Raw genomic sequence first — 288358 nt, forward strand, 5'->3', positions numbered from 1 at the left:
GCAGGCCCTTGACTATCTTTTTGACTATTGTCACTTATGCTTCCTCTCTCTTCCTTTCTACTCATCCACAGCATCTTACTTAGGGCTTTTAGTCAGTTTATCTTCATCACCAGATGACTATGCCTTAGGCAGTTGGCTCCAGGTCCTTGCTGGAAGGATTTCTGGTAACGTCTGTGATTTGCTGCCCAACCTTTGGCCTTCCAGTTTTGAAATCTCAGAGATTCAATGGCTTCTTCTAAGTTATTAACTGAGTTCTAGTTACAGTTCTAAATATTGGGCTTCCTTTATTTTTTTAATGTTTATTTTTGAGAGAGAGAGAGAGCATGAGCAGGGGAGGGGCAGAGAGGGAGGGAGACACAGAACCAAAAGCAGGCTCCAGGCTCTGAGCTGTCAGCACACGGCCCAATGTGGGGCTCAAACCCATGAACCGCGAGATCATGACCTGAGTTGAAGTCAGTTGCTCAACTGACAGGGCCACCCAGGTGCCTGCCCCCTACGTTGGGTTTCTAAACCTCAGCACTACTGATGTTTTGATCAGATAGTTCTTTGGGGAGTGGGCCTGTCCTGTACATTGTAGACAGCATCCCTCACCCCCACCTCCCAGCTGTGACAACGAAAAATGTTGCCAAACATTGCCAAATGTCCCCTAGGGAACAAAATCACTCTTGGAATCACTGAACTAGATGATGTGGTCCTATAGTCCTGTGGGCATGAGTTATAGTCCTATGTTAACTAGTAGCTCGACAATTTTAGTGGTTATCTGCTCCTCCATTTATCAGCTTTGTGACCTGCGTAATTATATGCTTCATGCTTCAGCTTCATATGTAAAATAGGATTTTACAGACCTCATCCTATACAATATACCATTGTGATAGGAATACACGCAAAAGCTTTTGGAGTTGTGTCTTGAACTTGGAAAGCCTGCAGTGCATACTGGCCAATACTAAATTGGTTTAGTAGGCCAACGGCTGCTTTCCCAATGAGGTAGATTTTGGGGTAGACCCTAGAGAGCATTAACACCACTGAAGAGACCTGGGCACGTGCTCCACGGCCTGTATGTGGATAATCTGAGGAGAGCTCCCATTCCCTGAGTACCTCCCATCTCATCAAATTGAATCCCCCACCCGCGCCCTGAGGTAGATAGTATGTCCCCTCTACAGATGAGAAATCATCCTGACAGAACTTAAGAAAGAAGCCTAGGGTTTCACAGGGGTAGAATCTGGGTGACGGGCCAAGTTGTCTTAGAATTTGGAAGAATTTGGAATAATTCTTGGTTCTTTTCTCCACGTCATACTGTCTCCTGAGGGAACTGGCTTGTACGTTGGAACAAGAGGGCCATACCATGATGAAATGTTCTACTCCACGTACATAGCATGGTCGCTGTTCTCACCTCCCCTGCCCGTGGAGTTGATTGCTCAGTGGAGATAAGGAAAATGCTGCTTCATCTATGTAATCCACTGACTCTCCACCCACATGATAAATGTCATCTAAAGCCTTGATGAGAACTGGAAGATGAATGAATATGTGTGGACAGTGTTGCCTAATGTGTGGCACGGACACTGGTACTTCAGATGATTCTAGATTGTGACAACCCTTAAAAATATGGTTTTAGTGGGCCTGTTCTTATTTAATTAAAAAAATTTTTTTAAGTTTATTTTGAGAGACAAGAGCAGGCGGGGAGGGGCAGAGAAAGGGGGAGAGAGAGAATCCCAAGCAGGCTCCGCACTGTCAGCGCGTAGCCAGATAACAAACTGTGAGATCACGACCTGAGCCGAAAGCAAGAGTCAGACGCTTCACCAACTAAGACCCCCAGGAGCCCCTATACTGTTCTTATTTTAACACACAGCGGAAAAAATGAACACTTTAAGCCTCGGGTTTCACAAATATCAATCCATATTAATCACTAACATGTATTGAGTACTCAGAAGCACCAAACCCTGTTCTCTCTTCTACCTTCTTTATCTGCTTTAATCTTCGCCCCAAACCTGCGAGGGAGCCTTACCTCCATGTTAGCGATGAGGAAACTGAGGCAGAGAGTGAAGTATTCCGGAGAGTTCCACAGTTAGCAATCCTTAGGCCAGGATTCGAACTGAAGCAATGAGATTCCAGAGCCCATCCTCCCATCTCGAACACGAAAGAGAGGTGGCGTAAAAGAGAAAGGGGTTCGGAACCTCTGGCATGCTCCAAGGTCTGATTTGTTAGCCTAAACTATGGAAGAGTAAGGTGCAGTTTGGAGGGCAAGGGGTTGGCCATAAGGGAGCCAAGGGAGAGAAAGCCATTCCTCAAAGTCACATGGACTCTGGGCTCCAGTCCAAGAGCTTCGGCCAAAACAGGAGCCAAGGTCTTCTGACCCCCTTCGCAGGCTCCGTTTTGCTGGGGTTATTTCAGTTCTTGTTACTGCAAGGTCAGGCGCTTTCCTGGTTGGCCGAAAGTCCCCAAGCGCCCTCAGCAGACCCATGGTCTCTTGTGCCAGTCCCCAGCTTTTGGATGCAGGCACTCTCAGAGCCCACGAGTTTCTGTTTTGGGGTGGGGGCTTTGTTGTAAGCCCTCTTTGCAAACGACACTTGCTAACGGCACGGTCCTGAGGGAAATCCCTCCCCTAGGTGACAGGAAACTTCATTTAAACCAGTGCGTCCGTCCTTTTTCACCAAACTCACCGCCGTTGGTGTCTCTCATTCTGTTCATTTTCTTCCTGAAATAGGCCTTCTAATCATTGCTAATCACATTTCCAATTCCTTTTTTTTTTTTTAAATTGAATAATTATAGCTCCAGATGATGGGTTTGGGGCCGTGGCTTTTCGGGCCTGTTTTGCAAACCATGCTGATAAAGACAAGATTGTGAACTTTCCCATAATACATGGCCTGCCAGTCAGCCTCGCACAGCGTAATTTCATTCTAGCACACCTCCAGATCTTTGCTGCATTTAAAAATACCTTAAGAGTCTTCCTATTCTAATTAAGCTGAAATTGTACACACTGAAATGCTTGCTCTCTTTCACTCTATGCACATGAGTGCACGTGCGCACGCACACACACACACAAAGTGGTCCTTAAAAATCTCTTCTGTATGCAGCCTGTGAAGTACACAGCTTCTGAAAATGTCCTCAGAGCCTTCTCTCCACCCATGCCCACAATAGCAAATGACAGAATGACTATAGCCCTGATGCCATTGGGTCATCAAAAAAGATAAAATGCCTTTGAATTTTCATGTTTTGTCTAAGTATTCATAACAAAATCATTAAAATTGGGCCCTCGAGAGCCAGACTCCCTTGGTTCAAATCCTAACTCTGCCACCAACCACCTACACAACTTGGTGCCAGCCTCTTAACCACTGTATTCCTTCGGCTTCTTTCCATGTAAAATGGGGTTGACGATAGGACCTTCCTGGGAGAGCAGTAAGGGTTGCCGTGAGAGTAGCGCTCCTGTTTTAAAAGTGGTTAGAACAGAGCCTGGTGTTGCAGGGCTGGTTCAATATTCACAAATCAATCAATGTGATACATTACATGAATGAAAGAAAAGAACCATATCCTTTCAATAGATGCAGAAAAAGCATTTGACAAAATACAGCATCCTTTCTTAATAAAAACCCTCGAGAAAGTCGGGATAGAAGGAACATACTTAAGCATCATAAAAGCCATTTATGAAAAGCCCACAGCTAATATCATCCTCAATGAGGAAAAACTGAGAGCTTTCCCCCCTGAGATCAGTAACACGACAGGGATGTCCTCTCTCACCACTGTTGTTTAACATAGTGTTGGAAGTCCTAGCATCAGCAATCAGACAACAAAAGGAAATCAAAGGCATCAAAATTAGCAAAGGTGAAGTCAAACTTTCACTTTTTGCAGCTGACATGATACTCTACATGGAAAACCCGACAGACTTCAACAAAAGTCTGCTAGAATGATACATGAATGCAGCAAAGTTGCAGGATACAAAATTAATGTACAGAAATCGGTTGCATTCTTATACACCAATAATGAAGCAACAGAAAGAGAAATAAAGAAACTGATCCCATTCACAATTGCACCAAGAATCATAAAATATGTAGGAATAAACCTAACCAAGATGTTAAATATCTGTATGCTGAAAACTATAGAAAGCTTATGAAGGAAATTGAAGAAGATACAAAGAAGTGGGAAAACATTCTGTGCTCATGGGTTGGAGAATAAATATTGTTAAAATGTCAATACTACCCAAAGCAATCTACACATTCAATGCAATCCCACTCAAAATTGCACCAGCATTCTTCTCAAAGCTAGAACAAGCAATCCTAAAACTTGTATGGAACCACAAAAGACCCCCAATAGCCAAAGTAATATTGAAGAAGGAAACCAAAGTGGGAGGCATCACAATCCCAGACTTTAGCCTCTACTACAAAGCTGTAATCATCAAGACAGTATGGTATTGGCACAAAAACAGACACATAGACCAATGGAATAGAAGAGAGACTCCAGAAGTGGATCCACAAATGTATGGCCAACTAATCCTTGACGAAGCAGGAAAGAATATCCAATGGAAAAAAGACAGTCTCTTTAACAAATGGTGCTGGGAGAACTGGACAGCAACATGCAGAAGGATGAAATTAGACCACTTTCTTACACGATTCACAAAGATAAACTCAAAATGGATGAAGGACCTGAATGTGAGACAGGAAACCATCAAAACCCTAGAGGAGAAAGCAGGAAAAGACCTCTCTGACCTCAGCCGCAGCAGTTTCTTACTTGACACATCTCCAAAGGCAAGGGAATTAAAAGCAAAAATAAACTATTGGGACCTCATCAAGATAGAAAGCTTCTGCACTGCAAAGGAAACAATCAACAAAACTAAAAGGTAACCAATGGAATGGGAAAAGATATTTGCAAATGACATATCAGATAAAGGCCTAGTATCCCAAATCTATAAAGAACTCACCAAACTCCACACCCGAAGAACAAATAATCCAGTGAAGAAATGGGCAGAAGACATGAATAGACACTTCTCTAAAGAAGACATCCGGATGGTCAACAGGCACATGAAAACATGCTCAACATCGCTCCTCATCAGGGAAATACAAATCAAAACCACACTGAGATACCACCTCACGCCAGTCAGAGTGGCTAAAATGAACAAATCAGGAGACTATAGATGCTGGCGAGGATGTGGAGAAACGGGAACCCTCTTGCACTGTTGGTGGGAATGCAAACTGGTGCAGCCTCTCTGGAAAACAGTGTGGAGGTTCCTCAAAAAAACTGAAAATAGATCTGCCCTATGACCCAGCAATAGCACCGCTAGGAATCTACCCAAGGGATACAGGAGTGCTGATGCATAGGGGCACTTGTACCTCAATGTTTACAGCAGCACTTTCAACAATAGCCAAATTATGGAAAGAGCCTAAATGTCCATCAACTGACAAATGGATAAAGAATATGTGGTTTATATACACAATGGAATACTACTTGGCAATGAGAAAGAATGAAATCTGGCCATTTGCAGCAACGTGGATAGAACTGGAGACTGTTATGCTAAGTGAAATAAGCCATACAGAGAAAGACAGATACCATGTTTTCACTCATATGTGGATCCTGAGAAACTTAACAGAAGACCAGGGGGTAGGGGAAGGGGGAAAAAAAGAGTTACAGAGAGGGAGGGAGGCAAACCACAAGAGACTCTTAAATACTGAGAACAAGCCGACGGTTGATGGGGGGTGGGGGAGAGGTGAAAGTGGGTGATGGGCATTGAGGAGGGCACCTGTTGGGATGAGCACTGGGTGTTGTATGGAAACCAATTTGACAATAAATTATATTTAATCATAATAAAAAAAAGAACAGAGCCTGGTGCACATAAGAACTGGTTGTTAGGATGATGATCGTTTTTTTTTTTTTTTGCATTCTGCTTTAAAATGAAGCTCTGTCATAATATTTCCCAGACATGCTGTGCCCCAAATTTGGGGGCAAAATGGACTCTTGAGGAAGATGAGCCCTATTTACATCTGTAACTATGAGCAGACCACCCCATATGGTTGAAGAGATTTTCACTCAGCCTGGCATGGCTGTGGTGGTAAATACAGGGCTCTGGGAGGCAGGAAAGCCTGGGGTCTAGTCTGGCTTCACCAGCCACTGCCCTGTTTCTCCATGACTTTGGTCTCTTGCTCTTGAGACTCACCTGAGACTCTTCCCTGTCCTGCCCACATTAGAAAGCTGGAGACAAATCAAATGACATGATAAGTAAAAATGCATGGGAAAAGTCCTGGATAGTATTGATGCAAGAAGGAATTTATTGCCTTTTTTGGACATGGAGAGATACACTGAGATTTTGCTGGAACATTAGATTCTCTTTTGTTAATAACATTATATATGTATACGATCATCATGCCAGCAATCCTGGAAGGGGGGAATTATTTTTTTCCATTTTGCAGTTAAGGAAATGGAAATAAGTATCTTATGCAAGTTTACAGTTTACACCCAGTCTCTCCCAAGTGCAAACCATCCGCTCTGGCAAGCTGTTTTGTCCATATTTATTTCCTTCATTCAACATACGTTAGTTGAATGCAGAATAGTGTACCACCCGAGGTCTGCTTGCAGCTTGAAAGCAAAAACTATGTGTTGCTACTCAGCGTTTTATACCAGCATCTAGCACAGAGTGGAGCACATAACAGTTGTTCAATAATTTTCACTGAAGGAAGAAAATAAGCCTCTTGGCCTTTGGAAGTTCACAATCCGACAGAAGACACAGACATTCAAATAAACAGCACGCGCTCAGGAGGTCCTAATTGGTAATGGCTGTTGGAGTGAAATAGCCTGAGGCCAAAAATGCCTAGATTTTGCAGAGACCTGCTTAGCGAGAGCCTGAGTGCTGTCCCTTATCTGCCATGTATGAAATGCTCCAGCCACCATGGCTATCCCTGACAGGGTGGACTTGCTCCTTCAGTTCCCTTAGAACTCTCTCTCAAGGAGCTTGTGTTAGTTCCCTAGGGCTGCTGTAACAAATGAGCACAATCTGAACGAACAGAAATGTATTCTTCCACAGTTCTGGAGTCTAGAAGTCCACAATCAAGGTGTCAGCAGGACCTCGTTCCCTCTGAAGTCTCTAGGGAATAGTTAGGACTACTGCTTGATGTGTCCAGATCCCATTGGCCCCAGGCATTTCATGGCAGTTCTTGGCTTTTGGCCACGACACTCAAGTGGGCCTCAGTCTTCACATTACCTTTTTATTTGCTTCTCTGTGTGTGTCTTGTAAGTATTGTTTTCATTTGAGTTACAGCCCACCTAGGTAATCCAGGATGATCTCATCTCGTGATTCTTAACTAAATTCCATCTGCAAAGACCCTTTTTCCAAATAAGGTCACATTCACAGGTTCTGGGGATCAGGACATGGATACATTTGCAGGGGGCGGGGGGGGGGGGGGACCATCATTCAACCCAATACAGAGCATTAGCCAATTCCTCTGATATCAATTCTTGCCAAGATGAGAAGATCTCAAGTCCAACACTCTCCTTTTGGTCACTTGAAGCATTCCTAAAGATGACCCTGACAGATTCACAAATTTCATTTGTTTCATTTTCTATCTTAACACACACACACATATGCCGTGTGCGCGCGCACACACACACACACACACACACGGTATGTTTATACTGTACGGTAATTAAAATATCACTTGAGGATTACTATTTATCTCAGTGACTTCATATCCTTTTTATACACCTATCATTTTTCTAGCAGTTAGGAATTTTGTCCTCCAGAAGTATGAGAATGAGGTGAAGTTGGCAACTCTTTCCCCACCCACTATACCTCCCTTGGATGCCACCCTGTGTTTAACAGCCCCTGCTACCACGTAGGGAGCGATTCATGGTTCTCCAACAATATTATGGAATTTCACACCAGTGCCAAACTTAAAAATAAACTGTGACAATTGAAAATATTCAGTTGCCTTGTTCCAATGCCCCATCTCATTCCTTTGAAATCAGAAAGGATGAGAATGACAAGTCAGGTTCTAGCCTATTTCTTAGTCCCTTACCTCCATGACCTTGGGTATTCTAGTAATTATTCTAGCATAGCAAGTGACTGTAAGACCTAATGGCTTAAATCAACCATTTTACTTAAATTTTGTGGATCAGAAACTTGAGGAAAGCTGGGGCTGGACAGAGCTCCCTTGGGGTCTCTTCTGCCATTGAACTCCCATGTTGACTCATGGGATCATTAGATCATTAGATCCCATTAGACTCATGACTCATTAGAATCATCTGATGGCTCAGTTGAGCTGGACGGCTAAGATACCTCACTTGGCAGTTAAAGCTGGTTATTGGCTGGGAGCTCAGCTGGGACCATCATCTAGCACACCTCCACCAGGTGGCCTTTCCACCTGGGGGTATCAGGGCACTAGTGTTCTTACACGGCAGCCGGCTCCCTGTAGGGTGAATGGGCCAAGAGAACCAGGCAGAAACTGCATGGACATTTATGGCATCTTCTTGGAAATCTTATAACATCACTTCTCCCATACTCTTGAACCAAGCAGTTGCAAGTAACTCGAAATCAAAGCAAGGGGAGGGTCTCAAACCTCTCAATGTGAGAAGTGACAATTTTAGGCAAAGCCTAAAAACTACCACAGGTACTTTACTGTATGTGGGTCTCAGTCTCTCATGTGTAAAATGGAACTACATTATCTCTAAGATTCCTCTTAAAATTCTCAGTTTATGAAGTACTTTCCTTTATTTATCTTAATAGACTCACATTAATATTTGTATATTCAAAAATATTTCCTTTCCTTTATATCACAAAAGAACCATATTACATAAAATTAGGGGGAAAAGAGAGAAAAGTTTCCATTCCAATAGACTTCCTAGTCTTCTCCATATTTTTAGAGTTGTTTTCTTCATGTAGTGTTTATGTGCCTGTGTATGTGTTATGTGTGGGGAAACTTTTCCCCAGAATAAGCCAGAAGGACATTCTGGAATCTTATTTTTAAGAGGCATCAGTTCCCATTATAACTAAACATGCTATGTAGTAGTAAAAGTTAATCTCCTAATTCAACTGTAGTGGCTATAAATCTCAAGATTACAAACTTGGGTGTGCCAGACATGTCCTGTGTCTTATTTTTCTATAAATAAGAAACCTAACTTTGATTCTGAGCCCCTATCCTGCTGGACTGGCAGGAAATCCAGCCCTTATTGGGGGGGGGGGGGCTATTCTCCCCGCTAACTCCTCGAGTTTTACCATTGTTTCAGGCTTCCTGCAATAAGAACAAGGAGCAAGGGGTTGGATAGTCCTGGTTCCCAGTTATCAGTGAAGCCTGATTTACTTCTAAGATGCCCATTATCCCATTTGCTGGGTTTGTTCAGGTCTGTCTTTCCTCTGGTCCCTTGCCTTGCTGGGGACTTGGTATTTTTCTTGGGAGAGCTTGAGTGCCATGGGTCTAGATTTGCTTCCTGGCACACCTGGGCTACTCCCTTAAAACCTACCATATCCTCAGGTTCCGGTCCTCAGCTCCAGAGACTAACACAACTGTCATTCCTTCAGGAGCTAGGACTTCTCTATCCTCCATGTTTCCTGTATCCAAGCTCCGCTCCTGCCCATTTGTTACTAGATTTGGATGGCCTATCAACTTGGGAGTCTGAATCATTAGCAACCAAATAACTAGTTCATGTAATCTTCAAACTTTCCCTGGAGAAGAAAATATTTGCATTCCATTCTTCTGATGCTTCAGAGAAAGCAAAGAAGAAGAAAGAAAAAAAACACACAAAGTGAAGAACCAATTGATTATTTTTCCATAAGAAGAGTGGATGTTCACATCTTGACACAGAAGAATATATCAGCCTTATTTATATGCATTGTATATCCTCCAGTATAATAAAGGGACTCAAACTTCCATCTGATAGTTTTCTTGAGTCTGTGTTCAACCATTTCCTAAACCTCCTGGGTCTGAGGGAGAACAGCCTCTTTCATGGCTGATAGCATAGAAGAAATACCAAAAAGAAAACAAAATGTTGGATCTGGTATTTACTGTTGGGATGAGACCATACAGGTCCATAATCCCTTATTTGCCATTTCAAATCCGAAACCTCTGAAACATATGAATAAATTTCCTAACTCATTTGGTTTCTAAACCTGACTTACAGTCATTATTTATCCCATTTAGGGTAAATATTTATGTTGTGTGGCAGAAATATTAATGTTTGATTTTGGGACTGTCACCTGTACTATGCTTTAGGGTGTTACATAACATTCATCTTATTATCTTTCTAAAATTGCCCAAAAGTCTAGATTTCTAAATCAATCTGACTCCAGAGGTTTTGGATAAAGTTTGGGAGAAGAAAAAAAAAAAAAAAAAATATATATATATATATATATATATGGAGATCTATCTATATTTACATATGTTGGGAGGTATCTCCCAAACCTTATCCATATATACATATATACACACATACATACACATACCATTAAGTTTCTTATTCATGATATTTCTTTGTATGCCCATCCCATTCACGCTAGATCATGGGGCATGATATAGTGAAGCATGATTTCAGGGTATGATTATTAAAGCTGAAGAGAAGAAAAGGCAATTTCAAATTTCAAAAGCTTATGGTGGACTCAAAGCAAAGAGGAAGACAGGTATCAGCAGAACAAAACTTCTTGTCATTATACCACCAAGTGTAGTCAAAATTCCCCAGTCTAGGGGAGACAAAAGAACAATGAGGAGAATAGATGTCCGGGCCTGGGACCAGTGTGCTAGAGATCTTGGAGGAACCACACAGACTGAAGTTGAGAGACTGAATGATTTAAAGACACCCAGTCCCCATTAGTGTGACATTTTGTCCGCCTATGGAACAGCATGGATACAGAGTCAGAAATTCTAGAACCTCTAGGGTCTACTCTAGTGAGTACTTCATGCCTTCTGTGCCAAGGAATTATATCAATAGTCTTTCACATTAAGAATCTGGTGAGAAGCTCCTATTCATAGCAGTCTATTGGCCTCTGAATGTCAACAAGGAGTGGCCCCAGGGCCCCCAAGAGCCTTTTCCTAGGCCTCATTTGTTGCGACTTAACCTGAGTAATTTTGCCAGCCATAATTACCAGACTCTGTTGGCTATCAGTAGCTTCTGATGGTTAACAGCTTATTGAGGCTACAGGTTTCCCCAACAATCTTACCAGCAGATTTTAATGAAAGCAAGTCTCAGATGGCACAAAAGGAGTCACAAACTGCTCCATGGCCTCAAAAAAAAAGTCCCAGATCTCTCTTCTTAGTGCTGTCGCCATACTTGGCAACATTCCAGAGGTGTGTGTTGGGGGCGGGGGGGGGGAGTGTAGCACCTTTATAATGATACCCAACAACCAGAATTTTCAAAATCAATACCTGAACACTGTTTTAGAAGCCTACTTCAAATAACAGTCTGAAGGAGCTAGACTTCTGAGCCAGTTGGATTTCTGTTCACAGGAAGACAGGGAAAAGCCTCAGAATATTTTTAGTCTATTCACACATCTTGAACACCACCATTTCACCAACGAACACTCATTTGTACATCCATTATGATAACTAACAAAACCTCTGCTCTCGTGAAATAACGGTAGGGGAAATGCTTGTAGTCAGTCTGTGAAGTGTGACATTTAATTACATATGAATTAATCATCCTTGTAATACTTATTGAGATTGGAGCAGCCATCCATCCTAGGAATATATGTTCAAGTTATTTTACGTAATATATGTATCTCGAATGTACGTACTAAAGTATTTTAAAGTCAAGTGCAGACTACAACTCCCAGGGCACTCAGGAGCCCTTCAGGTTGGAGTGGAAGGCACTGGATGCCTAGAAAGATAATGGTGGTGGTAGTTAGCTGAAATCCCAGCTGCTCAGCCTCCACACCTGAACTTGTTTGGGATTGAATGGAATCCGCTGAGAATCTTCCAAACTCGGGAAGCAATATACTTTCTTCCGCTTTTCCTGGTTGGGATATTAGATAAGACCCTACTTCTGGAACACAACTGGTTTGGTTAGAATGCCTCCTCACTCTAGCTTCCCGGTGGACTATGCTGAGTCATGATTACTGGAAGGAATATCATTGCTGTTGGCACACACAGGACAGGAAAAAGCTGTTAATGCAGGCAATACCTTGCGGTTTTGTTTTAGGAGACGAGTATTGTATTAACAATAAAGATACTGTGTTAGGAAACTAAATCATTCATACTCTAGCACTGTGTAAAGACATTAAATCATTCACAAGTTATAAATCTTCAGTAATTGATACTAAATGTGATTTCTTAAAAGGCTAATCCTCAGTTTAAATTCAAACATTGGACATTCAAAATTTAACAGTCAATATTATAGAAGTGATTGAGTACATTACAGTCAGAGGAGAATCATGTTATGTAGACCGCTATGCATGACCTAATGTGAAGTGGAAAAGAATCATGGAAAACATACTTTTACCCTGTTTCAAATTTTTTTGTGTGTCTTTCACATCTACCTGTACTCATGAATTTCCCATTCTTGCATTGCCATTTTTCAGCATTATGAATATTGGTACAATGAATATCTTTATATAAGTTAGCATTCGTATATTTTCCATTTCTTTAAAATAGTTTATAAGAACTGGGGCACCTGGGTAGCTCAGTCGGTTGAGCGTCTGACTTCTGCTCGGTTCATGGTCTTGTGGTTCGTGAATTCAAGCCCCGCATCAGGCTCTGTGCTAACAAATAGTTCAGAGCCTGGAGCCTGCTTCAGATTCTGTATTTCTCTCTCTTTCTCCCCCTCCCCTGCTCATGCTCTGTCTCTGTCTCTCAAAAATAAATAAATGTTAAAAAAAATTTTAAGAAAAATAAAATAGATTACAAGAAGTTATGAATATTTTCATGGGTCTTGTCATCTCTGTCGAAAATATTTCCCAGAGTAATTGTGTCTGTCTATATTCCCACCAACAGTACTCAAGAACATGTGTTTAACAGCACATTCACCAGCTTTACATATTATCATTTTTTGTTAATTTAATATTCTGTGATTATACATCATCATTGATATTTGCATTTCTTTTATTGATAAAAGGTTGAATTTTTTTCATATGTCTGTTTAGAGATTACTTTTATCATTGACAATTATCTGTCATGGGGAGGGAAACAAAACATGAGAGACTCTTAAATGTGGAGAACAAACAGAGGGTTACTGGAGGTATTATGGGAGGGGGGATGGGCCAAATGGGTAAGGGGCATTAAGGAATCTACTCCTGAAATCTCTGTTGCACTATATGCTAACTAACTTGGATGTAAATTAAAAACAAAACAAAACAAACAAAAAAACTAAGGGACAAATCCAAAAAAAAAAAAAAAAAGAGAGAGAAAATTATCTGTCATGCCCTTTACATGTTTATCTATTACACCTAAATGATTTTAAAAATTATAGTATTTGCCATACTTTTCCAGCTTTTATTTCCCTCTTGATTTTGCTAATGTGTATTTAATATATACAAATTTTAAAATTTGTATAGAGTTAAATCATTCACTCTATTTCCTTATGAATTCTCCTGCCTTCATATTTAGGAAGCAACCATCTTTCCAAAAAGCCAATAAAGAACCAACGCTATTTTCTTAAAGATTTTCTGTGACATTATCTTTTAGTAATTATTTACTTTCTTTAGAATGTATTTAGGTGTATGGTGTGGGCTTGAGGGAAGATTATTTATATTTTCCCTTAGAATTTTTTTTAATGTTTATTTATTTGAGAGAGAGAGAGAGAGAGCACAAGTGGGGGAAGGGACAGAAAGACAGGGAGACAGAGAATCCCAAACAGGCTGTCAGCAAAGAGCCTGATGTGGGGCTCAAACTCACAAACTATGAGATCATGACCTGAGCCGAAACCAAGAGTCAGACGCTTAACTGCTAGCCACGCAGGTGCTCCGGAAAGATTATATTTTTTCTAATTGCTCAAGAGATACCCCAAGATCATTTAATGTGGAGGTGAGGGCAAGAAACTCATTTATGATTGATTTGTGTTATTTCCATCAGGATCCAGTATATTTGTCCTTGTAATAGAAACTACTTCTGTACTATTTTGCTCCATTATCCAAGTTTCAGTGCAAGGCTGCTGTAGATAATGTTACTTCTAATTAGTGTTAATACTTCTCAACTCCCAGAATTTTCGTTAACATTATGGCTTGTTATTTGTTGTTGGTGGTGTTTTCTTCATGCTGTTTTTGTTCTCATTCATTTTTTTATTAGGAAAATATTAATAATTCAGCATATACCCAGGCCTGTACCATATATCCAGACTTCATAAATGCACTTGTTCTGAATTTCATTCAGAATTTAGCCTTTCATTTGAAAAAGAAACAAAATACTATAAATGTCACCACAATCTTGGTAGCTGTCCTTAGTTCCTAATCCCTGTTCCTACCGATCTTCCCAGGTCCCCCTCTATTACGGCTTAAATGTGGATCTTTCCCATCTATGCATGTACCTGTAATCGAGTGTTATCTTCTGTGTATAATTTTTAATTTCCAGAAGTGGAACTGTATACGTGTTGTTCTACTTCCTTATTTTCTTTACTTAAGATTATGTTTTTGAAATCCATCTATGTGGATACATATCAATCATGTAGTGTTTATCACATGTTAAAGTAATCAAACAAAGATGCCATCAGATTGAGGTGGCTGAAATGCCTTGGTAGTCTAGTAGGCAAACCAAAACTTAACCCAGAGTTAATTCCTATAAATGCCTCAAGGTTAAAAAGAACAACCAATCATAAACAGCAAACCAGTGTTTCCTAAATAATGCAATCACTTAAGCTGTAGCCAATCAAATAATTCCCTTTTCTGCTTCTGTGTCTTCTCTATAAAAATCTTACCTCTAGCCCTCGTTGGTAGAGCACTCCTAACTACTTTTTATTTGGGGCTGCCCAGTTCAAAATGATACTTGTTCAAATAAACTTCAAAATTTTAATATGCTTCAGTTTATTGTTTAATACACATAAATATACCGCAATCTTTTCATTTACCTTGCTCAAATACCCTGGGTTTTGGGGTTTTTTTTCCAATTTTTTTCCAATTACAAAAGGCTGAGTAGACAGTATTGATCTATTTTTATTAGAAAAGAAATGATATCAAAATTAATTAAAAGAAGTAAAATAATTTAAAGTATGAAATTCATCAGAAAATATACAGACTGAGCATAACTAGTGAGAAATAGATTAAGGAGAAATTAGCGTAATTATGACCCCGTCCCCCAAGGTGAGAAAAGGTCTACCAGTTTAAATGCTAACAAGATACGTGCAGGATCTGTATGCTAAAAACTATAATAAATTGATAAAAGGAATACAAAAGACTGGTGAGGAGGAAAACATTTTACTCTGTCCTTCAACATTCCTCTAGCTGGTCTAAGAATCAAACGGACACAAAACAGACTAACGGGAAAATCAAACAGAAGTTTAACAACATTGATATCTCCTGTATTCACAGGAAAGACCCAGGAAAACTGAATAAACCCTCAAAATGACTGAGACAATCACCTTAAATACCATCTCCAGCTAAAGACAAAAGATGACGATGTTGGGGGTGGGAAGTCAGTTATGAGAGGTCACCAAGAGAAGCACAGTAAACACAGGTAAGGATACTGTGCAGATTAAGTCCTTGCCTTTCCCACAGATCAGGGTTTCTAGATTTAGAGTCATCCCCCTCTTCCTGGTACAGAGGGAGACACCCTTACAAGTGAAGATTTCCCTTATCCATGTAAATGTCTCTTATAAAAAAATGTAACTTCTATTTGGTTCCCAGAGCTTCGCTTGTGTCTACAGTTGCTTAAAAATAACCAGCTAAAAATAATCAATATGCCAAAGAGGTATATCTTGAAATACCAACATTTGCTCCCTACAAGACAAAAATAATTGGAGCACTATACTGGGATCATGAATCGGCAGACTCAGTATCATTAAGACATCAGTACTCCCCAATTTGATCTGTAGATTCCACACAACCCAATCAAAATCCTAGTGCCCCCCCTCCCCTTTTCAGTAAACATCAGCAAGAAGATTCTAAAATTTATATAGAAATGCAAAGGAACCAGGACGACCCAAACAATTGTGAAAACAAACTAGGTTGAAGGGTAGACTGTCTATTTTGAAGACATACTATAAAGCTATCGTCATCAGAATAAACAGCCCAGAAATAGACTACACAAATATAGGCAACTGATTCTTGATAATTGGTGGGGAAATCTAATAATATAAATAAAATCTCTTGCCAGCCCGTACAAACCTATCCACAAAGGTAGAAGAGGGAAAAAAAAAAAAAAACAGTTTTATTATTAATAAGCATTAACTCAGAGTGTAAGACACATCTAAAGAGATTATAAAGACAGAAAGAAATCACATCTCTTTATATAGCAAAGCAGATACAATTCGTTACATACATGTTAATTGTCTTTATCAAAAAGGAAAAATAAAACTTCTCATATCTCTGTAACAAACAGAAATGTACAACTTGAAGTCAAGCACTGAAGCTGAAACTCCCACAGAGGCAGGGAGACAAGGTCATCCTTCTTGATCTTTGCATTTCAAAGAGATAGCCCATGCTTCTCAAGAAAGAAATCTCTGGAACATAAAACTGGCAAGAGGCTCATTTAGCTTTTAAAAGGACTAAAATGCATTTCAAAGAAAACAGAGCATTTATAATTTCATATTTTCTAAAGGAAAGGCTAAAGGGAAAGGAGAGCAACAAGTTCTCTTCCCCTTTTGGTATGAGGGAGAATTTATTTATTTATATTCGTGTTTGCCCTAACAAATGTACCAAGGCAATTCAATGGAGAAAAGATAGTCCTTTCAACAAATGGTATTAGAAAGACTGGATGTCGTTATGCAACATAAATAAACTTCAATATATACCACACAGGTTATAGAAAAATTAACTCAAAATGGATCATAAATGTAAAAGTAAAATTATAAAAGTTCTAGGAGAAAAAATCTGTGTGACTTTAAGTTTGACACTGAATTTCTTTAGACGTGATACCAAAGGCATGACCCAAAGAGGAAAAATGGACAAATTGCAGTTGGTCAGAATTTAAACTTTTGTTTCTGAAAGTTATTGGTAAGAAAATGAAAAGATAAACTGAGAGTATGGAGAAAATAATTTTAAATCATATTTATGAGAGACAACTTGTATTCAGAACATGTAAAGAATACTTAACACTCAACAATAAGAAAACAAACAAAACAACAACAACTACAAAACACTCTAAAAACTGGGCAAAAAACTGAATCGGAAATTCACCAAATAGAATAGATGGATGATATATAAGCATATAAAAAAGCTCAACATTATCAGTCATTAGGGACATGTAAATTAAAACCTCAAAGAGACATCACTATATAAGCATTGAAATAGCTAACTGAAGGGATCAAAATATGCCACCCCAAAATATGCCACTTTGGCATAAGGGTAATTTTGAGCTGAAGGTAATTAAGAAATAAACATAGGGGGAATTCTCCGACCTTTTACTTTCTGCCAGAAGAAGGGCATAATTTTCCCTTTTGTAAAGGAAATATATCAACTGAAAAGATTTGAGTCTGTGTAACAAAATTCACTGAATAATCCTTATTTACTGTACATTTTGTAGTCGCCTTCCAGCCATTTACCCTTCCCTCCCCAGGAAGTCCAAACTTCCTTTTCCTTTGTCTAATCTCTTCTCCACACTTTATCACCCTTTGTTAAAATTGTCTATAGACCTCTGGGTCAAACTACTTCTTTTCTATGAAGCCTCCACATGCATGCAAAATAAACCTTTCTCCTGCTAATCTCTTTTCAATTTAATTCACAGGTTCCAGTACTGAACATAAGAGGGTAGGGGAAATATTTTTCTCCTCATTTACACAAATACAAAACTGATATCACTAAGTGCTAGTAAGACTATTGAGAACAGAAAGTTGTACACATTGCTAGTGGAATGTGAAATGGTATAGTCACTTTGGAAAATAATTTAAGAGTTTCTTGTAAAGTTAAACATATACTTAGCATATTACCCAGCAATCCCCTCGTAAGCATTTACTCAAGTAAATGGAAAATTTATGTTCACACAAAAACCTGTACACAATATTTATAGAGGTTTTATTCATAATTTCCCCAAAGTGGAAATAACCCAGAGATCTTTCAACAGATAAATGGGTTAACAAACCATGGTATATGCATACCAAGGACTACTACTCAGCAATAAAAATGCATGAACTATTGGTTAACATAGCAACATGAGTGAATCTTCAGTGCATTTTGCCAGATAAAAGTTGCTAGACTCTAAATGCAACATTCATATAATTCCATTTATACAACATTATGGAAAAGGGAATAATATGAGATTACTGGTTGCTGAAATTTGCAGGTAGAGGAACTGATAAGAAGGGGACTACACAAATAAATTTTTAGGGTGGTGGAATTCTACTATAGTTTCAGATATTTGACTATATTTATTTTTTCAAAACCCATAGAAAAGTAAACTACAAAGGGAGAAATTTACAATATGCAAATTTTAAACTCAAGTAGGATGTCAGGATAACAATAAAGAAGAAATTATTCTGATCCTTGTTAAAATGGTAAGGAAGACTTTATTCAAGACTATGGCAATAAGAATATTTCAAAAAGGGAAATATTAGGTTCAACTTTGAATTGAAAGGTAGCTATGGATTTATAGCCAATGAGCAGAGTGAGGGGGTCAGTGGACAGAAAATTACTAAGTGCAGACATCAAGGGTAGCATGATTCTTGCCTCCTGACCTAACAAAATTCTTGCTAACAGCAGATCAAGACTTAGATATCAAAGGTCGGGGATGAAGAACTTGGTCAGCTATCAAGTTGGGGAATTCTCTGTAAATCTAAGTCCAAAGTCAAAGCCTACTTGAGGGGCTCAGAGTGTCTATCGAAAGTTTGGGCAAAGAGAGATTTTTTTTTTTTGCAGCAACGAGAAGGGAATGTCGACTATGACAAATAAATCTAACAGTCTTGCAACTATGCAACATAACCTCACGGAAGGAGATGGAGAAAAAAAGGAGCTAACTTAAGTGACTTTGAAGAATAATTTTTTGGCTGGATACTGTAAAGCTAAAGAAAAAAAGAAAACAGTCCACAAATACCATACTCCAGTTGGTACGTTTGTTTCTCTCAGGGGCACAATAATGCAGGTTAGCAATCTTGAGATTAATTTATGTGTAGAGTACAGTTGAACAAATAAGTAAATATATTATAAATAAAGAGAGCCAGATGTCTTACTGTTAGAGAAATAGGTTATAAATAAGCACGTCAGGGAATGCTAGAAAGAACTCTGCAGTGTTGGATTAGAATTGGTGATAACAGTGTGAATTCATGTTCACACACACACACACACACACGTACGCATATGCATTATGCATGTGTGTATAGGTAATATATATAAATTGTGTGTGTGTGTGTGTGTGTGCGTGCGTGTGTGTGTACTTGGGTTAGGGTGGGTACATGCATATATTTCTAGCTCTGTCTTCTGAGATGGCCTAGATGCAATGACAGCCCAATTACAACCAGCACCCTTACCGTCTACACATTGGCTTCTACCATTTTCCAAAGAAAGGAGCCAGGACTTCATGGAGAAACGGCTATCTCTAGATATGAGCAATGAAAGATAAGCCTAGAGCATCTGGTTGTGCTGAAGGGAATAAAGTGCTTAAGAAAAAGAGATGGGAACATGTCAAAAGGACATACGAACCAACTGTAAAAGCTCCCAATGGTCTAAACTGGAACAATCCGAGCACCAAAACAAATAGCAATGGTGCTAGATTATGACTGAGAGAAAATGAGTATCTGTGAGTCCATGCTGACATAAGTAAGTGACTAAATAAATATGTAAGGAGGAAAAGAGACAAGACTTTCTTACAAAATAATCCCACTTAGTAAATATAGAAGGCGTGAGGGAAATAGAAGATCACTGTTAGAACACCAAAGTAATAATTCCCATAAGGCAATATGCTCTAATGAATGATCAAACCTGTGGGTAAAACTTTAAGGAGAAAGATATTTAAGATATTTACATAGCCTTAACATATCTTCCCCCCCGCAAATATTTAGTAATTACCGCGGGTGTCTTTAACATGTATCTACAAATTCTTTGACACGCCTTTTTCCAGAAATCAGAGTTAATTCTCATCCATTTGAGAGTGCCTTGGATTAAGTAACTCCCTTTTAAAGAATAGTATATGAAAAGGAAGAAAAGAGTAACTTCGTAGTGGAGAAGCCTGGTAGGTTAAAGGTTAAAAATGTTAAAAAGACAACAAAGAAAGCAGGAAACAATCCAGATGTCTGAATGTAGGACTAATTTTGTTTCATCATTGAGGCAAGGCCCTTCTGAGTATTTTACTCAGTGTCCTGTGAGTCGTAAGGTTTTCCAGTGTGGCTGATGGGAGGAGGCATTACTGTTCCAGGCCCTGTCAAAGCACGGGTTACTGTTTCCTCCAGTCCCTTAAGAGGGTTCTGCTTCCAGCCACAGGTCATTTCTTCACAGACACATGCTGATCGGTACTCTGTTAAAATATTCAAGGGAGACAAAACCTTTGTGGATCTCCAGAATTTTGAATCTCTGCAGCTCTTGCCTATTCAATATGCTTGACCCTTGAACAACACAGGGATTAGACCTGCCAAACCCCGCAGTCAAAAGTCCCCCTATAACGTCTGAATCCCCTAAAACCTAGCTAATAAGAGCCTACTACGGATCAGAAGCCTTACCCATAACAATTAATACACTCTTTGTATATGCATTATAGACTGTATTCTTACAAAAAAGTGAGGTGGAGAAAAGAAAATGTTAAGAAAGTCATAAGGAAGGGGCACCTGGGTGGCTCAGTCGGGTAAGCATCCAACTTCGGCTCAGGTCATGATCTCACAGTTTTTGAGTTTGAGCCCCACATTGGGTTCTGTGCTGACAGCTCAGAGCTTGGAGTCTGCTTCGGATTCTGTGTTTCCCTCTCTTTCTACCCTTCCCCCATTCACACTCTATCTCTGTCTCTATCTCAAAAATACACATTAAAAATAAGTTAAAAAAAAAAGAAAATCATAAGGAAGAGAAAATACATTTACAGTACCATACTGTAAAAAAAAAAAAAATCTCTGTATGGGCAGTGTGCCCAGTGGTCCCATGGATCTGCCTCTTGTTTCCATGGTGTTTGGACAGAACAGACCCAGGGACACCCCTTCTAGCAATGTCCTACCATTCTCTAGCCTCTTTTCTAGTCACAATCTCCGGGGACCATCTTCTGAGCCATCCTCTACCCTCCAGACCAGCCAACACCAGTTTTTGAGCTTAGCTCCTTATTGCCAATCAACCGTGAATTCCCAGATTGCTCAGAATTAATCCACTGAGGTGGAGACCATCCCTATCAACTGCTTGGTCAGCCTCCATCTGAAAGCTTTCTACACCTACCTCTCTCTGGCCTTCTATTTCATCTGCCATGATGTGGATCAGGAGGGTATTAGCCTCTTCCTTGAGTTTGGAGAAAAGAAGCATGAGGGCCTGGGGTCTTAAAGATGCAAAACCAGCACGGCTGCTGTACCCTCTCTTTCAGGACATGCAGAAGCTGTCCCAGAATAAGTGGCATAACACTTTGGATGCCATGGAGGTCACCATGGTCCTGGAGAAGAATCTGGACTGGATCTTTTGCCTGCCTTTTGGATCTGCCTGCCCTGGGTTCTGCCCACAAAGACCTGCATCTCTGGGACTTCCTGGAGAACCACTTCTTAGATGAGGAGGTGAAACTCATCCAGAAGATGGCAACCATGTGATTAACCGCTGTAGGTTGGCTGGCCCCCAGGCTGGGCTGGACAAGTATCTCTTCAAAAGGCTCACTCTCCAGGCACCTAGGTGGCTCAGTCAGTTAAGCATCTGACTCTTGATCTCGGCTCAGGTCATGATCTTGTGGTTCATGAGCTCAAGCCCCACATCGGTCTCTGCACTAACAGTGCAGAGCCTGCTTGGATTCTGTCTCCCTCTCGCATGTTTTGTTCAGTTGTGTTTTGTTCAGTTGTTTGGTTGTTCCTTATGGACGAGTACATCTGGTTCCCTGAACCAGGTGAACCTGATGCTGCACTTCAGCACGGAAACTCACCGGGGTCAACTTTTCACCAAGAAGGAAATTGATATGGAATCTAACTAAGTCTAGAATACACTTGACTCCTATCATTGAGAGTAACCGTTGCTGAGTATTTGTTTTATCTTCGGGATTTAATGGTTATTTTAGACAGAAAAGACAGACAAGAGATTTCAGGGATAATTACTCTTCAAATTAGGGAAAGTCATTAGCACTCAATCAAACTCACAATGGAGTCCAAAGTCATCCAAACACACAGCTCCTGTTCTCAATTCAGCAAAATCTTCGATGAATATTCATTGGATCTTTTCTTCTTTTGAAAATAAGAACCAAAGGCAATCCATTTAGATAGGATGAGGCCCAAGACGTGAAGCCATTCAATGATCACTACAGCAAGCAGCATTACACAACACTCAGCATGGAATTTGAGATCGGCCACAGCAGCACAAATGCCAGTCCTTGGTCTCTAATTACCAGGCACTTTTTAGAAGGTGGGTTGACACAGGGGCTGGTAACCCAGTTTTTCTTCAGTTTTCATAAATAATGGCAATTTATGATTGTTAGCTTGTTTCCATTTTCTGAATTGTAATACATCCCTGTTATTGCAAGCTACGTATCAAAAATCAGATTCACCCACTTGTCTGCCAAACTAGCCCCTCTTCAAATTTCCCTGGTAACGACAACCATTTAAGCATCTACTCAAAATCAAAGACTTGCGTTAATCTTCCACAAATGCCTTCATTCATAATAGTGCACCCTGACTTTGGCCCTTCAGGGTAGTGTGATCTGCACACACATCACATATGCGGAACCACTGACTTGGAAGGGTGCAATTCAAACATCAGCTAGTATTCAGTCAGGAACGTTGGTACCAATTTGATCTCATTTAGAAGTCAGGCTTTCACAGCTCTGTCAGGCTCTGTTAAGTCTACCTTACTCCCCGTCGTTGGTATCTGGATTTTGTTATTTAGGCTTGACCTCTCCGGGATTCAATCCATGCTTTCCCCAAGGTGTAGAGCATGGGATTCTGCTAAATCACTGCATTCCAGTTAAAAATATCCTATTCCCTTTGTGGATTTAGACAACCCAGACCTGCTGACAGCAGCTGACCAGCATCCTGGTCAAGCCAGTCCGAGCCCTATAACTAACCACATGCCTTCAACCTAAAACTGAGCCCTGGTCTATAACCACACACACACACACACACACACACACACACGGTCTTATGGGTAGTCTCCAGGATCATCTAGCTCTTCGTCCTTGATTGCTCCCATTAGGAGATGTGTTGCAGAAATTCCCACCTAGACTTTATTTTTATTTTTTTTTAAGTTTATCTATTTTTGAGGGAGAGAGAGACAAAGAGAGAGAGAAAGCAAGCAGGCACGAACAGGGGAGGGGCAGAGAGAGAGGGAGAGAAGGAATCCCAAGCAGGCTCTTGTGCAATCAGTGCAGAGCCTGATCTCACGGTTCTTGAGATCATGACCGGAGCCAAAATCAGGAGTCAGACACTTAACCCACTGAGCCCCCCAGGCGCCCCTACCTAGACTTTACTATGTGGCTACAACTATAATGGGCATCCAGACCTTACAGATACTGAAGAATTTTTACAATTTTCACACAAGAATAAGAGGAACCTGAGTGCTCTCGCCTGGTAGACCAGCAAGTGTCTATAACATGTGTGCACAACCTCCCTGGAAGCCCTGCAGGTTGGGATGTGTCTTTCTTCCCTAAGGATATGAGAAATCCCAGAATTGGTCCACAGGTTCCAGGGCAACAGGCAGTCAACACTCAGTTGTGGCTGTAGGTCTCAGGATAAGAAGATTCCTCTCTAGTGGACCCAAGTCCGAGAGACCTTAGGGAAACACGTGTTTGGGTTTTTGAACACTTGGCCTAATCATTCACCTAAAACCCCAACTCACATGTTGATTTAGGTATGATATGAAAGGTATATTTTTATACTTGCATGGGTTCCCCACTGTGATAATAGGGTCCTATTCTCAAAGCAGGGAGAGGAGGAGGTAATAAAGTGTCCCCCAAAGCTCAACCCCCATCGCTCATCTTCTTCCTCACCCAGCCTACCCGCAGCAAGAGACGCCCCCCCTTGCAGAGAGAACAGCTGTGTTTCCAGAATGGTGTAACATCCTTCTGGCCCTTTGGTCTCCAGCAGAATACGATGTAGCCCAAGAAACCTTAAAGCCTCCATCCAGATAACAGAATAAAAATTGTTCGGGACTCACCATTCACTTGAGGGACAGTTGGTAACTCTTTGTATCCTACATTGTTCTCGGCAATCGGGCAGAATTGCAGAATATTGCTAACATGAGCTGGTAACGCGTGGCAGCGTTAGGGAAATATTAACCAAACCATAACTTGTGATGCCTTAAGGTAGATGTGGCTTTAGTCTCTCACTCTTGTGAGAAAATATCTAGAAATCAAAACTATTCTTATTCCAATACGAAAGTTTTTCTGAGATAAGTCAAGCCTAAGTTTATTTTTAAGAGGAAACTTGGCTCCTTTTCTGGAGGAGCACATACGCTAACACATTTCGGTTACACGCTGTGTGTGTCAGTAACACACTGACATTTCAATTCATAGCACGTGGGTTTTTTTAATTTTTAAATCTTTTAAAATGTTTATTTTTGAGAGAGAGTGTGCACGCAAGCGGGGGAGGAGGAAAAGAGAGAGGAGGACAGAGGATGTAAAGCGGGCTCTGTGCTGACAGCAGGGAGCCCGATGTGGGGCTCAAACTCACAAACCTCGAGATCATGACCTGAGCCAAAGCAGGACGTTCAACTGAGCCACCCAGGTGTCCCTCAAAGCAATGTGTTTTAAGATTAACGGGTGACTTAAGAGTTTTCTCTAAGGCATAGGTTAATTGTTTTACACTTAGGTATCCAAACATCCCCTAAATAAAAAAGTTATCTCTGAAAGCATATTATTGCACTTACCTGCCAACCTTCCTTACTGCCACAATTATTTATTGAGCAATTACTATGTCCCAATCCCCTTCTGTATATCATAGTCTAATTTTTAAAGTATACAGAAATACATGATTACAAATAGTGATACATTCAGTTTAAGAAAATTATAGAGAAGGGGAGCCTAGGTGGCTCAGTTGTTTGGGTGTCTGACTTCAGCTCAGGTCATGATCTCTCAGTTCATGAGTTTGAGCCCTGCATCGGGCTCTGTGCTGACAGCTCAGAGCCTGGAGCCTGATTTGGATTCTGTTTCTCTGTCTCTCTCTGCTCCTCCCCAACTCATGATCTATCTTCCTCTTTCTCTCTCTCTCTCTCAAATAAACATTAAAAATTTAAAAAAAAGAAAATTATTTATATTGATGCAGATCCCCTTTCGGGCAGGGAGAGACGTTATTCTAAGAAACTGAGAATCAAGCTGAGATCTGAACTGTGTGCAGAAATTCAGTTAGGAGAAGGGAGGAACAGCAGCCTTGGCAGCCACTGCCAGAACTTGATCTTTATCCCGAGAACTGAAATCACTTGCTTCCGTGTAGCTTAACCACCAGGACCGAGAACCAAGATGACTATCGTCAGCATGATTTAAATGTTCGTTTCAGGAGATTCTCGCTCAGAAAGTTAAGGTTGTAAATCAGAGAATAACTTCCCTGTTTGCTTTAGGAAACCCTGCCAACTAATTTATCCAGACAAACATTTGAGCCATCTCTCCCATCAGGACAAAAGAATGCTCCCTGCAGAAACAGCTTGCTTATCACACAACAGTGTATTTATCAAGACTTACATCAAGTATCTCACCTTGCTGTGCCCACCAAGCCTAAATGATCCCATGATTAACTGTATCCCAATCAGTCTGCCTTGGAAGAGCCATCGGAGCACAGACCTGAAGCTTGTAAATACCATCCTCCAACTTCTCCCTTCTGAGATACCACTAAGACTCTTGCAAGGCAGTGTTCCCTGTACTCGACAGAGCCGATAAACTTAGCTTTGCTTGATCAACAGGTTTTCTAAAGGTCTCTGGCAGAGTTGGTAGTTGTCAACCCTAAGACCAAACAGAAAGTGAGAGAGAGGACCAGTTTCGTGTTCTAATCTAGTTGCAGTTTGGTTAAGTACATTAGACAGAGCCCGGAACCAATGCACGGATACACCAAGGAGGTTATTGCTATAGTCCGGAGGAGAGGTGAAAGATGCCTGGAATTTGGACATCTTGGATAAACGGACGGATCGGGGACATGTCTTGGAGGGAAACCCAAGAAGGCTTGCTAAGTCATTGGACAGCGGTGGGGAGAGAGACCCCCAAGGTATCAAGCCTGAATTGTACATTTTGGTTTGCTACACTAGATAGGAAGTTGTGTCATTCACTGAAATGGAAACACAGACGAAAAAACAGGTTTGAAGATGAATCCGTAGGGTTGGGGTAGGAAATCATGAGTCAGTTTTGGGCTTGCTGAGTTTGAGTGAGACACCCTAGTGGAGGTGTCGAGTAAGCATTAGCACAGTGGTCCAGGAACTCAAAAAGGTCCGAGAAACAAAGCAATGACCAAATACTCAGAAAATATTTATTTTTACCTCCACTCTGGTCCCTATAAACATTTCTTATTTTTGAATTTTTTTTTAACATTTATTCATTTTTGAGAGACAGAGCGTGAGTGGGAGAGGGACAGAGAGAGGGAGACACAGAATCTGAAGCAGGCTCCAGGCTCCGAGCTATCAGCACAGAGCCTGATGCGGGGCTCAAGCTCACGAACCATGAGATCACGACCTGAGCCAAAGTCGGACACTCGACCAACTGGGCCACTCAGAAGCCCTTAAACATTTCTTAATATTTCAAGTCAAAAGACCCTCTCTACTGCTGCCTTCCAACTTCAAAGGCAAAAAGGAGACAGGAAAATTCCTAATCTAAAAAAATAAAATAAAAATTCCTAATCTAATTTGAGAAAGGTACCATGACAGTATGAGATAATTATTGCCTTCTGAGACCAAGCTGGTTCTCGGTGCTTTTGTTCGCCAAGTAACTGTGGGATGCCAGGCATAGTCAGATTGCTAGGATTGGTCCACAATGACTCTTTCCTCTCCATATAGCTACAGAAAGTGAAGACGTTTTTTCTAATTTTTAGCTACGGCGCTCCACCTACACCTGTCCCCACATGGGCCTTCATTTTCAGGGTCAGGGTGCTTCACGTAACCAGTCTCATGCCAGGAAAGAAGGGAGTGGAAAATAGAATAGAGACGGAGAGGTCTCATTTTTCCCCATGTGTGATTCCAATTGAACCTGGGGTTGTCCTTTGTGCTGTGAGATTATTTTTCTCTGAAGAGCTGGTCAGGTGTCCCTTACTGTAATGCTGCTATTTGAATGGGTTCCCTAAAGCCAGGGGCTTCCTGAAAAGGGGGCTTTTTTAATGCATCCCGTTGGATTAAGCAAGTGTAATCCAATTTTTCTTGAACTAAACCATGTAAAATAAATCTCAAACAAATCAAAACAAAATCAAACCATTTCTAATTTGCTGGAATGAATTCCCACAAGATCAAGCTAGCTCAAATGGAATGTGATCAAGGTAGAGAGACATAAAATTGCTTCAAACTGGAATCAGGCCAGCTCTGATTATATTAGGTGAGTTCAGACTGGTTTAGATTAAGAGAAATAAAACTGGTCCTGAAGAGGTTAAATTGAATCTAAAAAAAAAATTTTTTTTTTTTCCCAGTTCAAAATTGGCTCTAATTGAGTTAAGGGGATTAGGACATTTCAAGTTGTATCAATCTATTTCCGGTTGGATTAGGTAAATGTGAGCGGGGCAAAGCTGACTCTGCTTAGCTTGGACCAACCAGACCAGATTCCAGTTAAAATGGAATAAAACCTTATCAACCTAGGTTTATTTCCGAGCTCTCTGGAAAAATAATGCTTTCAGAACTGGTGCCACTCAATGCATGTGTCACAGTGGCAAAAACCACAAGTTGCCTGTCAGTACCCGTCCTCGTATTTTTCTTCACTACTAACAGAACTACTTATATGGTTGTGGGCATCAACATAGGTAGAGCTTTAAAACACCCACAAAAACAAGCAGACGAAAAATACTGTATTTCCCATTCTTTCCCGAAGAGAAAGTGTGTCACATGAAGAGGGGCGGGGGGTGGGCAGCTCCTGGGAAAGTTTCTTTCTGCTTCTTGCTGCTCCAACTTGAAAGTTGGAGAAGATGGCTGGAACCACAGTGCACAAATTACACCCATGAGTAAAACTTGATGAATGAATCCATCTCTAAGGGTGGCAGAGTGAAAATATGGAAGGATCTGGGGTCCCTGACACTAGGGTGGAGGTACCATCCAGCCGTCAGCACCCCTCCCAAGTCTCCCCAACATTCACCAGTCCCGCTCAAGGCTTGGGTGGTAAGCACCTGTATTCTCTGCTTGAAAACCTCTTAGGGCCATGGAAGTATGATCAGGATGGTCAGGGAGCTAATACTCCTGGGATCAGCTCTCATTCAATTAATTCCCCAATGCATTAAATACCCCATCTTCTTTACCCCTCGGATGGAACACCTCTGAGGTACGTTCTACACTCTTTCCCAGAGGTCATGGACAGTCGTCACAGCATTAATTTGCTCACTAACATTCACTATACTGGTTTCCTTCTTCACTCCACTGGCTCCCAAACAGCGCTTCCTGGGCTCACCAAGCGATCAGGCTTCTTGCTCTCAAATCCTTATCTGTGTCTTCTTACTGGGTAACCCAAGGTAAGATAGAAACTCCAGGTTATCTATGTTGGAACCTCCTTTGAATAGAGAAAAATAAACCCCTCCAATGAAACCACAATTAATTGGGGTTTCATGTGCATGCTACTAAATCTCATCCTCTTTGATCCAGTGAGCAACGAGATACTTCTTGAAGTTCAAATCCCTTTATGTTACCAGATCTTTTTTTAATAAAGAACTATTGTTAAATGTCAAAAGCCCAAACAGGAATTTTAAAGTGTCTATGCCAACCAGTTGAACAGTTTTCAACCAACTGAATCAAGTCTACTAACTGCTAAAGGAAATACTGAAAATTATACTTTAAATGCTTATTTTTAGCAAATAAAATTTCAGTGAGACATTTTAACAATGGCCGGTAATAATGAATAGATTGCCAATTCTAAAGGAAATCTGTTTTCACTCGACCCATCCCCAGCATTTGATATGGTGGGGCATTCCCTCCTCCCCCCAAAATGTTTCTTTACTTGGCCTGGGGGTGACCACTCTCTTGGTTCTTCCTCTACCTCACTGGCTGCTCCTTTTCAGTCTTCATCGCTGGTCCTCTCCATCTTGTGCTCAAGTCCCAGGGCTCAGTCCTTGCCCTGCCTCTCCTTTTATATCTCTGATCTAGACCTTTAGATGATCTCACCCAGTCCCATAATTTGAATTAACATCCCTATGCTGGTGGTTCTCAAACTTGTAGCTTTAGCCCCAACTTCCCCCCTGAAATTGAGACTCAAAAGTAATTCCTTACATCAGATCTGCTTGTCTGGCATAGACACCTCACATTTTACATGACCCCAAACAGGTTAAACTACTCTCCTCAGAGTCCTTCTCTCAGCAGATGGCAATTCCTTTCTTATAGTTGCCCAGACTAAAAGTGTATGAAACTCTCCTGAATCCCCCATTTCTCCTGGAATACTCCACTCCATCAGCCAACCTTACCAATTCTACCTGCAAATGCCTCCAGGGTCAGACCCCTTTTCGTCACTTCCCTCATTGCGACTAGTATAAACGATCATCATTTCTTGTTTGAACTCTTGCGGTTGCCTCCTGTTTGGTCTCCCCGAATCCACGCCTGACCACAGACATCCTATTCTCCAAACGGTAATCAAAGTGATCCTTCTAGGGGCACCTAGGGTGGCTCAGTTGGTTGAATCTCTGACTCTTGATTTCAGCTCAGTTCATGATCTCAGGGTCATGGGCTCAAGCCCCGGATCAGGCTTCATGCTGACAGTGGAGCCTGCTTAAGATTCTGTCTCTCTCTCACTCTCCCTCTGCCCTTCCCTCCCCATCTCTCTCTCTCTCTCTCTCTCTCTCTCTCTCAAATTAAAAAAAAAGTGACCCTTCTAAAATAGAAGTTGAATCACATCAATACCGTGTTCAGATTGTCCAATGTTATTTCTGCCTGAATCTAAGTCCCCACCCACAGGGCCCAGTGTACTGACTCCCAGATACTTCTGTGATGTAATCATCTACCACTCACTCCATGATTCCCTCTGCTTCAGCCTCGCTTACCTCCACAGTGGTCCTTGAACATACTAAGAATATTGCTCCTCAGGCCTTTCTCTGACCATATCCTCAATCTAGAATACCCTTCCCCCAGACACCCAGATGGTCCCCTCCCTCACTTCCTTAGTCTCCCCTCAAATGTCACCTTATTAGAGAGGCCCTACCCCAACCAACTTTTCTCCAATAGCACACGCTTCTCTCCTCTCCATACTCTTCCCCTCTCTTCTCCTTAATTTTTCTTCAAAATTCTTATTACCACCTGACTTGTCACATATTTACTTGCTGTCTGCCTCAACTAGACTGAAAGCCTCAGAGGAGCGGGCACTTTGTCTCATTCACTGCATATCCCTGGCACCTAGATAGTTGCCCAGGATGTACTAGGCACACCATCTATATGTTCAAGGAGTGAATGAATTACAATTAACCTTTTGTTGGAAAATTATTCTTGACCATTCAGTCAAATACATGATTGGGGGTGGTGTATCTGAATATGTGAAGGATCAAAGAATGGACTTTTTAAAGTATCTGGTAACAGTTATTCTTTTCATTGATCAAGGAACTATCATCTCTCAAGAAAAGGTCCAACGGGAGCTGAGCCATGGCTATCGGGTTCCCGATAGAAGACAAAACAAGAGGCAAATCCCCACTTTGCCATAACTGCTTTTTCCATTTTACTCAAGGTGTTGGCTAAAAAACAGACAGCTTCCAACCGACTCATTCAATCATTTAGCTAAAATCCCAGCGGAACTCAATTCACTTCTAAAATGCATTGAGAAAACCCAGTAAAGAGGAGATGACAGGAATAGAAAAGTCGGTAACATTCAGTGGGCGCTAATGTTGCTTTTTATTTCATGAGACCTGAGTTATTGCAAATATCAATTTCAGGAACATTTTATGTAGACATTAAAACAAAGAAGCAACAAGATATGTAAAACACACATGCGCGCGCACACACACACACACACACACACACACACACACACAGTTATCACCAGAGAATAAAGTGATTCAGAGAAAGATTAAAATATTCTTTGACTGATGGAGATATTGAGAAAGCACACACCCTGAAGCAAAAACATGGAATAGAGCAATAGTACACATCTGCTTTTTACTCTTCAAAATGTAATCAACACAGTTGACGATATCGAATGGAAGCTTATTGAATATGCGAAGTCTAATACTCTTCAATCTTTTTTGCCTCCCAAATCAGAGTTCTAATCAGATTCACAACCTTACCTGTGGAACTCCGCACCCACACCTCTGAATTCTGTTTATTTCTTAGTCAAATAGAATTCTCCTAGAAACCCAGGACCAGGATCAGAGACAGAATTACAATCACTCTCTCCCAAGAGGAACAGAGGAGGTGTCTGCACTGAAAAGGCCTACAATTCCCAGATTCTCTGCCTAATATAAACCACTTAATAGTCTACACTGACGTTTCAAAGCTTGATAAAGGGAATGTTGTATAACCCTGGACTTCATTCTGGTTATTTCCTATATGCAGAGAATAAGATAAGAAATGGGCCCCTCACGCCGAGAGAGATACATAGCTGGAGACATCTGTATCTAATGTCTACTCCAAGCTAATGGCACAAGCGCTTTGGGAAGTGAATTAGTACCATTGCTTTCATTAAAAAGGCCATGCTACAAAGTGTCTGTCCTTATCCTTATCTCTAATTTAAGTAATTTAGAATAGATAACGGTTAATTTTAACTTTTGAGAATAAACATTCAGCTGCATAAAAGATACATCTTTGTAAAGTAAACATCTTAAACAGTTCCTCTGTTCAAAAATATATATACTTCTGATGCCCCTAAACACTTGTGCTACAGATGCCATGGCCTTATTTTCAAACTGACTCAGGGGTCGCTGAAATATTAGCTATCTCTTTGCTGGCAAAACATCGGAGTTATTATTCAGTCTTCACAAGGTTGCGCTAAGCCACTGGTTTCAGATTTTGCCTTGCCTCAGAATCACCTGGAAAGCTACTTCAAATATAGAATGTTGAGTCGCACTTGAAATATAAAGGGTCTGATTCGGTAGGTCTGGGCGGGGCTGAGAACCTGTATTTCTAACAAGTTCCATGGCAATGTTGATGCTGCCAGTGGAGGGACCACCAATTCGAGAACCACTGCTTTCAACTATTAATTTACATGTTCTTGAAAAGGGCAATCGAAGCTTAGAACCCAGGCCCTCCCTGTGTGGTACTTACTAAATAAACTCTCTTCGAGGCTGTGTCCTAAAGACAACTTTTGAGCAAATCCATTTTTTCACTTCCTCCTTTCTAGCAACACTAGTGCCCAGGCAGCTAAAGAGTCCTTAACACTATTTGCTTAGCATTTCTGCTTTGACAGGCCAGACCAGGCCACCTTTCCTATTTCTCACCAGAAGGGCCACAGTCTCCGTGTCCCCAGATGCCCTGGATCTGAAAGCCTCCCCAGGACAGGACCCGTGCCTCTGGGGAACCAAAAGCCACAGCTACATGTCTCTCCCCAGTAGGTCTATCTCGTCCAGGAGGAAGTCCATGTCCTCCCGGCTCACTTGAGGGCTGATCACCACCTGGCGGAAGAAGTTGACCTTCCCCCGGTGGGGCTGGTAGCCCAGCATCAGGCTTCCCTTCTTCATCATCCGCTCCTTAATGGTTGGGGCCACCTGCACGGGCGAGAGGAGGGAGGCGGTGAAAGACAGAGCGCATTCCTGCTGCATTCCAACCAGGCATCTGATACTCACTGGCATCCACTGTGAACCCCGTTCCCTTGCGCACAACAAGGTCAACGTTCATAATGATCTACTGAGAACTTACAGCATATGAAGGCTGATCCAATGGCTTTAGATCAGTTAATTCATTTAACCTTCACAGTGACTTCATGAGGGAGATACAGATATCCCCATTTTTGGATGAGGAAATTGAGGTACAAGGTGATCAGACAGTCTGAGGTCCCATGTTCAGAAAAAGTCAGTGAAAGAGAAGGTAGCCTCACCTAAGCCCACACTCTGAACCCTAAATCATTAGGCACTGCTGTCTCTTTCAAAACAACCCAGTGTCCCCAGAGAGCACAGACTCAAATGTCTGTATCAAATGTCACATTCCCAACTTTGTCTGAACTAAAAACTCTTCCAGTTCAGGCACGTTTTTATTTTTTTAAGTTTTATTTAAGTTTGAGAGAGAGAGAGAGAAAGAGAGTGAGGGGGGAGGAGGAGACAGAAAGAATCCCAAGCAGGCTACAGACAGTCAGTGTGGAGCCTGATGAGGGGTTCAAACTCACAAACCCTGAGATCATGACCTGAGCCGAAATCAAGTTTGGGATGCTTAACTGACTGAGCCACCCAAATGCCCCTCCAGTTCAGGCATCTTAAATAAAGAAAATTAGCCTTGGATGGGAAACACACACACACACACACACACACACACACACACACACACACAATAACAGTCTTGCATTGATAGTCTACAAAGGAAAACATGAATACAGATATTATGCACGGTTCTGCTTTGAAGACTAATATTAGTTTATTAATAGTATGCGTGAAACATAAACACTCTTTTATTAAGAGGTGTAAAGGCAGGAATAAAACAGGAAGCCCCTATTTTAAAGATTTCCAGGTAACACAGGGAAAATGGGACCTGATAATCCAACTGTACAAATTTTTCTAAAAGTTTAATGTTTGAAGAAATTAGTCCAATTTAAGAACCAAATGGAAAAATCAGCCCATTTTCATATTGGTAGTGTGACCACCCAAGAACTAGGTTATAAACTTTTAAAAGAGCAAAGCTGCTCTTTGAAATACCAAGTCAAACAATTTAAAAGAGCGCACTCTTCCTGGCTTGGAAAGGCAAGCAAAGGTTTTCCGTTTTCCTTTTAACTGTTTCAAAATTTGAGTGCGTCTACATGAACATATGATGAAAATATAATGAGTTTATGTTCTCATCTCCTCAGAAAGATGAGACTTACTTAATTCAGAAGGGAAGAAAGCATACATAAATAACACCAAGCATGATGTGCTTTGAAATTCCTTAGGTTAGGGGCAAAATTCTCTGTTCCCGCAAGCCTATTTCAGGGTATGACCATCCCACACCATTCTAGTCTTTTTAAACATACCTATGTTTTGTCAGATATCCCCCTGAAAACAAGCCAAACTACTTTATCTAACATTCAACGTCATCTTGAGCTATTGCAAAGCTTATGGAAAAATTGGGGGTTTTAGACCTCTATTGGCAGGATGTGTTAGACTCACCCACAGAGCCTTCCAGGGGTGTGTAAGGATAATTTTAACTAAGTACTTTTCCCCCGTATGTGCTAATTTTAGAACCTAAATCTTGCATAACGTGGACTACTCTAAGCCTACGACAGCAAAAACAAACATCCATTAAGCAAGCACAACCACATTGCCATTCTAGCAAAGTATTGGTGTTCTCTCACCGTATAATGAGACATGAAAAGAAAATCTATGAGCATGAAAGAAAAAAATATAGAAAAAGAAGATGAAGTCAGAGGTCAAGTTAGTGAAAAAATATGAACGATCAAGTTCTACAGATTGCTGGAAGTATGTCACAAATTTTATCTGAGCTCTTTAGAGATTAGGAAAGCAGGGTTAAATAAACATCATCTCCAATCTCTGCAAAATTTAGTGACAAATGTTCAGTGGATGCTAAAAGGACGCAAGTAGGGAACACTCTACATACCTATGCTCTACGTATATCTGTTTGAAACTCTTAAATATGAATGCTCCAAGCATCCACTGAGTTTTCTTGCCAAGCTCTGTATTTAAGTATCATTTGTTATTGGAATTATAAAAATCTTGTGAAATGATATATAAGCAGATGAAAGGTGAATGCAAAAAAAGAGAGTGCTTTCCATAAAAACTAATTTGAATCCTTTGGAAAGGCTGGATGAAGTCGGGGGGGGGGGGGCGGGGGGGGGGAGGGTTGCTAAACATCCCCGCAAGTCAGGTGCAGGAACAGAACTGGAAAAGCCTTCAAGCAGAATCTAGAGTCTAGACTGATTCTGCACACAGATGGCCACACAGCGGCCACACCCTCACTCTGCTTACAGAAACAGCGGCTGGACAGGACAGATGACTCCTGTAGTTAATGTAAGAACGGTAAAGGCCCTTTGATCATCGGATCCCGACTCAAGAAAAACCTCACTTACTTTTGGAAAGCTTTTAGAAAAAATCCTCATTTGACAGGGAAAAGAAAACAGCAGCCTCCCACCAAAAGATGGGGGAAATAAATACACATAGATATATTTTAAGTTAAAATGTTTAAGTCATGTATGCATCACATTTTCTTGTAGGAGTATTTGCTGTAACTGACCAATCCTCACCACCTTGGGTAGGAGGGTTTCTTGTGTGACTATGGATGTGAATGCGGGCATGTGCATGTAGGTATGTGTGTGTGTGCACACGTGTGTGCACAAGCACATGTACATTACACTTTTTAACCCACCGTTTGTCATTTAGTGCTCTCAAAAACCTTCCTGTTTTGTCACAAAGCAACGAGGAACCATGGTTTGACTCAGGTTCATGACAAAGGTACATTTAGTTTTATTTCAAACAAGTGGCCTCTTGATGTAAATGGAAGGTATGAGGGAAAAATACAATAGCACCATTGCTGATAACTATAGGAAGACGTGGGTCACATAACACAAATATCTGGCCAGGAGAGTCACAGACTATCAGTTTTAGAGCTTATGGATTGTGGTTCTGCCGACTTTTTTTAAAATAAAAATTCCTTTCATATTCATCTCTTTCTTCCTCTTGGTACCCAGGGGCATATAACAGGCTCTGGACTATAGCCAATTTTAAATTTAAAACAGGCATGTTCTTGGCTCAAGCCTAGTCTTCATTGTCTATTCCTGTTTACTTTTCAATAACCCTATTTCCCCCTTCCCAGGAATATTTTATGCCTTCCCTTTGGAGAGCATTAGAATTTGGATCCCAGCTCATAAAGTGTCAGAGGCTCACACGAGGCAATTATCAAAATGAATCTGTCAGTTTTGCCTTTCTTGTGAGCAAACCAGAAATATTCTCTAATGTGTGCAAGAAAGATAAAAGAGGACCCGTCGGCTCTTTTAATATAAAGATATTTTGGGTCTTTACAATTCTTGCCATTGTAGAATGGGCCTCCGTGGCTAAAGACACATATACACGGGAACCAAACTTCTAAGCCACCTTTTGCCACTGATGTTCAAAATTATAAATAAATGACTACATATCTATGTGACTCAGAGAACAAACTAAGCAAGGGTTTAGCAGTACAACACTTATTTTATTTATGTGCCCATGCATATATGATTAATTCCTAGAGGTGATTAATCACTCCTAGGCAAGAAGGGAAGATCTCCTTTATCTATGAACGCTTTGCGGGGAAAAGCAAGCCATAAGCCACACCAGGGCCGATACTCACTAAATCTCTGTCACAAATTATAATTGTAGCAGTGGGACTGGTTTACCCTTGTTGCCAACAAATATGTTACCAACTCTTCATAATCACCAGTGTGCTTTCACGTATCTGATTCCCACAAACTCACATTAAAGCTTATTTGAAAGGAACCTGTGTTTTGCAATTTAGAGACCAAGAATGGTCTCATTAACAGCCAGCTTATCATATTTGCACCTAAAAAAAAAAAATCACCTATTTTCTATTTATAAAACTCCACGCACAACCCAATGCTGGATAACCTGGATATTCTCTTTTGCTGATCGAAGCAGAGAAATAGTCCTAATCCGACAGGATGGGATATTCACAGGGGAAAGAAAATATGCACAAACTAAATATAAGTATCTGCATATCGCCCCTAAATGGAGCATGCATGGAGGAAAGCAATTTGGTAGGAGTGAGATTGCTTTCCAGCTCTCAATTATTTTACTGCTGGTTTTCCTTCAAATTGTAAATCAAATTCTTTTCGCATGCCTCAGTGCCCTGGTCCCTGCATCTTAAGTGGAAGAAGATCCTGACATTTCTATTTGGTTGCACAGAAACTTAATCGACACGTTTCTGTAGGATTGCTGTCCCCCCACCCCCGCCACCTTAAATTATGTTCCAGCAATGATTTAGTCATTTAAGCAGAATTCTGTTGTCACAGTCCTGCAGCATAAAATAGCATTTGATACTTAAAAGTTGCTTAAACCCAAGGGAAAAATAGAAAACGAAACTCTCTCATTCTGGCCAACTACAGTAATTTGATAACAAGTAACTGACCAGACACTAGCATAGCCTTTCAAGAAAATAAAATTTCATGTCCATTAAGTGGTATTTCTTCTTAAAAATTTGTAACATATTTAAGGTTGACAGTAACACATTTTCGATACACAAAGTGTCTCTCAAACTCTGCGAGGAGGAGGTTTATTTTTTCCAATGCATTGCAGAAATACTTTTGTGAAATGCAACAAATGCGAACTATTGATTGAAAATGAATTACTAAATAAAAATGTGGTAAAAGACAGAATAACTACAAGCCCCATTAATTTTTTTTTTTTTAATTCAACAGTAAAGTTAATCTGTTAACGTGTCGTCAAAGTTTCTAAGCAGGAGCTCTTGAGTTCCATATTTTTCTTATCGCAGACTGGGAATATTCAGTTCATGGATCTGCAAAGGGCTAGAGATGACCTTTTGAAGTCTCTGCTGCTCTGTTTTAACTCCCTTGGCTCCTTATGGGTATAGATTATGTTAGTTATGAATCTTGATGTTATTTTGCATGTTTATTTACACCTCTTGCCATGGTCTCCGTGCCATTTTGAATGCTGTCTTGTATTCCATCACAACACTATGCCTTAGTTTACCTAAATCATTTCCCAATTGTTAAATCTTGGGCCTGCTTCAGTCATAATGGCATTTCAGTGAAACCATGGACCCAATCATGAAACCTCTACATCAGTGTTTCAAAAGCTCGTGCAAAGGTTATAATAGTAAATGGCTCAAAACGGTCTAAACTTCAGGACCCACGTACGCCTATTCCCATTATCTGCTGTGCAGGTGAAATCAAGTCACATTTTTTTCACCTGTAGAATACGCAGCATCACAACACCTAGGGTGGCTGTGAAGACAAATCCATAATTAAAAGAGATGATGCTTTTGCACCTAATATGAGGGACAAATACTATATAAGCTTCTACTCTGACTCTAGACAACAATACGACCCAGAGCTTCTAATAAATCCAGACAGACTTGTAGTTTTGCTAAATTCTCCCACAAACCATGAACAAATCAATGCTCCTCAAACTCCAGATTTTTAGAGCTATTGTCTCAATTTCAATTTAATTAACCTACATTCCATTTTCTCCAAGGAAGCAAAGATTCTTTGGAGGTAGGAGGCTAAACTCACAATAATTTGCAGATATTGTGGGTAGAACATACAGTGGGCAGGCAAGCTAATAAACTGAAGAGTAAATTATGAGACTAGTATTGTAATTAACATCTTGTTCTAAGATTACCTTGCCTGAAAGAAACTTATATCAAATGCAGAAAATTATCTACAATATTTTTCTCTCTACAAAAAGTCACTTGAGGGGCACCTGGGTAGCTCAGTCGGTTGGGCGTCCGACTTTGGCTCAGGTCATGATCTCACGGTTTGTGGATTCGAGCTCCGCATCAGGCTCTGTGCTGACAGCTCAGAGCCTGGAGCCTGCTTTGGATTCGGTGTCTCCCTCCCTCCCAGCCCCTCCCTCGCTCATGCTGTGTTCCTCTCCCTCTCTCAGAAATAGACATTAAAAAAAGAAAGAAAGAAAGAAAAAGTCACTTGAAAGAGTTTTAAATTTCCCTCTATCTACACTAAACTCCATACCTCCTTGGCCTCTTCTGTATTCCCCACAACAGTTTATGGACATACCGAGACCACACGTCTCCATACATGGTTAAGCAAAGAAACACTAAGAAAGGAATAAAATGGAGGCTAATGTTCAGCTGCTATACTTGAATGTTAGTTATTTTAGATCTGAGAGATGAACGTTTTTCTTTAAAGGGTTAGCTAGTAACTATTTTAGGTTTTGTTAGCCGTGCAATCTCTGTTGCAAATACTCAACTCCCCCATCACTAGCATGGAAGCAGCTCTAGACAATATGTAAACAAATGAGCAACGCTGTGTTCTGTTAAAACTTTATTTAGGGACAGGGGCGCCTGGGTGGCTTGTCGGTTGAGCGTCCGACTTCAGCTCAGGTCATGATCTCACGGTCCGTGAGTTCGAGCCCCGCGTCGGGCTCTGTGCTGACAGCTCAGAGCCTGGAGCCTGTTTCAGATTCTGTGTCTCCCTCTCTCTCTGACCCTCCCCTGTTCATGCTCTGTCTCTCTCTGTCTCAAAAATAAATAAACGTTAAAAAAAAATTAAAAAAAAAAAAACACAAAACTTTATTTAGGGACAATGAAATTTAACATATGGTTTTCACATATCAGGAAATACTAAGCTGCTCGTGATGACCTTTCAACCAGTTCAAAATGTTAAAGCCATTCGTAGTTCCTGGGCTATAAATCAATAGGTGATGAACTAGATTTGGTTGTGGACATATGAACCGACTCCCTGGTCAAAATGGAAAGATACGTGATGATATGTAAAATCTACCCTTTCAAAGGAAAAAGCGCATAGAAAGTTATATTCATTGGCTTTTTTCTTTGTCTTTTGTTTTGTTTTGTTTTCAGAAATTCTACATTGAGTCAGGAAACGCCAACAGTCTTCTTGACTGTTCTTCTCCAGCAGAGCATGAAACCAGTACCACAGATGGGTGGACAGGCTTTGTCACTCTGACTTTCTTCCAGCAGTTATCCCTGACCAATCCCGAAAAGTAACTTGCTTTATACTTTCTTCTCAAATAATCTGGGTTCCAATACAAAGCCTTGCCAGTAACTAACGTTATACACTTGTCAAAACCCATAGAACTATATACTTTCAGAGGTGAGCTCTATCTGTATGTAAATTTTTAAATTAATAAATGAATTCCTTTAAAAATAAAAGAGGCTCGGGGCGCCTGGGTGGCTCAGTCGGTTGAGCGTCCGACTTCGGCCCAGGTCATGATCTCACGGTTCGTGAGTTCGAGCCCCGTGTCAGGCTCTGTGCTGACAGCTCAGAGCCTAGAGCCTGCTTCAGATTCTGTGTCTCCCTCTCTCTCTGCCCCTGCCCAGCTCGCACTCTGTCTCTGTCAAAAATAAGTTAAAAAAAAAAAAACTAAAAAAAATTAAAAAAAAAATAAGAGAGGCTCTAAGGAGACACGGAGCTATAAGAGGTTAGGCAAATAACTTTAATTCCCAAAGCCCAGTTTCCTCATCTCTAGGCAGGAGATGATAATAGGATAGTGTCCCTTCATTCAACTGATAAAATATGGAATATGATACTATAGTGCAGCATGTAATGCGAACAGACGGCACATGATGAAGATTAATACTCTTATTCAAACAAAGTCTAGAGCACAAACTCTAGAAAGGAAACGGAGGTCTAAATTGGGATGTTTCTTTCCAGTTCTGTCACTCACTGCATGTCCTTAAGCAAATCACGTAATTTCCCCGTAGCCCTGAAATGAGAAGGGTCATGGTAACCACTTTTGGGTGCCCAAGATAAAACTATTTTGGACACAGTGGCACTTGAAGTTTTTCTTCATGGTGAGCAGTGTGGCCTAATGGAAACCGACTGGCTCAAAGTTTTTATAGAGGCTCTACAGCACATTAGATCAAACATTTAAATGTACCCACCGTGCTTATTAAATGTGATTCACACATGATAATGGAAGATTTCAGGTGAGTTGTGGGTGACTGAGCTAACATAATCTTTTGTTTGATGTCTGATTTTCCACTTTCTCTTTTGCATTTTGAGGCGATTTTTAAAAAACAGCAAATATTTTTATATATCCCTATACAATTCCTCTGTCCCCGCCCTAATTTTTCCTGATGGCTAAATAAACTGGAGTTTACTGAGTGACCAATTTTCCTGTTTCCTCAGGACAGATCAATTTATACCTGTAATTATCAATACATGCCTTTCATTATTATAAGTGAGTCTAGATGCTGAGTTATAGGTTTAGAATAACCATACATAAACCAAGAGGCTAGTTTAGACTGACCTGGGACCTAATTCCTGAAATTCGATGTGGCTTTGGACCAACATTTAACTCCTCTGGGACTCACCTTCTTCTGTCAAGACCTGATAATCCCTTGTAGGATTGTCAGGTGGACTGAATGAAATAATACATATGAATGCACCAAGAATAGAATCTGGCACCTTCTAGACACTAGTATTATTAGTTTCTTAAAATGAATTTGTTTTTAATCAATTTACATTCATACCTGGTCTTTTATCACATTCTTTCATTATCATCTCTTGAGAGATGAGCATTTGAAAGTTATGTGAAAACACGATTTATCATTTATTCTTTCTCCCCAAAGCATCTAAACTGTATTTAAATAATTCTGAGATGTTGTGAGTTAGGAGTTTTAGAAATTAAATCTCGCACCTCATGTATGCCACTTCTGTATTAATCTTCCATTTAAGTTCCAAGTTTTTCCCAACATTTAGCAAAGTAAACTTCTTTTTCTTTTAAAAAGTAACACAGTAGTTGAGCATCTTGGCAGTTTGGTGGTGGGGGTGGGCAGTGGGCAGGGAAAAAAGCTTTCCACTGAAATGTATTGTGGGCAGGGATGAGTTTCTATTGTATGTTAGAAATTTCCACGTGTTGTCTAAGTATTTGGCAGGAAGCAGAAATACTTTCCAAGTAAAAATTTACTTCTTCCTTGGACACGTGGAAAAGTCGTAAACTGAAAAGGTCATCTGTCCCCATATCCATGAGCTTGTGCCCAAAATTGTACGGTCTCCTTGTGCTGTCCCACCACTTATATTTTTATCAAAGGAAGACCAAAGAGAAGTATTAGGTGTTCCCCAAATGTGTCTGGAGATACAAATCAACTGGATCAGGGGGTCCCAATCCAGAGCATCTGAATTTGAATCTCAGTGTGTTAGACCTGGTCGTCTTCATATTTACCAGACACTTCAAATGCTTGTTATCATGACGCAAGTTTGAGAACACGGCGAATGACAGTCCTTTACCTAGGACCCCGGGAGAGGTGATGATGGGATGAGAGGTGAGAGATGTTTGGGACCAGAAAAACAACTTTAAGAGAGGAGGGGAGAGGAGATTGGGAATCTCCCCTTCCTGAATTTCTTTTGTCAATTTTATAATAAAATAAGACTTAGCTGGCAGGAGATACTGTGATCCTGAAAAATAAAAAAATAAAGAAATAATAAGCCAGTCTCCTTCAAAGAAATTGCTGGCCAACTTTTCTATTAATCGTAAAACCTGATAAAGTGTTCAGAACACTTAACCGTGGCCCAGGAAACAATAAAGCTCTTTGTCTTGATTGCTAGGAGAATCAACTTGCCTCTTTCCATATATTTTCTGCCATTCCTTACCTGTCCAATTCTCTTCTTACTCCCGCACACAACACTCACTCATTCCCCTGGTATCTGCCCCCCTATAATTTAGATCTGAGTTACATCGGTATAAGTCTCCCGAGCTTAAATTATGTAAAATTGATGGCCGATAGCCCATGAAATCAGATGCATCTAAAGGATCATTTCAGCTTGGCAGAACATAGAGAAATAGGCCACACTTAGAGTGGACGTACCTTTTTTCAAATATGGATTTTTATCCCTATTTTCCTCCAGAGTATATCTCAAAATCAGACTTGCACAAAATGAAAAAGTGTTTCGACTTCAAAGCACTGTCCTGTTCATGCCCTTTCCGATACAGAGGAGCTAAGCCACGAAAACAGAGTTTAGAATCCTGGAAAGGCCGAAGGACACAGTTAGCTTCACATTTGGTGTTTACAACGTGGAAATGACAATGACGGCAATTCCAATAAACCTAATGTCAGTCATATATTCAAGGCAGCTGAAATGAACAGTCATAAAAATAAACCAAACTGAACTGAAAGCGTTAGCTGAAGAATGGACACAATAAACGTTTTACACACTCTATAAAGCAAAAACTTAATCCTCAATTGTGTCACAGGAGCCATGAGAGCTAATAGCTGCTCGGTAACTGTTGTGGGCCAACCCCCAACTTTTCGCCCATTTTGGGAGATCCCTGTCTTGTTCCTTAATTTGACAAGTTATTCGGTAATTCTTTCCTTAAAATGACAGCCGCCCTGGGGTCCTATCACCTCGCTAGGGGCTTTTGTGTCTAAGTGTTTTGGATTGCTTGCCAAGACTCTCTGCATCTCACGTCTGAAGGTCAAGGGTGCTCAACACCTCCCAGTGCTTCAACTAAACCTGCCCAAGGAAGAGTCACGTTGCCCAAAATGCCAACGATGCCCCTGTTGAGAAACATGGATCATGAGCCCCTTGTGCTCCAGGGATACCTCCCACACTCTATCTTGACACCTCCGGGTCCTTTTGGTTTCTCTCAAGAGTTCTGACCCTTGCTTTGGTCCAGAACACAGGACTCAACTGATGACTCGGCAAAGGGAATGGGATCTTCAGAGGCCAACAGTACTTTCTGTTGGCTCCCTTAGGCCCTTTTTATTTTAATTTTTTCCTGCTTTACTGAGGTATAATTGACAACGAAAAACTGTGTGTAATTACAGTGTACAATGTGACTTTCTGCTGTACATATACATTGTGAAGGGATGGCCCAAAGATTCTTAACATACTCCAAGAGTATCACCCCATGCGAGAGGATAAAATGAGTATCGTCCAGGTTTCTCCCTAGGTCCTCTGGGCGGCGGTCCATATTTCTAAATGCTGCATCTGGCAGGGCAGGGACACAGCTTGGAAGCCTCCAGCTAGTTCCAGCACGACTGCCTTCTAGAGCCAGGGGCTCAGACTCACCAGCTTTTTGCGACAGGGAGGTACATTCATATCCTTCCCACACACTCATGAGGTAAGGAGCGCCCAGTACGCCTTCTAAAGTGGATGAGAGTCTGATTCCTTTCCCAACAGGTTTTCCCAGGGTAACTTTCCCTGAGAAGTCTTTTCCCCTTGGACAACTGGCAAAGGGCAACTGGCAGCTGAAATTCTGTCTTCTGACTCAGCCATTACCAACAAGCCTCTAACTGCCAGTGAGGCTGTTTGAGGCATAAATGCCAAACCCCTACCCAGCGGCAGCGCAGGCACAGATGTGGGAGGCGGTCCTGTGTTGGCACAGCGATTATTTTAAGGTGCAGAACCTGCATTTAGGCTCAGGAGGCTAAGCTTCCTGAATTGCAGAATTATGGGCTTTTAGAGTAGATTCTGGGCCTGACAGGCAGGGAGTAAAACAGGAAGTGATCCCATGATGTTACGCTGCTCTGAACTGAGAGACATCCTACTCTGCCCAGCCTGCCGACACGTCCGAATTATGCCTCGGTGAGGTGCTCACTGGCCTGAACCCACCTACCTGCAGCCACTCCCCTGTATCCTCATCTCGCTTAGAGGTTGTTTTGTTTTGTTTGCACTGATATTTGCTTCTGGAGTAAACTGAAGTCCAAATTGTCTTTCTGACCTTTTCTGGTTTGGTAGAATACAGCTGTCCACTGACCACCCCCAAGTTAGCTACACACCCAAGATACACTCTCACCTCTTCCTATGGCTTGTCTCTGCATGTCTATTTATAAGTGCTTTGCATATCATTTCACCGCACTTAATTTACCGAGCTCTAGTGTATCCTAAAATGCCTGGTGTGTCGACCTCAGAGGCAAAACCCGAACTTTTAAAGACAGATGTTTTATGTACCTCACTTTTCTTTCTTTCTTTCTTTACTAAATCAAAGAGAGCTACCATGAGGGTATTTAAAAATAATTATTGTTCCTGTATTACTCATAAAAATATTGAGAAAATAAGTGTTATGTTCCTTGCTGAAATCTTTATAAATGCTCATAAAGGATTTTTTTTTTTTTTTACAATTAGTGCTGTAAATAGCAAGCAACAGCTTTTAACAGCAACCCAGACCGCTTACTTAAGTAACAAAATGCTTTAGGTTTGCACATTTTGTGCAAATTAACAAAAGTGATTATGCATTCTTCCTTATGGAGCTCACTCAACACTCTTTAAGTGCTTAAAATTGGACGTTGCCTCTTCCTCAAAGTCATGGTGGTCCGGTTGGTTCCAGGGGGCTACAGGCTAGAGAGGGCTGCAGAAGGGGAGCAGGGATGCCAGAGGGGCAGGAAGAAGGCCCAGAGCAGACAGGGCCCTTCTTGGCCTAAAGCAAGCCCCACCTTAGCTGTCTTTAATATATTAGAGTTCTATGTGAGAGTTTGTGGGACAACAAGGGCTCCGCCAGGTAAAAACAAAACAAAACAAAACAAAAAAACAAGTTTGAACTTGATTGGCAATGTATTTGTTATTATTATTCAAGACTGACCGTTTTGAGATATCCAAAAAATACCCCTCAAGATGTTAGCTAAAGGGATGACTCGTTACATGCTGAGTCTAAGGGGCGAGGGGGGCTCTTGGTTGACATTCTTGACCAAGTTGGGGAAACTGAGGAAAGTCACAGAGAAACAGGTTGCAGAGTTGAGGATATGTCACACACGGCCAAGCTGTGTCCAAATGTAGCAACAGTGAATAATTATTGGCCGTTTCACATAACTGAACCTCAAGTATATCCTAGTACAGCTGCACTACGGAGCTGTATCACCTCCCATCTAAGGGCCGGTTTGTTTCTCCCACGTGATCATCATTCCATTCCTGTGCTTTTACTCTCCCATAATCACCCCAGAGTTTCAACTTATCCATTTGCCATTTGAATGGCTTCCATTTGTAAACCACTTGTTCGTGTTCCTTGACCGTTTTGTGTGATCGTCTTTCACTGATTTAGAAGAACATTTTATTACTAAGAACATCAACTATCTGATTGCTTCACATGGTGCAAGTTGTTTATCTGCTTTTAATTTTGTTTTGGTTATTTCATGTACAGTTTTATTATGTATACAGTCAGACCTATCAACTACATCTGTATTTTTTTTTCAACACTCGTTTTACCCTAGGCCAGTTAAATAAATATGGCTTTCTGATTTGATTGTGATGCTTAAAACCTTTAATCCATTTGAACGTTCCATTTGCACCTTACATACGTTAGAAATGCACTCCTTGTATTTAACCAGGAGTCTCAACATCACTGAAGGAACAAGCCTGCCTTTCCCCAGCATGTATTGGGAATACGTATGAATACTTAGGTCTGAGCTTTCTATTCTGTAAGATTGATATGTCTATTCTTAGAATAATCAAGCTGTTTTACTTATTTCAGTCCATAAAATATCAAACGCCCCTTTCAGCATTCACCCTTCTCAAAATGTTCTTACCTAATACTACCCACCTGCTCTCTTAGATGATATTGAAAAACACTGTGACAAGTTAAAAACAAAAACAAAAACCTTTCCATGATTGTGATTAGAATTATATTCACGCTGCATATGAATTAGGGAAAAGTCAATCTTCTTATGTAGAGTTTTGGTGTTTTTCAGTTTCTAAATGAGGTAGTTTCGTTTTTGTTTTTTTAAATATGGCTGCATGGTTTTTGGCATTCCTCTCAAAGAGATTTCCCGACCTGGAGAGGATTAGTGGCAGGCTAGGCACCAGTAATGTGGTAGATGTTGCACACCTCCAAGGTGAGGTTAGGAGAGGTACAGCAGTGTCCAGCTGATTCTCAGGGACCCTGGCTTCTTGAAGTCTAACTATCCTGAGCCCACCCCCTATGATGAAGCCCAAGCCACCCGGAGAGGCGTCAGGTAGGGCTCTGACAGGCCCAAATGAGGTCCCAGCCAAGGGCCGGCATTAACCACCAAGTATGAGTGAATATGTTTCCAGAATATTCCAGCTCCAGCCACCGAATCACCCTCAGCTATTTTAGTCCTCCCAGATGAGGCTCCCGACATCCCATCCCCCTCTGTGCTCTGTCTGAATTCTTAACCTCCGAAAGCCATGAGCATAATAAAATGGCTGTTTAAAGCTGCTTCATGTGGCATAATTTGTAAAACAGAAATTGTTACTGGGAACATTAAAGTTTTGGGGGGGGGGGTGTCCTTAAAGTTTCGTACTTTTGCAGTTTTCTTCGATAGGTACTATAATTATTTAACTCTTAGAGACTTAATGTATTTTTTGCTATTGTGGTTGAGAAAAATTATTCTAAAAGGCTCCCTTCTGATATAAATTTCAATTCTCCAGCTCCTATGTTCTTACTCTTTGTGCAAGGAAAAGCTTTTTTAGATATTCAACTTCGTACGTCTATGGTAGCCAATTTCTCAAAGCTTTTTATTTGATGTCCTTGGGTGTTATAGATACAGAATCGCACAATCTAAAACGAACACATTAGACTCAAATATTTCCCCTCTGAAATATTTTAAAGCCCATGTCTTTTTCTGGTTATCACAGTGGTTAGCACTCCCAGAACAACATCGACGCGCAGCAGCGAGGGGCAGATGTTCCTAATTTGTTAGTGAGCCTAATGGGAAGGCTTTTCGTGTTCGGTAGATATTAATCGAAGACATCATACAAGCAAACAAAGGACACAACCGTGAGACTACCTGCAAGGCTTAACATTAATTTTGGTCATTCAGCCTATGTTTTTTGTGTTTTGGTTTTTTTTTTTTTTTCTCTTGCTTCATTTTAAGTGGGAGAAATAATTTTGGAATACTTTCGTAATTGACTTGGCCAGAGACAGGGAGAAGATGATGAAATTGCTTTTTTAAAGCCCGCATTTGCTTAGCTTTTGAAATGACGGGCGTTCTGCTGAATGGAGCAGTAAAAACGGAATGTGTGTGGCAACACCGTGTGCGAGGCTGGCTAATCAATCAGACAGGTTCGGGGGCTCCGTGTGAGTGGATTACTGTGCAGCAACCTGAAATAATCCTCCCGTCTTTGAACGCTGTCCTGACCCAGTTTGGGGAAGTATCTTTAATATCTGGTTCTACTCCGCTGACCTCCAGGCAGAAGAGCCAGACCCGATCTGCATTTAACAGGCAACTTTCACCTGCAGGCCCACAAAAGGGTCAGCTTTCTTTAAACAGGAAATTGAAACTCCTATCACACGGCCAGCTTTTTAGGTGACTTTACTTTCTATTTTATCACCCCAACAAATGGAAGGAAGGCAAGGCTGTGGAATAACTTAAGTGCCTCAGAACGGTGCGGACCTATTGATGCAAGTAAATCAAAATCCGTTGACTGGACCTGCTCTTACTCACCGCTGATTATTTGTCAAGTCGCGGGCCCTCGCCCCAGAAAGAAAAGCAGAAACACACGTGTAGGAGACGAGCTGAGTCCGGGTTGCTAGGACAAAACACGGAACAATAAGCCACCCGGACGAGGAGTGGGCCTGTGAAGTGCTCACAGGAAGCAGTAACTGGGAGATTTCACAGCACACTCTGGTTACCTAAGTGATGGGCAGGAGGACGGATGACTGGGAGACTGGGAGGGGGCGCTCACTCATTGCTATAGTACAACTAAGTGAAACCTAAGGAGTACAGCTCAAACTAAGGTGCATTAGGTTAGATCCAGGATGAATCCTGCTTTAGAGGAACCCAGGTAATCCTTGTTTGGCTCTAGTTTTCCCTGCATTAGACATGGCACTAAAGCCCTCACACCCTGAGGATACTACGCACTTAGATTTCCGTAGGCAAAGTCCAGGCAACTGCTGGATGATTCTAAGCTACTGTTCGATGAGTATCTACCATCATAAAAGTGGTTTGGTCAGATAGAAAGATGGCGTCAATCTCCAGCACAGGGGTTGGCAAATGTTTTCCGTAAAGGGCCAGACGGTAAATAGTTTAGGTTTTGGAGGCTATATAGTTTCTGTCATGACTACTCAGGTTGTAAGTGAAAGTAACCACGGATAACAGAAAACCCATGAGGGTGGCTGTGTTCCAATGAAACTTTGTTTATAGAAATAGGCAATGGGCTGAATTTGGTCTGCAGGCCAACCCCTGCTATAGCATAAGAAAACTTAAAAAAAAACAAAACACACATATAAAGAAATAAAAACATGTTAAAACAAACCTAATGTTTTACAATCAGGTTTATATTGTTTTAACACTAAAAGCTACCCAGTGGTCACTGAAGGACACTGATAATTTGTTGGCTTTTTTTTGGTCCATATTTAAAGGACAGATGGTATAACCACTTCACAAGGTTTTTGTAGGAATTAATTAAGATGACATATAAAGTACCAGTGACCAGGCACTCAATGAATTTCAGTTTCTTTCATCTTTCATCTCTCTTTTTTCATCTTTGTCCACTCCGAGTGGATTCCCACTGAAGGGCTATTTAATGCATGCCAAGTTAATGAGTGAGGTCCAACAGTAATGAGGTGAAACAGAGACATCTGCTGAGCTATTGGTTTGATAAGATACACTTACGATAACCAAGAATAACTATTAATACATGCCGTGATTTACATGTCCATTAATTAGACTTCCAATTATATTGACCTGACATAGAAATGCTTTCTTCCCAATTCAGGTGTATATTTTGAGTGACAGGTAATAATTCTGTGTTTTATACCAAAGTCATACAATTCCTAACGTCTTGCATTAGAGCTCTGTCCTACAAGGGTAGAAACCAAAATCTCAGTGCCATCTGCTCAAATAAAAATACGTCCATTTTATCATTTATTGAACTCAGACTAGGAGGTCAAGTTTTCTTTTAAAAAGCAATGAATCTTAATATGGTTCTCTATGTTCTTTAAATGTCTTTAATCATAAATAATCAGAGTCAAATGTTCTCAGGAGCTGATGGCCAATATTTACTATCTTTGGCGTGTGGGCTAGAGTGACAATTGTTGAGATAATTGAACCACTTTTTCTCCCTATAAATTTAAAGGCCACCAGAGAAAAGTATTACTTTTTTTTAAGGACATTTTCTGCCTGATTTAACATTTTAAATTTATCTTCCAATTCTCCTCTTGGAGTTCATCCTGTTTCCAAATACTAAAATCACCTCTCCTCCGTTCTTTCTACTTCTTCTACTGCCAAAATAATGACCAATATCATTAACAACCACACGGTGTCTGTTCTGTCCATGAGGTGGATAACCTGACACGTATCATATCTATCACAGTCACTCCTAAGACACCAAGGCAGGTATAAACACCTTCCTCCTGAAGCAGTATAAAAAAGAAAGGTAGAAATATTCTTCTGTAAAATTGGGGTATATACTTATGGAGACTTCTACCTTATTCACAGAGTAGGGGAGATTTTTTTTTAATGTTTATTTATTTTTGACGGGGGGGGGGGCAGAAAGAGAGGGGGGACAGAAGATCTGAAGCAGGCTCTGCACTGACAGCAGAGAGCCGAATGTGGGGCTTGAACTCACGGACCATGAGATTATGATCTGAGCCATGCTCAACCGACTGAGCCACCCAGACGCCCTAGTAGGCGAAATTTTTAAGGTAAATGAAACTGCTCTGAGCTGACAGCATAGTTGTATGCTTGAAAAAACATGGGGAAGGGAGATGACTTAAGGGAGATGACAGGAAAATGACTTAATATCCATTTACTCCTCATGTTAATATAATTCAAGTATAGCGGTGGGTGGAGACAGTAGCCTTTGCACCAGGGCCTAAATCACCCTGCCTCGTGTGACTAGAACATGCAAAAATTGCCTCAGAATCATCTGGAGGTGCTTGTTAAAAGTACAGATTTTAGGGTACCACTCTCTGTATACCTAGTAAACCTCCATTCTTTAAGAAATTAAGCCTGGAGGGGACCTGGGTGGTTCAGTCAGTTGAGCAGCAGATTCCTGATTTTGGCTCAGGTGATGATCCCAGGGTCATGGGATCAAGCCCCAAGTTGGGCTCCATGCTGAGCATGGAACTTGCATAAGATTCTCTCTCTTTCTCTCCCTCCCCCTCTGCCCTTCTACCCGCTCACTCTCTTTTGCACGCACGTTTTCTCTCTCTAAAACAAAACTAAATTCAATTTTTTAAAGTTTAGGGGCGCCTGAGTGGCTCAATCGTTTGAGCATTCGACTTCGCCTCAGGTTGTGATCTTGCAGTTTGTGAGTTTGAGCCCCGCATGGGGCTCTGTACTGACAGCTCAGAGCCTGGAGCCAGCTTCGGATTGTGTGTGTGTGTGTGTGTTTGTGTGTGTCTCTCTCTGCCCCTCCCCCGCTCATGCTCTCTCTCACTCTCAAAAATAAACATTAAAATTTTTTTTTTTAAATAAAAAAGTTTTTAAGTTTAAAAATAAGAAAAACTATTGAGCCTGGAAAACTGATTTTTACCAAAATTTCCCTATGATTTTCATGTAAAGCCAAGTAAAGGAAGAGACAGATCATGAGAAATGCAAATAGTCCCCACTCTCAGTATTTAAATCGAGGCACAGAAAATGACACCAGGGGCATATCTCATTGGGCAATGAGCTGAAGGGTGGGCTATCACTCCCTCGGAGAAGCTTCTTTCTCTTCCTACTTTGTACTTTTCTCTCAGACGACAACAGCATCTAATCCTGTGTCATTGGTCATCTCACACTGAGGAACATCAACAAATAAAACTCAAGTATAATTTGGGGATACGAAACAAAAAAAACCTGTCATCCATATAATCGTCCATAAAAATCACCATCGGCGTATTTGAAAAAATGAGCCAGATCTAGCACATGTACAAAAATCCTTTTCTACAAAATCAGTGTGGTATTTTAGTGTTTCTGAGGGAAATCAATGCAGGGGAGCAAAACTGAAACAGTGTGTTTGAGTGTTTAAAGGGCAGAAGTGGGGCACCTGGGTGGCTCAGTCGGTTAAGTGTCCGACTCTTGATTTCAGCTCAGGTCATGATCTCACGGTTCGTGGGTTTGGGCCCCATGTGGGGCTTTGTGCTGACAGTGTGGAGCCTGCTTGAGATTCTCACTCTTCCTCTCTCTCTGCCCCTCTCCTGCTCTCTCTCTCTCTCTCTCTTTCTCTCTCTCTAAAAGAATAAAATAAAATAAAATAAAATAAAATAAAATAAAATAAAATAAAATAAAAATTGAAAGGGCAGAAGTATACTGAAAAATCCCTCTGTGAAAGAAAGCAATTCAGGTCAGGAATTTTCCATCCTTCATCCTCACAGGCCTTTTTGCACCGTGTAACATTACAGCAACTATATACGGATGTCTCTAAAACATGGCGCCTTTCAGGTTCCGCCATTTTTCTCTTTGCCCCTCAGGTGATATTCATTACCGTAGGCCTGCGCCAAGCCTTCCACATAAAGCATATCATCAGACCAGTCAGACGCCGGCTCTGCTCTGTTTATGTTGACAACCAAATGATCACAAGTGGAACCCAGCCATTGTTCCCTCCCAAGGATTTCAGCATCCAACCTACTGGGCTGTCTAAAAGTTCTTTTTTTCTCACAGAGCTGGCTCAGACCTCAAAACGTATTATGAAAAAATTCAGTCTCCTTGACTACTGACAATAATGAATCAACTGCCTATATAGCTGTCAAAATGATGGCATGTTTTGCTATCTGAATAATCAAGCAAGGAGAAGAAGGGGAGGGAGAGAACTGTGGAACTAAGTACAGTCTGAAACTAAACACAGTAATAAGATAGAAACAGAAAGGGAGGCAAACCACAGGAGATTCTTAAATACAGAAAACAAACTGAGGGTTGCTAGAGGGGACATGGGTGGGAGATGAGCTAAATGGGCGATGGGCATTAAGAAGGCCACTTGTTGGGATGAGCGCTGGGTGTTCTATGTAAGTGATGAATCACTGGGTTCTACTCCTGAAACCAATATTATACTGTGTGTTAACTAAGTTGAATTTAAATAACTAAATTAAAAAAATAATAAACACAATAATTCTGGAGAAGGATGGATTCATATCTATATATACAGCTTATTGGACAGTTTTTACAGAATCCTCAAATCGTTTCTTTTTGAAACATAGACCCCAATATCTTTTGTGAATCAAATGAATGTCTTGTTATTTTTTTAAAAAAACAACAGTAATTTATCATTTCCTTTGAAGACTCTAGTCATAGCCACATCTGAGGGAACATGGACCAAAGATTTACATAGGAGGGCATGAGGATTATACGTTTCCACTGGTCTACCATAGTCTGTATTTTCTCTTCATTACTCAACTGTCCACCCACTCATCAAATCTGGATTTCAGTTCCTGTCAGGATTGGGGCCTGTGGTTTGAACTGTCTTCAGGGAGTTAAAATGAGTTTGTTCCTCATTCACAGCACCAGCTAGATCTCCGGGGCCACAGAAAATGCTTCTAGTCAGAGTCACCCCCAACACATTGACAGGTCCGTACCTGCAGAAGTGCAACAGTACGCAGACCTAACCACTTATCAGATAGTGGGGAAAGGTCCAATCATTCTTGAAGGCAGAGGAAGGGAGTTAGGTCAGTCGCAGAGAGCTTTGTGTTTTTCCCCTTCTTCCAGGACCAAAGCAATGGTGTCTAGACTATGGATTGATTTGGGACACCATCTAGTGAAGGATTTGAGGAAGTGCATGAACACAGAAAGAAAAATCCCAAGCCAAATTATGTTTCCATTGATTAAATACTTTCTGTCGGACTATTTTAAATGGTTCTGAAATGAACAATGGTGTGATTTTTTTTTAAGTTAGGGCAAAAGCAAAACAGAATGACCAGTGACTGTGGCAAAGACCAGATTCGACTGATTATCCCACCTGCCTCTTGAGATACAATGGATAGTTTCCTCTCTTTGCACTTTCCCATTGACCAAGGTAAGAGCCTAAGAAATGCCTCATGGAGTCAGGTCAATCAATAGCCTACTTCTGCCAGAAAGTTAGCATCTGGGAATGGCCCCAAAGGGTTTGGAAAGAACGATGCCAGGGCACCAGATTTTCAAACATGCATCTATCACCTGCAGTGTTTTTCAGTTAAACAGTATATATGTAGAGGCTTTAGCTATCAAAAATATTAAGTCTTTTTTCTAGAACTCAACAGCTTTTATCGCCAGAAAATCAGTACTAACAGTACCTATTTCACAGTGCACTGCACACAAAAAGCACTCAATAAATGTAACATTGTTCAATAACTAAAATTGGCAGCTAGAACTTTTAACCGGGGAAGAGAGTTGAATATAATTCAGCTATTATATTTTGAATTCTTCTATATAAAGCCATGCTCTTGGCATTGAATAAATGTTATGTCACTGCTTCTAAGCTTCCCATGGGGGTGGGGGAGGAGAAATAAAGCAAAACAACAACAAACCTCCCGAGCTCAATATTGTGATACTTTTATTATAACTATCAATAGTGACTAACGATTCTTCATTCATCTACTCTGTCTTAAAAAAAACCCTCATTCCCCATTCATGACGGGAAGCTTGCTCTCTCATTTCTAGCAGTTGCTCTGAAGTTACATGGTCAGATCGCAAGGGGGACATCAGTTTCTAGGAGTAACTGATTCTAGCTACTCTCAATGGAAACAAATGTTGTATTCATGTTGCTCATGTTGTTGGCTTCTCCTTTTCAGGCGAAGAAATAAAGCCTCCGACAGGTCTCCAAGCCTCCATGAGAGGCCATTGGGAAGATATGGACCTTCCCTCAGAATCTTGGACTTCTCTCTCTAATCAGAAGAAAAGAAGACTGTCCAGAATGCTGGATGGCTCTCTCACTTTCCCCTTCCAGGTCTTCCACTGTTTGACAGATGGCTAAATAGCTATTATCTTAATCCAGCCACGCACCAACTAACCCATGCTTATTTTGGGCAACAGGTGACTCTGGGAACATTTCTTCTAGAAGCCAACACTTTCAGCCAATTGGACTTACTTTGAACTTAGAGAACAGAGCAGTTTTTGAACATTTCAACTGTGCTTCCCTTATATTTATTTGTGGCCCCCGAAACTAATAGGAAGGGAAGGTTTTGAGCGGGCAACAAATTCTCGATCTGCATGACAATACCAGGAAAGCACCTGCGGGCAGGCAGAATGGGGAGTGAGGGATGCCCCTACTCAGTGGTTTAGGACAATGGCACAGCCCACCCTTTGTCACTGGGTCTAGGTCAGCTCCTCACGCAGACAAGCCACTGAGGGACTCTTACAGTGAATGGCTAGAAAAACATATTCCCTCTCGGGGAGGGGTCAGAAAACATGAAAATGACTATCACATGAAGCAAAGTGGGCTAAATACCATAACTGAAGGACAAACTGTGATGGAGAGTTAAGTCAGAGTGTTTTATCGCCAGCAATCAGGGATGATGGAGAAAAAGGCTTTGGGTAGGAGATTTCTTCAGCCTTTTGACAAGAGTCCAGATTGATTGCTGGCACTCAATCAGCTGTGTGGTATGTAGGCAACCTATTATTTTTCAGGGTAAAGGACAGGAATCCTCCTCTTCCTCCTTCGTAAATGCTGTGTGAGTGGATGCAGGAGCACCATGAGCACTGCCTGTCCCCCTCTGCTCGGGCCTCCAGAAGGCCAGGCCCACTGAGATACCCAAGCGACATTCCAAAGGTGATGCTGCATGAGAGGTCACAGTGGCCATTGAGAGGCTCCTAATTTGCTTCCAAATGATGCAAAAGCCTAAGGATCAAAATTCCCACCTCTCCATCCCTTTCCCCCTGATGCCAATCACCGGTCACAAGTGCTACAACTACTGCCAATAGTAACAACGCACACACACACACACACACACACACACACACACACACACTATGTACACATGCATATTTGCAATTTGTTGTGTGGTTTCTTATTGCTTGATTTAAGTTAGTGTCTTCTTCAAACTAATTTCTCTTCAGCAGACTCAAAATAAGTGCCAATTCATTTGCCTGACTTAGAAGCTCATTTTTTTCTTTTAATTTTCAGCACGCATCAGGACCTGCTAGGGTCTATAATAAACAGGACATTATATATTTTACATGTTTCTGGAAGACAGGACATCATCTCCAATACAAGATACAGATGTAAAAGGATGTGTGTTTGGTAGACAAAGAAGTAAAAAGCTCTTTCTTTGGCAAACCGAATAAACCAAGCAGAACAGAGAGGAAAAAAAAAAAAAAAAAGCCCTCCAGATTTTGAATGGCAGTATTATAGGCTAATAGGAAAACTTAAAGACAGATGATTTGAGGGATTATCTTCTGCCCCTCCCCAGTCTATTTTTACTCCCTTGGTGTCCCATAGACACAGACAGATGGACTAAGAAACTCAATTAGATTTCTGTTGCACTGGCGCCCCCCAATGGTCTTACCATTTCACAGCTCATACTTTTAGAGGAAAGCCCTATGTATGGAACCCTTTCACAGGCTTTTTTTTTTTTTTTTTTTTTTTTTTGTCAAAGGCTGGAGTAGGATTAAGTGGCAAGGCTAAATCCAGCTTTCCACTCTATCCTCAACCAATTTTGTTCCCCTGTCTTTCCAACAAGTGAATGGCAAAGGGTAATGAGGCCAAGGATGAAAAGAGAAAAAAAAGGGAGGCTTACGGATGGCCGTCAGAATAAGATAGGCCGAGATTCTGAAATTAAACACAGCAGGCAGAAGGCTTTCCAAAGGCCACCCAGCCCGGCTGCTGAAACCCATTTCATTAAAGCGCGGTTGTGGTTTGTCACTCGATACACAAAAAGGGACCTGACTGAGCACTTCACTGAGAAGCTTGAGCAAAGATGCCACCCCGATGTGGCGCTGCCCACCAGGCTTTCTCGGGTAATTTCGGGGTTATTACCAATGGCTTTTTTCCTGCTTTTAAAATTCAATGGAGGCAGATTCACAAACTGAGTACTAGCCCAGGCTGGCACGAGACAAAGCCTCAGTTTCTTTCATTTCAGACACGATAGGGCCTACCTCTGCCTGGCTGACAGTCACAAGCGGCAGTTTAAGCACAAAATCCATTTAAGTGGAGCACTCTACATGGAGGTGTAGAAATTTGTGGTAAAAGATGACGGGAACAACAGTGAAATCTGTGTCCCAGCCAACCTCAGCTTTTACATAATGCCCTGCACCCAATGGTTACAATAGCTAACATAAATTTACTGTAGCCCTGGAGATGAGGAGGACATGGGACACGATTTGCTTCTTAAATCACCAGAACCACTCAGAAACCCAGCCTGGAGGAGTCCTAAGTGACTCCTTCCCTGTCCTCTCTCTCTCAACCTCTTCCCCTTAAACATCTGACAGCGGCAGGAAAGTGATCTGTGGAGCAAACGCCACAGCAAGATGACCAAAGTGAAAGGGCAGCATGGATTGTTCTAGAAGAAACTTCCCCCATCTCTCAATTCACCTGGGGCTTCTAGAGAGTGTTGGAATCCAAAGATTGGTTTGTTAGTGCTTAAAAGATGTCAATTATGAAGGGGGGTAGAATTTGCCACCCCAAAATATGCCTCTTTTAGCATAGGAGTTGGTTCAGGCTGATTATTTTTTAAAAATCAAAACCAAAAAACAGCAGACATAGGAAAACCAGTAGGCTTTAGAAGTTACCTTTTGTTGGGGCGCCTGGGTGGCTCAGTTGGTTAAGTGTCCTACTTTGGCTCGGGTCATGATCTCACGGCTCGTGACTTTGAGCCCAGCGTCAGGGTCTCTGCTGACAGCTCAGAGCCTGGAGCCTGCTTTGGATTCTGTGTCTCTCTCTCTCTCTGCCCCTAAATGATGTTTTACAGCTTAAAGGGAAATCTCCATTTGTAAGGGTGTCTCCCTCTCTTTAGCAGGAAAAGAAAGGTGATTCTAAATCTCTAGAACTCTTATCAATAGTAAAGCAAGGACTTAAATCTGTATAACAACCTTACCCTTGTTTACTGTGCTTTTCCTGATAACCTCCCAAAACTGGTCTCCCTGCTTCCCAAACACCTTTGATCTTTAGCTGACATGGTATTTAAAGTGATGGCTTGGGCCATTGCAGGGAGTTACTCAGTTTCCCCGAGTCTCTCTCACATATACAGGAGGTATACATGTTACTAAACTTCTGCTTGTTTTAGTCCTGTTAATGCCTTTATTGTAAGGGTGTCTCAGCCAAGAACCTAGAAAGGTAGAAGGAAAATCATTTTTCCTCCTCTACAACGATATCTTAAAATGATCCAACTCTTTGGATACCAGTGTTTGTTCTATTCAACTTTTAATAGGATAATTATTTCCTAATGTATCAAAAAAGTAACCGCTAACAAAAGTCGATGGAAGTCAAACCAGTGTAACTGGGTGACGACAAACTGGGAACTACTACTCTGAACTGAACTTGAACTCAGTTGAAAACTAAGAATCTTCATTCTCAACAACCTCAATCAGTTGAGAACACTCCATTATCAGTACATATATATATTTTTTAACGTTTATCCATCTTTGAGACAGAGAGAGACAGAGCATGAACGGGGGAGGGGCAGAGAGAGAGGGAGACACAGAATCGCAAACAGGCTCCGGGCTCTGAGCCATCAGCCCAGAGCCCGACGTGGGGCTCGAACTCACGGACCGTGAGATCGTGACCTGAGCCGAAGTCGGACTCTCAACCGACTGAGCCACCCAGACGCCCCATCAGTACATATTAATGAAGCATTAAATTTTAGGTATATTTAGATTATAAAGTAAAGTATAATAGGCATCTTAAACCAATTGCCCTTTACAAACAACTGCCAACAACAAATTCACTAATTCATCCTACTGGTGAGACAGCGATTTGCTGCCTCTGTGGTATCAATCTGCTAAGTTACCTTGTGGAATATTAACCGCATTCGAAAGACCCCACCCATGACTGCATGCAAGCAGAAGAAAATTGCCTTCACACCGCGTGAGTGGAGACAGCCCAATTTACATTACGTGCTCTATACACAACAGCCTTTCTTTCCCTGGCATTTATTCCTTCAATTCAGAAGTCCTTCCTCAAAAGCAGCCTTCCTAGTTCCAATACATCTTTAAAAACACCAGTGACAGGTTTGCATACAGTATTTTGCATATTTATCTTGGTCATGGGGCGGGGGGGTTGCTTAGTGTTTATTTTTAAACTTTCTTGATTTTAATTTTAAGGGAAAAGAAAATGTAATCCTCTCTCAGGTCGTCATTTTTGCAAAGAAACCAAACTACTGCTTTCAAGAAAGGATGGTTTCTTATAGAAGGGTGACTAATGGGAGACCCTTTTGCCCACCCACCCCCACTGAGCTTGTCCAACAGAACAACCGAAGACCAACAGACCTTAAAGGACAACATGTTAGTCCTTTTCCTTGACAATACTTAAACGCACCCTCCTAACCCTGTATTTACCTGTGGGATGAGGCTTACAAAAGGCCCCGGCTGACATTTGGGTAATGTTATGAGGAAACCAACGTGAATCTAGTAGCCCAAATATAAACTCCCACTCATTTGCTTCTTAACAATTAAACCTGTAAAGGCTTTAGCTAATTCATCAAATGGAAGTTTCCTTATACATTTTAATCCACTTATGAGGTTCCTCACTCGGCACCTAATTTTAGTGGGCCCTGTGAAAAACGTAACTAGAACCTTGACTAATTAGAGAAGAGGAAGCAATTATTTGAAATGACATTATTATTCCGTTAAGAGCACACTAAAAGTCATGGCCACCCACAGGATTTCTCCAGGGGGACTGAGGGACAGCTCCATCACCAGTTTTATTCTATACCTTCTATCTTCAAGTCATAAACTCAATTATCGACACAGAGCTTCCTGTGACGAGCCATCAGGTTGATATGCGGACTTCAGAGAAGTAAAGATCCTCTCGATAAAAAGAGAAAAGAAGGTATACGGGTTTGCCTTTAAAGTAGGACTCTGTCTATGTTTGCTTCCTCCCTGGGTGACAATTTCAGTATAGTGCCATGGGCACAAAGTCCACCATTTGTTTTTATCAAGATATGTAAAGAGGGCCCTACATGCTGGCCTCTTGGGGAACAAACGATAAGTTTGTCCAACTAATGAAATACAAGTTATCAAATCAGATCATCTGACAGACCCCTTCAGGAAAGAAAATAGAGGGTGTTGTGACTGTACTTTGAGAGTAGATTCAGCCACAATGAGAAGCATAATAAAGCCTAAATCCTAGAGGGATATGGAAAAGGATAACTCCATAGGAATGCCAATGACAAACTTTTTGATTCTACAGGAGCCTGGGAATGTCAAGAACATGAAGTCCAGATTCTACAGCTAAGCTGACAGATGATAAAGAGTGTATTACCTCAATGGCTAAATATTTAAGCTTCATGGAGTGGAAGATATTTGACTGTAAATGAGCCAAGAATACAAAATTAGGGAGAAAAAAAAAAAACCTGCCTGTGAAATTATACTGCAGACATAAAATCTCAACTGCCTGAGAGCTCTAGTTTTTTGAAAAGGCGTGGTTGACAGAGCAAATTAAGCAGTGAGATGTTTACTGTGTTTAACAGAGATAAACTGGCAAATGTAGAAGATGTAATTACCAGCATGTTTTTCTAAAAATGAATCTTAGCTCTGCTATGAAGGAGAAACACTGGGGGGGCACTGGGTTCTTTTTCTTTTCTTTCTATATTTTTTCCTAAAAAAAAAAAGTCTCTCGCATGCTTGGAAAGAATTAAATTTTTTTTTCTGCAGCTAATAAGATGGTCAAATATCAAGAAACCAAGAGAAAGCAGACAAAATGGGAACCCCTTTAACATTACAGCATCTCTGAAAAGGATTCCCTGCAGGAAGAATACTGTTTGACCTAGCCGGATAACTTGAGGATTCATATTTATACCAAGGACTAGCCCTTACCTTACTGTAAATTATATCCCAACTAGGTTTGTCCTGTATATAATAGGAGATAATAATTATTTATTGACTTGAAAGCAGTACACAGAGATGTTCCATGCTGAAACCACCAGCCTGGTTTGTTAAAGAATCTGGGTGTTTCTTCTCGTTATTAAATAGCAACAGTAAAAGAAGACAGTTCCAATCCAGCCCTTGGAAGAAGATCACCGCTATAAACAATTTACAATTTTTCACAGAGTAAAACTTTTTGTTTGTTTGTTTATTTTTGAGAGACAGAGCATGAGAGGGAGAGGGGCAGAGAGACAGGGAGACACAGAATCCGAAGCAGGCTCCAGGCTCCCAGCTGTCAGCACAGAGCCCGACTTGGGGCCTCAACTCTTGAACCGTGAGATCATGACCTGAGCCAAAGCTGGACGCTTTTCACCTCATCCTTTGACATAATCATCTTTCTGTAGCCCACGAAAACCATATGGAGCTTGGTGATAATAAAAACTAAATTTAAGCAACCTCTAGCTAGTTAGCTACCTAATTAGCTGATCAGAGCCTCCATTTTCTTAAAATGGGGATGGTCATAAGAATAAACTTGACTTTATAGGAAGGATTCATAGGCAAATCGGGTGAGACTGTGGATGTGGAAACACTTGTCAAGCCTTAAAACACTCTGTGAAGTATGCTAGATAGAAAAGTGTCTTTGTAGAATGATTGCAAACATAACACTAATTCTCTGTACCTCTGCCAGTCTTTAATGGACTTTGAAGTCCCTCCTGTCCTGAGTCTATTCATCTACGATGCCTCCTCTCTGATCTGGCTGGTCTTGCGATTTGCTCTGGTTTATAAGGAACAGCAGAAGGGATGGTGCGCTAGTTCCAAGGCAAGGCCTCAGGTAGTCTTTCAAATTCCTGTTTGCTGTCTTGGAACCCCTACCACTGCCAGGAGAATGAGCCCAGAATAGCCTGGTGGAGGACTGAACACCATGCAGAACGTGGCTCAGTTATCCAACCCAGCCTATGGCAGCAAACACAACCATGAGCAGCAGAGCTGACTACCTGACCCAAAGCTCACTGTAGGCATAACACTGAGCTCAGCCAGGACCAGCAGAACCATCTAGATCATCTGTAGGTTCATGAAGAGTGATAAAAAAAAAATGAATATTTTCAACCACTGGGTTTGGGGGCTGGTTTGTAATGTAGCAATAGCTAACTGACACAGCGTTGTAGCCTCCAATTAAGAGTCCCTGGGGAAATGTCCAGAAAGAAAAGCTAACATAGGCAGGCTGTATGAGGTCTTGGAAATCAATGACAATTTTATCTTTCAGCTTTTCCCTTCAGCTTCCTTCAGCATCTCCAGGGTGGTGGGAGCCACAGTTCCTAGCTGACCTCAGAATGAAGGCTGAAAGCTTCTGCTCTCAGCAAAAAGACTGCCCTTAAATCACAGAACACAGTGTGAACGGCTGTGTTTCTGCTTCCAAGACGTGATCCAAAAAGAAAGACAGAAATGGCTTCCCGGATCCTATCCAATCCCTCTTTAAGTATGCTGCCCCAATAAAGAGCCGAATATGCAGGCAGGTCTCTTTTTAAATATAGCTTCTGAAATCAACCTACCCAACCTGACATTTAAAAATCAGCTGATACAGGAAAGCAGGAAGGGATTAGTTAGCAAAAGTGGAAAAGGGAATAGATCAGAGGCTAGATCACCAGAAGTCTATAAAAACCATAAATGCTCAGGAGAAATTGCACAGAGAGTAGAAAGATAATTGTAGAAGAAATGAAAGGGTAACCCATCAATGCCTTCTGTGCCCATGTAGTCTCTGTTCACAGAGCGCCTGCCATGTACAACCAGGACGAATGTTATACCATTACTGAATATTCTGAGGATAATTATAGGCTCATGCATTAATGTTTCCCTTTATTTCTGCTTTGTTGTTTGCATTTTGTTTCTCTGTCAGGGCTTAACCCCTCCACAGAGTGTGCATGAGCACAGGATGATGTCCTAGAAATCCAATCATCCAAATATTTCTCATGACTAATAGATCAGAGTCACAACAGGAGAACTTGAAGAAATGCTACAACTTGTGCAAATATATTGCCACCCTCGCTTCAAGGGTTCTCTGTTTACAGTATACCTTCTGGATGCCCAGACTTCCTTCTTTCCTCCTATTAATAGAATACACCAGCAGCAAATGTATCCAAACTATCAGCAGATCAGCAAAAACTAAGAAATAGCATCTGAGCTTAAGATGGGAAGGCCGAGTGCCCATCAACAATGCTGCAATATCATTTATTGAGCGTGTTTTTCCATACTGTGCATCCTAGTGTTTATTCACAGTCTCAGAGTTGTCTTCTCAACAATTCCATGAGTCAGGTGTTATTAAATCCATTCTACCCACGAGGCTGGGACACAGTAACTTGTCCCAACAGCCAGTTATAGCTACTTATTGGCAGAGCCGAGAGCAAGACGAGGTCTGGATGATACCCAAGAACCATCTGAACCCTAAAGTTTGGCTCCCTCCCACATTCTTTGCTTTTGAAGCTACTGTTTGTACACCATGTCACAATCTGCCAAGTGTTGTCACACATACAGTTACATGGACCAAATGTCTCACCTTTCTTAGTTCCTTTCCTTGGCAGGGCTTGGTCCACCTCCCTGCACAGCCCCTCCTAGGCTGATGATGTTTCTCCTGGCCACTCTTTGAAGCCTCTCCCAGCTCTGCCTTTTGTCAGCTCTCCGTTACCTATGCTTTTCCTTCCATCCCGCCCCCTTCCTTCCCTTTACGGAGAACCACAATGCCTGGGCTTAAGAACTAAAGGCTAAAGATTCTAAAGGATCAGACCGGTTCTGCCACTAACTAACTGACTAGCTAATTAACATGAGATGTTGGGCAACTAACTGACCCTCTCTGAGGGGAATAATAGAATCTGCTTCGTAGAACTAAATACAATTATGTACGTACTGGGCTTAGCACACTGTAAGGGAATACAGCAAATGCTCAAAACATGTTACGAAATAATAAATACAGCCCCTTCGAATAACACACCGATTTGGCAGAGGGAGAGAGTTGAAACTACTCATAGACTCTCATTACTGAGAAAAAAAGATCTCCACGATGACCCCATTCAGGAGGGCTGCATCGCATGTCAACAAAGCAAGCCTTCTTTAGATTTGCTGCTTTCCAATTGTTTTTTAAGTTTTTATTTATTTTGATGCTTTGATGCTGTACAAATTGTAAAGCACTTTCATAAGTAGAATCCTAGGCCATCCTTGCCCTAAGGCAGCACTTTCTAAGAACCAGGACACATGCTTGCCTCTCGATGGGAGTCTTCCCTAAGCTTCCTGTAGAAGACAGCAGGGACTCAGCATCAATACAACCCTTCCAAATAAAGTCCCTTCCTATACTGCAGAGGCTGATGCATTCCCAAGGCCCCCTTGCAGCTAAGGTGTCTGGTGTGACTGAGAGTTAGCCCATCAGGTGCACCTGTATGAGCCATGATTTCAGTGGGAGAAGGGGTCTAGTGACACGGATCTGTTTTTGCCGGGCAGATCACAGTACAGGCAGCTGGTTCCAGTGTGGGGCATCTCTCGTGGCAGATTCACAGTTCAGCAGGCTACTTCAGACAGGGGCAGGGGCAGCAGCACCCGAGGCAGCCTGGCTCTGGGGCATGGCTTTGAACATGTGTCTTTTTAGCCCTCCAGTGATTACGTCTTTGATTCTCTAGAAATTCTTTTCTTGTTAAATTAGCCAGAGTATATTCTATGACATGCACTTGACCCCTAAGCAATCACTTAGAAGAGGAATTCTTCCTGCCCTTCTTTCTGTACCCAAAGTACTTTGCTCTGCCCGTAATTCTTGTTACACTTGACTTTTCATTACAGCAATTTTTAGACAGGTTTCTCTCTTCTTCCAATTGAAAGCTGCCTGAAAGAAGATGTGATGTCATTTTCAGCTTTGATTTTTCCCGTAGTGCTTTGCAAAACATGTGCTGAACTGAACTGAGGCAGGTTCCCACAATAACACTGTGGCAGGGCAAAAGACTGATTTTGAATGATCACTGCATTTTATTCTTCCATATTCTATCTCTTGTTAAATTATGTCTAAATTGCTAAATTCAAAGTAACCATCCATGTTTGTGATAGATGAGGTAACTCTTCAGAAATATTTACCCATAATACCTTAAGACTTGACTCATCAGTGGAATTTAAGAGACACAACAGATGAACATAGGGGAAGGGAAGGAAAAATAAGATAAAAACAGAGAGGGAGGCAAACCATAAGAGACTCTTAAATACAGAGAACAAACTGAGGGTTGCTGGAGGGGCGTTGGATGGGGGATGGGCTAAATGGGTGATGGTCATTTAGGAGGGCACTAGTTGGGAGGAGCACTGGGTGCTATATGTAAGTGATGAATCACTAAAGTCTAGTCCTGAAACCATTATTACACTGAATGTTAACTAATTTGAATGTAAGTAAAATTGGAAAGAAAGAAATATTTATTCTTACCTCCTCACTTCCATAGGAGTAACATATTTCCCTGACCCATTGAGACTGATTTGGGCCATATGGTTTGATATGGATTTACACTGAGGTGGAGTGTAACCCATTTTTAATATTGGGTTCAGTTATGTGACTTTGTCAACCCTACGCTAGCAGACATGATGTGACAGAGACTCCTGAAATTGTTCTTGTGAAGTTGGGCTTGTGCTCTTGGGCCTCTGTCATTGCCATAAGGACATGCCCCAGATAATCCACTGATGCAAGGAAGAGAATAAGAGACTCCTGGAGCAGAGCCGGCCCCAGCTGAAGAGAGCCGAAATTAGCCACCTAACATCTCCCCCTGCCCCCACTGATCTGTAGATGCGTGAAATGCCTACTGTTTTATATCAGTAAGGTCTGTGATTATTTGTTACACAGTATTTTCGTAGCAATAAGTCATGTTCCTGGGAAGGCAAAAAGGAAATTCTCCCTTTCAAAGACGATTGGATACACTAGAAAAAGAAAGTGCATCTTGCATGAAGTTTAATTCCTCCCTGGAACACATCCCCTTCCTCTAACACCCTTCTCAAGCCTCTCCTCCTTCATTTCCGGAACAATATACATTACTAGGGCTCTAGCTACTTTCTCACTGTACCTTACCACCCTCACTCTCCTTGTGTGCTATCAATAGATACTACTCAAAATGTTGCTTCTCTTAACATTAAGTCCTCTTCTGTCTTTTAAGTATCATTTTCAGGGACCTGTATCACTCCCTGGGGAAAACTCTCACACTCTATCCCCAGTCGTGAAGGTTTCCTTGGGTCATAGCCACTGAGTTCTAGCTGCCCGCCGGCTGTGTCCAGTGGGCATTCCCCAAATACCTCTCACGTGCTATTCCCAAAACCACGGGCAGCAACTTCTTCTAACTTACTCTGCTCTTTCCCCTCTCTTTTCTTGACCATCTGTCTCCTGGCCATCCATCCACAAAAAACCTCAGGCTTAAATAGTTATCTGTCTCTCACCGAAGCACACTCCAAATACCTTGCCGGTAAGATATATGTGGCTTTGATACACACTCAAAGGGAGTTATTTAGATCCATGGAGCCTCTCAGGTAAAGGTATAAGATTGGGAATAATTTTGTAAAGCAAAGAGTGACTTTGGTGACGTGACTTTGCCCTGAATGTGTTCTCTAATTTCAGAATTTTTATCATATGCATTTTTCTTGAATTAGGAGCAGAGCGGTGACAGACAGGTAGTGGAGCCTCATCTGTACAAAGACCGAGGGACTCAGTGAGGGTTCTGGTGGGGGAGAAAGCACATAGGAAAACTGCAGCCATTCCCACTTTGATTATCAAAATTAAAGGCGGTCCCATCCTGTGCTGTCCCATTCAAAAACCAATGGCTAAGAAAAAAATGTTAAGTAGTATCAACTCAGATTGGCAAAACAAGGATTACAATTTACCAAGCAGAACAGAGCCCATAAAATTTTTGCAGCTAGATTTCTTTTTCATTTCAAGAGAGTAACACACTACCAGTTTTTATACAGGCATTTAACGAAGGACCTCTGAGGAGACCCTGGGTGTAAGTCTCGCAGCATCTGCCATATTTACTCATTTAATAAAATTTCAGGTTTCCTTCATGTCTGGCTGAATTTCCATCCCCTTGTACATTACTGAGAAATGCCGTATCATGGTTAGCAATGAGAATTCTGAGCACAGCCTCCAGGAAGAAGGTAGCTAGAAACTATCAGGGCCCCTTACCAAGTTGCTGGGTTAAAATGGACTCAGAGAATATTTATTTGGCAAATTCTAGGAATGAGTGACGACTTGTTTACGGAGCGTATGTGGAGTTTATTGACAAAGTAAGCGGCTACGGTTTCTTCCAGGCACTGAGTGTCATTCGCGCACACACATTTTCACATTCCATTAACTGCAGAGTCTGGGGTTTTATATGTTTATTTTTACTGCATGGTATATTTTAGCTCCTAAGCTATTCAAGTCTCTTGTGCAAATGGAAATTGGTTAAGCCCTCTTCCTGACTTTCTTCCTAACTAGTTGCCCCTAGTTCTTTACCCAAAAAAATCTTTGAGTCAAGACCAAACTCTATTTATTTCAAAATACCAATATTTAGCAGACCATAATAATAGGGATTGGAAGGAGATTTTCAGAAATATGTATGGGGTGAGGGAAAATGGGCAGAGGGAAAATGACTTTACTGCATGAGCATTAAGCTGAAAAACCATACAGGAACTGTTACTCTATACTATACCCATAAGATAGCACCCTCCCTCACACACCAATTGGGGTCAAAACTAAGGTTAATATTTTTAAGGCAGTATTTAAACTGGATAGCACACCAATTGTTGTATTTTATATTATATGTAATATAAAATTTGTGTATATGGACATACATACACCAAAGATGTATACATACGTAATACCGGGGAAGGTGGGGCCATGGGAAGAATGAAATTCTACGAAAAGAGAGCATCTGGAACTAAGGTACAAAAGAGGCAGATGAGACTGAGCACAGCACTCTTAGGGGTCTGGTGTGGGTGCACAAGGAGGCACAGCTGTGTCACCAAGTATCTTGACTGTCCTGCTTAGGAGCCCGCATTTTACAGAGAAGGTAATGGGAAGCTCTTTACACAGTGGAACAAAATGATCCGTGGGCTGTGTGTATGGCCCTCAAATGGTAATGGGCAGGGTGAGATGTACAGGCAATGCTAGAAGCAAGCAGATAGTTCTGAGATGTCTGGAGCAGTCATCTAGGTAAGAACAGAGAAGTGAGGACATACACTTAAAATAGCTTCCTTTTGTAAGAAATAATTTGTGCTGGCGAGGATGTGGTGAAAAAGAAGCCCTCACACAGTGTTGGGGGGAATGCAAAGTGGGGCAGCCACTGTGGAAGACAGGATGGAGGTTCCTCAAAACATTAAAAATAGAAATACATATGATCCAGGAATACCCAAAGAATACAAAAACACTAACTGGAAAGGATAAATGCACCCCTTTGTTAATTGCATTATTTACAATAGCCAAGTTACGGAAGCAACCTAAGCATCCATCAATAGATGCATGGATAAAGATGTGGTATGTGTGTAGGAGGGTATATTACTCAGCCGTGAAAAAAATGAGATCTCGCCATTTGCGACAACACGGATGGATGTGTGAGGGCTAAGCTTAGGAATCCCCCGGACTTACGCCAAGGAGTTGACAAGGCATAAAGAGATACAAAGTCATAAAATGCTCACACCTGAGTTTGGGTAAACCAGATTGGCACTGCAAGAATAGGGGGGTGCAGGGCCCCCAGAATAGAGAGGGAGAGGCAAAGGCCTGAAGTAGAAACAGCGCAAAGGTGCCCAATACATACGTATGTGAAATTAACAAGATTAGATGTTCAGGATGGGAGCACCCCAATTTAGTCCTATGGCAGAAAAGCTGCTTTCACAGGAGGATAGGGCCAGTTTAGGTAAATTGGTGAATTGGACTATGGACCACTGAGCTGCAGGCAAAGCAGCCCAGAGCGGAGATGATTAACAAAAGAAAAGGTGCCTTGTCAATCCTGAGGTTATTTCCCCAGATTTATCCCTGAGGCTGAGATAAACAGAGGTGCTGCCTCTGTAAACAACCTTCCTCCCAACTCCCCGTTGCCCGGGGATTTTGTTTTGTATTAACCCACACTGCTATCCACAAATATCCTCAAGACCCCCTTTCCCTCACGTCCACAAGTTAATGTTCACAGATTCATTGTCCCTTTGTGCATGTCCATCGCCATATTTGTAAGCCTTCTGATCCTAATAAAAACGGGGCAAGGACCCTTAACTCGGGGCTCTTGTCTTTTCCCGGACATTAGCCATCTCTTGCTTTAATCCTGCGTCCGCTCTTTTGCCAGACGAGAGAGAACTTTAGACTTAAGAGTCTATGACATGGATGTAGGGGGCATTACAGTAAGTGAAATAAGTCAGATTGAGAAAAGACAAATACCACATGATTTGACTTCTATGTGGAATCTAAAAAACAAAACAAAAAAACCAAAAGGCAGGAAGGGACCAAGGATTACAGGGAACGAACTAGTGGTTGCCAGAGAGGAGGGGGTGGAGGCTGGTCAAAATGGGTGAGGGGGATCGGGAGGTACAGGGATGAAAGTTACAGCATAGGGAACACAGTCAATAGTATTGTAAGAGTGTCGTGTGGTGACATATGGTAGTGATACTCGTAGTGTGCTATACAAAGATTGAGGGACTCGGTAAGGGTTTAAGGTGGGAGAGAAACAGAAATGGCAGAACACTCTAACACAGAGTGGTGCAATCACTGTCATACGCCTGAGACGAACGTAATGTGTGTCAACTATAGTTCAGTTAAAAAAAAAAAAAAAACTGACTGGCTGATTGTTTAAATAGAGGGAAAAAATACAACGTACCAGTTCCAGCTGTTTTTTTTTTTCCTGTGATTTAAATATATTTAAGATAAAAAAAAAAATTGCTCCTTTTTCTACCCAGTACTTCAATACAAGGCTCCTTTGGAAAGCAATATTCAAAGTTTTCATGTGATTTTTCTGAATTGCCATTACATAAAAAAAAAAAAATACATGAAGCATACCTGAGTCCTTTCCATCCCCTGACTTACATTAAAAAAACATACACATATAGGGGCGTCTGGGTGGCTCAGTCGGTTAAGTGTCTTGCTTCGGCTCAGGTCATGATCACACAGTTCGTGGGTTTGAGCTCAGTGTCGGGCTCTGGGCTGACGGCCCAGAGACTGGAACCTGCTTTGGATTCTGTGTCTCCATCTCTCTCTGCCCCTACCCCACTTGCTCTCTGTCTCTCTTTCAAAAATAAATAAACATTAAAAAAATTTTTTTAAGAACATACACAAATTAGATATGTGTGTGCATGTTTGTTTATATGTCTGTGTGTTTGTGTGGTATCTTATATATATGAACCATATATACATATATATATATATAAAATCTTTAATCAGCTTTTGACAAGAAATTTTTAAATTATGTGACAAAGTTAATAGACCTATAAAATGAAGAAAAGTGCAGGTATCAGAAAACACCTTTTTAGAAATGATGTAGAATGTGGCTATCTGTATTTGGAAAATATAGCTTCATAAAAAAGTTCAATAATACAAAAGAAAGTATCTTTCCATTAATTTTTTTTGTTATAAAAAGAACCAAAATTTAATAGGGTATTCCTATTAAATTAATTTTAAACCCCTGAAGGAAGATATCAGGCAATAAAATATTTTATTCAATATTACTTTCATGATAACAGCATAGACAATTTTAATATAATAAGTATTTTACAAAGATGTAAATTTCTATTTAACATATGCATGTATATTTATATTTAATGTTCATATTTATCTTTAATAAAGTAATTAGTAAAGCCATTTTAAAGTTAACCTTCATATCCAAAAATAAAAAATAAACTGCTTAAAGAAATTTTCAAAATTTAGTTCTCTTACATAATAACTAAGGATATGAAGGGGGAGGAAAAAATGTCTTAATAGAGTTATAGATGAGATTTTTAGATCCAAGGCATTTTCTCTGTTCAAACTGTAAGAAGATACACAGCAGAAGCTAGTTTCCAAGACATGGTCTGATAGATTCCGGTGTTTAGACTATAACAGAAATCATAAGTCACTTTTGCAACATTTCTGTTAGATTACACTCACAATGTATGAGTGTAAGAAAAATAAAACCACAGGACCACAGCATTAGGAACCAAAGTCCAAGCTGAGTTTTCTCTTGTACAAACTGAGGAGCATTTCTGTTTTAATCATTTTTTAATCTGTCCTGTTATCCTTCACGAAACCCTCAGTCTCTAATTATCATTTTCCTACACCCCTTGATCAGCATGTTAATTCCAGAAAGGACTGAATGAAAAAGAAGCGGGCAGTCTAAGCCCCCAGATGAGTGCTGGGCTCCGAGTAGGTGCTCAATACCCATTTTTGAATGAATGAGCAGATTCAAATGAGAATTCTGACTCCCTGATTGTCGTCTTACAGTCCCGCATGGCTAACGTCCTCAGCAGACATGGTTAGGACCCAATTCTCCAGCTACAATATTCTGGCCCACCTTAGTACCACCTGGCAATCGGCTCCCCCAGGAGGCAGACGGAAAGACCATCTCCATTCAGAGTTAGGCAGGTGATGGTACAACTGATGAAAGCAAGATCTGCTACTGTACCTCCGGCATTGGAACCATCCCCGCCCCCGAAAGAGTGGGGTGCTATCCTTTCTAAGACATCCTAGATAGGAAGACACTTCCATCAGAAGCAGAGCATGATGCCAAGATAGACAGTCAGAAAAGTCGGAACTGAAGTCGAGAGAGGCTTCTCCATCGGCAGTCAGACCTGTAAATGCGGACCTCAAAAATCTTTTTCTGCATTCTGAACGGATGACAACTTGGCCGGCAGGACACAACTAGACAGCAACTCTCAGCACCAACTCTGTCGACTTCCGCAGAGCCAGAGAAGCTGACTTCCACGACAAAATGAGAAGACCGACTAAAATGTTCATCTCCCCTAGAATGCTCCTCGCTCCCTGCACTGTCTTCCTTATCAAGACGCGACGCCTTTGTGCTGAGAAAACCCCACATGGATCATTCATAGATCTGAGGGCTCTCAGTCCCTCCTGCGCCATCAGAAGCCAAGTAAGAAAGATGCTCCCAGGACATGACTCCAGACAAAGCCCAATCACAGTCTCTGGAAACGCAGTTGATGTTGTAAAATCCTCTAGGGGCTCACCGATGGGCAAAGAAGGCGAGAATAACTATGTCTCTAGCAAACCGCTGTAGGCATAGAAATAAGTCACTCCAAAGGGTGACACGTTAGTCCATGCCTTTATTCACTGATCCGTTCATTCAGCAAACATTTATTGTGCATCTCCCCCTGCGATAGTAGCCATGTGAGAAAAATGCAAAGCAATAAGAATATAAACAATCACCCCCGTTATTAACACTCAGTACAGTACCAGAGCTGGCTTGATGGGTGTGCAACCTATACAGCTGTACGGGGCCCTGTGCTTAGAAGAGCCTCATGCTTGGTTTCATATTGTGCTGTCACCACATTAGAATTCTTGATAATTTTGGAATAAGAGGCTTATCGCTGTTATTTTGCACCGGGCTCTCTACTTGCCAGGCCTTAAGTAAACATTAAATTTGTTTTTAAAAATTAAAAACAAATGAGGAAATCTTAGTTGATAACAGAGGGTTTCTTTTTTTTTATGTTTTTTATTTTCATTTTTGAGAGAGAGACAGAGACACAGACCGACGGAGAGTGAGGGGGGGAGGGGCAGAGAGAGAGAGAGGGAGACACAGAACCTGAAGCAGGCTCCAGGCTCCAAGCTGGGTTTGAAGCCACAAACGGTGAGATCATGACCTGAGCGGACGTCAGACGTTTAACCGCCTGAGCCGCCCAGGCGGCGCCCCTGATGGAAGGTTTCGATGCGTCATCCCCAGGTTAAGGTTCATCAGCCATTCCCCCCTGCGGGTAACTTCTCATGGCCTGCTCTTCTCTTCCCAAGCTTACCACCACCACCTCCAACCACCGAAAAGGTTTCTATCGGAGAGTAACTGCCGAGATAGTATAGCCAAGCATCGTCTGCGTGTTTGGGAAGGGTACTTACACTCGAGTGCCAGGAAACGCTTCCAGTGCAAGCTGGGGGGCCGACAGCCTGATCTTAAGAGGGAGTCACGCACAAAATTTCCCCGTGTACCAGGCTGAAGGCTGTAAGTGGCCTAGACAAGACTAGATCATAGCCACAGTCTCTCAAAGGAGGAAACCCGTGCTGAGCCCATGTGCTTAGCGACAGTGATATAGGCTGGCTTCCCCAGTGAACATAGGAGCAGGTGGTCCAGTTGGCTGGAGAGCAGGGTACATGAGGAGGATGAGCCGGGGAACATGCAAGGAGGCTGAAACAGATTGGATCACTGAGGTCCCTGAATGATTATGGACCCTCGCCCTCTGGAACAAAGAAAGCACGAAGGAGCGACGTGATGATCAGAGTTGTATTTTAGAAAGTTTATTATGATAAGAGTGTAGACGCCAATTTGGAAAGGGGCAAACAGAAAGGCACGAAGAAGACATTCGAGGCTCATACTTCAAACATGGGGTAACAGGATTAATAATGAAAAGTAATGTTCAATAAGCACTTACTCTGTGCCAGACTGTACCTGAGTCATGCCATTCAATCCCTGTCAAAATCCTTTAAGGTGGATATTTTCATCATCCCCATGCCATCGATGGAAGATAAGAGGTAAAGGGACTTTAAATAACTTGTCCGTGGTTACACGGCCAGTGAGCAACAAAGGCGTTATTTATTTAGCTCCAGATCTAGTGATATAAGCTCCAATAAAAATCCTAACAAGCTGTCTTTTTTTACTAAAAAAGGGTTCTGAAATATGTATGAAAACATTGAACCTACTGAGACTGAGCCACCCAGGTGCCCCCCGCCTTTTTTATGTTTATTTATTTTGAGAGAGAGAGAGAGATGTGAAGGGCAGAAAGAAGAGGGGGAGGGAGGGAGGGAGGGAGAGAGAGAGAGAGAGAGAGAGAGAGAGAGAGCGCGCGCGAGAGCGAGAGCGAGGGGGGGGGGGGCTCCCAAGCAGATTCTGCACTGACAGTGCAGAGCCTGATATGGGGCTCAAACCCACAACCAGTGAGATGGTCACCTGAGCCAAAACCAAGAGTCAGATGCTTAACTCATACGAAAACATTTAAAACACAGCATTCAAGAATGCTGTGTTTTAAATGTTTATTTATTTTTAAGATAGAGACAGTAGGGGAGGGGCAGAGAGAAAGAAGGAGACAAAGAATGTCAAGCAGGTGCAGAGCCCAACAGGGGGCTCAAACTCACAAACGGTGAGATCCTGACTTGAACCTAAGCAAAGAGCCAGACGCTTCACCGACTGAGGCACCCAGGGGCCCCTGAAGAATGCTGTTTTAAACAAGAACCAGAAGGATGGAGTTTTAGCAGCTTTGGGTGCCCATTAGGAAGCAATGCCACCTAAAACCTTTGTCCCTGGCTCAAAAACAGAAACACAGATCAATACAACAGATTGGAAAATCCAGAAATAGAAGGAAGTGTTTTTAAAAATGTAACCCTTGGGGCGCCTGGGTGGTTCAGTCGGTTAAGCGTCCGACTTCGGCTCAGGTCATAATCTCACAGTTCGTGAGTTTGAGCCCCGCGTGGGGCTCTGTGCTGACGGCTCAGAGCCTGGAGCCTGTTTCAGATTCTGTGTCTCCCTTTCTCTCTGCCCCTTCCCTGCTCATGCGCTGTCTCTCTCTGTCTCAAAAATAAATAAACATTAAAAAAAAAATTAAAAAAAAAATGTAACCCTTGATAACACAAGCTTCCATAATGAAAAATGGTAAGAAGAATTAGTTAGTAAGTCAAACTGGAATAAGTAGATAACCATTTGGGGAACTTTCCAAGTTAGATTCATAGTTTACACAATATACAAAAATAACCTCCACCTGGATTAAGGAGTTAAATACAAAAAAATTGAATGACAGAAAAACCAGCAGGAGATGGGATAGAATATTTATCAGATTTGTGAAAGACAGTAACTTCAGCTTTGAAGCAGTGGAATAAATCATGAAGGAAAAGACTGACAGATTTGAATACATAAAAAATTTAAAACTTCTGTACAATGAAAAAACAGCAAGACTAAAATAAAAAGGACATTATACTGAGGACAATATTTGCATTCTATCTGACAAAGAGGGCCTTAAACTCACACTGTATATGTTCTTATTCAAATTCATAAGGAAAACATCAGACCTCAAAATATGGAAAATATGGGGGGGGAAAACAACAAACACACAGGGAAGCATAATCGGTGAAGAAAAAAAAAAAACAGAAAATGGTTCAGCCCACCAACAATACAATAAAAGGTACAGCAAATGTGAGATATTATTTCTCACCCTTCTCTGAGTAGAACTCCCCCCCCCCCCCCCCCCCGCCACCGCCCATCGGCAGCATCCAATGTTGCCATAGTTGGATTGTGCCTGGGAACGCATTCCTTGCTGGTGGCATTGTAAGTGGTTACAACCTTCTTAAAAGTCAGTATCACAACACACAGCCAGAGTCTGGCTCAAAACCACATTGGTTTTCATAATCAGCAATTACATATGGGGCACTTTATCTTCTGGACATAATGAAAGCAAAAGTGGGCAGTATGAGCACAGACGTGTTCATCCATTGTCATTTACAACAGCAACGCGCTGGAGGCAAGCTGAATGCCCAAAATCACGGGGATGGTTTCATAAGCTATGACACAGGGTGTTCCATGGGCTAAGACACTTTAAGTTTTTCTTCTCAGCAGTTTAGTCCAAAGGGATGGAGAAAGAGACAGGAAGTAATTTGAAGGGAAGCAATTTGCTAAAAGCAAATCATAGAATGATTTCCTCCAAGGCTGTCAGAGCCTGGATGTGTGTATTGATGGAGGGCAGCAATACAACACAGAAAAAGAAAGGATGCGAATATGAGAAGGAGAGAGAACGAGAAGGGAGAGAAGGGGTGGAACAGAAGGGACGCCACGGGGAAGAGAGACTGTCTGGGATCACGCCCCAGAAGCAGGACCCAAAGGTAAAAGGAGTCTGCTGTGCAAATAGGCAAGTCCTTCCTCTGGAGTCGAGGTGAAGAGAGACCAACAGAAACACGTTTGAAGTGAAGACAAGGATCAATTTGATCCTTCTAGACTTTCTCCTTCAGGTGAGCCTTTCTGGGTTTGGCAGACTCCGGGAGCCCTGACACCACGGAGGCTGAAATCCTGTACCATCTTGTTAAAAGCATTGCTTCAGTCAGGGGCTACTGTGGCACTTCCCAGCTAGTAAAGGAAAAAATGAGCAAAAATGCCACCAGGGGGCAGGTCTGGTCTGGCAAAGGGAGTTTAAGGATCTTCCGGAAAAAAAAAAAATTTTTTTTTTTTTCTTTCAGCTCTGGGTCCATTCTTTGTTTTGCAACCATAAATACTGCATTGGGTCCGGAGCAATTTCTTTAATGGTTGTGTTGTGGGTATGAATTTTGCTCCAGAAACTCAGGTGTGCATGAAATGTCACAGTACTTTACATCCTTTGAATAAAATTAAATCCAGCCTCAAGTGGAGATCCTACAAGCCTGATTAAAAGTCAGCCTCCGTCATGATTATGGCTCCCACAGCCCCCAGAGGTCCCCGGGAGGTTCAGTGTTAGTGCTTAGGTGACTGGTCCAGTACATGAAATGCTTACGACCCGAACCAACGTGATCCCCTGATACGCTGTGGCAGGGCCATTTCCTTCCCTGTTAGAAATGAGCAGACATTCCAACACCTGGAATGAACACACACACACACACACCACCTTACAGAGGGGAGCCGGGAGTCATCCCTATCTGGGGATGCCCCCACCACCCCTCCTTTTAGCCCCTTGCTCTCCTAGGCCTGCATCTCTGCCTCTAAACTTCTTGCCTTCCTCTAGGGGTTCACTGGCCAGCTGAGGCTTTCAGAAAACCTAGGAAGACAGATACCATCAGGGCTACGCAAGCCTCAAAGGAGGCATGGACCCCAGGGGTGCTACGCCTTTCTCAGGATCAGGAAAGGAGAAGAACACAAGAACAGAAGCCACCCATATACCCTAAGTGTGCTGCCACATTTGCCTCAAGGTTACCGTTTTTAAAACCCCCCGTGTTTACAAGTCTGACATCACGTGACCGTGCGCGTTCTTTTTCCAGTAGATGACACAGCCCTCGGGCAGCCCTCGTAGCTGACGGTGGGTTGAGGATTCACCATCATGGTAGGTGCCATGGAGGAACCAACACAAAGAAGGGATACGTCCCCCTCCAAGGAGCTCCCAGTGTCTCATGCACAGAAACAGGTCATTAAGACCTGGTGAACTTAGGGAAGAGTTGCAAACTAAAAGCCAGAAGGCCAGACCCCACTGACAAAGGTACGTTGGAAATTTGTAAGTCATTGGCCAACATTGAAAATATCAAGAGGAAAGGATAGTTCACGTCAGCACCTGTATATGTAGCATCTCTTGAAAAATAAGACCTGGCACTGAGTGTTGTATGGAAACCAGTTTGTCAATAAATTATATTTAAAAAAAAGAAATAAAGAAAAATAAGGCCTGGGACACAGCCCTGCGTGGCAGCCGCCATTATTTGCGGAGTAGGGGCTGCTCCCTTAGCTGAGGCCGCCCTTCTCTGCTTTATCACAGTCCCCACCATGCCCTAGAGTATTATGCCCAGTCTGCCTCCCTTATTTATGCTACCTGTCTAGCTTCTATAAGCATTTGAGCTTTAACCTCTGAGTAAACTAAATACAATCATACTCAGGATACAGGATTGTGCTCCAGACTGATTAAGACTAAGCGTCTGCCTTTCCTCACTGCTCACACTGATTTATCTGGAAATTCAGAATTATTTCAGATGGCCTTAAGATTTGAGCACAGACTAAAGACATATTTCAGCATATTTCAGGTACCGACTTGGTTCCTATGCAATTGTGACAGATGAGGCCAGGGGTAGCCCTGGCATACAGCACAGTATGCCCATGCTTGTGTGAGGAACAGCAAACCCAAGGTACAAAGAGATATTTGTGGAAATGCAGCTTTAGCTCCACTGTTGGGCCTCAGTTTCCATCACTGCTGTTGAGAGTGCCCAGTGGAGGGGCGCCTGGGTGGCTCAGTCGGTTGAGCATCCAACTTGGGCTCAGGTCATGATCTCGCGGTCCGTGAGTTCGAGCCCTGCGTCTGGTTCTGTGCTGACAGCTCAGAGCCTGGGGCCTGCTTCGGATTCTGTGTCTCCCTCTCTCTGCCTCTCTGCCCCTTCTCAAAAATAAACATTAAAAAAAAAAAAAAAAAAGAGCACCCAGTGGATCAGCCAGTCCCAGTGAGCAGGCATACACTGGTGTGAACAGGCTACAGGAGGCCACACACACACATGTTCCCCACTCAGAACCCATCTTTGTCCTGACCTCAGCCCATGAGCTCAGCCTCAGCGTGCAGAGACGCCCAGCTTAATTTTGCTCAATTTTAATTTTCAACAGACAGTCCAAGCTCAGAGCTTTTTCCACGGTAAATGAGAAGAGTCCAACAGAAACAAGAGGGGAACCTGCTAAACTCCGGACAGAAAAATAAAAGGAAAGAAAAAATAATTTTCTAATGAGGTCTTCTGCACTTGTCTGGCTTTCCCGGGGAGCTCAGGTTACTATCCATGAAAAATCCTCTGGATGGGTCTGAAGATAATGTTTTAAGTCCACAAGATCTAAATGCAATATAAGTTAATATAAATTAATAACACAACAATTTTAAAAATGTGTTCTGTGTGTTCCGAAGGAGAACTCACTGTGAACTCCCCTGTTGCACAAGAATATCCAACAGGAATGTTGTTCGAATCTTTTGCTGGAGGGCGCCTGGGTGGCTCAGTCGGTTAAGCGTCCGACTCTTGGTTTCGGCTCAGGTCATGATCTCACAGTTCGTGAGGTCAAGCCCCGCATCGGGTTCCACACTAATAGTGTAGAGCCTGCTTTGGATTCTTTCTCTCTCTCTCTCTCTCTTTCTCTCTCTCTCTCTCTCTCAATCTGCCTCTCCCCTGCTCATGCTTTCTCTCTCAAAATAAATAAATAAACTGAAAAAAATTAAAAAACAATCTTTTGCTGATTGCAATTTTATAAATACAGTGGAGTACAGCTATCTAGAAAGACTGTGATTTAAACTAGGGAAAAGCAATGAGCATAAACCCATAAAACATTCAGAGCATCCAATGTCCTTTAGCAGAAGGGACACCCCACCCTCACCAGCTGATTTCTGAAGAAGGCCATGCTTACGTGGGACATATCTAAGTGGCTCCTTGTGGTGCCCTAACCCGTAACCACCACCTTGTGGTGCCCTGACCCTTTACTCAGAATGACAAAGAACAATCTGACTTCAGCTAGTAGGGTATCTGACAAACTGTAGATAAAACAGCTCTACCTGAGAGAATACATAGGACAGGATTGTATCTCGGGTCTTAATAGTTTAGGGAAAGAGAACACATTACCTACAAGACATGGGAAATTCATGAGTTAAGCTTTTCCAAAATCCACATCCCAGCCACTATCAGAAAGAGTCTCTCAAGTCACATTGAGAAATACTTCACTTAAAGGGCACGTCTATATTAGATTCTCCTTAAATATAAATTGTAAACAACGCGCAGCTTTAAGATGAGTTCTATCCACTAGGAAACAGGAGTTTTGAAGAATATATTGTAAATTCTATATCCCATTGTTAAAATAGAAACTCATCCTGAACATTAAAAACAAAACACTGTTGCATCTTTAAAGAAACGGGTGTTTTTAGTTCATGATCTAAAAACGAGTGATTGGATATACCAATGTCACAGATGGTGATGGAAAGAAAATTAGGATCAGCATCCTCAAAAAATATACAGAAGCTCTCAAAATGTATACAAACTCTTACATGCATACATACATGAACACACACACACACACACACACACACACACACACACACACAGGAATTAAATGCAGCGCACCCAGGGGGGTGCCTGAAGCCCTGCCTGCCTACCTAGGAAGTGGCCTTTGCGGTGTCTCACTGTGAGGCTTCCATAGAAACACATCACCCCACCCAGACTATGCAGTTCCTTCAAGTGTTGTTCATCAGAAACCTGCCAGGGAGAATACTCGATTCCCTCTAAAGATATCTGGAATATCATATCAAGTGGTATCATCAAATAAGCAATAAAACAACACACCCATCAAATAGGTTCTAAAAGATTTATTTCTCTTCTACTGTTGAGGAGAAAGGAGCCGGGAATAAATGGCTAACATTAGTCACAAATCTGCAGGTCAGCAAACAAAAATAAAGGTTGAAATGACCATGCGTGAGTACAAAAAGACAACTTGTTAATTACTTTTAAGAATGTAAATTTGGCTGGCGCGATGCAGAATTATTTATGAAATGTTGACCAAAGAGGAAATCTGCATTAGAACATTGAGTAATGATGAGGCAAAGCAAACTGATGGGATTTTCAATTACATTCTCTGGGTCTCGGGCTTCTGCAGCCTTGCCCAACTCCCTTGCCCTCCACATCTGTTCACTAGGGTGAAGCTTCCGAAGAAACAAACAGACATAAACTTATTTTAGACAGTCGCTTTAGAGAGCAGAGTATAACTCTGCTACGATGCTGGAAGCTCCCGGGGAGCCCTGGAAAGCCTTTCGAAGAACTCAACTTAGACCACTGGCAATGCCCCTGAACTTAAAATCAGTGCAGATGGTGTGGGTGTTTTAGTAAGGACAGAGATAGAGATGGGAAGGGAAGACAAATGACATACTACATCTGGGAACAAGTCACGAGAGAAAATAGTTTGCAAACTAATTGACTGAATATTGTATAATCATGCTCTCCAAACAAGACAATCCCCTGTGATGTAAGGAGAAGAGATTAGAACATCTCTACATAATTGAAAATTTACAATTCATCCTTAAAAATGATGATGTGTATTTTTAAATGTGCATACTATATTTAAAAGTAATACATGTAGATGATTTTAAAAGAATAAAAACATATTGGGGTGAATGAATGTTCAGTTTATTTTCGATGTTTTTAACTGTTAGCAGATTGCGGTCAATTCCTAGATAGCCTTTGTGTAGGTAAGCAAGCAAGGAACCCGATGGCTTCACTAGGTCAATTACTCTATACTTAGGTTTATTATTATTGTCTCTTATTATGATTTTTTAAAAAATTTTTTTCATGTTTATTTATTTTTGAGAGAGAGCGCAGAGGAGGGGGCAGAGAGAGAGGGAGAGAGAGAATCCCAAGCAGGCTCTGCACTGCCAGTGCAGAGACTGACATGGGGCTCGATCTCACTAGCCTAACGGTGAGATCATGACCTGAGCCAAAATCAAGAATCGGATGCCTAACTGACTGAGCCACCCAGGGGCCCCACTCTTATTATGATTTTCACAAAAATTATATGTTAATGGAGAAAATTAAGACATTTCAGAGGAATACTAAAGAGAAAAAAACACCTATAAATATCTCTAAAATATTTTGGTGCCTGTTATCTTCCCCTTATCTAACCATATATACAACATTTTGTACGTATATAAGTATCTATGTGTGTGTGTGTATATATATATATATATATATATATATATATATAAACATATGGTTTTTCAAAATTGATATTATACTATAGTGGCTGTTTGTATAACTCATTTTTTTCAGTTAATAATAAATTATGAATATGTTATTTTGGAACAGAATTTTAAGTGTCTATATACTAGAAATTTGCATATAAATTAGGTACTAAAATTTAACCAATTCCCTATAGTTGAATACTTAGATTCTTTTACATTTCTTGTTTTAATACTTGAAGTTTGGACATGAAGGCCTTTGGATGGCAAGCAGAATGGTCTAGATTTTATCCTATGGACCAGTCACTCTCAAGGGAATGGCAGTATACTTGTAGGGAATGTTTTGGAAATCTGGGCAGATGTTTTGGTTTTCTTTTTTTTTTTTTTTAATTTTTTTTAATGTTTATTTATTTTTGAGCCAGAGAGAGACAGAGCATGAACGGGGGAGGGGCAGAGAGAGAGGGAGACACAGAATCGGAAGCAGGCCCCAGGCTCTGAGCCATCAGCCCAGAGCCCGACGCGGGGCTCGAACTCACGGACCGCGAGATCGTGACCTGAGCTGAAGTCGGACGCTTAACCGACTGAGCCACCCAGGCGCCCCAGATGTTTTGGTTTTCAAGATGGGTGGAGACTTCTACTGGTGTTTAGTGAGGACCAGAGAGGCTGCTAGCTCTACAATGTGTAGAGTGGTCCTGAGCAATAAGGAGCACTGTCCTGTGTCCTGCCCAACTTTCAAACGTCCTCCCGGAAATGTAGCAGGTGAGAAGCCCGGTTACAAGGCTCCAAGCCCATACCCTAACTCTGTTTTACATACAAATGCAAAAGATTCTGTGCCCATTTTTAAGAAATGCTAAGGTTTTTTTATTACTCGGGTAAATCAAGGGAAACAGGTTTTCTTCAAAGCTTTACTAAGAGTTGTGCACCGTTTTGGAAAATTATTTCACTAATACCACACCACACCTGCTTTTTGCATCAGCAACGTCACCTACGTACAAAAGTCTGCATTTGTATATGGCTTACAATCACTGTGATTCTAAGAGCATGTGTGAGAATCGTACCACTCACTTCCTCCTGTCTTCTAGTGCAGTCACGCCCACGCATGTTGTAGTGAAATATGTATCTGTATTATGAAGATTAGCTCTCCTTCATATTACACGCAAGGTCTCGTGTTACCTTTTATCAAGTCAGGTGTAGGTATTGGTCTCATTTTAGGAGAGCAAAGGGGACATTGACAATATTTATTATAAGCAGGGGTCATCGGGTCTCTAGGGGTGAATATTGCTACTGCAAAGCACAGGAAGCCATTAGAGGCTTCCGGCAGGAGAGCAACATGATGACACAGAGCTGGAGGTATGGATACGCAGAGAGCCAAGAAAACAAATGGGGAAAAGAGATGGCAAGAGACAAAGAGACCATAAAGGAGGCAAACGCAATCTGGGCAGGGAAATAACGCACACCTACAATATCACAATGCCTGCAAGCATCAGAAAGAAGAACATTTTACAGAAGGCATCTTAAAAAGGAAGTGACTAGAACTCAGTGATTGAATATGGTGTCAGAGTGACTGAGCCCTCAAAAGTAGCCTCACACACATGCACACACATTTGCAAGCACACACACAGACACACGCTTAGATGCTCCGAAACTCCCGATTCATCACCAAGTAACCCCTCTCCCGCTCCTGCTGCCAAAGGAAAGACTTATCACACCACTGATTCTGTGATCTGACAGCCCAACCTGACAATAGCCTGAACTGGAGGGGCAAAGCCTTATTCGGCTTATTTATTTGTTTGTGATTCTGCATCCAAGATAAACCCCCAAATAAATTTTAAGTGTGCTTCAAGTACACTCCAGGTTATAAATCATATACTTGCATTCTCATACTACAGTAAGCAGAAAACTACAAAGATCAAGTGCGTATATATATATATATATATATATATATATACACACATATGTATATATATATACATGTATATGTATATATATACATATGTACGTATATATATATATGTGTGTGTGTGTGTGTCCCTTCCTTGCCAAATCCATGCACACCCACACAAAGAGAGACAATAAAAGGAAACTAAGAACCTGTGAACCAATGATTATGTGTCAGCACCAGTCACATTTACTAATCAGAAGCAACCCTACCAATTAAAATAGTATGCTATTAGACTGGGCAAGAAAACCATGGTACTAAATAGAAAAAAAAAAACACTGCAAAATGAAGGAATAGAGAATCATAGATATTAACCAGAAGAGAATCAGCGCTACAAAATACTAGGTATAGAAAAGAATGTCCCAATTAATATTCAATTTCCAGTTAAGATTAAAAGTATATTACATGCTGATTATCTGACTTTAGCATGTATATCCATTCTTGATTTCAACTGTTTCTGAGAATAGGTAATATGATTGTTGCTTTAAATAAAGGAAGAGTGAGTCAACAATATCCCCAAGTATAATGGGGCTATTTAGTTTTCCTGATCCATGTCTTGAACTGTAATGAGTCAGCAAAACACAAATATCACATCCTTGGTTGCTTTTCTTAACAATGGAAAAGTGAGGAAAACGGTAACCACATCTTTCTCAACCCTGAGCAATTATTCCCCCACACCACCAAAAAGTGTCAGTTGTATTCCATCAAAGTAGAAAATGTCCCTAGAAACCTCACTGTTAAATTCTCACATTGTCCAGTTCTCTTTTCCTTTTATGGGTTACTTAGCATCTGAAATGCATTCTTTAGCACTCTTCTATTTGCCTTGTGTGACAAAAATGCAAGACAAAGCCCAAGGACTATGTGAACAGCCTGAAATGGGTAAGGGCGGGCTTTTCTAGGCAAAGGCACAGAGAACATCACCCCTCTCTCCCCATCTCTACTGCCTGATCTCAGGTTTGACAAGGGGTAGAATATGTATGTATTGGGTACATATTATGCTACAGTGTAGGAGGTTTAATGAGCCATGAAAAAAAACAGAGAATAACTTGCAGCTAAGAGGAGATGCTGTAGGTGAGGTTATCTGTGGTTATGGCTTAAAGGCTATGGCCCTCCCTCTTCTTCTTCATTAGCCACAAGTTCCAAGCTCCTTGTCATGAAAGACAAGTACCCCAAGATGGCCCCTTTGCACCTCTGTCATACTTGAATCACACCTTTTCTTCTTAAGTCTCTGGATCATCATGCTGCGATTCTTCCTGGACCCTGCTTCTTTACAACCGTCCCCTAACTGGCTTCTACTGATTGTTCAAGACTTAGCTCTAGCATCACCCAGTGAGGTAGATATCCTCTCTCTCTGCTCTCAGTGCAAACAGGGTTTATCTCCATCCGGGTCCTCACCAGTTACCTTGTGATCATCTCTTTACTCATTTGTCTCCCCACTTATGAACTTCTCAAAGGCAGGAACCAAGTCTTTTTGATATTTGTATCTCCAGTGCACGGCACAGCAAGTGCTCCATAAAGGTTTGTTGCTTGCCTGACTGGGAAGAATAAGCGCTATTGCCTATAAAAGCTATTAATAGTAACACCGATTTTCCCACTGAAGGTAGGGAGGGGTTTGCAAGTCGGCAGTTTTACTAACCAGGGTCATGGAGGTAGCTGAGCTTGAGGGAGAAGATCCCAGGGGTAGACCATCACCCAAATTACCCAACTTCGATGGTTGCAACCCGTTGTGAACTCTATTCTATCTGTCATGGCCTCGGGGCAACTCATTGGTTCACATCCCTATACATGATGTCTATGCAGCACAGGAGGGGGAGCATGTAGTGTTGACTCAGGACTTCCCTGTTCTTCAAAATCTAATTTGGAGGCAGGAATTTAACCGGCAGGACCATGCTAGGAGAGGGGCAGGTGAGACACAAGGAGTCTCTCTCTAGAGCCCGGGGGCTTCTTCTCACTCAGGACTGTCAGCCCTCACCAACTGTGTGGAGACACTTTCAAGCACATTTTGTTCTATGATCAGTTGAAACCCACTGCTGGCATCTCTTCATTTTTTATCACACAAGCCCCTTGGGCATAAGATGCTTTTGTTGGTGGAAAGAACAGAAGGTTTCACACTCACAAAGGGTACCGGATTTAGACTTTTAACATTATCTCCAAGAGAGGTGACGCCAACACAGACATGTGCTGGCAGAGTTGGAGGAAAGAAGCCACTCATCATACGATTTTCCCTTGTGTTCTGTTATCAGATCATACTTTCAGAAATACACTGTGAGTGAGAACTTTTCACAAATCTTAGAACGATCTTGCAAACGGCACTTTATTTTGAGTTTGTGTGTAGGTCAAGTATGTTAATTTGTTAAGCGTAAACAACGTTTATACTGTTTGGTATGTCATTAGCTTGTAATATACCAGGAGCTACTTCTCTACATCTTCAGGAGGTCTTACAAGCACAGAATTATTTATAGGATCAACAGACAAGGGGCATGGAATCATTTCATCAAAAGGAGAAATGCAATTTTACGTATTACTTACCACATTAAGTTTTTCCCAGAACTCAGGTCCTTCTTCCATCTCTCGAAGGCTCGGCGGAATGTACCAAAAGCAAATGTTGGCATATTCAGGCTGGGGGTTTAAAAAATTTGAAAGTTATTTTAACTTAAAATTAATCTTATACTGTAATTAAACTTAGTTACTTCTTCTAAGAGTTGTCATGTGTGTATTATGTTGATATCAAATCATTCTGCCTCACTTCTGATAACAGTCTGTTGGGAGATTTTCTTCTCAGTTGGGTGCACCCAACTGAGAAGAGAAACAGGGTGCTCTTTCCTCCAGGTAAGGGATGAGCACAAAACTGGGAAAAAACATAATAAAGTTTGAAGCTGCTCCAACCAAGCTCTGATCATCAGTTAGCACCTGACACTCATGTGCCCAGAGATGCCCTGGTCCCTCCCTCTTCAACTCTGATCCTCAGCTTATTCCTTATACCACCATATCCTTCTAATAATTCCTTCTCTATTTAAGGTAGAGCTATTTAAGGTAAAGCTGTCTTCCATTACCTGCTGAACCTGACAGATGCAAAATCCCCAGTTACCTATGAGTTGATGACATAGGACATACTTGGACCTCACTTAACCAGCCCGGCTGTGACCCTTGCCTATACCGCTTTGAGAAAAAGAGCATCATCTTGACTCGTGGCTCTGAAATATCAGTGCCAGTCCCAAGTACTGTAAGGATAGGAGTCGGCCTTTTTCAAAACAGAGATTCTCAGTCCCTGTGCTCAGAATGCCCAGCGTCTGATTTAGTCCAGCACAGAAAAGGCTGGAGAACTGGTATTTTACAAAGCATCTCAGGTGATTCTGAAGTAAGTCGCGCATGGTATATGTTTGAGAAACTCTGAACTAGAGAGGCCAGAGCCAAATCATCATCTCCAGTAATCGGTTTTGGTTAAACATGGGATAACCTGCCAGAACAGGCTTTAGTCTAGCTCTTGTCACATAGATGAGACCTTCTCCACTACATACTTCATCCTCACAGGACAAAAACGTAGTACATGTCAATGGCAATCACAAGACTTGTATTCAGTGACCAGGTGATGTGGGAAGTTATGTTGGGGGTTTACAAATTAGATACACAGGGAAGATTAGATATTCAGGAAAGATTATAAGACATGACTACCTGCCCAGCAGACTCTTAGCAGTGACAGTATTTGAAATGATTTCCATTTTTCCACACAAACACGGTTTGTAGGCAATAGCCAATGCTGTAACAGTTCTCAGTAACCATCAGAGTTATACTCTAGTATCAGGATGAAGTTTGCAAGTATTTCAGAAAGATGGAATAGCTATCATCTTATATCTTAAGATCACAAGACCAGTGTTAAAGAGAGTTCGGATTCTAGTGGATTTTAAATCAAAAGTGAATGCCCAGAAACATCCCCAGCTCAACAAGCTAAGCCCTTTCACCTTTGAAATTTGTAACATGCTTATTGGATTTGACCAAAAAAAAAAAAAAAAAGAAAAGAAAGAAAGAAAAAAAAAAAAGAGCCACAAATCTTCAAAATATAGAGTAGTTCAAAATGGAGTACTATTTAATTCAACTCAGTTTCTGCAAACATTTTTCATGAGATTACAACAGTCTTTACAAATCCATACAATTTATACTTGGGTTTCTGATATAACTGATTTGGTATCTCTAGGAAAGAAATGTCCTTCAAAATTCTTTACTCCCTTGAATGTGAATACATCTTTTCAAATAAAGTAACTATAGTTGATCAGAAAGTAAAAGAAAATATAGTTATCCTCTGTCATCGGGTTCTAGGAATTCACGTCTTTTACATTAATGACGATTTTTTTCCCCAGAAATAATTTCCTGCTTCTCAGCTCAAATCCACACTTTGTCTGTCCCCCTATAACAATGGAAGTGGACTCTATAAATATTTCTCCTTGCCATCTGGTCCAATCTGAGACTTTATCAGCAGAGGGTGCTGGAGGGACGCTGAGAAGGAAGAGGTATCTCTTCCGGTTCCGGTGTGCTAACCTCATGGATCCCCCGCAGGACGTGTGGGTTTTTGAGCAGCGCTGGTGTCCAGCCACAAGTGGACCCCCTGCCAACTCCCCCCCGGCACCACCTCGTCAGATGGTTTCACAGCAGACTGGTAGGGGCCCTAAATGGCTTTTTCTGGCACACTCCCCTCAGGTGGTCTCACAGGGCAGTGCTGCCAGCGAGGCACCCCTGTGAAGCCTGAGTGAGCTTCAAGGTGCTGCTCAGAGGCTTTCTCTAGAACTCTGTGCCTCCTCCAACTACCACTGGATCTCAGCCCAGGGAGGACGGCCTCTTGCTTGGGTGCTGTATCCCGGGTTCTAAGAGTGGTGCGTGTTTTCTACCTCTGCTATTTCTTTATTTTTTAGGGTTCTCTCTTTCCCTGATGAGGCAATCCCCTGTTAATAATAATAATAATAATAATAATAATAATAATAATAATAATTCTCCTCCTCCCCCTCTCCTTCTCCTTCTGATATGAAATGCCTCACAAATTCGTGTGTCATCCTCGCACAGGGGCCATGCTCATCATCTCTGTCTCGTCCCCATTTCAGTATATGGGCTGCTGAAGCAAGCACAATAATTCTTTAGACTGTACTTTCCCACTTCAAATTACTGTGCAGTTTTTGTCTTCTTATTGGACCCTGACTAATACATCATTAAGTTATTGCTTTTCATTTGCACGGAGACATTATAAGTCATTTTGTGGTAGTTTCTACTTGCTTCCGTATCTGCTCTATGTTGTATACGTTAGGACTTAGACCTTTTAAATCACCTTTTAAATTTGCTTCCTTTAGTAAGTTTCTGTTTCAATGTATTTTTAATTTTTTTTAATTTATGTATTTATTTTGAGAGAGAGAGAGAGAGAGAGAGAGAGAGCAAGCAAGCAGGGGAGGGACAGAAAGAGAGGGAGAATCCCAAGCAGGCTCTGCACGGTCAGCACAGAGCCTGATGAGGTGCGGGGCTCGAACTCATTAACGATGAGATCGTGACCCGAGCTGAAATCAAGAGTCGGACACTTAACCAACTGAGCTACCCAGGCACCCCTCTGTTTAAATATTTTAGAAGTGACATACCTGTGATTTTTGCCCAGTCTCTTTTATAATGGTGTGGTTTAATGCTGTGACATTTGAAAACTTGTGAAGCCTTTTTGACAGTTCATTTGATTGGAAGATATTTGATCTCCATTTGGTGGAATACCTTTACTGTCATCATTTCCAAAACTATTAAGATTTGGAAAAAATACCCTTTTGAATATTCACGAGGCACACATTTGAGTTTTTCCTGTCTCTTTGCCTTTCTAGCTTGTATTTGATATAGTGACTTTCTTCAAGAGGCTGCAAAGCAGTAATGAGTATTTTCAGAGTAGAACCATTCACATGGCACTTCGTTGCCTATATATAGGAAAGCCTGACCTCTCGAGTGTCTTAGGAACACTTTAGTCTATGTACTCTAACACCATAAAATTGAGAAGACATAAAAAGGGAATCCAAGTGTCTAGACCAGACAAATGAGAGCGAAGGGTACAAAAACACATGTAGCAGTGAAAAACATTGTCACAACCTTTAAAAATTCATGGAGAAGTACAGAAATGTCACTAAAGGAAAGATGGATACATCCTACCCTGATTTTCGAAGAGAAAAAAATAGATATATTCTAAGAAATGAAGCAGGGACTTTATTATTGAGCAAATGACATGAGACCCCTTGGGGAAATAAGTCGAGGGTCACCAATATGTAGTAGCTTGCATCCTCTAAAACTGAGTCATGTCAAAAGAAATTCATCTCCTTTGCTTACAGTGTCATTAGATCACAATAATAATAATAAAAAGCAAAGCTAGCACTAGGCATTTTAATAAGTAGAAATGCAGACTCTGGCAGACAGAATGAAATAATCGTGCAAGTATAGAATGGAGAAAGGGGCCATGGTGGATTTCAAGTGACTTCAAGCTTTTTTATTTTAAATATCTGATTAGACTACTGAAAAATTTCAAAGGCAGCACTGAGTAGCACAAACAGCCTTGGTTTTAGAGTCACAAGGATATGGTTTGGATCTCAGCTTCACCAGGTCTTTGTTTGGACAGGGGTTGAACTCTAATCTCAGCTTCCTAATCTATGAAATGGAGATCATATGGTCCACTTCACAGAATTGGTTAGATAGCACAGAGATTATTTCCAACATTTACTACTATATATGGCCATACACCAGGCACTCTATTAGAATAGTGGCTATTATCTGGGGCTATATAGGTAGAACAAGATGTCCTCATCAAGTGGATGAGTAGCCACATTAAAATCTGTACTAGGTGGGACACATCACTATTTTTGCATACAATATTTGAAGGGGAATGTTAAAGAATTATAGCCTGCCCCAAGAAGGGTAACTGAAATGTTTAATTCAATTAACAGAATTTTCTATGTTCTAGATACTGAACCAGACATTAAGATGAGAAAAATGACTACACTATATGCTTATCTCTAGGAACTCAGTGACGAGTAATGGAGCTAGATACAGGCAATTAAACTGCAATGGAATGAGCATTACAAAAGACGAAATTTCTCGTAATACAAGAAACATTTCTGGCAACAGGAATAGTGCACATGTAGAAGCCCGTGTATTCAGGGGGATGGCAAGAACTTGGAATGAACAGAGGACAGGGTGTACTGAAGAGAGGTGAAAATGGGCATGGAAATGAGAGTCATTTCATGAAGGGCTTCCTCATCTGCCATGTTGGAGGGCTTTGGCTTGATTCTAGAAGAGATGTGGAATCATGGGAGACTTTTGATTTCAGGAGCAGATTTCATTTTAGAAAGACCACAGTGTGGCTCCCATGTAGAGATGGACTGATCATAGTTCTAATGACTGAAAGAAGAATGTAGTATTTTGGTAACGAAAATGGCTACACTACAGGTTTAGAAATGTTGGATTTGAGGTGCCTGTGGGAGTCTAACCGAAAATTTCACAACATACCGAATGTACCAGTGACTAGAGTTTAGGAGGCAAGTCAAGGATGGATACATTATTGAAGCTGTTGACAACAAAGTTCTAGAAATGGATGAAACATTTCAGCGAGAGTAAGTGGACACCATGAAGACCTTAAGATGGAAGAACAGAAAAGAATATTTCACGGGGTACCCAGATGAAGAGACCTTTGCCACATAGAGACTGAGAAGAAAAAGTTACAGGTAATGGAGAAAAACTGGGAGAGAAATTCAAAGAAACCAAGAAGGAAGAGAATTTCAAGAGAGAGGGAGTAGATAATGGTGTCAAACGCTACCTAAGTCCAAGGAGATGAAGACTAAACAATGTGCATCAGATTTTTGCGATTAGAAGGGTGCTGTCTTCTAAATAAAAATATATAAGAAGATAACTATAAATTGCATGTACTTGATACATATTAATAGCAGGGGTCAATAAATAATAGAATATGAATAATTAGAGCTCTGGGGAAGAGAACTGAGCTGTGAATTATCTGACACAGGAAGTGTTCAGGAAGAGGTTGACATCCTGTTACGGTTACTGGTTACCATCAAGAGAGGTGTCCTGCCTCCAGCAGGAAGTTGACTGGATGTCCTTGAAGATCCTTTACACCCTGGAAAGTCTATGGAGCCAAAATAACTCTTCCTAATGTAGAACTCAGGAAGAGAAAAACAAAAAGTTGAATAATTAGGACTCTCCCAAGAGATCAAAATAAAATATGTGAATGATAGTATATGAATGACTATACCTCTAGGAAAACATTTATTAGATCTTAGATCCAACACAGAAAAACAGAAAGATTATTTTCAGGGGCCTATGAATAATGCAGAATTCATTTGAAATGATAACTTTAAATCATCTTCAAGAAGATACGCACTATTTTTGTTCTTTTCAGGAAAAGGTATTCAAATACTGGATATTCTGTTTTGTTGTGTTCATTGACTGTTTTCAATATTCCACTTAACATTCTCACTGCTATCTGCTAAAAAGTGAATATATATGTGTGTAAGTAAAATTATATATATATATATATATATAGATTATATATATATATTATCTCTATATATATTATATATTAATATATATATATAGATTATATATATATTATCTCTCTATATATTATATATTAATATATATATAATTAATATATAAAATTATATATATATAGATAGATTATCTATATATATATATATATAGATAGATAGATAGACTTGCATTTTTCCTAAAGTGATAGACTTTCAGTTTCACAGACTATACTCCAATCACATCTCTCTTAAGTCTATGGTAGGGTTATATCTAATCAATCCAAACTAAGCCTTTGTTAACAAAAAGGATAACTGCCTTGACACTTATATATATATGAGATTCAAGGTCTAATTTTACATTATTTCTCCAAATGGAACACAGAGAAAAGAGGCAAATGCGTATCACATACAAAACCCCTTGTAAGTGGGAAGGCTGGAGTGCTTTTAGAAAGCCACCTTCACTGCTCTGGGGCCATCTGGTTCCCATAGCTAAGATATTCAGGGCAGAAGGCTGCCTAATGATTAAAACCCACCTTCACTTGCCTTACAAGTTGAATGTTTGCAATTCCCTAAAATGATGGTGAGAGTTTCCTCCCTTAACTTTTAAGCCTTTAGGAGGAATATATACATAACGTTTAAGACAATCCGTCTTTTTTTCACTGTTTCTTTTAGCTCTATCAAAAGACTTCAGTTCCAAGGTGCACAGAACTTTCCATAAGCACCAGAGCTCCCACAACCAGAGAAATAGAGAAGGCAGTTCAAAATTGTAAAAATAAAGAGTAAAACTCAACCTCAAGGAAGTAAAGAAGGCAAGTTAAACTCAAGAATATTTTTTTAAAAAAAAAGTGACTCAGACTCAACCCGCAACCAATCCTACAGCTGTTGTTTTGCGCCTATGTGCTTATATATGCATCTCTTAAAAATATAGATGTTTTCTCATGTAATCATGCCATTATCACACCTAGCAAAATTATTGATAATTCTTTGGTACTATCCAATAGCCAGTTCACATTAGAAGCTTCCCAACTGTTTGAAACTTTACTTTTTACAAGTGTTCAAACTAGGCAACAGCTCCCCCTGCCGCGTGTGGTTATCAGGCCTCTTCTGTCTCTTTGAACCTGAGGTGATCATCACTACCTTCTCCTTTATTTTCCTTCACCCCACTAACCTGCTGAGGAAACCGGGACAGCTGCCCTGTGGAATATCCCACATTCCAAATTCGCCTTTTTGCTTCTCTCAAGTATCCCCAGAAAGCCATTTAAATATGGATTCTCTCGCTGTCTTTGCAAGTTCTTTCCTATCCCCATTTTTCAGGAACTTTGAACTCTTGAGGATAGTGGCAGAAGCCACAGTCAGGAGTCTCTGGAGCAGTGTTTCTGCAGCTTATTGGGAGGGCCATCATCATACCTCACCTCTGCTACTGCAGCAGCGTCCCAGCTTGTCTCGTTCATCCTTTCCTTGGCTTTCCTTCACCCCCTCCCACCCCATTCCTCTCTTCCCAAGACATCCAGGACCATCTTTTAAAATGGAATTCAGACTCCTGTCTGCTTAAAACTTCTCTGATGATTACACTTGTAATAAAAGCCAAAGGTCTTACCAGGCCCTACCTGACTCTACCTGATCTGGTCTCTGCCCACCTCTCCAACCGTATCACCTCCTACACCCCCCTTTCTTAATGTGTCTTCTTCTGGTTCCTTAAACACTTCGAACTCCTTGTAGCATTAAGCCTTTGTAGTTGTTTATGGATTCTACCTAGAATGCCTTTCGCTCAGACAGCTAGCTGCATGGCATGCTGTTTACCATCAATCAGGTCTCAGGTAGAAGATGAACTCAGAGGGCCCTACCTGCATGACCAAAACCAAACAAGCCACCCCCCACCGACATCCTCATTCCGGCATTCCACCCTCCTTTAAAAAAAAAACAAGTTACTTAACATACAGCATAGTCTCGGCTTCAGGAGTAGGACCCAGTGATTCATCTCTTACATATGACACCCATTGCTCATCCCAACAAGTGCCCTCCTTAATGCCCATCATTCACTTAACCCATCCTTCCACCCACCTCCCCTCCAGCAGCCCTCAGTTTGTTCTCTGTAGTTAGGAGTCTCTTATGGTTTGCCTCCCTCTCTGTTTTTCTCTTTTTTTTCCTTCCCTTCCCCTGTGTTCACCTGTTGAGTTTCTCAAATTCCACGCATGAGTGAAATCATACGATATCTATCTTTCTCTGACTTATTTTCCTTAACATAATACCCTCTGTACATTGTTGCAAATGGCAAGATTTCATTCTTTTTCATTACTGGGTAGTATTCCATTATACAAACACATACACACGCATATGTGTGTGTGTGTGTGTGTGTGTGTGTGTGTGTGTGTATACATATATACCAAATCTTCTTTATCCATTCATCAGTCAATGAACACTTGGGCTTCTTCCATAATTTGGCTATTGTTGGTAACACTGCTATAAACACTGGGGAGCATGTGCCCCTTTGAATCAGTATTCTTGTATCCTTTGGATAAATTCCTAGTAGTGCAATTGCTGGGTCATAGATAGTTCTATTTTTAATGTTTTGAGGAACCTCCATACTGTTTTTCAGAGTGGCTGAACCAGTTTGCATTCCCACCAACAGTGTAAAAGGGTTTCCCTTTCTCAGCAATCCTCACCAACATCTGTTTCTATTACAGAACTTGCTACATCTGTAACTATTTATTTGTATACTGGATTATCTTTCATGAACCTGCCTTATTGTTTTCTTAAGAGGTCTCACTACCTGATGCTTGTTAGGTATTAATTTGCTTGTTTATTGCCTGTCATTTACCATTTTGAGTATAAATACTCCCAGAGAGAGGGATTTCCCTGTTTTATCCTCCCATGCCTAGAACTATGCCTAGCACATAGTAATTGCTCAAGAAATCTTGCTGAATAAATGAATACGAATGGCAGCCAGATTGCTTACATATAATATAGGTTCCTAGGCTGTAATCTCTAGGGGATTTCTACATTAGGTTAAAATTGCTATATAATACGTGCTATTAGAAGATCTGAGAGAACTTTATACTTCATATTTCTTAAAAATCAGAATTAAATAACACTCTTCATATTTTCTAACCATATGTTTTAGGAAAAAAACAATATTCTCTACTTTTGCAACCACTTTACTTCTTATATATAGCAAGCAGTCCACAACACAAAATGACTTATTTCCCATTGCTCCAAAGCTAATATGCTTTCCTTATTTTATAAAAAGACAAAACTAAATGCATTATCGTACATTCACTTAATTGATTTTTCACATGCAGGCACCACTATAGCACAGTTGAATATTCACAGTACAATCATCATGCAATTTATATATTTATTCAGTATTATCCTTGGTAATTATTATTGAGCACTTTAATTTTCAATACTTAAAGGCAAGTGTGCTCTTTGTGAATCTAACAAAGGAAAAATACTCACTAATAGAGTAAATTAACATAATGGACTCCATGAATTAAGCTAATGACTTGTTTCTAAGTCTGCAACACAAAAACCAGTGAAATATAACAGATTAGAAAATTACCACCTTCATCACTGTTGACTGACAAAATCACGAGCACAATTCCGTAATCACTTACTTCCAGCAGTAGCTTGAATCCTTCTCTTTTCTTGATTTCTTCTACAAGGTATCTAAAAATGAAAGTCACAGTAATATTTATAATTTGGAATCTAAGAACTCCATGAACACAACTGACACACACACACAAACTGCTATTTCTGATGCAGAGACAAGGCTTAGAAATAAGGAAAGGCATAGGGATAGGAACAGACACGGATTTAAACACATATTCCTGAACCTACTGCAGGCCTCTGGGGCCCGAGCAAAAAAGTACATCTTTTTAATAAGGTGATGTCTATCTCACATGTCAGCATCAGACTTCTACCCCACTATGAAAACCACCTACAGTATATCGGAGATACATCTCTGACCACGTGAGTTACACATTTATATTCTAGATGGGGACTTAGTATAGGTACTTAAATTACCCAGCTGGCTTTTGGTGCGTAATCCCACCTATAAGCTCATTTAAAATTAAGGAAGCTCAACATTACCTTTTCCCAGGCCAGAACCGAGGAAAGGAGAAGTGATCATTAGTATCATGTTAAAAGTAAGTGGGCTGCAGCCACTGATAGAATGTCTATGAAGTCATCTCAAATGTTAGGGAAAAGAGAACTATCAGACCATAAGCAAAGGGCACAGATACGTGAGATATGGAGTATGACCGAGAAAAGACAAAAACGACTTTGAGTAAATCCACACAGACACCTCTCCCCCTGGGCTTGGCTACTGTCAATAAAAAGGGGAACATTTTGAAATAATTGGCCTTAAATATGAGTGATTTGATTATAAGTCTGGAAAAGTTTATAACCCTTGTCCCAGTATTTCAAATTTGGGGGTAAAGTGTAAGGAATGACAAAAATGTACCTGCCAGAATATTTATTGTGATTTTATATGTAATAGCGAAAGAAAGGAGGAAAGAAAGAAGCAAACAAACAAACAAGAACACGACACCCAGCAATGAGGACTGGCTTTGAAACTTACGGTCCACGCATCATAGGGAATTATACGGTACAATTGTATGGAATATGAGCATGTCGCTAAACTAAACTACACATACTCAACTAATACTTGAGGACAACAAAAATGTTTTTCTTGGGCCTAAATCTCAAAAAAACTGAAATAACACAATTTACGTTTCGAATCTCAAAGGCTGTTGTAAAAAAGTTAAAATCATACACGTTAATTTTGTCTAAATCTACATGTACGTGTGTGTGTGTGTGTGTGTGTGTGTGTTTAATACAAAATAACCAGAAACAAGAGTAATATCCAGAAATTGGGAAATGGTCAAATAAAATGTATTATAGCAATACAATAGAACATGATGCAGACATTAAAAAGAATAGGTTATATCTACTTTAATTAAACCACAGGGATGTTTATGATGTATTAGCAAGAGATAAAAGTAAGGTACTGAGAAATACGGATAACACAATTTTGCTTTTTAAGAAATTGTAAAAAGAATGCAAAAGTAATTCCTATCCACATGCGTGCATGCATGCGCACACGCGCGCGCGCGCACACACACACACACACACACACAGTTTTTAACAGAGTAAAGAAAGAAAGGGTACACCATATATCGTTAGTATTTACCCGAGGAAGGAACAAACAGGACGCAATGGGGAAGAGAGAGATTAGTAGCTCTCTTTTTATATTTCTTTGCAAAGTTTCTTGGATGTGGTTACTTGTAAAATTCTTAAAAGGGAACTTAATAAACAAAAATGTAAAGTACAAAACGTATAGACAGACACATGCAATCTCTATCTACATAAGGAAAGCTTCTGAACCATACTTTCCGCAGCTCCTCAGACAAATGTTTATAGGCAATATGTGAAATCTGAAGCAATGCCACACTTCACCCTGAGGAAGCCCACACTAATTCTGGACACCTCAAAGCTAGGGAAAAACTTTGCATCTCTAGAAATCCCGGGACAGACTCTACAAGATTCTAGTTGTGCAGACCATCAATTTTGTGACTTTTGGCAAATCCCTTAGCCTCCCCAAGCCTGCCTCAGTGTCCTCCTGTATATAATGGAGGTGTGGAACTAGGGGGACAAAATCCTTCCCTAACACATGATGACTATAAGAAACTTACACAAAAGTCTCCATTTAAGCTATGTCTGTCAAACAGGCTACAGCTGCTCTCAAGAGAAAGGCATCCTAAAACAGACCGGGATCATTTCAGTTACAACTCTGCTTTTTGCTAACCATGGGGACCCAGACTTTGTGTCAGGGTTAGCGTCCCCACTGCAGCTGCTCTCAGAGCCCGGAAAGCCCAGGGTAACACTCTGAGTTGAGAGTGCAGGTGATTCGAGTGAAGAGTTGCTATTATAAACATCAACAAAGGCTTACGCTCGAGTCCCCCAACTATGCTCCATGCCAAACCGTGTAAATATGTCTCCCACATAAAAGAGTTCGATTGCCAAATAAACGTGAGCAATGCTGGGCATGCCAGTTAGATTACTTTTGTCTTCAATAGAAAGGGACTTGGCTTAATTCATAAAGACATTTATCGGCTGGTTGGATGGTTCAATACTGGCATCAAAAACCAGGCGTTTTCTATCGTTTCTATCATTTCAGCCCGCCATGCTCAGAGTGCTGATTGTCTCGTGTCCACAAGATGTGGACACACTCCACACATCACATCCTTGTACAACGGTGTCCAAGAGGGAAGAGAGGGGGCTGGAGCAAAAGCATTTTCTCTTCACTTGTCTCTATTTAGCTAACACTATTTCCCCCAGAAGGCTTCAAAGAATTCTTCCTATATCTTCTTGACTGAGGCGGAGTCCTATATTTACCCCGAAACTAACTACAGGAAGTGGAGATTGGGTTAGACCGATGTTCCCAGCAAGACTATTGCTACCTAAATAAAATCAAGGTTCTGTTACCAAGAAAGAAAAAGGGAGACTGGCTGTTGGGTGAACAATGAACAGTGTCTGCATGTTAAAAATGTTAAAAGTCAAGCTAAAAAATGTTTCTATATTACAGGCCCCCTCAGAGTCTTTAATGCGCTAATGAACACTGAATCTCCAAGAGAGGAGTTAGCATTTCCCAAACATATTTGACCATGAAAACGTTTTTTGGAAGAACATTTATTGAAATCTTCTGGAAGTCTATTATTCCACCGAGTACAGTTTCAGAAATGCTAGTTTAGAAGTGCCTCATCTATAGGGCACTCTATCCTCTTCTTAAATAAATACTTAAATTAAATGGGTTTTGGGGAGGGAATCCAAATAAGGTTTGAGTCACTTCTGCCTACATTCATAGGGATGATTTGTTCCTCACAATTTCTCTTTTCAATACATGGAAACAGACTAAAGAGAAAATACATTTCAAAAAAAAAAAAAAAAACAACCTAGTCTTATCTGATGCAAACCAGAAAAAAGCTGTACATTGAGTTTGGGGACATAATGCAGGAACCATAAACCCCTTCCACCAAAAGGAATCCGGGTAAATGGATTCAAAAAACAACAATAGCTTATAAAAACTCATCACTGTGCTTCCCACTAATCTTAACAAAAAAAAAGAGAGAAGGGAGGGGAAAAACACACACACACACACCAGCAAGAATTTTCACCAATCCTACTGGGTAAAAAAAAACCTCATTGTATTAATATTCTGGCTTGATTTTGAAGCATCCATTAATGATGTTCTTGTTCCCAAACACTTCCCTTACAAATATGCTTACAAACATGCTTCTGACATTTGAAGGCCCTCAATTCTCTGATTTGTTCAATAAGTCTGTCTGATATTTTTGCATTGAACTTGTCCTTTCGCAGGACATTCTTTCCAGAAACAGCCTTTCCAGTCTCTTTCTCAGCTACTCAGTCTCCCTGGAACACTCTGGACCAACTTTCTCTCCCAGTCTCACCTCCTCATTTGAATTTTTTTTTTCCGATGCACCGAGTCTCCCAGAACTCCCGAGAGGTTCCCCATCTGCTCTCTATATGCTCTGCATATATTAGAACATATTGCATGGCTTGTGTGATTCATCACAGACACCTACATACATGCTACGTTCTACTGCAATTGTGATTTTTAAAAAAATTACCAATATAAAGAAAAAGATGAAAACACTGGCCCTTCTATAGCCTTGTAGACTGTCACCCTCTCATCACCTAGAGAAATATACCAGCACAGAGGTGCCATTGTGTAACTGCTCACCTTTTCCATACTGAAAACAATAAATCCCTCAGTATTCATGCAAGTCAGTGAAATGAATGCCATCTGAGAGATTACAGAGATTGTGTGTCAAGGGAATAGATAAATGATACACTGGAGATCTAACAAAGGAGCCAAATGGGAATTCTTGGCTGTTTGTTGTTGTTGAAAAGATTTACACACATGACTTTTCCAGACTCGCTTTAAAAATTACCTCTTACTGAATATCCATTTAAACTGAGGGCCTTAACAAAGGCCTGGAAGGTGCCCTCCGCAACGGGTAGCCCTGGGTATCGTGAAACATTTTCAGCTCTTCTAGGCAAATATCAGGGATGCACAGTCACCTGCCTTGTGCCTGAGGTGGTGATTTTAAACCTCAGTCCTCTGGGTCGCAGTGAGACCTAATAATCGCACATTACTGTAGGTTCCCAATGTCACTGCTTTTCAAACAAACCAAGGAGAAAGCAGGTTTTTAGTCATTACTATTTCTTGAGATAAGAGTTCTCTTGTCTACTGGAATGACAAGGGTCACATGGAAATTAGGAAAGGCCTTAGAAATCTTCCAGGCGCTAATTTTTCCCTTTTTCCCCACATTCTGACAACTCATTAAATAAGAATCATCGTCCTCTGGAAAATGTTTGCTCTTGCTTTCCCAAGGGAAGCGAAAGCAAGCTATCCCATCAGGGTAATGGCAATCCATTGTTCCATCAAACTCTGGTCCTTAAATCTTGAGGTCAATATACAAATTTCAAAACTAACCTCCGTTTAGATTCAGGAACGTGGCAATATGGCTTCTATGGAGTTGAAGTAGCCCTTCCTGCAACATGTCAGGGGGAAAGAGTTGCCTAGCCTTTCCAGTATGTGAGAGACCTGACCAAGGATCTAGGGAAATAGGTATCTTGGCTACAACGGGCTATTGATAATAGGTATGCACACCAAATAGTAACACAATCCTCATCTGCAGCTTTACTTTGCTAATTCTTTTTTTTTTTTTAATTTTTTTTAACGTTTATTTATTTTTGAGACACAGAGAGACAGAGCATGAACAGGAGAGGGTCAGAGAGAGGGGGACACAGAATCCGAAACAGGCTCCAGGCTCTGAGCTGTCAGCACAGAGCCCGACGCAGAGCTCGAACTCACAGACCACCGCGAGATCATGACCTGAGCCGAAGTCGGACGCTTAACCGACTGAGACACCCAGGCGCCCCTTTACTTTGCTAATTCTTATCTGCTAAAGGAAATTGTACTTCTTGGAAACAAAACAATGTTGTTCTGAAATTATAGACATTATGCCAGGCTATGGCCTTCTGGACACGGGTAAGAATGGTTTTTATTAGGTAAACTCTAAAGCAAGTGGCCTAGGGTCAGTGAGCTTGACCATAAATGATGTTTTAACTCTCAAGAGTCGGTGCTTTGAACTGATTATACTGGCTTACTTAATCGATGGTGTTGTAGGGCTAGGATGGACTGGCTGTTAAGAGCCAATTGTTAAATATTCACGAATTGTTGACAGCTCGCAATTTGACACCATGGGAATATTTACACCACGGGAACTGCCGACGTTTTAGACTTGGACTTTTGTTTGCTCCTGCTGAGAGCCAGGTTACCCGTATACCACTGAATGTGGGCTCAAACAGAACGGACCCCAGAACGGAGATAAAGTTCCTTCTTTCCTCAAGAGCAGAACCACAAACCAATTAGCCAATCTGAAAACAAATAAAATCACAGAAATAAAGACTTACATTGCCAACTTCATATAATTCTTCATCCTAAAGAAACTCTCCATAATTTCCTATTCACTACAAGTGACACGTCTAAAAGAACTCAGTGAAAAATTAAATAAAAATAGAAGGACTCAGTGTTTGCTGGCATTGGGGGTAGAACAGGATGACTTTTGCCCACCCCGGGAATAGAGGGTTGGATTTATGAAGAATGTGGAATGTTAAGGCAAAAAAAGAAAAAAAAAACTGTGATGAATAGCAGCATGATAGAGGAGGGATTATTTCTCAAATATTTAGATACAGGTCACAGCATCTGCAGTGATGCTCACTGAAATGTTAATTCAATTCAATTCAACTTGACAAACATTTACAAACAATAAGTGTTTGTTGAATTGAATTGAAGTGTTAACATTTATCCTCCTGTGATATTTCTCTGCAAAAATTAGAAAGTATCCTTAGACTATAAATTAAATTCCACCCTGAGCTGAATGTTAACTTTATAACAAATATGATTATCAAATATTTATATCTAGCCTTCTTTCAAGACACCTGTCAATGAATTCCTTAGCAGCTCAGATGGAATAATGCAGAGATTCTACCACAATTTAGTTGAGAAAATACAAAAGCAAAAAAGGAAATAGAGCTTTCTGAACTTTTAAGTGAACAGAAACTATGAATATTTATGGTAGACGTTTTCATTTTTTTTCACCATTGGGTAGTTATCTCACTAATTCTGATAGAGGTACATTAACCCTACTTCTTTCTTTTTTTAATGTTTATTTATTTTGAGAGAGAGACAGCATGAGCAGAGGAGGGCACAGAGAGAGGGAAAGAGAGAATCCCAAGCAGGCTCCACATTGCCAGTGCAGAGCCTGATGTAGGACTCAAACGCATGGCCATGAGATCATGACCTGAGCTGAAATCAAGAGTCAGACACTTAATTGACTGAGCCACCCAGGTGCCCCTAACCCTACTTCTAATAAAGGCATATCCTTCACCTAGTTTCATCACATATTTTATAGAAGGAATTGACGTCTCTCCAGTGCCAAAGGAGGGCATGACCAGTGAGAGTATCACATTTCACTGGCGACAGCAACGGATTAAGGATGGACATTTGCCTCATTCAGATATAGACAAAACTTCCTTTGGGATTGTTAAGAGAGGAGCACACTCTCCTTTTGACCTTGAACTTGAACCGGGAAGGACACAGATCTTACACTCCTGGCAGCCACCTTCCAACATAGGAATAAACCAACATAAAAGAGAGCAAATCTGAAAGATGGAGAATGATTAAGGTGATATTGTTTAAGCTCCTAGATAGTCATTCCAGAAGTCATCATTACACTAGCTCATAAGGTACATGAGATAATAAATTACCTTTCTTTGTTTATAATATCTTGAAGTATGGTTTCTGTTGCTTACCACCACCAGAGTCCTAAATGATATAATATTTATAGATTTTCAAACTACTTCTTAAACCGTAATCACTAGATTTGCTGACTTCTAACAATCTTCTGAAAGTGCCAAAGCCATCACTTTATCTGTCCTTATAACCAAGCCATTATGAAAGAGTATAAAAGAAATCTCATTTGAAATGGAGTCAGGAAGCCCTGCAGATGGGGCTCTCATGCCCTACAAACTAGACATCAATTGAAGACTTCAACAGGAAAAGGCTACCTTGCGTTTTCCAACAGGAAGAAGCCTATTTTACTACCAAAGCAAATAGGAGGAAGATTTTCTCCTTGTCTAGCAACAGCCCCAGCCAATGAGAAGCCATACTACTCAGCCAATGAGAAACCATCACTTCCTGTCTCCGCCAATGGACCCATGTCCAAAGCAACCCCTCTCAACTTCCCCCGTTCCTCTATATACGCAAACTTCTCCCGTTTGTTCTCCAAACTTGCCTATGTTTTGCCATGGTTTGCATGTCCTGAATTGCAATTCCTCTGTCATTCCCAAATAGGCTATTTTTCTGGTAAAAAACTGGCTGTTTTATTTTCAAGGTCAACACCATGTAACTTTGCCGTTCTTCCTGCTAAAAGGCAGATTGTATTCCCTGACTCTCAACATCGAGTTTGGCCATGTGATTTACTTTGGCCATTGGAATGCCAGTAGATAGGATATAAATGGAACTTTGAAGTCAGCTTGCATAATGGGGCCTTCTTGGCCTTGGGTCATCTCCATCAGATGACACTCTGAACATACTCTGGCTCACCTGTTAATCCAAGGAGGCTGCAAAGCATGTAGGGAGTAGACTGAGACCCTCCACCAACCCCCACAGCCACCATAGTATGAGATAAAGCCACTCCAGCCAACTGCAGATGTATGAGAATAAATAATTGCTGTTTGGGGGCATCTGGATCAGTCGGTTAAGCCTCCGAGTCTTGATTTTGGCTCAGGCCATGATTTCATGGTTTGTGTTCAAGCCCCGCATGGGGATCTGTGCTGATAGGGCGGAGCCTGCATGGGATTCTGTCTCCCTCTCTCTCTGTCCCTCCCCCTGTTGTTCTTTATTTCTCTCTCAAAATAAATAAAAATAAACTTGAAAAAATAGTTGTTTTAAGACACTGATTTTTCAGACAGTTATTGCACAGAGCACCCATACAATCCCAGTATAGAAAGAGGAAACTGATGCCTGGGGGCCTCAGTCAATTAAGCATCCGACTTTGGCTCAGGTCATGATCTCACCCTTCAGGGGTTCAAGCCTCGCATAGGGGTCTGTGCTGACAGCTCGGAGCCTGGAGCCTGTTTCGGATTCTGTGTCTCCCTCTCTTTCTGCCCCTCCCTGTCTCATGCTCTGTCTCTGTGTTTCTCAAAAATAAATAAATGCTAAAAATTAAAAAAAAAAAAAAAAAGAAAGAGGAAACTGTTTTAAATCTCTAAGTGAGACTTCTGGATTTTGCATGTGAAATGTGAGCAAGAAATATGAAGGAGAGATCATCCAAACCAGAGATCACAAACTCCAGTGCCTGTAGTGGTCAAGCAGGTATAAATAACCAAAACTCATATAGCCTGTAGCTTATGCCAGGCACATTCTAAGGGTTTAACATATGTCAATTCATTTAATCATCACAACAACTATTTGAACACATACGACTGTTATCTCCATTTTCGTGGGGCGAACCGAGGCACAGAGAGGTTAAGAAACCTGCCCAGGTCACCTAGTTTGTAAATGGTAGACCTAGGTTTTGAGTCCAGGTTGTCTGCAAAAACACAGAAGGAAGTAGGGGGAATGTGGGTCTCTAGACAGGCATCAACATGTTCAGTGGTTTGTCACCATGTGGGACTGAGAGCATTCAGATCTTTCGAGAGAAGCCAAAAATCCAGATTTTTGACAAATCTCCCTATTTTTAAATATTTTAAGTCTTTAAATGTTTGAGTTTTTTTTTTTTTTTTAACACCAAGAAGATTAAGTCTATGCAGTTGGGGCTCAACCAATCACATTTAAAACTAAATTTGGCTGTGGCCTGCCCATTTGCACCCACTGATCCAAGCTTAGCGAAGAGTCTTGAGTGGCAAATGTCCACCACCTGTCTCTCGAGAGCTTGTCTAATGCCTTTGGAAGTGTCTTCAAGAGCTTTGTCTCTGATGTTATGACGAGACAGGTAACCACAGCACTTCCAGATACCTTTACCTTCTTGCCTCTACTCCAGCCCCACGTTCTCACAGACCTACTGTTCAGGTCTCTCAAGTCACCATGATTTGGGCTTGGTCCTCCCTCTGCCCGCACCATTCTCCTTCCCTTTCTTCACCAGGTCTTAGTTAAATGTCACTTCCTCCAGGAAGCCTCTGCCAAAGCCCCTCAAGAACACTAGGGAAGCCACCTGAATGCTCTTGGAGCACCACATACCTCTCCTTACCGAAAAGTAGGTTCACCTTTATTTGGTCAGGTTTGTCACTTAAAGGTATCTGTTACTAGGCTGGGACCCCAGAGGGCAGGGGTAGGACGGTTTTGTTCACCATTCCTAACACACAGTAGATACTGAAAAAATGGCCATTATATGAAAGAAGAAATGCACAGAAGAAAGACCATGTGTAGATCTCACAAATGTCATTTTCATAGAGTCTTTTTTACAGACATGCATGGGCGCACGCGCACACACACACACACACACACACACACACACGGGCAAGTACCTAGATAAAGCAAGTGCACGATTAACTCTTTCCTCAAGGCCTAATGTTCCCAGGGCCTTCCAAGTCATCCAGAACTTGAATGCATCTGGTCTCCTGCTGCATTGGATAGACTTGTCTCCTGTGTCATAGCTGACATCATAGAATTTATCCTGCTGGAAGAGGTAAGATGCCTTGGCAGAGTAGCATTTCTTGAGAAGGTCCTTTTGAAAAAAGAAAAGAAGAAAAAGAAAGAAAAGAAGGAAGAAAGAAAGAAGAAAGAAAAGACTGTAAGACTGTCAATTTTTAGAATACACTTTATTTCAAAAACACACACCCACAAACAAAACCTGTGTGATATTCTACTACCTTGTGCCAAAAGCATTTGTTCTTGCTCTGTGACCGCCCTGCGTGGGAAGCAGTCTATGTGTGTATTAACTTTGAGACACAGGTTACCTATTTTGTTTGGGAAAAAAAAAACCCTCAGAGTTGAGAATTGCTCAGTCCATCTTCACAATCTCACTGATGATTATGGGAAAGCTTGGCAATGACCAAGTAATCCTACAATATCAAAGTGGGTCAAGTTCTCAAGATGAAAAATATCAGTTGGTAACTCACTCAAAGCTCCATACTGGGAAAAAAATACCTAACATATTGTATATACTTTGTATAATATCATAGGCAAAACAAATAGGCATTTATAGCCTCTTCCTTTAAAGTCATATTCATATTGACAAGGCCAAAAGTGACAACAACCCAGGGATAAAAAACCTGATGAAGGAGCTATGGGAGAGTTCAACGGCAGCCAGCAAGTTATAACTATCACCAATATCAGCTGCAATTGCAAAGGGTTTTGGGGGGTTGGTCCTGCATGGGTTTTATTTTGCAACCAAATTCGATCTGCATTTACTGACTGGTTACTTCTCTTTAAGCAGTGGGTGACAATTTACCCTATTTACTACCATTCTAAATTCTTCGCCCTGACCTCAAATTTGTAGAGTTTAATCCTGGTTACCTTCCAAGTCATCTGGTGTCCACAGAATCCCAGATTTCCTAACCCATCCCTTCACCATGCCCTATGCATCTCTGAGTATCTTCATTCCTACAGAATACTTAGTAAAACCCTCTGCTTCCCCAACATAGCCAAACTACTCAATGTCCTTTGACCACTAGATCATGCCTCATCTGTGTCTTTGCTCCCATCACTTGCTTGACCCTATCTCTATTTTAACATAGTATTTGACACATTCAAAAATACATTCAGCGAATTTACAAGTTCTGAAGTTTACTAACACCGAACATAGTCTTTCCTCTTTATCTAGGTCTGCCCTTCCTTTGGGTCCCATCTCAAGTTATGCTTTCCCTTCAGCTTCTTTTCTGCCCATCCCATTGGACTCACTTCTTCCTTTTATGTTTGCCTCCGGTTGCTGGCTTTGCTCCTGCGGTGCCCCTACTCAATATGCAGTCTGCATATATTCTCTCCTTGTGTGGCCAAGCACGTTCTAGAGGGCAGGAATCATTTCCTATTCATGCCCACATCCACAGAGTTCAACACTGTATTGGGCATAGAAGACCCTCCCTAAGCAATTAGGGTGATGATGCCCCTCCCCATATTCCATATTTCCCTCACATTCCCCTGACACGTAGTATAAACAGAATAAACCCAGATACATGAACTTCTCATTTGGCAGGCACATCTTCTAAATCTTAATAATACAAAAGGATCAATACCGTACAGGAAGCTACAGAGAAACACCCCACTGGTCCTAGAAATGATCTCTTCTGAACAGAGAGTGTATTCGTTTGACTAATCAACTTGGTACATTCCAAACGAAACCATGCATTTGCATGTTACAATGGTAACGTTGTATCGTGTGGCCACTGATCTGGATATAGGTGTTCCATTACCAGAAACCATGATTTTATGTTATGTAAAAAATTATAGACCAACTATAATCAAGAACTCCAAAATTCCCACTCAACCAAAATTGTTGTTATTATCCAAAATAAACAACATAAAATAATAACTAAAAGAATACTAGGAAGTCTTCAGTCTCGCTCTGGTGGATACTGTTGGTAGACACAGAAGAACAGATTGCTCTGATCTGAACATTAAGGTATAAAGGGCCCCTTGCTTTTTATTCTTTACTTTAATTCTCTCAGCAATCCTCAGCTTTGATCACAGCCCTTACCACTGTATCTCCCTACCCTCAAAGGTCAGAAAATTTGATTGTTGTTTCCATAGCAACTGCAGCCTGACCATATATTCCAACATTAAAAGGCCACTGCATACATTTTAAGGACAAAGCACGCACACACACTCTTGTACTTGCATCGTGACTATAAATTTGCTTTCATCAACCATGAAAGACTCCAAGAAATCCCCCAAGCAGATCAACTTTGGACATGTCTTGGGCAAGTTTCAGTGCCTAACACTGGCGACTGGAAGGGAGAGGAAGCCCATCCATTATCAGGAGACAAATTGCATCATCATAGGCAAATGGAGAAGAGAAGAGCCAAAAACATCATAGACCAGAATGAGTGATTGTCCTACAGTCATGACACCATTAATTTCATTGCACTGAAAAATCCTCCTGCCCTGGGAAGGTTTCATAAAGCACAACTGGAGGCTTGGGATTTCCTTTATCGAAAATAAATGAAAACTTTCACCATGAAGTTCCTGCTTTGCATTTTAGTTTATATCCTTGTGTTACAATGGATGCGATGCGTTTAGTTTTAAGATGCACATCTACTAAGGCAAGATGTTTCAGATCTCCAGAGAAAAGAACGTTTTGGAACAAGTAGGGTAAAAGTTAGTGTTTCTGAAAACACTTAATTAGTCATTATTGTGCTGTCAAAGAGAAGCACCCTGTTTATCTTGCTCATCTTTATAATCTTAACGCTAGCAGGACAATAAATACTAGTTCTAGGATTTCCAGAGACACAGAAGCAATGAGAATACCAATTGCTTTATATTGTGATATCATCTCAAACAGTTCTCAGGAATTAGTAGATATTGTACTGGCACTCACACAGTGGGAGGTACAAGAAATGCAACCAAAGTAGTTTAAGCAAAAAGGAAAATTTTTTATAGGCTCATATATTTAAAACTCCAGGCACATATAATCTTCAGGCACAGGTGGATCCAGGATCAAATCTGGAATCTGTCTTTCTCTTCTTATTCTCTTCTGTACTGGTCTCATTCCCTGGCAGAAAGCTGGGAAGAAGCCTGGGAATGGGGGCTTCCAGTAGGACCTGTGAGTGCCCAGGGAGGCTCTGTTGGGAGAGAATGGAGAAGAGACAGCCTCTGCTGGTGATGCCCCTAAAGCAGAGAGGGACTGCTGCCCTCCCCCTCAATCTCAATCTCTTGTCTGAACGTCCCGTTGCCCAAACTTAACAGGAAGCCAATTGGCGAGGGAGCCTGGGAAATGTGATTTGTAGGAGGCACGCCCCTTTCAGAGCAAAGCAGAAGAAGGCTGAAGAATGAATTATACAGTAAAGAGAAACAAGCAAATGACAAGCATGCTGCGTGAGTACAGAAACCACACCTTGCCTTTTCACTGTACAGAACCTAGTACATAATAGTACTGACCAGAGCCAGCATTAATGGAGTTCTTACTATGGGTCAGCCAATGGATATGCATGAACTCATTGATGTCTCAGAACAATCCAATGATGTAAGTTCTATTATTTTTGTCAATGCCACGTACCTGTGACAAAACTCTAATGTGGCGAGGTTCAGTTAATTACCTAAGATCATACAGCTACCAGGTAGTAAGGCTGGATGTCAAACCAAGGCTGCTGGGATTAAGGGCCTGAACGCTGCATCCATTACACTCTAGTCTTTCTACAGTGGGCCCTTAAATACATGTGCAAGAGAGTGCCCCATAAATGTTCATTGAAAGTCCTGAAAGAGGGCACCCGAGTGACCCAGTCAGTTAAGCATCCGACTCTTGGTATTGGCTCAGATCGTGATCTCATGGTGTGGGGTAGAGCCCCGCCCTGGGCTCCACACTGAGTGTGGAGGCTGCTAGGGATTCTCTGTCTCCCTCTGCCCCTCCCCGGTTTGTGCTCTCTCTCGCTCTCTCAAAATAAACAAATAAACTAAAAAAAAAAAAAAAAGTCCTGAAGAGGCTGGTGAAAAGGAAAACGGCCCATCGAGAACACACTGAAATGGAGATCAAAGCAACTATAATCCCATTGCAGACCCTTGCTTTTTTCCCCATAAATATGACTTCTGTCTTACTAATGGTAGTGTCTTGTCTATTCTGGTGTTCATCTAAATACTTGTGACGCTGGTGATGTTTAAGGGCATCACTACAAATACATAATGGATTGACACATTTTTCTTGTCGAGCTGAGTCAAACCATTTTTTATTTCCACAGGCTAGATCAAATGCTGTTGTCTCTTTCCCAGAAGTCAATGACCACAGGGGCCTACTTATGTCCTCACTCCTTGCAATCATGTTTTTCAGCTCAGCCAACGAAAACTATCCCAAATTCTTCCCGTATGGCTCTTTCCATATTCTGTCCCATATCATTATTTACATGTAAGACATCGACTAAATGCCTTAGGAAATCGGCATATTAATAATTTTGTACTAACTAATTCATTATGAAATTATGTACTGAGTACTTGTTGCCTAACAAGCACTATGAGAAGCCTGGGCATACAACCCCATGGAGGTACTAAGCATCTTGGCTAACATTTGTTGACTGGATGTGCAAAACTAAGTTTAGGTTATGAATAGCAGAAAGGTTTGGTTGTAAACTAAAACGTAATGGTGAATTTTAAAAATGATCTCTTCTCATCTTAGCTTTATGGCTTGAGTGAACAAACATTTGAGAGGCTTAGTATATGCCAAAAGCTATGCTAGGCACTGGGGATGTAATGGTAAATAAGAAAACCACTATCCCCAGTCTACGGCCATACCACCCTGAACACGCCCGATCTCGTCTGATCTCAGAAGCTAAGCAGGGTCCGGCCTGGTTAGTACTTGGATGGGAAAAAACCACTATCCCTAAGAAGTTGAAGATGGAGATAGGAATAGAAAAGCAGGCAGTTACAGAATGGGGCCGGAAGAGGGGTAAGAACAAAGTCTACAGAGCATGAAGGATGGTCAACTTTCACTAACTCAGAGATGTTAGATAGGGCTCTTCGCCAGAAGAAATAGGTCACTGAGAGCTGAAAGATGGGGAGGAGCTGGGTAGAAGAGAAGATGGAATTAATTCAGTCTGACCGGGGCTAATTAATGGGGTAGGGCAGAGTTAGTAAGGCTGGAAAGGTACAGAGTAGCCAAGTCACCACGGATTCTAAGTGCCACAGTAAGAATGACTGGTCACAGAATTTTCACGGGCTTATACAGATACTTCAACCTAAACTTCATTATTGATCTGGCAGAATAAAGTGAGAATCAGCAGATGTAGAGTCTGCTTTTGATTTAGTCACTTGGGTGTCAGCGCTCAAAGCAAGTCACTTAACATTTTGGGCTTCATTTTTCCCATCAATGTAATGGAGATAATGATACTTGCTCTGCCCACCTTACAGGAATATTATGAAAATCTAAGGAAATAATGTTAACTGGGGACACCTCTCAATCTTTTGGCCAAAATCCTGCTCATCACTCCCTTCTTCCTACATATTCCCATACCCCCAACCCTTCCCGACGGTCCTTTGATTTACTTCTCGCCCCAAGCAAGTTGAAGAACGACACGCCAGTTCTAGACAGTATTGCTGCTTATGAAATGAGCATATTATACCTCTCACCCACTCCCGTGTTTAATGGTAGGTCTCGGCCAGCAGATATAGAAAACCAAGTGACAGACTATGTTAAGGCTATTAAAAGAAATGTTAGAGTAATAGGAAGAATTACCTCCAAGTGGAGGTAAGCCTGACCTTGCTTAAGCTAGGACTCTTGATGGCTCTCATAGATGCTGTGGATCTTTACAAGTGAAAAAGAGACATAAGGGAGTGGAGAGGGGAGGAAGGAAGGGAGGTAGGAAGCAAGGAAGGAAGGGAGAAGAATAATATAAGGATATTATTTCGAAATGAGTTTTTGCGTCTTAAAGTATAGGTCAACCTGTACTTTATGTTTATGTTATGTTTATACAGGTGTGTTTAAAACCCATGGAAACGAGAAGACCATTAAGTTTCTCCTCTAATGCATGAAGGTTCTTGTACTGGCACAGCACTTTCAGGAATCTTTGACATTTTTGTTTAGTTTTTGATGTACCATGTAGGAAAGTGAGACCATAACCCTTTATGTTCACATCTTCCAATGCAATGTCCGTCCACTACTTTTGACTTTCTCTGTTCTTCAATCCCACAAATATTCCCTTTCTGACTTTCATGGGTATAGAGCATTTTGCCAGTCTTTATGGTAGGAATGAGACCTGGCCATCAAAATCACTGGCAACGTGAAAATCGTGCATTTACCGTCACTGGAGTCCTGACTCTGTCCCTCTGCGCACCGTCCATCAGATTCCCCTAGTCTCGGGCAGTTACTGACTGACAGGCAGTGTGTTTCACACGTTCAGCTCTGCTGTAAAGTCTGTGCATTATTGGAAATTGGCCTTGAACTTTAATCCGCTAGGCCTCCACTTTCTGGGCTTCTACATACAGTGTTTCTGCATTTTGCCCCATTCACGTTCATCTATAATCCAAAGCAGGTACCCTTCTCTTCGCAGATTCTTTGGATAGACATCTTTCATTTTTCTCATGGTATACCTTGGGTCCCTCTTTTTTGGGATTTATTTACTTCATTGTCTTTCTGTTACCTGTAGCTTTTTCGCTGGCTATCAGAGCAGAAAATTGTTAAAATCATCTGGTGCTGCATCTTGCTTGAGAGAAAACTTACTCTACTTAATGAGCAGCCATCACAAAATTCCATTTGGAATTTTTCTAAATTCCCCACCAGATCAGAGTTCTTATTTGCATTTTTCTTTTGCCATTTAGTGGTTAGTTTCAGACACATTGTGCTTCACTGGCCACCTCAGTCGTTGCAGAAGGTTCACACCCCAACTTAGGGGCCTCTCTTGGCAGCTCTGAATCATTTTTTGATCAATTGATTCAGCCCTCTTTCTTATCCATTCCCAAATGTTAGTATCACCCCCACATCAACCTCTGCTTAGGTCTTCAGTTAATTCTCCAATTCTTACTCCCCTCTGTCATGTGTGTTTTCTGGAAGATGTTAGGTATGGAAGTTCGCTCATATTTCAGATGCTTGTGCTTGAATTCCCGAAGATCTGGTGAACAACCTGCCCCCCTTCTACTGCCACGTGGTGACACATTTGAGCCTGCTGTCCTGCCAAACACAAGGGTGTCCATTCACGCATGAGCGGGGCCAGTGAGGCCAGAAACTCCCTACTTTCCTTGACAGGCTCCTACATTATTATCATGTGAACTCTGTAAGACCAGCGGGGCCAAATCACTTTGATATCATATGCGAAAACCACTGATTACCCTGGAATGTTTGGACACTGTTAATACCAAAGGCCACTTCTCCTTCCAGAAAGCCTCCTGGAAGATTCCAGAAAGTTTTGTTAAGTGCTAGGCCTGCAGGCCTGATGGGCATTTTTCAGAGAACTGATAAGAGTACTTCAGTGGCAGATTGAAGATTCTATATTTGCTAATGAGCTGCAACTCTTTTGTAAATATCCCTAACTAAGGGTCAGAATGAGCTGGTTTAAAAATGAGGAGAGACTGAGCTAAAACTTTTTTTTTTTTTTTTAAAGAAATGCAACTTAACAATTTTAAGCAGCGAGGGTGACTACAGGAGAGCAGAAAGTTGGGCTCAGTGTCTTAGAGAATGTGTAAGTGCTTCTATAAATAGGTAAGAAACATTTGATAGTCCAGAGATAACTTGGCAATGCCTCTGCATGCCCTACAAGCATTTAAAAATAGTGCAATCGGGCTTCTCTCTTAGGACAGATGAAGATTTTCTGATCTTCCCCAGGCAGCTATCAACATACTTTTCTGTTAAATATAATCTAAAGCAGTGGTTTTCAAACTCTGATTATAGCCCACAGTCAAGCAACTGTATTTAGGTGGTGACAGTCTCCACCCTGATATCCATGAAACTGAAACATGAATTTGATGGAATAGTACCCATCACTACCACCTGAACAACATACTCATATTTTCTACTCTATTCTATCCTGACTATTCATTAAAAAGGAAAATAAAAAGCTGAGGTGACTTACAATTGACTATATAACTCGAAACCAATTAGTACGGTGGTCCTTAACCGTAGCTAATATTAGAATTATCTAAAGAGATTTTTTTTTTTTAAGTACCAATGCAAGATCCTTACTCCAGACCAAAAAGTCAGAATTCCTGGTGTGGGGTAAGGGTGATGGCATTTTTTTTTTTTTTAAAGCTTCTCAGATGATCCTAATGTGCAGCCAGGATTGAAAACCATGGTTCTGATGGGTCTGGACCTTATGTTGAAAACTCTTGATCTGCAATATTCAGTCAGCATTACATTGATACAGAGTCCAGAGAACTCTGAGGTGTTGAGTTTTTATAAGGCTGTATAAACCCAGATGATTATCTGACTACTTTTCGTGCTAATCGTGTCCATTATCACAGTTGTATTTCTGTGTGAATACAAATGAGGAATGGCTTTATTCTAGGCACCTAAGTAAAGAAAACATAGGTGGATATGAATAATACTGGACTCTTAACCAAAGCGGGGGAGGGGGAAGAAGGCAGCTTATGAAAACACAATGTGGTAGGATGAGGAGAGAGGGAAGAAGAGGAGAAAAAGAGGGATGAGGGAGTGGGGAAGGGAAAGGAGGAAGAGAGAAGTCAAGGCCAGGGGAAACGCCGTGGGGAAGCACAGTGCAACTGCCGTGGTATCTGTACAGAGAAGTCATGCCGGACGGAGGGTGAAGGGCAGAGACTCCCCGCCGGTTTCTCAGCCCGCCCGGTCATGTGCACACCGCAAGAGTGCCCAGTGGCCAAATGCTGCATCTGAGCGCCGAGTATTTACTCTAACTGGCAGGTACTCCACTTTGATCCATCAGATCACATTTTCATTCACCTATAAATTGAGGATAATGATATTGCAAGGCAGCCCTCCTCCTGGGGATAAGTATTTGTGCCATAATGGGTAAGTGAAGGTCTGGAAAAACACTTATTAACACAAGACCTGTTTCTCCAGTCTGGATGGCTGGCTTGGCATCTCTCCCAGATAGGTGGTCGGGTATGTAGAGAAATGGTGTCTTTCATTTCGGCCAAAATGGATCTAAAGCAAGTGTGCTCCTGGGGGCCGAGGCTAGAAAAGTACTCCACACCAGGAGCGCGGTATTTAGCAAAAAATAAAAATAAATAAATAAAAATCGATCTGTGTCTCCAGCTGATTGTGATGCTGTTAACGAGGGCCCGGTTCCTTCTCAGGTGGAATTTTACACGTTCAGCGGTAAGGCCGCCGGCCTACATTTCTTGGAGTTGGAACATTCTCGAGAGGTCTGGCCTCTGAGGCCTGGAGTGTAGGTAAGAAATTGATGTTATACAGGGGAGAAGTGCGGTGCAGCAAGGCAATTTCTGAAACACAAGTTTCCTGCTCTTCATTGCATAAATCCCATCAAACTGTTGTTGGAAATCATTGGTAATTACCATGACCATGGGCAATCCTACTCAAAACTGGCCTTAAATCATAGTTTAAAATGAATCAGGAAGTGCTTGGCAAAACCTTCTAATAGGATGCAAGATCTAGCAGACAAAAGCATGTTTTTCCCCCAAAGACATGATAAAAGGGAGAAATGTGCTAAGATAACAAAGAATTGGGGCACCTGGGTGGCTCAGTGAGTTAAGCATCTGACTTCAGTTCAGGTCATGACCTCACAGATCGTGGGTTTAAGCCCCACATCGGGTTCCGTGCTGACATTTGGAGGCTGGAGCCTGCTTCGAATTCTGCGTCTCCCCCTGTCGTCCCTCTCTGCCCCTCCCCTGCTCATGCCGTTTCCCTCTCTCTCGAATATGGATAATAAAACATTTAAAAAATTAAAAGAAAATAAGAATGTTTTCACTACACGAATGGACATTTGTCCAGACAGAAGAATCAGTGTGTTCCATGCAGCTCACTCCTCAATTTGGATGTAACTAGGGAAAAAAACTGTATTCGCTGACTGTCCACTGTATGGCCGGCAACACACTGCACCCTGCCGGAACATTACCCCATTTAACGCTAGAGTTGTTCTTCATAAGAGAAAAAGTGTCTCCATTTTATAGATAACATAATTGAGGTTCAGAAAAGCTAAGCAACTTGTCAAAGGCATGCAGGGCAGTCTCAAACAAAGGCAGAATTTGAACACAGATCTTACTGAGTTTCAAGGTCTATAAATGGATTTTCCCACGGAGAAATCGTCTTCAATCCCAGAATTCCCTAGTTCAGACTGTGGTCTCAGACACTAAGGAAGGCAGAGCCCTCTCTTTTGGGTATTCTAAAACAGGGGTCAGCAAACAATTTCTGTAAAGGGCCAGAGAGTAAATATTCTCAGCTTTGTAAGACACACAATCTCTGCCACAACTACTCAACTTCAGCAAGTTGTAGCATAAAAAAAGCCACATAGGGTACTAAAATAAATGGGTATGGTTGTGTTCCAAGAAAACTTTATTTATAAAAACAGGCGTCAAGCTGGATTTAGCCCAAGGGCCATATTCGGCAGACCCTTGTTTTAAGACATAACCAATGAGGAGATACACTCAATAAGGCAACCATTTCCAATGTGTAAACGTAAAAAGAGCTAAACATTTATATGAAAGCTCCAATCCATTGTCTTTCATTTTCATTGAGGCAAGTTTTTAATCTGTTTTATAACAGAGAATACGTAACTTCTAAAAAAAGAATATTTAATTTAAAATAAATCAAAACTGTCATGGTTTATTTTCCCTTTTGCTTTGGAGACACGTTTCATGCAATTTCCATAAGGAATGGCATTTGATGATCCAGACTCATATTGGCTTACAATTTACAATTTCTTTTGTTTCCCCCACACCTCAAGAAGAAAAAATATATATATTCTGTGATAAAACTGGTTACATCTGGGTTCATTTTCTATTTTATTTTAAGGTTGTATTTTGTCATTTATAATAGGTCTTTCCTGAAATAATGCAGCAGGAAGATCTATAAATATCAAACTGGCACCTCATATGCAAACAGCAAGTAGAAACTACAATTGGTCAAAGAGCAGGAAAGGAGGGAGGGATGCAAGGCAGAGAGAAGGGCTCTCTGCTGGGTCAGAAGCAGGGAGATGAGAGGACTTCTAGGATTCTCTGGCTCAATGGGTCTCTAGGTAGGAGAATTATATTTTCCAAACCCAATCCTTGTTTGATAAACTGCAAGTGTCTCGAAGGGTATTGGAATGGGGTATTTAGAACAGCGGTGACTGCAAATCCTAGGGGAGAGTGACTCTATCTACAGAGCCCTACGCTGAAACAGAAAAAGTAAATGAGAAAAACCTACATGCCGGGTCTGGGCACCAAATAGAGTTAGGAAGTGATTTACAGGTCAGCTTAACCAGCCTGCCTGGTCATGTGAACGGAGTTAGAATAAGCAAAATCATTAGCGATAGTATTTCACTTTGTATTGGTTCTAAGAGGATTAAACAGGCAAATCTTATCTTCCCAAATCAATATTTTCTATTTCTGTACATCATTGCGGCTTTAAAAAAATCACAGTTTCAGGCAGGGTATGAGGTTGATCCATCACCTGTCACCTCGACTGAGGAACATCGAGGCCGTGTGATTAAAACCATGGATTGTGGAATGAGCCTGACTGGTTCTGAATCCTGGTGCCATCCCTTATCAGCTTGGTAGCTTTGGGCATGATATTTATGGTTTCCGTACTCAGTTTCCTAATCTGTGCAGTGGTCAGAATGACAGTCCCTACCTCGTGGGATTGCTATGGGGATTAAATTTATCTACTCATCTATCTCTCCATCACACTTGCCCAGGCCTATATGGGGCATGAGAACAGTTAAGGAGCCTCCAGTTCAGTGTGGGTGACAAGCTCATGGTTAGATCACAGAGGACCTTGCAATACACGCTGAACAAATGCTGGGATAGAGAAGAGACCTTGAAGCAGACAGTAAAGCAAGAAGCCCCCCTGGGAAAGTTGATGCTTGAGCAGAATGTTGTGAGAGAGAACACAGGACTCAGGGCAGCAGAGAAGAGAGTGGTTTCCACACAGTGGGAAAATGAATGTATGCTCAATGTGATGTCCAAAGCCACCCAAACTTGATATTGTTCCCGACCCCCATCTCTCAACACGTCCCTCCCCGGTCTCAGACACCTGTCACTGCCAGGACATTGCCTCGCTCAACCCCAGACCATACGTTTGCACTTTCTGATTATTTAGAACTTGTCAGAAATCAGAGAGTAACTGTGAACGAACAGCATCGTGAGGGAAGGCTTCACCCATCCTCCTGCCCCATATCCTAGCACACCCCTCAAACCTAACACTGCTCAGGGTACCCTCTAGAAGGGCCCTGTGGGCTGACAGGGACAGTGCCCAGGTGCACAATGACCTAAAATAAACCACAGCTATGTTCCTCCTCTCCTGCTTCTCAAAACCCATAAAACTGGCACAGCAATAAGAAACAATATGTCTTCCCTATGATCTCATCTAGCTGGCACTGATGAATATCGTTTTTTATTCTAAATAATTATGATAAATGCCTTGAATAGAAGTGATGGCCTTTCCCAAGAATGCTTGCAGCAATAGAGGCATTGTGGGGGGAATCCCGTGCAGGGAAAGATAAACCCCATGGGTTCACATTAATTCATTGTTAAACTGGAAACCCAATACCAGGCTCGAGAGTACACTTACGACTCATGGCTCCATGAAATTAACCTCACCACCAATCATGAGTGAGTCATTTCCCCAAACACAATCTTGTTAAATTAAGGAGACAGATAGATAACTGCATGCCCCTGGTGATTTTCCTCTTGGATTTCAACTGAAACCTTTAAGTGAAGGGGGCCCTATAATTTTCATAACTGGGAAATAAAACCTCTTAGAGAGACCAACCTTCTAACGCTTGCTGATGCTACCTCACAAGTAGAAAACAATCTTTTCCTTATTATATATAAATTCCTGGTTCTCACTAGCTCCAAAAAATGCTATGTATTTCATTGCATTTCACTACATCTCTGGCAAGGTGGATATTGAAATGGCAGAAAGATTCTGACAGTCCTCTAAATGAATGCATCGGTATTTCTGTAACTGGATGTCGAGGGTTTAATCTGCACTATGGTGCTGTCTAAAACTGGTAATAAAACAGAGGAATAATACGTCAAGATAAGATCCAAAGGACATATAATAGTGACATGTGCTACTCCGTGACAAGGGCATAATGAAATGTACTGAGAAGAGAGTAGCCTTATAAAAAAGAAGCCAGGAACTTTTTTCTGACAACAGCTGCAGAGCCAGAAATGGGGAAGATACAATCCATCTTCCTTGTTTCTTTTCAGTTTCAGGACCAGGTTTAGAGGTCAACAATCCATTAGTAGGTTGTCACAGTTAGAGATGGGAGACATTTATCATAGACACAATGTAGGTTCTTTGTTCAGTCCATAATGACCCCTTACTTCCTTTCTCACCCATAGAGATGGTCACACCACACCATTCCCGCCCTGGTCCTAGCTGATTGGACCAGAGATGGAGAAGACTAGGTATATGGAATTAATGCTGAGAAAGATCCTAATTTAGCTCATGCTGGTCTCTTGGACTGAGATAGAAGCATCCTACTGTGAAGTACCATATTTCACCTGTCATTGGAACTCAAAAACGACATTGTTATGAATTTCAAAATTGCATCACTTTGGATGTGCAAAAACGGTAATTTATTTTTCTTTAACTGAAAACGTTTTTGATTTGGACCTATATTTATTTCTAATGCAGAACATTTAATATGGTCACTTCCAGAAAACCTCAAAACTCCGAGTGATTTCTCAGACCATTCTGACATAAAATATGTGCAATCAAGACTTCTCCCTCTGAGAGTTTTCTTCCTCTTGCTGTTTATTCAACATTGTTGGGATATTCACAAATGCCGCTGAGGATGGTCGCCAGATAAAATACAAAACATCCTACTAAATTGGAATTAGGTAAAAACCTCACGTAAATTCATAACAACCAAAATTTTCAGTAAAAGTATATCCCGTGCAATATTTGGGATATACTTATACTAAAATATTATCTGTTGTTTGTCTGAGATTCCAACTTAACTGAGCATCCTGAACTTTCATTTGCTAAATCTGGCAACCCTATACTGAAGCTGGGTAGTGAACCTGATTCCCCAGCGTGCTGCCCTTGTGCGGACCACTTGCCCCATCTCTAACTTATCCCCAGATGATCTTTCCATCTTCCTGCTTCCATCCAAAGACCGGCCATGGCCTCCAGCTGTCAGATCGCAGTCATGTTCCTTGCTCTTGCCCTTATTTCCAGACTTCCTTGCACCTTCTTCATTTTTAGTCATTTTTGGATGAGCTCCTTGCCAGCTACTCCGAAACTTATAGGGGGCTATCTTAGGTACTCTTATACCTTAATATGTACCCCCATCATATCTACTTAATTTCTGCTTTCCAGACTGACATGAGGAACAGAGGAGAGAAAAGGCTTCCCAACTCTCTATCTCTCACCAAGAACTTGAGCCAAGAGAGGAAAGGCCCTTATATATCCTGTATTTATAGAGAAGTTCTATTCTTCCTTGGTCCTCTTGGGCTTGCATATTCATATTTAATACTTGGTTCCTCTTCAAACACTTTTCTCCCCACCCCAAGCCCTGAGGACTGTCTGTCTACTTGAGAAAGAAAGTGCAAACTAAAAATGGATTCTGGGTGATAAGACATCCTTGCAAGAGTAATTATTGGCGGGTGCTTGGGTGGCCCAGTTGGTTAGGTGTCCAACTCTTGGTTTCAGCTTAGGTCATGATGCTACGGTTGTGGGAGGGAGCCCCACATCAGGCTCCACACTAAGATTAAGATTCTCTCTCTCCCCCTTCTTCTCTCCCCTGCTCACGATCTCTTTCTCTCTCTCACTTGCGCTTGCTCTCAAATTCAAAGTCAAAAGAAAAAAAAGTAACTTTTGAAGTTGAAAAGGTAAAAATTTGTCACTCTTGATCTCTGCTTTCATTTTGGTCATTGTCTGACTGCAGTAAAACAAATCAGAATTTCATAACATATCTTAAGCACTTGGGAGGTTAAAGTCTCTTTCACAAACCATTCTGGGCTAGAAGAGTGAATCCACAGTTATTATGGATTAATTAGAAAATAATTTCAATGAGAACACTCCAAAACAAAACTTAAGGAACAGAAGCGAAATTGCCCTCAAATGTAAAATAACATTCTTATAAAACAAAAGTGTAAAGAAGCAGGAGAAAATGTGTAACAACTAAGTAAATAATTGAATAAATTTAATAAATATGTGAATCAAAAAATAAATGCAATTAGTCATTCCTTACGGAGAGAAGATAAACTAAATCAAGAAAAAAAATTTTTTTAAAGATTTCATACAAGAATATAAGGCAAAATTTAAATGAAAATGATAAATGTAAACGGATGACATATATTCTGCTAACATATTTGAAAAGCTCAATAAAATGTAGTAAATATTTTTTTTAATGTAAGTTCTTGAAATTGATCAGGAGAGCAGGAAATTCTTAGTAGTTCAATAAAAATGGGAAAAATTAACATTAGATCAAAGAATTATCTCCCTCAAAATTTCTGAAAAGTTTTATGATTGACTTTTCTGAACACTTCTTAAAAACTTGATGTCCATGTTATTGTAATTATTCTAAAATGAAGACAGTTTAAAATCCACTCAAAAAAACAATCTAACCAAGATCTCACACACACGCACACATAGAGTAGATCGATCATATGTAGACAGAACCAAAAATCTAAATATACAAATCCATCAATACATTAAAGCAAATTACCACAGTAGAATGAGTTAAATTAGTAATGTAGAAAATCTATTAAGGCACATTTAATTTTGTTTAAGGAGTAACATGATAGAACTACCTTATTAGATAATAAAAGAGAAAATGGTAAAATTCAATACTCATTTTTATATTATTTCTCAAGAGGATTTACAAAGAATGTATATTTTAAGACATCTTTAACAAAATCACAAAGAAGACAAAAATGCCTTCTATTTACTGATATTACTGAATATATTTTTGGAAATTCTATCAGTACATTATAATTGCTGATAACTGATATGAAGCTTACATATTAGAAAAAAAGCAAAATTACAGTTATATACTGATATAATAATATATTTAGAGAATACATGAGAATAGCTTTAACCCCTTCAGAAGTAATAAGAAATACGGTAAAGTAGTAATAAATATTTAAAAGTCTGCCTTCATAGCAGCATTTGCAGTTAGAAGATTTTTTTAAATTTTATATATATTAACAAATATAAAAATTTATAAATAACATTAATAGGAAAACATATTCAAGTCCTCTATGAGAAAGTCCATCAAAATTCTATGATATAATATCTGTAGTTGTTTTTTTCCCCCCAACTATATAGAAAAGAGTAGGAAGTGTTGAGTATGAAACTAAATTAGCCATGAATTGATCCTTATTAAAGTCATGCAATCAGTACATATGGGTTCATCTCTGCTCTTGTATATGTTTGAAATTTTCCACAGTAAAAATTTAAAAAAGAATCTGGGTGTGAAATAAAAGAAATCTGGTTAAATGGAAAGATGTACCATGTTCCTAGATGGAAAGGCTAAAATTTTGCAAAGATGTTAAATCTCAAATTAATCCATAGGTTTAATATAATCCTGAATAAAATCCCAGTGGAAGGTTTTTACATTAAAAAAGTGTTTCCAAAATCCATTTGGAAGAATAAACAGATGAGAATAGATCCTTTTCTTACAGAGTGAATGAAGACCTGCCCCACTAGACGAAACATATTTTTAAGTTATAATAATTATAGCAATACGGACTTGGCAAACAATCAATAACAGTTCGATCCAATAAATGGGTTCCTCCAGAAATGGGATCAAGTTAAATCCTTGCTTCATCCTATCTTTCAGACCCTTAATTAACATTTTCTGCCTTTCCTCTCCAGTGTATGCACTGGTATAATTCTGCAATTCCTTATGTTTTAAAGACTTTGTTTTCAGCTGGGACAACTTCCCAGTTCCCCTACTTGATAAGTAGGCTTTGTCCAGCATTGGGTTTCATCTGGTGCCTCCAATGGGGTGACCTGCTCTCATGAAAATCTGGTTTCTCTGACAACTTTCTTCTGTCAATGAACAGATGCTGAGTGTCACAAAAAGTTGTCAACAGAGTATCAAAAGAATAGGTGGCTGAAGGAGATTTCCAAATACCAACATCACCCGGTGGAAGAAGATGGTAACACCAGCAAGTTTAGCTTCCCTGTCTTCCCAACAAAGTCACTGATAACATAAGCAGTTGTGATTACAAGAGGTGTGTGGATGGGATGGGGGGAAGAGATACTATATATTCTGCAGTGGGAGAGAATCTTCTTAAAACGTATACAGAAGTCCATAAATGCACACTTCTGAGCTGGACTTAAGATGCCAAATTAGCCGCTTCCACAATCATGGTAACCATCCTTTAAGAAGCAAATTTTCTTAAGACTCGATAAGCCTAACCACCTCTGTTTCTTATATCAAAGAAAGGGGTAGGGATGGGCAAAGAAAGGAAGATGCTGGTTACAGAAGCAAAATAAATTCATCTCCATCAGCCTCGACATAGATATGAATACATAATATTCATCTACCAAAAAAATTTTTAATGATTTAACTTTGGCTAGTGGGTTCTAAGCAATTTTTATGTTCCTCATTATGCCTGACTGTGCTAGCATGATCTAGATTGCTTTAAAAATGGAAAGAAACTACCAATGACTGTTAAGTCACGTCTGCTGCAACTAACTTTTCCACACCAGCCTTTTCAGCAGGGATTGTTCTCTTACCTGATCTGCATTCCCTAAACATCTGCTTTTTACTCCATTACATCACTCTATTACATACATTATGTATTATATTTCAGTTATTTGCTTAAAATCTGTTTCCCGTACTAGCCTTTGAGTTCACATAGGGTAGGGATGATGCCTTACTCATCTAACACATAGGAGGCAGTACATTTTTGCGGGTTGAATGAAAGGGTGAATAAACTAACAAATGCTTATTCCCGCCGGTGGTGCTGAATAGCAGCTGATTATTAAAAAGCCAAATTCCAATAATAAAGGACTAGATCAATTGGAAATGTTCCTACTGTAAGAAACAAAATATGCTGAAACAAAGCATAAAAACTGCATCTAAAGAAAAGCATCACAGACCTACCAAGACAGAAATAAACTTCTGGAAGGTCCAAGGAGAGGAAGGGAGCTCAAGAAGTTCAGCCAGAAATGTCTCTACCCCAGGGACATTTTCAGACTGAGGGAGGATAGCTAATACAGGAATCAGAAGGGTAAAGTGAGGGAACAGAGATAGTGGCCACCATGTGTGGAAACAGGCACTCCAAATACTTCAGGAAACAGAGTTCAAAGGTGTTCAACGTCACTAAGGGCAGTAAAGCAATTCTTCCTCTTGTTTAGGATTCAAAGATCTCCACCCTGAAATGGCGGTAGGGTATATACTCTAGAGATCGAGAAAAACTTCAAGCTTTGGTCCTGGGCTGCTAATTCCCCCGGATGCCCAGAAGAATGAAAATAAAATCTTCTCTCCCAAGGTAGGTAACTCCACTCCATATTTTAAATTATTCCTAAAGGTAATCTTTCAAACAAAAATATTCCGTAAACCATCAAACATTACAAGGTGTCTCTCTAGATAGAGAGCCAGGAGTCACAGATACAAGAATCAATGGGAATAGCGTTCAAGGGAATTTAGATATCAGAGTTAACAGAGGTAGACTAGGTGTAAATCTAGGCGTGCAATGGTCATGGAGATAGAGGCTGATCTTACAAATGTCAGCAAGAACCTAGAGGCATTATATATGTGAAAAAGACTCAATTAAAAGAAAACTGGATTAGATATAGCTGAAGACAGAATTCATGAATTTCAACAAAGATTATCAAAATTATCCACAACAAAGTGTGGAAAGAAAAAATTATGAAACATACAAAATAGAGAAAGAAACAGTGAGAAGATATCAAATACATTTAATTGGACAGTCCATCAGAAAGAGAAAGAAAAGGAGGGAGTTAATAATTAAGTGAATAGTCTTCAAAATTCGGAAAAATATCATTCCACAGATTTAATAAGCCCAATAAAGCCAAAGCAAGATAAACCACACAGAATCCATATTTACAACACCATAGATAAATGGAAAATTAAAGAATACTTGAAAATCTTAAAGGAAGCCAAAATAAAAAGTAATTTTGTCATCAAAAAAATGAGTTAGTTAACTTTCTAACACACAAAAGGGGGAAAGAAAAGGAAAAAAATCATTAAAGTACCAAAAGCAAATTACTGTCAGAATTCTACTTCCAGAAAAAAATGAAATAAAGCCATTTTCAAAGAAGCAAAGCCTAACAGGATATGCTGCCTTTGGATCCACTAAGAAATTCCTAAATTAGGTCTTCAAGAAAAAGGAAAATTAGGCCAGATGGAATCTTGGAGATATAGCAAGCAATGAAGATATGTGCACAAAAATGTTCATAGCCAATTTCTGTAAAAGTCCAAAGTTGTAATAACCCAAGTGTCCATCACTGGAGCAAAGATAACAAATTGTGCTATAATCGTATGGAAAACTATACAGCAGTGAAAATGAATAATCATCAGATTGCGTCAAAACACAGATGAATCTTACAGACATAAGGTAAATCTGAGCAACAACAACAAAGCCAAGCCAAAAATATATACACGATTCCTTCAGAAAGGTAAAAATAAACTATATTATTTGAGGATCCATACTACGGAGAAGAACTAAAAACAAAGCAAAAGCCAATAACAAGAAAGAGTACATGGGGGACTTCTGTGCTTCTAGTTATATTCTTTGAATGTATCTTTAAAAAAAAAAAAACTAAAAAAGAAAAAACGACCAACATCTTCCAACCCCCCCCCCCAACAAAAGCCCTCAGAATGAGCTATCAGAGAGGTTATTGAGTTACTTTTGCAATTAACAAGACTCCCTAAATTATAATTGTTCATCAATATCATAATGACTTAAGGGCAGGTATATTTGCTGTGTGAATGTGTATGCATAAGTGTTTGCATACATAAGTTATATACACCTTGAATTTAAAGATATGGTGACTATTTTACAGAGTTTCCCTTTTTCTATTCAGGGAAATTAATTAATTCTACAATTAATTTATTATTGCTGTTAACAGTTTTCCTACAAAGTAGGGTTTACATACAATTCCTAAAAGCCTACGAAAAATAAATCTACATTTGCCACCCCTGAGTTTCTACGAGATCAGAATAATTCTGTTCACATGTACTCGTATTAACATTTGGAATTGCCATGGAAGAAGAACCCAGAAGAAAACTGACTCCCTGAAATTTTCTGTCCTTGAAACAACAAAGCTGGAAAGCCTAACTAGGAATGTCAGGTATGTTTTCAAATATCTTCCTTGGAAAACAACACATATGACAATTAGAATTGTGCAAAGGAAAACAAACGGAACAATTTTTTCTAAGAAGTCAAAAGGGCCTCCCGTGTCATACCAGGGAGTAGAAATAAAAGAGAAAGCCTGTTGCGGTGAGTTCATAAAAAATAAAAGGCAAAAAAATGGCAGATGCTTGGAATCCTTTAAAAATGTGAAAACCAAATTCTATCCACCTGAGGCAGATCTAGCATGCTAATTACGGCAAGAATTTTTCCATTAGCTTCATTCCACGTTTCCTTTTGTGCCCTTTTACTCTAGGTATCTCATTTTTCTTAGATTTTAGCTTACAGAACCCTCCGATATAATGAGACCTTCATCAGTTTTGTTGTAAGGTAGGATACAAAAAAAAGCAATCTGTAAATAGAATCCTCCTTCCGGGATATTTTCAACTGCTGGGACACAAGGGTAGAATTTCTCCCCCACTCCTGCCCCCACTTTTTATTCTTTTAGCAAATCTGTAAGTCTTCTATGATGGCTGGCAGGGAAGCAAAGGTTGGGGTCCCCTACTGAAATGGGATGGCTGTTATAAAGAATGAAGTCTTTACCTGGAAGGATATCAGAGAGATTCCCACACTCTGAGGCTTCTCCAGAAATAGACAGGCAGAAGGTATTAAGTCCAATAGTGGCCAACACCCCAACTCATCTAAGTCAAACGGACGAAATTAATGTAGCTTAATCAGTAGGACCAGGTGGCAGTCACCCAAAGGTCTGAAGGAACTCAAGGATGAAATTGGGAAGCTGTTGGCCAAGATACTGGATCCAACACTGCAAACAGGCAGATTGTGAATGTCATTCTGTTCATTAGAAGGGGTCAAGAGAGGACCCAGGGAGCCTTAGAAAAGCAAGTATCTCTTCCGCTTGTCCAGTCGCCAATAAAGAACAGCATCATTAGACACTAAAACGAAAATAACTTCCTAGGGGAAAGACAATATGGTTTCTGAAAAAGGAAAGCATGAGTCACTGATTTATTATTGGTCTCTGAGGCATGTAGATAAAAGGCCAAATGTTGGCACAGTTTAGAGTAAAGACTTTTTTTCAAGTGCCAACATGAAAGGGGATGCGAGGAGGTAATGGATATATCAAGCCATATGGATAAGGCAAACAGTTTCTACACCCCGTCAAAATTGCAACATATTGGCAGGAAGGGGCCCTTTTTAAGACTTGAAAGAGATCAGGTGGTGATGATAAAGGACACAGTACTTCACACTGCAGGTAACAGATTTAAAACACATCACCATTTGATGGTATTGGAAAAAGACACAAAGTAAGTTCACTTCAGGAAACATTTCGCTGAGCATTGAATGTCAAGCTTTGTACTAAGCAGTGGGACCATAGCAATGAATAAGATCCCTTCTGCCCTCCGGTAGTTCGGTCTGCTGTATACTGATTCCAAAAACCACGAAAAGGGTTCTGCGTTGGGACTAGGGCCCATTTACGACAAGTTGGTAACCACTGACGGAAATCGGGTAGGATAACCGCAATGATGCACTAACTTATCCCTTGGAGCCACAGTTCACAAAGGCATTAATATATTAGGCTAAAAGGAGCACAGATCCAAAACAAAGTGCAAATCCTTTGTTAAAACCAATGACAAATGCAGTGCCAACCATAAACCCTAAAACCCAATTACTGGTTTATTCAGTGGAAAAAGACATAGTGGATTTTGAGTATGTGCAACTTTAACATTAATCACTATCTCCCTTTACCTCAGGGAAAAGGAAAACAGACATGATAAAGGGGCTTGTCACGACTGACTGAAAGCATGTGAGCCTTTTTTTATTTTTGACGTGATGCACACATATATACGTGCACGTGCACAAATTTCCAAAAGCCTCATGAAAAGAAAATCAATTTTTGTTTATTACAATTAAAAAAAAAGCCAAGAATTTAAAAAGGAAAGGGCGATTTAGCAACCATGATTTTGATGAGTTCTGCCAGTTTTAGGCAATCTCAACCTTGCTAAAAACTAAAAATTTTCTCTGTTCGTGCAGGAACATCTAAGACATGGAGAGTAATTTTGGCAGCATGAAGCACAGGAGACTGATGTCTCTCCTACAAGCAAAATGCTTCTTTTTTGTCATCAGTTTGAAACACCTACCTTCCTCTTTTTCTGCCACATTACTCAGGAGGCTGTCATTCCAAGGAAACTTACAATGTGCCTGTGTAGGGGGAAGTGTGAGTGTTCCCTGGCGTGAAAATAAGAACTTCTTTGATCATCAGATTGTTTAGTATTTTCAAACCATCTAATGGCACTTCCATAGGAACTCCATGAAGAAAAACAAGGGCTAACAAAGAAATCCTCACAAATCTGACACCGTGTGTTCCAGTTTCTCTAATAAATCTACTTTCCCTTCCTTCTTTCTTTTCTTGCACAATTTTGTTTAAAAAATGGCATATAGTAATTGTCATTTGCAATATCAGTTACCACCCAGAATAAAAATCTAAATGGGGCTAAAAGGTAACACATTTCTGGGGCACCTCGGTGGCTCAGTCAGTTGAGCGTCCGACTTCAGCTCAGGTCATGATCTCGCGGTTTGTGAGTTTGAGCCCTGCATCGGGCTCTGTGCTGACAGCTCAGAGCCTGGAGCCTGCTTTGGATTCTGTGTCTCCCTCTCTCTCTGCCCCTCCCTCACTCGCACTCTGTCTCTCAAAAATGAATAAACATTTTTAAAAACTGTAAAAAAAAGAAAAGGTAACACATTTCTCAGGTATAGTATTCCAGTGAAAATCTCTGCCTTCTTCTGGGGGACCATATTGGGAGATGATATTGGGCTCCTTTTCCTTGTTTTCTCTTTGCATCGTAGGACTGGGCCCATAATGGACCTTTCATGAGTGTGTATTGAATGAATTTCCTATACTCTTCTTCTTGCTACTCCTTCTCCTCATGAATAACCAGGACTCCTAAAGAGTGTAAAGAGAATAACTATTCTCCTAAAGAATAGAGGAGGATTCTGATCTTCCTCTAGAATGAAGAACTGCAAACTTATCGGCCTCACATTTGAAACCTAGGTATAGCCCACAGTTGCATGTCAATACCTCTGTCTAAAAAAGATCCCTCAGAAAGAGCTATGTCAATAAATAACACTAGAAGGAAAACGTGTCTGTAAGTGTGGGTATACACATGGCTTACCTGCTAAATTGACAAAGCTAAAAACCCCTGTGATGTCAAAGGTTAACACATACACACACACACACACACACACACACACACACACACTCATACTCTACTAGTGAGAAGGTAAGCAATATTTTAGAAGGAAAATTCGGACATAAGTATAAAAAAACATCATGAAAGATCATCATGGCTCTTCTACTTCTAGGAATTTTTTATAAGGAAAGAATATAGGATTTACACAAAGATTTAGCCCTCAAAGATGGCAGCCAAATCTCTAACAGCCAAACATTGAAACAACCTAATTGAGTGCTTGCATCAGCAGCACGTATACGAAAACAACCTAACTGGTCAGCAATAACGAGATGGTCAAGTTAATTATAATATATCAAAATGATAGAATACTATGCAGCTGTTAAAAACGTATAGAATGAATATTGGTTAACTAAAAAGCAATTGGTTAAGCGAAAATAGCATGCTAAAAGAAAAATATGTTATAATTTATTTATTTTGATTTATTTTTATTTTTTTGAGAGAGAGTGAGAGAATGTGTGCACATGAGCAGAGGAGGAGTAGAGGGAGAGGGAGAGAGAATCTTATGCTGCCAGATGCAGGTCTTTATCTCACAACCATGAGATCATGGAGATCATGACCTGAGCCAAAATCAAGTCAGATGCTTAACCAACTCAGGCCACCTAGGCATCCCTGTTACAATCTTTTTAGATTAGGTATGTGCACCTGTGTGTGTGTATACACACACATTTATTTATTTATTTATTAATTTATTTATTTTAATTTTTCTTAACGTTTTATTTATTTTTGAGACAGAGAGAGACAGAGCATGAACAGGGGAGGGTCAGCGAGAGGGAGACACAGAATCCAAAACAGGCTCCAGGCTCTGAGCTGTCAGCACAGAGCCCGACGCGGGGCTCGAACTCACAGACCGCGAGATCATGACCTGAGCCGAAGTCGGTCGCCCAACCGACTGAGCCACCCAGGCGCCCCCACATTTATTTATTTAAATGCATATATGCAGAAGAACATACATAAGTGGGCATGCAGTTATCTGAATTGTCTCTTTTTCTTCATTTTTCTCCATATCTGAATTTTCTGATTTGTCTATGATGCATATTAATTGCTTCTGAAATAAACATATAAAAACAGACATAATAAAAAAATCCACAAGACCAACATAGTCTTTCTAAAGACAATTAAATTAAAAAAAGTGCCCCTTAAATTGTTTGATGAAACAGGAAATCCCTGTGAGTTAATATTGGTTGATAACGGTAGGTAGAAATGGAGAGAAAACATCCATGCTCAAAAATTCATCTGATTGGTATTTTCTCATCTCATGTATCTATTAGGGTTCCCCCCACCTTTAAACTAAACAGTCCTTCTAATAAGCACTAAAAATTAAAAAGCCAACATTGAGATTTTTCTCCATCTATGCAACTGATTCTTAGAATATATTGCCTTTTCTTTTAGATCAAAGCATCAAAATTGCCTTTGATCCAAAACAGCCATGTAGTGCCAGCATTTACATCTGAAGTCAACCTATTTATAATCACAGGGTTCTTTTTTTTTTTTTTTAACATCTGATTTTCTTTTTATCCCTATGATGCAAAGGCGACTAGTGATAGTACAATTCAGAGAACAGCAGCTCTGCTTTGTTTTGGAAGCCATCTTCTTTACTAATACAGGACATTAAAAATGCAAACACCACAGCTAGTCAATCAGGAAAACAGCGTTGTGAATGTCAGGGCTCGGAGGGTACAAATTAGGGAATTCGTTTTTCCCTTAACAGAAGTATATTCACTAAGTAATTTGCTTTAACTAGAGTTATCCCCTTCCATTAGCTGGAGGAGTGAGTCCAAATTAAAATCGCTATTCATCAATTACTGCTGGAGGCACACTCCAGCCTCGTGTTAGGACCTAGGCAATAAAACTCATCAACTGCCATTTTCATCATTGTTATCTCAGAGCGTTCGAAAGGAACGATTTGGGGTAGGGGAGAAATTGGAAACCCCTAGTTATTGCTGACATGATAGCAAGTATTTTTGAGGATTTTTAATATATTTAAGCAGTCAATTTTTCAGTGAATTCTAATTTCACCCTTGTTTAGTGTATACTTGCTAGGCACTGGGAATACAGTGGCAAATACAATGACCTAGTCTATATCCTCACACAGCTTATGTTCTAGAGGGAGGGAAAGTAAATACATGAGAAATCTTAATTACCCATCATGATGAGCACTTACGGGAAGGGGACGGGGTCTGAGAAAGAAGAATGGGAAGATGCCGGTCCACCTGGTGAGTCTGGGATCTCTTCTTTAAGGAAGTTACATTTGAGCTTCAACACAAAGGATGGCGGTCATGAACATTCCTCATAATACGCTTCTCTCAAAGAGAATTTTATTAGCATCCCGCTTTCCTGATGTTCCTCCTATCTCCCCAGCCATTCCAACTTCAGCTTTCACGGACTCTGAAGTTCCTCAGGGCTAAATTCTACATCTTCTTCTCTTCTCGATTCCAAGTTCTTCCCAAGACAATCCATTCCACTCCTGTGACCTTGGAGAACATCTACGTAGCAGCAATTCCCAATATACTTTTGAAGCCCAGACCCCCTCATCCTAGCTCTGCATCTACACGTCAACTGCCTACGTGACATCTTCACTCGAAAACTTCATAGGAATCCCAAATTTAATGTAGCCAATGCTAAAAATCAAGATACTTCACTCTCAAATCTTCTCATCCTCTAGCAATCTCCATCTGCCTACGCATGAACCTTCACTCAGTTGCTGCATCACTAGTCAAGAGAGTCAACCATGACACCTGTTCTTCATCTCCCTCATATAACTGGTGATTCAACCCTATCTGGTTGGTGGACAGATAAAGTATATCTTAAATTTCATCACATTTTTCCATCTCCCTGCCATCAACTCTTCCTTGGACACTGCAACCTTCATATTATTGCCTCCACTCTTGCCTACCTCCAATTCACGGTCTTAAATGAAAATTTATTCAGATTACTCTCTGGTTTTAAAATTCTTTCTGTTCTGGGGACACCTGGGTGGCTCAGTCGGTTGAGCATATGACTCTTGATTTTGGCTCAGGTCATGATCTCACAGTTTGTGAAATCGATCCCCGTGTCGGGCTCTGTGCTGACAGCATGGAGCCTGCTTGGGTTCCTTTCTTACAATTCCTTCCTTTCTTAAAAAAAAAAAAAAAAATGTGTATGTTCTGTTTCTTCCAGCCGAAACATCTCAGTTCTCCCTGATATACATTCTCTGAGTGCCATACTCTTTTCTGTATCAGATAGGAGTGCATTTGGCTACAAGGGACAGATCACCCAGTGGAAGTGATTTCAGCAATAAGGACAATAAATGACCTCATATCACAAAACGGTTGCAAAGTAATCACTTCCAGCATCAGCACAACACTTTTTGACTGAGGGTCATCGTCGTATGGCTGCAAGGAGGCTATCAGAACTCCACACATCATGCCCTGACCCAACTTCATTCAAGGTAGAAAAGGGCAAAGGATGCTTTCCTCTTGTGTGTATCACCCCCAGCTGCAGGTAAAACAGTTCTCAACAGTCCTCACACCTTCCTCTATCCTGTACCGACCACAGCTGTGTCATATTGTAGCTCTTACTGCAAGGGAGACTGCTTAGATAGTTCGGGAAGGAGAAAGGAAGGCAGTTGGAATGGCTATAGTATATATGATCAACAGTGTCTGACACATTCTTCGGAGCGCTTACTAAAATAATAATAAAAGAATTAAATATGAACATTTTGTTCATCGTCTTCTCGGTAAGATTATAAGCTCTTTGACTACAGGGAATGTGCCCGTTTTATAAGCCCCAAATTAGCACAGCACCTGGCCTACCCAGGAAGTCAGTTAGCATTGGCTGAATAATGAATGAATAAATACAAAAGAGAACAGAGGCAGAAAATAGGTGCAAAAGGGACAGAAAACTGCCAACGCAAAACTTGCTTACGCTGATTGTCCTCTCTCAGCTCTCATGGTTCCGCTCTCCATTCCAGTTAATTTAAAAACAATCCTTTATGTGAAGGGGCGCCAGTGTGGCTCAGTCAGTTGAATGTCTGACTCTTGATTTTGGCTCAGGTTGTGATCTCAGGGTTGTGGAATTGAGCCCCGTGTTGGGGTCTCCACTGAGCATGGACCCTGCTTAAAAGTCTCTCTCCCTCTCCCTTTGCCCCTCCCCAACTGGTGTTCTCTCTCTCTCTCTCTCTCAAAAAAAAAAAAGTAATAGTAATAATAATAATAAAATCATAAAAACAATGTTTTATTTTTAAAAGAAGCTTAAAACTTTTGGGGCACCTGGGTGGCTCAGTCGGTTAAGTGTCCGACTTTGGCCCAGGTCATGATCTCGAGGTTCTTGAGTTCAAGCCCTGCCATCAGGCTCTGTGCTGACAGCTCAGAACCTGGAGCCAACTTCAGATTCTGTGTCTCCCTCTCTCTGCCCCTCCCCCGCTTGTTCGTTCTCTTTCTCTCTCTCTCCCTCTCCCTCTCAAAAGTAAATAAACTTTAAAAAATCAGTAAAAAAGGCAACTTTTAATAACATTCAATTCTTTGCACAACAAATACAATTTCCACAACTTTTTAATTCCTGCCATGGAAGTCGACATGGGTATTGTTTTTTATTGAGATCCAGGAATGAATTCTTTACAAAAATAAAATAAAATTGTCACCCCTTTAATAGAGTTAGACGATGCAGAAAATTTTGAATTGCATCAAGTACATAAATGCAAATCAATTCTTGGCTAAAACATCATTCGACAAGAAAAATGTATAAAAGCCAGAAAGTTATTTAAAAGAGCAGTCATCAAATTTTTGGTCTAACTTTTCCACTCCTGAAAGTGTCACGCCAACAGATAAGGATGTCATTCAGATTGGCAGACTGGGGAGAAGGCAGATGTAGAATGCCAGGCACAGAAAGGATGCTTAATACATTTTTGTTCTTATGTCTAGAGCAAAGGAAAACCTGGGTTTATTCCTAACTCTGTCATGTCCTAAATACGTACCACAGGCAAGCCGAGGATGTTCCTTGGTTCATGAATGATAATCTTAAACTGCCTTTCAGTTATAAAACGAAATAATAACTTGAGAAGTTACATGCAAAACAAAAAATGGTGTGAAATACAACCGACAGTAGACAACCTAATAAAATAGGAGGCAATAAATTCATAGTTCTGAGAGTATCTCTATTTCCACATGCAGAATCGGTTTCTGTAGCTTCTGATGGATATTGAAAGGGAGGAAGAAATTGTACTTTGTCCTAGGTTCTTCTAACTGGACTCTAAATTAAATTTCCCATTTAGGGGCACCTGAGCGGCTCAGTGGGTTAAGGGTCCGACTTTGGCTCAGGTCATGATATCACAGTTCGTGAGGTTAAGCCCCACGTCAGGCTCTGTGCCGACAGCTCAGAGCCTGGAGCCTGCTACAGATTCTGTCTCCTTGTCTCTCTGCCCCTCCCCTGCTGTGCACTGTGTCTCTCTCACACTCTCAAAAATAAATAAACGTTAAAATTTTTTTTTGAAAAAAGAATTAAATTCCCATGAAGGCAGATTAACAAGAGAGAAAAACCAAAGTCTTATTATGGGCACACGGAGGCCGAAGAATGAGATCGAGACCCAAACAAATGACGAAGGCGGTTTTTACACATTTTAGACAATGAGACAATACGTTTGTGAAGCCTTGACACGATAAAGAAAACGTGTTTGGAAATTTTAACTGGTTAGGAATTCTAAGTGGAATTTGAGTTGGAGTAGTAGATTAGTAAAAAGAAAAGTAACAATTTGTTTGTACAGCTTTCTCAGCTTTACAATTCCTGTCTCTGGTGGTCAGGATGTCTTGTTACTTCTTTCTACAGGGAGGGCACCTTTCAGGTGGGAGATTTGTCTTCTGTTTTCAGGAGGCCAGAGGGGACCTGAGTGTCCTTGCCCTGACTGATTCCCAAGTGGCTTCAATTCAAAATAATCAATATGCCAATGGGGCACATTTTAGGTGGGCCTGCCCTTGGCCCCTACTACACTATTCTGTTCGGTCATCTCCAAACACAAAGAGTGCGGACATACAAATGTCACAACTCATCTTGAAAGAGAGTTGTAACTGTCTGCACAAGCAAGACTGGGTTTCAACTTTAAATATGGTTTTCCTTTGAAATAAAATTCCTTAAAAAGAGAAAATGACTTTAGCATTGGCAAAGGGAGTCCCCCTAAGGAAAAAAAAAATGTAAACAGATGGCTGAGAAAGATCACCCACATGCTGCACACATATCTTGAGGAGGCATTTCTAAGAATGAAGCGGCATTTCCCAGCCTGGGCCACTTCCCACAAGAATCCTTATTTTACCCGCGGAAAAACACAGGGTTTATACGTGTGGCCAGGGGGGACCTCTGCAGCGCCGTTGCAACCTGGCCCGCTGGGATCCAGACTAGCGTCTAACAACCCCCCCCCCCCCCCCCCCCCCGTCCCCCACCACACACACACACACACACACACACGCAAAATGTTCCGAAAGAACATAATAAATCAGTGTTCGGTGATCAGCACAGAACTAACATCTTCCCGTATGCATGCGCTGTTAAACCCTAGCTAAGCATATTAAGCATTCAATTTAATGTATGACACACATCTGTTCCGCTTTCTCAGCGAGCAGAAGTTTCAAGATAACTTCAATCCCAGACTTAATCAAGGAGAACAAAATCTTGGCCATGTTTAACACTGAGGTTTAAAATATAATCCCAATGAGGGCAAGAGAGACCATTTTGCTGTGACTAATGAGATTATATGACACCTAAAGCTAAGCCCCAAAATCACCTGAGCAGAAACACTAGACTTTTTTTTTTTTTAATCTGAGCCTCTGTAGTTTTTCCTTTTCACGCCACCACCATTTACCAAAGACCTTCCACTGTATCCGGTTCAAAGCACCAAAACGTAAGCAAGAGCGAGGCCTCCGAAAACACGGTGGTTTCACCTTCCCTAATGCCCCAAGACCCTAAGAGGGAAAAGGAAAACTCACGGATCTGTCTTTTACGAGGAGAGCGCAGCACTGAATTCCAGCCATCAGCATCTTGTGGGGGTTCCAGGCCACGGAGTCGGCTCTGTTGCGGAAAACCAAACGGACAGGGAAGGAGGGAATAAGTAGCTTCTGGCGGCAAGATTACGATCATTAGTAGCACGTGATACTCACACCCAGGTGTTCAACAGGCTGCCTTGTTGGAGCAGTTGGGGGAGTTTGGGGTTTGGGTTGGTTTCCTTTCCAGTAAAGCGGTGACTTTGTCTCTGTTTTCATAGTCCCTCGAGTGTGCAAGATCCAGGCAGATGCGCTTGCCTGAACGCAAGGTGCCCCGGGCCTGGAAAAACCACATTTACCTGTGGATGCCTCTCAGGAGCTTGCGGTGCTTCCTTGACATCAAAGCTGAACCGCCCCACGAAGCCTGTGGAGATATTTATAGAACCACAACACGTTATTTCAATGCCATTCGTCTGTCCGCTGTCACAGAAAACCCTGAGTGACAACCTGTATGGTTTCCATACAACATCCAGTGCTCATCCCAAGAGTGCCCTCCTCAATGCCCATCACCCATTTTCCCCTCTCCCCCACCACACATCTCCAAAGGCAAGGGAATTAAAAGCAAAAAATGAACTATTGGAACCTCTTCAAGATAAAACGTTTCTATGGGGCGCCTGGTGGCTCAGTCGGTTAAGCATCCGACTTTGGCTCAGGTCATGATCTTGCAGTTTTCGAGTTCGAGCCCCACAGCTGTGCTCACAGCTCAGAGCCTGGATCCTGCTTCAGATCCTATGTCTCCCTCTCTCTCTGCCCCTCCCCCTCTCTTGCTCTCTCTCTCTCTCTCTCTCTCTCTCAATAATAAATAAACATTTAAAAATTTAAAAAAAGATAAAAAGCTTCTACACAGCAAAAGAAACAATCAACAAAACTAAAAGGCAACCAACGAAATGGGAAAATACTTGCAAATAACATACACTTGCAAATGACATATCAGATAAAGGGTTAGTATCCAAAATCTATGAAGAACTTACCAAACTCAACACCCAAAAAACAAATAATCCAGTGAAGAAATGTTTTTATTCTTTAGTGTCATTATTGAAGCATAGTTGCCACACGACGTTACATTCGTTTCAGGGGTACAACGCAGTGATTTGACAATTCTATGTATTTCTCAGTGATCACCACGACAAGTATAGTTACGATCTGTCAGCATACGTCGTTATTACAGTATTATTGACTATATTCCTGATGCTGTACTTTTCATCTCTGTGATTTATTTATTTTATAACTGGAATTTTGTGCCTCTTAATTCCCTTCACCCATTTCACCCCCACCCGAGCCTCCCCACCTCCTGTCTGGCAACCACAGGTTTGTCCTCTGTATTTAAGAGGAAAATAGACAATATCCTTTGCAATGCTGGCATTCTCCCACACACAACATGCCAGGGTTGATAATGAGGTACGGGCTGAGGGCTGCCATTCTGAATAATAAAGAGCACAGTTGACAGGGTGGGTAGAGGGGTACACAGGAACTCAAAGCCAACTAGGAAGGGCTAGGTGGAACCCATTCATTAGATCTTTTCAGCCAAACAGTTTTCAGAAGTATTTGCAAATCAAAAATGTTTGAAGAGTGGGAGAAAGAAAGCCTGGGACTTAGGGAAGATGTCCACAGGAGACGTAAACACTATGAGCGAAGGAGAAGACAGCTGAGACTGGGAAATGGAAGGAAACCCCACAGACAGGAAGTCTGGAGCCAGGAGTAGGGGGGATGCTGAGGGGCGGCGGGAGGGTGGAGGGAGGAAGAATCCACATGAGAAATAAGGAAGTCAGTCTGGTCCTTGAAATTGAGCAGACTTCTAAGTTTTAATTTGCAGAGTATGGAAGGGTAATGGTTGTGAGGGAGTATGAGGGCACCAACTTGGGCCATGTTGAATGCCCTCCATGGTTATCTAGACCACACAACACTGCATTGAGAATGGAGCCATTATTACCTCAAAATTTTTAATGGAAAAACTAAGGTTCAGAGGTGGTAGGTGAGATCTGGGAGCCAAAGCCCATTCCTGCTTCAGGATAACATCCTGGCTTAGGGCCAAATGGTAGAAGACAGCGTGAGGAGCTGAGGGTGATGGAAGGAGGTGAGTTCAGGAGCCTCACACACCACATTCGAACACCTTCCCGTCTCCTGCACCACCCTCTGCCTCCCTTTCCTCCCCCAAAATTAAACAAATTCTCACAATCCTAGTGAGGGGCAAGGAAGTTTGAAAATCACATGAACTTCGAGCACCTGGGTGGCTCAGTCAGCTAAGCATCGGACTTCAGCTCAGGTCACGATCTCACAGTTCATGAGTTTGAGCCCCATGTTGGGCTCTGTGCTGACGGTGTGGAGACTGCTCTCTCTCTCTCTCTCTCTCCCTCCCTCTCTGTCCCTCCCCCACTTGTGCTCTCTCTCTGCTTTCCTCAAAATAAATAAAAAGAAAATCACATGAACTCTTTCAAGGTGTTAGCTCCATGGTTCAGAGTGGCTTGGCAGGGCCGGGAACAGCTCCTCCTCAGGCTTAGTCCTCAAAAGAGCTGACAGGAGAAGAACAACACCCCTCCGGGCACTGTCCTACTCCCCCCCCCCCCCCGCCCCAGTTTGTCCTCTGTATTTAAGAGTCTCTTATGGCTGGCCTCCTTCTCTGTTTGAAACTATTTTTACCCCTTCCCTTCCCCCATGGTCTTCTGTTAAGTTTCTCAAGTTCCACATATGAGTGAAAACATATGATATCTGCCTTTCTCTGACTTATTTCACTTAGCATAATACCCTCCAGTTCCATCCACGTGGCTGCAAATGGCATGATTTCATCCTTTCTCATCGCCAAGTAGTATTCCATTGCATATATAAACCCCATCTTCTTTATCCATTTATCAGTGGATGGACATTCAGGCTCTTTCCATAGTTTGGCTATTGTTGAAAGCACTGCTATAAACATTGTGGTATATGTGCCCCTATGCATCAGCATTCGTGTATGTTATTCTCTTTGATTAATTAGTTAAGAAATTAATAGCAAGACCAATCTGGACAGGGAGGTGGAGGCAAGGGCAGAATTGAGATCCGGCAGCTTCTAAAGCCCCTGATGTTAAATACGTACATATTTACTACCTCCCCTGGGATTGAGAATGAAGAGTGGGTAAGACACCCCAGCACGCTTGGCTGGGATGGGAAATCATGCAGTATCCAGGGCCTCTGCTTCAGAGAAGGGCCAGACCAGACGGTTCTTCTAGTCTGAGGCAGAGGGTACAGCAGCATTTGCCGTCCTGGAGGAAGCATAGTGCCAGAGATACAAACTGCCAAAACGCGGAAGTTTTCCTTAAGCAGTTGTGTAAAAATACACTATAATTAACCAAATGTAAGGCACTACCAAAGGTAAGAGTCACCATCTTTTGTGTGCCACCAGGAAAGAAAAAAAAAAATGACATCAACGTACCAACTTCAGACGCATTAAAATGGAAACAAAGTAAGTAGATCTTGGAATTAGCCACATATGTCATCTATGCAGGGCAAGGAGGTTGTATGGAAAACCCCGAAGGGCAATAATTACATTTGTAAAAAAGAAAGAGAGTGGATGACTGTTTTTAGTATTTTCTAGGGTTTAAAAAAATATTTTCCAGAAAATTTCAGACAGGCCAAATTACTGCAATTGTGCTAATTTTTATCTTTAAACTTAATAAACTATCCATGGTATATGAGGTTTCTTCGAGATCAGCTACATGCTCCTTTATTTAAAAAAAAAATTGTTTTAGGGGCACCTGGGTGGCTCAGTCGGTTGGGCATCTGACCTCTGCTCAGGTCATGATCTCACCATTTGTGAGTTCAAGCCCCGTGTCAGGCTCTGTGCTGACAGCTCAGAGCCTGGAGCCTGCTTCGGATTCTGTCCCCCTCTCTCTCTCTGCCCCTCCCCCCACTCTCAAAAATAAACATTTAAAAAATGCAAAAATTCTTTACAATTCTTTTTAAGTTTTTTTAAAACCTTATTTATTTTGAAAGAGAGAGAGAGAGAGAGGGAGAGGGGCAGAAAGAGAGAGAATCCCAAGCAGGCACCGTGCTGTCAGTGCAGAGCTCGATGCGGGGCTCAATCCTACAAACCATGAGATCACGACCTTAGTTGAAATCAAGAGTCAGATGCTTAACAGACTGAGCTAACCAGGCACCGCCCCCCCCTTATAAAATTTTATCAACAGATTCAATATGATTATTATAACGATATAATGTAGTATTCCATTACATCCAGCCTGCAATATTTTTAAAGTTTATTTATTTATTTTGAGAGAGAGAGAGAGAAAAACAGTGATAGTGGGGAAGGGGCAGAGAGAGAGGGAAAGAGAGAATCCCAAGCAGGCTCTGCACTGTCAGCACAGAGCCCGGTGCAGGACTCAAACTCATGACCCGCAAGATCACAGCCTGAGCTGAAACCAAGAGTGGGACGCTTAACCCACTGACCACCCAGGGTACTCCCAGCCTGGGATATTAAAGCATGAGTGACCACTGTCTCAGTGTGGGAGCTAATCTCGTTAACAGGTCAGATAAACCGTAGTCCAACTTGTCTAATACCGCTAGATGTCTAGTAGGTGCAAATCAAACAATTTGTGTGGCTTAAAGACTCTTATAAGAGTGTTTCCTTAAAAAATGTCAACCTTCGCGGTGCCTGGGTGGCTCAGTCGGTTAAGCGTCCGACTTCGGCTCAGGTCGTGATCTCACAGTCTGTGAGTTCGAGCCCCGCATCGGGCTCTGTGCTGACAACTCAGAGCCTGGAGCCTGTTTCAGATTCTGTGTCTCCCTCTCTCTCTGCCCCTCCCCTGTTCATGCTCTGTCTCTCTGTCTCAAAAATAAATAAACGCTAAAAAAAAATTAAAAAAAAAAAGTCAACCTTCTTTTTTTTCTTTTTTTGTTTTTTGAAAATCTAGGGAGGTTTTCATTCATACTTATAAATCACAATTCTCTCTGAGCCTCTCTTAAGTCTTTAATCTCACTCCCAATTTAGAAACTGCTGTACCTGCTCTGCTTTCCCTAAACTACATAATCCATATTTGATGTTTCTTTTATGAGAATGGAATTTTTAAGTATAACTGCTGATATACTTGATTTTTTTCCCCGTATTTCCACAGTCACAGAGTACTCACTTCATATTATCTTTTAGGACGGAATGTATTATTATGCTCCTAAGTCTATAAAAATCGATAAGATAAAAGCTGAAATGTGAACAAGTACAAATGCAACAATCCCATTTAAAGTCACAAATAATCTACCTGAAGCCTTGCCATCGGCATACTAATAGGGCCGGTGACTCTAGCGAGATTTACATCACTGCTGCTTTTACCAAATATTAGCATATGCTTAATGAAAGCCTTGAGCTGCTGAAAAATTCTCTCTGTAACCCAGGCACTGTACTTTGAAAGCATAAAATCATACAAACTATAAAATTGTGTGTAGGTATATCCCCCAAATGCTTAGTTACCTTCCGTTCAGAAAGTCAAAAATAGCGTGCTTTATTTTTCTGCTAAGGAGGATATGAATCACTCACTTGCCAGAAGAAAGTTCCCTATGGTGTCATCAGTATGTTCAACCATCCCTTCTATTAGGTTGAATCAAACTAATTAACTCCTCGTTTTATAAAAAGAAAAGGAAAACCAAAAGCTCGACAAGCATTCAGAACCGGCCGAATTCAAATTATTAACCCTGGATCAGTAGAATTTGAAGAGTTACCTTTAATTAAGGGAAAATGTATTAGGAAGAGCCCCAGGACTTACAAAATTAATTAGGAAAAAAAAAAAGTCCATTCTTTAAGTTAGAAAATTATGAAGAATGCAAGTTATCTCAGTCCCTCTCAAATAATTATCTACGAGGGATCCAGACAAAACCTGCTGTAATTATAGCAGGCAATTATGTAATGCAGCTTTTTGCATTTTCCGGCTGATTGGAATCATGTCATTTTAGAGCTAGAAGATACCTCACAGACCACATCAGCTATCTCCCTCTTTATAAATGAAACCAAAGCCCAAATGGGTGAGGTCACAATGAAGAAGAGACCAGTTAGAACCCAAAGTCAAAGTCTCTTGATTCTGTAGTTCACTGTGCCCCTCATACCACACCCGCATCATGACAGTACTAGATTGAAGGGACCAGAGGAAATGGTTCACGGGAGAAGAGGAAATAAAATAGAATCTGGAAAGCAAAACCAAAATTTACACCAAGTCTTGGTATCTTCTTCTTTATTACCTTATGGAAAATGACATATATATTTCCCCTAATTAGAAATATACACTTGGGGCTCCTGGGGAGCTCAGTCGGTTAAGCGTCCGACTTCGGCTCAGGTCAGGATCTCGCGGTTCATGAGTTCGAGCCCCTCGTCGAGCTCTGTGCTGACAGCTCAGAGCCTGGAGCCTGCTTCGGATTCTGTGTCTCCCTCTCTCTCTCTCTCTCTGCTCCCCCCGCTCCCCCGCTCACACTCTGTCTCTCTCTCTCTCTCTCTCAAAAATAAATAAACGTTAAAAAAATTTTTTTTAAAGAAAGAAATACACAAATGAAAGTAGCTGGGACCTCACGTCTAGTTTCTGAGAACATGAAAGACATCCCACCGCAGCGGCGAACAGACGAGGAAGTCGAACCAATGGGTACAGACAAATGCACTTACATCCACATGAAGCCAGAGGCCGTGCCTCTCACAGATGTCCGCTATTTCATCCAGAGGATCAAAGGCTCCCAGCACGGTGGTACCAGAGGTGGCACAGACGAGAAACGGAGCTGCTCCCTGTGAGGAGGACCCACAGACAAGAACTGTCACCATCACCACTATGTTCGTCCTGTAGCAGGTTGGTAAACAGAACGGTTATACATCCAGAGATCTACGGGCTTCCGTCGGAGGTGACCACTCCTGCAGAGTGCTTTTCAACTCCTCCGCAATCTCATCTCAGAGAGGTCAGGGAAACTGGGACAATGCTGTGACAGCAAGAGTCCTTGGTCCCAACTTGATACTCATCGTAACCCTTTTTATTCTCATTTTCTTTCCGTAGTATTCTACGCTCTCAGATTTCCCACACGGAAAGTGAGGATGCTCTGCCCAGTGGCAGGCTGGCGTTCTATGCGATCGCTAACTCCTTTTGGGGGCATGTCACTGGGGCCTGGGTGCCCGCGTGGTTGCGCCTCTACAAAATAACCAGGAGGACGACTGGAAAACAAGCAGCTCCAGGGGCAAACCGTGGAGGCCCGTCTGCCTGTCACTTTGCAAAGTAAGCAGAGCTACAAAACAAAGAGTGTGTGCTCAGGTACAAAGTGGTATCCGAGGGGATAAAGTAACCTCACTGGGCGACACTTGCCAAGATGGGTGCCCCACAGAGAAATCCATTAGAAAGTGCTAGAAAAGAGAACCTGCATCACTCCTACCGCGATTATGCCTCTTCATACAGCCCGTGGCTACATCTTGTAGAGCGAACAGGTGCCAGAGGGAAATGGGGTGGGGGAGGGAGACTGTGGGAACACACGCAGAGATGAATGGCAACTGTAGCCAAGCAAGCCAGATGCCCTGGCCCCATAAGGAACTTCAGAGCAGCCAGATAGAGGGAAGCACATGAGGTTGTTGACCTCATAGATCCATCCCCGTATGTCAGCAAAGAGGCTCTGCTCACTGTGGAAGTGACTTGGGAGGGAAAATTTGCACACAGAAGTAGGGGTGGAGGAAGCAGGGAGAATCCGAAGATTCTAGAGCTCCTGGGGAACAAGTGACAAGAACGTTTACTGCCTATAAAAGTCATTTTACCTCCCTTTAGGACGGAGTCCTAGTTTTCTCTGTTTTATCTTGAAGTTCAGTTGTTCTTACGTCCCATTTAATGTCAGGTGGTGTTCCGGTTGAACCTGACTCATTCCCATTTAGCTGACCTTCGACAGAAGGACGTTACTTCTCAGTGGAAAGAGAAGCAGAGCAAAGACACTTGGTCCACCTCTTTAAATTGAGATGCACGGGAAACAAAGTGATGGTACACAGTGACTCCATTGGCCATCTGGGGAGACACTGGTGACACACGGAATCCAGTCCATCCAAACCTGTTAGAGCAGGGCCAGTAGGGGATAGAGACCCTGGGGAACCATAGGCTTTAGGAATTCTTCCCTGCGATCAACTACCAACAGATTACGTCTTTATCATGTCGGTGACCTAAATAAAATGAGACCAGATTTACATCAATCATTAAGAGAAAAAGTAATTTCCTAAAAGCACTTAAGGTGCCTTTCATGTTTGGACTGTTCCTTATAAACCCTATGACACCCTGAACAGTTGTGAAAAAATACCTTTGCAGGCTATTATAGCCTATTAATGAGTTTTCCACACCTTTTTAACAACCTAGCTATAAATACCAGGCCCAGAAATTAAACTTTTGCAATCTGGATTTAACCTTCCATTTTTTTTCCCTTTCTCATATCTCATGCTATCAGTGAGAAAATTCAGTGGGAACAGGATTGATTGCGTGCTGCTGATGAGGTGTATTCCCTACAAAAGTTTGTCACTGAAAACACTCGTACACAAAAGCACCTTCGAATATCCAGTGGTTATACGAGTTTGATCTTTTCATAAGAACTTCTGATGCTTCTGTGGTTTTCGGCATCTTTGTAATGGCGTCAAATAAAGGTCACTGCTCAACAGATTTTTAATGGATTGTGGTGGGCTGGGGAACTGAATCCCAGCAGAAAAAAAACTGATGCACTGGCCCCACATCTGTAGCAACACGAGTTAAAAGCTTGAAACAGAAGAGCAAGGTCTGAAGCTACTGGAAAACGAAGCTAATCGCCAGGTATTATCTCAGAACAGACACAAGGTTTGTCCTCGGTGAATCTAGACTCAAGTTTTAACTAACTTGAAAGAAAACTGAGGAAACATACCCACTCTCACCCCATCGCCCTACTTTTAAATGTCCCTAAAGCGATTTTCACTTTTTCAAAACTCGTCTTTTCAAGTTCTCAACTTCAGGATATGTCAATTTTCACGTACTTTCATTGTCGAAACAAACAAAAATTTGAACAATGAAAGTACTAATGACTGAAGCAGAATAAAACCCATCAAATATGCTAGAGCATGCATCCTTCATGATATTAAAGAAGAAAAGTCGCTTTGGCTATCTTTAACGGATGCTAGGCAACTAACTCATTAATATGAAAACTGGTAAATAAGGAGAAAGAATAAAACATTTATCCTGCCCTCACTGTGCCAACGGTTCCTCTTGGGAAACCAAACAGGAGTGAGGGAAGGTTTTCTTTATGGTAGTAAGCCTGCCATTAAATGAAGGAGGAACAAGGGAATGAATTAGAACATCACCTAAGGAAATAACGGGTGTGGACAGAGATCATCCATGGCAGCAGAATTCATGGGGTGAGAAGCCGAAGCAGACGTCTGTAACTGATGGACCAATAATACCAGAGCCCACGGATCAATGGCAGCACAAAAAGAGACAGGGGATGTGTCCTGACTGAAGGACAAAACGCCACCTGTGAAGAAGCCTTCCTGGTAAAAATTCCAACCTAAGTCTCACTGACTCTCAAAATCTCACTGTCAAGTTACAGGGAATATAGAGAACAGATGGATTGTATAGGGAAGGGAACACTTAGATTCTCAAATTCTTGATGTGATCGACAAAAACCACAATGTGGAAAACTCTACAGGATAAAAAACTTGGTTTCTTCAACAGATCAATTGCAGGGAGAGAAAAAAGGAGGCGGGGTAAGCTACAGATTAGAAAAGATTTGTGTGGGGGCGCCTGGGTGGCTCAGTCGGTTGGGCGTCCGACTTCAGCTCAGGTCACGATCTCGCGGTCCGTGAGTTCGAGCCCCGCGTCGGGCTCTGGGCTGATGGCTTGGAGCCTGGAGCCTGCTTCCGATTCTGTGTCTCCCTCTCTCTCTGCCCCTCCCCCGTTCATGCTCTGTCTCTGTCTCAAAAATAAATAAACATTAAAAAAAAATTAAAAAAAAAAAAAGAAAAGATTTGTGTGATGAATCAACCAAATGCAACATATGGACCTTGAATCCTTATTCAAACATGCCAACTATTTAAAAAATGCAATAGGAGAAATTTTAATATAGAGTAAAAATTTGATGATATTAAGGAATTATTTCTTGTAATGGTATGTGTGTGTTCTTTTTTAATAAAGAGAGAGTATATACCTTTTACAGATATACTGAACTATTTATAGATCAAATGATACGATGTGTGAGACTGGCTTCAAACTAATCTAGTGGTAGTGGAAGGGGGTGGGGTGTAGACAGAACAGAGCAGAAGCTAACAATTTCAAAGTTGCATGATGGGTATAGAGAGGCTCATTATATTAGGTTTTATATATTTGAAATTTTCCATAATAAAAAGTTTAAAATTCAAGAAAGAAAGAAAGAGTGAAAAGAGAGTGGGGAAGGAGGAAGGAAGGAATTCTATGAACCATACGGAAAGCACAATCGATTTTCCGCGCCCCCCCCCCGCCCCCAGAAAAGCATTAACGACATAAACAAAGTTCTCTTTGATAGGAGTATGTAGAAAAAGATAAAACTAGGGGGAAAAAGGATAAAATTAGAACACAATATCTGTGGTTCACAGCAGAACAAGCAGGTTGTCATATAGAATTTTACCTGAGAGTGAATGAAATCTGATAATCTGTCTCACCAGACAGCTATCAAGCCCACTTGTCATCAAAATGTTAAAAAAAAAGATAAATATAGATCTAAGGACACACAACTAAAGCCAGTACACCTGTAGTAAAGGCAGAATTTTTAAGTACAGAATTTCAACCCAAATGCAATGAGCAAGCATGTTCTGGTGATAAGGTGGTTTTTAGGAAAAATTAAAAATGTGAAGAGTAAAATAACAGAAAAGTATTAAAATAAAAAGTACAAATAAAGATTTGTACAAAAAAAAAAAAGTAAAATAAAGAGCCTATCCTTCTTAGAGTGTGAACTCGTATAAGGAGATCCTTCTATCCCAGCTCAAGGCTGGCCTTTCTGGTTTTCAGCAGCTACAACAGTTGCAAACCTGATGCCATCACTATGTACTGGAAACACAGGGGAATAGTCTGAAGCTCCAAGAGCGGCGAGAGATGTGGTGGGATGGGAGGGAAGCAATGAAGCAGGTGCACCTAACCCAGCAGGCTTTGGGTCCAAGAAGCAAGATGGCGGCCACCAAGACAACCACGCCCCCAAAAAGCAGGTGTCAGGGCCAGCCTTAGCTGGAATATGGCAGGTGAGGGGGCCAGGCCTTGCCTTCCCAGCAATGGGTATGTCAGCTTTAATATATTCTGGCAGCTAAGGAAGGGAGGACATTCTGCCAGAGCTGAAATACTAGGCCCATACCCAAAATAAGGTGATGAGTATGCCATGGGCTTTGCGTGGAAGCAACCTGGGAGGGCAGATTGCTCAAGAAATCAGAATCATTCTGACTGCAACCCAGAGACACCTGGTCTGGCCTATAGAATTCTCAGGCAGTAGTTAGGTAGGAGAGTGGCTACAGGGGTCCTGCTGGAGAGGCTGGGCTCTTCTTTGAAGGCTAATTCGAGGCAAGAATCCAGAATATGGTGATGTCAGTGTTTTAGTAGGCTCCAGCCACCTGGGAATGAGAACATCTGAGAAACTGCACAGAACATGGACAGCCAAGCACCTGGAAATAGAACATCTGTAAATGAGTTTCCCTATTTTAGTGCTAACCAGAACCAGCTCTCTTCTCTCTCCCACACACAGAAACGGGTCTGGCTGCTGCAATTCTCTCCTTTGTATCCAGACACATGCCTACGTTCTCCTTCCCTCTTTTTCTCCCCTCTCACCTCTTTTCTGGCTTGCCAGATTTGCTTCTCCAGTTCCTCAGGTATCATTTTACCTCTAAGAGACACAGATTTGAGACGTTCAGTTATGTTTAGTAGTGAACAGACATCGGTACTGCTTTTTTAAAAAGTATGAATTCCCCCTCCGCCCACCAGGCTTCCGGATCCTGTCCCCATTACCTTCCATCTGTTTCCACAAAGCAAACATTCTCTGTACCAATCCCAAGAAAGGAGGCTGCTTTCTTCATAGAGTAATGACACTAAATTAAAAGGGACAAGGGAGAAAAAGGAAAACATGAACACACAGCATGAAAAAACTATTGCCTATTATCTCAAGTCATATGGCTGAGCCCAATCCTTGGAACATGATTCCATAAAAGAAAAAAGAAAGTAGTCACTTAAATGAGCTCCTTAATACAGTGGTTGAAAACATCGACTTTGGTTGGGATCAGAGAAACTAGGATTTAATTCCAATTACAGCTATGGAATCTTGAGAAAATAATGTACACTCTCCAAGCCTCAGTTTGCTAATTTAAAGTGGGTGTGTCAATGCGAATTCATTTGTTTTTCATAGAAATAAATACATGTAAAGGGCTTAACACAGAACCTGACATATGGGACAAACTTGGTCACTGGAGGCTGTTGTTTTTCCATAACATCGAGAGAAGTTTCTCTTGACGCTATAATAAGACTCAACATTAATGGAAACAGAATCTAGTCCACTGCTGACTCAAAACCCTCCAAGGAGGGAGCAAGACTCTGCTTCCATAACTACAGTCACAAACCACAGCAGAATTTAATTGTTCTCAAAAGCAAACAATGGCTTATAAACTGCAGATCAGACCCTTGACGAATCTGGCTCAGTATCAAACCTAAGATCAAAATAAGGCAATCAGGAACGCGGCTAAAACCACAATAACGAAAGTAATAGTAATTTATGGACACACTACTTTCTGCAGCCCTGGTGTGAATGAGGCTCAAATGTGGCTCTAAAATTAGGTCTGACCTATTTCCTACTGGAAATGGTAGTATTTGCTTTAGATTGTTGGGACTTTTTTTCCTACTACATAAAGCCTATAAAATAATTAGCATTCAAACATTGGAGATGTCACTCTTTATACATTAGTGTGGACAGGTGGTCAATTAATTCTGTTTCATGCCAGAAAAAATGAAGGTGCAAAAGGACATTATTGTACCAAAAACCCTTAGTAATTTAATTTGTAGGTATGAATACATTAAAAGAGTAGTCATGCCTTCACACTTAACTTGATATATTCCCTCAAATGTGGTAATTTTTTTCTTCCTTTGTCAAGAGAGTTTTATTGGAAGCTCTTTTTTTTTAACTCTGTAAAAATAAATGCAGAAGTAACACCATCAGGAAAAATGAAACCAGCCTAAATAATTAATTTCCAAGTATCAAATAGGACACAGCCAAGTGCCTGTAGGATGCATTCATTTCAAATTGTTACAAGAACATATGCATATTGAGGAGTAATAATGTATATGAAAATGTAATTAATTCTCTACTTGCTACATCAGCCCACCACAGCTAAGGTGACACACAGGCAAGGTGAATTATTTCTCACCAGAGACTTGGGCTCTGGCAACCAAACAATTATTGATCTCGTAATAATAAAGTGTAGCCTAGCCCACGGACATCTGCCAATAAGGAAAATCCCATTGCTTTGGCCTAAGAAATAGCAAAATGTCCCAAAGTAATGGATCTGCTGAGTAAAAAACCGGTAATCAGAGCGAGAATAGCTTCAGTGGAGCTATCTTTAGGTGCTTCAGGGCAAAGTATAGTCCAATGTCATTCTCAGATGGATAGGGACAGATTGAAAAAAAATGTCTGCGAAACTGAAGTCTAAACATCTGAAAGCATCAGAGGAAGCAAAGAGCCCTGGAAGGGGGGAAAAAAAAGGAAGGCAATGCTTTAGACGTGCTTAGTAGTTTCAAGGAAAGGAAAAACCTAGAAGGTTGGAGTTCGGAAGTAACAGCTGCATTTAGAAACAAATGGTGGCTGCTCCCGTCTCCGGCAAAAGAAGTCAGTCAGCCATTCTAAGACCCAATCTGCCCTCAGGTTTCATTCGTCCTACAGAAGACACAAAAATCTCAGTGGGCTTTTATTTCTATCAAGATAAAACAGCAAGTGTCTACATGAAAGACAGGATTGCACTGACGTTTTCCTTTCTGATTCCAGAAAGGATTTTTTCTGTGACCTTGGGCTTCTTGGTGAAGCACCGCTTTCCCCTCCCATAGATGGTGTTCTGGACAATTGGACTCCCTCCTGGTGCTGACGAATCCGATGCTCAAATGAGCTCCAGGCGGTGGGGTCTGTGCAGGTCATGTGTTGGGGAATGAGGGAGAGGGATGTTGTACAAGGACTTCTCCAAGAGCACACAGCTGGCTCAATTCCTAAAGCAGGGTCGGAACCCAGCCTGACATCGTAGGAAGCACCTGCTCGCCTGTGGAGAACACCTGAAATAACATTCAAACTCAGGTCACACTTGCCTAGAGAGAAGGGCCACGGAGAGGGCAGTGAATGAGGTGGTGAGGAGGCACGACCCTGAGAAGTGCACCTGGCCTCTCTCACCCCACCCCAGTCTCCATCCTGCCAGAGAGGAGCTAGGCCAACGGCTGGCTGGGCTGGGAGGGGAGAGTTTCTTTCCTCCCCTCACTTTTTAGTAGCAGACAACGATCGCTGCTTGATGCTGATTCCCACGATGACTTGAATTCCAAACCTATGATTTCTGTAACTTCAGGGGAATTCATATCTCACTGCTAATCAAGCCATAGATTATGACTTTTGTTACTTTTCTCCAAGTGTCCCCTCTCTTTGGTTCCTGTTCAGCCTGCAGAGGCGGCTGTGGATACACTGACAGTGCAGGTGTCTCTGTTATGATGTTCTAGGTCCACATCAACAATCGGATTGCGGTCAAAAGCTCCAGTATGCAAAAACACCTTCAGTGGAGCGTGCCTATAATCTACATCCGATGGTGCAAGACAGAGATGGAGTGGTCACCCCGAAGGCCTCGTAAAAACTGGAAAAAGAAGACCACCTAATATTGCTTATACTCACAAATAATCAAATAATCACCGGGCCAAGGGCCAACACCTAAAAGTAAGCAAGAGAGATATAGCAAAAAGACTATAACACAGGGTTTAAGACCATTGAGGAAACACAGCCTTCTTTAATTCTTGTTTTTTTTTTAACTAATGGATTGCTTTGAAGGTGATCACCAAAACATGAATTAAAATAATGCAATACTATGACTTCAGGCTCTCTGGCAGAAGCAGGGAAAGGAATGAGCCGCAAGGTAGGGTCTGGATGGATGGAATGAAAATATACATTTGGAGCTATGGTGTGTTCAAAGCTATGGAGTTTTCCTTTAGAATTCACGTTGTTGTGAGCTGAGTGTTTGTGTCCCCTCAAAATTCATGTGTTTAATCCCTAACCCCCCACTGTGATGGGATGAGGTTTGGATAAAATCACAAGCGTGAGACTCTCATAGGAAGAGAAGACAGAGACATCTCCCTCTGTCCACAAGCATAAGCTGAAGAAAGGCCACATGAGCGCACGGTGGTCCCCAAACCAGGAAGCAGGCTCTCACCAGATACTAAATCTACCACCACTTTGATCTTGGACTTCCCAGCCTCCAGAACTGTGAGCAATAAATGTCTGTTGTTTAAGCCACCTGGTCTATGATATTTTGTTACAGCAGCCGGAGTAAACTAAGACGTGGCTCTAGTTCTTGGGTTTCTGGTTCCATCTTCTGCTGGCATATATTTCAGCCAGGGCATATATTTTACCTCTTTTTGCATAGATAGCTCCACCAGAGATTTTTAAAAACATACTCGTTCTGGTTTCCCAGCTGCATGAGGTCTCACTACCTTTTCACTCCCAATCTGCTAGCTACACCTGTGTCACTGACCTCTTGCAGGTATGATCTCTATTCTAGGCTTCCACAGTAGAATTCCTTCCCCTTTTCCAGAACAATTATTCCAGAAAAGACCTCTAGTAAAACCAAAGAATCAAGAAGGCAAGAGTAAAAGCCCTGAGCTGATAGCAGGGGCTCTATGAATCTGCTTTCACAGGCGTGGAAGTGGCCATTCAAACGCAGAATGGACTTTGCATTTCCCATATGCTGGCTTCCTTCAACGGAAATACCGAAGTTTGGAACCCAGAGAGGGGAACTCTACTCCATAATAATCCCAAAGAACCAAGTATTTTCCCCAGATGACTATATTCGCAAACATTCTTCACTGGCTTCACCGCAAGAAGGTTTTGGGAAGGGCCTCAGGTGGCTGAGTTAAGAATCTCAGATTAGATGATTCCTTCCAGACACTTCCCACACTTGCTGCCCACTTTGCACTGAACCAATCAGAACAAAGGTTAGACAGACACGGAGGAAAACATGGGGGTTCTCCTACCCTAATAACTCATGCTCTCAAAAGAAAATAACAGATACGGGAAAGCCCAGCCGGAAATAACAGAGAACTCATAGATTTTGCCCGCCTCGTGTGGTTGACAAGAGACCTTGGATTATCACAGAAGGAACAGAAGCTAAACTCTTCCGGCCAGGGATGCGGGGAAGAGGCAGTGGTGGGACGGACAGAGGCACCCACTGGAATCGCACAAAAAGAGAAAAGGAAAATAAGAATCCCTCTCAGATAACATGGTACTTCAGCTTTGCCACATTACTGTAGCTAGGTATTCTACCCACATTACTGTAGCTAGGTGATTCTCCTCCTACTAATAAATCTAGCACCTCTGTGTATCTGTGATGTGCCGGATCCTACTTCACATGCATTAACTCATTCGATCCCTGGCACACCCCACTCATCTGTGACTGCTGAGCTCCTGTGCCTGCTGGCTTGCTACGATGGCCCCGAATTGTTCGCCTCTCCCTGTACTCATGCCCTTTGCCAGATGACCTTGCATCGAGGCCCCTTAAGAGACAGAGTCTGTTTTTCCACTTCTTGGATCTGGGTTCCTTCCCGTCACATAGTTAGACCAACGAAAATGTGCCAGTTCTGAGCCTAGACTCAAGAGGCCTGGTGGGTTTCCAGGCTGTTTTCACCTGCACCCCGGTCGTGACAACACACCTGGACTAGCCTGCTGGAGGATGAGACACGTGGAGCAGAGAGAACTCACTGGAGTTGCCCCTGTCAAGCCCACTCCTGGATCAGCCATTGGGCAGCCAGCCCGCAGACAGATAAGAGAGCTCAGCCAAGAGCTGCAGAACTGGCCTATCTCAAGGCTCATAAGCACTGAGAGATAGCTATAGTTCTACACCACTGGACTTTGGGATAATTCGGTGCATACAACAGCTAACTGATGCTTATTTTAACAAATTAGGAGACTGAGGCATGGAGGAGTTAATCGACTTACCAAGGTCACTCGGATAGTTAGTAGTGGAGACAGGAATTGAACCCAGGCAGCTTAGCTCAAAGCCAAAGCACTTACTTAAAATCGGACCTCCTACTTTGGTGGAGAGTAAAAGGAGATAGGGCATTGTGGCAACACGAAAGCGTGTGTGTGTGTGTGTGTGTGTGTGTGTGTGTGTGTGTATGATGGTCACTGTTTCTGAACACCTCCCTATCCTCTTGAAAAGCCTTTGTGTTAGCCATTCAAAGCCATCAGTTTTACAAGGAGACGCGAGTCTTCTGACATAGCTGATAAGTTCTAATAAATAAGACACTCGAAGGAGAGATTCACAGAAAGAGATAGCGCTTTCAAATTGAATGTTCTCTTTTCTCAAAGAAAAATGTGATAGACTATAAATTTTAAATCAAGGTGATGTACAAAACTGAGTGGCCAGGGGTTACGATATCCAACCTGTCAGAATTTCCTTTGGAAGAAAATATGATGTTAGACTTAGGCATATTAGTCACACATGGATAGGATAAAAGCATATCAGACGCCCCAAACACACCAAACCCTCTTAAATAATGCATTCTCAGAAAATCTGTAACTGATATCAAAAATAATTTTTTTACCTCTGCCGACGTGAAAAGGATTAATCTTGGCAACCCAGACAGCCCCTTTTCCTTAATATCGGGACAGTATTTGTATCTAGCTAAATTCATTGCATACATATTGGACACTGAACCACCTGCAAAAACAAAATTGAAATGGCATATTTATAGCATGAAAGTATAGCTCCCTAAGTGCCAACCACCGTGCAAGACATGAATGGCCGTAGCTGTTCTAGTCTAATGACAAATCTCCGGAAGAGTCTTCTGAGTGCCGCGTCCCACACATCACTCCTACACACTTCCTAACCTCCAGTTCCAGCAATTTCCAACCTCAGCAAAGACTGGCGTTTGGCTCTATTCTCTCATGCCAGAGTTTTTCCAAACTAAGAGTTTCAATCTAAGGACGAGGGCCAGTACCCAAGTCTTCATAGTTAATAATATTCTGTCACCTGATTAATAAAATGATAATACATGCTCATCTACGGTCCCAATAAAGGACCGTAGGATAAACAAAATGTGATTCAGAAATCTTCTCAAGTAAAATTGACTGAAAAACTTCTAGCCCTTCCAAATTCCCAGGAGCAGATAAATTCATTTGTTAGATATAAATCCTAAATGGTAGATAGCTTATTTGTTTAAAATTTACGTCAGTTATTTAGCATTTATGCAAAATGTTGTCACTCCGGGAAGAGGAACACGCTAGATTCTCAACAAATAGCATTATTAATATCCAACCTTTGGGAATATGTAAATCTTCAAGGAGTTGTTCCTCACGTAATACATAAATAAATGTTTACATGTTTGCAATGGAAAGGAGATGGCAATAACTAGCTGTACTTACCTGGGTTAAATATTCCATCCCCTTCTTTCCAGCCAATAAATTCAATCATTTTCTTCAGAACCGCTTCTTCCACTAACAGAAACACTGGGGACACCTCATACGTATAACTAGATAGATATAAAAAACACTTCACTTCTATGACTAGAGTCAAACCATCCCTTTGGTGTCCCGAGAAACGCACGCAGAGTTTTATTAAACCAAGTGGCTATGGACCTGTGGGTGGAGCCTCTGTAGAGTCTTGGGCCATTTATCCCATTGGAAATAGAGACATGTGCAGTCAGTGATAGCGCTGGTCATGATTTGATAAATGCCAATAGCTGGTGGCCTTAGGGATATGCAAGCTACTTCAGAAGTCTTAATTTACGGGAAGGGAGAGATAAAGGCAGTGCATCTAGAGTTTTTACATTAGCTATGAGCAGTGGCCACTTTATTCTCTGGATGCTGCTTTGGATGCCGGTTAAAGAAAAACCATTGTCATGGTAACCAGGTGTTACTAGATTACAACCACGAGTACCCTAACAGTCAGCTCTAGATATTCTACATGGAAACTACGAATCTTGAGCTAGGGTTTCCTCTCTTACATTCCTGTGTTTGTGCAGATGGGAAGTACTCTGCGGGGCATCTCTTATTAGGTGGTGATTTTATTGCAAAGCACTACCCAAATCCCCTGTCACTGGAGGGTTTGTTGCTCTGGGCTGAGCTGCTATTGCCAGAGAAACTAAGTTAGCCCCTTGGGAACTGCATCAGCTTCAGGGAGCCACCTTTCCCAAGGTCACAACCTTTCCTCTTATGACTGGGCTAGCTGGAGGTGTAACGGTCACGTGGACCCAACCCCAGACCACTCTAAAGGGCCATTGTAGCTCCAGAGATCTCTATGGAGTCGGCCAAGGTTGTCACTGAGCCTGCATGACAGCTGGACTCCTGTCTCCCTCCACTCCTGCTGCCTTCCCCTCCCCTCACCCATGTTGATCCCAAAGGCATTCCTTAATACACATCCTGCTCGCTCAATTCCATCTAGAGCAGTTTCCCCGAGAACCAACCTGGGAAGGTTACCATGTCTTGTTTTGTGATGTTTGAGTCATTTCTTTCTCCAGATAACCTGACAGAGACTGTCTATATTCTCCTTCTCTGACAATCGGGCCAGTACATTAAAGTGTATCTGAATAAGTGGGTACTCTAAATATGTACGTTAAACAGACACACTTAGACTTACAGTCACAGGGTTTAATGCAAATATTTTAACATCTGGAAGGGAAAACGTTGGAAACAGGGCAAAACAAAAATACGAAATGAAACGAAACAACAAAACAGAACACCACAATGTATCACCTCCCTATGTGCCAAGCACTCTCCAGACATCATGTCATCTTGCAAACAATCCAAGTTCTATTTTCAACTATGCTAGGCAACCAGTTTACACATAGCAAAAGTGTGGGGAAAAGTATATACGTTTATGTGTACCTGAAAAATGGTGAGATAATCATCCACTTTTTTAAAAAAATTAATTTTAAGGCTGCCTTTGAAAGCCAGCCAAACTTTGAACCTGAGAACAGGCATGGAAGAGGAGAAGAAGACATCATGGGATGCTCTCAGGACCTCACATTTCGAGGGGATTGTTCAGCTTAGCAGCGATTGAACGTTTTGTAAACCTCTCAGTGTTTCAACTGAAAGAACCCAGGAAGGAAGGTAGAAAACCCAAGATCCACAAGGAAAGGTTCACAGAGTTGGGTAATTTAACTCTCTCTCTGGCCTATCTACCACTTAACCGTTCTACTCCCTGTGAGCTGGTATCATCTCGCATTACGCCACAAAACCTTCTCTAACTGAAGTCACCAATGACATCCATGCTGCCAGTTCTGGGGACAATTTTGAACCTCTGTCTTCAGTCAGTATTCAACAGCATATGATTCTAGACACACTCTCCTCCATGGCTTCCATGCCTTCCTGTTTGATTTTCTCCTTCCCCCCTCTCTCTCTCTCTCTCTCCATGGTAGGCTAGCCTTCCTCCTCCTGATGGTAAAATATTAGATGTCCTCAAGGCTCAGTCCTGTGTTCTATTCTCACTCTATACTCTGTCCTGCAGACACTCCTTCTCCATCTCCTGATTTGTTTTTATTCAAAGTGTTTTCATCCTGCTCATCAAAATCATTTGTCTGGCTTTGAAAATATACCGGTGATTGGGACACAGCCACAGAAATTCAGATTTAATTGGTCTGGGTTGGGACCTGGGCCTCAATGCATTTTTTGGAAATGTCCCAGGTTGATTCTAATGAACAGAAAGAGTTGAGCTTTACTGACTTCAGGAATCCCATCCACGCCTACCATTTCAATTATCATCATTCACCACAACTTCTAAACTGATCCCTTTCATAGAGCTATCAGCTTGGTTGATACATACTCTTGGATATCTCAAAGTCACTGTAAACTCAGTTGCTCACAACTGAAAATTAAATTCTTGCTCTTGCCTTTTTTTTACCATATCTTTGAAAACCAGTCCCCTCTTCTAATGCTTCTTGTGTCAATGAATAAAATGACAGTCAACCCAGCTACAAAAGCCAGAAACCCAGGCAACATTTTATAAACCTCCTTCTTGTCCTCATTCCCAAGTTCTGATATATTACCCAGGCCTTTCTGTTTTATCTTCTAAACACATGTTTTTCTCTCTATTCTTATCACTTCTGTCTAAGTCCAAGCTACTGTCCTCTCTCGCCTAAGATAATTCCCTCCCGATTGGTCCCCTCAATCCACTTTCCATATTTCCAGTGATCTTTTCAATAAGCAAATGGTCCCTCATGATCTAGAAACCTTTACAGCCTTTCCTTTGTACTTAGGATAACTCATAAACATGGCCCACTGGGTCCTGCATATCTGGTTTCTATCCATTTCTCCAATCACATCCTCCATCACACTCCCCATAGCTTATTCAGCCACACCTGCAAAGATCTTTCAGTTTATAAGGTACATCACGCTGTCTCTTGCCACAGGGCCTTTGTACATGCTGCTCCTCTGTTTGAAATTCATCCTTCCTCTTTTCACCTAGTTAACTTATACTCATTCTTCAACTCTTCGTCGTCATTTCCTCAAAGACTTTCCTGAGCTCCCAACTAACAAAATTGTCCACTTATATTTATAGCATCATGCACGTCTTCTTCATATGTGAATTAAAGGTTTAGATCAATTTGTGTGGATAATTTTGATCAATTTGCATGGAGCATCTCTATCTCACTAGACTTTTTGCTTCGTGAAGGCAAAGTCAAGGTTTGTTTTTATTCAACGTATCCCTCCAGCACTTGGCAGAGACATGACTTTTCATGCAGGAATGAATGACAAGTTGCTTTATCAATTTTCTCATTTGGTAGGTGGAGATAACCATGCCTGCATTAACCATCTCACAGTCCCACTATCAAATCAAACGGCTCTTTAAAATACTGCTAAGTATCATTCCATTATTTATGATGACACTGTACAAATGAAACCATTAAATAGAAATTCACAAAATAAAACTTCACCTACTTAAAAAACATCTCTAATGCATGCTCTGTGTAAGAGTTCAGTAAAATGGCACTTACACACTTGGGTTTAAGGCTTCTGTCATAAATCGGGCCACCAAGGAGTAGTAATCAAGTCCAGCATACAACTGGTTGAAAAATCTGGGATGGTCTGTAAATTTAAACAGAGTGTTCATCTACACAGCGATAAAAAAGACCAATACTATCTATACAGCAGTAACATAAATGAATCTTTCAGACAGGAAAAGCAGCCAGATACAAAAGAATATATACTGCATGATTCCACTTAGATGTCATTCAATATCAGACAAAGCGGATCTACCGAGACTGAGGTTAGAATTCTGGGTACCTTTGCGAAGGCTATACTGTCTAGGAAGGGGCTTGAGGGAGCCCCCGGAGTGCCAGAAATGGTCTCTATCTTGCTCTGGGTGATGGTTACTCATGCACAGATAGGTACAAATACATGAAGCTAAGCACTTCAGATCTGTCTACTTTACTGAATGTAAATTATGCAACAGCTTTAAAAAGAATTCAAATTCTAATTGTGTACAAGGGAGACACATGTTGAAGACCCACCTCATAACCATTTCTACTGAACAATAATATGTTTCTAAGCAAAACTTGGGCACTACCTCGAGACCTCTGGTTTATCTGCTCCCTTTTGTCTAACAACCCAGATCCAAACCAGAACCCTGGAGAACTGGATTATTTGAACTCTTTGTCCAGGTATCAAAGCCTGCTGCCTTTGTCTTCTGAAAATGTTGATATTAACTTCCCTATCTTTAAACGCATTTCACTCGCCAACAGGGTTCACGCTGGGCTACCGGTGGGGAGTGACTTTTCATTTTTCAGATTAGACCGTTTTTCGTAGTGCAACTGGCTTATGTAGATGGACTAAGATGTGAGTCATCATGCGGCTTACATAAACTTTCTAATTCAACTTACTTCAAAGGCAGTAGCCTTTAAGACTCAACTCCAGTTCCAACTTTCTATTTTTTTCCCCCTCCTATAAAAGGTCTCATAAAGGTTCTTGGCTTTACACAGTGTGAATATTCACACCACACACCAGGCTAACTGACTTGACATTCTCAATCATAGGAAGCCCAGCATGACAAAGAACAAAGAGGCAGGAGGTCTATTTCTAAATTTGAGTATTTGGGAACCTTTTTAGTTAGTGGCTTCTCATTACAACGCTCGGCGTTTGGTTTTAGGTTTTCTTTTTTTTTTTTTCCCCTCTTTAAACTGGGGGTTCGATAAAAAACAAAAGTCCAAGAAAATGGTTTTTTAAAAATAATATGTGGAAAACTTCCTCTACTCTGGCAGAGGAAACCAGACATTGCTACAAGTAATTTTAATAAGATTTTTTTTTAGTTCCGCGTTAATTTATGATTGATTTCCATGGTAACATTATGGAAAATATCCAGTAAACTGAAAAATCTACTGCATTAAATGTCATTCTCCACTTCTGACATGCACTATAATAATAAGATATGTATCTCTTCTTTTGAAATGCTAACTGGGTTTTTGATACATACACTAGACTTTCCCAAGGGAATATAAAGCAATTATTTTTAGCCAGGATTTTATTATGTTCTTTCCACTAAATTTAGTTCAGTGTCAGAATTCACCAAGCATAATGCCTGTATGGTCTTAAGCACTAGATTACCTTTACAGCCCACGGAGAAATGCATATTTGGGAAAGTTACTTTCTTACCTTTGGAACTTGCTCACTGGGTGTATGGGATATTAACAGTTAGAATCGCACTTCTGCCCAAGGCGAATACCATGCTACTGCATTTACAAAAGATCATAGTTGTTAAGTCTTCTTGTGAAGCTATCACGGCAGAAACTTACCATGTGTTCGTTTTGTTTTTTTTTTTTTTTTACACCATCGTAAGGGTTTTCATGTTTTGATCCTGCTAGATTTGTGCTAGATTTGATGAAATAATTGGGCAAGTACCAACTGCCAAGAGTCCATCAGTATCTTCCACGTCTATTCCTGTTTATAGCAAGGACACCCTCCTTAGCATTTTTTTTTTCTTTTTGCATATTCTGGGCCTTTCGGATTTAAAACCCCTTCACAAATTCTAATATCAAACTGACCTTTGGCAGTTTGGACCAACATAAGCAATGATTATAAACAGGGGATGGGATGGCCAAGGAACAGATGATATTTCTATATGATCACTAACACCAACGGTTTTTCCATCGATTTATCTTTGGCCTTACAAAAAAAAAAAAAATCTGTCTTAGGGATTAAATGGCCCATCGCAAACATATCAGAACCACTCTTTTTTGATCTAGCTTTCTTATCTCATAAACACTGTCATCCTCAGCTTTACTGTGAGGTAAATATGTGCTTAAGAAAATATAAGAACTTATCAGGGGTACGGACGAAGGAAGCAAACGAAAGGTCTTACTAGTTTTGACGCTGTAGCGGATGACATCCCGGCAGAGCTCCAACAGCCTGTGGTGTGGCTCTCCTGTGTTTCTCATGTCCAAATCAAGAAGCTGCTTCAGCTGTTCAGGAGGCCGCCACTCGCAAACCTAGACATTCAGCAATGGCAGTTAACTGAGCACCCACCGGAGCCAGGTACGAACAGGACGTTACCATCATGGACCCTACCCTCCTGCAGCTCCCAGACAGGTGGGAGAGACCGAGATTTAAATGTGCCACCACAGTTCAGCGTGAAAAGGCTGTGAGAGTGGCCCAGATGTCATTGGAACAAATGAGGGGCCCCGTCTTGGATTTGGAAGGTCAAAGACTTCCTGGAGGAACCGATGTGTAACCAAGCAAAGATTAGGCAGCGGGGTGAGGCAAGGGGCACTCTAGGTGGAAGTAATGGAAGTCATAAAGGCTAAAAGATAAGGGGCACATCTCAAGAGTGAAGTTAGTTTGGTGTGGCTAGAGCATGGAGTTTGAGGAAGGAGAGGCCAAGAAGGGAAGCTGGCACGCCACGATAACTTCCTAGCTAGTCTCTCTGCTTGTACCCCTATCCTTGTCCCATACAGTCCATCAGCCTAGCAGCCAGAATCCAGAATGATCCTCTTGAATCGAAGCTATGGTCGTTCCTCTACTGACCTATCTCAGGGGTTCACTTCCTTCAAGGTAAAGCCAAAGTCCTCACAATGACTTAAAATGATCCTGTATGATCTGCTTCCCTCCTGGTTGGCTCTGCCCTTCTAACGTGCTCTTCCTTAAATAAGACCAAGAACACCCCCACCTTGGAGTCTTCCTACTGGCTGTGCCCTCTGCCTGGATGCTCATGTCCCAAATGTCCTCACGGTTAACCTCCTCTGTTCTTTCAGAGCTTTGCTCAAAGTCACTTTCTCAATGATAGCAATCCCAATTCCCTTATTTAACATCACGAGCTGCACCCTGTCCCATCTCTGTCAGCCCCCCCCCCCCAACTTTTTCTGCTCTTCCTTTTTCCATAGCACTTGCCACCTTTCAACCTACCATGTAATTCATTTATTATGTCCCACATAATGTCCACAAGAGCAGAGATGTCCATCTGTGCTCGCTGCTCCCAGGTAGCTAACACAGTGCCCACCACGTAAGAAGTGCTCCATAAAGATGTGATGAACAAAAGGATTAATGAATGACTGAATGGGATAAACAAGACTCTGATCATGACAGATTTCCTCTGGCATGTCACAGGGTTCGAACTTGGCTCGAAGGCAGACGCTGAAATGTTTGGGACAGGGGAACGCTATGAACATATTTGTGTTTTGGACAATAGCTTTAGTTGCTATGTGACGATTCCATGTGAAATTGGAAATGAGGGGTTACTGTATTAAACCAGGCAAGAGAAGGTGGTATTCTGGATGAGGTGGATGCCAGTGGAATGAAGTATTTCCACAGATATTTAAAATGCAGAAGCAATAGAACGCAGAAGTCAATTACACAGTAAGGATGAGGGAGAAGAATGGGCCAAGGACAACCCTCAGGCCTGTAGCTTGCGTGCATGGGTTGAAGGTGGTGATGGTGGGGTGGGGGAGGCGGGTGGAGAATCTGGTGGGATGTGGGGTGGGGATGATGAGGTTCGAGCGTATTTAGTCTGAGGCCTCTCAGGACCTCCAAAGGGAGTGCAGCAGTTGACCTGAAGCTCTTGTGAAAGACAAGAAATGCAGTTCTGGGCATATACTATGAAAATACAATATGGATAACATGGCTCAGAGAGAACCCACCGCTAAGAAGAAAGGCACGGGATCTCACCTGGGCACCAACAACACTTAAGATACAGGCAAAGGGAGAGAAGCTCACTTGTGAGGTGGAAGACAAACCAGAGAAGCAGGGACAATCTGAGAAGAGTTTAGTGCTGCTAAAACAAAGAAAAAAAGAACGTTGTGAGGAGAAGATGGTCATCACTATCGAATCCTACTGCGAGGCCGAATTTGATAAAGATTGAGAAGTGCTCATGGGATTTATCAACAAGGAGGTGTTCTTGGCAATACCAGTTTGGCTTAGAGAGGTGGGAGTGAAGGCCAGATTGCCATGGAGTGAGGGTGTGGGAGGTGAGGAAAGAGAGGGAGGGAGGGAGTGTAGACACTCTTTAAAAAGTTAGGCTGTGGAGAGGAGGAGAGAGACAAGGGAGTAGCCAGGAAGTCAGGAGACTGGGAGGTGGGAGGTTGGGGAAAGAAGGAGGAAATGCTAAGTTGTACAAGAGGTATGAAATTAAAGTCTGATGTGAGAACCATAATAGGCAGAGTTCAATCAAAAGTGAGACCATCAAAAGGAATGACTATTGATACAAGCGTATCTCAGAGACACTGCAGGTTTGGCTCCAGACCACCTCAATAAAGTGACTATCAGAATAAAGTGAGTCCAACACACTTTTGGTTTCCCAGTGCCTATAAAAGGGATGTTTACACTGTCCTCTATATATAGCCTATTAAGTGTGCGATAGCATCATGTCTCAAAAAAATGTCCACACTGTAATTAAAAAACACTTGTTGGGGGAGGTCATTGAGAAGAGATGACCACCCAGGTGACCCACAAGCTGGACCCGGGCACTTGGAGGCTACTCACCCCCTCCCCGTCCTTGGAATGTGGGTTCAAGTCGCATTTCCGGCTCTGAGGACACAGTCTTGAGATGACGTGGTGTCGACAACAGTCGCACAGTGTATTTGGCTGAACCCAGTTGAGGCCTCTATCTATCTCTATGTATATAAACTTTGTAGATGAGGCAGGCAGGCTCAGGGATCCACCCATCTTGCTGCCGCCAAGACAAGTCTATGTAAGTTCCCTTTGCTCATTAAAACTGCCACCACCAACCTGGAGCGGCCTGTTCGTTTCTTTGGTCTCTCCCTGCCCTCTGCCAGGAGCCAGTTTCAGATTTCACCCAGGAAGCCCCTGAGGAGATTATGGAGCAACACTACTTTATTGCTAAAAGACGCAAACCATCATGGGGCACAGGGCCTTGCCTCAGCGTTGATGGCTGCTGTCTGATCGAGACGGTCGCTGCTCAAGGCTGGGGCGGCTGTGTGGCAATTTCTTCAAATAAGACAACAATAAAGTTTGCTGCATCAACCGGCTCTTCCTTTCATGAACGGTTTCTCGGTAGCATGTGATGCTCTCAGCATCTTGCCCACGGTAGGACATTTTTCAGAATCAAGGTCAATCCTCACAGACCCTTGCCACGTCTTTGTCAACAAAGCTAATGTCTTATTCCAAATCCTTTGTTGCCGTTTTAACAGCCTTCACAGCATCTTCCCCAGCAGTAGATTCATCTCAAGAAACCACTTTCTCTGCCCATTCATAAGAAGCAACTCCTCATCCGTGCAAGTTGTATCATGAGATTGCAGCCATGCAGTCCCCTCTTCAGGCTCCGCTTCTAATTCTGGTGGTTCTCTTGCTGTTTCCACATCTGCAGTTACTAACCCCACCAAAGACTTAAACCGTCCAAGCCATCCATGACGGTTGGAATCACCTTCTTTCAAACTCCTCTTAAGGTTGATATTTTGACTTCTTCCCATGTTTCACAAATGTTATTTATGGCATCTGGAATGGCAAATCCTTTCCAGAATGCTTTTTTTTTTTTAAATTATTTTGCCCATATCTATCAGAAGAATCACTATCTGTGGTAGCTATAACCTTGCAAAATATATTTCTTAAATAATATGACCTGAAAGTTGAAATCACTCCTTGATCCATGGACTGCAGAATGGGTGTTATGTTAGCAGGCATGGGACCATTCATCTTGCACATCTCTATCAGAGCTCTTGGGTGACATTATGTGCATTATGAATGAGCAGTGATATTTTGAAAGGAATCTCTCTTCTGAGCAGTAGGTCTCAACTTTGGGCTGAAAATATCGAGTAAACTATGTTATAAACAGAGGTGCTGTCATCCAGGCTTCGTTGTTCCATTTACGGAGCACAGGCACGGGAGATTTAGCAACGTCCTTAAGGGCCCTGGGATTTCCAGAATGGTCAGTGAGCACTGGCTTCGAGTCACCAGCTGTATTAGCCCCTAACAAGACAGTCAGCCTGCCCTTTGAAGCTTTGAAGCCGGGCCTGGCCTCTCCTCTCCAGCTTAAAAGTCCTAGGTGGCATCTTCCAATAGAAGGCTGTTTCATCTGCATTGAAAATCTGTGTTTAGTGTAGGTCTTTTGGATAACCTGCTGTAGTTTCTGTGTCAGCACTGGCTGCTTCACCCTGAACTTTTTTGTTACAGAATCGGCTTCTTCCCTTACACCTCACGAACCATTCTCTGCTAGCTTCAAACTCTTCTTCTGCAGCTCCCTCACCTCTCTCAGCCTTCCTAGAACGGAGGAGAGTTAGGGCCTTGCTCTGGATCAGCCTTTGGCTTAAGAGATAACGTTGTGGCTGGTTTGGTCTTCTACCCAGACCACTAATGCTTTCTCCATATCAGCAGTAAGGTTGTTTTACTTTCCCATCATTCATGTGTTCACTGGAGTAGCACTTTTTAATTTTCTTCGAGAACTTTTCCTTTTGGAGCCACGATGTGGCTAACGGATGCAAAGTGCCTAGCTTTTGGCCTATCTTGGCTTTCAAAATGCCTTCCTCACTAAGCTGAATCATTCCTAGCTTTTGATTTAAAAATTTTTTTTTAACATTTTTATTTATTTTGGAGAGACACAGAGAGACAGAGCACAAGCGGGAGAGGGGCAGAGAGCAAGAGGGAGACACAGAATCTGAAGCAGGCTCCAGGCTCTGAGCTGTCAGCACAGAGCCTGACACGGGGCTCAAACCCACGAACCGTGAGATCATGACCGGAGCTGAAGTCGGACGCTTAACCGACTGAGCCACCCAGGCGCCCCTTAGCTTTTGATTTAAAGTGAGAGACATGCACCTGTTCCTTTCATGTGAACACCCAGAGGCCATTTCAGGGTTATTCAGTGGTCTTATTTCAATACTGTTGTGTCTCCAAATAGGGAGGCCCAAGGACAGGGTGGAGAAACCCGGGAACTAACTGCCAATGGGCAGAACAGTCAGAATACAAACAGTTAAATTCACTGTCATATGGGTGTGGTTTGTGGTGCCTCAACACAACTACAACAGCAACATCAGAGATCCCTGATCGTAAGAAATATAAAAAATATTCCAATATTTTAGAATTTGTTATAATATATAACAAATGTAATAATGAAAAAGTTTGAAATAATGTGAGAATTACCAAAATGCAACACAGAGACACGAAGTGAGCAAATGCTGTTGGAAAATGGCACCAATAGACCTAGTAGATGGAGGGTTGCCACAGACCCCCCAACTTGTAGAAAACACAATATTGGCAAAGGACACTAAAGTGAAATGAGGCATCCCTGTATACACAACAACATGAATAAATCTCAGATGCATTTTGCTGAGGGAAAATTGCAAGCCTCAAAAAGCCTCTTGTGATAGAATCCCACCTATCTGACATTCTGGAAAAGACAAAAAAAAAAAAAAAAATACGGGCACAGAAAACAGGTCAGCAGCTGTCAGGGGCTAAGGCGAGGGGCAGGGTTGACTATAGATGGTCCCAGGGTTGATTGTAGAGGGGGTGATGGAACTGTTCTATATCTTGATTGCGGTGTAGTTACATGACTTATCAAACTCATATAACCACACACCGAAAGGAGCAAATGTTACTAAAAGTAAATTGTAAGTTAATTTTTTAAGTTTTTTTTTTAACTTTTATTTATTTTGAGACAGAGATAGAGAGTAAGCAGGGGAGGGGCAGAGAGAGAGGGAGACAGAATCCCAAGCAGGCTCCACACTGTCAGCACAGAGCCCAGTGTAGGGCTCGAACCCATAAACTGTGAGATCATGATCCAAGCTGAAGTCAAGAGCCAGGTGCTTAGCTGACTGAGCCACCCAGGCGTCCCTATAACTCAATTTTTTTTTTAATGTCTGTAAGAGAAGACACTAGAAGTAATCAACTCACAAAGTGTGGGGATGTATCTGAAGGTCACCTTTCAAAGGTGCCTTGTTGGATCTCTGAGAAAGTAGACTAGATTCACGACATAAAAATTCCACCTCCTTCTCCCAAATTCAACATAGCTTTCAACCCAACTTCAACATAGTTTTCAACCCAACTTCACATGGAGAGACTGCACGGTGACTGTACTGCAATCAACTTGTGGTTCCTTAACTGATAACTTAGGATCTTAAGTCTCCCCTTCTTGTCTTATCTCCCATTAGTCCCCTACATGTGCCCTTCTTTCTGGGCAAAATTTCCCTTTTGCAATGCTCTTTCCATTCTTTGCCTTCCCGCTTTCTTCAGCACACATGGGTCGGCTTCTCTCTGCCCTTCAAAATCTTACTTGACCTTCACAACCCACATCAAAGCTCAGACTGCCCACTCCTCTGTGAAATCCCCGAAGTCAGCCCCAATCACACACATATATCACATTCTTACTGGGACCCCCTATTCTCTTGTCCAGTGAAAACTCACCCTTCCAATTAGACTATAAATTCTGTTCAAAGCTAAGCTTTTATCTTATTTGTCTTTATATCCCCCAGGGCCAAATATAATGGCTTACCCGTAGCTAATACTCAGTTAATATTTAATGACTGAATAGAGGCCAATTAAAAAGGAAAAAAGCTTACCAGCAAAGCAGTGCGCTCCAAAGTGAAGCCGGTCCAAAATATTTCACAAGTACAGATAAGACCAGAAAATATGCAATTATAAATATGTAAGCAAGAAATACCATCAGTGATTTTGCCTGGAATGTAGCTATTCTAAGTTCACGAGACACTTTCACCTTTATTCCTATTAGTTTTCCCAAATGCGTGTGATCAAAAATTCAGAATAAATCCCGTTCCACATTCAAAATCTTTTTTAAACGATATTTATTTTTGACTAATAGAATTGGAATAAGAATCCCAACCTATCAATGAATAAGAATACATCTATTCATTGATAATTCGACTCCAATAGGAAAGATAATCAATGTGATAAAGGATAATTGAGCAATTATAAGAGACACACAGAGGAGAAGTTCAAAGCACAGACGCCAGGCTGCGTGGATTTTCGTGCCACCTCTAATGCCTACTAACACGTGACCTTGGGCAGAGGACTTGACCTCCTGTGCCTCACTTTTTTCCTCATCCTTAAAAGAGAGTTAACATATAGCCCCTGCTTCTTAGTGTTTTTGTAAGGATTAAATGCACAAATTCATATGGAATAGTCCTGAGAACATCACCTGGCACACAGTAAACACTCCTAAGAGTAGATATTATTAGTAATAATTGAAGTATCAATTTGAATCTGAATTGGAGCCTGAATTTGAAACCTAGGCCCAGTAACTGGTGCCAGTCAGAAGTCAGACTTAACCAAGATTTCCAGTTGAGCTCAGACAAGCTCCTGAGAAGGACCTTTAGATAAATTTTAAAACTTTTCATACCCTTTTCCCCATTCCGCTTGTGTTTTACCAGTAACAAAAAGAATGTGCCCATGACAATGGAGAGCAGAGTATTTTTTAGGGCGTGTATAAATCAGATCATCAGGTTATTTATAATCAACACGGTTACAGCACAGAAGCTTCATTCCTGTGTTTCATGCCCTCATGGTCAAGGTCTGAGGTCTCAGCCAGTCTCCCAAGAAAAAGATGGCTGCCAAAGTTAGGTGCCAACCCTCCTAGGAAAGTAGATGCTGGGGGGAAGGGGGTGGGGCTCACACTTTGTTTCCCAGGATCCCCTTGAAACAAAGGTAGGAAGGAAATAATAGCATGAGCTTCCCATTTTCCCTTACATCGAACCACCAGATTGGGAAAGAACCTATCTTTCCCATGCCTCAGATTTCTGACAGGTGTCGTTTATCTTTACCTTCTCACTGACATCCGTAGCCTTCAAAACCACCTCTTCCATGATTAGCCTACAGGCCTCTTCCACAAATTTTTCTCCTGCTTTTGCGTCTGTTGTGGGGCCGTTCAGTACAACCCCATCCACGAGAACAGCACTCTTCTTACTTGGAACCATCTCTTGTTGATGGGGGTCTCCTGCAAGCACACAAACAGATCATGTCTGAGATGGAATCTAATCAGATCACAACAAAACACAAGGGGAAAAATGGATCACTACCCCAGCTTCGAATGGTGTATCTCTTTTTTTCAATGTTTTTATTTATTTTTGAGAAAGACAGAATGTGAGTGGGGGAGGGGTAGAGAGAGAGGGAGACACAGAATCGGAAGCAGGCTCCAGGCTCTGAGCTCTGAGCTGTCAGCACAGAGCCCGAAGCGGGGCTCGAACCCATGAACCGCGAGAACATGACCTGAGCCAAAGTTGGATGCTCAACCGACTGAGCCACCCAGGCACCCCATATCTCTTTTAATACATGTGGGGAGTTGAAGCTGACCGTTTTTTATAGTTCCCAATGGCATAATAGAGTTAAGGAAAGAAAGTTCTATTTTCCATTCCTGCAGCATCTTGTTTAGCATCAGGGAGTGCGGAGGAGCTCAAGAAATGTAAATTCAACCTACTTTACTCACTCTTGCAAACACCTTTCAAACACATGTACAAAAAGATGATTGTAGACACAAGCCCATGTCTCTTTTGTGCACATACACTCTTCTGTAATTTGTTAAGGACTGCCATATATTCCTTTTGTAGGAATAAGTCATTCCTGAAGAAAAAATGATGTCTAGGTCACCTCTCTTAACTTTACACTTGAAGCTCATGCTTGGATCCTGAGAAACTTAACAGAAACCCATGGGGGAGGGGAAGAAAAAAAAAAAAGAGGTTAGAGTGGGAGAGAGCCAAAGCATAAGAGACTCTTAAAAACTGAGAACAAACTGAGGGTTGATGGGGGGGTGGGAGGGAAGGGAGGGTGGGTGATGGGTATTGAGGAGGGCACCTTTTGGGATGAGCACTGGGTGTTGTATGGAAACCAATTTGACAATAAATTTCATATATTGGAAAAAAAATTCAAAAAAATAAAAAAAAAGAAAGTCTAAAAAAATAAATAAAAAAAAAAAATAAATGACCCTCTATATTAAAGACACTGCTTTTGTCCCTGAGGGCCCCTCCTTACATATACTCAGCCACTTTTTTATGGAAGAAGAAGAAAAGACAAGTGAGATGCATGATGGTTGGTGTAAACCCACATTTGATACCCTTAAATTTTTCAAACTTTCAGTTTGGGCACAGGCAGAAGGATGGAACAGAACATTTTCAGGAAGGTACAACTGCCAGTCAGTGACTAAAGGTTAAAAGTCAACATGGAAATCTATATCTGAGAATAAAGGTTACTGCCTACCCAAAATAGCCCTCCACAAAAATAATTCTGGCAACTTCATCCAAATATTCCACCAATATCTGCCACAAGCTTTGATTCAATTTTATTCTTTCTCTAATCAGTGTCTCTCTTTCCTCCTGTATTGTACATTGTGGAAATTTCCAGAAACAAGTTTTAAAACTATTTTTCAGCACCACACCCAGAACAGTGCCTTGCTTGTACTTTGTAAGTCTACCTTAAACATGCCAGTGGCCCATAAGCGTTTCAAATATTTTTATGCTTACTAAAGCATAAAAAGCATAACAGTATTAACATTTATTATGCCTTAAAGTCTGTCTTTTCCTCAAAGTAGTTCATTTTGGTAAAATTCTGTGGCTTTACTTCTGTTACTGGCAAACCCAATTGGTGTCCATGGAGGCAGATAAAAATGGCACAGGCAGATTCCCCAATTTGGGAAAGCCGGGTTCTGCAGCAGAGGATCAATCTTTTAACCTCATGCTGAAGGGTAAACCATCCAGAGCTCCAAGGATGGATTTCAGTTCCACCCTTCACTTTGACTTATCTTTCACTTGAAAGGGTGCATTCAACATGGCTCAGGGCCAAATGTGGAAGCCCGGGGTTTGAGCTTTCAGATGGGAAGCCTGTAACACCTAAAGGCACTTTCCTCCCTCCCAATTTTAGGTTCTAAAAATAAACTGGAAAAGAGGGCGATTATTCAGGGAACCCTGGTTATGTCAGTAGGCAGGGCTATTATTAGGCAGAGAGAAAAAGTTAGTTTTTTTTAACCTCATTAGTAGGATTTCAGGTTTTTATCGTTCAGGGAATAGCAGTCACTCTGTAGCCCTCTCAGAATCAATCTCTCTCTCTCTCTCTCTCTCTCTCCCCTCTCTCTCTGTTTCTCTCTCTCACACACACACACAAAATGTCAAACACCCACTTGCAACCAGAAAAGCAGTGAAATTGAAACTAAAGTCATCTCTGTCTCCACAGCAAAGAAATCCCCATATTTCATGCAATTATCTGTGAGAAAATCTACAAAAACTATAAAGAACTGGAGACAGATTATGCTTCTTCTCTTGATATATACATTCTAATTCTATTGCCAGATGTGACAATGTGCCTCTTCTTCCCCATGCTTTTTCCCAGGTTGTGTAAGTAGGTCAAACTGTGATCTTCTGGGATATGTACCCAGGATTTCCAATCTAACTGCTAGTGTGTATAGTGGTTAATAATGAAGTCTTTCAATGGGAAGAATCTTCCATGAAGAATAAATCCAAAATATGACTGTTTTTCATCACCCCTTCCCCTACCACCTTAGTCCAGACCACCATCAAAAGCTTGGATTAGTGCAGTAGCCTCCCAGCTAACCCTTGGCTCTCACCCTTGTCCTGCATGTCGTACAAACTATGCTCAACATAGTAGCTCTTATGTTCCCCTTGAATCGATATGTCAGATCAAGGCTGACTTAAACCATCCAATGGCTCTGTATCTCATCAACCAAAAAGTCAAAGTCCTTATAATGAGCTCTAAGGCCCTAAATGATCTCCTGTCCCCATCATCTCCTGGACTTCAAACCTCATCTATTACTACTGTCCTCCAAGCTCCCCAAGTTCCATCCACCTTGGCCTCTTCACTATTCTTCACTCTTTTCTTAAACATGAGTTTCTCAAAGAGGCCTTCTTGACGACCTGATTTCAAACTGTAGCCACTTCTCACCTCCACCTTCTTTCTCTGCTTTATTTGACTCAAAATTAGTGACCATGATGTGACATATAATATAAACTTATTTACTTATTTGTCTAAGTATCTGTCTCTCCAATAGAGGTTTGGCTGTATAAGCTTCTGTCTGTTGGTTTCACTTGTGTTTCTGTAGCACCTCGAAAGTACCTGGCAATTTATAGGAGTCTGATAAGCCTTTGTTGGCTATTACATAGAAGAAGCTCTCCTTGACCCTTCAACCAACCAATGATAATGTCCCCTTCTCTGAGATGCCATTGTAAGTTACCTGACTAACTGAGCGGGAGACAACTTTGGCTGGGGATGGGGTAGATATAGAATACAATTCATACAATCCATGGCCTACAGAAGACACGGAGGAACAGGAAGAAGAACAGGGAGGAGGTTCAACAGGAAAACTGAGCTGTAGCCTCTGGACTGTGAAAGGAAACTGCACACGGAGGTTCTCACTTTCCTCTCCTCTCCATACTTTTTGCTGCAGCCCCTCTCTTTCTATGCTCTCTCCTTCCTTTTCTTGTAGGAATTTGACTTCTGAAAGTCAGTCCATCCAGCCTCACCCTAGGAACCACACTTCCAAATGTGAAAGGCAGTCGACCCCTTAAACTCTGACTTGTGAATGTCCACTGGCTCTCCAATCCCATGCCTCCCAAAGCTCTGTATGAGATCAATGTTTGCTTTGTTCAAAGAGATGCGCAGATTTCCTTGGTGAGCAACCAATACATTCAACTTCAAATATTGTTTCAGTTATTGAGCAGTGGCCTCTTCCTTTGACGCAGGATTAAGTAAATTAACACAGACGAAGACTTAAAACAGTGGCTGCTAGGTAGTGGGCACGCAAAAAAAAAAAAGTCATTAATATTAGCTGGCTCAATAAATTTTAGCTAACAGTAACAGGCAACCAATAATACTTATTAAATACATAAGTGCACGGAGGAGAAGTGAAACTCCATGTGATAGTAAGCTACAATAGTAGAAAGGGAAAATCTCCTCAGCGTGGTCAAATGACAAGGTAATGAACTCTAGACCAAGGGGCCACAGTGGAAGAGTAGAAAGAGGGGCCACAGAGTGGGGGGTTGCCCCGTAAACACAGCAGTACTTCCTGCCAGAATGTTCAGGACACAAGATGGCGGTCATGCAGTTCAGCCCCCACTGAGCGGGCAGCTCTCCACACCTCCTGCCTTGTCACTCTCCAGCTTGCACTGTGGTTTCTGTGCAGCGGTTTGATTTCTTGCACCAGACTGTAAAATCCTACAGGAAAAGGATGCGTGTCTCATTTTCCTGGTCACGTCAGAAACCCGTTCGGCAGCTAGCACGGGTAAGCACTCAGTAACTCTGAGAACCGCCTGGCTGACGGCAGAGACGTCTGGGAAGTCATCTTACGCAATCCCTTCATACAATCCAAAGATCCCCTGCACAACCCAGTGGCCACGATGTCAGGTTAGCTGAGTTCTAGTCTCACTTGATCTCTCCCAAGCTCCCCGATCCTGGGAGAGTACAACCTCTTTGTGTCTCAGTTTCCTTATCCACAAAATAGGACACAAAGGAAAGTGCTGGGCTGGCTACCAGAAAAGCTGAGTAAGATTCAGATGCCTAAGTTGCTACTCAAACGATTTTGTTCTAGGCTGCGTTCAAAATCTGGAATTCAGCAAGCACTCTAACTTATACTAACGCTGCTGAAACACACTAATGTCCAGCTGGACTTACCATTCACTGTTCTGGTGACCGCTAAGGTCCTCCCAAAATCTAACAGCTTTAGTTGTCTAGGCTCTCTCTAATACTTAGGCATTCATTTCAACAAGCATGTAGCCATCACCTGCCACACAGGCCCCAGTTTAGGGGCCAAACACGCGAAGTGGATCATTTCTTCAAGGACCTCCAAGTCTCACGGGGAGATTAGGTCCTCAAAATTTACAGCCACACGAGACATGTCTACAGGCTACGTGTCCAGCTCTGTTCTCGAAGTTTTACAGATTTAACAAATTTAACGGTCGCAAAAACTCCAGTTATGTATTCCGTGTTACGGCTGAGGAAACTGAGACACAGACGGTTTAACTGGCTTGCCCAGCGTCACAGAGCTAGTAAATGGTGAAACCGGGGTAAATAACATACTGAAGCTCTGGGGAGGACCAACAAGATTCTGTTCCGCAGGCATCTACAGTTTGTAAAGCCATGTCAGGGAGGTAGTAATGACAGCAAGATAAAGTAGACTCAATTCCTGTCCCCAGTTAACTGAGAGCCTCAGAGTACTGAATAACCAACCAGAAGACAGTAGGTGTCCAATGGCACGAGAAGGACCCTCATAAGATGTTTTGAATATAAACTATGCCGACATTCGTGGTTAAGGCTCAGGGTTGTAAGAGAAGTCGAGGTATCGGGGGAAACTTCTGAATTAGAGGACGTGTCTTCTCCTTGAGTATCGGTATAATGAATAATCATAATTTTAAAACTGCATCACGTAGAGTGGCACCCCACTGACAGCTGGAATGGTCACAAAAATTCCTCTCAGCGTGACTTCACGTAGGCATTTGTGTCATTTCCACAGGCTTTGGCAGTAAGTGGGTACATGTCTAATTTCTCTTCCACAGGGCTCTGAGCCAAATATGGGGAGACTTCTTTCAACTATCATCTAAATCTCTCTCTCTCTCTCTCTCTCTTTTTTTTTTCTAGTTAGAACTACTCCAGTTTCTTCGATGGTTTCTGATAGCCCATGGTCACGAGTCTGGGTCAGTTTATTTCTATCTTATAAAAGGAGGCATAGCACAAAAATCCAGGTGTGGTATCCCCAACTCTAGAATACAGTGAATTCAGGGGCTCCTGGGTGGCTGAGTTGGTTAAGCATCTGACTTTGGTTCAGGTCATGATCTCACAGTTCATGAGATCGAGCCCCACGCTGGGCTCTGTGCGACAGCTCAGAGCCTGGAGCCTGCTTCAGATTCTGTATCTCCCTCTCTCTCTACCCCTCCCCCACTCATGCTCTGTCTCTCTCTATCTCTCTCTCAAAAATAAACATTAATTTTTTTAAAATTTAAATAGAGTGAATTCATATTTCCCGTGCTCTGGTCACCATGATCCCATTATTAAGGCTCCCATGAGCACCCTAGCTGATACCAAAGCTTAAGCTTTGAAACCAGGCAGATCCTGGTCCAAATTCTAATTGTGCTCCTGTGACTTCATCCATGTTATTTACATTCCATGTGATTCAGATTTTTTATCTGGTGAAGGGAGGAAATAGCCATGTCTATTTTAAGGAGTTACTGGAAGGGTTAAATGGGGCAAAGCGTGTAAGGTGCTGAGCAAAGTGCCAGGAACAGTCTAAAGAGAACAAGAAATAGTAACTATTAATGTGACTGAGTCTATATGAACTCTTTTTTGGCACCCACATTCCACTGTTGGCTCAGGTAAAAGTTAGAATTAATAGCCTTAGGTCTTTATCAGAAAGTCTGCCAGTTAGAGCCAAGAGTCCCATCCAAGACTCTTTAATCGTTAAGAGAAAATTAGCAATAGGAAAATAATGCTTGCTTCCAAAGGATAGGAAGGAGGAACAATAGATCAAAAGAGGAATCCAGGCATCTGGGTGGGAGCCAAGGAACGCTTCCAAAAACTTGTGCAAAAGACAATGGGGACCAAGGGAGGTCCGAGAGTCGGGACCTGGAAAGCCCAATAGGCCGGTCCAAGATGGGCATGAAAATCAACGCCTGCAAAAGAGGATAGTATTAATTAATAAATTAATAAGGGACAATTACCAAGCACCCAACTTGGTGCCTAGGGATACAGAGATAAGAAACACAGAGTTTCTGTCCTCAAGTTGCTAAACATCTGAAAAGAGAATATTTAGGGAGACAGAGTGAAGGAAAATACGGCTGAAAGAGCAAGCTGAAGAAACACCCTTCTGTTCTGGAGTTTTCTACTTCCGGTGTCTCTTCTAATCTTAAAAGAGCAGATGCCCAATTTAACTTGATGTACCTGGGTGGTACTGCTGGGCTCGTAAATTGTTTGCATCCCTTTCAAATTTCATGCCCGTTTTTAAGCCATTTTGTTGTCTTAAAACAACATATCAATGAGAGGGTAACTATGGGCAACCTACGATTAAAAGGACTATAGAAAATAAACAAAGTTGGGGCGCCTGGGTGGCTCAGTCGGTTGAGCGGCTGCCTTCGGCTCAGGTCACGATCTCGCAGTCTGTGAGTTCGAGCCCTGCGTCAGGCTCTGGGCTGATGGCTCAGAGCCTGGAGCCTGCTTCCGATTCTGTGTCTCCCTCTCTCTCTGCCCCTCCCCTGCTTGCTCTCTGTCTCTGTCTCTCTCTCAAAAATAATAAACATTAAAAAAAAAATTAAAAAAAAAAGAAAAGAAACAAAGATTAATAAATAACAACAATACAAGGCATTGGCCACAAAACCTCTGGAGATTTGGGTAATAGTAACGAATGTAGGGATTTAGCTTCTGAATCTACCTCTGCGATGCTGCAGAATCACAGAGCCTTTTTAGGAACTGAATGATTTCCACAGTGTGACCCACACACATGACGACATAGGAGTAAAAGGCAAAACTATGCTTACAATATTATTCAGCTAAAGAGGGGTGGCTACCCATAGGCAGAGAGAAAGAAAGAAATTAAGAAATTAGCTGAAATCGACAGTGAATCAATATTGCTTATATTTACACTTTGTGAAATATTTACTGAATATTGTGTGCAAGACATTGGGATAGGCACGGTGGGGGAACTCAGAGATGAATCAGACACACGGATGGTAACCTCAAAATCTCGTCAGGAAAATTAGACATGTTTACGAATACCTAGAATCCCATCCAGAGGGTATAAAGTGTGAAGCTCGAGGTCAGACAAAACACACTGAAATTCCAAAGAAGAGCTTCTGAATGTGCGAAGCAGAAAGGCCACCTGGCTTAGACGGTAGTTAGGATGACCGTTCATTCAACCATTCAGCAAATACTTACTTAGTGCCCGTCATGTTCAAGATGAACAAGAAGACACAAATTGACATTTACTTGGGTAGACAGGAGATGTAGTCAATAAAAAGGCAAACAGATAGCCAATTAAAATAATTGCAGGCTCTAATAAATGCTCTAAAGGAAATTACTTGAATGACTCAATAGAATAAGGAGAAGAAGCTATTTTAGATCTGGTCCTGGGAAACTATTTCTAAGGCAGAGACATTTGTACTGACGTGTTTTAGGGAACCAGATGTAAAAAAGATGTGGCAAGAGAACAGCGTAGCAGGAAGGAACAGAAAAGGCAAATAATCTGTAAATTGGCCCCTGAAAGAAACAGAAAAGGACTGTGCAGCCTAAGTGGGAGGAAAAGGGAAAAGAAGGAACCAAGTGAGCTTTGGAAAGACCGACAGGGAGCAGATCAGGTAAGGTGTTTTATTCTAAAAGCGACACGAAGCCGCTTAAGGGTTTTAAACAGAGGAGTAACATGATGGGATTTACATTTATAGAAGATTAGTCTGATTCCACGCAGAGGCGCATGTGGACGTAGATTACTGAGGAAATCCTGTGGAAGGTCCAGGCAACAGAGAACTGAAGCTTTGATGTGAAGGTAGCAGTGGAGATGCAGAGAAGTGCTGAGCTACGGGAGACATTTTGGTGGGAAAGCCAAGAGGACTTGCTGGTGAATTGAACGTAGGGGGTAAATAAAACAGTAGGATCTAAGGTGACTCTTGGGTTTGGCACCTGTGCCACCAGGCAAACGGTGGAGCCCTGCGCTGACACGGAGACCACTGGAAAAGGGCAAGTTAGTCAAGAATGTGGCGGGGCAGGCTTAGGGAATCAAGATTTATTTCTCATTAGTACGAATTGGTTGTGATGGGGGTAGAAACAAACGTCATGGCAAAAACATTCACGATAAAAAGGCAACGCGAACCAGGTAAAAAACAAAAAACAAAAAACAACGAATGCATATGTTGGTGTCCAGGAAATCCCAACAATTTGTTTGTCCAAGAGGCAAGATCTATAAATGGGAGAAGTGAGTGTTGGGAGGGTGGCATGGGGACTGATCTTGCAGTAACTTGAATAGAAAGAATTTAGGTGTTACTTGGTGGGCAGTAGGAAGCCTTATCTACGACGGGATAAGAAGAGGGCTTTAGAAAGATTTAACAGGTGTAGAGGTCAGATGGCAGGTCAAGAATTGGAGGTGGGGAGATAGGATGGTGATACTCCAGGCCAGGGAGAGGGAGAACATGAACTAGGCAGTGGACAGAATGGTAGGTTTGTATTTATTTCAACCTCTCCCCATAATAGTGCTGCTGTAAACTTGAAGCCAGGAATCCTGTGTCTTTCTAATGAGTCCTAAAGCTGTCCAAAGACAGGGTAGTTTCCTATTCTCCAGGAAATCTATGTTCTAATGACCTTTGGATGATAAGGTGACAGAATAAGGCGAGAAAAAAAATCATTTTGTGCATCCATGCATCAGTTCCTCTCTTGCAAAGCGCTGGCGAACATATAACATTTTTTGGAGGTGACATGTTCCCATCACCTAGGGTTTTGTTTTATGAGATCCTGTTGTGTTAGCATCTCGGATGCTAGTCAAATGATTCAGATTCTGTTGAAACACAAAGGCATCCCCTTCAACAGAAGAGGTGGGTGCTTAAACACCATCCATTTTCTGAGAGGACAAGTTCCTCACAAGGGAGTCTAAAGCACCCAAAAAAAAATAGCTGTCAGAGCCCCACCAATAGCCAATAAATGCATGGTGTCCCATAAACCCTATTTATTTATTTATTTATTTATTCACTTATAATTTTATTTTTCTTCTAGACGGTGGTATAAATGGTGCCCCATAGAATGTGCAGGGTACAACCTGCACAACTGTAAACAGCAGCCCAGGCTGTTCGGCTACTCAGACAGGCCTTAGTTGTTGTTATTTATTTGTTTCGGTTTGTTTTCTTCTTGCCTTTTGACCCCCTTCGTCCATTTCTCCTACCCTGACTCCCCATCTCTGGCAGCCACCCATCTGTTCTCTGCGTCTATGAGTCTGCGTCTTTATGGGTGGTTTTTTGTTTTGTTTCGTCTTAAGATTCTACATCTAAGAGAACTCATACAGTATTTGCCTTTCTCTGTCTGACTTATTTCACTTAGCATAATGCCCTTGAGGTCCATCCATGTCACGTCAAACGGCAAGCTTTCATTCTTTTTTAGGGCTGAAGGACGTTCCACTCTATATGTATGCACACATAACCACAATTTCTTTATTCAGTCATCCATCGACGAACATCTGGGTTGCTTCCATATCTTGACTACTATAAATAATGCTGCAATAAACATAGGGATGCAAATCTTTTTCATTTTCTTCAGATAAATACCCAAAAGTGGAACTGCTGGATCATATGATAATTCTATTTTTAATTTTTTGAGGTATCTTCATACTGTTTTCCCCGGTGGCTGCACCAATTTACATTCCCGCCAACAGTGCACAAACATTTCTTTTTCTCCACATCTTTGCCAACATTTGTTATTTCTAGTCTTTTTGATATTAGCCATTCTAACACGTATGAGGGGGTATCTCGCTGTGATTGTCATTTGCATTTCTCTGATGATTAATGATGTTGAGCTCCTTTTCATGTACTTGTACATGTACAAGTACTTTTCATGTACATCTATATGTCTTCTTTGGGAAAATGTCTACTCAGATCTTCTGCCCATTTTTTAATCAGATTGTTTGAGTTCTTCTGTATGAACTATGAGTTCTTTATGTATTTTGGATATTAGTTCCTTATCAGACATATGACCGGCAAATATTTTCTCCTATTCAGTGGGTTATTCTTTCATTTTGTTGATGGTTTCCTTTGCTATGCAGAAGCTTGTATGATGTAGTCCCAGTTATTTATATTTACTTTGGTTGCTCTTGCTTTTTGGTTTCAGATGACTAAAAAAAATCATCTCCAAGACTTATGTCAAGGAGCTTACTGCCTTTGTTTTCTTCTAGGAGCTTTCTGGTTTCAGGTCTTATGTTCAGGTTTTTAATCCATTTTGAGTTAATTTTTGTGTATGGTGTAAGATAGTCCAGTTTCATTCTTTTGCATGTGATTATTCAGTTTTCCCAACACCATTCATTAAATAGACTGTCCTTTCCCCAATGTATATTCTTCATGACTTCGTCATAAATTAATAGACCACATATGTGTTTATTTATGGGCTTTATTCTGTTACATTGATCTATGTGTCTGTTTTAATGCCAATGGTATACTATATTGATTACTATAGCTTTGAAATATAGTTTGAAATCATGGAGTGTGATGCCTCCAACTTCTTATTTCTCAAAGTTGCTTTGGCGTTATGGGGTGGGGGGGCTCCACATAGATTTTAGAATTATTTGTTCTATTTCTTTGGAAATATGCCACTGGATTTTGATAGTGATTGCATTGAATTTGTGCATTGTCTTGGGTAGCTTGGACATTTTAACAATATTAATTCTTCCAATCCAGGAACATGGAGTACCTTTCCATTTCTGTGTCTTCTTCAATTTCTTGCCTTCATGTCTTGTAGTTTCAATGTATATGTCGTTCATCTGCTTGATTGAATTTATCCCTGGTTTTTAATTCTTTTTGATGAAATTACAAACAGAATTGTTTTGGGGGCGCCTGGGTGGCTCAGTCGGTTAAATGTCCGACTTCGGCTCAGGTCATGATCTCATGGCTTGTGAGTTCGAGCCTGGCATCGGGCTCTGTGCTGACAGCTCAGAGCCTGGAGCCTCTTCAGATTCTGTGTCTTTCTCTCTCTCTATGCCCCTCCCCCACTCACACTCTGTCTCTGTCTCTCAAAAATAAACATTAAAAAATTTTTTTAAACAAAATAAAAACAAATAGAATTATTTTGTTTCTCTTTCTGAGAGGACATTTTTAGTGTATAGAAATGCAGCAGATTTTTATGTATTGATTTTGTATCCTACAACTTTACTAAATTTGTTGATTTGTTCTAACAACTCAATTTTTTGATGGAGCCCTTAGGGTTTTCTATTTATAATATCATGTCATTTGTAAATAGTGACAGTTTGACTTCTGTTTCCATTTGGATGCCTTAATTTCTTCTTCTTGCCTAATTGGTCTGGCTAGGATTTCCAATACTATGTTGACTAAGAGCAGTGAGAGTGGGCATCCGTGTCTTGTTCCTGATCTTAGGAGAAAGACTTTCAGCTTTTTACCATTGAGGATGATATTAGCTGTGGGCTTGTCATTTATGGCTTGTATGATGTTGAGGTATATGATCTCTATACCCATTTTTTTGATAATGGATATTGATAATTTACTTTAATTTCAAAAATGCCTTCCTTTCTCACTGGACATGAGGCCAGGAATTAGGTAACCTTCTGAGATTTCCAAGAGAGTGGGTTTCCCAGAGTCATTTATTTCTATCGCTTGAGTAAACATTACTTGACAAGCTGTATGTGCTGCTACTGTAGATCTTAGCTTGTCATATTGATAAGCAGCTCTTAAAACCACCCACACCCACCCACCATCCCACCTCTAAGCCTTATGAACTTTCCTGATGGGTACAATTTCAGCTTGCAAGGATCTGAAGGTAGTCAGGCTCTATGAGAAAATTGAATCTATTATATCCCCATAGTACATTTCAGCCCCATCCTCCAGCCCCAGACTGGAGAACTTGGCTATGGAAGAGACGCTTTCATCTGGCTCAGTGGGAACTCTGGGACCAAGGTGCAATATGTACAGTAGGAACACTACTCACTGTGTGTCCCTCTCCTTCATTAGCCACTGCCACCCTCGTAGGCATTTTTCACCCTGTGCCATTTTGGCTCTTTGTCCTCCTTGACTCTCCATGTTGCTTCTTGTCTACACATACTTGTGAAACCTGAGATTTAACTCACTGCTGTGTCTGTAAATTAGCCTTGTTGACATAAGGCTAAGTAGCGAGAATGCCCATTTTTAGTTTCCTTGTTTGCTTAGGGCATTTGGGGCTTAACCAGCATCCCAACTGGAACGACCCTCCCACCCACCCCCAGACACAGTCTTGGCATGATTGTCCATTAAGGTTATGCTCTTTGGTGGGTATCTCCAGGTACCAAGTATTTCCAATCTCCAGAGTTGTCTGGGCTCCTATCTTTTCAAAGGTCTAATTATTTACCTCTCTCTCCAAATCAGTGAATTCCAAGATCCTTCCACTGAATTCGCCCTAAAAGTGATCTAGACTCATGCTGTTTTCTGTGACACCAGAGAACCATAACTCATACTGTGAATAATTTGGTTTCTATAGCCATTTCCAAGTAAGGAAAGTTAAGTCCAATTAGACACACCTTAGTATACTCTACGGACCCTCAGAATTCCTCATCTCTTTTTATCTTTTTCTCCAAAATTTAGGGATCACCCAGATACTCTCAGAAAGCAAATATGGTGGGTTTTTTTTTCTCTTTTTAAAAATATTCCTCTCAAGAACAAGTCTGGATGATTGAGGTCAACAAGTAGAGTACTGTCTTTGCAAAGAGTTCAGAACGATACTGCCAAAAAGAAATATAATGCAAGCCACAGATGATGCCACCTGTGTGATTTATCTTTTCTAGTAGTAGATGCCATTCAGGAAATAAAAATATAATGGCCCTTATTTAAAAAAAAAACAAAACAGGAGTTAAGATTCACCGGATATTTACAACGGATCAGGTACTGAGCCAGGCACCTTGTACAGATCACTTCATGTAATCCTCCCAATAAGCCTATGATGAAAATATCTTTCTTAACTCCATTTCACAGATAGAGTAACTGAGGCCAGAGGGAATTAAGAGGACTGCCCAAATCAGACAGCTAATAAGTGGTAGAGGCAGAATTCAAAGCCAGATACCCTGAGTTCAGTCCGACATAACGTTGATAGTTACCACACTCTACCTTTCTTTTTTTTAAGAAAAGGCAAACGAGAAGATACTGCTTCTTGTGTCTCATCAGCCACACTAAACAATTTGGACATATATTTTGTACTCCTAAAGCAATAAGCAATTATCTTGGAACTATGCATTAAATTGCAATGTGCGGCAATTTAATATATAGTTTTAAAACCAATTTGCTCAAGTGTTGACTTCAGAATTTTAAATGTATTCCATTTAACCAGCAATTTAAATGAAAATTTAAATAAATGCTATAAATGGGTGCCTCATTTGCATGATCTGTTGATTAACTCCGATGTGAAGCTCATCTGTGCCCAGGGTTCTGCCTTCTAGCCTAGGCCTTTGGCAGATCATCTTCTAGATGAGCAGAGACAGTAACTCTCAGCTCCTTAGCACCTCAACACACATGCTGTGACATTCACATGAGGCCAACCTCAAATGGAGAAAACTGTACTTAGCAAAACTCCTTTATGGAGGCTATTACAAGTGATGGGAAGGAACATACCACGAAGCTGTTGGAATGGCAGTAAGACCTTTCCAAGAAGCATCTTTAAGGAAAATCAGATGATCTAAACTGCCTCCTAAGGAGAGAGGACTCTGGCCCTTGCAGGGCGAACACATTGCCGAGCAGAGTATGCAAACATAGGGACAGAGATGAACTGCTCAGTGAAGTAGAAAAGAAGGTGAGGCTGCCCCCAGAACCTTCCTTCTCATCCTTTATGCTACACAGAATCAGCCTTACCCCATATAAAATCAGAGAAAATATTCCAAAAAATTTAACCTTCTTGGGAGCCACCACAGTCACATAAACTACATTGTAGATGGTGCCCCTGAAGTGGCAAACATGGCTGCCCAGGGGGATGCCCACACATCTCATCGCTGCTCTGATGTTGACAAATGAAGCGCCCGTAGGACACTGCATAACAGATCAGAAAGACGTTGGCATGGGTGCGTCCACAGCTGAGACCCAGTGAGGCTTGAATTTGGGTCCATCCAGAATATGTGCCAAAGTGGGTTTGGGGCCAATCTTGCATAGGAACATGGGATCTTAGAGCCTGACCATCACTTATAGATCATTTAGCAAATATCCTCATTTTGACTTTGAGAAAATTGAGATTTAGGGCTACACGTATTGTTTCATGGTCATGTACCTCCTTCTATAGGTCTACCAGAGCCTGTAAGGGCTGTCCATACTTCACCTCTCATAAACATCTGGAACTTATTTCATAGAATAGTAGCTACCATTTATCTAGCACTTCTTACGTGCCAGGTTTGGGTTAAGCCCTTTACAAATAATAGCATGTTTATCCCACACAGCAACCCTGTGAAGATACAAACAACTAAAACTCACTCTGGTTAAGTGACACACAAAAATAATTTATTGGGAGGAAGTATCAGTTATCTACAGTTGTGTAACAAATACCCCAAGACTTAGAAGTTTAAAACAACAATGATGTATTGTTTCTCGCGATGCCGTGTGGCTTGTCTGGGTGATTCTGCTGGTCTTGCCTGGGCTTACTCACACAACTGGATCAGCTTGTGCATTGGCTGGGAGTTGAGCCCATCTGGAAAGCCTAGGATAGCTGGGCCTCTCTCTCGACATAGGCTTTCATTTTCAAAGAGATTAGACTGATATTCCTCACAAGGTGACAGTAGGTTTGAAGATGGTGAAAGCAAAAGCTACAAAGCCTCTTGAGGCCTTGGACTGTATGTCACACAACATCACCTCTGCCACACTGTGTTGATCAAAGCAAGTCACCAGAACAAGCGGATTCAAAGATACAGAAAAAAAGCTCACCTCTTGACGACAGAAGGCAATGTCACATTGCAAAGTGATACGAATGCTAGGAAGGAATAAAGGAATGTGAAGCCATTTTTTTTCAATCTACTAGAGTCTACCCTCTTACCAAAAATTATTCATACTCCTTCCACCCACAAAATACACTTGTTCCCATCCCCAAACCTGCCCAAATCTTGTCCTATTATAGAAACAGGCTTGTAGTCCAGGATCGCTTCTGATTTGTGTCAAGTCTACAAACATAAAAGGCTATTCAGTTGCAGCTGCTCTTGGTTCAGGGACCCATAAACTAAACACACAGAGTCTCAGACACCACACTCAACATAAAATAGCAAGAATACGATTACCACCATAGACACTCCCAGGAAAGAACGGAAGGCACAGAGCCGGCCACTGGTCCACAGCAGTTCTGAAATCTAGCCAAGGACATATTGCGCCTGTTGCACGGGGGTCCGATTCTGCCCGCTGGGGTGGTCTCCTAGTCCATTATTCTCTACGGCTCTTGGATCTGCGCTCAGACAGAAGAGAAGCAGTGGCCTGGCCTCTCGGACAGTCTTTGATGTCAGATACCGTGGTGAGTGGTTGCCGACATCCCAGCACATATTGGCTTGTCCTTGTCTCTTCTCTTCTCATCTGAATGCTTGCTTCTTGATTCTCAGGGATGGAAGCTACACAGAGAAACAGCTTTCTTTCTCCAGCTCCGCGCACGGTCACACGTTGGCAACTGCACCCGCCTGCGTTCCCAGGCTCCTCTATAAGCTCTAACTTGCCCTCTCTCGCCAGTGCTTCAGGGGGGCTGATTAGTGACTTGACTTTTACCTGATTTCCAGAGAAACCCTCTTGCCTCTTCACGGAATTTTTCTTCCTCAGCCTCTCCCATAATTGGGTAAGGTTTAATTTCGATAATAAGCACGTTATGCCAGAGTACTCCTTACGCACAATATGTTATTGTGCCTCATCTTCACCCTACCCATACAAGTTACACACATGCTGTTTTATAGGCAAGGATGCTGAGGATCACAGAAGTTGGGTAACTTGCCCATAGCTACACAGCCAAAAGGTTTCAGAGCTCAGACTTGAACTCAGGTCTGACTCCTGAGCCTCTGCACGTAACTCCTATTCTCCATCCACTGGGAGAAGAGGGACGGGGACAGTGGTGCGCCAGTAAACTGGTTTCTGAAGAAAAAGGCCCTGACTGACAGCACTTGTCTAGCTTTCTGGTGTAAAGACTCCCGTCAGGCTAATCTCAAGATACTAACAATCTGATAATTCGTTTACAACATTTCTGAATATTTAACACTCTCACGAGCTGGTAGGAAGTGGTTTCAGCATACCAACGATAGGGAACTGGGAAAACAAAATTCTTCACTAAGGAAATGTTGTGATAGTTAACAAAAATGGAGTAGAGTGGTTCTTCAGGGGCGGACCTGTGCCCAAGCAATCCCTTCCAAGTCAACTGTCTTTATCCCTTTGCCTGCAGCCTTTCTATCTTGGCAAAACCTTCTCTGCCCACTTATGTGGCAAGCCTGAAGTTCTGAAAAACGAATACCCATACCTCAGCATCTCCCACCAATCACCAACAGAAATTAATGTCTAAATATCCAGCTCGTTTGTCTTTCATAGGGGATGACTCTGAGGTGTGTATTCTTCACTAACACCCCGAGTTCCCCAGTAGAATTAAGCTTCAATTACTCACAGGGCTACTTTGCTTTATCGTGTATTCTCTGTTGGCTAGCTCTGAAACCACCTTCCAAAGTAACTACTTGATCTTTTACCCTTGACTTAGGTCTGCTTCTGAAAAACTCAAATCAAGACAAATGATTACCATGTTTTGAATGCCCGTGGACCAGACAGACACCGCACTGGACATTAACACGTGTTTACGCAACTCTTTATGACATCTTGTGTGGCAAGTATCATTACCAACTGTACAAATATGAAAATGAGGATCAGAGAAGTTCATTAACTTTGGGGAGGTCACATAGCTGGTATAGTAAATAGCAGAGCTGGTATTCAAACTATGATTGATTGCAATGTCTCCTCTCTTTTCACTAAACCACGCTGCCTCTCTCACCAGGGAGACTGGACGAATACACGTGAAACAATAAAAGAACAATTAACTGCTAAACTGACATATTGTATTGAACACTTCTGGACAAAACTGTCATCATACGTATGTTCCACAATTACTTTCTGAAATTCTCTTTTGTTGTGCCATCAACTTGAAAAATAAGGCCACCAACAAGTATCAGGAAATTCAATTTTTTATGGATTTTCTTTCTTCTCTATCATTGCTTCATACAAATTAGGTACTGAAACAAAACTGAGCTGATGGCATAACAGAATATACCATGATGAAAGTGCATATGAAGAAAATATGTTCCCTGGATATATTTTTTGGCCCACATAGCATTTGAAAGAACAGATAAGATATGTCATAAAATACCAACTAAGTCTCTATTGATTTTGAAAGTCAATGCAAAGCATTAGGAGATCAAACAACACAATATCCAGAGTGCTGAATTGGGAATAGTCTTATCAGCAAGAAACTCAAACAAAAGGACTTAGCAATATATTTAACAGGCAAAATTGGAGTGTAGAAATTTAAAATTTGCCAATGCTGCAGCTTAATCATCAAAACAGATTTGAATATTTAGATAGCTGCTCTATAATATTTCCCATTAAGAAGCTCCTGAATGCTGAAATTCTTAGCACTGTACTTCAGATGCTGGTGGAAACTAACATAAAATTTAACGGTGATTTAATCTGTATTTTACAGGGTTGATTTCTTACTTTTAATTATCTGCTCTGACAATAGGCACGGACAGAACATTATAGAACTTGGGATGGGAGAGCCCAGCCCCGACTCTAGCCCTACATAGTTCTTTGACTGCAAATAGTACTTTACTCTCTGGTTAAATGATGCCGTCAGTTAAATGACCCTCTACAAGATGCCTGGCCACTCTAACTGTCCGTGATTCTATGGCGAAAGCCCATTTTTCAGTTAAAATCCCATTCACATAATGAACACAAATCACATTCCAGAATTGCTAAGAGTCTTCATCAATGATCTGCACTACTGTGAATTCCTAAAACGTGTCAGGACCCCATGATGGCAGCTCACTGGAGGAAATGATGAAGAATGTGGTCTTTAGGGCCACGGGGACCACTTGAGGCTCAGCAAAGCTGTTTCCTGGCAAAAGTCCCTCTTTATTATTTTGCTTTTACGAGTTGTAGGCATGAATGAATGAATGAATAAAGTGATACTTCAGCTTTGAATTACAATGTGACTTGACTGACATCCGATACCCATTGTTTTTCCCTCTTAAAAAAAATGGAGGACTTTTCCGCTAAGCCTCACTTACCACGGGAGCTCCATCAGCAGACCTGAGGCCCAGCTTTGTGCATGTTCACCCTTGGCAACTGCACTCCGCAAAGACGGGGCTGGTGTCGATGGCAGGGGCTGAAGCAGCCAATTTCATTTGTTTCAAGGTTGTTTGTGGCCCCAAGGTTGTTTATGACACACAGGTATATGGAGAAAATATAAATATATTTTGGTCTCTAATTAATTTTGTCTTCCCCCTGAGTCCCCATTGCCAAAAAGAGGTAACAAAATGTACCTTATTTAGCCCAGTCTGGTTAAAATTTGGTCATATGTGATAAGTTAAACAGTCTCTTTAGACAATGCTCAGTTTTACTGTGTAAAAATGCTCCATCTCTTAGATCTCCATTTCCCCTTCTCCTAATACTCTTCATGATGGCTTGTAGGCACATAAGCAGAAAAGCAAGTTATCCAACCTCAAGATGGAGGAAGACCGGTAGGGGCCTTGGATCAGCATAGTGTCCACCAGCACCCTTGTCTCTGGGAAATCTTAGTTTCTACACCCTTTCTCACCTGGCAGTCACGGCTGAGGCATATTCATGGTCTCTCTCTCTCTCTCTCTCTCTCTCTCTCTCTCCATTGGTTAGATAGGGGAGGTGCTTCACGACTAAGGTCACCTCGCCTTGGCTGTCAATGATGGTATAGACCCTCTGGATTTATGCCACATCCTCCATAACCTCCCCAACAGAGATCGTCCTATGATTTCATCTTCATCAGAGAGGGACCCTTGGGAGGATCAAGGGTCCTTGATTCAACTACCTTCCTCTGAGGACAAGAGGGTCTTTCTGAGTTACCTCCACCCCTTCAAAGGCTAAATCAAGCCTCTCCCTCCTTGTCCAATTTCAGTGAGCCATCCCTTTTGCGTTGAAGAGATTGCAAGGCAGCCTTCCCCAAGAGAAGCTGGTAAAGATTTCTGTTGTTGGCCGTGTTTCCATAAACCTACCATATAAATGATCTACGCCCCTCCCTGCTCCTTGGCTTTGATCCCAAGTAATAAGGAAGAGATGCTATGTCTTTCAACATTTGCCTCCCTTGCTTCAATCTCTTTTTTCCTCCCCATTATCACCTCATATCAGGAGTGGAGATTCTACACGGACTTTTCTTACTTTAAATATTCCCTTTTTGATCTTAGCTTTAAAGGTACACAAAGGTATCTTCTCTGTACGATACCTCCACGATTTTGTCTTCTAGGCCTAGTAGGTCATGTTAAAGGGGAAATAAAGGAATTTAGGGAGCCCTATATCAAGGCAATAGCCTGAGTTGTAAAACTATTGTTTTCCTTTGAAACTCTGATTTTGGCCACTGGAATCTAAATAGTAATTATCTTTCTCTTTGCATTCTACCTGTAAGGATCATACTCCCTCTTAAGCAGACAGCCATTTGCAGAGAAGAGCAGGTACTCAGAAACAGCAGGAAAAAGAAGCATGGTAATGTTTTTTTGAAATATCATATGCATGGGGATGCTCTAAAATTGGACTGTGCTGAGCGTTGCACAACTCTGTAAATTTGCTAAAAATTGAACTGCACATTCAAACAGGTGAATTTTATGATATGTAAACCATACCTCGATAAAACTTTTAAAAAATCATGGGCAGCATAGAAGAGTGCACCCTTCTGTAGGCTCTGCTATGGACTTCTTAGTAGCACTGCCTATGTGAGCGATAGAAACAGAGCAAGCTAGGAGAGCATATGCAGGCATTGTCCCCTCCAGAAGGGTGAGGGATCTATCATACCCCCAGTACAGTTCAGTGAGTAGAAAGCTATAATTTTCCTTTAAGCCGGGACTTACTTGCCAAATCTGTTTACATGTGTATCTCTTGAGCAATAAAACGTTATTGGTTTCTCCAAATCGTGAGCATGAACTATAATTATGCATGCATATGTGTACATAAAAATACGTTTTCACCTACATACACTCTATTAGGAAGCGTCTTATCTGGCAACATCAAATATCCAGAACGCACACAAAAATACAAAGGAGTGCAAAATAAATAAGTAGAAAAATGTGAGTGTAGTACTTAGACCTCCTCTTATATAAACCTATTCACATTTCATCCGGAGGCAATCAACCTTACATCGGGTGCGATACCAACCTTTCGTGGGCTAGAAAACCAGGAATATGGGACAATAGCCAAAGTTGTCGAAAGCAATAAATTGGAGGAAATGTGGCAAGTGGCGGCTAACGATGCTACTAGGATTTATGAGAAGAAAGAAATTATTCTTTCTCTGACACTCATGGGAGATCATGATGAAGGAGACAAACTATAAAAGTTACAAGAATTCAAAAACAGCAATCTGCCCATCATTCAATGAAGGGACAAATATGACGGATACATCTCAACTCTTAGAAATGCTATATGATTCTGGCCTCCCAATGGCATTGCCAATATACACAAAAGACGGTTAAATCTGTTGAGGGAGGCAAGTAAGTTTTAAAATTATTTCACAAATTTTTCTATTCTTAAAAGCCTGCTTCCTTTGCTTTTAAATTAGGTGTTCTTTTTTTTTTATTGTGGTAAAAAGCACATAAGCTAAAATTTACCATTTTAACTATTTTTAAGTGTGCAACTCACTCTGTTGAAGTATACTGTATTCATATGGTTGTGAAACAGATCTCCAGAACTTTTTCATCTTGCAAAACTGAAACTGTATAACAAGTAAAGACTTTTCCTTCTCCCTGGATTCCCCCACACCTTGGTAACCACCATTCTACTTTATGTTTTACGAATTTGATTACTTTCATTACCTCATTTAAGTGAGATCATACAGCATTTGTCTGATCATAAAATTTTATGTCTGGCTTATTTCATTTAACACCATGTCCTCAAGGTGCATCCATGTGGTAGCCAGTGATGGTATTTCTATCCTTTTTAAGTCTGAATAATATTGTATTGTATGTATAAACTACATTTTGTCTGTCTACTCATCCATTGATGGACATTTGGGTTGCTTGCACCTCTTGGCTATTGTGAACAGTGCTGCTGTGAATGCAGGTGCACAAGTATCTTTTTAAGACCGTGTTTTCAGTTCTTTTGCATACTGATCCAGAAATAGGAATTCTGGATAACATAATAGTTCTATTTTTACTTTGTTGAGGAACCTCTCTTCTGTTTTTCATACCAGTGGCCCCATTCCACAATCCTGCCAATAGCCTACAAGAGTTCCAATTTCTCCACATCCTTCCAACACTTGTTATTTTCTATTTTATTTTTATTTTCTAATAGTAGTCATCCCAGTGAGTGTGGGTGATTGCTCATTGTGGTTTTGGTTTGCATTTCTATGATGATTCATGATGCCGAGCATCTTTTCATAGACTTTTTGGTCATTTGTGTGTCATCTCTGAAGAAATATTTGTTCAAGTCTTTGGCCTAAGTTTTACCTGACTTATTTGATTTTTTGTAATTGAGTTGTAGGAGTTCTTTATATAGTCTATATATTAACTCCTTATCAGATACAGGATCTGCAAATATTTTCTCCCATTTCACAGGTTGTTTTTCCATTCTGTTGTTTGTGTCCTCTGATGCACAAAGGTATTTTAGATTAATGGAGTCTCACTTGTCTAGTTTTGCTTTTGTTGCCTCTGCTTTTTGTGTCATATCCAGGAAACCATTGCCAAATCAAACATTGTAAGGATTTCTCCTATGTTTTCTCCTAGGAATTTTGTAGTTTTGGGTCTTCAGTTCAGGCTTTCAATCCATTTTTCAGTCAATTTTGTGTAGTGTATAAAGTAAGGATCCAACCTTATTCTTTTGCATGTGGATGTACAGTTTTCTCAACACCATTTGTTGAAGACATTGTCCTTTCCCCATTGAGTGGTCTTGTCACCCTTGTTGCAAATCATTTGACCACATACATAGGGGCTTATCTCGTGGCTCTGTATTCTAATCCATTGGTCTATCTATCCTTCTTTATGTAAGTACCACACTGTTTCAATTAGTATGACTTTGCAATATGTTTTGAAATCAGGAAGTGTGAGTCCTCTCGGGTTGCTACTTTTCAAAATTGTGTTGGCTATTTAGGGTCCCTTGAGATTCTATATGAATTTTAAGATTTTGTTTGTTTGTTTGTTTCTGCAGAAAATATTCTTGGAATTTTGATGAGCATTGTTTTGAATCTGTAGTTCACTTTGGATAGTATAGACATCTTAACCATATCAAGGAACCCGGTATGTCTTTTCATTTATCTGTGTCATCTTTAATTTCTTTCAGTAATGTTTGCAGTTTTCAGTGTAGAAGCTTTTTACCTCCCTGGTTAGGTTTATCTTTATGTATTCTTTCTGATGCTATTGTAAATCTTAAAAGTTTCTTTTAATACAAATTTCAAGTGTATGCCTTTTAAAGAGATTATCAGTGAGACAGCCACCTGTAAAATAGACAGCTGATATCCCATTGATCTAAATCCTTCAACTCTATCCTATTTGCTCACCCAAATCCACATGTTTTCAAGTCTTAGTCTACAAAATTTAACCATTCCACCGACAATAACAAAAAGAGAACAGCAAAGATGCATTCCATGGTGCCCTCTTGAGTTGGGACCAACACTTGTTGGGATTTATCCCCAGCTCAAAGGGCCCCAACCACAGAGGCCATAGACAAGACAACTTTAAGTATGTAAACCATATGCAGGACTTAAAATGAAGCTCAGCTAAGGCAGGGAAAAAACCTGCTCTGTATAACTCCATTGCATGAGAATTTTGTGATATATTGTTCATAAAAGCAGTATCAGGTGAAAACCCACATTGGAGGTCTCTGATTCATTTCATGTTCAAATATGCAACTTCTGTTGAAGGGATGGCCCTTACAGCAGTGATGGCAATGGAAGCAAACCGACTTTAGTTCCCTAAATCCACCAAAGGCTCTGTCCTTGCACAGACCCAGGAAAATGTTGAGCTCAATGATCATAATGTAATCAGTGGCAAAAAAACCACAAAAAACAAAAATCTGTCTCCCATATTTTTCTATTGTATTCTCTATCTCTGCTGTTTCAGTTCTGAGTAGGAAGACTATTTTTTTTAATTTATTTTTTATTTTTTTTAATTTCTTTTTTTAACGTTTTATTTATTTTTGAGACAGAGAGAGACAGAGCATGAACGGGGGAGGGGCAGAGAGAGAGGGAGACACAGAATCGGAAGCAGGCTCCAGGCTCTGAGCCATCAGCCCAGAGCCCGACGCGGGGCTCGAACTCACAGACCGCGAGATCGTGACCTGAGCCGAAGTCGGCCGCTTAACCGACTGAGCCACCCAGGCACCCCAGGAAGACTATTTAAAAAATCACTGTCCTGGGAGCTTGGATGGCTCAGTTGGCTGAGCTGACTTTGGCTCAGGTCATATCAGAGTTTGTGAGTTCGAGTCTCAAATCAGGCTCTACACTGTCACAGCAGAGCCTCCTCCTTTAGATCCCTCTCTCTCTCTGTCCCTCCCCCACTTGCATGCACACACACTCTCTCAAAAATAAACCTTTAAAAAATTATATATATATAATTATAATTATTATAATATAATAATAATTATATATATATATTTATATATATATATACCACTGTCCCTTTTTCAATTACTCTATTAGGAGTGATAAAGATCAAGGTCTTCTTTCTTTATACTACAGTGCATTTGTTATTTGCTTTGAAGGTTCTATCTAAGCTATATCTTATTTTAAAACATACTCCCCATAGAATTCCAGGCATATTTATCCATACATTTCAATATGGTAAACGTTTAATGAGGGAGGAAGACAGGACATACTAATCTTAAACATGCCAGGTACTTTACGTACATTCTCACAAAATCCCATGAGGTTATTAGTAATGTTATTTGTTAACATCTCCATTGTACTGGGGAATCTATAAATTAAGTTGCCCTGAAAGGGGCCTCACTGTTATTAGAGTCAGAAACTAAGTTTTGGTCTATAAAAAGCAAAGCTCAAACCCTGTCCTTCCCCATCACTGCCATAACCAAGTGCAAATTAGTCAGGATGACGATTTGTAAAAAAAAAAAAATAATAATAAGTATTTCTGACCATTGGATTTTCAAGAATTGCTAATCCTGATGCATTTCTATGCAAATTTTCAACTCTATATTATGCCTTAAAACATTGTTAATCCTTTGGTAGATTTGTAGAGTTCCCTTTCTTTTTTCTTTTGCTTCTATATTTTTACTTAATTTTCGGCCAATTATTTCTCTTCTATTATATTTGTGATAAAAAAAAAAGTTGAAACAACTTGAATATTCAGTAACTTGGGATTAATAAGAACACATTTAGATTCCAATATAAGGATTTGTTTGAACAATAGAAATGACAATCATGCTTGTGTAAGAAAATAAAAAGCAAACCAGACAAATACAACTGGAAAGCCTGGCCTAAAATGAATGAGAAAAACATGTAAGCAAAACAAAAACCCCATTCCCAGCCCACTTCCCTATCAAATTATTTTTTTTCTTTTTGTCTGTCAGAAGCAATGAAGATGCTCTTCAGAAAATACAGACAAGCAGAAGAACCTAAGGAAAAATTCATTACCTGCCCAATTGTATACAACTATTGTTTTTATTTTATTTTATTTTATTTTATTTTATTTTATTTTATTTTATATTTTAGAGAGAGGGAGAGAGAAAATAGGGTAGAGGGCTAGAGGGAGAGAAAGAGAGAATCTAAAGCAGGCTCCACACTCAGCATGGAGCCCCACATGGGGCTTGATCTCATGACTCTGGGATCATGACCTGAGCAGAAATCAAGAGTCAGTGACTCAACCGACTGAGCCACCCAGGTGCCCCTTGTATACAACTACTTTTAATCCCCAAGTGTAAGTTCTTTCAGCTCCGGTTTCATATGTATAAATGAATTATTATTTTTCAACAAAATGTGTTCTTGCTGTACAAACTATCCTGCAATCTACTACGATTTAAGCAACCCAACATAAACATTTTTTCAAACTAAACCCTATTGCCAAACGTGGAAAACACTCCAACATTGTACTCTTACTAATGGTAGGAAGAAGAAATAATTGCCTGAATATTACTTATGAAACCAAAAATAACATAGAAGAAATGTGAAAAATTCTGAAAACAGATCAAAAAAGGGCTTAAAATATAAAAGTTTGTGGTGTGTCTGGTGGCTCAATCAGTTAAGCGTTCGACTTCGGCTCAGGTCATGATCTCAAGGCTCATGAGTTCGAGCTTCGCATTGGGCTCTGTGCTGACAGCTCAGAAGCTGGAGTCTGCTTCAAATTCTGTGTCTTCCTCTCTCTCTGCCCCTTCTTCTCTCACACTCTGTCTCTCTCTCTCTCTCTCTCAAAAATAAATAAACATTAAAATATATATATAATATACACATACATATATATACATATATGTTTGTGAGACTGCCCATAATACTCCCAAATTACTAGTACTTGAAATAATTAGTTAATGAGAGCATCAATTTTCAATCAACTTACTGAAATTAATTATGAAATTAATGTAAGAAATGAGGGCTGCATAATAGAAGCTCAATAAAATCTTTTATTGCCTACTAATAAAAAGCCTAGTAGATAAAATGACATCATGGCTCTTTCTAGAAGTCAAAGATTAAACTAAGAAATGTAATTTAACCCAGAAGATGTAGAAGGAGGAAGGGCTGGGTGGTATAAAATAGTGCTCAAAATAAAGTGATCTTCAAGGAAAACACTGAACCACCAGCACAAAAGCAGCAAAATCCAGACTGTGGAAAAGTCTATAGGCCAATAACCCAGGCTTTTTAACAGATAAACTATAAGAATGGAAAAGGCCAGGAGGGTGAATCTATAAATTAAAAGACGTATCACAGGTTTTCTTAATGGGTAAGACTAAATTGTTATGTCGAGGAATGCATAATTAGATGGTTAAACTATAAAAAGTGCAAGAAAGTAATTACTACCCAAGTCAGGGTAGTAGTTACTTATAGGGGAGGGGAGGGGCTGTGGTTAAAAGGGAGCACATAGGACACGTGCTCCCCAGAGGATGGCAAAATTTTATGTCTTCACCTGTGTGGTGATTGCAAGGGGACAAAATAATAGATGTTTTACATACTCAGTCCCTCATAATCCAAAAAGAAGTTTAATGGGCACAGAACCAAACACCATGGAGATCCCGTCTCTCCGTGATCATGAGAAGCTCAAGGTGAAAGGAAAGTGGGGAGAGGAGAAAAAGGGACTATGCCAGAATCCATGCGTGTTGTGCATAAATTTAATGTGGGTTTCACTTTTGAGATATTATTTTCTTTGAGGCATTTTCCCATTTCCATTTCCATCCTACCACCCTCTGCACTATGGAACAGGTGTACCAAAAGATACTGATTTAGACTGGAATTAAGAGATTTAGACTTCTAGAGGAGAAGTATGTCAGGGCTGGAAAGCAGGGAGGGGATGGGGTCACAGGGATACTCAGCAAGGTTACCAGAACGCCTGCAAGGGAAAATCTCAAAAGTAAGGTCAAGAGGCCCGGGATCCCACTTCTCAGAAAACTGAAGCAGCAGTGAGACATGAAAAACAAAATAATAGCATCCTGTTCCCCGGGATAGTGTGGAAGCAACATTATAGTTTTTGCAAAGTATATAAATATATCAGGTTAAAGGTTACTCATTCATTCTTCCTTTCCCAAAGAGCGGTGACTTTTTAAATGGCCGGGAGAGGCGGAGGGGGGGAAGGGGGCGGCTATCCCTCTTTACAAAGGTTCTTGTTCCCGGACCTAACTCTGAAAAGAAAAAGATAAACAAAAGACACTCAACTTTCACGCACTTGAAAGCACCTCAAATGCTTATGCAAAACAATTAGGGGACACTTACAAATTAGGTATTCATAAACTGTCATAACGTCTTTATATAACAAAGCAGGGGAAGCCAAGGGCAGAGGGGAGATCAAAAGTTAGCTTAACTACGATTTGCAACAAAGCAGTGTATTCAACATGACAACACGGCGGGAAATCAGAATCTTTTGTCATTATCTTTGAGTTATAAAGAGGGCACCAAACAAATTACAGAAAAATTTTGTTCCTGGATATCACGGTTTCAATCTTATTACAACATACCAGACTTACAACAGTATTTAAAGGTCAGCTTTTCAAGAGAAAAAAATATCTACCCCTCCCCATTAAAACTTGAAATTCGCTTCCATTTTAAGAGTGTTTCAACAAGAAGTAAAGCTGAATAAAATAAAAAGGATGAGTTTGCAGGACGATTTATGTGGAAGGTTTGTGTTATTATTTCAAACCATGGGTTGGGGGGAGGAATATTATGTGAGTCCAAAGAATTCTTAATTGTTAATGGAATTAAAATTTCAATATCATATAATTAATTGGATGTGCTATGGCAAGATCATAAACCGTATTTAAGCATGAGGAATTCTTTATCTGTAACAGGATTCCCTGTGATGTTCTTCCATAATGTATAGGGCTGTAACAGATAGTCAACAAGAGGGTTTAACACAAGGCGTATCATTTAACATACTCATCAAATGTCACCTTACACGATCTTGTCACACGTACTTAGAAATTTACTAAGTTTGACATATCTATCCTGTGCTTTTTTTAAGGATGTCATAGGCAACTTTTGGCACAATTGGTTGCTATTAGACATGCTATCGCCTTATCACCTGTTCCAAGATGACCCGGTGCACAGCCTGGGCCTTCTGGCATTCTCCGGAATTCAAATGTCAGGTTAAACTTCACACTTCACTATTCAAACATGGCTAATTATTGAAGTCATCACAAGACGTGCCCAATTACAAGGACACGTCTTTAATTTAGGAAGAATAGATACTTTTTTTTTTTTTTTAAGTTCCTATCAGACTTCTAAAGGGCATATGGCTTTGAAAGAATTACGATTAAAAACAGAAAACCAAACAAACAAAACAGTGCAGGGCTAAGGCTGTCCCATACAATTATCCGGCTTATCCTTGCCTCACATGAAGAAGCCTGCCATATAACTGGGAATTTTTTTTTTTTTTCTGATCAACAATCTACTTTATAGTTTTCAATCAGTTCTCCAATAGCTAGATGTCTTAAATTACAGAGTGTGCTGACCCTAGAAACACAAAAATAGTAATTTTACAAAAAGCTCCAGAAGTTGATAGCACTAGTTTTTTCATACCATATAATGAAACACAATAACAATGCAACTTTAAAAAAAAATGTTTTTTGTTTGAATAGGATCAAGACAGTTATGCTGGGAACTTTTTAGGGACAATAAAAGGAATGAACGAAGAAGATTTCTTGTCGTACAATGGCTCTTGTCTTGCCAAATACTGTGCAAAATTCCCCACCCTGAAAATGATCCGCAGGGACCCCAAGCCGGGGTACCTGACGCACCTGTTGTGCCCAAGCCCCCAGAGAGCTTCAACTTAACACAGCTTCATTAAGCCTCGTTCAGTACAACCCGAAAGGATACTGATGCAAAGGGGAGTTATTCCTGGAGGAGCGCTCCTCCTAAAAGGTCAGCAACTAACTAGTTAGTGAAAATGCCTGAATAACAATAGGAATGACCTTTCAAAGCAGGGAATCTTTGGGGGGGGGGGAGGGGGGGTTCACGGAGGTAGGTAAGGAGTCTACCCTGAAATCTTTAGCAAACATCCAAATGTGTACAGATGGGTGAAACCTCACGGGAGACAGGTTCGGAATATTTCATCGCACGTTCAAAGCAGTCTAAGACCCTTCCCTCGCAAAAGCCAGTAACCATTATTTTACAGTAGAACTAAATGGCATCCGCGTTATAAAATCAGTTTGGGGAATTCTGCGGCCCAACACCTTCCCTAAACAACTAACGTCCAGTCCCCCACCCGCAGGCTCCCAGCCCAAGTGCATCAGGGCATCACTCTCTCTGTAAGATCAAGGCAGCCTCTTTTCAGGCCAGTTGCTAAGAGTAGCAGGGTGGAGGTGGGAGGGCGGGGGTGATGCTGTGCACGTCCCAAGTGGAAGCAAAATCGTCTTTCTTCAGGAAAGGGACTTTCACGGGGTCTAAGGATCCCCGCAGCAGCGCGCCAAGCAGTGAAACCCCGACATGCATTTCATTTCACAAACCTGCACGGTGCCCATTATGTTGCGAGCGCAGTCCTCTGCGCTGTATAAAAGTTAACTTGTTTAAATTCTAAAATTAACCCTGAAAGGTACAGAAAAGGATGCAAAACAATCCATGAAGATGGGGACTTCCTACCCAGCCCAGCCGCCTTACAGAGAAATAACCCCTCCTCCTCAATCCCCAGGTCACCCAGCATCCCGGAGACAAAAGCCCGCGAGGGAAGCGGTTAGGGGCTAAAATCGCAGCCACGCGGAGGCCAGTCGTTACCGTCCAGCGGGCACTCGCGGTCCGAGTCGCTGCTCATCGCTGCTCCCCGACTCCGGGTTGTCCCCCGCGCGGCTCCCGCAGTCTAGGCAGCGGCTGCAGTTGCTGAGGCAGCGCCCCCCTTGGGGCCCCGCAGGTGCACCCGGCGGCAGCTGGGCGCGCGCCAGGGCGGAGGGAGAGATGAGGACACACTCCTGGCGCTCCTTTCACTTTGCAACCCGAGGCCCCAGTGCCAGGCTCCTGCAGCCCAAGGCTCTCTATTAATACTTGGTGGGCGGCTGGCTGCATGCCAACGACTTGACCCTTGCCGGGGGTCCCTCTGCCCTCGCTGGGAAGGGGTGGGGAACAGCGTGCAGGAATGTGGGTGATTTGCCTGGGAAGAAATAGGCAGAGAGCAGCTCTCCTAGGCAAGGCAGGTGAGTGAGCCTTGGCTTGTGACTTTTCCAGAGGCCGGCGTTTGGGAGTAACCACCTCACAGCGTCCGATCTGGCCCCAGAAGCCCTCAGCTAAATATGTGGCCTGCTCCAGGCCACCAGCTCAGGGAACCTATTTTAGGGCCGCTGCCGTGAGCTCCGTCTGCTACCCATTCATTCAGTACTGCCTTGACATTTCAGAGTTCTACAAGCGAATCCCTTTTCCCCTATCGGATTTCAGCCTCTCTTGCCTCTGCAAAATTCCAGTTTGGAGAAGGGAAAGGCCAAGGGCTAGTGAGCCAAAGGAGGTGGTGAATTAGAAAGGCCTGGTATTTGTTTGGTCTTGAGGCTGCAATTTTCTCAACACTCTGGTTCTTTCAGCCAGACCACGAAGTTGGGTTGCGGCCATGTTCCTATTGTAAATTTAAATTTAATCAGTGGATGCGGCTTTTTTGTCATCCTTCTAACAAGCTTTATGGTTAAAGTTAAATTCCCTCAGGAGCTTTTAACTTAGGCTGTTGATAGGATAGGAGCAAAATCAGTTAATGCCATTTCAAAGCATATTTATGACAACTACATTAGGGAATTGCATTTGTTATCTAGATATTTCAACGGGCTTAAAAAAAAAAAGTCCTGGTTTATTTTTGCACAGAGCCTCGTATCCACCCTTAGCAGGTAAATTCTTTCCAGGCTAGCAAGAGTTTAAGTCCCTATCAGTGAAGACAGGGCAGATCTTTGCTCTCAAGTAAGAAGTGGTTATTCCTAATATACCTACAACTAGACTCATTAGAAATAGTAAAGACAATGCAGACAAATTTTATCAAGTTCCTGAGACCCTCTCCTCCGTCTACTGTCTTGTATCCAGTTTCAGCAGAAAAAGGACTGAGATCTAGTGATGGAAACATAAATAAGAACTTCAGGAATTAACCTTTGGTAGCTTGATTCAAAAACCAGTGAAGGACATTGGGCACTCGGGTGGCTCAGCCGGTTGAGCATTGGACTGTTGACGTCGGCTCGGGTCATGATCTCACAGTTTGTGAGTTTGATCCCACATCGGGCTCTGCACTGACTGCACAACCTGCTTGGGATTCTCTCTCTTCCTCTCTATCTCTCTCTCATAATACAAATAAACTTAAAAAATACCGAAGGACGTGTATTTACGCTCTGGCGAATTTTCTTTTTGTTTTTAGCATTGTAATAAGCGAACCTTGTGTACTCCAGCTCGGATCAGTGACCAGTGTCAGCCACTGCTAAATTATACGTCTCTCTGTACGAGACAAACCGGGACCAGCTGGGCCGCAGTGGATTGCAGAAACGTCAATTTACACACCTGGGCAAGAAGCCCTCCCTCACCCTCCTCTCCCTCTCCCCCACCAGCAAATATACCATTCAGAATGCTTAGACTGAAAACCAGAAACTGCTCTTTGAGCTTACCTCTTACTGGCTTATCTCAGTGCTTTCATTTATTTACTTATTCATTCATTCATTCATTCATTCACTCATTCATTTGACTGACACAACAGAGATTTATTTTCTCAGTCTATAGTCTGGGAAACCCAAGATCAAGGTGCCGGTGGATTAATTTCTGGTGAGAGCTCTCTTCCTGGCTTGTAGATGGTCCTATTGAATCTTAAACGAAGGCATTGTGTCATATTCTTTTGTGCTTTTATTCTTCAAGTACTGGGTACTTCTCCCTGCACCAGTTACTAGTAACTTAAGGAAAAATCTTGCCCTCAGAATACTTTAGTGCAGGTAAGACAGGCTTAGAACCAGCTAACCTTTCTTAAATATTTTATGTTCTATTAAAGATATAGGGGGTCAAGAAGCCACCTCCGAGAAGATAGCTACTTCTCCTTGAAGGATTAAAAGTTTCCAGCCAAGGTTCCCGGGTGGCTCAGTTGGTTAAGCCTCTGACTTTGGTTCAGGTCATGATCTCACAGTTCTTGAGTTTGAGCCCCGTGTTGGGCCTGTGCTGACAGCTCAGAGCCTGGAGCCTGCTTTGGATTCTGTGTGTGTCTCTCTCTCTGCCCCTTCCCCACCGGTGCTCTGTCTCTCTTGCTCTCTCCAAAATAAATGTTTCCAACCAGAAGCGACCCTTTTCACTAATATTGGTTGCTATCATCTTTAAACATGTACTATGAACTAGGCACTCTGCTAAATGCTTTTCATACATTCCCTCCTATAATCCTTATAAGAACAGAAATTATCATTGTCCCCTTTTTACAGATGGGCAAGTAAAGGCTCAGCTTCAGTAACTTGCCTGCAAACACAGAAGTGAAGAGTTTCAGAATCATGATTGGAATGTAGTTTCTATGATTACAGAGCCTGTGCCCAATTTCTACACTGGATTCCCCTGGTTAGCAAAAACACTTGCCATGATCTGTAATAAGAGCTCTTCACCAAAACCTTTCAGAAAAAAATTGGCCCTTAGAGGGTAAAAAGATAGGGCAGTTGGTGTTGTAGGAAACAGACTGCACTTAGCCAGTCATAATTCCTTCACAAAGAAGCTTCTACTTTCCATAACAAGGCAGGACATAAAAATGGCTCTTAAGAAAGACCTTGGCAATCAATGTCCCAGGCACACTGGCTGTGAGAAAAGCATTCATCAATTCACAGAGCCATTCAGCTTTTATTGAGCAACTACTATATTACAAACACTTTACTGGAAACTGATTTCATCTCAACAACAGATTCCCCCAGGAATCCTCCAAGGAATTAGAAATTTACATTCAGAGAAAAGAAAAAGAAATATCTCTGCAGTGCAGAGTTGGCCACTGGACCAAATTAACTGAAGGTGAAAGCCATGCCTTTTGCTGGATAGGACATGGAAGAGAAGAAAGAACATTCTGAGGATCTATTCCAATAAGAAAATTTCCAGCAGTCAACTGGGTCAATCTTCTCTCTTCGGCTTCCCCAGGTGCCCCGATTGTTACCATACTCAACAAAGGGACCCCCACACACATAGGAAGGAGGGATAGATGCAGGAGAGCCAAAAAAAAGGGATAAATACCAACTCCAGTGTCCCATTGAAGCAAGCTGTGCTGAGTACTCGGCATGTAATCCGGAGAAGCAATTATTACTACTTCCATTTTATAAATTTAAAATTAGGTACTTGTCTAAGGCTACACAGTTAGTAAGCCACAGAGCTGGGATTCAACTCTGTGGATTCCAAAAGCTCTTCCCTTCTGCAATACGTAGGAAAACTTCCATGTTTGATTTCATCTGGATTTGGCGTTGTAAGGAAACATCCGCCTCACTGGGTCTTGGGAGGGTCTTTGAGGATGACCTTGAGATATTAAAAGCCATTCGATATTGCACAATGATTCTTGTAGCCAGGACACAATGAAGACACTTGATACTGACTTGACTACCGATCGGTCGCCTGTTTACCTCTTTTCAAGGGTTTTTTGGTGTTTTGTTTTTAATTTTTTCAAGTCTAGAAGGTTAAGAACACCATTCTATTTCTCCCCATGTACACACGACTTAAACAAGAAAGGTGCAGATACACCTGACACAATTGAGACTCTTGCTCAGCTATGCCTCTGTCCCGAGACAGCAGGATATGTCATCTGAAAAGTACCATAATGGAAGTTGATGGCTTAATCTCAGATATATTTTTAACCGTCTGCTATGAGAACCCCTAGATAGCACACTAAGTTTTCTGGAAATCCCACCATCGGCTTATATTTGGGGTTCGGTCAGAAAGGTGTTGGCGGAACCTCTGGAATGGTACTTCTCGGAGTGTGGTCTATAGACCAGTGCCAGTCAGGGAAGGGCTCATAACTGGTCCACAAAAAGGTAAAGACAGAACACGAGGGAGTCATTTAGAAACTATCATACACACAACCTTGGCACTATTGACTTCTTGGGCCTGGTGACTGCTGTGGGGTTGTCATGGGCGTTCTGGCATGTTCCGTGGCATCCCTGGCATCTACCCATTGAATGCTACCCCTCTACCCAGTTTCAACAGCCAAAAATGTCCCCAGACGGTGACAAATGTCCCCATCAGACAAAACGCTCCCAACTGAGTGAGAACCACTGCTTCATAGCAAGGTGGCAGGCTGATTTTATGTCTGTTGTGTCTAATAATATAAAAATAAAATTGGGGCCTTGCATTGTGTATGTCGTTTTATGTCATGGTTTTTTTTCTAGTAATTTATTATCATATTTTACTATTAATTCATGCCAGAGTAAAAAAAAAAAAAATGGTCCTTCCCCACAGATAGCTTCAAACACACTGATCCAGGGGCACGTGGGTGGCACAGTTAAGCGTCCGACTCTTGATTTCAGCTTAGGTCGTGATCGCACCAGTTTTAAGACTGGGACCTGCGCTGATAGCACAGAACCTGCTTGGGATTCTCTTTCTCCCCGCCCCCCTCCTGCCCTCTCTGCCCCTCTCCTGCTTGCACTCACTCATGCTCTCTCTCTAAAAATAAATAAATATACTTTAAAAAACAACACACTGATACCGAAGGTCACTGTTAAAATACAGAAGCGGTCTTTAGAAGAAAGGGTATAAATTTGTACTGTCCTTCGTCTCTCTGCCATAACAGTCGAACATCATAAGGCAACTTATTAAGAAACTAACTAGCCTTTATGTTTTATGTCTTTGCTCCTAGAGCCTACCACGGAAAAGTCCACAGCATCTCCACCCCTGCCACGGAGAGCAGCAGCCAGCACTAGGCTCTAAACTTCCAGGGAGGGCAAGCAGTTCTCTTGTGTTTCCCAGGTCAGAAAATTTGCTAGGAGGGGAGGGCTACCATACAGACAAATCATAAAATTCTTACGGCAGAAAGGCGTGGGTTACAGGTCACAAGCTGCCCAGCCACCAACTGAATCTGGCCTGTAAGCAAGTTTTATTTGGTTCCCACCGTGATGGTTTTAAAAATCAATTACCGGGGGTGCCTGGGTGGCTCAGTCAGTCAAGTGTCTGACTCTTGATCACGATCTCACAGTTCGTGGGCTTGAGCCCCGATTCGGACTCTGCACTCAGTGTGGATCCTGCTTGGGATTCTCTCTCTCTCCCTCTCTCTCTCTCTCTCCCTCCCTCTCTCCTCTCTCTTTCCTTCTCCCTCTCTCAAAATAAACTTAAAAAACACAAATTAAAAAAAAAATAAAAATTACTAAATTTTTTTCTCACAAAAATTCCATTCCTAGCATCTCTTAAAAAACTAGGAAGAACGCTTTGGCCACGATGGGCTGCCCTCCCTCAATCAGCTGCAACTGAAAAGCAGCCACCATCCGTAGCGGCCTTCTGCTGTCCCCTAACACAGCCACCTCCTGGTGCATGTGGGCACATAAGTTGTCAGTGACCGGGCTAGGCCTACCAAGCAATGAATCTGGGTATTTGGAGCGACAAAGAGGACAGAGAACTTGACCTTCGAGGGTGGAAAGAGATGAGGCCAAGGACTCCCCAAGCCTGGGCAAAGGCACGTCAGGGGTTCAAATGCTTCCAGTAACTAGGTCGTAGCCTGGGTCCTGAGCCTTGGAGATAGGCAGGCATCAGAGGGGGCCGTCAGCGTAGGCACCTCTGTAGATGGGGACTGATTGCGTGGGCCTAACCTTCCCGACTATTCCATTGCAAGCACAGCTACGATTCCAGTCTGCCTGGGCAATGATGATCCTGACCAGCCAGTGTGCAGGACCCTCGCCCATCATCAATTACTGGGTCTTGTAAGGCTCAAAATTCCCCTGCACAAGATTTCCACTGGCGAGTGAGTGTTCGAGCCAAACCTAATGGAGCTTAGGAAGATAAGTAACTGTGACATTGATTGCGCTCTGAGTGCCAGGGAGCAATTGCCATCTGTTAGAATAACACTCGGTGAGGATCCACTGCATGCAGGCTCTGAGGCTAGAGGGACAGATCCGACACATCAGTGGTCTTTCCCTGCGATGCTCTGTGCTGAGGGATGAGGACAGATGGGTAAGAAGGTAATTCAGATGCACTAGGTGAATCCAATCCTGGAGCAGCCAGAGCATAAGTCACTTGGTCTCTGCTTGGGGGCCCCGGGGCTTCCCAGACGAGATGGCATTCAACTGGGTTGAGAAAATATGGTAGAGTTTAACGAAATGAAGAAAAGAAGAAAAGGCATTAGTCAGAGGAGTCCGCTTGTGCAAATCAAGAGCCTGGAGGCTGAAGTGAACAGCAGTGGAGGGTGGCCGGAGCAGAGTGGGGGTGCCAGGAGTGGTAAGGGTCTGGCATGAAATCGTATCTTCAAGTCAAGGGGTTCAGACCCCAGCTCGTACGTTGAATGTGGATACAACAGAGATGTATTTTCAACTTTGTTTCTCTGGGAGTCCAATCTGGTGACACATTAAAGACAGACAAGGAAGGAAGAACCACAGACAGATCAGTTCTGAGATCATTTTCCAACCTGAACTGAGGCAGCAGGGAGGCACTTTCTAGAAAGTTCAAGACTTGCATGAAATGTGGGGGTAGGGAGTTGAGGACGAATCAACCTTCTGACTTGGGAAATTGGGTAGGTGATGAAACTATTCACAGAAATAAAAAAAAAAAAAAAGAGCTAAAAGCGTGTTTGGGGAAGATACACAAATAACGAGTTGTTTGGGATAAGTTTGGAACAACTGTGGGGACTTCAAATAGGTTTATCCAAAAGATGCTTAAAAGTATAGTACAAGACTTCCAAAGAACAAGAGATTGAGAAAGAGATATTAAGACAGGGATTTCATCAAAGATTGATGAAGCCATGGGAAAGGAAGGCTGACATTGGCAGAGGAGGGAGAAAAGAAAGTCCTGGCACAGAAATGCGGGAAGCCCCTGAATTTAAAGAGAAGAGAGGATCCAGGAAGAGCAGAAAGACCCTTGGAGAACCGGGCAATAACAGCTCAGAGGGAGGGGGTGTCAGGAAGGGGTGAGCCCTGATGCAGTGTCCAGAGGAGGTGCTAGAACTTGTGAGAGGCCACCTGAGAACTTCATTAGAGCCCCATCACAGGCGTGATGCTGGAAGCCAGAGCTGGTAGGCTGGGCAGGGGACGGAGGGTGGACCCGGCAAGGTGGACTGTTAATTCTAAAGGTTTGATGTGGAAACCAAGGAGGGCAGTTAGAGGGGTCAGGTAACCTGTGATTGGGTTGTGGCTTTGCCACGTGTCTCAGACTGGGGATGTCTCGAGCATATTTGCAGGGAGAGGGAAGCACCAAGTAAGAAGACACAGGCTGATGGTACAAGAGGGAGGGGCCCTTGTCTGGGAGGGGAGACTGCCTTGTGACAAATCTGCTATGGGAAGGTGTGGCCGCAGGGGGCAGGGACACGCTCCCCAGGATACTTGCTAAGCCCCAGCAGGCTGATGTGCCTTACCCGGGACCCACCAAATCAGCATCTCTGGAACAGGGGCCCCAGAACCTCCATTTTAAACCAGCAGCCCCGGGGACCACCATGGGAGAAGGGTTCCGAAGTAATCATGAAGAGTGGCCTCTGAAGCCAAATTGTTGGAGCTCAGCTCTCATCTCTGCAGCTAACCAGGTATATATTCATGATGTTTTGGGGTGATGGGGGACTGGTTCATGGGGTCCAGAGCCAACAGCCAAGAAAGAATTCATGAAGACATCCTTGGTGCAAAAAGGTGATTTTATGAAAGCACGGGGACAGGACCCATGGTGTAGGGGGTGACCATTTTATGGTGTCCGGGGAGATAAGGTCCGGAGGGAGTTTCCAAACAGACTTCCATATGCTAAAGACTTACTGGAGGCCTAGCTGTTGTCAAGCTAAGGATATTTTTCCCTCTAGCAAAGCATTAACATTAAGAGAGTAGAGGTTCCTGGACTTTAGGCTCTGATGGGATTGCCTTTTTCTGGTAAACTGGTGGAGACTGCTGTGTTTAACCATTTGTTTTTTGTCCTTTCCCATTTTGGGGGAGCCAGGATATTCCGAAGAATATCATACATGTCCCACTGGGGGCGAGGGGTGCTCTTAGCCTGCACTTTTCCCTCAGCTTGCCCCACGCTCCCTCATTATATACGATCTTGGGAAATTTATTAAATCTCTCTGTGCCTCGGTTTCCTCTTCTGAAATATGAGAATGATAGTATCTACTTCAAAGGGGGCATTTCTTGCTTCCCAACCCCCTCAGGAACTTCCCAGGTGGAATCGGAAACTGGTCCCCGCACCTGGAGGGTAGGGAGGGGTGATAAAAAGAGGCGGGCCTCTCCCGGTTGGTAGGTGGCAGGTTCACTAAGGGGAAGGGAACTTACACCCGAGGGTTGTCTTGGGCGGCAGCTCAACACCACATCCCCGCACCTGCCCACCAGATCTTAAAGTTTACTTGGAGACCTTACCTGGGTTCAGTCACATAGACTTTGCCCTGGTTCTCAACAGCACATCACCATCTCAAGGTTGCATCCTGTGTCCTAGCTGGAAAAGCAAGCCACAGCCACGTTCCGAGGATGGGGGTGGGGGTGAGGAGTTCAAAGGGCCTGGGGTCGGGTCAACTGGTGGTCCTGTCTTCTCAGTGACCTTCCCCAGCAGTATTGGTGAGGCAGGAATGGGCTGGAAATGTACACGAAATGTGAGCATCCATTGTTTTTACCTGACGCCTCTGTCATAATAGCTCCCAGTTTATAGTTTGCCCACCAATCCCCAAGGAAGCTTGCTAAAATGCCAATTTCCCCTGCTAAAAGGGCAGAGATTCTGATAGAGCTGGTCTGGGGCGGGGGAGCCCAAACGCTGCATTGTAGACTACACCTCCTCTTCCCAGGTATTTCTGGTGCAAGTGGGTACAAGGACAACATTTCCAGAACCATTGTTGTGTAGGGTGAAGCCCGGCATGAGGCTGTGCCTTGTTCCCACCTCTGCCCACACGTGGGAGGTCAAGATGGCCAAGAAGTCTCTTGAAACCCTCGCGAGAGAGCACAAGGAGAAGAAAAAGGGCTGCCAATTAATTAGAGTTGATTGTGAAGATTTTTAAAATAACTTTTGCATCCCAAAAACCCTTGACTCTCAACTGCGTTCCCCCAAATGAGTCATTTGTCGACTTTAATTGCTGCTGGTGTTTTCTTTGGGGGGAAAGCTCTTTGAAAAGAGATACAAGTGTATACACAGGAACTAATTTTCAGAGATCTGTAGCTACTTTTCGGTGTGTGAGTGTGTGTGTTGTTTTCAAACCTGACTTTATGAAAAACAAGAGCTGGAAATCTCAATGGGCTCAGCAAACCAAACCTTTTCTTCCAATTGGGTAGTGGTTCTACAATTTCGACTTGAGTACTCAGCACAAGGGATGGCTATTTATTTTCTTAAATAAAAGTAATGGAAAAAATGATTGGAGGTGAAATTAGATTCCTCCAGGCAAGTCTATGTAAAGAAGGGTAATTGAAAAGGAGAAGCCAGGTGTCTGGCCTCCTGCGGGCAATGCAAATGAAACTCACTTGCTTATTTTTATTTTTATTTTTTTTTCTGGGCAACTGTAGTTAATTAAGGATAAGCACCGCCTTTCAAGTCTTTCCTGGATGGCAAGGGCGGGGGTGGGAGGCAGGTGTCCTGGAGCCTCCTGCTGAGGAAAAGCAGTGACCTAGAGGGGCAACTGCTGTTATTCCCATGGATTCATGCGAATTTATCAGGGTTTTCTGTATTTTTTGATTTAAAACCTTGAGCTTTGCTGCTTACAAGGCTTCTAGAATCATTGACCTGAGGTTGCAAATGGGTTGTCTAAAGCCATAACTGACCCACAGTTACTTTCTTTGGCCTGCACGGTATTTTTGAAAAATGTCTAAACAGTTGCCATTTTTTTTCTTAATTAAGAGAGTTCACGTTAAATTCGGATTTCAAGCTCTTAAAAAAAAAAATTCAGGGTCATGACCCATATTGCCACCTGATTACAAGAGGAGCCAAGGACCCACTGCTCCCTTTATATAGGAAATGTATTCCATGTCTCAATTTCCTCATCCCAAAAACAGGGACAATGATTACGCCTATCTCTTTGAATTGTAATGAGCGAAGAAGATGATAAATATAAAACACTTAGTGCCTGGCATATAGTAAGTGTCGGAGTCTCCACTCAACCCAATTTATTTAAATTCCTATCAGCCCTTATATGCCTTTGCATTTGTGACCCTTCGTATAAGCCATGCATAAGATAATAGACCTAGAACTTTCTAGAAAGCAAAAGAAGTTGGAAAGAGCTAGCACCTTCCTGCCAGAAATTTCTGGCCCTAGGGAATTTAAGGTCTAAGGAGGACCAAAACTAATCCACTGAGGAAAAGAAATAAAGAGGCCAAATCTGTCATGCATTATAGACTTCAGAGCACTTGCGTTGCTAAATTTTGTAGTGTATGTTGAAGCTTTGTGATTTTCCCTTCTGTTTATGCTCTATCTCCTTTGTAACTGGGAATACGAACACTCCTTAGAAAACCTCCAAAATGTTAGATGTGTTTAAGAAAAAGTAAATAAAAGGTTCAAGACAAGATTGTGCCCCTGAAAAGTCTCCAGTAAGACCTAGTAATGATGGGATCTTGGGACGATGGTGGGGCTCAGAGCCGAAGGCCAGGAAAACTCCCAGAGATGTCACTGGTGCAAAAAAAGGTGACTCCATCAAAGCACAAGGACAGGACTCATGGACAGAAAGAGCTGCACTGGGGTTGTGACCAGTAACTGATTATATACCCTTAGGTTGGGAGGGGGTTAGGGACAGCGTAAGTCTCTAAGGAATTTTGGAAGCAAGGGAAACACCATTTCTTACCGGTTGTTAAGACCTCAGTCATGAGACCCTTCAGATGTACATCAGGGGCCATAAGCTTGGAGTATGAGTCCCAGCACATATCTTGGGGGACTTGAGATAAAGGAAGTTTCCAAAGGAATTTTTACATGTTCAAGTGGACTTACAGGATCCTGGGGAGTGGGGGGGGGGGGGGGGTCCGGATAATGTTAAGCCCAGATTCCTTTTTGCCCCTAGCAAAGTGTCATCTTCAGGGCAGCCGAACTCCTAGAGGGAGGTCACTCTGACTGTTTCAAGGACTTGTCAATGGGCTGTACGGAGTAAGGGAATTTTTCATATGCCTTAGTTTCCCACATCACCATGGCAAGCATTTAAACCCCTTTCCTTTGTTCTTGGGTAACCAGGAGTGTCCGAGAAATATCACACATGCTCCGTCTGGGGGTGTGCTAGCTTGTACTTTGCTGTCAGCTTGGGTTATGCTCCCTCATCAGTAACACCATTAATCATGTGAAAGGAGCGTGGGCCTGAGCAACCTGTCAGGGGAGAAAGGCCAGTGGAAGAGGTGTGCACGGTCACCAAGGACTGACCCGTCTTACTGTGCTGGGTATTTTCCCAGATCCCCTCTCCACCTTGCTCTGTGACCTGGGAGACTGACCTATATGGACTGTCTCATTGGGCTTTCTTGCCCTCCAGTGCTGAGCTGGAGTCAACCAATGAGAGGCTTTGGCAGGAGGTCAGAGAGAGGGGAAACGTGAGGTCCGACGGTCCCTCTCTGTCGGTTCCTACAAGCCACTTGTGTCTCCCCACCCATGGTGGTTCCTGACACATGGCCCTCACCAAACAGCTATTCTCTTTGAGTTCCAAGAACTGCTCTCTTCCCTTTGCCTCTTCAGGCAGGTCAAGAGCTCCCATGTTGCCAGCCCAAGGATATTATATCATTCTTCATTGGTTTCCCTTATACCTGCTGGCGCCATTGACATAATCGCTTTGTTAAACTCTTAATTGTTCCAGCGTGAACGTGGCATTGGTTTCTCGCCAGGACTCTGATAAACCTGTCTACTTTATACTACCCATTACCACTGATATCTTGCTTGTGTTTAAGAACAGTCCTTTCACATTTTTCTCAACCATGTCCTTATGGGTAAGTTACTGGGTTTGACTGCATTGCTGTCTGATAAGCAACGCTTGGTCAGTTGTAAGGGATAACACCTAATGTTTACGTAAAGGCAGTTCTGATATTCTTTATACACTCTCAGCAAGTAATTTTATGCCCTGAAACCAAGCCGTGGAATAAACCACTGAAAGTAGCAGATTTTAAATTTCATTCATTCATTTATTCATTCTTTCATCCATCTATTCCTTCATTCATTCATTCATCAGTCATCAGTCATTAAACATTTATCATGGCCCTATTATGTGCCTGGCACTGTGCTAGGAATCGAGTAAAATATGTTCCCTGCCCTAAAGAGGATTATGACAGTGGGTGGTAGGAGGAGAGGCAAGGGGCCAGGCAAGTAAACCAGCGAAATAATGCGTTTTTCATGCTGTTACGACTGACATGTGACAGGCATTGGGAAGTGTGGTATGTCCTCTTTGAAGAAGGGGGATCTGACACTCTGGGTATTGAATGATGAGCTTTTGCCAAGAAAAATGGGTGGCAAAAGCAAAAGGTAGCAATATTGAACATCTTGGTGTTTTTGGTGAAATACGAACTATTCTTGATAACCAGAGCAGAGTTTATGTTATTTGACCCTATGCTGGATTCCTGTGGGATTGGGAGAATTATAAAATACAGAAACCTCAGCTCTATCCCAAACATTTTGATTTAATTGGTCTGAGGGCTGGCTGGGCCATCAGGAATTTTTAAAGTTTCCAAGGGGATTCTAAAGTGAAGCCAGGTTTAAGAATCACTGACTAAAAGCACAGTGAAGCATAAAATAGGAATAAGGTGGGGGAAGGGGTGTTAGGCAGGGGTCATCACAGAGAATTATACGTGCCCTCCTAAGGAAGATGCATGGAAAAAAAAATTTTTTTTTTCTGGTCGCAATTTCCAACATCTTCCTTTTTCACTCTTCCTTTTTTCCAACTGTGTCCAGGTTCTCTTGGCTTCTCATACGGTGTAGACAAAAGCATTAGAAATGTTTAGAATTTAACACATCATCTAGATGGCTAGAAATCAGAACATTTATGCCGTGGACTGTATGTAGGGCCCACCCCTGACTAGCCCCGTGACCTTCAACAAGTTATTTTCTATGCTGTTGCACCATCTGCAAAACTGAGACAAATATCTGGTAACTCAGAGGATACTGGGAGAGATAAAACCTGTAGGGCAGTCGGTGCCTGGCACATTGCAAGCCCTTGGGAATAGTCACTTTGTTATTATTATCTGAACCTGCTACTTAAAGGGAACCTGGGGAATTGTTGGAAACAAACAAAAAAATACACTTCCACAGAAAAATAGTAGCACTCAAATAGCTACTAGTCTCCAAAGAGGACCCATTTTGACTCTAGAATGTGGCAGACAGGACTCCCGAGGCTAGGTCAAAAGAAGTCTTATAGCTTCCTCTTGGGGCTCTGGGAATATCAGTCCAGGCTTGGCTCCCCTGAAATGTCCATGCTGTGAAGATGCCCACACTAGCCACCAGAAAGGCAGCGTGGGGAAACAGAGATGCCTGGCCAGCCTTTCTTCCAGCCACCATAGTGAGGTGCCCGGACATGTGCTTGAGGAAGCCATCTTGTGCAGCTGGTGCTGTTGAGCCTTCAGATGACTCGAGCCTTAACTTCCAAATTTGACTGTGACCCCATGAGGGTCCCCAGGCAAAAACTGGCCAGCTGAGACTGGCCAACAAACTGACCCATAAAAAAACATCGTTTTCCATCACTAAGTGTAGCGTTTGGTGCAGAGATCATCTTACTCTGAAGTATACCCCCAAGGAGCACTTGAGTCAGGTCTGAGGAGAGTAGATGGTGGCTGGCTGCCCTCAGCGTCAACATTTCAAGAAGCTGCAAAGCTTTGGACCTTCTGCTACATTCTATAGTCAAAAGTGAAATCACAGGGCTGGCCCAGGGTCACTGGGAGGGGATCGCTTCAGGGCATGCATACAGAGGCCATGCATACGGAGGCCATCTTTGGAGACTAGAGCAGATAAAAAGAGGGCCACCTCTTCTGTGTAAGGCTAGCTTTTTAACTGGCTGTCAAATCATTACACCTTGCAGCCCAATTATTTTATCCATTCTGTTCATTGAATTCTATTCACAGAAAGACACTGAGAGCTGCCAACCCAGAGGACCAAAGAATGAACTGAATAATCTGTCAGCAGCTTTCCAGGGCTGAAGGACCCTGCACCACTGATATCCCTCAGTTTGTCTGCATTGTAGCCAATTATGATCCTGCCTTAGATTCTAATATTAAGGAAAACTACATATTCATCAGTATGGCAAATGATTATTTCTTCTGTCATTATTTTTTAAAGCAGAATTAAGGTCTCAAAAGAGAAAAGAAATATCTGCCTCTGTTTTTATGTTTTGCCTTGTGTAACTCGGAGACGGTGTGTTTTGGAATTGCATTAATTAATGCAATTAATTAATTAACAGAGACACTCATGTTCTGGTTAACTTTGCCTGTTTGCCTGGGTTAAGATTATTCCCACCACACCCACCACACTCTGACCAGTAGGGAGCATTTAAGATTGGTGTAATAACTATACTTCCTTTAGTCTAACACATACTTCTTTTTTTAAAAAAAAATTGACTATGTTTTAGAGTAGTTTTATGTTTACAGAAAGTACTTTGAGCAGAGGAAGATCCCCCCCCACCACATGTCCTTTCTCCACCACCTCCTCTCTCTCTCTCTCTCATGCGCACGCACACACACACACACACACACACACACACACACACGCACGCACATACAGTTTTCCCTGTTATTAACATCTTGTGATGGTGTGGTCCATTTGTTACAATTGATGAGCCAATATCGGTACCCTATTACTAACTAAAGTCCATAGTTTACATTACGTTCTCTCTTCCTGTTGTACATTCTTTGGATTTTGACAACTATATCATTATTTGATTATTTGACAACTACATCATTAAGTATCCACCATTACAGTATCATACAGAATAGTTACGCTGCTCTCGGAAACTATGCTTGGTCTGATTTATTTCGTTTTCACATTTTAATGTCTCAAAATGGGGATATCCAAGTACCAGTGATGGCTATAATTCATGCAATATGTGTTTTTCTTCCTTCCTTCCTTCCTTCCTTCCTTCCTTCCTTCCTTCCTTCCTTCCTCTTTCCTTCTTCCTTCTTGCACTTGAGAGACTGCTGTTAAAATGACAGCACCTTTTACAATTGACAGAATCTTAGTATTCAGGAAATGTGGTAGTAAAAAAGACCTTGGTTGGAGCCTCACTTCTCCTCTGTTGCATGTCGCCTAGAGTGACCAACAGGATCCATTCCGTTCTTCCAGCTGGAGAAGTGGGTGAAGTTTCCTGATGTAGCAGAAACTTGGTCTCCCTGCAGCCCCCTCATGCACACATCATGTTCCTCCCCGAACACACAGCCCTGTTTTGTGCTCTGAGGCATGGTGGGTTTCCTATTTTCTTCTGCACATCCACCTTCCTCCATCTGTCTTCCCCCTGTTCTCTGCCCCTAGAGACTGACCTGTTTGGATTGCATCAACAATTTCCTCTTGCTCCCTTTTGGCTTACCCGTGTTGTAACCATGAGGAGTACAGCAGAAGAATGGAAGAAGGGAGGAGGGTGTGGTCTTGTATGGATCTTGATTGGAATAAAGCAATTTTGCAAAGGAACATTTGATGCAATTTGGGAAAATTGAATAAGGACTTGGTATTAGATGATATTAATAAAACATTATCAATTTTTTTGTATGATAACAACCGCTGGGTACTATTAAAAAATTGTTCCTATCTTCTAGCAATACATATATATTTGCAGGTAAAATTATATGACTGTGGGATTTACTTTAAAATAGTCCAGGAAAAAAATGGGCAGTAGATAGATGAAACCCATACAGCAAAAAAAATTGCAATGCTGAAGCTTGGTGATGGGTACGAGGGGGAGACAAAGTTCCTGCTCTGGAAGCTGATTGTTACCTATCCCTCTGATTAAGTTTGGTAGATAGGCTTCAGATTGTCAAAACAGAAAGTCTTGCTTTCTCCTTAGCCAGCAAGGAAACACTCGCTAGGGGTGGAATGCATCCAGAAGAGTGGTTTGTATTTAGAAGGCCCTCAGGTTAATAGACCACTGGGGTCTTCCAGCAGCTCAGCCAACTTTCTACTTAGCTTGTCCTGTAGACCTGTAGAAGCCAATGGTTAATGGTTTGTAGTTCTAATGCATGTGCGTGCGTGTGCGTGTGTGTGTGTGTGTGTGTGTGTGTGTGTGTGTGTGTGTGTGTGTGTTGTGTCCGCATATGTCGAGGGAGGGAAAGGATTAGACCTGAGAAGGACACCAACTTCTCACAGTCTTTCTAGAAAGTTTCCTAAGTCAGCCATTATCTACTTGGTGGCCCGGCAGACTACTCATTTCTTCAGTCCACCCATGCAGGATTGCCTCTTTCCACATCATGGTCTGCTGTTCAACTGGAAAAAATTGTGAAGCAGCCCCTCATGTTCAGTATTCTCATCGTAGGGTAATCCCTATGGCAAGTTGCAAGCTTTCTGAGACTACCTTTTAGAAGGGCATAAACTCAACCCAGATGACCAATTGTCAAGGAGCTTATCCATCTGACTGAATCTCTCATCTGACCCTAATAGTTCCTGATCTGTGATGCTAAGCTTTTTTGAAAATCTCTAGGTAAAAGAAATAAGTTCTCACCTTTGTTTTCAAATTGTGAGGCATCTAATTTTATAAATAGATGGCTCTGTTTCAGAAGAGTCAGCTGAAGCTTGCACCTGTAAACTCATTAATCAAAGAGGGACAAGAAGAGTCACAGTATTAAATAAAGAGGCAGAAATGTGGGGGAGTCAAGTGCAAATGACATGCTAAGGTAAGAATAGGTCAAGGGTAGAGGAACCCAATGGGAGGGTGGAGAATCCTGAAAATTATGGCTGATTATTACAAATTTGGTAATTAAAACGGCACTTAGTCAACCTACCTAATTATTGTGACATATAGGAGGTGCCTCATACTCAGTATTTTTCAAAAAGCAAATTGTACATTTTGTAAATTCCTCTTAAAATTAATAGGTAGGATCAGACAGCTGAACGCTCATCTAATCCAGCGAAGGGAAAACTGATGAAGTGAACAAATTCACAAGTTAGAGTCAGGACACAAATTAGGATCTAGATCTTTGAACTCTTGATCATTTTTTTTTTTTTCTCAAACAGATTAAGACAGAAAAAGAGCCAGGAGCACACAACCTACAGAATCTCAAAGTTCTACAAAGCAAGGTAAAGTTCATCCCTTAGCTAGAGTTTGGAGGTCTATTTTTATTTTTTACTGTTATCTTTAAATACCTGATAAATACAAATGAGATTAGTAGAATCATATTCTCTATCAGGTAGGAGTTTGTCCCCAGAGTCAGCAGCGCTCAGAGCCAAGTTCCCCATGGAAAGACACTGGTGGCCGTGGAGGCGTATGAGAAAGGTAGCAAGCTGAATTCTCAGCTGGTAGGTCAGACAGGCCCAACGGTCTAGTATCAAAGCGATGACTGTCTGAGGCTCAGTTCCACTTAGACAAACTCAGGCACCAGGAGGAATTCTCTCGTGTTCCCTAACCTATGAAATATCTTTGCCCCATAGTCAGGCACCCAAAGACTCCCTTCTGTACTTTCCCCTTGGCTTTTCTCCGTGCTTCTCCATGATTGCGGAGTTTGCAATTAAACAAAAACACAAAACTATGCAGATCAATGCATCTCTCGCACATCACGGTGCTGGTATATTTTTACAATCTGGGATGTGATCCTTTGATTAAGGACTATGTCCCTGCTAGCTTCTAAGCTTCTCATGGGTCACAACAACCATGTCAGCCTTGGCTCATCACGGCTCGCAGGACCCAGCAGAATATGGGCACAGGGTAGGCTCTGACTAAGCACTTACCAAAAAGAGGAGAGACCTTACCTTGTGAGAGAAAAAATAGACTTATTTTTTCTCGTAAATCTTACTATTGACTATTTCTAATCCCACCTGCATCTTAAAACTTTCCCAACCTATTGGCTCCTTCCCATTAGAATATGAAGACACTCAAGGCCTTATCACTTTTAAAAGAAACGCTTTCCTTACTACCACACTTCCCCACTCACCGTTCTGCTAGTAAACTTGTCAGGACTTGGCCATACTCACTGTTTCCTCTTCTTTTCCACTCACCACTCACTCTTGAGGCTGCCAGCACGTCACTGGACGTGGTTTTTGCCAAGCTTACCAATGACCTCCCCGTCGCCACACCCAGTGGGTACTTTTAGGTACTTCTATCCCTTTATCTCTCCACAATATTTGGCAGTATTGACTATTCTTATTAAAACTTGTTTCCTTTACCTTACAGGACATCACACCCTTCTGTGTCTGCCTCACCCCATCTCTTACTTACTTCTCAGTCTCTTGTGTAGGTTACTTCATTTAATAGTCATTTCACTGTTGTTAAATAGTCAACAAATAGTTAATAAGAATATTGTTAAACATTGTCGACTATTTAACAAGATGACATGAAAAAGTAAAGGCAGAGTTGGCCAAGAGCTTCTCCCTAGGTTTAACTTCGGCTTATGCCGAAGTTATGAACTTGCTCTTCTTCCTTGTGCCTTCCTACTTCTCCGTTTGGGAAAAATGATTAGGATTCCCTTCATTTGCTTTGATGCCAAGGATGAGATTGGGGTGGCAGCTAGCATCCTGCGTTTTCACTGCTTAGAATAGTGGGTAATGGTAAGTGCCAGGCAAGGGAACACCAGTGACTATGGCCACGCTTGAGCCATCGTGACAAAACTCCCTTCAAGATGGCAGAGTCGCCGGGCATGGGCAACTCTATAGCAGAGTTGAAAGAAAAATGGAGATGAAGGTTTACTGCCAGAGGCTGAAGTTGAGAATGGGTACGCACAAGGAGAGGCTGAATTGAGTTAGATCTTCAGCATCAGAAAACTTCCCTGGGGAGGTTGTCCCTCCCCTGAGAGGACCCCATAAAAAACTTACATTCTGGGCATGTAAGAATGACTCCATCTCCTCAAATACACCCCCACCTAGAAGATTCGAATAGGTGGGGATAAAGCAATTCTTAACCCAGAACAGGACATCCCTCAGAGCCGGGCCAGGACTGGTCACAGACCACACCCCTCATTTATTCCTAGTGTCACAAGCTTAGCCATCAGCCGGAGAGCTGAAGCCACCCAGGTATAGCCTCCTTGTGCCCGGAAGTCATCCAACACGTTTAAGAAAGATGTGATCACAATACGTGCCGCACCAGGCATTTGCCTTGTGCCCTTACATTCGCTCTCCCTCATTCCCTTCATTTGCTTTGAATTACAGAGGACTGACTCTAGGAAACCTCATGTCCTGGGTGCTCCCGCCTCTAGGCTTTCACTTGGCTTCATCAGTGGGAGGCCCTGACGGGAGATGGAAATGTGGTTGGAAGAAGATACCAAGAGATTTTGCATCCTTCTTTCTTGGCTTTGGGTTGTGTGTCCAGCAGCAGCTGTGTGGTTCCAGTTCCTGTCACACAGACCCTAAGATGGATACGGCACCCACCAGGTGGCCACAGCTCCTGGAATCTGGTAACAATGCCTCCTTCCTTTGGCCCACTGCCCCCAAAGATAGAAGCGGCTTCCTGCAGTTGCTATTCTTTGAGTTTCCTTACCTTCTTCCTCCGTTTCTTGAGTTCTTCTAATACTTTAGTTACTAGGTCATTATAGTAATTTCCTTCCACCCAACTACCCAGAACAGGCTCTGTTTTCTAGCTGGCCCCTGTCTGGTATGCAGCCCTGGGCAAGTTCCCAAAATGTAAAGAAATCGATCTGCCTCATGACCAATCTCAACACACAAAAGAAACAGATCCAATTACAAAGCAAAACCTGACTAAAGTCTTGAAGAAGCTACAAAGAGATGAGAACACCTTGCCCAGCATGCAACAATCTCCCTCTCAAATCTCCTTACTTGTAACATTCACCCCTGCCGCTTCTCTCACCAAATCTGTGTTGATCTCCTGCCATCTTAAAAACAAACTAAAATGAGCAAAAAAATGTTTTCAAAATACAAAGACAAAACAAACAAAAATCTATTATTTTTACTGAGATTCATTGATGTTAGATATCAAGTGTGTACTTGTAATTGAAAAATAATGATAATTTGCAGTTAATAGCCAAAACCTCCAACTTAAAACAATTAGCCCCCAAGTAAGCAATGATATCATAAAATAATTTAAAATTTGTATTAATGTAAAAAAAGCAAGAAAGAAGAGACAACATTGGGTCAAAATAAATAATCACTGAAGATAGTATATTTAAATCCCATTATATCAGTAATTATGTTAAACATAAAAAGACTAAATACTCTAAATAATGATTTGGATTGTTCAACTGAATAAACAAACACTAACTGTATACTACTTATAAGAAGAACACAACCACCAGAATAAAATAAATCTACTACAAGATGTGCATAGGTGTGTACCTTTACACTAAAATCTACAGAACTTCACTGAGATCAATGACTAAATACCTCCATTAACAGATGGACAAACCATATTCAAGGATTGCAAATAGTCATTATTATATAGACACTAATGCTCCCTAACCTGGAGAATACTTCAGGGTTCTAATGCTGCCAGATAACAAATAAACTCACTCTCAGGTCATTTTCTTACCTGGTACAACACAGGAACCTAGCTCTGGAAGAATCTAGAGGTACAGTCTTAGAATGTACAGCACTAGAAGCGGCAGTCTTCATAAAGAAGTCTTTCTAGGCAAAAGGTAGGCAACTTGGAATAGGAAAGTGTCCTAGAAGGAAGAACGAAACAAGGGTTAGAAATTAAGATACTTAGGGAACAAATGAGCACAACAGAATCAAAATACAGGTCAGCCCTCCTCCTCTTCAAAAGATACCACATACTGAAGAACATGAACTTACTTCACTGCCCTGGCAGAAGAAGGCACTCTTAAAGGAAGAAACCTACTGAATCACCAAAACTTTTGATAGCTACATTTTTTATTGATCACCCAGTTAAATTCAAGACATTGAAAAACAGAACACAGACAACATCCATAGAAATCGATTATAAGATGATGAAAATGGGAATCAAAGAGAACACTCTAAGAAAAGAAAAGCAGGGCCACACTACATACATTTCAACATGAGTTACATGCCATTAACAGGTATTTGCAGATATGAAGGAACATCTCAAATAAGAAAAATAGAAGAAACTAGGCAGAAAATAGGAATATGTGAAGCAGACGCCCACACTTAGGAAATAACTTTAATAGGAAAGAACCCTATTTCAGAAATGGAGAATAAATTGCAAAGCCCCAAGGGAAAGTCAACTTGATTGAAAATGAATTAAGAAACATTGAGGAGATGAATGAAAACAGTTTAGATAAACAAAGTGAAACAAAGGATCAGAGACAAAGTGTTAAGTATTCTCAGAATAACCATAAGTTGAATCTGTGATGGAGAAAAGCAAAACCATGGGATACAACTAATATTTAAAGGTGTAATCTAAGAAAACTTTCCAGAAGAAAAGAAATTCTGGAATCTACATATTGAAAAGGTCCACCATATGCCCAGGATGGTCAACTCCAAGCCATAACCTAGAAAAAGTTTTAGACTTTAAGAGATACAGAAAAAATAACATGAGCTTTTCATTACAATGGCCAAGTCACTTACAAAGAACAGAAAATTAGATCTAAGACTTCTCAACATCAACATGCAAAGCAAAAAAAAAAACAAAAAAACAAAAAACAAAAAAATCCTGGAACAACATTTTCTTAAAACTCAAAGAAATAAAGTATGAATCAAGGAGTTTTTATTAACCCAGAAAAAGTTCTAGAATCAGTTTAAATGCTGGTACGATACAGCATAAAACAAGTTTAAATGCATAGGAACTTACGGAATATTGTATTCATACGTCCTTTTTTTAAAAATTTTTTAATGTTTATTTATTATTGAGAGACAGAGCATGAGCATGGGAGGGGCAGAGAGAGGAGGAGACACAGAATCCAAAGCAGGCTCCAGGCTCTGAGCCGTCAGCCCAGAACCCCACATGGGGCTCAAACTCACAAACCATGAGATCATGACCTGAGTTGAAGTCAAACGCTTAACCAACTGAGCCACCCAGGCGCCCCTGTATTCACAAGTTCTTGAAAAATCTACTAGAAGATGATGAAGAGATAATTAGGAAAATGTCAAAATTTTGGATATGTTATGTGCAGATGTGTTTTAATATGTTATTATGGTATGTTATTTTATATGTATGTATGTTCTAATATGTATCTATTGTATGTTATGTATATCTATACACACAATGCACACACACACACACACACACATTACATAAATATTTGTAGATCTGAGACAAAAACAAACCTAGTAGTAAGGGTAGGAAAATAGCTTGTAAATGTTAAATGTTTTGATAGAGTTATAACAGCACAACTAAAAAAATGGGAGAGAAAGGGAGGGAGACAGGGCAAAACAGAATGAGCTCATTTATTGTCACATAGATAATAGGTGAGATACTAAGAGCATCACTGAAAGATGACAAGTCAAATAGTAGAAGCCTAAGTAAGGAAAAGATAAAATTACAAACATATAAAAGGTATTTCTAGGTAAATACTAGAACAAAAATATAAACCCTTTCTAAATGTCAAAAAAGGAATTTTTTTAGAGTAAAACCAGACTACCTACAAGGGAAAAAAAAAAAACCTCACAAAAACATATAATGAAATGTACACAGAGTCAAGTGGACAAACATAAGTAAGAGTGACCTTAAAACACACAACAGTAATGTAGATCCTGTGAATACTTACTAGGCTTTGCATCCTAGTCATTAAAAAGACATCTGCTCAGGCATATGTGGAAAAAGTGCTATGTTAGTTTACATGTAAGCCACAATAAATTCTATAAAGTAAAAGAGTATGAACAGCATTCTCTGATCCCATTACAATAAAACTACAAGTACATAAAATCAATAAAAAAGTAAAACCAAACAGATACTTCAATCTAAAAATGAAAAATCTCTATAAACAACTATCATACCAATCAAAATTAGGAATTTCTAAGTAAAACAGTGATAACGAAAATATTAGCTGCATATTGTGGGGTGAAATTGATAATAATAGTAATAATAACAATGATAATAGTTGGTATTTACTGAGAACTTGATAATTCATATGGGAAGCAGGCATTTTTCCATATATTTAATTTAGTTATAGCCACACCTACACATAAAAATAACTACATGGAAATGTTCAGGCATGATAATATATTGGTTGGGTAGGGCTTCTGTAACAAAGTTCCACAGACTGGGTGGCTGAAACAACAGAAATTTATTTCCTCACGGTTCTGGAGGCTGGAGTCCAAAAGGTGTTAGCAGGGCTGACCTCTCCCGATGCCTCTCTCCTTAGCTTATAAAGATGGCTGCCTCCTTCCACTGCCTGCACCTAATCTTCCTTCTGTGTGTGTCTGTGCCCTCCGTTCCCCTACACATAGGACACCAGTCATATTGGATTGGGGCCCGTCTCAATTACCTCACTTAACTTTACTTACCTCTTGAAAGGCCTCACCTCCAAATACAGTCACATTCTTAGGTATTGCGGGTTAGGGCTTCAACATATGAATTTTGGGGGACATACATTCAGCCCACAACAGATCATAGACACTGTTTAGTGGGGTCTTTTCTTTCCCCTTTTTTCTTAATTCCCTACTCTGTTTTTCATTCTCACATCTTCACATAACTCTCCCCTCCCCCAAGGTAATCCATGCATGCATATTTCCATCTCCACATCTTTCCAAAACCATATCGATTATAAACAGACATATGCATTAATTTACATTCATGCTTACAAACATATGTAAGGGCTTTTTAAATGTACCTAAATCACATATATGATTTACTTCTTCCTGCATTTAATTTTTCTTCTTCAAGCAAACCTTATGAAAATATCTCCGTGAAAAGTCACTCATTCATCCTCAGGGCTGTACAATGTTCCAGGGTGTAGATGTTCCAATTCATTCATCTGTACAAACACCCGAGTACACACGGCCTTGTGCACTGGAGCTTTTATTTCTAGGGACAGATTCCAGAAATGAGGTTTCTGGTTTGAAGGATGTGCATATTTTTAATTTCAATAGATGCTGCCAGACTGGTTTCCAAAATGGCTGTAACACTTCACGTCCCCATGAGGCTGGACTATCATCTCCCTTTTAAAGCTCAAGAAGCAAGGGGTGCCTGAGTGGCTCAGTCAGGTGAGCATCCAACTTCCGCTTAGATCATGGTTCAGGTCATCATCTCATGGTTTGCGGGTTCGAGCCCTGCGTCAGGCTCTGTGCTGACAACTCAGAGCTTGGAGTCGACTTCGGATTCTGTCTTCATCTCTCTCTGCCCCTCCCCCACTCGTGCCCGTTCTCTCCCTCTCTCTCTCTCTCAAAAATAAATAAACGTTAAGAAAATTGTTTAAAGCTCAAGAAGCAAAACCGCAGAGGTCAGACACATGCTGAAGCTCATCGGTGGCAGCGCCGGGATGCAGACCATACCCGCCTGCCTTCCAGACCAGGGCCTTTTCTACCCCAAATACTCAACCTCCCGAAGTCACTGGCACCTGTCCCGCAGCAACCAGGTATGTGCACTTCAGGAAAGAGCTGGTTTTCTCTTGAACGTCTGTCCACTCAGCGGGCAGTGCCCTGTGCAGCCTGCTGGGTCATAGCTGCTGGGCTTGTGCTATTTACAAGGTATAATAGCCCTCCCATAAAAGCATAATGATGTACAATTTGTAAGAATAATGATACTCCAGGAGCAGAAGTGGCTACTAGAGTTTGATGCCACTAAATTTGATCTAAGGGGTCACAAGAGATTGCTAAGTACAATGAGAAATCTAGGGACTCTCCCACCCGACTGAACACACTGTCCAAATAAACATGCTGTGAAAAGGGAAGGGGAGAGAGGCAGGTCCTGGGGTCAGTTTTGGTACCAGATCTCTACTCCTGTAGTTATTATTTTTTTGGAAATATTAACAAATCTGCCCTTCACTAAGTCCGGCTTACTTGGTGGATTTTTGAGAGAGAGAGAGAGAGCGCGAATGAAAGCAGCATTAATTTTAAGAATAAACAAGTCGAAGCATCCCTCTGCAGCTGTTGTCAATGGAGTTCATTTTGGGAATCCAATTATGCCTCTGGACATGTACACTGGAAAAGGTTAGCTATAATAATTCAAACAGCACCGCTGTAACAACATCCTTTCCAAATAAATTTGAGAGAAAACAAACAAGTTTCTGTTTTGACCACAGGGGGAGAAATCAGCATGGCGTTGGAACGCTTTCACAGTGCAGGGGAAAGAAGTTCCGCCTGTTGGTGAGTTCCGGCAGGAGAGGCGTGAATAATAACATTTCGCTTTCTCCTTGGAAAAATAGAATAGAGAGCGGTCAGGTTGACATGGGAATGGTCAAACAGGGCCAAACCATAAAATGCAACAGGTCTAATTTACACTTGGCTCTGAGCAACGGGATAGGATTCCGGGTCTCTGCCGCAGCCTGGAAGCTTGTAGGAAACGAAGGAGCAGGAAATATCAGAGTTCTGCATGATGGGGCAATATTGTTTAAGATTATATAATCCCTCTAGCTGCCAACTTTCTTTTAAACAGTTCTTTAAACAACTGGTTTTGAATTTAAAAAAAATTTTTTTTGAGAGAGAGAGCGAGTACATGTTAGGGGGAGGGGCAGAGGGGGAGGAAGAGAGAGAATGGGGGAAGGGCAGAGGGAGAGAAAGAGAGAATCTGAAGCAGGCTCCATGCCGAGCACGGAGCCCAGCCCGGGGCTCCATCTAACGACCCTGGGATCACGACCTGAGCTGAAATCAAGAGTCAGACGCTTAGCCTAATGAGCCACCCAGGCACCCCTAAACAACCAAGCTTTTGGTTTTTCTTTTTTCTTTAGTACAGAGAGAGTCATTGGATGAATGCTTTAGCTTGAATTTAAAAATACCTAGAAAGTGCAGATGAGGAAAAACAAAACACAGAACCTACCTTTGTACTTTGAATCTATAGATTGTCTTCTTCAATGAGTCCCATATTTACTCCATTTTTTGCCACTGCTTTTAGCTTTCGACACACTAATGACATCGATGACAAATATTTGTATAGCATCTTTGACTTTCCTCTAAGAGCAGTCTCTTTACGACTTCCCAGTGGGTAGGCAAAGTAGGTGTAAATACCCCTGATTTGCAAGTATACAGAGCAACGAAGTCACTATGCAGGTCACTTAGCTAGGAATAGACATGAGAAGGACCTGAGCCTCCAGATGGCAGTCCAGCCGGTTTCCATCATAATGTACTTTGTACAAGCAGCAGGTCACAGTCCAAATCAGCGCGTGTCACCTTCCGTACAAAATTCCCCAAGTTGTGGGATAACTACACGGCAATGAGCACTGCTGTTTGAAAAGGATCATGAAGCCATGGTGCCACATCAGACTGGTTGTGAGAAGAATCATGAGGCCATCAGTGCCGTGATGGATTGGTCATGTCTGCCACAGGTGAGGAGAGGGATGTGTTCATATACATGCTGTGCCTTCCCCAACCGGCAAGTCCCAGGGTCCTTACCATTTTGACTGTCTCTTTACTTGCACCCAACCCCATCAATCCAATAACAGGGTCACTCTTCCTGGACCATATTTCTCAAATAGGTTTGAACCCTATTTAACATCATCAGCCTTTTTTTTTTTTTAAATCTCTGTCTACAACCCCCTCTGCTTCCATCTTCCTCGGTTTTTGCTCCCCTACCCTTGTTCATTCATTTCACAAACACCCCCAACACCTTGACCGCTTTCTTACCAGTCTTCCTGACTCCAGGATCCATTAATTCAATCAGTCTTCGAAGACGCTAAACTCTCTTGCTCCTGTCTTTTTACTAACTCTGTTTGAAAATCTCCTACTGTGAATCAATCCAACCAGCCTACTCATAAGCGTGAGCCCCGCTGAAGTAAACGCCACCACACGTAAACCTTAGTGCCATTAAAATTTTTTGATGTTCAGTTTCGGCTGGACTAGCTGTGCTGCTTTTCAAACCATTCCCGCAATGAGCAGCAGACTATCATGCCGCACGTCATGATGGGAACCGTGCCCTTGGGGTTGTACAATGCAGCAGGACCGGTGGTCAGCTTCTCTTCTCATTCTCCTGACTGGTTATTTTAAACCTTCAGAACTTGCCTCAAGTTACCTACTAAATACTCAGTTCCCTCACTCATTAAAAAGGTGACTGCATGGTACGTTAATAATTTGAAATCATGACATGGGGTAGACCTCAGTGTCCCAACCCTCAGCCTAAGGAAGTATCTACACCCGCCTCCATCCTTCTTTCTCCCCCTCCCACCTCTAAACATGGACCATCTATTCTACAGCTGTTCCCTTCTCATCGAGGCTCAGAGCAGACTTTTATCAGTGATTAATAGTAATTGGTGTACACATGGCCCAGCTTCCTAACCCATGAGGTAGGAAGGACTCTAAAGCACGTGTTCTATATTGTTCCTGGGACTTCTCTGATAGGATAAAACTCCAGTTGCCCCTGATACTAACTTGCTTGAAAAATACATTCTTTTTCAGTGCTTCCTTTTTTCTCTATCTCACTTGAGTACTTCCCCAGAAATATTTTCCAGGATTCCCTCCCAAGCAAATGACTTCAAAGTCAGCTTCTGGGCAAATCCAAACCAAGACTTCCCCTTTGACCTTCTGCCTACCTCTAGTAACAACACACCGCTTTTTTCTTTCCGTGCGAAGGTTCTTGCAAAATAATACCGTGAAGAAATTGTGTTGTGTTACTAGTACAGAGAACCCAAGATGGCTTAAACCAATTAAGGGTTTTCTGTTTCTCACGGAATGATAAATTTGGAGCAGTGAGTTTCTGGACTGATACAGCAACTCCACAATGTCACTGGGAACCCAGGCACCTTCTCTCTCCCCCCTCGGTCATCCTTCACATGTCCTAGGCACCGCATGGTCCCCAAGTAGCTGAATCCCCTTCAGTATCACCTCCTGGTTTGAGGAAGGAAGACAGAGATGGATAAGCAAGAGGCAAAAGTTTCATGTTATCTGAGTCGCCCCTTGGATCAAGGAGCTTTCCTCAAAACACTCTCCAACAATGGCTTACATCTTATTGACCAGAACTTAGATCACCCTTAAATTCAAGGGAGAGTGATAGAGTTTTGTTTTGTTTTGTTTTGTTTTGTTTCATTTCTTGTTTTTAAATCAGGACTTTTTGTTTCCTTTAATAATACTGAGGTTCTCTTGTAAAAAGGAAGAATGGATATTGGGGAGGTGAACAGTTATCTCCGTTGCAGGAGTCCACATAACCAGTTGTAATTTCCCAACTACTATCCGCTGCTTTCTACCACTCTACGGAAATCTCTAAGTTAACAATTACTGCCTACCTCCTCTACATAATACACAGTTTTCAGTCCGTTTCTTATTGAGTTACCTGATTTCTCATTGACTCTCCCTATTGTATTTACCACATTTGTACACATTTCCCTGTGTCGAATTGAATCTAAAAGTCCTTATCACACCCACTGGCTCTCCAAGGCCGATAGCTTTATACTAAAGCTAGTCAGGAAGGAATGGAGACCAAAGATACAGTGGTGGGGGGGGAGGCGAATCTCACACTCTGCCCAAATTCCCTCAAATCTGGAGATATGCAGATTTACTTATTCTAGCACGTGTGTGCCTGTGCCCGTGCCCACCCCCTCCCTGGGACACTCGTGTGCTTTCACCTCCAGTCCTTTTATTTCTGAGCACTCACCTCAACCTACCGGAACCCACTTTGCTGCATGAACGGGGAATGAGAAGTGCTCCTACGGGTGGAGGAGAATAAATGCCCCGGCTCCCCTGCCTCAGAGATTGACAACTCTGAAGTGTGACGTAACCCAGAGCTCTCTGTGGGACCAGGCCAAAATTAAGCTCTGAGGGGCCACGTTCTGTGGGACTTTGCCTGGGATCACACCTCTGCTTGTCTTCCTTCCCTTCTCTGTCCTGTGAGCCCACTCTCTCACTCATCTTCACTGAGAGTCACTTCCTTAATAAATCACTTGCATGTTTCTGGGGAATCAATGTTAAGACAATTGGGCAATAAATATTGGTCAGTCAGGAGGAACTGAGCAAAACCAAAGAAGGCTTTCCAGATGTGTTACTGCATTAAGATAGCATTTGAGGTTTCTATACTACCGTTTTAAAAATTAAAATGTTGTTTCTGGGAAGTAAATTTTTGCTACAGTTCATTAAGTCTAAAAATTCCAATTGCAATCATTTGCTTAGACGCATAGTTTTTCTGACACTTATCCGTAAACCATAGATAAAACCGTGTAAATAATTTTAATACAAAAATTGTGCTCTGTACTAGCTCTGTTAATTTTATCATCTCATAAGAACGATTCATTCAAGTTATAGAAATTTTATAAGCAGCTTCTGATCATTCTCTTTGGAGACACAGGAAGATGTAGATATATCATGTGGCACAAACCCATCCTTTCTTTTCTGGAGAAGACAAAGCACATGGGGCTGAATTCTCAAGGATCTCTTTTGCCTCCCACGTGGCTATGCCAGTCATCAATACACTGCCTCTCACCTCCAAAGTCACCCATTTTGCCTGCCCTGTCATAAGGGAAGTGGACCTCAGGAAAATTTTCCTGTGATGGCCAGGATGATGTGAAGGCTCGTCAGTAGAGGGCACTGAAATAATGCTAGAGAAGGAAGAGGTTCTGGTGTCTCCCTTTGGTTGGCCTCGTCGTGTTCCTCCCAAGTGGGTGGTTTTTTGTGGCAGTGTCCCCATAGCCCGTAACAAGAGTCACCTGCTCACAGAGAGTTTAGCAGCCCTCCAAAGGATGGTGAAGGAGTTCCCCAGGCAGCCAGCTCATTTTCTGGTAATTCCCTGATGACAGCTTCTTCCCAACGTGGCAACAGTATCCCCACCACAATTTTAGGTAGCGTCTCAGAACCCTTCTAGCAAATCCATCGGGTGTCCCAGCTGGCTTTTTAGAAAGTCAATGGCACCCACCCCCATGACTCTTGGAAGCTTCCTGGTGAGCTTACTTTGCAGCCCAGCAGATGGCTCTCTACCCGCCAGCCTCAGCCTCATCCGCTGACTTTGACATCACAGAACAGCCAACTTCTCTACCATCCCGTGGGTTTCAACCACAGCCTTGCCAACGAGGTCTGAATCCCAGCCTTGAGGAGAATACTCCCCTCCCAAGTTTGTTCCGTCCTCAGGTACCCCTCCTCAGCCCCAAGGTATCCTTAGGAGTTCTTTTTTCTCTCCTCTTAGTCAATTTTCTAATACTCCATTCCCCTGTTGATAACTTTGCCTGTTAGACTTCTCTTGTTCTGTCGTCTGATAGGACCCTAACTAATAGACTGGCTAAGGAATGCAAAATACCTAAATCTTAAAAGTTGAGAGTTCCCTAAATGTGTGAGCTCTTTGAAGAAGGTTTTGTTTTTTTTTTTTAAGATACTTGAATAGGTTATGCCCTTTAAATCTCTTTTTCTAAGGTTGATCTTGAACTCTTTAAATGGTTTTCAATTTAAGGCAAAAGAAGTTGCCGGCCCGAAGACTGACAACTCAGATTTTTTTTTTTTTTTTCTATTAACCGTATGGCTCTATGGCTAATATAAAAAACCCAAGCTGTCACTCTAGGAGTACCCAATGCTGGGCACTTTACAAACAAATCTCATGTTTAATGCTCAGAAAAGCCCTGGAAGGTCAGGATCATCATTCCTGTCTTAGAGATAAGGAAACTGAGGCTCCGAGATGTCAAATAATTTGCCTGGTATCACATGGCTGGTATGCATTCCACTTGAGATTTAAGCTCCTATGTATGGATCCAAAGCCTTTTCCCTTCCTTCCATGGCATCTCATGTAGGCACAAAATAAATCTTTGCAGATCATTAGGGTTTTTCTTTTTTCTTTTTTTTTTTTTTCATTCTTCCCTTAGCATTAGATGAATACCTGCTGTTCCCGGTTCTATACCTCATGCTAGGTAAATAAAAAATTGAAAAGACCCAGCACTTTTGCCCTCAAGTGCTTTCATTTTAAAAGCACTTTTTCCATCCACCTGGTTGTGAGCCTTCAGTGCACTTTAACCCTTTTAAAGAATCTCAAATTCCCAACCAAGCCAGGAGCAGGGGTGGCACTTTTCCAAAGTTGCTGTGGGCCACCTCCTGGTTGCAGACTCAGTAACACTCTGTATTTGATTTGCCTGCTTTTTCTCCTGCCTTTCAGGTCCCTGTGCCTCAGAACTCAGCCTCAGCCTACTCTCTTGGAAGCTGGTGCATTTGGGGGCTGCTTCTCCCTCCTCTGACCTTCACCTCTTTCCCTTTCCTTCTCCATCTGAGCTGCTAGGACCATCAGGCTCATCTCTGACGGTCCACATTCCATGACCCATTACCACTACTTCTGAACCTGCCTCCCTAGTCAGTCAAGAGTATGAGCTTTTTCTGGGTGGGGAATGTCTATGTCACCAGGACTCAGATTTGGGGGCAGTTCTGATCCACCTGGGGGCAAAGCAGGCCAGCACCTTTGTAGACGTAGCTCCCTGGCCTCCTCTGGCCTCAAACAGGGCATGTTGTATGTCTTTCCTAAATGCCCTTCGTTTCCTGTCTTGAGTCTTCTTCTATTCCCCATAAGGCCGCCCTTCACTCCAGTTACCTGGATAGGTTCTACTCACCTTCCATCTTTAGTTTTAGCATTAACTCTTCCCCACACCCTGTGTCAAGCTCAAGGACCTGGGCTTTCACTGTGCTCCCCTGCAGCACTGGACGGTAATGGTTGATTCCTTGAATCTCCCCACAGGGATTGGGAGCAGCGACCGCGTTACAATTGTATGCATCCTGGTGCCCAATGCTGTGTTGCGGGGTAGGCACTTAATAAATACTGCAGGGGGTGGGACAGAATGAGAGGGAAGAAGAGAGAAAAGAAGACAGGGAGGGAGGGAAGAAGGAAGGATGAAGAGAGGAAAGAAAGGGAAAGGAAGGAAATATATTCTCTGTCTCTCTTTTAGCCACTTGCATGGCATTTTATCATCTAGATTAGATTGAGTTGATCAACTGATCATCCAGAAACATGGTTTTAGGTGCTCCTGGCTGAGCCTCTGTTCTAACCAGTGACCTCACTGAAACACAGAAGGGAAGAACTCCACCACCGTCACCACCACCACAACAGAAATGACATCAAGCCATAGTTAACATTTGGTGAGCTCCCGTTATATACCAGGGCTCATGCTCAGCATCTCCTGTGCATCATCTCATAAATCACTGCAACTATCCAATGAGTAGACACCATCCCTGTTTCCATATAAGGACACTGAAGCTTAGCGATGCGAAGGGACTCTCCAAGGTCGCACTGCCCATAAATAGCAGTGCTGGGATATGAAATCAAGCCTCTGGGCACCCAAACCAAACTCCAAACCATCACACCACGTCCTGTCTCTAAGGAAGTCCTGTACCTTTTCGCGCCCAGAAGGCACATAAGGTAGTAACATGAAGCCTAAAGACAGACGCTTGTCAACTTTGATCAATAAAAGGTATTTAAAAAATCCACAAAACCAAAAGTGAGTCAATATGTAATGACATTTCCTTTTACAGGTAAAGGAAAAGTCACACCCAGGATGAAATCCACCTGCTTCCTGGGTGGGGGTAGGAGGTGGAATAGGAAAAAAAAGAAGTGAACAGAATCATTTGCACACGTTTCCACTAAACTGGAGTAAAAAATAACAAAATGGCCATTGCACTCAACTGGGAGGCGTCAAATAGACAGTCACAACGAAAATATTGCAATAGGGAGGCTTCTGGGCAGAATCAATTCCCCAGAAGCCTGGCGGGGTTTTTGTCTCAGGGCATAATGCATTCCTCCAGTGAACAAGTCCCCCCTACGCTAAATGGGGCCAAAAAACATTCCAGGGAGAAGGTACCTTCATAAGGAGGGCAATTGAATTTTGAACAGCAATGAAACAAGCTTCACAAGAGTTGATTTCAGAATGCAATGGCTTGTATGATGTTCACGGTGACTCTCGGTGCATCAAAATATAAAATGCTGCTTTGCATGCCTTTCAACAGCCCATTTGTCTGTAATACTGCGATGCTTTGACAAGCATGTGATGTGAGGAGGAAATAACACACGAAGGGAGGTGGGCTGCCTGGGGACCTCTCACAGGGGAGTCCCTGTGACTTGCTTAAAATCATTCAAAGAGCAAGGCAAAACGACGTGTCTTGTGTCTCTCCCCTAAACGTTGTCTGTGATCTGGAGAGGGCAGGATGAGGATTTTCAGCTTTGAGCCCTCAGCTTCAGAAACTCTCCCACCTTGGTTCTGCACATATGAAATTTCAGAATGGTTCATTCTCAAGTGATTTCATCATTCTCAGAGTGATTGGTCCCATGTGGGCTGACAGGTCAGTCATTTACTTAGATGCAGACAGAAGGCAGTAGAACACCACGAGAAGTATTTACTCCCAGCCCCCTGTTCTCAAATAGGACTACACGTAAACCACTCATGGCACATTGTTCACCAGAATGGCCACCACCCTTTCCCCCTCCCTATATGGATGCCCTTTGCATTGTGGCTTTCCTCCCATCGAGAAATAAAGTTGATTTCACCTCTCTTTTGAGCGTTGTGCCCGGCTTTGACAAATAAGATGTGGCAGAGGTGACACTCTGGTGTTTCTGAGCCCGGACCTCAGGAACCCTGCCTTCTCCCTCTTCCCCACACTTCCTTGGCATCTGACTCCATCGTGAGACTAAGCCCAAGCTGACCTTCTGGAGGAAGAAAGGCATGTGGACCAGGGCTGAGTGAGCCCAGTTGTTGAAATTAAAGCCTGAAAGATATGAGAAAACCCAGCCAACGGCAGCAAACCTGTCCACCTGGCCTGCAGCTAGCACGGCGCACAAAGGAGCCCTGACAAGACCAGATTACCCGGCTAAGCCTCAGCTAAATTGTTGACCCGTAGAGTCATAAGCTAAAGACGTGACTGCTATTCTAAATCTCTAAGTGTGGTGGTTTTTTATTTTCCTTTTTATGAATAATAGGTAACTCCCATACCATCTCAGAATTAGTTCTGTTATTGCTGGGAAGGTCTAATAACTATCTCTCCCCCAGCGCGGCGAGCCGGGAGAGTCTGAAGTATCATGGGCTCAGATTCTGTGGCTCGGGAACTAAAATCGGAGCCTCTACGAGATGGAGCTTGGGAGACTCTGTGAACAAGATCACATCTAGGGGCAGAATATAAGTCATAAGCGTGGTATCTGAACACCAGATGGCAGTGACTATTTCGGAGAGTGGGTAGGGATCGCGAGTGAAAGAGGTGAAAAGGGGGAGGCAAGGAAAGGTGGACCCCTCAGCAGCTGCTTCCTCCGCTGGCTGTGTGCTCCATGAGAAGAGACAATGCTTGGCTTTCTCCCCAGGATCTAGCACCCAGGAAGAGCTCAAGAAATGTGTAGAGCTGCTCCGTGGCCTGACAATCCTTAGTTGTGACTTGCCTCTCTGCCTCTGCTGCTGAGGAGACAGGAAGGGTGACGCTTTCTTTCCAGAGGGACTATGAGCAAATGATCACGGGACCCGCTACTTTTTTAAAAATTAAGAAATGTTTATATGGCACTTTCTATGGGTTGGTATTACTCTAACCACCTAACAAATAATTATTTAATTGTGTTAACGGGCATAGGAGGTAGGCACAAACCTTATCCCTATTTTCCCCATGAAGAGCCGAGGCATCGAGCATTATCTAGTTTGACCAAGGACGTGAAGCTGGTAAGTGGCAGAACCAGCAGTCGGGCTCTCGAGTTTATGTGCTGGCATCTCCTTATTCGGCCTCTCTTGAAATCACCACAATTAACACAGAGGCCGTAGAGAGCGCGTAGGTCATCCCCTTCTTTCTCTACGTGAGGATGTGTGGGCCCAAAAACCTTACGTTGACTTTCTCAAAGTCACTCAATTAATGGCAGCTTCCGTGCACACAGTTTGGTGTCTCCCCTTCTATACCACGCTGGTAATGTGAAAAGCTCTCTCGTGGGCATCTTTATTTCCAGAGAGGTTCGGAATGTTAAGACTCATGAACGCTGACGTTTGAAACCAAGAAAAGATGTCAGCTAATAGGGAGAACTGTGGGGAGGAGAGAGGAACAATGAGTGAGACAAACGATAGACTTTCCGGTCCACAGAGAGTCACGTTATGTCACAATGGAAAGTGAGTCCCACCCCTAGACTGAAATCTACTAGCTATGCCTAAAGCCTCGAGGACTTAGGTGTTTTGTTTAGCACGTATGCGGGAGGGTCCAGTGTGTTAGTACGCAACTTCTAAAATGTTACTCATGTGTCTATGGATCACTGGGGACCTTATCAAACTGCAGATTGTGATTCAGCAGCTCTGGGTAGGGCTGGAGATTCTGCAGGTCTAACAAACTCCTACATGATACCAACACTGCTGGCCTGTGGACCTTTGAGTAGCAAGAATCGAGAGCACTTAGCGGGGCTCTCCCCATAAGATCAAAAATCCTGATACAGACAATTGCACTCAAGGACCCGAGAACAACCTGAAAGTAAAACCCTGAAGTGTGGTCAGAGGTCATTCAGAGATCTAGGTGTGTGAGATTTACAAATATAATTGTAAATGCGAATATATAACATAGTGCAGGTTTTCAGAAGGGAGAAAATCTCCTTGAAGATTCTGATACGATAGGAGTGCCTGGGGGGCTCAGTGGGTTAAGCATCCGACTTTGGCTCAGTTCATGATCTCCTCGTTCATGAGTTTGAGCCCCGCTCTGTGCCGAGCCTGGAGCCTGCTTCAGATTCTGTGTCTCCATCTCTCTCTCTCTCTCTCTCTGACCTTCCCCCACTCATATTCTCTCTCTCTCAAATAAACATTTAGAAAAGATTATAATATGATATAAAGCAAGACAACTAGGAATTCAGTGTGTGGTGATGGGAAGTACCTAGGACCATCTATGGAATATTCTTGCTAAAGATCGTGCTTGAATCAGGGCAGACCTCTAAATCTAACTACCAATTTAAAGGAAATATGGGGGACCAGAGGAACATGTTAAACACTGATGGGGTGCAAAAAATTCAGAATGTGAGAACTTCTACAGGACAAGTGACCTGATTTCTTCAACAAAGTTATGCCAAGAGAAAATAAGAGGGAAGACTTAAAAGTCTCTTAAGAGACTTCTAAGACCCATGGACCAAATGAGGACATTGTTAGGATCCTGATTCAAACAAACTGTAAAAAGAAAAAAAAGATTAATGTTTATGGGACAGCCTAGAAAATTTTACTACTAACTGGATATTTGATGATATTAAGGAATTTTTTAATTTAAAATGGTATCATGATTATGTTTTCTTAAAGCAAACAACCCTGCTTTGGGATATATGTACTGAAATATTTACAGTGAAATGATCTGATACCATTCAAAGTAATCCAGTGATGGCTAGGTGAGGAGTGGATGGGGCACAGAAAATAATAGCTTGGCCGCAGGAAGAAGGCTTGAAGCTGCTGATGGGAATGTGTGTGTGTGTGTGTGTGTGAGGGGGGGTATTACACTAGTTTCCCTGCTTTTCTGTATGTTTAAAATTTTCCAAATTCAAGGTTGTAAATAAATACATAAGCAAGGAAAGAGAGAGGAGAGAAGGAAGAAGCAAAAGAAAGAAAGAAAGAAAGAAAGAGAGGGAGCGAGCGAGAGAGAGATGAAGGAAGGAAGGAAGGGAAGAAAAGGAAGGCATCAAGGAAGGAAGGAATGAGGGAAGGAAAGAAGAAGGAAAGAAGAGGCGCCTGTGTGGCTCAGTCGGTTAAGTGTCCAAATCTTGGTTTCAGCTCAGGTCATGATCTCATGGTTTGTGGGTCTGAGTCCTGTGTCATGCTCCGTGAGGACAGTGTGGAGCCTGCTTGGGATTCTCTCTCTCTCTCTCTCTCTCTCTGTCTCTGCCCCTCCCCTGCTCTCTCTCTCACACTCTCTCTCAAAAATAAATAAACTTAAAAAACAAGAAGAAGGAGGAAAGAAGAAAAGAGGAAGAAAGGAAGGGAGGGAAGGAGGGAGACAAATGTTCAGAGAGGGCAGTAGCTCCTTTAAGTTCTCTTCAAAATGAGTAGATTTGGTGAACTGCTGATGCCAATTTCAATACCAGGTAAGATTCTAGGACATATTACTGAAATGGCCAAAGTTAAACTAAAAACTAAAAAAGAAGAAGAAGACAAAGAACAATAAAGCTGAGATCACCACGCTCTGCTAAGGGTGGGTCGTTCAAGACCCTTTTCCTTTTTATTATGGCTTCTTGACAGGCCTGTCAGAGGGATCCTGTAGATATAAGGCCCCAGGATTCAGCAGGACATTTGTCAAAGTCTCTCGTGATCTTTAGAAAAAGGGGGAAATTGTGGATCAGGCGATAGCACGGCAAGTGGATTTATGACTGGTTGAACGTGCGTCCCTCAGAGGGTTGGATTAGGAGTCTACGTCAGGCTGCAGGCATCTCTTTAGTGGAAGGTTGAAGGACTCCTGTTCCACATGCTGTTGTTTTTCATCGATGACACATGAAGATATACAAGATGTGTCCGTCATATTGAAGAAGATATAAAGTCCAAAGGACTATCTTTGAATACTTCTGATGACAGAATTATTACCTAAAGATCTCTCAACACGGTATCACAAAGCCAGTGTTAGCAGGCTGAAAGTTAACAGTGTTTATTATTAGTCAACCAGGAAAGCCAAGATGAGGGAAAGGCTAAAGCTTGTGGCTGATTTAAAAAAAAAAAAGTACGTAAGGAAAAGACATGTCCGTGGACCAAGGACACTTGCACGCTTGTAGGATACAGATGGCTGGGACCCTTGCCTCTGGATTCTGTCATCATCCTGCCTTGGTTTGAGAAGCACTGCCTTAAAGATTTTCCCTTACTGTAAATTCCATATGAATCAATAATGTAAGTGGCTGCCAGAGCTAATTCGATCTGCTAATTTGATTTTAGGGTACATTAAAACAATTACTTTTTCAGAAGAGAAGAAGGGACTGAAAACAATAACTGCGTCTACTATGTAGTAAGCATTTGCTATCGTGAGGCATCAGGCCAGGTATGTGACATACATTAGCTCATTTAATCACCACATTATCCTTTCCATGTGAATGCTAATAACCTCATTTCCTGCATGGGGCCACTGGGGTCCAGAGTGGTTCAGCGACTTGGCTGAGGTCGTGCAGCTGGTGACATCAGAGCTGGGATGCCCGTGGAATGCCCACTGTGTTGGTGTAGCTTAGGAACAAATGGGCTTGTTCTCAGAATATCTGGGCTGGCCCAGCAGAATGCTAAATGTAGGGTTTGCTTCCTGTTGCCATGCTTTGGAAGAATATCACCAAAAAATGTAGCCTGTGTCCAGAACTTTAGCCAATGTCATTGATCAGGACAGTGAGAGAACCACATCAAGCATGTCAATGAAGCCCAGGTAAGAACAGGCAACTTAGGGCACCTGGCTGGCTCAGTTGGTGGAGCACGCAACTCTTGATCTCAGGGTTGTGAGTTCGAGCCCTGTGTTGTGGGTAATGTTCACTTAAAAAAAAAAAAAAAAGAGGGGCACCTGGGTGGCTCAATCAGTTGAGCTTTTGACTTTGGCTCAGGTCATGATCTAATGTCTCCTGGGTTCAAGCCCCACATCGGGCTCTGTGCTGACAGCTCAGAGCCTGGAGCCTGCTTCGGATTCTGTGTCTTCCTCTTTCTCTGCCCCTATCCTACTCATGTTCTGTCTCAGTCTCTGTCTCTGTCTCAAAAATAAACACTGGAAAAAAAATGTTTTTTAAGAAAGAAAAAAAAAAACCAGGCAATTCAGCCTGTCACACTAGGTGCTTAATAAATGTTTGCTGAAAGACTGACTTCAGCTTGAAAAGAGTTTCATGGTATCCGCTGTTTTGGTTATCTCTCGCTGCATAACAAACCACTCCAAAACACTGGCTTCACACAGTAATAGTCATTTAATACTATTCTCTCTCATGGTCCTGGGAGCCGACTGGGATGCTCTAAGTGATCTTCAAGGTTTCTCAAGTGGTTGCAGTCGGACGGTGGTGGGAGCTGGAATCCTCTCAACAGCTTCTTTGCTCGTGTCTGGTGTCTGAGTTGGGAAGACACCAACAGCTGGGGCTCCTCAAGCATCTGCCTCTCTTCTAGATGGTTTCTTCACGTGGTCTCTCCGGCACGGTGGCTTCTGGGCAACCGGACTCCTTAGATGGCGGTACAGGGCTTCAAAGGTAAAGATCCAAATGACAGACAAAGTCTTGTGATGGCTGTATTTGCTTTCTCTTACTCAGCCAACAAGCTACAGTGCGACTTCCCCCGCATTCAGATTGTCAAGTCAGTCACAAAGATCTGCCTGTTTCCAAGGGGCAGATACATAGACTCTACCTCTTGAAGAGGGCGGGGGGGGGGGGGGGTGGAATTCTGGGAGAGCCGACAGGACCAGAAAAGTTGTTGCGGTAATTATTACAAAATACAATCTGCCACAGCCGCCCAAGAATATTTGGGGTGGGGGTGAGGGTCTAGAATTGTTCTATGTGGACAGAGGGTTGGAGCTAGGTCAGGTTATGAAAAAGAGTAAAATGGTGACAGATGTTGGTCCAGTGAAGGGAGATATTGTAAAGGTGTTGTATTGTCTTAAGGTGGAATAAATTTTCTACCACTGAAATATTAAGCAGGGACTGTGAGAGCATTTTTAGGAGGTTGATATAGGAAGGCATCGGATCCCTGTGACTGAGTATATCCAGAAATCGGCTAAGAGTGCCAATTAGGGACCAGTGGCTGGAGCAGGACGTCTCCATGAGAACCAGAAAGGCCAGAGGACTGGGCAAAGCTAAAAGTTGAAAGTAGAAAGCAGTTTAACGAGCGTGAAACCCAGGCTGCCAGAAGTGGGGTCAGTAGGTTTACCGAATCTAGCAGAGGCTAGAAAAGGACATTCACACCGGGAGCTGGAAACAAGCGTTTGAGACCAGAGGGGAGCAAACAAATAGAAGAGGAGTTGATCTGCATGCAAAGGTTTGAAGGAGGGGGTAAAGGATGGTAGAAATGATGGAGTAGGGGCACCTGGGTGGCTCAGTCGGTTGGGCGGCCGACTTCGGCTCAGGTCACGATCTCGCGGTCCGTGAGTTCGAGCCCCGCGTCAGGCTCTGTGCTGACAGCTCAGAGCCTGGAGCCTGTTTCGGATTCTGTGTCTCCCTCTCTCTCTGACCCTCCCCCGTTCATGCTCTGTCTCTCTCTGTCTCAAAAATAAACGTTAAAAAAAAAAATTTAAAAAAAAAAAAAAAAGAAATGACGGAGTAGTGGAAATACACCCGGTACAATTCAAGCATGTTTCAGACACCAGCCGGGGTGCGGGGGCGGGGGGGGGGGCACTGGGGGTTGGGGGTGGGCCCTGCTGGAAAGAGGTCAGCTTGGCCTACAATGTGACAGAGATAGAAAGACTTCAGTATCACATGGAGAATTTGGAATCAGATGAATAAGGAGGCGCATTCTGAAGCTAAGACTATTTGATGCTCATGGTACAGAGAGCCACATGGTAAATGATCACCAGTCTCTAGACATTTATAAATCAAAAGTGCTACCCAGGCTCCTTGAGCGCTATCGGAGTCTTAACAGAGTTAAGTATTTTCGGCCACCTGATAACTTCTAACGAACAGAGTCCCCGCATGCCAGTTCCGGCTGGAACAAGGCCCATGGCCTCACGCATAAGCTCACTACATGGTTTGGAGGGGGCTCATTTCACAGTCAAAATCCATGTGTGATGAACAACCCTGCACTAAGGAGACAGAACGTTTCCTGCAGTCTTGTTCAAGGTCTTCTCTCAAAGTAGGGTTGGTACAAAAGAGAAATGGCAATTGTATTACATCTATCTATCTATCTATCTATCTATCTATCTATCTATCTATCTATGCAGGCTTCTGGGAAAGTTAGATACCTTTAGATAAAATAACACAGGTATAAGAAGTCGAGATAAGAGGTGATGGACCAATGCAGATCTGAATCAACAAAGGACATTTCATTCTGGACCACCAAAAAGACAAGGGCCCTGGCTGGCTTTGTCACAGGCCAACGAGTCAAGTAAGCAATTGGTCTCCTGTGGGGATGAAAAAATGGATGGAACAGATGGAACTATGTGATCCTTCAGAGACCCAGAATGGCACACAGTTTGCCTAATAAGCCAGAATCTCCATACTGTACTCAAAGAAACGGGCCACACTAAATGCTCGGGCCTGGGACACCTACCATAAGCAGTTAATTAGGCTCTGGTCCTTCCCCATTGTTTATGGAGTGGGCCGTCGTACACGACCTCTCCGTTACAGAGTACATCAATCTAGACACAGACCCATGAATTTAAATCCGTATTTAGATACAGTTCAGTAGGTGGGGAGCATGATTCATGGCCTTAGCTTGAAACCTCTCTGGAGCAACAAAGCAGCTAGACTACGGAATCCATTTTCCTTTACTCTTAGATGTTCACTCTCCTGGAGAGAGCATGGTGCTTTTATGCTGTGGGTGGACAAACCGAACGAAGTCCCAAGTTGAACAGCGGCCCAAAGGATCAAAGAGGAGATGTAGACAGAAACCAAAATTCCCACCCCTGCTTTGAATTACAGAATTCCGTAGTCAAAAGTGGCTGTATAAATGATTTCAACCACCTTCTCATCTTACAGTTGGGAGAACTGATGCCATAGATGAAAATGTACTTAACTCTTGTCTGTTTCCTTCTATGAGAGACGATTCCTCCAACGTACCCAGTGAGAAATAATGGGAAAAACAGAATTTGGGCTTGCAGTTTCATCCTCCAAACCCCGCCATCTAGAATGATGTTGCCATATCACTTTGCCGCCCTTACGGCACGACCTGGTAGGAAGGAAGAAACGCTGGCTCAAGAACTCTGTGATCTGGTCCCAGTTGCATCTTAACCAGCCCCGGAACCTTCTTTCTGATCCCTTTCTGCTTTTCTCTCTCTATCACAGAATCTAGCAGAGTGCAGAGCACATGGTTGATGCTAAAGATATAGTTGATGAATGAATAAATGCACTTAAGCTCTAAAATTCTGCGCTTCTCTGCATAGTAATAAAAAAAGAAGGAAGTTGCTTCATCTATCAGAAAAATGGATATATTCAAATTCCTGGATTTGCGTGAAGATGAATGCACAGTAATTTTGCTTAAAATGCTATCAAAAAAGCAATTAACTTCAGGGCACCCTGATGCCCCAGAGATGTTCCCTCGTATCATTCATTTTAGGAAGATGAGCACTTCATTTTATTCACTAGAGAGTCAAGACCCCTGGGGATAGCTTTAAAAATTGATCTCCCTTGACGCTTCTTAGACTCTTGCTTCTCAGAGTGGGGTCCCTGGACCATCAACATCAGCATCAGTATTACCTGAGAGCTTGTTAAAATTGTAGAAGCGCAGGCCAAACCAGGGTTTGAATCTGCATTTTAACGAGGGCCCCAGGGGATTTGTGCATCCGTGGAAATTCGAGACATGCTACTCTAGACCAGTCCACCGGGCTGGGATCTTCAGCCAGAAGCACCATTCCACTCTGCACTTTAGAGTTCCTTCTACTGCTCTCAAAGAATCTTCTAGGTGTGCCACCTACTAACCACTCAAGGACAAATGCCCAGTACAACAAACTTCAAGAAGCCTTCAGAATATTTCCTTAAATTATTAGATTGAACCATTTGATATCACTGCAGATGGAGTTCTTGATCTACAGAGACTGCCATTTCATTTTTTTGACATCATATAACATCTACCATTTAGTGAGTGCTTATGATGTACCAGACTTTGTGTCGAGCACTTTGGCAACATTTCTTCCAGTTGACAAAATATTCAATGAGGTGGATGTTTAGTCCATTTTATGTTGAAGAAGTGAAGGACTAGAAAGGTTATGTTCCCAAGATTACACAGCCAGGGATACAAAAGCTCCAGATCCACACCCAATGCTAATCCCAAGGGCCGGTGGTTGTCAGGATGTGAACCTCAGGCCACCACATGGGAAGTTTAAGATGTCCATTTCAAGGTACCATACCAGACATATTGAATCTGAATCTCTAGTGTTAGGACTTAGGAACCTGTATTTTAGTAGCTTCCCTGGGAATTCGACATGCCTTATTTGAAAACAAATTGAACTCTACTATTTTCAGACACTGCTTCCTTTCCAAGTAGATGATGGAAGGCTACTGGTATAAAAATCTAACTCAACCCAAGGCGGAGTGACCATATATCCAATTTCCCCAGGATAGTCCTGGGTAATGATGAACATTGTCATGGTAGAATTGCTAAGAGCTCCTCCTCTGATTCCCAAAGTGTTTGGGAATAGATTCTATGGTTTGGATAATAGATTCTATGATTGCCCTGTGTTGGCAAGAAAACTGGATTGGGTTTCCCTGTGAGAGCATCAGAAGCTGTATCTCCCCATAGGCAGTTCTCCAGAGGTTCTCAGTGAGCTGAGCAAGTCGGGGTCTACCCCTGGAGTGACCAGTGCCCTGAGTCCCACGCTCTCCCTTCTCTACCCTGGGCTCGCTGGGCCAGCAGAGGCATGCAGGATGCCAGGTGCACCCAAGGAATTCACCCAAATGTGCCCAGGCTGGCATTCCCTGGAAATCCTAGTTAGAAATCTTTGAGCAGTTGTGATCTGTCCTCTACTGAAAGCCTTGACTCTTCCATTTCTCATCTTCTGGGCCACTGGGGCAGCCTTGCCTGAAACCCCTTCTCCCTGACTGTATTGGGTGTGCCCCTATTGGGCCACTAAAGGTGGCAAGGTCTGACTCTTCTCTAGACCCCAGCGAGTGATAGAACCAGGCACTGGGTGAAATTCCAACAGATGCCTGTTGAGGGTCTCAATGAACAAATTAATGTAGTTATCAGATTATTGCCCCTGGAGCAAGTTTTGACAGATGGGGAAGAAAGAACAAAAAAAACCCCAAAACTATCAGGCAGAGAATGTAATGACAGCGAGGCTGTGAGGGAGCTCAGGAAAGAAGCAGCATATTAGGTGTCTGTAGAGTCGGGACACAAAAAATAAACTTATCTTTAAAGAAAACATTAGCTTCATCTTCGAATAATATGTTCAACATATTCTCCTTCAACCTCTAGATACCTTTTCAAAGAAAGTGCTCCTAAATTTAAAACAATATGTCCAATTATAAATGTACTATGGAATATCCCCAAAGCCTGGAAACATAGAGAAAACAATCTATTCATTATACCTTTTTCAGATGACTATTTTGGCCCATTGCTTTATTTTTTTTTATTTATTTATTTTTTTAAATTTTTTTTTTTCAACGTTTTTTTTTATTTATTTTTTTGGGACAGAGAGAGACAGAGCATGAACGGGGGAGGGGCAGAGAGAGAGGGAGACACAGAATCGGAAACAGGCTCCAGGCTCCGAGCCATCAGCCCAGAGCCCGATGTGGGGCTCGAACTCACGGACCGCGAGATCGTGACCTGGCTGAAGTCGGACGCTTAACCGACTGCGCCACCCAGGCGCCCCTGGCCCATTGCTTTAAATTTACATGCATTTTATCTGTACCTACGTCTGGAGATTGAAGACAATGTAACGTACAAACTGTTTATCCTGTGTGCGATGGTTAATTTTATGTGTTAACTTGACTGATACGTGTGGTACCCGGACCTTTGGTCAAATATTCTTCTGGGTGTGTCTGTGAGGGTGTTTCTAAATAAGATTAACATTCAAATGAGTAGACTAAGTAAAGCAGACTCTCTAGCGTGAGTGGGCCACATCTAATCAGTGGAAGACCTAAATAGAACAAAAACGTTGCACAAGAAGGAACCCCGCCTGCCTGTTTGAGCTGTGACATCAATCTCCTCTTGGTTTTGAACTAGAACTTACACCGCTGACTCTCCTTGTTTTCAAACCCTTATACTCCTAGTATACCTGCACCACTGGCTGTCCTATGTCTTCAGCTTGGGATTTCTCAGCCTGCATAATCATGTGAGCCAATTTGTTAAAATAAATTTCTACTCCTACATATAGGAATATATATGTGTGTGTATATATATGTGTGTGTGTTATGTATGTGTGTGTGTGTGTATATGTGTGTGTGTGTGTATATGTGTGTGTGTGTGTATATGTGTGTGTGTATATATATATATATATATATATATATATATATATATATAAATTACATAATATATGATTACTATGGGGTGAGTTAAATTTTTATACCAGTGGCCTTCCATCACTTACTTGGAAAAGAGGCAGAATATTGCTGTATATGTATGAATATGTACATATATTCCTGCACATCTGCTAGGACGTGCAAGGTAGAATTCGGGTCCTTCAGGTCCAAGGTAGGATTCAGAGTTATTATGCTTCAGCCTCGTCTAGTGTATGTTTGGCCAATCACCGTATTACCTACCGACCCCCAAAATGTTTTAGTGGTCAAATAAATGAGGGAAATGCTAGATAAAGGCAAAAAAATAAGTTTGGAATCAGAACCTTCAGATGATTGCATGCATTACATGCCTCAAAGAGAGTAGTTTTTCTCTGTTGTTCATCGTGTATTCCCCATTCCTCCACCACCACATTTTTATTCTTGAAAGACTGGTATTCTAAGAAACACACTGGGGAAAGGCTGCACCCAATCTATTCAAAGTGGCCAGTTGTGATCATAAAGAAGCCAGTGGCAGGTAGGGCTCCAAAAGAGCTTTCCATGGATGGTAGCCTAGGACCTTCCTGACTCTTTGTATTCAAATCCCAAAGATCTTACACCTGTCTGTTGGGTCCACTTTTGTCATCATAAAAGAAAGCTTTGTCTTGTCCTATAAAATCTGCTTCATTTGGGACTGAAGATCAGTATAAAGCATAATTGCTGTGATTCCTGGCTCTGATGCTTACTAGCTACATGACTTTAAGCAAGTTGCTAACCTCTCTGTGCCTCACTTCCCCATGTACAAAATGGACATGGCAATAGTTATTGTAAGGGTTAAAGGAGTTAACACACATAAAGCCTTAATATAGAGTTGTGTTGTGTTGTCTAATAGGGTAACCACTAGCCACATGGGGCTATTTCTACTGAAATTAATTGAAATTAAGTAAAATTAAAATTCATTTCCTTGGTTGCACTGGTTGCATTTCAGGTGCTTGAGCGCTATGGGTGATTGGTGGCTACCATATTGGACAGTACAGAAGCACTATTTCCCTTGCCGCACAAAGTTCTAGAGCCTGAGCACTTAGCAAGTGATGAATGGGAGCTAGATTTTATTTTCCAAGGCCCAGATAAGTTCAGATGCACTGACCAGATCCTTAACCCCTCAGGCACATTTCCTCTAGGAGACAAATACAAATTGTAGTTTTCTCTTTGCCTTCTCTTCATCCTCCCTCTCTCCCTCCCTTCCTTCTTCTCTACCTCCCTTCCTCCCTCCCTCCCTTTCTTTTCCTCCCCGTTTCTTTTCCCTTTCTCCCTGCTTGTCTTTCCCTCAAATAGAAGGATCACCAGAGAATTTCCTGCCCCTTATATTTGATAACCTGAACCTTTGCTGCTGTGTTTTCCTAGTAAAATACCCTGGTTCTCCAAGGTCACCCTTCCAGAGTCACTGTTACATTTGAGCCTGAGGGTTAAGTTTTACCCTCCTCCCACCCTCTGGAGAGGCCCCAAGTTTGTGAGTCAGAGAGCTGAGCCTGTCTTTCCACCAACTTCATCCTTCCTCTCTATCAAAGTGAAAGATCTTGACATAGATAAATGTGCACCTGCTAAATTATTTGTAGTAGCAAATGTCGCTGTAATGAGATCAACCAAGCTATTGCCATGGGCGGCCGCTAGGCCTTGGAGAAACAGGCTAGAGGGAACTTTCTGTGGCTAACACTCATGGTAACAAGATGCGACCACTATTCCTTTCTAAAAGGATCATAATGGATATTGATTTTTAGTTTTGGAGTTTGGCTCATTAAAATACCACACAGAATTCTATGGGGGAATGGAGCTATATTGATTGGTTCATTTTGTTTTATGGGTTTGTTTCCTATGTAACATGTAATTGTATTTTATAGTTGCTATAATATGCAAGAATTAAAGACCTAATTTGGCTAAACAAGAATTGGCTTATAAATTATGAAACACACTCTCTCTCATCAAACTCCTAGATAATTAAACAAAATTTTAGCACATGCTATCTTGGTGGATTGTTTTGTACTGGCAAAGGAGATGGGAGAGTGCGGGAAAAAATTCTTTTCTCTTCTGTCACTTTTTAACTTTCTTTTTTTTATCATCAGCCACCAGTAATTAGGTTAGGGATCTCAGGCGAGGCTGTTAAATTTTTTTGCTAAGGCCTATTAGACTGTCTTTTCTTTCACATTGTTTCGCTTCTACAATCTCAAAATGAGTTGCCATCGGCGATGTGGTGGAAAGAGCACAGGTTATGGAAGTATTCACACTGAAATGCAAGGCCCTGCCTCTTACCTTCTGTTTGAACCAGGGCAAGCTGTTAAATGGGATGTTTTGAGATTTTTAGAAAGCTGTTTTTCCCCACACAGGTACGTTAAAAACCACTCATTTTGCCCTCCCTCCCCATTTCATCCACTAGATGGTACTTTCAGGCACTTAGATTTTGCACATGACCATGTAACGTGCTTTGGTGGATGGGAAATTGGCAGATATGGTACCAGCAACGGCTTGAAAAATACTTGAAATATTTCATCACAAAGCACTCAACTGGCGAGTTGAGTGCTACCCTTGATACGCGCAACAATATAGATCAATCTCAAAAACATGATGCTGAGCGAAAGAAGCCAGACACAAGAGTATATACCGTATTGATTCATTTTGCCCCTGTTTTTGAAACTGTACCTAGATGATTCATATACTCTTATAGTATGATGTATTTCCCAATTTGAACAATTCTGGAGGTTCACTCTTGCAGTATTTCTGGAAGATAATAACTTCCACCTAAAAAATTCTCCTATCTATAGAGACCATTAACATTTGCTGAAAACCTACGATGCCACACCTACTTTTTATATATCATCGTCTTAATACTAAAAGTCACACCGAATTGGCTACCATTGTTCTAAGTTAAAGATTAGAAATTTGAGACTCCAAGAGGTGATAGAACTGTGCCCAAGACCTAGACATGCACCCAGATCTATTTGATTCCAGGGTCCCTGTTGTTTTGATGTCATCAGATTGTGGCTAATTCTGTTCTTTTCTTTTAAGAGGCATTTCTAAAAGGAAACGAGATTATTTGACATTGTGTGCAGAGTATTTTCAGGAAAAGCAATTAAAGCTCTTATCTCTCAGGAGTCTCGAGGTCCCGAATGGTTGTTGCCTCCCCAGAGGGCACCTTAGAATCTACCTTACCATCCCTCTGCCTTCCTTCGTCTTTCTTTCTTCTGGAGAATTAGACGACCTGATGTTTTGAGAAGTCCCATCCCAGCAATAAAGTTCATCAATGATACAGAAAGGCTTGTCTTTCCTGGTGGGACACTGAGAAAACAACTGATCACTGAGGAAGAGGAGATAGAAATTAACAAAACTTGCAAGTGATGGTTCCATCCGCTGGATGCATTAGATGAATTATAGGATATTCCTAATGAGTTGCATTAGAATTTGACTCTTGCCAAAGAAACTAAGTAGAACCTTGGTGATTTATTTAAGACACTGTTTAAATTCACTTGATCAATGGTTGAGGCTCCAGAGGTGATATGACCTAGCCGGAATCGCTCCTCTTGCTGGAGTGAGAAATGAATAAAAGGAAAGAGAGGGAACTAAAGTTCCATTCTGATCCCAAAAGAATGTCTCACTCTGATTCTTTTAGAAATCTCCTTAGGTTGGATAAATGGCAGAATACAGAATCTGCCCTCATCCCAGCCAGTTTTCTTATAAAAAGCATCAAAATGAAGCCTTTAGAAGGGAGATAAGTACTGCAGCAGACAGCTGCAAACAATTACTTCTTATAAACAAAACTGAAAAGGGCTAATTAATTTACAAAGTGCAGAGTGTGCCAAGAGTGCAAAAAAATCCATCCCACTTAGCGTCCACTCGTGTTTCGGCAAAACAGAGCATTTGCAAAGTGCTGTAAATTGAATTATAAGGCAAAACTGTGCTGCACAATCCTCAGACACTCAAACACATATGTAGGGACAATTGAACTAAAATCATCCTTAACGTAACAAATTCTTCGATATCTGATGGGTAAACTCCCACATAGCCCCTATTACTAGGCTGATGTCTGGAAAATTCTTAGTAGTTGGGCTGTAGCTAGCAGTCGGTGGCTCAGACCAGGGTGGTTGTGGTAGATACCGTGAGAAAGTCAGATTCTAGATCTATTTTGAAGATAGAATCCTCCAAATCTTCTGATAAATTCATGTGGTTTATTGGAAAGAGAGAGGTATATCAGATGACTCTGAAGATTTTTGACTTTGAAGAAATGGGAGATGGAATCACCATAATAAAGTGAGATGAACAAACCAATGGGTGGGGGGGCACCTGGGGAGCTCAGTTGGTTGAGCATCTGACTCTTGATTTTGACTCAGGTCATGATCTCATGGACGTGAGATCAAGCCCTGCGGCAGGCTCCGTGCTGATAGCACGGAGCCTGCTTGGGATTCTCTCCCCACCCCCCAACCCCTGCCTGCCCCTCCCCCTGCTCACACTCACCCACGCTCCCTGTTTCAAAATAAATAAATAAAACTTAAAAACAAAAAAGAAAGAAAGAAACCTATGGGTGGAGCAAATCTGCGAGGGAGAGGGAAGCTCAGTTTGGACACACTGCGTTCGAAATACTCACTAGACCTTTAGGTATAGAACAGACAGTAAGAAGAAACGAGGGCAAGACTGAATATTTCTTATATGCCTATTTGGTTGAAGGACTTTTTTTGCATTACCCCGTTTAATTCTATGGAGGCCCGTGTTAGGTATCTTACCTCTGTTTTCTTTTATATTGTCCAATTGATAAGTATTGAGTATCAAAGGATGCGAATAACTTTGTCAAGGTCATGCGGCTGCTAGAGGGAGAGGCTGAAATTCAAATCCAGGCTGTCTGAGGCCACACCGAAGTCGGTGCCTTTTTTGCTAAGCCATGCTGCCCCAGGCAAATGCTCTCTGCATCTTTTCACAATTTGGAGAAGTGAATATTTTACTTACTTTCATTAATTAGAATATCAGGCGCATGTTCTAAAGACTCCAACCAACAGTAGTTTCAACAAAACCATTGAAGCTCTGTCTCTTTTTGTGAAGCAGATCGGAGGTAGGCAGCATAGGGCTATTGCAGCAGGCCCGGCTCTAGAGCACCACTGTGGGACCTCGGTTCCTTCCATCTTCTTGTTCTGCCATTCCCACGTTTCCCTTTTCCGAATGGATCCAAATAGCTGACTTCCAAGGCCATAATCCGAACAACAGGATGGAGGAAGAGAGAAAGGTAAGCCTAATGTGCAAATCATAGACATCATTTCTATTCTCATCCCATTAGCCAAAACTTACTTAGTCGTGTGGCCATTTCTAGCTGCAAGGAGGACTGGGAAACATTATCCTTATTTTAGGCAACCAAACGCCAAGCTAAGAAACCCGAGCTTCTAGTACTTAGAGAGAAAGAGAGAGAATAGAGATCAAGGGATACCAAGCATTGTCTGCTCCACAGATTGGGCTAAACCTCTTCCTAATGCATACGAAACGAGCTCATTTTATATGGATTTGAATTTAAAAAATATTATGAAAATCTTAATGCACTTGGAATTTTTAAAAGGGCTAATTTCTTCATATAAAATGCAAGGAAATGTGATGTTTCAAAGGATGGTGTGAGATAATAGAAAATATATACATTGATCTCTGGCCCTGGTTCCTGGCACAGAGCTCCTAATACCATTGTAAATTTCCTAAGCGGTAAGAGCATTAGTAGCCTCTTTTGTACTAATATTTACTCTTTGACCCCAATTCCTGACATAGAGTTCCTAAATCCGTTGTAAGTTCCTGGGTGAAAGCAGGGTCTGTTGTTCTAAGGAGGTTAACTCTCGGCAGACTCCCGGATGGAGTCTGGTCACCAGAGAGACTAGGCCATGAGGAGCCTTGGCGGGCGCACCCCAACTCCACAGGGACAAGAACTCCTGTGTTCAGGATCCTTCTAGACCTGATCACCCCATGTATCTCTTCATGTGGTTGTTGTACCCTTTATCATTTTCTTCATTATATAACAAACCAGCAAATGTAAGTATGGGTTTCCCTGGATTTTGTGACCTGTTCGAGCAAACAATAGAACCTGAGGAGAGAGTTGCAGGAACGTCCAGTATGCAGCCAGTGGGTCAGAAGCAGAGGTGACAAAGTGGGACATACAACTGACAGTTGGGGTGGGGGAGGACGGTCTTGTGGGGCTGAGCCCTTAACCCGTGGGGCCTGCACTAACTCTAGCTAGTGTCAGAATGGAATTGACTTGTGGGACACCGGCTGGTGTCGCTCGTTGTGGGGGAAACCCACCCAGCTGGGGTCAGAAGTGCTCAGAGTGCAGCGGTGGTGTGCAAGGAGAGCTTCTTCTGTACAGATGGGGACAGGAGTTATAAACTATATTTACACTATTGGCACACAGAGCCACCACGGTAGCTGGTAAACCAAAATACTTGTCACTCTTGGCCAGGATGACTTGAATGACATAAATTTTGAATTATCAGATGCTTTCGGTGATGCCTCCGTAACATAAAGTGTGGCCATGCAATAATTCTCATTTGCCTTTCCGTGATCCGATATCAAGACAGGTCTTTTACAGAAAAGCGACTCTTGTCAAAATAGCTGTTACTTCTCACATCAAACTGCCAATTTTAGGAAGCTGGGGTCAAAGCAAACAAGATTCCTCCTCTACTTCTCTCCACTTCTATTATTAAGTAGAATAACAATGAGAGTAGTGATCGTGAGGAATGAGAGAAAAGATATGAAAACGTAAATCCCAACTTTACATTTCTCGCTTCGATTTCCAGCCCAAACTGAGCTCCAAATTCATACAAGGCCTCCACTTGGAAGTCTAATAGATACTGCAAGCTCAAGATGTCCAAAACTGAATCCTTAAAATATTTGCATCATGCACACCCCCTCTCTGTTGACAGCGACTCCATTCTCCCAACTATCCAATCCTTCCACAGGACAATTGGGAACTTTTCTCATTTTCTCATGCCCACAGCCAACCTGCCAGAAAACCCTTTGGGTTCCACCTTTAAGATATAGTCATAACCTGACGACTTCTCACTGTGTCCACCATTACTGTCACGGCACGAACCGCCATCTTCTTTCTCCTGGGCTATTGCAATATCCACTCCCTCCACCTGTGGCCCCTGTAGTCTACTTCCAGCAAAACAGCCAGGTGACACTTTTTAAAACATTACTCAAATCATCTTCCTCTGCCCAAAAGCCTCCAGCGGCTTCCCATTTGTCTGGCAGTAAAGGCCAAAATCTTCACAATGGCCTCCAAGGCTTTGAGGACCTCACCTCCTACCGTGCTCTCCCTTGTCACTTGCCTGAGCCACACAGGGTCTGCCTGCTGTTCCTGGAACAGACAAGGCTTTTCTGCCTGAGGGGCTCTGTGCCACTCGGTCCCCTGCCTAAAATGCCCTTTCCTCCTTATCCCCTTGGCATACCCCTTCACCTCCTTTAAGTCTTTGTTCAAATCTCACCTCCTCAATGAGGTTGACATTCCCCTATTTCATACCTCAACCACTCCCTGACCCTGACACTCTAGATTCTCTTTTCTTCCATTCTACCATTTTTTTTTCTTTCTTTCTTTCTTTCTTTCTTTCTTTCTTTCTTTCTTTCTTCCTCTTTCTTTCTTTCTCTTTCTTTCTTTCTATTTTCTTTCTTTCTCTCTTCTTTCTTTCTTTCTCTCCTTTCTTTCTTTCTTTCTCTTTTCTTTCTTTCTCTTTCTTTCTTTCTCTCTTTTCTTTCTTTATTTCTTTCTTCCTTTCTTTCTCCTTTGCACATAGTGTTCACAGTTGCACACAGTTGTACAGTGAGTACCTTTACTCATCTGCCTTGCTTATTCTTTCTCCCTACCTAGAACACCAGCTCCGTGTGGACAAAGGGATCTGTATCTGCCTTGTTCATGGCTGTATGCCAAGCCTAGAACAGTGAGAGACGCACAGAAGACCCTCAACACATATTTGTTGGCCAAAGAATTTTGAGTAAAGGTAGCTCATCAAACCAACCAGAAGCATTTCACCCTGAAGACCCTCTTGGTTTTCAGAGCAGAAGCATGAAACATAGTGCCAAGAATGTCTGCTGAGTTCCAACCATGAACCTGACCTTATATCCTTAGTTCTACTGACTCTCCCACCTACTAAGCTCTCCTTTTCCTTAAGTTCCAAGCAGCATAATTCCTTTGATATTTTGTGGGATTTCAGTTTAAATTTCTGTTGGTGGCACATTCTTCCTTGAACTAGAGGTCCTTTATACTTGTCACCTGCCCCTATTTCAGAGTTTTCAAATTCTGGGTCGCACGCCATTAGTGGGTCATGAAATCGTTACTGTTTCATCATCATAATTTTTAAAATGTGGAAGAGAAATAGATTAGAAATAGAATAAAATAGAAATAAAATAGAAATAGAATAAGATAGAAAATGCCAAATTAATTCTATAAAAGAGGCAAATATTTATTTTGTGCTACTTTTGTTTCATATGTGTATCCACGTATTGGCTTGTGATATAAATAGTATTTCTAACACTGGATTTCTGTCAAAAAGTTGGGAAAACACTCTCTTATTTGACTCTAAGGCCCATGAGGGCAAAGAACGGTCTCCTTCATTTTTCTCTTCATCATAGGGCCATCATAGTGCCTTATAAAGAGGCTAAGAATATGATTTGAATTGAATTGATCCTCTGGACTTCAGAAATTTTGTTTTTGTTAAAAAATGTTTACGTACTGGGGCGCCTGGGTGGCGCAGTCGGTTAAGCGTCCGACTTCGGCCAGGTCGCGATCTCGCGGTCCGTGAGTTCGAGCCCCGCGTCAGGCTCTGGGCTGATGGCTCGGAGCCTGGAGCCTGTTTCCGATTCTGTGTCTCCCTCTCTCTCTGCCCCTCCCCCGTTCATGCTCTGTCTCTCTCTGTCCCAAAAATAAATAAAAAACGTTGAAAAAAAATTAAAAAAAAAAATGTTTATGTACTAATATGTGGCCGACATAAACACCCATTTAAATGAAGCTACCACCACAAAAGTGATGATGTGGAAGCAATTCCAGATATCAGCCTTTTATTGGAAGTCCTTGAGTCCTCACCACCATTGTTCCCTGCATGGTGGTAAACCAATCATGGTGTGCAAGCATTTTTGTAACTAATCTACAAAGAGATCATTGAGAGGAAACATTTAGACATCTTTATACGATTAGATACAGTAATTACCTGTCTGCCAAATCTAAAAATAAACAATGGAGATTTTATTTTTAAATTTTCATTTCATTTTTCTGGGAATTCATTTTTATTGTGTTTACAAAAATATGGGTTCATGGCGGTTGGGAAAGTAACAACAACAACAACAAAAACCTGATGCTTCCCAAAGAGAATGAGAAGTACCGTTCGAAAATATAAGTGGAAGATGTTTATTTTCAAATTATCAAAAGCACGTATTTCTTGCCAACGTTCGGTGATGTTACTGACAGAAAGTGTCTCATGTAGCCTGGCCCTTGTTGAGGTCACAATATGTATTTGCTATCACTTGGTAGGTTATAGTCATGTATTTTTTCTGGAATGTCCATGTCTCTTGACTGTTCACCCACAAATCTGTGTGATCATGGCCTCTGTACTCGTAAAAACTCTTGAGAATCTGTTTCCATATATGTATTTATTGAGATAAACCACATACATATTTACTGGGCTTAAAACATGTTACCGGTTAAACATTTTTCTCCTATCCTATCCTAATTTGTTTTAGACCCAAACAAAATCATTTTATACATAAGGAAGGTAAGGCCCCGAGAGATGACATTCCCTACGACCCCCATAAGGAAATTTCGCTCTGTACAACTGAAGGTTTTGCCCGCTAACCCTGTCACCTTGCGCTTGCCATAGAACTACGACATTTAATGGTAACCATATTAAATTGTTTTATTGATAAAGAACATCCTGTCTCAGCAAATTGTGGTTTCCTAATGATGGTGTTTTCCTCAGATTTTGCTTCATTTCATTAGAAAATATTACATTCACGGCTCAGAAAGCCTAGCTGAATTACTTCTAACTAGTTGTATGGTTGAAAGGACTCAAAAAGAGAGGTAAAAAGAACACCAGCCATTTGCTTTCAGGAACGGCTCAGAAATTGGCAAGAATTCAGACTACAAAGGGAAGAAATTCTCAGGAGCTTCATTTCAGTAACTGTACCTGGTATTAATGATCCGCCTAGGTGTTGTTTAAACATGCACGGTCAATACATTATGCAAACAACACCCTGGCCAACGACAGAGGGCTTTCACGCACGCTGCATTTAAGACGCAAAGTCATGGTTAATTCATGGCCAAGGATAGAACTAATGTGAGCAGTAAATAAAGTCAGGCCCTAAGGGTCAGCAGATCAAGGATGATGTCGCTACACTGGCAGCAAGGACATAAGCTTGCACCTCTTTATGCGTTCGGCTTCTGAACCCAGGCCAAGACTTAGCACAGTGTGGACAGTCAATGTTTGTGGTATGAATGAATGAATGCCAGGGCCGCTAAAAAGGATTACAGAGAGTTCTTAACGTTGTCCTCATTGTTTTCACTTTTACATTTCTTCTTCTATTTCATTAAGGTGATTAAAGAGGAGGGTGAGAAGGAATCTCATGGGAGCAATCTAAATAATAATCTGTGTCATGGAAAAGGAATTGAAGTCCAGAGACACAAAATTACTTGGCCAAGACTACATCACTTTGTAAAGACTTCACAGACAAATAAAATTTAGAGAGGTTTTCTCACATTTTGGTAGTATCCTTTCAAAAGCCACACTCATTATCCTAAGCATATATCCAGACTATGGAAAATTTCCGAATTTACTCTATCTTTAAAACCAAGACTAGGAAGCTTTGCTTTGTAACTCTCTATATCAAATTCCAAGGATATGGGAAATACAATTCATGTGTGACCCATCTCCAAAGAGCTCACAGACTTTCCTGCTGGGGTACCCCATTCTCGCCCTTCTCTGACCCTAAAAAATTCCCCAATGAGAACGGATTGTGAGTGGGTGGGAAGAGGAAAGGCTCACTGGCTCCTATTTTCAATCTGTCTAATGAAGGATAGTTTCTTGAAATTCCTTTTAACCAAAGACCACAACTTTTATTCCATAAAAATACTTCAAATGCAAACAACCCTGGAAGACAAAAAACCAAAACTGTTGACTTAGAGTCACTCTAAGGGGTAAATAGCTTATCAGATCTTTTCCAAAGAGTAGGTTCTCACAGCTACAGACTCCATGGAGAGAAAAGGGTACCGGGGGGAAAAGCAAAACAAATGTTGACTAATTTACATTTTTTTTGCTGGAGGCTGCCCTGTCTCTGAATTTAGTGGAGTCTCTACCAGCTCAATTTCCAGGGATTTGTTCTGAACACTTGCAACTCCAGCACCAGTGCCATTTCTGGGACTCACTACCTGAGTTTTCCTTTCTCCTCTGCCAGCTTGCTTCATGCTCCCAGAAGTCACTCCCGCAAATGCAATTCTGGCTCTTTCACCATCTGTCTCAATGAAGGGGTATCCTTTCTGGATGGGATAAAAATATTTAACAAAAATCTTTTCAGGTAACTGTAACCCAACTGACTACTAAAGGAGTCAGGCTTTCACTGAAACGGGTGGTTTTAGTGGTCACTGGTGGGTCGCACTGGCAGTTGGCTCTAAAATGGATACCTTCAGCAGGAGGCTTATCAGAGAGTATTCTCAGAACCATCAGCCCGGAGGGGTCAAGGGGAACAGGGTTGGGCGGAGAAAGAAGCTGAGCTATAATGGAGTTATAGCAAAGGTCTCAGTCGATCTGATTCAATCTCCAGACCTTCAGAATTGCCCCGAATTCAGGCAGGAGATCCACTTCACTCATAACCCAGCCTTGACCAGTCATTGAATGAAGCCTGTGCCTGAGAAGGATGTACTATGTTGGGGAGATCTTGGGCAAGGCGGTGCTCTTCAGTTGAGGGAAAGTCCCAAAGAGACATATCAACTGAGGGCCGTCAGCAATCGGCATTCACAGCAGCTGAGGAAGTAAGTGCTTCTGTTCTGGAGGGGGATCTTTGTGGGGAGCCATGGCATCCGCTACAATAAGTCACCGTCCCTTTAAGTACATGCTTTGACCCAAGGCTCAGCAAAATGGAAAACCGTTCATTGTTTTTTTTAGAAATTTTACCAAGATTCGTTCTTTTCGGCAAGTTATGTCACTCCCAGTAGTGTCGTCCATGGTGTTTGAGTTACCAGTTCAACGCACCGGGATCAATCTGCATTTGGAATTGTCATGTTGATAACACCTCAACGCAAGCATCTGCCTGCTTCACTCTAAGTGTGGTCAGACCCACAAATTAAAATGTTTGAAATGCATATTATCATAAATTACTTTTCTGTTCTTCCTCCTTTATATTTCAGTTAAAAATATGTGCATGAGTAATAATATTCATATAAATTTTGTTTCAGGACAGCAAAGGAAGCATTCTATTTGATATGAAAGGAGAGAATTAGATTTGAAAAAGCAATTTAGGATGAGAACTTGCCCTAGAGTAATTTTCAGCCCTGGCTACCCATTAAAATCATCTATGAAGCTGCAAAACATCCTGATGTCCGGGCCGTACCCCAGAGCAATTAAATCAGAACCTCCAGAGGCAAAACCCAGGCATATCATTATTTTTGAAACTCCCCAAAGAATTGCAATGTACAGATAAGGTTAAAAACTCTGCGCCCTAGCACAGTGGTTCTCAGGCTTGAGGTGTTTCACAATCACCTAGAGAGCTCCTTAAACTACAAATTGCTGGACTCCACCTCCAGAGTTTCCGATCCAATAGCTCTGGGACGGGGTTGATAATTTGCATTTCTAATCAGTCCCTGGGTGATGCGAAAGCTGCTAGTTCTAGGACCACACTTTGAGAAACAGGGTTCTGCAGGCTTGGTCTGTCTGACCAGAGTTCCCACCACATTTCAGAACTCCCCTCCACCTTCTCCCTGGTCCCCCGCCCTTCCCCCCTCCACTAAACATGTTACAAAATCTTTAAAAATGTCCCTTTATCAGCATTTGGGAAGACGCTTTCTCACCCTCTACACAGTTATTTCCTAATCCTACATATCTCCGTTTCCATGAGCAGCATCCACTAGCCGTAAGGTCGGATGACCTCCAACTTCTTCCATTAGTTTTTCATCTCCTTTTGTCTTGAATTTCTCTATGATTATAGGTGTGATTCTCCAGATTACCAGACTAGGACTAGAAACATTCCTTTGAAACAGCAAGCTAATTGCTTCTATTGCACACTTCACTCGCAACATCTACGCTGTTGGAAAGCCCATGCATTCACCTGTGTCTTTTCACATTTGCTGTTTTTTATCCCGAGTTGGGCCAGCTGCAGCGGTCCTTCTCTACTGCACAGCGTTTTGCTGCCAGGACCTAGAAATGCATCACATTTGGCATGGCTCACATCAAGCAACGTCAGTAAATGACACAAAGGCGGGCAGCAGGGATTTGGCTATAATCTTTTCTAAGTTCCCCTTAAAATCAGAATATTTCACAGGTGGATTTAAAATAAGATTTATTTAATTCCTGCCGCCTTGCAATCCTTTCAATAGGAGAGTTTCTAAAACTTGCATTAAGACTTGTGAAAGAAAGAAAGAAAGAAAGAAAGAAAGAAAGAAAGAAAGAAAGAATCCAAAATGGAGCCACTTGTGCTAAGACCCAAGTCAGCAAACCAAGACTTAATACCTAACCTAACTGTAGTTTCAGTCTCTCCCAGGAATGTTACCTTCCACCAGTTTATCTGGAATTACCTGGTCAGCATTAGTGAGGTAATCTGCCTGAGAGACCCCCGCCCCCCAGCTTCCTCCAAAGGAAGGGGAGCTTGCCACAAAGGATCCATTCTTTGTCTCACCCCTTTCTGCCTATAAAAGTCTTCCATTTTGTATACATTTTTGGAGCCCCTTTCTATCTGCTAGGTGGGATTCATAAATTGTTGAATAAAACTAAAAAGATCTTTACATTTTATTCAGTTGAATTTTATTTTGTAACCAATTCATACCCTCCACTCCAAACACTAAATCTGAAAAAGCAGTTTGGAGGTTCAGATAACAACTAAGCTTCTTCCTTAAGAAAGCCTGAAGAAAAAGGAAACCAAAAAAGCCCTCATTTTCTCTAGTAAAAGAAAAATATTCACACAATTTTTCAGTTTGGCTAAGATTAATAACTCATAATCTGAAGATATTGGCTTCTGTTGAAGTGAATATCAAGATTTATTGACCTGCGGAGTAAATATTAACAGAGGTGAAACTGAGGTTAATAACAAACCTCAAGGGATAATACATCTTTATATTTGCTGAAGTAAAAAGTCAGCCCATATATTGCTCATACATACATTCAAAAACCTCTTTAACCAAAAAGCTCTGGAAATCTCTTTGCTGTGACAGGTTGCTTAAATATATGACCAAATTTCCATTTGTATTAACATTCTTTGGGTATGGAGGCAGCCAGAAAAGCAAAACATTAATCACTTCCTCCGAGGATCATCAGTAACCAATCAAAGGGCAGCCACTTATTTACATATTAGATCTGATTGGAAGAAACTGATCCTAACTAGCATCTCATTCTCTTCAATCTTGCTAATGCAGGCAGTATGTTGATCTAACCGGCACTAATATTTGGTCACCTGATAAGCCCATCTTTCCCCTTGCATACAAAATAAAAATAATCCAAACTCCTCATTTCATACAAATCCAAATAAGTATGCTTATTGTCAACAACAAATTTTGTTGACAAAATAAACTGTTTGTTAAAGAGGCATTTTTTTAACTGTATTTATTTTGAGAGAGAGAGAGAAAAAATGCATGTGCAAGGAAGGAGCAGAGAGAGAGGCAGAGAAAGAGGGAAGAGAGAGAATCCCAAGCAGGTTCTGCACCACTGGGGCTTGAACCCACAAACCGGGAGATCATTACCTGAGCTGAAATCAAGAGTCTGACGCTTAACCGACTGAGCCACCCAGGCACCCCTGGTAAAAAGGTGTTTTTTTAATATAGGAAATATAATTTTACCTGCATAAAGAGATATTTCTGGGCTATGGTGTTAGAGGGCCAGTGTTGAATTCTGGCTTTATGACTTATTTGCTCTGTGACATTAGGCAAGTGACTCAACGAAATGAAATGAAATGAAATGAAATGAAATGAAATGAAAGATAAAAATAAATGAGGTAAGGACTTCCAGGGAAGATGGTGGTATAGAAGGACCCTTGGCTCATTCCTCCCATGGATTCAAATAGATAACATTCTCATCAGTGTAAATAACCCAGAAAATGACGCAGAGACTTGCAGAATAAACCCCACAACTAAATGTAGAGAAGTGGCCACACTGAAGAGAGCAGGAGGGGCAGAGATAGTGTCAGGAACTAAAGGGAATCAGAGGACCGCCCACAGGAGGGAGGGTGCTGCAGGCATGGGGAGGGGAAAGAAACAGACTTCCACACTGGGGAGCCTGCACAGGGAAGATGAATCTCTATAACATTTGGCTTTGAAAACCAGAGGGGCTGAACTTCATGAGTCCTTACAACCAGCAGGACTTAAAATCTGGAATTTAAAAAATTCAGCAGGCTCAGTTCTGGGAGAGCTGGGAGGGGGGGGAAAAAAACCGAGTGTCTGCCCTTAAAGAGACGGCACAACAAATAGCCCATGAAGATACAGCATAGAAGCAGCAGTTTGAAAGGTGCCTGGGGCTTATGAGAGGCAGTGTTACTTACTAATCTCAGTGTCCTAGAAGGACAGAAATCATGGGGAACTCCTCCAGGAACAAAGGAACTGGAAGGCACCATTTCCCTCCCCACCCCCCAGCATAAACACCCTGCCACCTGCAGGACTCACTAAGTTTTTAGCACTGCTGTGCCCACCCCTCACCTCCACCGTGCTTCTGCCAATCCACCCCTTTGGACATCCGTCCAGGTGATGCAGGGCCCTTCTTGCAGAGGAATGAATGCACCCAAAGCTTGCTAGCGCCCCCCCCCCCCCCGCCCTGCATAACACCCTCTGCTGTGCTTCCCCAGACCCATCCAAATGGTGCCTCAGTCCAGGCACTGCAGGAGCCCTCCTGCAAAGGAACCAGGAATGGCAGTTCAAAACACAGCATCCCCCTGCCACTGTGCTTCTTGGGACCTGCCCCCTCCAATAGGCTCTTGGCCAGAGTTTATACAGGGTGGTGCTGCAGGCCTGGCAGTGTGCAAACAGCCCCCACAGTGGCCAGTACCACTCCAAAGTGACTCCTTCCCTGGAGAGAGGAAAAGTCCACCACCACCACACACACCGGTCAGAAGGAAGAACCAGCGGTGGCCTGGGTGCAGAAAACTGGTCTGACTGCAGGCCCTGCCCACCAAGGAAAGCTACTCAGGGGACAACACAGGGAAAGTACCTCCAGTTCCATGCTACCACATTTCAGTCAAACGCCTGGTCTGAATCAACTCAAGCCAAGAGCGTCCACTAACTGGCCCACTGACAACACAAGAAGCAAACGCTGCTCACCACAGGCAAAGAGAGCCAATGCAGATAACAGGACTGAAGGGAAAAGCAGCCCAGGGGCCGCAACAGGGTGCACATGTTGTGCAAAGGAAACACTCCTGAGGTACTGGGTTCTGCTGAACAGGGAACACAGCACTGCAGGGCACTATAGGACCTCTTCCTCAAAGGCCATTATTTTCAAGGGCAGGAGATGGTAGCTATCTTGCCTAAAACACAGAAACAGACACAGAGAGTTAGACAAAATTAGGACACAGAGGAATATGTCCCAAATGAAAGAACAGACAAAACCACAGCAAGAGACCTGAGTGGAATGGAGAGAAGTAATATGCTTCATAGAAAATTTAAAGTAATGATCATAAAGATACTCACTAAACTTGAGGAAAAAGGGGAGGACAGCAGTTAGACCCTCACAAAGAGATAAGAAAGAACCAATCAGAGATGAAGAACACAATAAATGAAATGAAAAATACACTCGATGGAATAAATAATAGAGTAGATGAAGCAGAAGAATCAATCAGTGACCTGAAGGACAAAGTAATGGAAAGGTGAGCAGGTGAGAGAAAAAAAATATGCAAAATGAGAATACACTCAAGGAAATTAGCAACATCATCAGGTGTAATAAATTTTTTAAAAAACATTTATTCATTGTTGAGAGACAGGAGAGAGACAGTGCAAGCAGGGAGGGGGAGAGAGAGGGAGACACAGAATCTGAAGCAGGCTCCAGACTGAGCTGTCAGCACAGAGCCCAACACAGGGCTCAAACCCATGAACCATGAAATTATGACTGGAGTCAAAGTCAGACACTTAACCAACTGAGCCACCCAAGCGCCCCACTCTCAAGTATAATAACATTCACATCATAGGGATCCCAAAAGAAGAAGAGAAAGACAAGGGGCAGAAAATTTATTTCAAGAAATAATAGCTGAAAACTTTCAGAATCTGGGGAAGGAAACAGAAATCCAGATCAAGAAGGCACAGAGATCTCCCAACAAAATCAACCCAAAAGGTCCACACCAAGATACATAGTAATTAAGATGCCAAAATGTAGTGATAAAGAGAGAATTTTAAAAGCAGCAAGAGAAAAAGAAGCAGTTACATACAAAGGAAACTCCATAAGGCCGTAAACTGATTTTTTAGCAGAAACTTTGCAGGCCAGAAGGGAATGGCATAAAATATTCAAAATGCTGAAAGGAAAAAAATCTGCAACCAAGAATACTCTATCCAGAAAGTCTACCACTCAGAATAGAAAGAAACATAAAGAATTTCCCAGACACACAAAATTTAGAGGAATTCATGACCACTAGACCAGCCTTACAAGAAATGTTAAAGGGGACTCTGACTGGAAAGGAAAGACCATAAGCAGGAGTAAGGAAAGGAAGCACTAAAGCAGTAAAAATAAGTATATTTGTAGAAACCAATCAAGAGGCTCTCAAAATATAAGGATATAAAGTATGACGCTATATACCTAAATTGTGGGCAGAAGAGGAGTAAAAGATGGGTTCAAATTTAAATGACCATCAACTAAATATAGACTGCTATATACAGAAAATGTTATATACAAACCAAATGGTAAACACAAATCAAAAACCAGTGATAGATATGCAAAAAATAAAGAGAAAATATCCAAGTATATCACTAAAGAAAGCCAACTAATCATCAGAAAAGAGAGCAAGAGAAGAAAAGAACAGAAAAAAACTACAAAACAAGCATAAAACAAGTAACAAAATGGAAATAAATACAGGCCTATCAATAATTACTTTGAATGTCCATGAATTAAATACTCCAATCAAAAGACATAGGGTGAAAGAATGGATAAAAAAATCAAGACCCATCTATATGCTGTCTACAAGAGATTCATTTCAGTCCTGAAGACACACAGAGATTGAAAGTGAAGGGATGGAAGAGCATTTATCACACAAATGGAAGTGAAAAGAAAGCCAGGTAGCAATACTTATACTGGACAAAATAGACTTTAAAACAAAGACCATAGCAAGAGACACAGGGCACTATATAATCATTAAGGGGACGATCCAACATGAAGACATAACAATTGTAAATATTTACACACTCAACATGGAAGGACTTAAAGCAGTTAATAACAAACATAAAAAAAGTAATTGATGGTAATACAATAATAGTAGAGAACCTTAACATGGCACTTACATCGATGGATAGATCATCCAAACAGAAAATAAACAAGGAAACCGTAGCCTTGAATGACACATCGGACCAGGTGGATTTAACAGATATATTCAGAACATTCCATCCTAAAACAGCAGGATATAGGCGCCTAGGTAGCTCAGTTGGTTAAGCAGCTGACTTTGACTCAGGTCATGATCTCACACTTCATGAATTCAAGCCCTACATCGGGCTCTGTGCTGACAGCTCCGAGCCTGGGCCCTGCTTCAGATTCTGTGTCTCCCTCTCTCTTCCCCTCCCCTGCCCACACTCTGTCTCTCTCTTTCTCAAAAATAAACAAAGTTTAAAAAAATTTTTTCTTAAACAGCAGGATACACATTCTTTCAAGAACATATGGAACATTCTCCAGAATAAATCACATATTAGGCCATAAAACATGTCACAACAATCTTTAAAAAGATAGAAGTCATTCCATGCATCTTTTCTGACCATAATATTATGAAACTAGAAATCAATCACAAGAAAAAATCTGGAAAGAGCACAGGTACATGGAGGTCAAATAACATGCTACTAAACAATGAATGGGTCAACCAAGAAATAAAAGAGGAAGTAAAAAAATACATGGAGACAAATGAAAATGAAAACATAACAGTCCAAAATCTTTGGGATGCAGCAAAAGCCGTTCTAAGAGGGAAGTTTATAGCAATACAGTTCTACCTCAAGAAGCAAGAAAAATGTCAAATAAACAACCTAACCTTACACTCAAAGGAGCTAGAAAAAGAAGAACAAACAAAGCAAAAACCAATAGAAGAAAGGAAATAATAAAGATTAGAGAAGAAACAAATGAAATAAAAACTAAAAAATCAACAGAACTGATCAATGAAACCAGGATCTGGTACTTTGAAAGATCAACAAAATTGGTAAACCTTCAGCAAGAACCATCAAGAAAGAAGAGAGAGATGATTCAAATCAACAAAATCAGAAATGAAAGAAGAGAAATAACCAACACTGAAGAAATACAAAGAATACAAGAAAATATCATGAAAAATTACATGCCAACAAATTGGACAACCTAGAAGAAATGGATAAATTCCTAGAAACATATAACCTCCCAAAATTGAGCCAGGAAGAAATAGAAAATTTGAATAGACTGATTACTAGTGATGAAATTGAATCAGTAATCAAAAAATTCTAACAAACAAAAGTCCACAACCAAATGCCTTTACAGGTGAATTCTACCAAACATTTATTTTAGTTTTTTATTTTTTTTAATTCTACCACACATTTAAAAAAAGTTAATACTATTCTTCCCAAGCTATTTAAAAAAATAGAAGAGGAAGAAAACCTTCCAAATTTATTCTATGAGGTCTGCATTACTCTGATGCCAAAACCAGATAAAGACACTACAAAAAAAGAGAACTACATACAGGCCAATATCTCTGATGAACACAGATGCAAAAGTCCTCAACGAAGTATAGCAAACCAAATTCAACAATACATTAAAAAAAAATCATTCACCATGATCAAGAGGGATTCATTCCCAGGATGCAAGAGTTGTTGAATACTTGTAAATCAATCAATGTGATACATCACATGAACAAGAGAAAGGATAAAAGCCATATGACCATTTCAATAGATGCAGAAAAAGCATTTGATGCAGTACAACATCCATTCATGGTAAAACCCTCAACAAAGTGAGTTTGGAAGGAACATGTCTCAACATAATAAAGGCCATATATGAAAAATCCACAGTGAACATCATACTCAATTGTGAAAAACTGAGAGTTTTCCCCCGGAGATCAGGAATAAGACAAGGATGTCCACTGTCACCACTTTTACTCAACATAGTACTGGAAGTCTTAGCCACAGAAATCAGGCAAGAAAAAGAAATAAAAGACATGCAAATCAGTAAAGAAGAAGTTAAACTTACATTATTTGCAGGTGAATTGATACTATATATAGAAAACCCTAAAGACTCTACTACAAAACTACTAGAACTGACAAATGATTTCCGTAAGTTAGCAGACTACACAATCAATGTACAGAAACCCATTTCATTTCTATACACTAATAAAGAAGCAAAAGAAAGAAAGAGAAAGAGAGAAAGAGAAAGAAAAGAAAGAAAGAAAGAAAGAAAGAAAGAAAGAAAGAAAGAAAGAAAGAAAGAAGGAAAGAAATTTAAAAAGCAATCCCATTTACAATTGCACCACAAACAAGAAAATACCTAGGAATAAACCTAACCAAGGAGGTGAAAGACCTGTACTCTGAAAACTATAAAACATTGATGAAAGAAATTGAAGACAGTACAAATGGAAAGATATTCCATGCCAATGGAATGAACGAACAAATATTGTTAAAATACCCATACTACCCAAAGCAATCTACAGATTTAGTATAATCCCTATCCAAATACCAAGAGCATTTTTCACAGAACTAGAATAATTCTAACATTTGTATGGAACCACAAAAGACCCTGATTAGCCAAAACAATCTTTTCTTTTTTTTTTTTTTTAGTTTATTAATTTTAAGAGAGAGAGAGCATGAGTGGGAAAGGGGCAGAGAGAGAGGGAGAGAAAATCCCAAGCAGGCTCCACACTGTCAGCATGGAGCCCAACACAGGGCTCAAACTCATGAACTGTGAGATGATAATCTGAGTCAAAATCAAGAGTCAGACGCTTAACCGACTGAGCCACCCAGGTGCCCCCAAAACAATCTTGAAAAAGAAAAACAAGGCTGGAGGTTTCAAGTTATACCATGAAACTGAAGTGTTCAAAACAGTATGGATGTATAGACATACAGATCAATAGGACAGAAAACTCAGAAACAAACCTATGAGTATATGGCCAATTAATCTTCAACAAAAGAGGCAAGAATATGCAATGGGAAAAACAAATCTTCAACAAATCATATTGGGAAAACTGGATAGCTATACACAAAAGAATGAAACTGGACTGTTTTCTTACACCATACACACAAATAAACTCAAAATGAATTAAAGACCTAAATGTGAGACCTGTAACCATAAAAATACTAGAAGAGAGCACAAGCAAAAATTTCTCCAACATATGGGGCACCTGGTGGCTCAGTCGGTTAAGTGTCCGACTTCGGCTTAGGTCATGATCTCATGTTCTGTGAGTTTGAGCCCCACATCAGGCTTTGTGCTGGTGGCTTAGAGCCTGCTTTGGATTCCGTGTCTGCCCCTCCCCTGCTCACGCTCTGTCTCTCTTGCTCTTGAAAATAAATAAACATTTAAAAAATTTAAAAAAATTTAAAAATTTCTCCAACATAGACGATGGCAACATTTTTCTAGATGTGTCTCCTGAGGCAAGGAAAATAAAAGCAAAACTAAACTATTGGGACTGCATCAAAATAAAAATCTTCTGCACAGCGAAGGAAACAATCAACAAAACTAAAAGACAACCTACTGAATAGGAAAAGATACTTGCAAATGACATATCGGATAAAGAGTTAATATCCATGGGGCGCCTGGGTGACCCATTTGGTTAAGCTTCTGGCTCTTGATTTCAGCTCAGGTCATGATCTCATGGTCGTGACATGGAGCCCACATCAGGCTCCACACTCAGGGTGGAACCTGCTTAAGATTCTCTCTCTCCCTTTCACTCTGCCATCACATGCTCTCTCTTTTCTCTCTCTCTCTCTCTCTCTCTCTCTCTAAAAATAATAGTCTGTTTATGAAGAAAAGAGTTAGTATCCAAAATATTTAAAGAACTCATACAACTCAATACCCAAAACACAAATAATCCATTTAACAATGGGCAGAAGACATGAACAGACATCTTTCCAAAGAAGACATACAGAAGGCCAACAGACACATGAAAAGATGCTGAACACCACTCATTATCAGGGAAACGCAAATAAAAACTACAATGAGATAACACCTCACACCTGTCAGAATGACTAAAATCAAAAACACAAGAAACAACAGGTGTTGGCAAGGATATGGAGGAAAAGGAACCCTCATGCACAGTTGGTGGGATTGCAAACTGGTGCAGCCTGTGGAAAACAGTATGGAGTTACTTCAAAATATTAAGAATAGAACTACCCTACAATCCAGTAATTATGCTAGTAAGTAGTTACGCAAAGAATACAAAACACTAATTCAAAGGGATATATGCACCCTTGCATTTATCGCAGCCTTATTTAGCCAAATTATGGAAGCAGCCTGAGTCCATCAATAGGTGAGTGGACAAAGAAGATGAGGTATATATATATATACAATGGAATACTGCTGAACCATAAAAAAGAATGAAATCTGGGGCACCTGTGTGGCTCCGTTGGTTAAGTGTCCAACTCTTGATTTGGGCTCGGGTCATGATCTCGTGGTTCGTGGGATGTAGCCCCACATGAGGCTCTGTGCTGACAGTGCAGAGCCTCCTTGGCATTCTATCTTCTCCCTCTCTCTCTGCCCTTCCCTCCTTCTCTTTCTCTAAAATAAAGAAATAAACTTAAAAAAAAAAGAATGAAATCTTGCCATTCGCAACAACATGGATGGAGCTAGAGAGGATTACGCTAAGCAAAATAAGGCAGTCAGAGAAAGACAAATACCATATGATTTCACTCATATGTCGAATTCAAGACACAAAATAAATGAGCAAAGGAAAAAAAGAGAGAGAGAGAGAGAGACAGATCAAGAAACAGACTCTTAACTATAGACACCAAATCAATGGTTACCAGAGGGAAGGTGGGTGGGGGGTGAGTGAAATACGTGAAGGGGATTAAGAGTACAATCATGATGAGCGCTGAGTTACGTATAGAATTGTCGAATTACTATATTGTATATCTGAAACTAATATAACACTGTATGTTAACTACAATGGAATTAAATTTTCAAAACTCAATTAAAAATAAGTGAATAAATAAAGAGAATTGATATGAAATCATAATTGTAAATGAAGTAAAACAAAGATAATAATAGCACCTACTTCTTAAAGTTGTTGGCAAGATTAAATGAGTTAGGACATGTATATAGTGCCTTAAAATATACGCTTAGAATGTATCAAGGGGTATATAAATGTGTGTTGTGACAAAGAAAGTTCCAGGGAAAAAAGAACTTCAGGGTCATTTGTCCCAAAGTCTTAAACCTTTTAGTGCACGTGATCTAGCTTGTCTGTTTGTTTGGTTTTTGGTTTAGCCTGATCCATTGAGAATATTCAGTGTTGCTACCACTGATATTTATTTCAATTCAGTTGCCAACATATAAAATTCAGGAAAATTCCATGCATAATAGTCAGAATTTACAGCTTTGACAAAACCTCGGGAGACACGCCTGTACTGGACTCATTCTCAGAGGCCAACAATCAACTGTGCTGAGGGGCAGGTGCCTGCTGTGGAAAGGGCAGGGGCCCCTGCCCGCTGTTGTCCATTTGCCACAGTCCCCACCGCTCTCTATTACTCCCCATCCTGAGGCTAAGTGTCAACTGGCAGGTATTATCCCATTAACACCACAGGCTACTCCTGTAGTAGGATAAAACCGAAAGAAAATTGTATCCTCACATCAGAGACTTTTTCCAAAATGGAAAACCAAACCAAAGAGCCATGTGTTTTAAGAAAAATGTCATCCAGACATATTTTCTCGAGCATTAAGAGGATTTCTGGGTTTACTATGCCAACAAAGCGTGTCTGTAGCAAAAGAATACAACTTAATCTGCCATTAGGAAAACCGACCATGAGAAGAAGCGTGGCTAGCGTGTGGAAAGGATGCTGAGGGAGGCTTAACGATCTGTAAAAAGAGCCTGAAATTTCAACAGTTGTTTCCGGGAGCGTGAGGAAAATAAGTGGTGATGCTGTGATAGGCAGTCATGTACACTTTTTGCATTCACTACCTGTCCTGCCCAGGCAGCCCCTTGCGTGTCTGTCCTTTGACCCAAGCCAAATGCGCCATCGTACACATGGAGGAGCAGATGCCAGGGAAGTGTAGAGATGTGACTAATCGTAGCATGCTAATGAGAGGCAGAAATAAGACTGGAACCTGGTCCCTTGGCTCCACTCCACATCTTTTCTGTGATTCAAGTCCAAATGTAAACGGCTTCCACTGTGACTTCATAATGACAGTGTGAATACACACCTCCCTGTGACTCGAATTTCCACTTTCTCCTCCTCTCAGGAGACTATGGGGAAAGGGATTTAAGTAAATGCGAGGGTTCGCTCTCCAGTGAGAAAACACTAACTGCGGTCCTAGAATTGTAATTGTCCAGAGTGTTCAAGAGATGGAATAAAACATTCGATCCGCTGGTTTCTGGATGAACAAACTATATAAATGAGGTTAATGCCCCTCTAAGCCTTAATTACCAAAATGAAAATCTTAAGAGCAAAAATATAAAACAAACAAGCAGTAAAGATACATTTGGTGACACGATATCTCATCAGTTGTCAGAAAGTTCTCCATTTTCATACCTTAATGCAATAGAAACAGTCTTTTTTTCTTTTGAAGAAAATGTAGCATCGTTTTACTTAACTTTTGCCAAGTCTCTGATTGACCCTAATTTATTATATTGTTTCATTTTCTACAATCCCATGAGCCCACTGGTCAGATACCTTCGGAAAGACTCCAAGATACATGCCTGAAACTACAAAAATAAGAGCTGGGACCAAAACACAAACAAACAAAAAAAAACTAGCCCTCCCATACAGACAGTCATGCAATTTATTAACTTCAAAGGCTCCACTATCAATATCTACAATTATTTACTCCAAATGCTTTTTGTTTTCTATGCCTTTGCTCTCCCTCCTTCAGCCAATGGCTTTCCCCAAAGAGGACAAGAAAATTCTTCTCCCATTGCTTATTTTATTTTTGGTGAGGTGAGTTTTTTTTTCTTTTGTTTTAAGATAGTACCTGATCTTTTTCTTCAGTATTGCTCTCTTCCCAGGTCCCCTGCTCCCATTCAAGGTAATGGAGCTTTGAGAATTGCCTCAAGGGAGAAATCTAATGCCTCAAGGTGGAAATCCCTTAGATGGTAAAAACCAGTTTTTCAGACTTTGGTTTCCAAAATTCTAAACTTTGTTAGTCAAACACTAAGAGAGTTTAAGGAAAAGTACTGAAGAGAGGGAGACTGTCTTGAGAGAATTAAGTAAGAGACAAGATGTGACGTGAGGACTTTAAGATCCCCCAGAAAAAGACGTTCTGCATCTTCTGGGAGAGATCAAGACAAAACCCCAGGGAGGAGGTATGAGGAAAGTCAGGGCAGGTAAGATTCCAGGCTTTCCTCAGAATTCCATGTTATTCATCTGAGACCTCCAGGCAGAGAGGACTGTGAGTTCAAGAGAAAAGGACACCCCGGCCCTCCCGAGTGTAGACTGATGTCCGAGATGCATCTTCATAGGTAGACCATCCCCACTCACTCCCAGTGCCTTGGCCCTAAGCAGCCTACATGGGATTACAACCCCTAGCACAGGTTAGAACTTTGGAGAAGCCAATGGGAACTTCCAAATGGACTGAAGAGAAGGGAGGGATAGTCAAAATGCAAATAAAATTGTGAGGCTTTTATATTGTTTTTTTTTCTTGCATATGTAGTTTGTGAACTCATTTAAGGACAACCCTCAAGCACCAGAATTATTCTGACTTAAAAATAAAGTGAACAGCCCTATTGGTTTTCAGTTATGAGCTTAACTCCCTTTCAACATCTCTGAAATCCCCTTACTAAAACCTGTCTTTCCACCAGTGACTCAGGCATCCAAACCAGAAACAAGGGTTTCCCTTTGCTTCTTTGGTTTCCTTTACTCTCCAACCCACCTATCGCTACCCTCTCCTTTTCCTTCATCTGTGTGGCTGCCAAGTCCTTCAGATTTTGGCCCTTAAGTTTTGCTCTGGCTTATCCTCTCGTGATGCTAATTTTATATGTCAACTTGACTGGGCTAAGGGATGCCCACATAGGTAGTGAGACATTTCTCTGTGTGTCCGTAAGGGGGTTGCTGGAAGACATTAGCGTTTGAACCAGTAGGCTAAGAATGTCCTCCCTCACCTATGTGGGCAGGCATCATGCAATCCCTAAGAGCCCAGATAAACAAAGGGCAGAGAAAGGGTGAATTCTCTCCCTCTTTTCTTCAGCTTGAGTGGCAAATTTCACCGACCCTCTGATATACAGCTCCTGCTTTCCTCTTTCTCCAGCTTGCAGACATTAGGCTGATCACTGGACTTCTTGGCCTCTGTGACCACATGAACCAGCCAATTCCTCTCTTTTATCTCCCTCTGTCTCTGTCTCTCCCTCTCCCTTTGTTCCTTGGAGGGATTAAGGGATTGCTCCTGGAAGATATACCTTATTGACTAGCTAACGCCCCAGTTGAATTGATACCCATGCCTGCCCAGAAAAGAACTCAGATTTAAAGGGCTGGATGAAGGAAGAGCAAAAGGAAATTGGAAAGTGACATAAGGTTATTTGCAGTAGCAAAAAAAAAAAAAAAAAAATACAAACAACATAGGGTCATGGATTGTGTAGGTGATGACAGAAAGGGAGAGAAATTGGCATTTATTGACCTTTTTGACCACCCAGCCAGGTAAGTGCTGTATCCCTTAAGTATATTGACTTCTTTTAATATCTCTAAAGTTCTCCTGAAGTAGATATTATTGTCCCCTCTAAATGAGGACACTGAAGCTGAGTGAACATAAGATACCCTGGTTTGAAGAGCTGAGGAGAGAGGGAACTTGAACCTAGGTCTGTGTGACTTTAACGCTGACGTCCTTGTTGCTTCTAAAGATATAGAAGAGAAATTCCTGCTTTTTCCTCAGTTCTTCCTGGGGACAGAGAAAGGGAATGGAGGTTTAGTCACCATCTCCTAACTACTATAATGATAATAGTATCAAATACAGCCTTTAAAGTATAGTCTGCATTGTTGTAAATGCTCTAGATACACTCATTTTATCCACATCACCCTCCTGCGAGGGAAATCTTGTCACGTTCCTCCCCATTTTACAGATAAGCAAACAAGGCACAGAGAGTTTACAGACACGCCCAACACCATGCAGCTAGTAAGGAGCAGATCTGGGATTCAAAACCACACACGGCTACTGGATGGATACCTTTAGTTATTCTGCCTCAGTTTCCCCCCGCCCCCCCCATGGGACACAGAAAGACCAACAGGGCTTGGAAGAAAAGAAATCCAGATTTCTCCTAGCCACTCCAAGGGTTTTCTCTGCAACTGTATGAAGACAAGGTTTGTATCAGTACCCCATTACACGGGTGACCTTCAAAGACCTTCAACTCAAGGCTAAATTTTACCCTGGAAGAAAGCTACAAGTCATGCCGTTTTAAGTTAAGCTCTTATTTCCTACAGATAAAATGGGATACATTAGGTCCTATTTCTGGAAAACCATTTGATTCCACAAAAATACACAAATCACAACAAATCCACGAAAGGAGCAAAAATGTAAGCTTTTATAAACACTTCTTATGTTAAAAAACACTTAATGCAAGTTTGGTTGCTGCATGTACTAGCCTCCTTGAAGTTTGTTAAAATACAAATCAATGAAGTTTGGATTGAAGATAAATTATTTTTCCTAGCAGATTTCCCCCTAGCAAGCACAGGCATATGTCACTGCTCTAGGCATCTCAGACTTGAATTCAAAATTAGAGTGATTTGTCTCAAAAATTTTATTCCAAGCCAGTGCGAATGAATGGAAAATTTTTGCATAGTAAAAGCTGGAAGAGAGACCGTTTCCATGATGTCATTTCTTCAATGATCTCTTGTTCTTCTATGGCAGTAGGTCTGTTGACAATGACCTTTGCCTGATCTGTCAGTATTGCTAATCGTTACAGTCATTATTGATTACCCTCTTGGTTTTGTTATTTTGGTGTTTGTATATGTGTTACTAAAAATTCAGGCATTTTCACTGATGTAACAACCATTGTTTTGGAATTTAAATAAATCTGGAAATTATTTGCATATTGATGGCATATTTAAAGAGCTCTCTGCTGCATTCAAATTTCATATCGAACAAAGCTTTCTTGTTGAGAAAGCATTTTTCTAAAGCTCCAGAATCCTCCAGAAGAGGAGGAAAATGACAATTGATAAAGTAAAGCTTCATTCACAAGAATAATTCTTATCTAGTTCAAAGGCTTTCTGAACAAGAGGGATATAAATCTGACAGTTTTGAAACTGGAACAGGTAACTCTGCTTTGGAGTATCACAAGTACAAGATAAAACCAAAGAAGACATAGATAAACCTGAAATGCTTTCTTTGAGACAAAAAAATACTGCACTTTCTCTCCCACTCTCTATGTTCCTCTCTCTCTTTCTCTATCTCTCCACCTTCCCTCTCTCTCTGCCCCTCCCCTGCTCACACTCTCGCTCTCTCAAAATAAAATAAACTCTAAAAATCACTTTATGAATCCTACACACGATTTTAAAAGATAGTAAGAATGCCAGTATTATGCAAATTAATTGCCAAAATTAATTAACCAGCAAAAATCAGAAAAACTTTATCAGTACAAATTGTTGAGTTTTTAAGATAAGTGATCATGGTGATGTTATGCTTACAAATAAAGCTGCTGTCATTTGTATGTCACTTAGAATTAGACTCACACTATCTCTTTAGAACCATTTCCCAATTTAAAATGCACCAGAATCACCTGAGGATCTTGACCTTCAAGTTCTGCTTCAATAGGTCTGGGTTGGAGCTCTGGAATTTGCACTTTATAACAAACTCCCAGGTGATGCTGGTACCGGTCCAGGGATCACACGTTGAGTAGCGAGGTTCTTTTGGTCTACACCACATCCTACCATGTGTGTTCGGTCATTCCCAAACGAATGCCTGTGATCACTACCAAGTAGGATCGTTTTAATGCCTGTGATTTGAATGAATGGAAGGTGGGTGCTGGGAGCTGGTCGGTAGGAGAGGTGGGATGATGATGGCCTTGGAGACTGTCAGAGGGTTAGATTTATGTGGAAGAAAACTCAAAGTCACACGTTCCCGTGAAGAAGGATCCAGGAAGCATCCTGGTCATATGTGTACAATGCGTTGAAGCAGAGGAAACTGGTCCAGACTGTTTCCAGTCCTCTTTCAATCAATGGCGTCAAAAAACCATGAAGGTAGAGCCAGCAGTATCTTCCTGGGATGGCTTGCCTGCCCCTCTAGTCCCGGAACTTGTGCTCACTGCCTGCTTCGCCATCTCTTCCTCTAGGGAGCTCCTTCTGACTGTGCCCGGCCGGATCAGGCGACCGTTCTGCGTGCCTGTGTGGCCTCTGTGCCGCCCCTTTCAAGGCACTGACCCACTGCATCCAACCGTCCGGTCACCTTCCATCTCCCTTTCGAACCCAGTGCCCTCTGAGGGCAGGGACTACTCATGCCTGTCTGTTGTGTATCTGGCACATCGCAGACTGACTGTCCAGCCTCCGGGGGACACTGATCGCTAACTATTTGTTCAGTAAATGAGACTTAAGCAAGTCTCTCCTCTGAATGTTTTTTTTTTCCCACTGTTCAATTAGGGGATGATCTGGAGCAGACTGAACCAGCCACTGTGCTCCTGCAGCTGCCCAGCTGGTTTTCCTTTTTGCTTTGACCTCTATGTCGAAACAGGGGGTTTTAAGGCTTTCCCTCCACCCAAGACTCTACTTAATCCACCCTGGCTCACACTGGGCTCTCTGATTCAGTGCAGGTCTTGTTCCTGGATTAGGGGGCAGATTCTACGCAAGTGATGACAGCAGATAATCTCCTACCTTTTCATTGTCTTCATTACGAATTTTGCTCAGGTGGTGCTCAGGTTGCCGAAGGGAATGTGGCTTGGTGTAAGGCAGCAAGGGGAGGTGAGGAAGTCAGGAACCTTCCTGGGCAGTGGCAGGCACTCTGGTCCCTGAGTTTCCCAGTAGAGACAGTCTGCAGCAACATGGCGATGCTCATAATCCCTCAGGTGCGCCATTAACTCCAGAGTCCCAACTCACTTGCTGCACCCTCCCAAGCAGAGCCCAGGGCTCCTTGCAGCTTTCGCTGTGTTCAGTCAGTGGCAAGGGCAGGAGGTTCACCTAGCATAAGGAGTAGCCCCTATACGCAGAACCACCTGATAGTCATGGTCAACATTACTAAATTAAATCATTAGTGTTGTAATGAGATATGGGGCACAAACGCCACTCAGTGGCCTTTCAGATTGCCAATGGCTCACCCTCCAACCTGTGGGCCTTCCTCATGCCCATCCTCTTGCCCCAACCAGCAGGAGTCAAAATGGTGCTTTCTTGGCTATTCCAAATGTCCTCTCATGGGCAAATGCACCCTGCACAGGTTCCCATTTCGTGGGACAGAGCTACGGCCTCCTATCAAAGAATGTGCAGACACATTCTCTGGGGCCTCTCAGTGCTCTACGAGAGTATTTTAAATGAAGTCTAATTATTATACTTTCATTTTGGGGTGCCTGCGTGGTTCAGTCAGTTAAGTATCCAACTGTCGATTTTGGCTCAGATCGTGATCTCAGGGCCATGAAACCGAGCCCCGCGTACAGCTCTGTGCTGACATTGGGGAGCCTGCCTGGGATTCTGTCTCTCTCCCTTTCTCTCTATGCCCCTCCCCCACTCACTCTTTTCTGTGTGTGTGTGTGTGTGTGTGCGTGTGTGCGCGCGCGTGTGTGCTCGCCTGCACACGCACGTGGGCACTCTCACTCTCAAAAAAATTTAATTAAACAATATTACACTTTCATTTCAATGAAACTGTGTATGTTACAGATGATTTGCTTCCTGAGGATGGCTACAGCATTTAAGTGCCTGTGTTTGCATTTTGGTTTATCATCACAGCGGTGCCAAGATGAATGCCTTTCATTATTGCGAGCTAAGAACAATAGTAGAGACCAAGTATATGTAAACGCTAAATAATTCCTTCCTGCCCAATGAAGGTTAGAGAACCTCATGACCTCTACAAATTAGGGTTTGCAGAAGTTCTATTACAGAGGAGTGGTGAGAAGTTGGTCGTTCAACACAGCATCTTGTAACATAGGCTGTGTGGAGCAGGGCAGACTATCTGGGAATGCACAGTCTCTATTTATCTTGAAATGGGAACTTAGTTTCGGCAAAACACTATCACCCATCACACTGAATTTATGTTGCTTGGATTCTTAATGGTCTTAGACTTTTTAAATTTTAATTTGTAATTTGTTATGATTTCATGCCTTTTTAATAAATGTGAGCATAAGAAGTTTATTGAAACTTTTAGGTTTATGTATATTTAAGTAGTTATTAAAAACAATTTAAGCCGGTGTTGGAAACTAAGAAAACTTTCCCCTCTTAGGAGAGCGTCCGTATGTTAGTTGAACTTGAGAAACAATGAACATCCTATTTAGAGAACCTCCTCTTTAAACTCTCTGTTCCAAATAAATTTAGTCAAAGCAGCATGAAGAGGAACATAGCTGACTTCAAATGAAGGCATTATCTGTAACAGATACCATTGGTCCCTTTTTTATTATACCAGTGCACCTGCCCCCAGCTGGAGTGAATGATAGCTGCTAATGGCTCATAGCTACCCCTCCTCTAGAGAATTGCCCTCAGACAAAAGAGAGCCCACATGAAAGATTTTGCCTTTCTTTCCCAACTGGGGACACCCCACAAACATTAACTGGCTGACTTGTAGGTACAAAAGTCCAGTCCTCTTGCCTCAAGATGGGCTCAACTCTGTGAGACACTTCACACTCCAGAGCTCTCTGTGGGATCAAAGAGATCAGACTCCAGATGAGACCACATCCTTGCTTATCATCTTTTATTCTTTCTCTTGCTTCTTTTACTCTTTGTCCACTGAGGGCACAACCTCAACTCAACACACAGCCAAGCTCCTGTCTCAGTCTCTTGTATCTAGAAACCCACACCTAAGATACCCTTCCAATCCATAAGAAATGCACTTGGCACAAATATAAGATCTGCTGTTTGAGCACACATGAACTTCCTGTGAAAATTCTTTTTCCTTCTCTCCTTATTACCATGAATAGGAGACATATATCTTATTCTTGAAAACATGAGATTGAATAACCAAAGAACTCTGGCAGATTTAATTTGGAGATTTTTGACTCATAGTTTGTGTGAAAATACCCAAACCAAAATGATTCTTTTTACATATTTCTAAATTTCAATTTTCAGGATCCAATTATATGAAACTTTTTTTTTTCTGATCTGAGAACTCAGCATCTCCCCAGGCACTCACTGCTATAGCTGACTAACCACCTCTGGACCCTGGAACAAATATACCTGCAACAAGTTAACTATCTTTATCCACAGTGATAACTTCTCTCTATTTGGTAGAAGCAACTTAAGTCTTCAAGTATGGAAAATGGAGTCTTTGATTATCGACCTCTCCTATATGTGTCATTTTATGAAGCTTATAGAACCAGACATTTTTATGCTTCCTGTCATTCTACAGCATCCCCACTCACCCCCCTGCCCTGGCCTAGAAGAAAAAAGAAACTCATGCCAATTAATCAGCAATACTGATCAGCCATTGAACATTTACTAAGTATCAACTACTACATAAACAACTTTATGATTATTACCTTATTTTAACTCTCACAAGTGCCCTGTGAGGTGAATATTATCTCCATTCTACAGGTAAATAATCTGAGACCTGGAGGGATTAAGTAAAGTGTCTAAGCTCACATGACTAGTAATGACCTCTGGCCTTTTCAGTCTATACCTTACTTTCTCCTTGCTGGGACAAATCCTGTGAAAATGTTTGGTTTTTAGCCAAGATTTCACATGGCCCAGCATTACCTAGAGTCAATAATCTGTGAATCAAACACTCACTTCTGATGATGGTTCCTTGTTACTGTAGCAAATTATTTACAAATTTTCTTTCTGTCTCTCCAGTTGTACATAAGAGAGGGGATTACCCCATTTATAATATGTATCCTTCAATAGAATGTTAATTTGCTTAACACAGAAACAAACCCACAATAATAATAAAACAATAATTACTGAAGTTTGGTTATGGGCATATCAGGGTTTATTCTACTATTCTGTGTATTTGTGTGTGTGTTTGAAAATGTCTATAATTTAATAAAACACTACCAAAAAAAAATACTTAGAATGTCTTCTCAACCAATGTAGTTTATTTACTACAGAAAAGGAATTAATGTGTTTGCCATATAAGCATTCTTACATTATGGCTCCATGTCTCTTTTTAAGATTTAATTTTAGTAATCTCTACACCCAACGTGGGGCTCGAACTCATGACCCTGAGATCTAGAGTCGCGTGCTCTACTGACTGAGCCAGCCAGGCGCCCCAATGGCTCCATCTTAATACAAGCTAACATTAAAAAAAAAAAAAATCCACAAATCAGCAGAATTTGTACTTGGGTCTGAGGTATAGAAATCCTATTAGATTAACCTAAACAAGTTAGGGTTATTTTTTTTCCTCTTATAAGAAGTCTGGAGGTGAGCAGACCGGGCCTGTTCAGCAGGCCCATGAAATCATCACTATCCCAGTTCCCTCCATCTTTTTCTTCACCAACCTGGCCACCGGCTTCCACCCTAATTCTCGCACAATGGCTGATGCATCTTCAGATGCATGTAGTCCAAGCAGGAGGAGGGGGACAGAGCCATTGTTCAACCTAGTGTCAATTTAGTAAGGAAAGTAAGTCCTCCTCAGGGATTCCTGCCACCAAATCATAGATCACAACTCTGAAGCCCGACCACCATCGCTGCAAATGAGGCTAGGTGCTTGCGTACCTCACTTTCCATTTTTATCGCAGCATTTCTGACTAAAATTTTGTATCAAATATTGGCATGAATCTTATTTTGCCTGGGGTAGTCCTGGTTTACACAGGCAGTACCAGCATAATCATTACTAGGGTCCCCTTTTAGCCTCCAATGTCCCTATTTGGATGACAAATCATATGATTCACCTTTCTCTAATAGAGAATGGCAAAAGAAGGGCTGATTGCTCAGCAACCCTTAGAATCTGTCGTCTTCCAGCAACCAAAATAACTGAAAATCCATGTAAATCTTAATTTACAGTCATTCATGAAAACACCAAAGGAGTGTATATTTATGACAGAGCTAAACTTCTTTCAGATTTTCCTTCCCATTTCTCTTGCTGTCAATATCTTACACGTGCGTGGCTGATGCCCAAAAGTGCCCTTCCTCTTCCATTCTAAGTCCAGGAAATTCTCTTTCTAACTCAATCTGTGCTGCTTCCCTTCTCTCCCTTCCCATCCCCTCTCTGGCCCAGGACTTTATTGGGCCGGTCCTCTTAGCCTCTCCACCACCTGGTATTTCTTTTTGCCTCACCTCTGTGGTACTATAAGTAGAACTTTCATCTCACCTTCACCCTTCACCAAAGAAGCAATTGCCACTGTCACTATTGATAACCACCTTGTAACAGTGAGAGTCGGTCTGCAACAGGGCAGAGAAGATCCCAGAGGGATGGTGCTGGAGCCCTGAGTGTCCTACCCTGGAGCCCAGCCTACCCACAGAGCTCCAGAAATCCGAGATAACAAATCTTGTTCAAGCCCGTGTGAATCAGGTATCTCCTCCTTGTAAACAAAGACATCCTAACAAATACATGGGATTACGTACAACTGAGGAAGTCCCACCACAGCATCTTCATGAATGGTAGAGGAAGGGAGAAGAAAGATTCACAAATTTGTAAGCCAATATTTTGTATTCCCATGATGTAGCTCAATATATATTTTTTTGTTCTTTTTTAAAAAAAAATTTTTTTTAACGTTTATTTATTTTTGAGACAGAGAGAGACAGAGCATGACTGGGGGAGGGTCAGAGAGAGAGGGAGACCACAGAATCTGAAACGGGCTCCAGGCTCCGAACTGTCAGCACAGAGCCCGACGCGGGGCTCAAACTCATAGACCGCGAGATCATGACCTGAGCCAAAGTCAGACACTTAACCGACTGAGCCACCCAGGGGCCCCTCTTTTGTTCTTTTTAAAAATATGTGATAGGAAACCCCAACGTAACTGGTTTTTGTTTTGTTTTAATGCTTGGGAGCAGTGCCCCTTTAAGAAATTTGAGGAAGGAAGCAAATGTGTTTGCTGTTCTTTAAAATGGATGGACAGGGGCACCTGGGTGGCTCAGTCGAGTTGAGCGTCCGACTTCAGCTCAGGTCACGATCTCACGGCCCGTGAGTTCGAGCCCCGCGTCGGGCTCTGGGCTGATGGCTCAGAGCATGGAGCCTGCTTCTGATTCTGTGTCTCCCTCTCTCTCTGCCCCTCCCCCGTTCATGCTCTGTCTCTCTCTGTCCCAAAAATAAATAAACGTTAAAAAAAAAAATTAAAAAAAATAAATAAAATGGATGGACATTAGCCCTTCTATACTAGACCATTTTAAAAACAAAGCCAGTGCCTCAGTATGTTGATGCTGATGGGGGGGAACAGTCTCCCTCCTGGGGAAAAATACAAAGTTGTGTATGTGCATGCTAAAAATGTGATATGGGAATATACATACATGTGGACATGTGGACCCGTGTACACATGTACAAGGGACAAGCAGAGCAGGGTGGCAGAATTTGGTCTCAGAAATATGAAACTTTGGCAAGAGGCCCCTGTGAAGGCCAAACACCTTTGTAGGCAGTGAGTAGCGACTACAGCTCAAGGAGGGATTGAATGTCATCCCTCTGATAAAGCAAAATAATGGAGGGAAGGGGATCTGGTGCCCAGAAGTCACAAGAAAACAGCAGAAACATGAGGAATAGAGCCCAAATGACAAATCCTCATAATCAAACAGGTCTTTTGACTGTGGACAATCCTTCAGAAGCCATGATGGCACAGGGATGGAGCGTGAACCTTGCAAAGAGCACTGGAGAAAGATTATGGCAAACTTTGAAAACACAATCAAAGGTAGGTTGGGAAGGGATAAATCCCAGCGGGTTTTTGAAAAGACCATGTCAGTCTGTATTCAGGGCTGTGTTTCTTTAAATCTCTTTCTGTATTGTAATGATCATTTTTTTTTTTTGCTATAAATATATGTGCTAGTATATGTTTAGGTTCTTATGCTAAACTTCCTTTTTCTATAACAAGCAACACCGATGGGACCTTCTTCCTTACCTGACCTATATATGATTTATACATTCCGATGGGTAGCGTAGCTATGAAAGCTGACAACCAGAAACCAATGCCTAGTTCCCTGGTAGTCCTCAGCTGAGGTGCTGGCATGAGACCTGCCCAGTAAATCAAACCCTATTAAAGGAGGCAGCTGGGGTGCCTGGGTGGCTCAGTCAGGAGTCTGACTTCGGCAGAATGGCTAACATTAACAACTCAGGCAACAACAGATGTTGGTGAGGATTTGGAGAAAGAGGATCTCTTTTGCATTATTGGTGGGAATGCAAGCTGGTGCAGCTACTCTGGAAAACAATATGGAGGTTCCTCAAAAAATTAAAAATAGAACTACCCAACAACGCAGCAATTGCACTACTAGGCATTTATCCAAGGGATACAGGTGTGCTGTTTCGAAGGGACACATGCACCCCCATGTCTATAGCAGCACTATCGACAAGAGCCAAAGTATGGAAAGAGCCCAAATGCCCATCGATGGATGAATGGACAAAGAAGGTGTGGTATATATATACAATGGAGTATTACTTGGCATTCAAAAAGAATGAAATCTTGCCATTGGCAACTACGTGGATGGAACTGGAGGGTATTATGCTAAGTGAAATTAGTCAGAGAAAGACAAAAATCATATGACTTCACTCATATGAGGACTTTAAGAAACAAAACAGATGAACATAAGGGAAGGGAAACAAAAATAATATAAAAACAGGGAGGAAGACAAAACAGAAGAGACTCTTAAACATGGAGAACAAACAGAGGGTTACTGGAGGGGTTGTGGGAAGGGGGGATGGGCTAAATGGGTAAGGGGCACTAAGGAATCTACTCCTGAAATCATTGTTGCACTATATGCTAACTAATTTGGATGTCAATTTTAAAAACTAAAAAAAAAAAAAAAAAAAAAATGAAAAAAATGAAAAAAAAAATAAATTAAAAAAAAAAGAGTCTGACTTCGGCTCAGGTCATGTTCTCACAGTTCGTGAGTTAAAGCCCCGCATCAGTCTCTGTGCCGACAGCTCAGAGCCTGGAGCCTGCTTCAGATTCTGTGTCTCCCTCTCTCTGCCCCTCCCCCACGCACACTCTGTCTGTCTCTCTCAAAAGTAAATAAACATTTAAAAACATAATAAAGGAGGTGGCCGTTCCAAAAAGAAAACGGCAAAGGAGGCTAGGAGGAAAGCGAGTAGAGAAAAAGTAGGAGAGTTAGTTGTGGGAAGTGGGGGGCTGGAGGACAGTCAGGAATGAGGAGGAAAGGTCAATGGAGAAAGACAGAGGGAACTACTCCAGAAAGCAGGATTATTGTGTCAACCCAGGGATGCTGAGATTAACGAAATGCACGTAGCTTGCTTTGAACTGACAGCTCAGGAAAACTGATACCATATAAGCACAACATTCTATTTATTGTGTTTCTCGCAGGGCACGTGAAAAGGGTACTTAGTCATTTCATCGTTGAACAATGCTCTATTATCCAAATGAAACTAGCTTTAAACTATTAAATAACTGCATTTACCCAAAGCATTTCTAAATATGGCAAAGCTATTTAAGCCAATGGGTATAATTTTGAATGGGATTATTATATTAATTATTTCACTTTTTTATTGTGAATGGCAGTCGGATGGTAAAAGCAGCAAAGCCAGTGACTACTTGAGTTCCAGGTCACAGACCAATGCTCCAAAATGGAATGTCATTTTTCATTTATTGAACACTGGCAATGTGGTCAGCATTGAACGCAAATTTAGATGACATTCATGACTGACCACTTTATAGTTTAAATAGGCAGAAACAAGCCTTCCCAGGAGAGAAGGGCCGGTGCCAACCAGCAACAGCCAGAAAGGTATTATTTTCTCCCCATGTCATTATGTACACAAAGCCCACTTTGGTGTGGGTCTGCTAAGAGGACTTGAGAGGTCAGCTGTCTTCAGGCAACCAGCCTTCATCTATCGGTCTGAATTATGACTCCCAACTAAACTGGAAAAGAATAAGGCTTTTATTTTAATACCTAGAGAGAACGCTTGCTGAATTTGTATGCAGTTACTAGAAATATTGCCCCCCTCACGATGTGCAAGTATCCACTGGGGACAATCAAGTCTCCTGCTCGATGCCAAGGAGATTCCCGTAACATCTGCTTCCTGTTTCATTCTCCTCTGTCCTTCTAGCAGTCTTGGAAGAGAGGGCCCTAATAGAGAGGCATTCCAGGTGAACTAAGAGTCACTTCCAATTGGGTAGTGTCTTCACTTGGTATTATCTGTGTGATACGTGTTTAACATCAGTCGGTCTGTGTGTGTTTTATCCATGGGAGGTTAGCACAATCCCCGATCTGGCAGGCTCAGAGTTCCTCAATCAACAAACAAGAGTCAAAAGGCCAAGGAAGTACTGGATATTTGGGCTGGGAATTTTAGTTCAATAATACTGAGTACTTGTTATGTGCTACAGAAGTGAAAGAATCAGATGGGGTTCCCACCCAGAAGAATCTGTCTTGAGAGGATGCCAACACGTCAACTTATGTCGTGAGTGAGGAAGAAAGGGAAACTGAGATACGGTGAATATATGAGATGTGTCAGACCATGTTCTTTTCCGTTCAGTTGTACCATAATAGCATGAGGTACACACTCGTTTCCCCATGAGACGGATGATAAAACCTGAAGCTCAAGGGGAAAAGTCCTTTGTCCCAGGCACTCTGCCAACAACTTGTGGGAAACCAATCATACTCAGTTTGAAAAGGTTCCTCAAGACATAAGGAATGAGGAGAGAGAGAGGGGGTTGGGGGGAGGCAATGTCAGAAGAAGGGATGAACCAGACAAGGAATCCTGTGTCTTAATCCCCCTCTCACCACCTGGATCCCTATCATGTCCCTGCCGGCTGAAATCTGGAAAGGGAGTGAGGGGATGGTAGAAAGGGAAAGGGAAAGGGAAAGGAAAAGGGAAAGGAAAAGGGAAAGGAAAAGGGAAAGGAAAAGGGAAAGGGAAAGGAAAAGGGAAAGGGAAAGGAAAAGGAAAAGGAAAAGGAAAAGGAAAAGGAAAAGGAAGGGAAAAGGAAAAGGAAAAGGAAAAGGAAAAGGAAAAGGAAAAGGAAAAGGAAAAGAAAAGAAAAGAAAAGAAAAAGAAAAAGAAAAGGAAAGAAAAAAGAAAAGAAAACGAAATAAAACCAAACCTGGAGATGTTTGGAGAGCCAACAGCCCTGGGAAGAGCCTAACAAGATGACAAGATCCCACCATGAAAAGAAGCGAAAAGAAACGTCTGAGAATATGCCTCAGAGATGGTATCTGCCAAACATTTTTACCGTGATTCATAGTAAGAAACATGTATTAGGCAACAATTCAGTATGTGTATGTATGTATACACATACATACATACACATAATTATACACACACACAGTATATACACATATATATATACACACACTGAAAATATACCCTATATATATATATACTGAACATATATATATACACTGAACATATATATATATACACTGAAAAAAAAAAATATATATATATAATTAAAAGCACAAATTCATGAAAGAACAGCTACTGTATTAGTCAAGGTGCTCTAGAGAAATGGAACTAATAGAGTGTGTGTGTGTGTGTGTGTGTGTGTGTGTGTGTGTGTGTGTATCAAATCTGCAGGGTAGGCCCAGTTGACATTGCAGTTTGAATCCAAAAACTGTCTGCTGGCAGGATTCCCTCTTCTTCAGAGGAAGTCAGTCTTCTTCTGAAGGTCTTCAACTGATTGGATAAGGCCCACCAGTTGGGGGGGGGGGTAATCTGCTTTGCTCAAAGTCTAATTATTTGAGTGATAATCTCATCTAAAACTACCTTCACAGCAACATCCATTATTGACCAGGTGTCTTGGCACCGTGGTCTAGCTAAGGTGACATATAAAACTAACCATCATAGCTCCCTTAACTACTCTGATAGATTCCTTTCAATTCTACTCTGCCCTTTTAAAATTCGTTTTAATGCTGGTTACAAGCTACCGGATTGATTTAAGGACTCATCCAGGGGATGCAACCTGAAAACCTGAAAAATACTGGCTTCGGAGCCCATCTGGAAGAGTCACGCAGACACTCTTGTGCCACACCGCATGGCAGGAACAGCAAAAATGACCTTCTGCACTCAAGAGGCACGATGCTATGGAGTTTCCAGAAGCCCGGTTAAATGTGTCCCCTGAGCCTGAGTGTAGCACAGATACGGTTTCAAAAGTTAATAGACTAGAGAGCTCTTATGTTCACGAAGAAGGAAAGAACAAAGTGACCAGTGCAGACTAGGCAGGAACAAGGAACCCCAGTGGACACAGACTATGTAGATGGCGACCTCAAGGGCAGCATGACCAGATAACCCCCTGACAGCATGACAACGTAATGGCTCCCAACTCAGACAATTCCATGGAAAGAATAGCATGGGTGAAATGGCTGAGCCCTATTCCCATCACCCAGTGGGACGGGAACTTGGTAGTCGTTGTTCGGTCGTATATTCTGCCTAAAAAGCCACCCCAAACTAGTGGCTTGAAGCAACACCAATGATCTCGCTTTTACCCCATACCCACCTGGGAGTTTGCTGGCCTCGGCAAGGTGGTTGGCATTTGCATCTGTCATGTAGCTGCAGGCAGATAATGGCTAGAGCTGGAGTCATCAGAAGGCTGGTTCACTCGTGTGACTGGTACCCAGGCTGCGGGACTCCAACAGCTGGCAGCTGGCAGGGCTGGGGCTCCTGGGACCTCTCTGTCTCCACGTGGTCTCTGCAGCACAGAAACTGGAGTGAGAGAGCCAGGCAGAAGGTGTTCCACTTTGAGGACTGGGGCTCAGAAGTCACTCAGAAAGTTGAGACAGTCACAAAAGTCTGCCTCGGGCCGCAAGGAGGAGACAGAGACTCCACCTCTTGATGGAGGAAGAGTAAGTCCTGATACTGTATATGGAACCAGAAACATCGTTGTAGTCATGTTTAGCAAATAGATTCTGTCCAAAAAAGTTCACTTGGAGGAACAAAACAATGTCTTGCAAATCCACGCGGAAGTACTGAAATGTGCATCCAACCATACTAATAACCACTTGGGGCTCATTCTCAATACAGAGGCTGAGGACCTCTCAGCTCAACACTCTCATTTACAGCTGTGCTGTGAGTGCATTGACGCTAAGGCAGCAATGGGGTCAGTGGCTTGCACAGGATCCAACAGTCAGATAATATCAGAGCAAGGCCAGATCCTAGACCTCTGTGCCTCAGCTTAGTTCTCTTTCCCCAGTCTCTTCGCCACCATGTTTCCCAGTGACCTTCGCATGTTCATTTCCTGAGCAGAGCTAAGTAGGCAAGGGCGTACGGAGTTCTTGCTCCTACATAACCGGCGAGAGTGGCAGGAGAGGTCTCTGCCAACAAGGGCCACGCTGCATCCAGACATGATAAAGAAGGAAACACCACGAGGTTTTCCAAGTACGAAGACGGCCAAGTTCCCGAGCGATGATGTTCTAAATATGGCGGGAGAACCCACCCATCAGCACAGATACCACATAAATAACTGTTAACAGTCCTGGGGCGTGCCAGGTGGAAATTACCTTTGCCTACTTTCTGAGCCAAGTTAAGAAGACCTTTTGCTCTGTTTAAACCCAAGACCAAAGCCGAAGCATTCATAGCTTTGGGCTAGAAACTTAAGTTTAAAATCCATTTGTTCTAGGGTAAAAAAATAAATAAATAAATAAATGTGATTTTCTATTTGCTGGCAAAAAAGAATGTCGAAGTTACTTCTTAAATACTTTTTGGAAGTTAAATCACTTCTGCTGAGGAAAAATGATGAGTCAATAGAAACTAAATCATGATCAGATGGATTAAACTGTTCTCAAGAAAATACTTTTTTAAAGGAAGGGCAAAGTGTTCAGAAGAATGGGTTTCCAGTAGATTTTATATTAACAATAATTACTTTTCTGTATCTCAGGCTTATCCAGTCTGTTGTTATGGAAATACGGGACATGGTCCCAAATGCAACAGGATAATTTCATTGTGAGATTAACCAGGAGGGCAATGAAAACGTTGAAGTATAACCCTTTGGTGTTCTGTTAAATACAAGAAAGTATACAGTATACAGAAAGGAATTTACATGAACATCTTATATTTCTAAAGTTTTGGTTCCAGTTGGGAAACTGTTTGGCTGCCTCTCCCTTCTAGATGGGCATTTGACTGAACAATAGGGGCATCAGAGAATCATGGCATGTTTGAACTGGGAAAGGTCTTAGAAGAGATTGTGTCCAAATGTCTCATTTTATAGATCCTCCCCTTCTGAGGATCTGAGAAGAGAAGGAACTCACTCAGTTACAGCTGGTGCGGGAGGACAAGAACCCAGGACTCCTGATTCCAAAGCGAATACACCGTCCACATTATCCCCCGTTTAAACCTCGCAGAAACATTTTAGCAAAAGCACAGACCATAGTTAGAAACCAGAGACTGTCAGAGGAAAAAGGGATTTTCAGAGACATGTGCTCTCTGCCCCTCTAGCATCCATCCCACCTGCCAGCAACAGCCTACTTTTTTGGGATGATCGCATCTCCCTCACATCAGCCCATGAGGTTATGTAGGGCAGTCCTACTAGCCTGCCGGCACGTGACCAGGTTAAGCCAATCACACATTATAATCACTTCCACTGTGATTGGTTCGCGGATGGGCACATCAAGCAATCAGAACCAATGGGAAAGAATCAGATTCTTCTTCTTCTTCTTCTTCTTCTTCTTCTTCTTCTTCTTCTTCTTCTCCTTCTCCTTCTCCTTCTCCTTCTCCTTCTCCTTCTCCTTCTCCTTCTCCTTCTTTTCAACTTGGAAAAATGTTTTATTCTCTTCCTCTTTCAACTTAAAAGGGAGAAAACATTCAGCTTGAAGCCACTGCAGCCATCTTCCTACAACTTGGATATTCAGAAGAAAGCCAGTATATCAGAAGGCAGAGAGCAAAGATGAGAGAAACCATATACAATAGACATTGTTTGAACCCTGAATCCAGTCATGTCTGAAACCAGTTCTAACCATGTGCCTTTTAGTTACCTGAGCCAGTAAAGTTCACTTGATCATTCCAGAAAGTAGTTAATTTGGAAGGTGATCTCAGGAAACATCAAGAGAGGAGTGGAGAGAGGAAGTAGGGAAAGAAGAAAACCAATTAAAAAAAGTATGCTATCTTATAAGTTACCCCTGTGGACGAGGCAGCTTAACCCTATGGTAAACAGCATAGGGCTCTTCCCCTTCTCTCCCCTGAGTTATCCCACCTAAGGATCAAGGGAGCTGGGGTATTTATATAC

At 41.7% G+C, this 288358-nt stretch overlaps 1 protein-coding gene, 1 long non-coding RNA gene and 1 other non-coding gene across 4 annotated transcripts; all 3 read right to left on the reverse strand.

The window, feature by feature from the left end:
- Positions 1-31083: 31083 nt before the first annotated feature.
- GADL1 (glutamate decarboxylase like 1) lies at positions 31084-199338 on the reverse strand. Its single transcript, XM_060638452.3, has 15 exons — positions 199120-199338; positions 168663-168835; positions 160808-160934; positions 158448-158538; positions 154879-154985; positions 154059-154174; positions 148239-148318; positions 148062-148116; positions 142910-143026; positions 136599-136663; positions 136246-136327; positions 105506-105705; positions 95503-95554; positions 85878-85967; positions 31084-32910 (listed from the first exon to the last, which is right to left on the reverse strand). The coding sequence occupies exons 1-15, from the start codon at positions 199154-199156 to the stop codon at positions 32737-32739; spliced, it is 1566 nt and encodes a 521-aa protein (XP_060494435.1). The 5' UTR covers positions 199157-199338; the 3' UTR covers positions 31084-32736.
- On the reverse strand, positions 88356-88462 carry LOC132684424 (U6 spliceosomal RNA). Its single transcript, XR_009612647.1, has one exon. It is a non-coding gene; the product is annotated as a U6 spliceosomal RNA (small nuclear RNA).
- A 54188-nt stretch (positions 199339-253526) lies between the features above and the next one.
- Positions 253527-269114, reverse strand: LOC132682990 (uncharacterized). 2 transcript variants are annotated; one of them, XR_009611981.2, is made up of 4 exons: positions 268964-269114; positions 257795-257883; positions 255903-256010; positions 253527-253629 (listed from the first exon to the last, which is right to left on the reverse strand). It is a non-coding gene; the product is annotated as an uncharacterized LOC132682990 (long non-coding RNA). The 2 variants fall into 2 exon arrangements; XR_009611980.2 differs by lacking the exon at positions 255903-256010.
- Between the last annotated feature and the right edge of the window lie 19244 nt (positions 269115-288358).

This window comes from Panthera onca, chromosome C2 (assembly GCF_046562875.1).
Source record: "Panthera onca isolate mPanOnc1 chromosome C2, mPanOnc1 haplotype 2, whole genome shotgun sequence".
In the NCBI taxonomy this organism is placed as follows: domain Eukaryota; kingdom Metazoa; phylum Chordata; class Mammalia; order Carnivora; family Felidae; genus Panthera; species Panthera onca.

Coding starts and splice junctions, on each gene's coding strand:
- GADL1 (XM_060638452.3), bottom strand. CDS start 199,156: ATGAGCAGCGACTCGGACCGCGAGTGCCCGCTGGACG. Junction 158,539..160,807: donor CCGCTACAGCGTCAAAACTA/GTAAGACCTTTC, acceptor TTAAATTTACAG/ACCATCCCAGATTTTTCAAC. Junction 148,117..148,238: donor TTTGTGGAAACAGATGGAAG/GTAATGGGGACA, acceptor TGTGTCTCTTAG/AGGTAAAATGATACCTGAGG.